Below are 247,484 nucleotides of genomic sequence, written 5' to 3' on the forward strand. Positions count from 1 at the left end.
CCCCCCCCAAAATGATCTGGGTCATAGTTTGGACACCCCTGCTGCAGTATTGCACAGGGCTCTGTTCTACACTGCACATGTTTGCTTATCGCAGACTGCCCATTATTGAAAAGTTCTCCATGTTTGAGACGTGTTTTCAAATCGACAGCACACAGACCCAATTACGATCCTTCAGCAATTACAGCTAAGTTAATACCGTAGGCCATAGAGGCTGCTTTAATCCCTGGTAGGGAGAGTCGGATGGGGAATAGAGACAGCTGTTGATCAGTTTTAGACCGAAGAGAGGCGAGACAACTGAGGAGGAAGCTGCAGACGCACAGGACATTAAGCGTGCGCACAACAGAGGACGGCGAAAACAGAGGAAGAGAGAAAGGGGGGATCGAGAGAGAGAGAGAGAGAGAGAGAGAGAGAGAGAGAGAGAGAGAGAGAGAGAGAGAGAGAGAGAGAGAGGACAGCAGCGGAGGGAGAAGGGGGAGAGGAAGCGAAAACCTTAATTAATTCAGCCGAGATGGGAGGGACGTTGCCGCTCTCCGCGCCGTGAGCCGTCGTGCTGCATGAAGTGTGTGTCAGTCGATGTCTCCGTCTCCTTGTGTTGTTTGTGCCCTTTACGGAGGAAGACGAGTCCCGGGTCCCAAACTGTGCATGCACACACACGGCGTCGCTTCTTCCCCACTCGCGGACTTCACTGGGGGGATGTCATAGGCTATGGACCGGAGCAGCTGCCATAATCCGAAGGTAAGGCAGAAGAAGAAGGAGAAGAAGAAGAGTCAATGCTGTGCTTGATTGATCGCCCGCTCGTAATCGTCCCACACAAATCTGCCCGCCTGTCCGTGTCATCATGGCTCACCAAATTGCACTTGAGCGTTTAACTCTTGTTTTTAGCCAGTTCTTTACTGGTCAGCTCGGGATGTCATTGGCATAAGGGTGGATGCGTCGTGTGTGAACGTCTCGGTTACATGTACATGATACTGTGGGAACCAGCTCCACACATGACGAGATCTTCTCATGTGTGATCTTCTTCCACTGAGATTGACAAATAAATAGAATTTTTTTTTAAATCGCAAACTGCAACAAATGTTTAGCTTTCTATTTCTTAAAAAGCAGGGTCACAGAGGGCTAAAGCTCTAGTCCATCAGGTTGTTTTATTGTTTACTGTAGGGCATCTATTCATGTTCTTTTTCTTTATAGTTTGACTATCAGAGTGTTTATTAAATACATTTGTGATAGCTGTCTTTAGCATTACAATAAATACGTTATTGCAATATTTTGCTAAGCCATTTCAACACTGTTTCTCATTCATTTCAGACAATATATGTATGTTTTTTCATCAAATTCAGTCAAAACAAGACTGAAAAAAAAAAAGAAAACCTGAGTGATTGGATAATCATAATGTGGCTGCGGGTGCAATGCAAGAACTGGATATTTGTGGTTTCTAATGTAGTTAAAGATCATTGAGTGTTTGTAATTTCAGACCGATTCTCCAGAGAAGCCTCTATGACTTTTCAGTCATTAATCTCCAGTCGCCTATCTAGGCTGCCCCCTTATCAAGCAGTCACTAAATGCAACTCCTGTTCGACGACAGCATCCACTTGATTGGTGATAAACATTAGTACATCCATGGTCGGCAGTGACAGAGGCAGAGCTTGAGACAGGAGGAGGTGGCCCGAATGCAAGGAGAGGAGTTAAAGTGAAAAGAGACAGATTGAGTTGAAATAGAAAGCTGGATTTCAGTGTTTCTGTGATGCAGCGCACGTTCCCAGGTCCTACAAAGGCATCAGAGTCAAGTACCTCTACATGGGTTGTGTCTAAGTGCAAGCTAACGGTGTCATTCATGGCTAAAAGCACGTTAGCCGGATGGGCAGCCGGTTGTAGGTCAATGGAGGTCCGCTGAGATGGCCCACTGGTCATTGTTTTCCTACGAGACAGTAATTCATCACACGGATTAAGAGGTGCACAATCGCTTCTCTGAACGACGTGATTATGACACGAAGGGAAAAAAACACTTTAATTTCAATATTGACCTGGATTGAGTGTGACCCCAATTGAAAGAGAGCAGCGAAGAGCTTTTTGTGTAAAATCTGGCTTCTTCTGGGCTTTGTAGGTTTTCATCACCCTATCCATGGACATTTTTGAGAGTGATAGTGGACGCAATTCACGATTTCGGTCAAGGTTATGAAGGAGTCTGTGATTGGGTTAAGCTTGTTCAGTTGTTTTGGCCTATGGTGCGGAAAGTGAGTGCTCCATCACTAAACAGCAATGTACTGAGTTGGGTATGTGTTTACTGACAGTGACTGTTCTACTTGTGGTTGCAATGTAGTCTGAGTTGGGTAACAATTGTGTGGTTTCAAGGACAAGGCATTTACCCCTGAACTAAAGGATTTCTGGTGTGGTTTTTGTGACTTTATGGAAAATGTACTTGCTTAATAAAGGCTTTTTGATCTTATTGTTATATCTTTTTTATATGCTCTAATTCTCAGTGTAGCATTCTATTTTGTTGAAGGATTAAAAAAAAAGTGTGCATTGTATTTTTGGAAATGCTTTGATTTACTTTAGACAAAACGTGAGTCAGCCTAAGTTGTGCTCAGGAAACAGATAAGAATCGGTGCAAATGCTTTTTCATTTGTTGTGGTTTGTAGACGTGCGGATCACGTTCAATTCATAGAATTTTAAAGTCAAATTGTGACTCAATCCTTTGTCAGTGTCAATGTATCGGCCTGGTACTTGTCCGTCCTGTGGCATTTACAGCCCATTGTTGGAGTGGAGTTTTTGACTTTAGAGTAATAAAGTGGAAAGTATTTTATGTCACATGGCACTGGATTGGACAGGATTCATATTTTAAAGTCTATCCTATCTATATTTGTGGAAATGGAAAAAAAAAAAGATGTTCTTATCGCAGAGGAGGACATAGATATTGATACAGTTCTGTATGATTTTAGTTCACTGGAGGTTAAAGAAAGACTATCTCTAACACGGAATAGAGATGCACAAAAGGCTTCTCGAGAAAGAAAATGATTCACCTTAAAATAACTCTTGAATTGATTTAGTCAGTGCGGCGCAACCCTGGGGCCAGAACCAAACCTGCTAAAGGGGCCGCTCCTAACTGCACTTTGCATGTCATGAATGTCGTAGATTATCCCGCAGTAAAATGCCATCTCTTCTAATACTACATGTTTGAATAACTGTAGCAAATTCTGTTTGGTTTCCATCTTTTTCCATTATGTACTGCATGTTTTGTACACAAACATCTGCTTTATCCATGTTTTGAGCACATGGACTAACAACTATGCTAAAAGTACATGGGCTTTTTGCAACAGCAACAAAAGAAAGACATAGGACAAGGGCTACTTCTCCAATATCTGCAATGTAGAAATAACTAGTAGCAGTGACAAGCACACAATTGTTGTTGAATCAAACCTCAATCTTTAAGTCAGTCTGTGACAGAGTAAAGTGGAGTGCGGGGGTGGGTTGTGTAGTGTCACAGCTTCCTGGGGACTTGGGTGAAAGTTTAAGTTGCTGTGTGAGAAACAGCAGTGATGATCTGTAGTGTCTTCTGTTGTGTCTTCCCTTGGACGTATGTGAAAAGTTTGGGTCTGGCCCCAGGGTTTATTCACATCCTCACGTATTTAAATGAAATGGCATCCTGATTTACATGCAGTGTAGTGGGTTGGGCGTGCCTTGGCCTTTCCGTCCACATTCTGCTGAACGTTGCCATGTTGTTGGAGCCATAAAGGATTGTGCGTGTCCCTGTAGATTGGACAAAAGACAGAGCGGGACCAACATCACACCGGCATGTAGTTCAGCTGTCAGCTTGGGCCATATACTAGATAGGGGGAAACGTAGGTGCACCGAGTCAGCCAACCCAAAATGTTATTCTGGTACAGCCGCTGTTCTGAACAACATTCAATCAGAACAACAAATCCGAATTTCCTGTTGGCATTAAAACATTCGCTTAATAACACCCGTGAGTCACTACCTCATATATTTTAATGTGTTTGATTTTAAAACAACTACAATACTTACATCCACATGGCCCACACTGTAGCAGTACTTTTTCACAATCATACAACTCTAAAGAGCTTTATGTCTTAAGATGGGTAGAACACTTCACAAGGAACATGCTTTCAGAGACGGACAGAGTGAAAAAAAGAAGTGTGAAAACAGCATGTGTTATAAGACAGAGGCCGACAGGGACAGCGTACAGTGTATGTGCCTTGTCTGGACACGCTCTGAGACTGCAGACCTTTTAAGGCTAAAGATATAGCTCTATGTGCTGCTCCTGAGGTCAGCGGGGCCCCATACGGTTCAGTCTCGCAGACAATATTAGCCAGTAAATCTGTCTTTAATTGCCTTTTTGACATGTTTCCGTTTGACCCTGCTCACGACTGACCCTGTCACACTGAAGAAGGAAATATGGTCACAGGCTCCACTAATGGCTATTTTTGATCTTTCACTTTTCATAAAGACATTGTTTTATCAGAGCTTGATGAAGGACATACCTTAGATCTTATGGCTGGAGTTATACAGTCATTTTGAATTAGTCTATTTTCTTATTACTGATTGATTATTGTATGGTTTATACTCTGGCCTCACAGCTAGAAGGCCCTGTGCTTTGTGTCTGAGTAGGTGCTGCGGATTTCTTCGTCAACCAAACTATGCACCACACTGATAAATCCCAGTTTGGTGCTTGGCTCAAGATCTGAAGATGGGTCAAATCAAGGATAGCACTCAGTTAGTGCGTTCCCAGACAAGGGCACTGTAAGGAGGCCTCTAAAGGTTGTCCACAAAACATTCACATAAAAAAAGATGTTTTAACTTTTTGTGTGTTTTGTTTTTTATAATCAGTATTAGCCTATAGTCACTGTCCTGTGTACATTGTTATGTACATTTACGGGACATTTATTGTTTGAGAATTTTCGAGCGGAGAAATGTATGAGGAAAAACATTACGTATATCTTTAAATGAGTTATAGGATAGTTGTGTGTAGGCCTGTCACAATAACAAATGTGAAGTTCGATATATTGAGGCAGGAAAGTATCACGATAAACGATATTGATTCTAACGATACTAGATTCTGTCAACTCTCAGGCGTATAAATGAATATTATCATATCCTAAAATACCACACAAGCTGCAATAAACATGAAATATAATGTCACTCAATTTACTTCAGTTAAAAAATCTAACTTTTACAAAGAAAAAATGGGGTGGAAATGCTTATAAATGTAGAGATGATAAATATCGAGCCCGTAAATATATCGTTTATCTGTTTTTTATTGAACGATAAGTCAATATAGTAATTATCGTGACAGCCCGAGTTGTGTGTTTGCTATAGATATCAGAAGCTCAAACATAGTGGTGTTTCTCCTCCTCCTTCAGTCTGTCCAACACTCGGTCAATCACACTCTGTCTCTACATCTTTCCATTACAAAGAGTCTAATGGGTCATTACAGGTGTAATGGGTGTAAACAAAGCACAACAGCGCGCTGTAGGAGTCTCAAGTGCCTTGTTTACCAAAACATTAACCAATTTAATATCCTTAGAAAGCAGTGGTCATTGAGAGACACATTCACAAATATACATTTACACCGGTCTGCAGAATATGCTAAAATAGACAAACGAAGCACTTTGTGAAATGTAAACTGAAACAAAGCAATTTATAACGTCTCTGATTTATGTATTTAATTCTGTCTATCTAGCATGCTTTCTTCTTTTATGTTCTTAAATGTTAGGAAAATTAAAATTAATACAATGAACGAGTAAAATCTGTCCTTTCACTGACCCCGATGATTAACAGTTGAATTGTTTAGGAATATTTTAAACTGTGCTCAGGAGCCACGTGAATGTTACCTTTTCTGGCATACTCATCTAAAAATATAAATTCGATTACCGGCAGTATTAAATGTCTTAGAGCAAACAAACTTGTCCTGCTATTTTCCTATATTGCAGTGTTGTCGGAGTAGCCTGGTCTGACTCTGTTCTCATGAGCTAATTGAGTGTGTGGGAAAGAAGTGTTTATATCAACTGGATTTGAAGTGTTCACCATTCGTCACCGTCACCGAGACTTATGTCACTGCATCGCGCAGTTCACAATAATCCTATGAACTAGTAAAGCACGGTGCATTATCTGGGTATTGTTTCAGTTGGGGCCCCTGCATAATTGAAATGCAAAGTGAAGCTTGAATTTTACATTTGTGGACTTGTTCAGTAAGCTACGTAACGACCCAGTTATAGCTCGATGTCTATATTTAGCAAGTGCTTGGATCATGAAGATCATCTCTCTTTGCTGTAAATGTCGGCACTTTGACACAGGAAAAAAAAGCTCTCCTTTTAATCATATGCTTGCACTTTCCTGAGGTTTCCGCTGGTGTTGCCAATGAGGCAGTGATGTGTATGTGTGTGCGTGGATCGTGAACTTTGCTGTTGTTATCAAGCCGTTTCAACAGTCTTCCTGTAGAGAGTACAGTTGGCTACATTGGGGGTTTTGTTCATAGCTTTGTAAAACTCCCCATTCACTTACAGAGGTTTAAAATTGTGTGTTGATAAGCAGATATTTTTAAATTGGCTATGTAAACCATGACTTTACCTAATTACAGTGGCAAATGTTTGGGCACCCCAGGTCAAAATGTATGTGAAGTTACATTATTATATCTTTTACTTCCTGTGCCTCTTGGATTGGTCTATCATAAATATTGAGATGTGTTTAGTGTCTTTATACATTTGTAGAATCCATCTTCTTTTTAACTCAGCTTTTGTCAGAGAGTGGTTTACATTTTCCTCCAGAATTACTTTCCTCTACTTGTGAAATGTTCCTCGTGCCAATGGCTGCAATTCAGACCCAAAGCCTGATCGATCCACCGCAAAGCTTAATTAACAGCTGGACAGATGTTCACTGCCCTTTCTTCTCCAAAATGTACCCATCCTCATTCAGGCCAAAAAGTTCTGCTTTAACCCTGTCTGCCATAGCCTGATACGTTTTGGAAACAAGACCAGTGGACCGATGAGGTGGACATAAAAAAATAGTAATATTAGCGTCTTGGCCGGACTGAGCAAAGACTAATTCTAAAACTTTCATTAATCGTTGATGAACTGGCAGGCAAGTTGTTGTTGTTGTTTATATTTACAGTGACAGTATTTCTACCCCATACGTTAAGAAAGTTAGGAATGTGCTTGGGCCACAACTAAATATCCAAAATGTACAAAATTGTGCAAAAAGAAAAAATCAGGTATTGGGGCATGAAGTGATTGGAGTTGATGGATATTCCTATGAAGAAGTAGCAGCTCTTACTTGATTATTTTAATTATCCCAGACCTCTCCTCTTCATAAGTCTTTCTTGAGTGTGGGCTCATGTTTCTGTTTACATTATGACCTCATACGTCTGCGGGCCTTAATCATCATCAGTCTCCTAATTTGGCCTTGCTGCAGCTCCTCATGCTCACGCCCTGCTACAGAATACACACACCACGGTGCGGATAAGGCCAGTGTTTAAAAAGAGCTAATAATACAGAAAATGAATCCATCAGGTCAAACAAATCGTTATAGAAAGCTAGTAAGAGTCATATTCAGGTTCTGCAGTTTGAGAACTGTTGCCACGACAGGCAAGTGATTAATGTATTACTTATTATTATACTGTCTGCACTTGTATTTGTGTATGCTTAGAAAGAGGCTAAATTTAGATGGTGTATATTAGAGGGTTTTGTTCAGATGAGGATGTTGTATTTGACGTGTTATTGTCATGGTTGGTTCTAAATATGTGTCAGAGTGTACCCAACTGAGCCACTTTCACCCCTTTGTGAAATGAAGACATGCACCTTATTTATAGGGTACGTGGGCCCCAGAATGTATGCGAGACAGGTGGGTTCTGCCAAACGCTAACAATTATTTCAGATTTAAAAAATGATGAAACTGAATTGCATTAATCAGTATTGATTTGAAAAGTGACATTTTGCTGTATAAAGTTTGCCTTTGAGAGTGTTTTAGCCTTATTTTAAACCCAACTCAAGGACTCAAGACAAAAAAGATTGACAACCACATAATTAGGATAGCTAATGTTTTTGGTAGGGCTGCACAATATATCGCAAAAAATATCGTATCGCGATATTAGCTGATGCAACATCCGTATCGCAAGAAGCCACAATATATCGCCACATTACCATAGCCTTCATCTGACTGAGATCGACCCATTTTTTTGCAAACTCAAACTCATGCATTGAAGTCATGTGTAAAAGTTCAGTTTGAGTTTAACATTTACTAGCTTTGTTAAATTCTACCCTTGTTTTGCTCCTGATGTTTTTTTTTTAAGTCTTCTTTTGACACAATTTGCTGACAAAAATGGAACATATCATGTTTGGTGAAATATCGCAATAATATCGTTATCGCGGTATTGCACAGCCGTATCGCATATCGAAAGTCACTTCAATATCGTGCAGCCCTAGTTTTTGGCTTCCTGTTTATTTCATTTTTTGGATTATTTGGTTGGGACAGTGCATGTTAATGAACACACATGGGTCTCATGCATGTAAACGCACCACACTGGATTGAAGCCATGGGCTTATTTCCATCTGTCGTCCCCTACTCACACTCTCAAACACACTCTCATTCATCCTGGCCTGTTGTTCATGTTTTTTAATGGTAGGGGAAACCTACACAATAGATAATAACATCTCACTTCTCAAATACTGAATTTGCGTTTACCTTGGTCATCATAACCTGGTCATTCATGTAACAAAATACTATCATGCATACTTACATTGACAACCTGCTTTGCCTCTTCTCTTTGACAAAATCGATACACACACAATTACACAGCCTTGATTTAGTGTTTCTCTGTGATGCTCAAACAGAGAGTCTCATCTGCTCTTTCTCTTGCCAGGTCTGTTTTTGTATCACCCAAAGACACAAACCAAACGTAATGTGGAGGTGTAAATTAACCCTTTTCTCATCCGTCTTTTTCGAGAGGCTGTGTGACTCAGGGGCGGCTGCTAAAGGCTACAAAACAACAATTTTTGAGAAGAACACAGCAGTTCTCATTTGGTCCTTTGTCATGATTTCCTTCTTTTTTTTTTTAGCTTGACTTAAAAGCAAGAGAGATGCTTTGATATTGGGGGAAAAAATATAAAAATAGAGCAAAGGTTTAGCGGTTGTAGACAAGAATAAAGTCAGTCTTCTTTCATCAAACAACAATATAGTTTCGTGACAGCACACATGCACACGCACACACACACACACACACACACACACACACATGCACACACACACACACACACACACACACACACACACACACACACACACGCACACACACACACACGGTGAAGATGACAATGCATACAATTGTAACTTGGAGCTTGCATTATCACTTTATAAAGAAAGTGGTCCAACACACGATACAACATTCCATCCAAAAAGTAATAGAAGGATTTATTTCATTATGAATGTTTTCATGGTGAACAGTACTATAGATACTATAGTGTTGCTGAACCTAGACCTGACCAACTGCAGAAACACCCTTTCGCAACGTCAAGATGGTTGACATTGCAGGACGATTTCAGTAAAGTGCCGCTGCTCTGAACTCGAAGGCCACGATCACTTCTGTGGCAGCTTCTTCAAAAAGCACGGCGGCCAGATGAAAGTGAAACTGCGACAAACTAAAAGGAAACGTGGAATTCCACTTTGGGCAGCCCAGTGTCACAGTGGTTAGTGCTCGTGCTTCACAGCTAGAAGGTCCGGGTTTGATTCCCACCTGGACAAGGCCTTTCTATGTGGAGTTTGCATGTTCTCCACGTGTCTGCGTAGATTTCCTCCGGGTACTTCGGTTTCTCCTACCACTAAAAACATGTACAATAGGCCAGGTTGAATGAGGGTGTGCTTGAGTGTGCAAGTGCGGCACAACGGATGCAAATTAAGGCAAGGCTACAATCCGGAGTGGTGTGTTCATTAACATGCACTGTCCCAACCAAATAAACCAATGAATAAAATAATAAAATAACAGTTGGTGAAATCCAGGTGGTGACTTAATTTTTTTGGTTAGGCAGTGTATACTGTATATTAAAATCTTTTGGACAGTCCAGTGGCTGCAACAGTGGGGCGACAGTGGCGCAGATGGTAGTGCGGGTCGTCTCATGATCGGAAGGTCGGGGGTTCGAATCCCACCTCCAGAAGGTGCACACTGTCGTTGTGTCCTTGGGCAAGACACTTCACCCACATTGCCCCCAGTGTCTGCGTACATTGGCGTATAAATGAGAGTATGAATGGGTGAGTGGATCCTTGCTGTAAAGCGCTTTGAGTGCCTAATGTAAGTGGAAAAGTGCTATATAAGTTGAGACCATTTAACTAACGATTATTTTGTTATCGATTATTTTTACAATTAATCGATTGGCTGTGAATGGTGTAGAAAAATAGATTTTAGCTAAAGTGGCACTGCTTGAGGACATGTTGATGGAGTAAACTGAAAGTAAATGTTTGAGGCTTAGCGCTAATTCTGCTTTCTGATTGTATGAGGCACAGACAGATATTAATGAAATGTACAATGTACAAAACACTACATACACTAGCTAGAAAAACAAAGTAATCAAAAATACTACATTTTCATATCATTTTAGCTCTATTTGAGTCTGTGCGAACCAAAAAACTTTAATCGATGAAGTAGTTGTCGACTATTTCAATAATTGATTAGCTATCTCAGCCCTTCAGTCCAGCTTCTCCTACAAGGGCGCTACACTGTGGAACTCTCCCCCTACTGGACTGAAACTACAGGCTAATCTTTAGCTCAAACAGTGGCTAAAATCAGGCCAGAGTTGTTCCCATGTGTAACATGTGCCTTGTCTCATTATGTTGAATAATGTGTTTATCTATAACCTAAAAGCCCTCTAAGGACAGGTGTTGAAAATTAGCTCATTTGCTATGACACTTGCAAATGCATCTGGGGTTTGTCCAATGTTATTGCTATGTGAATGAATGAATGACCAGTTTGCATGGTGGTGGGCCGATTTTCTTCATCGTTAAAAGACGAAGGGCCAGACCCTCCAATTGTGGGCTGAAGTAAAGCATCACTTTCTACAAATGCCAGCGTTGTACATCGTATATGGCCTAAATGGGTGTTGAACTCTGATTTGTGTAATAATGTTCATCACAATCATGGCCTAAGGTTCTATAATGGAGGGCCGGTTTTGGCTCCCAGGCCTGACGTCCTCTACCCCTGCTGCATATCCTGTTTTTTTTTTAATCTCCACTGATTGAACATTACTCAAGCTGAGAAATCGTCGCAGTATGATGCCATGTCTCTAGTATTAACGATGATAGATCCATATAGTATAATACAGTATTTATTTTTTATCTTTTACTGAAATGCAGTGAGCGATTACCATGCGCGCCATGATGATGAATGGACCTGTAAGCAGTATTTAACGTGTTCATGTGTGTGGAAAGGTGAGGATATTTGCCTGTCTCTGCGCCTCATCACGGAGCTCCCAGTTCCCAGGCTCTGCGGTGACGTCACGGTTGCCAGGCGACACAGCGAGCAAAACAGATCCCCGCTCTGATTGGCACGTGCTGCGCTCGCTGTGCCTCGGCTGAAGGAAACGCGCAGAGATTTGAGAGATGCGCCTATTGCGTTTGTGATAGATTGGGCGGTTTTGGGACGTACGGAGGATTGAGGCTGTTGTCAAGGGCAAGAGCAGATGGAAATACAGTATTCAAGTGACGGAGCAGAGGAGAAGTGTTATCAAATGCAAGTTTAACTCTTTCTGCGGCAGCACAGGCTGAAAGGATGAAGAGGGAACAGCCTCTTGGGTCTAATTTATATCTAATCGAAACGCCAGTGCTGTTACCACATAACTGCATACACCTTTGCATTTAGAAGATTTATCTGTCATATTTTTAGATGTCTCTGTGGTTTTTGGCATTTGAACTGAATATGAAATAAATATAGTGCATAAGATAATACAAGTTGTATTTTACTGTCCATTTCTTCCACCTCTGCAGTCTAGCATTTCTATTTTAGCTTTGCTTATAAAACACGAGGAATGGAGTCGTTTTCAATCCATAGCTGTCATCGGAGAAAGCTGCAGCCCGGGTGAATCTGACCTGCCAGCATCACACATTTGCATTGCTTTGCATTTCAGATTCACGAGCCTGCACATTAGAAACAGCTGATCCTTATATACACCTATCATAACCAAATTGTGATTCTTTTATGTCAGTAAATCAACCAGCAAATCGGTATGTGCGGTATTTGTTTTTGATGGTGGATATTTTTGCATGCGTAGCCCCACTGCAGCATTTTTCCTTCTCCACCCTGTTATACATGTTACAATGGCTGCAAATGTAAATGGTAGTTGTCATTGCTCTAACCTGCCTTTTCCCCCTCTTCATCTGCAGGTGATTCTTGCGGCTGAGCTACACTGCGCTGTCTCATGTGGAGCCATGACAAGTAGCTAGCGGCCGATACGCACACTCAACCTGACATCTTCTCTCTGCTGCTGAGTGGGAGGCTGGAGTACCAATTCACACCTACCAAAACTCAATAAAATGATTGTGACAGACCGCACTTGAAAAACCACGCTATTCCCCCATCATCATCATCATCATCGAGTGCTTTTGATGAGGCTGCTAAGACGCGGACAAACATGACTTCCCAAATCCTGTTTCACCCATCGATCCGAGGATAACCGCCAATCCCCTTGGTGTGGCCCGTGGGCTGACTGGCTCCTATCTGCTCCGGGATCTGTCTGTGACCCCAAAGCATCATGGGCGATAGGGGATGGGTGTGTCTGAGCCCAGCTGAGTTTAGCCAGCTGCAGCAGTACAGCGAATGTGAGTATTCATGTGTGTAACTCGCAGATAAGATTTGTTCTGTTCGTTTGTGTCAAGAAGAGATTACGTGTGAGACCCATAGACACGCGTTTGTGGGCAATGGCTGTCGCCTAAATGCTATTGTTTGACGAAACAAATGATGTGGCGGCGCACTCACATGAGGATGTTCCAAGGCATTATGCAAATTCACTTCTCTCAACACATTCAGTAGATTTGCTTTGTTTTTTTGTATAAACATTGTAAATTATTATTTCCAGTTCTTGACATTCACACTTACCTAGTTAGGATGGATGTGCTTAACCTATCCATCTATCTAATAAGTGTGTTATACATCCAGTTTTGTTGGTATTAGAAACATAATCATGGTTTAATGAGAATTGTTAGATTCCCTATCCAGACGTTAAGAGGTTAACCTTTAACCTCTTGCTTTACGAATCATACCCACAAGGATTACCTCTAACTTAAATGGACTATACAGAGTTTAAAAATGTTAAAACTAAGTATTTTCCTCCCCCTACATGTTCCAGCCATGCCCTGATGTGTAGAATGAGCTCAGACCTGTTCACCACAACTGCCTCTAAAATCCTGCACTGTCACTCAAAAAGGTGTTAATTCGGGTCCGAAGTGCCGTCATGCACGAGCTTAATATAGAAGGTGCAGTTACGCATAAGACCTGAGGTGGCAGTAGTGAGTATAAAATGACAAACTTGCATCTAACCCAGGAGTGCCCAAAGTGGGGCCCGCGAGCCAAATGTGGCCCGCCGAAACAATTCTGTGACCTACTTTTGCACTGTGTGTGGTTAAAACTCTCTTCCATTCATTCTCAATGGTAAATATGGATGCAGTACACTTTTTGACCACCAGCGTCAAATTGGGGGCACTGTTTCACTCCTTTTGGAAACACTGTTGTGGTGTCTTGGTATTTATTAATCACAGAGTGTTGTAGCATCAACTTTCAGTTTTCTTTTATTACAAAGGTTGTTAACATCAACAACAGTATATGTTAAAAATTGACTTATAAAAGAATTGATGCTGAACTGACACTTTCAGAATAATCTAATGTGGCATTTTCTTTGATTTCTTTATTTGCATAGATAGAATCAAATGCAAATGTAATTTGCAGTTATATGTGTTTCGTGCTTGACATCGCCGTGTTTGGCCCGCGACTCACAGGCACTTTTTCATTTTGGCCCCTATGAGACAAAAAGTTTGGGCACCCCTGATTAAAGGGGTTACCTTTAACTGTCCCGTGAGCAAGTTATTGTCAACTTGTATCATATTCCAACATTTTATTACTGGATAATGAAGCACATTCAATCTGTTCAGTGAAGCTGTAATGTAAGCTCAACATTACAGACACAACATCTAACAGAACAGAATTACAAAAAATTATTGACAATTTACAAAAATTCTCCATCAAAAAAGTGTGCGCTCGTGCAGGTTAAAGCTGAATGCTCCTCAGTGTTGTTCGAGTCCAAGCCCCTGGCAATTTGCTGAATGTCTCTCCCAGCTTTTCATCCTGCTTTCCTGTCCAATAAAGCCTGCAGGGGTAAACTAAAAAGAGCGTACACTGCAGTATAAGCTGTTTTGAAATGGTGTATTGGGGGAGTGACCATAAACGAAATAATGCATACATCAACAATTGTCTTGACTTTACTGGAAATGTCTTTTAATTAAATACACATAATGAACAAATTGATAACTGTATTTGTAAAAGGATTAGCGTCCAGCCTTTAACTTTAACTAATATGACCCGTTTCTCCATGAGGCACTCTTCTCTTTTTTAACACCAATTGTTTGTCAAAGGGGAATATGCCATCCCTCATACAATCCACTCCGTGCAGCAGTGGTATGAGCCTTTTATGAGCAGCTGAAAATCCAACCTCTTTATTTTAATCATGTTAGGTGTCACTCTTTGACAGCAAGGTCGTTAGCCAGACAGGAAGGTTTATAACACTTTTCACCCCGCGCAGCCTGTGCATGAAGTGCATTCAGGTTAATCTCTAGCTCGTTTCAGTTGCTCGGATATTACATGGTCTAGACACAACAGGCTTAAAGGTAATGATGGTCAGGCAGATGAAGATGCAAATGCACAACATGAAGAATGAGCTCCAATAGCATTCCTACTTGATGTTAAGTATGGTAATTATCTGAAGCAGCTCGTTTTGTATCCGTTTTATGTAACTATGCTACATTTCTATTTATCTTAAGCCAGCACAACAACATTCTTGACTTTTTTTTTTAGCTTATAATGGGAATGTGAGTCAAATTAGTGAAAAATCTGTTATTATATGACACAATATGGAGCATTTATAGATCTATTCAGAAGTAAATATTAAAAATGCTATAAATTCTGATTATGTTTAGACAATCAGCCGGAAAACTGACAGAAAACTCACAACATGATGATGTTTATCCCTCTGAAGCAAAGTGCACCACATTTTGTAATCAGTTATTAACTTTAACCACTAAAACAATAGCACATGAGGTTTTCTGTTTCCACTTCAATTCAAATGATCCGTCCGATTCTAGAGGAGGAAATAAACTACGATGTTTAACTACATTGAACTAATTCATTCAGGTTTTTATTGAGCTTGAGAAATGCTGAATTATATCGATATTGCAACAATAGTTAACACAGTGTCCATATCAGAAGAAACCAATAAACAGCTCAACAACATGATAGAAAATGTTCAGTTTCAGCACGGTTTAGTGTTGCTTTTTCTTATGTCGTGTTGACTTTGAGACAGCCTGACATGAAAACAAATGTACATTTTCATTTTGATTTCAATTAAATCAGACAACACAATATTTTCTCATTTCGTGCCGCCTTATTAATCTGTGAACAGCTTTTATACAGGCTCTGGTTGGTTGTTTGCTGTTTGAATTCTCAGCTACAACCCACAGCAGCGCTTTGTATTTGCAGCGCTCTGACAGCACATCGTCCTGCCTCTAAAATACTGTGTTTTCATAATCTTTAATCACATCTTTCTCTTTGCTAACCTGATATCCTGCGCGCCATTCTTTTTGTCCTGTTGTCATGAATATCTAATAGAGCACTAAAATTGGATGCCCTCAGAAGATACACAGCACTAAAAATAATAATGAAGTAAAATGTCAGCTGAAGTTGATTGTGAGAAATGGTTGCATGATAGTTGCGCTTCAGTTTATATGCACCGTTATCACTGTGTCCATTTGGGAGAAGATGGAGGAGAAGGCTCATAAAACCCTCAGTCAAAAATGTGTATAGTGAGGCTTTATGGATATGGATGGTATTTTTTACGGCATCGGTGGCTCCTGTATTCTTCTGGATGATGTTCGAGTCCCGGTTGGTGGGAGTTGCTATTTTCCCAATTGACTATATGGTATTTTAGCGCGAAATACTATGTAAAAGGAAAGTCCACAAATTTAACCTCTTAACCCCCGCCTCAACCAAATGCGTTCAGATTTACCCAAACGTTAAGGGCCAGTGTAACACCTCATTTGAAAGCTAAGACGTACAAAACTAATTTTAACGGATATTTTCCCCTCCCGTTGTTGTCACTTTTATCTTTTTCATTGCCTTTTTGTTGCGTTTTCATCAATTTTTTCCCCACACACTTTTTGTCCCTTTTCTGTTGCTGTTTTTTTGGCTTTTCCATTGCGTTTTCGTCACACATTTTCGTCACTTTTCGGTCACTCTTTTGTTGCTTTTTTGTTGTGTTTTTGTCACGTTTTTGGTCATGTTTTTGTCACTCTTTTGTAGGGCTGCAATATTTATTTATTTATTATATTGATTATTCTAGCGATTATTTTTTATGATTGATCGCTTGGCTGTGAATGGTTTAGGAAAATTGTATATCTTCAATTTTTTATCATAAGTGGCGCCGCTTGAGGACATGTCGATGGAGTAAACTTAAAGTAAATGTTTGTTGGAGGCTCTTGCTGCTAATCCTGCTTGTGATTGGACGAGACATAGACAGATATTTATGAAATTTCCAATGTACAAAACACTACAGACCCGAACTATAGAAACAAAGTAGGCTTTCATCAAAAATACTAAATTTTCATGTCATTTTTGCTCTATTTGAGTCTGTGTGAACCGGAAAACAATTATTACTACAGTAGTATTCGATTATTTCAATAATCCATTAGCCGTCAATTAATCAATTAGTTGTTTCAGCCTTTTGTCGCTCATTTTCATCCTTGTTTCTATCTCATTTTTGTTGCTATTTTGACACTTTTTTCAAGAGGCTTTTAGATTTGGGTATTGTTGAACTTGTTATTTCATCATAACAGCTATAGGAATTGTACTTGCACCCCTTCTCCATGACAGGCACCATAAATTTTGTGATTGTGTATTGTCTCATCATCATTGGATTATACTTTGAATGGCACACACTGAGATCCTTGTGCTTCCTCTGCAGACTCCACAAAGAAGCTGAAAGATGTCTTGGAGGAGTTCCATGGCGATGGCGTCCTCTCCAAATACAACCCAGAGCAAGTAAGTCACTGTCAGGCGCCTCATCTCCCTTTGTTTGTCTCGACTCAATTGTGAACGTGATAATTCCCTGCGTCAGATCTTCGCGGCTGCGGCGGTCGGTTCAGTTCGTCTGATTCACTTGTAATATCCATCGCTTAGGTGCTTAGTCACTGGCTCCATTTTTAGATGAAAAGCCAAGCGCGGTCACACCCTCAGCATCCAACCATGACGTCAGCAAATGAGCTCTGAGCAGTAGACGATGACTGCTGCAGACACGTTTTACTGCCATCTCAACTTTTTTCTTGTGGCCTATTTTTATAAAGTCAGTCGGCGCTGCGTCGATTTGACTGTCTGACTCATTATCCAGCCAGAGCACGATACATTTGAGGCTATAGGGTGTGAACAGTGTCGCCCGGACAAGCTGGGTGCTACATGATCCTTTGTCTATCGCTAATCTGGCTGTTGCCTTGTGCTATTTTGCTCTATGACACAACCAAATAAAATAATAATAAATTGTAAATAAATTACATTATAAATGCATAATTTTTCCACTGGTTATTTATTTATGTATATATTGTACTGTATAGTGTAGGGGAAATGACTCCTCAAAAATGTACCTTAAACACTTTGGTAATAATATTTTGACCAGACTTTTTTATGCTTATGATAAACAAATGTACGTGGCTAATATGGTTCATAAAATAGGAGCTTAAGAGTAAAACCCAAACAACTAAACAGCTTAAACAAATTCTATTTAAAGCCACGCCGCGTAGAATTACACCCAAAAAAAAAGCACATACAAGCATTTATTGTATGACAGATATTTTCATATGTTCTTTTGCTGTGGGCCGCTCACCTCTCCTTTGACATGACTGTAACTTTACAGGGAGTGGGTACGTCTCCAGCTCGTCTCCATGGAGATGTGACAAAAGTCAGCAGAATTTGATGATCGAAATTGGTTATAGGTCCTCATCCAAATCCATTCTTTGATTACCCACTGCAGTAATAACATTTTCTGCGTTGAGCCGGTCATTAGGAGTATGTTTTGTGCTGATAACAACAATCCAATATGTTACGTAGTGTGGCTTTAACGCAAAATAGTTTACAGTTTATTTCTGTGAAGTCCAAACTCCAATCAGAGCTGTGACTGCGACTGACGGTAGCTCTGTCAAATAAAAGGCAGCTGGCAATATATGAGTCATAGATTTAATCACGGTTTGAATAAAAACCCTTAGACTGAATTATAAATAAAATAAAATGTGGCCTTCTGTGTATGTATATGACCCGCAATGACATACTTGTGTTCTAGACCTGCAACCAAATGATCAATCAATCAATCATTATTTATAAAGCCCTTTACAACACTGACCAAAGTGCTTTACAGTAAAAACAGACAGAATGAGAATAAAAACAATTATGTGAACAACGATAAAATAAAATAAAATAAAAGCATAAAATAGATCAAATGTCACCACATTACTGAGAATTAAAAGCCAGTCGAGATAACTTCCAGCAGGCGCTGGTTTGTGGGCCTTATCACCCTGTTAGAGTTGCGGACAGTCAGAAGGTCTGACCGATAAGCAGGGGCAAGGCCACGGAGGGCTTTAAAATTTATTATATATAATTATTTATTTATTTATTTATTTTTCATTAAATGAATCCACATTGTCATTGTATCTGAATAACGCCTCAGTAGGGCTGCAAGATTTGTCTCAATTGAATTCAAATTGTAAATTCAATTTCCAGCCAATCACAAAGGCTGCAGTTATTTAGGTAATATAAATTTAAACACCTGGTCGCCTCCCGCGGGAGGTGTTCCAGGCATGTCCTAGTGGGACAAGGCCTCGTGGAAGACCCAGGACACGCTGGTGGGACTATGTCTCCGAGCTGGCCTGGTGTCGCCTCGGGGTCCCCCCAGAACAGCTGGAGGAGGTGTGTGTGGATCGGGAAGTTTGGGCATCTCTGCTGAGACTGCTGCCCCCGCGACCCGGCCCCGGATAAAGCGGAAGAAAATGGATGGATGGATGGATGGATAAATTTAAACAACAAATTATCCTTTCAGTTTCTGTTATGTTGTATAATGAATAAAGCCTAATATCACTAATAATAGCTTACACTTATATTGAGCTTTACAAGCCTGTGTTGACAAGCTAAAAGCAAAACACTGTAGTCATTAGCCACAGGGTTTGACGGACCTGATGACGCCAATCTGCGCCAATCTGCTCCGACCATCACCAAACTCCCACTCACATAATATTCATGCACGGGTGGTAGTTAAAGTGTCTTTCCCAAAGATGACAATCTACACCTGCAGGAGCTTTGATTTGAACCGCCAACCTTTCGACTCCATCATCTGCGCCACTGGCACGACTAACAAACACATGATTCTCCAGTGTATGTGATTCTTGTAATGTTTCTGTTTTCAGATATGAGCTTAAGATGATCCTTGTGAACCAAACATTGCTTATATAAAAAAGGATACATTTCAAAACCTAACCACGACTCTTGGAAAACTCACAAGTGGATATGGATATATTAGATATAGCCCTAATGGCCAGAGGCTGCTCTCTTGAGTATTTCTGATGACATGACTAACAAGCCGGCTTGTACCACGGCGCCACTGGGCCTCTCTGTGCAGTGTGTCTGGGACTGTCACCTGGCGCCGCTCTCGCACGGCGGCCCTCGGCTCCCATTTGTCAACGTAAAAAATTAAGTGCCTCTGTAGTCCATTGTCCCAGATGTAGGGTGTAGTGGAATCTATTTACTGGACCGGTGGCGCACGAGGACCTCCCTCCCCCTTGCCGTATACGAGTACATTTATACGGGTTTATTTCCGCCGGAGGGTGAGAGCCGTCTGAGGAGTTTGAATGAGCGACGAAAAGAGCAAACAATGGCTAACACTTGGAGCTGTCAGCTGAATTTTTGCCACTGAGGCTAACAAACAATGATTTTTAGTGAGCAATAAAACCCGCCAATCGCGTCTCTATTTGAATCTCTGTTAAAGGCTAGATGAGTTAATTACTATATAAAAGACAGCTTCAGTAATAGTGCTCCATAAGTATATTAGCGCCAAGCTAAATGTACCCTTTACAAGTCCATCCCAAATTGTGTATTAAGAAGCTGACCATGGGATATTGCTTGTGTGGTTTTGTATTCCTTTACTTAGGTCGAAAGGAGTGTTATGTCAAAAAGAGGTGAAACTAAATGCGATTACAGTTTCACACTATCATCTATAGGTACAGAGTGTTGCATGATTTAAACAGTGTAAACTGACCTAACTATGGCCCCATGTTTGTGCTATAAAAACAGAAAAGTCAGTCGAAATTAAAGAATAAATGAAGCATGTAAATTGCGGGCTGCCCTCGGGGGTTGTTGACAGACTGGCACAATTCAGTGTAGGTTTGCTGAGGGGAACATAATGTTGGTCCGTTTAAATGCTTTCCTAAGGGACTGACTTTTCCACAAATGCATCTGGGTGTACTTATGTGTCAAAGCGGAGCGTTCACTGTTTTCTGTGACAACGACCAGTTTATTCAGGCCTGAGTGCACAGGAGCAGAGTGAGCTTCATGATTCAATTTAAAGCCTTGTGATTTATTTTGCCAAAAAAGGAAAGGCTTTAGTTGGTTGGAGTTGGGATATGTCAGTTGGCTGAGAGGATCCCGTCATGCTCTGTTCTGTGCCTCTTAGACTGTGCTCAGTAATCAGCACATCGCAACTTATTATGGCCTTCTTTCAAAGATCAGCATATTTTCATCTAATGTTAAGACACACTAGTACGAGAGAAAATGTGCAAATAATAGTTCTAATGTGGGCACATGACATAAAAAAAAACAAAGCTTTTTGAAATATCTTCATAGAAGCCAAAATGATCAGCGTATCCTACTTCACTCACATACGTCATCTACAATGGCACTCACTGTTTCCTTCCTTCCTCTTCACTTTCTTAACTGTAAAACAGAAGCAAGATGTTCTGAACCAAGTAAGCCCGAGCCCCCGGCTCTGCATGCTGTGTGGTGTCTGTCAGTCAGCGGAGCGCATGCACATCCTGTTACCCACGCAACATACGCTCGCATCACCATTACAGATGGGCCGCCCCCGGAGGGGCAGGGGTCAGCGGTCAGGGGTTGCTCAAAGGACTAACCTCAGAGCTTTTACAGTGTTTGACTGAGAGTTTACTAAAATGTCATTAACTTCTCTGTCACTGAATCTTGAATGTCAACTACTTTCTTTTGCCATAATCATCTGCTACAGAGAGATGTTTTACATGGAGTAGATTTTTTTGTTTTTCTGTGACCTGCCTTGACATTTGGCTGAGTCAATAATATCTTTTGGAAACTGTTTTTATATAATTGCTTAATTCCATATTTTATAATTAAGTTGTTTTGGATCATGCAAAATGTAGACCTGTAAAGGTCATCCTGCAGAACACTCTAAAATGGCGGCATGTTTTATTTATTCTCTTTATTAATTTGTCATAAGTACAATAACCTTTTGTAACCTCTTTCTTCTTCTTTCTCCCTGTGCTCTGTGCTTAGCCCATTGACTATGAAGGCTTCCAGCTCTTCATGGCCACCTACCTGGAGAACGATCTCCCCGAGGAGCTGTGTCAGCACCTCTTCACCTCATTCAAGAGTAAGTCTGGAGGCTGCTCCCCGGACCAGTCCAGAGCAGGAACCAGCTTACTTGGTAAGTTCTGCTTCTTGAAACTGCTCTAAAACTTTGCTTAAATACGTTATTTAGTGCGTCACTTTCACTTCATATTTTCTTTTTATTAATTAAAGGTTCAATGTGTATAAACTAAAACAATAAGTGCAGGATTGTTGCCAAGACCAAAGTCCATGCTCCAGGACCTACTATGCATCCATATACATTATTAAAAGGCTGAAAACTCTAGTTTATTTTGTGAAACACAGTTGCGTAGATCAATTCACTTCTTTCAAATATATTTATTCATCAAATGTTTAATTCAGTCAAAGGTAAAAGCAACTTTACACAGAAGTGAATACTTAATTGAAACACTCCACTGTCACCATTGTATTTTACTCAACAATTGCCTCTATAAGATTTTGTGTGGGTTTTGGCAGCGGGTATATTGCGTGTGTCTGCTCGTCCATACTGAGCAGCTGAGGAGACAGATGGACCATTGAATTTGAAATCTATTTGTGTGATATAATGCTTGTCGAAGTAAGAGGAAAGAGCAGAGAGGCTAAGTGAGAGGCAGCAGGACACTTTGGACAGCAAACGTGGTGCTGAGATTTCCGCTGTGAGTCCGTTTCGGCGGAGTCCACATTTTTTTATTCGCTGCCTGTCACCCACGTCACTACTCCTGCTGCTTCATGGTCAATCAACGATAATGTGGATTTAAAGCTGCATTTTATAAGCAATGCAGAGATTATATACTATGTCCATGTGATACAAATACAGAGCAGATTAAATGCATGTCAACTTTTTTTTTAAACTGCATTTGTTCCACAACTCTGCATGACGTATTGTGCACATGTACAATTTCTTAGGTTGTAAGTATTTTTACTTTATGTGCACATTGTAGTTGCATACAGAATACACAGACAACACTGCACTCTGGTGGTTACTCTATCAAAACAACGCACTTGTGATCAGATCATTTTTTTCCCCTCACCAACAATTGTCGCCCACTGCTCTTGTAGTTATAGTCTGAACTATAACTATTTCTGCCCATATCTGAGAATAGACTATGGTCAACTCTCAGATATTGAATAATCTTCATTTCTATATCTTTCTTTGAGCTGTTGTTCATTTATTGCATCTTCTATGACTTCCTTTCCCCATATCCAAACACTGGCAGAAACCCGCTCCATTGACGCAGGCATCTCTATACAGACTGAAGTGGCCTGTGCTCCCATTACAGGTATCAGAGGTGGTGAGGTCATCTAAATCATGGGAACAAGAGTCCTGCTGGCTTCAATCTGCTGCCCCCATATTGTGATGCTGCTTTTGTGATTTCTGTGTGAATTTGTTTTGCCCGTGGAGACCCTTGACTATATCGTATTACAAACATTTGCTTTAATTAATTATTTCAATGCTTTTTTAATCTCTTTGTATTTTGACTGCTTTGTGAAAGTGCAGTGTTATGCGTATTTATTTAACAAGTGTATTTTCCCTTCATCGTGAAGTGGGTTCAAAAAGTATTCTTTCTTCCATATTTCTTCCCTTCCCATTATGTTGAAGGCATTGGATTTTATTTTTGCCTTGAAGCAACTAGGAAAGAAACTTCTCATCAGATATTTTTGCTTTAGGAAATCAGTTTATATAAGTTTAGTATCAAACTGCTCAAATTGGTATGATATAAAAGAAGTGTGAAAACTTCCTGAACCCTCTTTATACATATTTATTTTTTAATCATTATCTAACTGTTTTCTCTTGTTGCGTTTCCAACAAGGCATGAACGGGAAGAGTATCCTGTCGGCCATGGGACGTCACACTCCCGAGCACAGTGTAATGAGCACGGCAGGTTCGGGGGCCACCACGTCTCCATGTTCGTCCCGCTCTTCGTCACAGCGGTCCGGGAAAGGGGGCCAGACGCCCGGGGGGCAGCACAGATCGCCCTGCACCAAAGTGAAATCCATCGAGGGCAACAATAACAACGCCCTGACGCCCAACGCAGGCCCCCCCAGGTCACCAGTGTCCCCCAAACTCTCCCCAGGTACAGTCTCTGAGTGCTTTGATCATATTTCTGTCGTCTGTGGCAAAAACCGAGGAAAGTTGATTCAGACTTTGAAGCACTTCCAGGGCAGTGCAGGGCCCATCTGCGTAAAGTGTGCATGTTTTCCCCGTGTTTTCCTTTGATTGCTCTGTTTTCCCCTATCACTAAAACCACCGGGCCCGGACTCACATGTAAAGGAAATTTTAAATCTCACTGGAACTTTTTTGGTGAAATAAAGACTATATAAATAAATACATATTAAATAAACCTTCTTCTGTATTGTCCAGGATGTACTGTATTTTCAGGACTATAAGTCACACTTTTTTTTCATAGCTTGGCTGGGGGTGCGACTTATACTCAAGTGCGACTTACAGTAGATAATCAAAATATATAATTCCGCAATGTTTGTTATTTTCACACTGACAGCTGCTAGAGGGCGCTCTTGGCTTGTGTACCAGTATCTGCTACTCCTGTACCACTGAACATTTAAGAAACGGTAATCGAGCAGCAGAAAAAAGTTTAGAATGAGCGAGAAACTTGTGAGGGAAAAAAAGTTTCAAAAGCTTTCTGAAGCAGGCTAAAAGCTAGATGGCCACAGAGGAACGAGTTTGCAAATGGGTGCTTGAACAACGTGCTGCCGGGAGAGGCTTGTCAATGATGCAGTTACTATAAGTCGGTCCGGAGTATAAGACGCACCAGCCTGAATAGGCGTATTGTATGCTAACGTAACACATTGATGGTTAGCTATATGAAGCATAAACAACGAACTAAATAGGTGTCTGGTATGTTAGCGTCACATAAACAGATAACTATAGCATAAAGAACATGCCAAACTCTCAATCTCACTCCAAATCACTAAATCCATTGAAATCTTCATCCTCTGTGTCACTTCTGAACAATCGCCTTGGCAACTACATGAGCACCGAGGTGTAACTGCACCGTTGACAAGCCTCTTCCTGGAGCATGTTGTTTAAGCTCTCATTTGCGAACTTGTCCCTCTAGCTGTGGCCATCTAGCTTTTAGTCCGTGATTAGCTTTTTTTGTTTTCTTCATTGCAGTAAGAGAAACCTCTGCTTTTTGCCAGTCCCTCACAAGTTTCTCGCTCAATCCAAACTTTCTTTTTGCTGCTCGATTAGCCCGCAGTGCCCTCAGCGGCATGTGAAATTCTATATTTGAATTTTAAAAAAAAATCACATATTAGTTGCTCCGGAGTATAAGTCGCACACCCAGCCAAATTATGAAAAAAGTGCAATTTATAATTTTGCATTTTGTTTTGGCTGGTGCGACCTATACTCCGTAGCGACTTATAATCCGAAAAATACTATACTTTAGAGGCTTAATTCTAATTTATATACCCAAAATGTAGACATGGTGAGACAGTATTTATCAAAAAGTCTTATACTTGCTTGGGTACTACAACAGTTAGAGACGGCTCTCTGATCATCTTGTTCTTTCTCCACATCAAGGCGGTGGAAAATGTTGTGTGCACCTTTCTCTTTTTACAGCGATGACTCATTTCTTCTAGGTGCTGCTAATCCGGCGATGTCTATTCACACGGGTTTTGGCCCTCACATGATGCCATATTGTTTGGGTCAGCGGGCTGTGCTATCACCTCCTCGTTCTGTACTGTACACTGTGTTTTGTCCCTCTGTTCTCCACGGCTCTGCTTTGTCCACAGCCGTACCCACATCAGACCTGTTGTTTCATATTGTGATGGATTAGCTCCTCGCAGTAAAGCGCTTTGTCATGTGAATCCACACAGAGCGGAGTCACTCGGAGAAACATTTGTCGTTGCGGAGGAGCCCGTCACCACAGAAGCTGTCCCCCCTGCCGTCGCCCCAGGTGGTCTTTCTCAAGGACATCGTCTGCTACCTCTCGCTGCTGGAGAGAGGCACCCCGGAGGACAAGCTGGAGTGTGAGTGACAGACCGAGGTGGGCGGGACGGGTCAGCTCACAGAGGGGGAGCGTGAAGAAGGAGCAGCTGTAGTTAGCACCCTGCCAATACTGACTAATACAAATAAGATGACACTGGAAAATGATTTGTTTCTCGCGATTTAGCTTTATTAGATAATGTGGTGCACAGAATGTATGTATCTTTGTTCATGAAACTTAACCTCTCACCCCCACTTGAACCAAGCGCATCTTCTTCAATTCGGCTTTACCCAAATCTTAAAGCTTATAGGCCAGTGTAACATAACTATTTTTTTGTCACGTTGTCAACGCATTGTCACACGTTTTTAATGCTTTCGTCTTTTTTTTTTTATCCTTTGGTTTTTTGCCGGTTTTCTTAGTTTCTCTTAGTTTTTCTTAGTTCTTAGTTGTTGTGTATTTTTGCTTTTTCATCACTTTTTTGATGCTTTTTTGTCATGTTTACATTGGTTTTTCATTGGTCACATTTTTTTTGTGCACATTTTTAGTCGCTCTTTTGTGGCTTTTATTTAGCTTTTTCATCACTCTTTAGTCATTCAAGAAGCTTTTAGATTTGGGTAAAACCAACCCGGAGAAAATGTGCTCGGTTCAAGTGATGATTAAGGGGTTAAGTTAGTCTTAAATTGTACTAAACATAACCTTGATAGTCCACTCCACATATCAATTTTTCTGGCTGTAATCTACACATTTTTTCCTATTCTCATGTGTGGGATTGGAATGAGGACTCCCTGCAGTGATTGTATTACGTACATATTACTTTCACTTAGTTTAGGTTTGACTTAAGTGTAATCATTTTATATGTTTATTTTATGTTAATATATAATTGTGTTCCTAATTTGAGTTTTTTTTGAGCCATTATGATTTTAGCTTGTTGAAGCCAAAAATCTGCCCTTGTTGGACCAAAACATTTCTCATAGCTGTTTTACTTAAATTTAGTGAAGACATTTCTAAATCCATCCTGGAATAACCTTGATTGCTCAACTTGAATCGTAATTGAGCTCTTAAAGGCACATGTACAAACTTTTTCCACCAACATTTAAAAGTGACATTGAAATTTGGTTGCCAGACAGAGAGAGATTCATTTACAGTAAATCCACTGCATTCATCTTTGTTTTATCATCATCTGTACGTCACAAAAGAGTAATAATATCACAGCTCCTTCTTCACTAAACGCTTCCCAGGGGGCTTGAACATGCGGCTGTCACACTCCCACAGTCACATGGGGCAGGTCAGTGACATGCTTAAGCGCCGCTCTGCCCAATTGACTTGCGCCCGTTTCTATATCGGCTCTTTCCGACAAGGCTAATCTCATTTAACCGGTCCCACAAGAAGCATACTTTACTTCCTTAACCCCGTGGCTATCTGGAGACAGGCTAAGAGCCAGGCTAAAGCTGCTAATGATGTGACAGCAGTATCTGAGTCATCATGGGGACCTCTGTTCTCTCGTTTCCCTCTAGTCATGTTCCGGCTGTACGACACGGACGGCAATGGAGTCCTGGACAGTTCTGTGAGTGTCTCCTATCTCTCCCGGTTTGTGTCTGCCTCGTCACTCATTACCACAAGGAATAGTCTCTGCTGGCCTTTTGCCCCGTGAGTTACTTTACAAAATAAAAATGTCAGGGAGCTACTTGTTCTTTGGTAACTCTGAGACTGCGAAGTACACTCGGGACAGTTCGTCACCATGATGGTATTTATCATCATTAGTGCCTCCAGTGCATCTAAAATCTTTCATATATTACTGGATATTACTGTAAACGCTGTCTTGTAGGTGTAATGCTCTTCTTAACGAAACATGGCACTCCTTAAAAAGAGTGTCTCATACTCTCAATGAGCCGTCCCTGTAGCAATAAAGATGGAGAAAAAATAATTATGTCCATACAAATAAAGGAAAAACATATTTTTCTAATGATGGAGACAATATTGACCCTAATGTTTATGTTCAGCGTAACGTAATCATTTGGTGCACAAAGAGGAAATGCATCTATAAATGGGACTTTTTGCCAGGATATTATCATTAAACTATCATCAAACTCCTTTACAAAGAGAAAAGCTTTTGTAAAGTGGTGGCGTGATACTGGTAACTGGGTGTTGGAGGCCCTATTAATTGTCCATTTGTGTTCCATTGTAACACAAAGTAGTCATCTGGTCTAAGTTCTGTGCAGAATAGTACGTTTTAATGTAACACAATGTAACACTACTTCAATGTGTATTTCCCCGTTTTTCTAGGAGTTGGATCGCATCATTAATCAGATGGTACATGTGGCGGAGTATCTGGAGTGGGATTCAACAGAACTGAGACCAGTGAGTGCTCTAATACCACGCAATAAAGCTACAGCTAGTTTTCAATCGAGCTTGAATAAATCCTTGTGAAGATTTATGTTGTCCCTGTCCCTACGTAGGTTTCCACTGGGTGCTCCGGTTTCCCCCATCACTAAAAACATGTACAATAAGCCCGAACGAGTCAGTGTGCTTGAGTGTGTCTGAGAGTGCAAGTGTGGAATTGTGGAAAGAAATGAGGCTATGGCTACTAGCCTGTGTGGCGTGTTTACATGCATGAGTTCCATGTGTGTTCATTGACATGCACTGTCCCAACCAAACAAAATGATGATTCAGTTTAAAATCTATGACAAAGGCACAGTTATTCAAAATCCCTGCGTCCTAGAAGGCAGAATGTTTTCTTTAGAACTAAGTTCATATTCTTTACTACACAACTTAATATGAATTACATATCATACAGTATATATTTTTTATATTATAAACATATGTATACCTTCATGACTTTCTAATTACTTGTTTACTTGATATTTACTCAACGTAGAGGCTACAATTTTGTTTTGCAAACAAGTAGAGGCTTTCAGTAGTTTGGATTATATACTGCATTGTTTATAGCTGCTGGAAAGACATATATATATTTTGTATTTTGAGTGCTGGCCTCCCTCCTGAAATAGACAAAAAAGGTGTTGAGTTTATACTGTCAGAAACTCCTTTAAAACTAGCCCAGTCTGTTTTAAATTAGTTGTCTGTGTTGGGCTGATGGATCATGACTTCAGTCTTTTGAAGGATAGTATTTTTAAGGAGCGTGTGTTTCTCTTAATGCAGATTTTGAAGGAGATGATGGAGGAGATTGACTTTGATCGTGATGGGACAGTCACGTTGGAGGAGTGGATCCGTGGAGGCCTCACCACTATCCCTTTACTGGTCCTGCTGGGCATGGACACGGTAAGACTGTGCCTTTGCAAAAAAGAGGTCTCCAGTTTTTTAGTCTGGTCGCTTTATACACTGAATGTCTGATATTTCCTGTTTTAGAATAGGATTCAGACTATACAACGAACTATACACCAAAATATGTTTTTTTTTTTTTGTCCTTTGTGTACCTAGGATGTACAGGAAGATGGGCAGCATGTTTGGCGTCTGAAGCACTTCAACAAACCGGCGTACTGTAACTACTGCCATACCATGCTGCTAGGAGTCCGCAAGCAGGGCCTGTGCTGCTCCTGTAAGTCACTGCTCCTCTGAGATAGAACTTTTAGAATATGTGCATATGACAGGTTTTCATGTTTTCCTTATTACTTTGATGAGACACTGTATGTCTGTATTAATCATAGAGGCAGCTTTATGAATGCTAGTTGGGGGGACAAAGTAAATTTTTTTATGCTCTGAAGCATACAGTAAAACACTTAACATACATAGAAAGAGGGAAAGTTTTTACAAGGCTAGAACGAGAACTCGCTCATGGCTCATTGGTACAGTATGGTTGCACAGAACAGTTCTATTCTATCTCTTCTTATGTCACATCCTTCATCCATGTCATATGGTAGTAAAATAATAATTTGTAATTTAGGAAATTATCAGAACAAGTTCTATAAAGCTGGAGGAGCAGAACCTCATAGTGTTTTAAGTCTTCTCAATATACAGGCTTACTCAAACATGTATAAGTGAAACAAACAAGAACCCGTAGGTTTTTGAAGGAATGAAGGAATCACATTTTTACATGTTACCTGAAAATGTGCACTTATATTTGCACTACGTGGTTATTCACTTTATTATAATTCCTACTTTGTGAATATACCGTCTCCGACAGAGGCAAATAAAACCTATTCTGATTGTGAAAACATCGAGTCGATCCTTTAACATCTTCTTTTAACATTGCCAGTGAGTTTCCGTGGTTGTCTGAGCCGAGCACGCTCAAAGTTTGTTATTTAATGAAAAATCCTTTAGAAAAATCAATACTAAGCATTACCGAGTCATTATGTGTAATTATGCAAGTGATTTATTGTTCCACATTGATGAGGAAGTATTGAATGGGCTGATTTATTTCAAAGGGCTGTTTAAGGCCATTACCTCTAAAAGAAAACTTTACAAGTTTTAGTTGCAGACAAACTCTCATTATGTAAACAAACCAGGCTCTGACACAGATTTCCGTCCTGGAGAATAATGTTGATTGCAGTGCAATTATACAGAATTATGCTGAAGTCCTTCTGACTAACATTCTGTTGTATTGCCCTCCTCAGTATGCAAATACACAGTACATGAACGCTGTGTGTCCAAAGACATTGCTGCCTGCATCAGCACCTACGCCAAGTCACGTCGACACACCAACGTGAGTGTTATTATTTATTTATTTCATTTATTTGATAGGGACCAGTGTAACACACAGAAACATGAATTCATTCATCGTTACACAATGGTAGTGCATTTGAACGCAATCTAAAAATGATTACACATTTGGTCTCTTTTTAAAACACGCTTTAGTTAATTTTTAAAAGCCTTGGAGACAGCTCAGGAGACACACGACATTCCACCGTTTAGAGCACTTTCACATAGCCGTTATTACTACAAAATGAGAAATTACTCATCCAATCGGACACAAATATGATCATAATGACCATTCTTGAAACTATTTCCCTGTCTTTCATCAGGCTATGCAGCATGTGTGGATGGAGGGCAATTCTCCTACAAAGTGTGACCGCTGCCACAGAAGCATCAAGTGTTACCAGGGTCTGACGGGACTGCACTGTGTTTGGTGTCAGATCAGTGTGAGTAACTTTTTGGCAATGCCCAACATTGTCCCAATGAAAGGGTAGTGAATACAGAGCAGTGTGTTAGCTCAGCAATTTGTCGGGAAACCTGTTCAGTGTCACTTCATTCTCTTTTTCCTATATGCAGTGCCTTTTACATCCACCAGATGGCACTGCTGTCTTATATTTGTCCATATTATATAATGATTATAGTTACTATCTTAAAGGTTTCCCTGGAAGTTAGTTATTGTGAAACATATAGATAAAACCAGTGAATACATGTATAGATATTTCAAATGTCTACATTCACTTCATATATAGATAATCAATGACCTCATAAGTGCATCCCTGTTACTGTTGGATTGACTCAGTCTCACAGATGGATCCCACCCACAGTTCTTATGTTTCTCCTTGTAGCTCCATAATAAGTGTGCTTCAAATGTCAAGCCCGAATGTGACGGAGGGGCACTGAGAGACCACACGCTGTTGCCCTCATACATCTGCCCTGTCGTCTTGGTGAGAACCATCTCTCCCCTACAGCATGACCTGATCTTTACCATTGACGTCCAGGACGTCCAAGACGTCATCTATAAACGTGCAGTCAGTCCCACATTGATTTATTTTGCATGGACGGCTTCATAATCAACATTCTTGTTTGTTATGTTATCTCTTTGGGGGATATTGACTGTTTTTAGCCTTTTATGCATTGTAAAATATGGTCAGACATTCTGGCTTCAGCCTCAAGGGGTCAGTATAAGAACACATCATGGTGTGACAAGTAGGATTTGGACACCGGGTTGTTTTTTTCCCCAGATTTGATTTATGATAAAAAGAAAGCATTCTGGGGATCTTAAGATTAACCCCGTGCAAGAAAATGACCCGTGTGTGTGCATGTTGAGTATGCACAAATAGAAATCTTTTTTTTTTTTTTTTACTTAAATACGTATTCATATTATTCTACTTGCTGTTAACTAATGTTTGTTGTTTTAGGTGTCGGATACCTTTAAAAAGAGTCCCCTGCTGTATGTTTGTTTTTGCAAGTGAAGCCCCTCGGTTGAGATGCTTGTATGTTGCACCAGAGGAAGCTGTTAACAGGCCGGGGCGTATAAACAAAAGCCACCCACATTACTTTCCTTTATACAGAGCTGACACAGTGCAGAGCAGCTGGGTGAATACCTGATAAGTGATTATTACACGGATGAATGGAGCAGACACCGAGAGCCTTGGTTTCTCTCCGACTTATGGCTAGCACCTGTTTCAATTCCACACTTTGTATTGACACTATTTTGGGACTTTATGTTGGTCCGGAACAAACCCATAGACACACTTTTGTACATCTATTTTTAGCGTACCTGGCTATATTTTCCTGTTAGGGCTGAAGATGCGATTGCGGTTATATATGCAATTTATGTTTCACAATCTTCATTCATTAGCACATTTTTAAACCAGGAGAATTGACTCTGTGCATAACTTCAAATCATAACAACGCCAAGAAGTGACTTCCTGTTTCGATCCAGCACACCAAAATAAAAGCACCATGTTATTCATTAGTTCAGCAGTTCATTAGTTCAACGTTCTTTCTGCCTAACTATTAATAGACAAAACACTTAAAATGTGTGTTTAATTATATTCTTGTAATGTTGCAAGTACCGGAGACGAGCTGTGTGCATTTATTTTGGTGTACTGGATCGAAACAGGAAGTCACTTCTTGGGCGGCGTTGTTATGATTTGAAGTTATGCACAGAGTCAATTATCTTAGAGATTTTAGAGAACGTGATGTGAACAGTTAGAAAACTCCTCAACTCAAACAACCCAGTCCGGGTGATGGCTTTGAAAATCTCCACCTCACCAGAAATATGACCTGTTCAGCGTATACAATAATCTTAGCAAGTTTTAGATATGAAAAAAACTTGCAGAGAACTTTGCATTACCTAAATAAATGCAGAATTTGCGATTTGCTTATTGAGATTCATTCAAACACTTTTTTTTAACTTTTGTAAATCCAGGATCGTCAGTCTGTGGTAAAACGCGGTGAAGGGGACTCGCCGCCCAGCACCAGCCCAGAGGACACCAATCAGACGTTTAAATTCAGCCCCGGTGATGGACAGCCGCTGCAGGTATAAACTCTTCCTCATACCAACTATCCAGTGCACTTCCTGTGTTGGCCAGGAAGGAATTTACGTGATTTTTCTTTTGTTTGTTTGTTGCTCTTTTGCATTCAGATCACCCCACTCCCTGGTACTCACCCACTTCTGGTGCTGGTCAATCCAAAAAGTGGAGGAAGGCAAGGAGAAAGGTACTGTATGGACCAGCTACAGTCAAACTATTGTACAGTAATGCCATTTTATTCCTTTTTTATTTTATTTTATGGATGGATTAATATGGAGACACGGCTAGATGGTCCTGGGTTTGATTCCTACCTGGACGGGGCCTTTCTGTGTGGAGTGTGCATGTTCTCCCCGTGTCTGTGTAGGTTTCCTCCTGGTCCTACGGTTTCCCCATGCCACTAAAAACATATACAATAGGTTTATCCTCCAGCCAGGTGTTTCTGACCATTAGCCGGCCTACGCTGGCTGCTCACGGCTCCTACAGGTCGCCCCAGCGGTGTTGAGGATGGGTCGAATGCAGAGATTGAATACTTAAAATTCAAACTCTAATTGGTCAAAGCAATTGTTGTCTGCATCTGGGACACTATGTGCATCTTGTCATGTTGCAAATTAATTGTACAACATTGCGAGATAGTGTCACAAATACCAACTCAACCCCGACACCCGGCACATAATTAAAGATTTTCAGTTCGTACAATGTTTTAACCAATGGGGATTTTAAATGTAAATTATAACACTTGACTGACACTGCGTTGTCATGGATTTATCAGTCGTGAGCCAGCAGTTAATGGTGTTGTCTAAAGTTACACGGACCACATGTTGTCAAAATAATGATTTACTTAGCAACTGTCAACCTCTCACAAAGATATGCTTCGTTGTGGAGGCAATTTGAGTGAATTAGTCTCCTCGAGCTGTCATGTCAGGTGTCTGGACTTTTAAACACAGAGGCACACCACCTCAGGACGCCAGCAGGTCAGACAAACTGATTATGCAGGATTACATTAGCAAAACACTTTTTATATTGGCCCTTTAATACATCCCATGCCACAGAAGAGCACACCAGGCTTTGCCCCTATCTGCGTGCCCCTTCTGCTTCGGCTAAACACTGTAATTTAATGGGGACAGAGTCTATACAGGCTACATAGCAGTAAATACATGTCTTGACTGTGCAGCTCAACACTTAGCACACAGTGGAGACCAATCATACCCTGCTGCTCTGCCTCAGCCTGACACACTACCATAGCAACATGCTCTTTATTACCATTACAAAAGAAAATTACTGCGTATTAATAGACGGGACAAGAACAAAAAATCACTTTGGAATAGAAAGCAAGTGCCTATTGTGTTGCCAGTGAAGCTTCTCCATTCAGTCTTTATTTTTCTTCAACAATCTTCAACTCAAGTACTCAAATTCTCCATTGTTGCATGTACTGCATTGACTGTACATGTTGTATTCAAATGTGTTGCACTGCACGCTAACGCTTTATCAAAGACCTTTTCAGTGGTGATTATATTCTATCACAAAAAAAGGTGCTTGGAAATGGTTGGTGAGTTCAAGGCTACGGCAAAGCACTGAGTCACTGCGGTTCTTCACAGTTGGCAGCAGTGGAAGAGTAGTCAGAGAAAGTGTCTGTTCACTTTTCATACAGTATTATTACTACCTTCGGGCTTATCTGTGATTTGTATATTATGCTCAAGTGCCATTCTTGTATTATAAACAGTATGATCAGAGCATCTCATTTTCTAGGTTGCACTTTGCTTACAACACTGTTTCTATATTATAACCAAGGAAATACTCTTCATGTGTCCGGGTAATTGGCATACCGTCCTAGGGTTAAGGTGAAAAGTAGTCACAGTACCATTAAATAAATTAGGTCTGTGTCTGGTTTCCATGTAATCACCATATTTACCATGTTATTACACTTTTAGGTAACATACAAGTGCTAAAGATTTCTCTACATGTTAACTCATCTTATCCATGTCTATTGTCTATGTCTAGGGTCCTGAGGAAGTTCAGATACCTACTCAACCCCAGGCAGGTGTACACTCTGGATCAAGGCGGGCCAATGGTGGGGTAAGTCTACATATGTACGGAGAATATACTTGGATCCCTCATTTTGTAAGTGTACTTTATTTTACTTTAAATTAAGTCATAATAGTGTTGACTGGTTGAAAAAAGGAAATAAGAAAAAAAAAAAAAGCATTTAAAGGGAGAAAGACATGTAGGCGCCGTCAGATTGATTTATAGACTCATCAAAGGCAGAGGTCAGTGAAGGTATTGGAACACACTGTTACTGCTGTACTCACCATCTGACCTCTTGACACACACTTTGTCTCTCTTCAGCACAGCCTGTACTTGAAGTGAATTCTGCTGCCGTTACTGTGCATTCATGTGTAAAAACCGCTCAGTGCAGCACAATGGACAGAAACGCTGTCTTTACCTTGAAGGTGAAGCCCTGCCCCTTCACTCCTTATTTGTGTGTCTCAGTCACGATGAGCTGCTCTCCAGGGCCGCAAGTAGCAAAGAGACTGCAGTGACGCACGCAAGCCTTATGGGACTGAGCGGGACACAAATGTGACACAGACACTACTTCATGTACAGTATACAATATACGCCTACAGGGTAAACAGACAATAGGATTTTTTTTTTTTTATCACTAAAAAGAGTATGTTATGTAAAAACAATGCACCTGTCTTCTATCTATTATGTTGGCATTGAGTGGTTAGCACACCGCCTCACTGCAAATAGGGCACAATCCATCAAATCCACTTTTTATTAAGATAAGATAGGATAAGATAGCCTTTATTGATCTCACAATGGAGAAATTTACTTGTCACATACAGCTCTTAGAAACACTCAGGGTGTGCAAATAGGCAGAAAATGTGAGAAAATAAACATAATACGATTAAATAAAAGCGGTATCTTATGTACAATGACTACCATTGTACTTAAAATTGCAGAATCTTGTTGATGTTTACTCAATAGTTGTGATGTACAAGAGAATCTAGATACAACCTCAGAAGAACTGATCTGCTACAAAAACCCAAGGAGAGAACTCTTGCAAAGAGGAGGTGTATATCAGTCAAAGGAGTTGATCTATGGAAAGGTTTACCTCATCAACTTAAGGGCTTTAAATGTCATAGAAAGTATAGAACACTTGAATGAAGATCATTAGAAAAGAAGTTAATCGTGGATAACATCATTTTGATTCTTGAAGTTTAACTTTTGTGCTTATGTGTATCACTCGGAAGTATGTTGATCTGTCACACAGAGGGTTAACCTCAGTCTTATTTACTTTTTGAACTGTTGCCTGCTCCTTAGCAACAAGCAGCAAAGGCACCAACACATTTTATATGAGGTTTGCTTTGAGGGATCCAAGCTTTTAACTTGAATCATTTATTGTAAACAATTAGATTTTACAGCGAACCGTTACGATTACAATTTCAGATGTTAATGTTAAAAGATGATAAAAGCCAGTCCAGTGCAAGGACTGAGGCTGTATATTACTTCTTTTTATTGTTCGTTCATTCACTCTAATTCTCTGTAGTTTTAGGCCTCTTTCATATCCTCTGTCTATATTTAGAAGCCCAAATTAGAAACAGTAAGCTGGTTGTATTAGCATATGTCATCACTGCAGCACCTCAGCTCAGATAACGTATTACCCCGTAATCTGTGGTGTACATATGGAGTAGCCATGGTTACAGCTGTTTCTGCGGTGCGACTGTGACCTGTATGCATCTGTTTCATGGCCAACTGAGATGAAAGCTCCTGTCCACACCTTTGTCCCAACATGCATTTAAAGGTCCCTTTGAAGGGCACAGTCCCCACTCACTCCCATTTCAAGGGAAAGCAGAGGTGCAGCCAAAGAGTGCATTGATTAAACTTACTGTCTCTTTCAGTGCATCGATTTATCCTCCACATATTAACGTCTTGTCTAAAAGTGAATATCCACAGTATGTAAAGGTTTGTGCCTTCTTTCCCCCTTGTAGGCTTAATTTCTTTCATGATGTCCCTGACTTCCGGGTGCTAGCCTGCGGCGGTGATGGGACTGTGGGCTGGATCCTAGACTGCATTGGTAATGATGAGCTTGCTTTTACTATGTGATAGTAAATTACTTGACATAAAATGAAAATATATTTGCTGTAGATTTAAAGATGAACCAGAGTGAGTAAAATAGTCTTACTGTATTGTTTGGTAATGTTGCGTAAGTACTGTTTCCCATGACTTTAAGAGGAGATTTCGACACAAGGGCACTCTATTAGGACACACATAATAGGTCCTCTGTTTGTGTTGTTTTTTTAGACAAGGCCAACTTTGCCAGACACCCTCCCGTGGCCATCCTCCCTCTGGGCACAGGGAATGACTTGGCCCGCTGTTTACGCTGGGGAGGAGGTAAGAGCTAACCAAATGTTTTTTTTTTACCACAAAACAAATGCAAAACATTAACAGGATGTTAGTACAAGCTACACATTTGGATAATTGCTGCATAATTCCTGCATCATTGTGAATGTTACATAATGTTTTCTCATCAAAAACAGACGATGTTTAGTTACTCTGCTTGAGGAATCATTGATCTCCTTCGGGAGTGCTTTATTTTAACATTAGACACTTGAATCCAAGAAAGTCATTATTCCTTCATTGGAATATTTCTGATAATTTAAGCACCTAAACAGTGCAGTCCATCTCTCTTTTTGTTACCTTTACATTCCTAATGGCCAAGCAGCAAATTAATCATTTCAACATGCTTCATTCCCCACTGTCACTATCAGAGGGAAATTAACTCAAAATCTGAAGCATTCTCGCATATGGGCCAGTGTCTTAAAAAACTGTTTTCTATACATACATCATTTCAAGAATAACACAAATTGCTGAAGCAAATAGGTACACCAGAAAGAAGTTAATTAATATGAAGTTTTGTCATTAAGGTTGATCTGAAAAAGACTAGACGAGAGTACGTTTTTCATCACGCATACAACATCAATCAAATCGACAGAGAGAGACAGGAAGTACAGAAGGGCATTTTGCACAAATTATGAATTGTTAATATGCAAAGCACTAGCTGTAGACCCTTTGCCAGCCACTGAGTGCCGTGCCACTATGGGGTAATAATTGGAGAAGCTGCTTGTGAGTGCTTGATTGTGCTACTTGAAGGACCAACAAAAGCTTTTTGAAATTGTATCGTCAATAAGTTGCCGTGTATTGAAGCCAAAGAAAGCTGTGTGGACTGCTAACTTGACAATAATCGCTGTCAGTGTACGATGCTGGTGTACCAATGAGATGCAAGTGTATTCATATGATTTTGCCATAATCCATGAATGACTATTCTTTTTATAACTGAGATCTCTAGTATTGTCTAAAGTGCTTCAAATCATATTGCTCTGATGCGTATTTTACTCCATCCTTCTGCAAGCATTAGGCTCAGTTTTGTTTTTCATACTTTTATGCAGCTTATGTGCCTACAGAATTAGCATAATATCTACATAAAGCTTGTTCTTCTCTGCTGGCTGCAGGTTACGAGGGCGGCAGTTTGCTGAAGTTTCTGCGGGACATCGAGCACAGCACAGAGGTGGTGTTGGACCGCTGGAACATCGACATTGTCCCTGATGATAAAGAGGAGAAGGGAGACCCGGTGCCCTACAGCATCGTCAACAACTACTTCTCTATAGGAGTGGTGAGTGATGCTCATTTTACATGTTTCAAAGGCTGCTATTATTTAATGTACTCTGAAACACACACCATTAAGATTCATCATGCATAAAGCCTGCAAACTCTGTCGTTTAAACTTATACAAACATTGCGTGTGATATTTGTCTATTAGTTTAGCTCAAGGGTGCCCAAAGACCTTCAGACTTCTTGTTGAATTAGCAAACATCACCAACGGTGGTACTTTTTACTGCACGTTTCATAATTCTAACTATTAAAAGAAAAGAAAAACATTGTATTGTGTGAAAGAGCTGGCATTTTTGTTTCAAGCCTAAATACAGGTGTGGGACACAGTTAAAACCTATGCCAAGTACACCCAGTCTTCACTGCTTTGACCATGATCTGTGGCCCTCCACACCGTATAGAGTTCGGGAATGTGATGTCATATCGCTAAGCATCATGGGATTAGCAGTAAAGTTAAAATATTGAAGTTATTGTTCACATTAAAGCACTTGGACACCACAGTGAATTACATGTACAGTATTTACCAGCAGTAAATCAGCAGCTAACAAGTTGTTCCACGAGTTTTTTTCTCCACTTTTTATACTGTTTCTCCACGCTAACTGTGGATTATCCCAAACTCTATATGCTTCAATATGCGGCCTTCTATGAACAAAGTTTGTACATATTCCAGTTTCATCTCAAAGGCCAGTGCTCCTGGATGTGCTTAAAACCTCATCAATCTCAAATCTCATCACAATTGCAGTGCTTGATATAAAAAAATACTCTAAGGAGGGTTAAACGGTTAAATGTGAACCTGTTCTAAGTAAAACAGCAGTGGTACAATACAGCTCCGTTTATTATGATATTATGTCTGCACTGGTGAGGTATCTGAGGATTGTCTGTGTGAACTTAAGCCATTAGTAGTATTAGTGAACGTGTGCTCCCGCTCGAGCAGCTCTGTTGTTTAATTGGAGGAAAGACGTCCGCTGCTAGGCTGCAGTTGCTAGGTAACCTTTTATGGTGTGTCCTGATGGAGAATGCAGCGTTTGGCTCAGGGATATTTATGTCGGGTGATAAACATGGGCTGGTCACTGATTTATCTGAAAGTGTGCTTAAACACCGCTCACCTGTCCTCTCTGTGTGTGTGGATGAAATTCGTAATACATTTTTTTTCTAACATAAAATCTGCAATGATCTTGTAATACGGTATTTTTGCAATATTTGACTGCCCTCATTTCACTGCATACGGGGAATGTATTTTTAATCTTCCCGTTGTTGCTGGATGACGACACATTTCCTTAAGAAGTGGCCAATACTCTTTGATTAGACCTCGTGTCTGTACGTTTTAGGCGAACAATAATCCATCCTGTTGGTGCTGAGGTTGTGCCAGATTTTGAGCTGAGTCATCAGTTAAAGTGGGAGCCATCTGCTGTTTTTCCTCTTGAACCATCTACAGCTATAAACATGATTTATGAGGAAAAGTACCACTAATCACTAGCAAGTAAATACACCAGTTAGAGGTTGTACATTGCGTGTTTGCACAAGTTAATGCTGGGTAATTTGAGCCAAATGTAAAAATCATGTTGTTTAGTGTCTATAATGAACACACAAGTAACTCCAGATCCACACCTAGCTTTATTTGTGCAGATAAAACTTTATAGTGTCTTTTGGTTTGATATTCATAATCATTTTGAGGGAGTGCAGGGGCGGATCTACAGGGGTGGCACGGGACAGCTACCACCCCTAGTAAGGGTCTTGCCACCCCATTGATGTCAGCCAGGTTTTGTCCTTGTCTGGAACTGTCTAAATTCTCGTGTAGTCATCAACTTGGCGCTTCATAAATGCATTGTTTCAAGGACTAGTTGCAATCCAGATCTTCAAAGCCTGATTCATTTAATAGTTTTTTTTTTATCTGTATAACCAATGTTTTGTTTCACGTCTGCTCTAGAAGCTACTTACTAGCTATTTACAGAGGCTCACTCTTAGTTATTATATTTATTGACAGGACAAAAAAATATAACGACTTTATAGCTAAATAAGGAGCCAAGTGCCAACTCCTTTGGTTCCCAAGATGATGATTTTTATTTTTTGTATTTTTTTGTATTTTTTGTTGCAAAAGTTACATTTTTCCTGAATTAGAAGCTAGAATTATTTGTCCATCATATAAGCAGGGGGTACTTATATTATGGACAAAAACTTGCCTTGCAATCAAGCAAAAGTTGCGTACCCCCACTCAAAACATTCGACAGTGTAAAATCTGTTGCCACCCCAGAAAATGTCCCTGATTTTTTGTGTGTTTTACTTGGATTTTTTTTTTTTTTTACATTATCCCCCATTTACTTACTTAGAAATTGCCTTAAATAATTTGAGACCTCGATTCTGTCAGTATTGAAATCTGGGCTGAAAATAACTTTATTTAGCTTTGGCAATTAACTGACAACTTTTAATTTAACTTTATTATTTTGAGTGTACTTTTCTGTACCCTACTGTAGTTTTAGTACATTCCTGTCTTCTAAAGCACATCAAGTTACTTTGTGATTGAATTGTGCTCTGCAGATTGCCGTACATGTGAAATATTAGGATGAAATACCATTTTATTGATCTCTCACTCTTAATCCACAATATAGTGCAGAGAGCACAAAAATGCATGCAATCAGGAGATGAAACATATTAAAAAAAAAATGCCGTTAGTAATTACTTCAAAACAGAAGCAGTAAGTATATATGAGAAAATCAAATGTACTGTAAGTTGTAGCATTATGAATCAGACACATAATGCCATTTTAGGCATTACATTGATTAGAAAGGCCTCCCTCCCCTCTGGTCCTGTGGCGCAGCCCTTACACAGATCTCAGGGACAGATCGCTGTGTATCAGTGAGCGCACGACACCTGAACAAACCCAGGGCTGACTCACACCAATCATGTCGCCATTACCAAACCTGAAGCCCGCTCCGCCAACCATACAGGGTTTGCATTTCCTGCCGTCCCGTCACAGATCTCGCTACCCAGGATCCCGTCGCCATAGCAACGGGAGGCTGGCAAGGCCGAATCTGAAAGCTCTCGCAGTCATCTGTCCTTTATCTCGCTGACTTAATGGAGGCTGACATGGTGTGGAGCATGCGGCCGGTTGAGCCAATCCCCTCTTAACGGCGAAATGTTTATGAGAGATTTCAAGATCTGACTTTAATTTGCGTAAGTGCTCACATGCAGCGTGTTAAATTGCTCTCCACTTTTAGCTGTCAACTCAAAACAACTCATGTAATTTGACTTTATAAAATCAAACTGATCTTCTGCTGATTTCGTTATGTATTAGGTCTTTCCAATTTTTTTTGCACTGACTTTTCACTCCTCCTGTCGGTCATGTGAGTGGCAGGTGGATTCAACCAATCATAGGGGAGTGTGAAGTTTCAAAACATGAAGATAACTCTTGTTTCCTCTTTGGGAAATATGAAACTAGAAAGAACTATAAAAAATTTGACCTAGGCTCGAAGGAAGGTCTTTTAATTGAAGACCAAATTAACAGTTGTTGGCTTGAGGTAACACACAGTAAAATGTAAAATATCTTTATTCCATGTAAATGTGGTTCCTCAGTCTTGAGTGGTGGTGGTTGAGTGTTTTTGGAGAGGCATGGCGTTGTGTAAAAATGCACTGTGTGTGGGGGCTGGTGGTGCTATACTCAGCAGAAAGGATAGTGATAAAGTGATAAGAATTTCCACAGCTCTCAGCTCCATCAAATCTCTTCTATCTCAACTATGACTTCCTATATACTGTAGCTTATTTAACACTGGAGCATATTAAACACCTGTACTATGTGTGGAAAAAAGGTATCAGGGGTAAGGTAAGTTAAGGTACTGGCAATGAAAAAGAAAACTGGCACCAAAAATTGAATCTATAAATAGTAGATGAAAATTCTTCAACAAGAAATTGCACTAAAGAAAGGAAATAGGTTTTGCCCAGTACTATAATAATAAGAACATTCTCATTTTGTTCAAAGGTTCTTGATTAGCATTGCTTCAGTGTTCTGTAGGTATAAGAAAAAGAATGGTGCCGGTTTCGCTGGCTAGCATTATATTTGCAGCACTGTCAGAGCTGGTTAGCATTTAACCTGCAGCCTGGAAAGAATCTTCTGTAAGGAATCTGAGAGTAGGAAATCACACCATGTCAGCAGCCATTAAAGATGCCACCTCACATTGCACTGAGGAAGCTAATCGTTCCGCAGTCTTTATCCGAGTGCAGCCCTCTGGATTAGGCTGCCAAGTTGGGCAAAAGTATCTCTCTGGCTTCAGTGGTGTGAAGGCCAAGTGTTAGGTGGCAGTTCCGAATGGGTCACTGTGGCTTCTGCAGGAGAGGAGTGTTGTTGAAACTCAATTTGGTTCAGATGCACCATTATATTCTATCACACATAAACATCAGGTTAAAGGGCCTATACCATGCAAAATCAAGTGTTTGAGCTTTTATTGTATTGGAGTGGTGTTTTGTTTCAGTAATCCTGTGTATTCACTCCGTTTTCCTCTTCCGTGCTCAAAACGCACAAGCTCACACTTCGAGATAATGAGTTTTAGAGTTCAAAAGATTTCTTGTGCAGCTGTGTGTTTGCCGGTCTCTTTAAGCTTTAAACGCTTCCCATTTTACAGCCGCAGACGTGGGTTTAGAACCATCTGCTGGTGGAATGTATGACAACATTGCACACTGATATTAATACTGAGGGGATTTTCTAATTACATTAATTTAAGTTATGCTACAAAAATATCAAGGCTAATCGGCTGTGAAAATTAAACGTCTTCATCTGAAGTTCCCATGGCATGTAAACTTCAGCTGTAAGCAGAAACTTGTCCATATCCTTCCAGTGTCATCACAGTGCTATGCTATTTTTATGTACCTGTTTTTGTAGGCTTATTTTTAGAGAGACAACATTTGGTACAGAGACAAAGTGGCTGCTGCTTTCACACTGAGAACTACAGTCTGAACGGAGGGACATAAGACTTGGGCTGGCATCATAGCAGTCGTATTGTTGTTTTTTCTAAATTCAGTGAGAGGCTGCGATCTCTGGACCAAACATACCCACAGTGGTGTTTACCGCTGTGCCGAGACCAAACCGAAGGCACAAGTGAAGCACATTACATCCCTGGCCAGCCTCCCATTTTGACTGTGTAGTTGTTTTTCTCACTGTATTGTCCGTGTAACCGTTTCCCAGATCCGAGCAACGCCGGACACAAAAGTTCTATTGATTTTGTGTTTTTGCTCACTCAGCTGTTAGTGCCTCCGTATTTATACAGAAATCTGTGCAAAGAAAGACGTCGCGGAGAAGGCGAGTGTGTGAGGGTGACGCAGGGTGTCGAGGTAGCGCTGAAGGTCAGGGGTATCGGTGACAGGAAGTGAGCGTGTGCCAGGTTCAGACCAGGTTACCACGGAGATGAATGACCGTGCTGACTGACACCGGGCGGCTCCTAAAGCCAGGCACACTTTAAAAACACCGTTAGATCAGAGGGCTCACAACACAATGCCTGCTTCTGTATTGTGCGTTTTACATTTTTGAACACCACCACTTGGCTGCATGTCTTTAGACTTGTAAGGAAATGGCCATTGTCTCTTTTGGCTCTAGCTGACAAATGTTTCCTTAAAGGTGCACTGTGGAACTTTTTATATGAACTTTTTTTTTGTGCCATTTTAGTCCCTATACCTATGTTTCTTTATGGTGTATGTTTTGTAAAATCCTTTTGGTCCCTTAGAGTATATAGTACTGTCAAAGTGTAAAGGTGGACCGATGTGTGTAGTCGGCATTGGTTTATTTTCTGTTGATGTGGCCTGTGTTCAGCCCAACAACAATGGCAAACCATCAGATGCAAAATTTGAACCATGGAAATACTGTATCTTTGTCATCAAATTTGGACTAAAAGGCCCTATACCTGATTTTTTATTTTTATGTCAAACAATGAAAGGGGAAGCCACTAAATTAAAATGTTAGTTGTGGTACAAACTCATTTGTTACTTTTCTAAAATATTTGTAGCATCCAAATTCTTTACAGGGACAAGTTTATAGGAACATTTCACAGCTTGCAGGGTCACGTTCACAGAAATGCTAGAAAAATAGCCTAAAAGTTCATGAAATTGATACAAACGTTAGGTGTTTACAATATACTAGGAGGATAAGATAATTTTCATTCCATTTTTAGTCAAAATCTGAAGATAATATTAGGTATTGGGACTTTAATTATTGAATTTAAAAACTGATTTAATTTAATTAACAGCGATGACCAATGTTTTCTACAAGTGTTTTGTTTTTATCCCTGTTCTTATTTTTGACTCTTTTGACTATAAAGTATGATACTTAAAACGTTAAAATGCTTCTGTCTATGAATGGTAAGGCGTTGTGTTAATCCACTTAAAGGCCCTACACCTGATTTTTTTCTTTTTCATGACAATAACAATAACAATAACAATAAGAAATATTAGTTGTATCCAAACTCATCCCTAATATTTCCAGACATATTTGTAGCATCCAAATTCTTCACAGGGACGAGTTTATGGCACATTTCACCACTTTTCGGGGCCACTGTCACAGAAATGAGAGAAAACTCGGCTGCAAGTTTTTAAAATGGATTCAAATGCTTTGTCATTAGATGCACAGTTGTTTCACAGTTGTTTTTTCTAAATGTTTGAGTTTACAATAAACCAAAGGAGCAAAAAGCTGATATTGCTCCATTACAAAATAAATAAATAAATGTCATAGTGCCTTTGAATACTCAACTTTTGCCATGTGTGAAATTGAAAGCAGTACAATATTGAGTTCTCCTTAGTATCGAAATTCATTATTGGTACAGAAAGAAAATGAAAAGGTTCTTATCCCTGCTCACCACCTCTGCTTGTCTTTGTATGTGGCTAACTTCAAGCCTCAAGATCCACACATCTTAAGGTTGATGCTTAAGCCACATATACTGGAAGTAATTTTAGTACCGTGTTATGAACCGACATCCTGCAATGTATTTTTTTTTTCTCGTTGGTAAATACTCACATCTAGCTTCATTTTAACCAGTAAACCTGCTTCCCCCCCCCCCCCCCCGTACTCGCTTCCACCTCACTGTATTAAATATCTCAGTCCCGAAAAAGCGTGGCTATTTTTACGACCTGATTTTCGCTGATGCTGTTAGATCTCAAAACACCGCTCCGCTCTGCAGTTGCGTCATGGCAGGCTCTCAGCGGTGGCCATAGAGGGTTTTGAAGTTGACAAGAGAAGATGGGCATTTAATTACATCTGTCCACCTGTGCTGTCGCTACCTTTAGTTCCCCTTTCCCTATAGACATTAAAAGCCAGCGCAAACGGGCGTCGTGCCAAGCCGCCATAACAGATGCTCCTCACTGTCACAGAGAAAAATGTAAAAAAAAAACTTTGGCGGTCATCAGTGGAATGAACACAGATATAGGCTATCGGATGAATTTGAGCCCTTCATAGGATTGTACAAGCATTTCCCATAGATGCCACAACCTGATATGCTGTACAGTAAACCATGTTGTATTGCATTACCAGAATAATATCTAAAGGAAGTATTGGTTTCCTTGAGGCCGTGTTGTAATGACCAGATATGTCCTCTGCACCATATGTCCGAATATATTTTCCATCTAATCTGATCTATGCGGATTTCAGGACTCGTTATGTTTTTGTCCTGCCGTTTGTTTACTGTAAAATGAAGTGGATCAGATAACAGAACCTAATAACCTCTAACGTAAGTTCAGGTCTGCACTACAATTTATTATAGTTACACAATTAAGAAGAACACGGCACTGGCGCTTTTCAACCTCGGGGGGGCAGGACCCACTGAACCAGCCTTTTCTGGTCACAGGGTCATATTAAAAAATATAATTTGTGAACATTAATTTGTAGAAATCAAATGAGATAGGAACAAAAACAATCACTGCAGCTGTGTATTTGTCTTTATGTATTTATCTTCTAATGCATTTGTAGAGTGTGATGTTGGGTGTGTTGGGCTTTACCCAAATCTAAAAGCTTCTTGAAAAAAGCAACAAAAATGAGACGGAAACAAGGATGAAAATGCAACAAAAGAGTGACAAAAACGTGACCCAAAAAAAAGCCACAAAAGAGCTACAGAAAAATGGCAAAAATGTGACGAAAACGGAACAAAAAAATGACAATAATATGAGGAAAAAGATGAGTTTTGTCGGTCTTAGCTTTCAAATGAGGCGTCACACTGGCCTATAGGCGATCAGAGAGATAATGCACTTGGTGAAGGCGCCTTAAAACCCAGCACATTTTCTCCAGTTAGGCTTTACCCCGAATCTAAAAGTCTTTAGAGCTTTAGGCCAGTGTGACGCCTCATTTGAAAGCTAAGGCCTACAAAACTGCCGCTTTTTTAAGTGTTTCTAACGTGTAATTGTTGTGCGTTTTATCTCATTTTTGTCACCTTTTTGTCGCTCTTTCTTGTTGATTTTTTGTGGCTTGTTCATCACCTTTTAGTCACGTTTTTGCCGCTCTTTTGCCCCTTTTTTGCTTTTATATTTAGGTGCTGATGCCAAACTGGAGAAAATGGGGTTAAGGGGTTAAACCTGTTGTCTACAAAAGTGGGAATAGATGCTTAGAATTAAAAGATCTGGCATAACAATAGCACATTTGGTTTGATAGCTTTTGTTTCTGTCAACATTCAAAAGTGTAAATATATTGTCTCATCATGATTGGTTTAGTTTGGGTCAAATCAAAGCCAGTGTTTACTCCAACGTACCAGTATTACTGCATTGTGCAATAAAGGAACATTCATTTGTCAGAGAGTGCGGTGACAGTCTGTCCGACAGCAGCGGGTCACTTAGGCTGTGCTTGTGACTGATCACAATGATGTTCACCTTTGACCCCCGGTGCAAAGGTTAAGCACCAACAGGAAAACAGGGCCCAGCACAGATTTGTGGCCTCTTGTGTGGTGTCAAAGGAGGCTAGTGTGTACATTTTACATTTAATTAACAACAGGATTCTTAAAATTGAAAAAGGCTTATCGTTTAATGACCAAAACATATATAATATTTATTCAATTGCCAGACATTATTGGACTTTATACCATTGTGATAAAGCAGTTCTTATCGATGAAGTTGGATACTAACTCCAACCACAAGGGGTCAGTAAACACATCGCAGGCGTGAGCGTTTATGAAGCGTTTTAGAATAAAGCTGTGAACCTCAACCTGGATTCAGACTTCCAGAGGCTTTGGTCCGAAAACCCAAAGCATTTTTAATATTTTGATTGATTCTGATTCATTTACTCTCTCACCTGAAATGAACACATTTGCTACAGTTTGGCTTTACCCAAATCTAAAATCTTCACAAAAAAAGTGTCAAAAACATGCCAGAAAAGCAACCATAACTCAACAAAAAAGTGACTAAAGAACAACAAAAAGGTAAAAATGTGGAGACAACTCTACATAAAAGTTTCAACGTAAAAGCTACAAAAATCAACAAAAACATTACACCGTTGCTCTCCAGTCGAGACATTTATAGATTTGGGTGAAGCCAAACTGGAGACAATGCCCTTAGTTAAAGCAGGGGTTAAGAGGTTAAAAACCAAAAATATTTCAATGTGGGTTTGTATCCAGTAGGTGATGCATTGGTCACAGTGAAGAAAGAAGAAATGTCTCAAAACGACTGCTATTGTGCTACAACATGGTGCTATGAATTATCGACAAAAACATATATATGGGGGTCTGTAACTGTATTCGCACGATACAAAAAAAACAACCATAGTTACTTCATAGTTAGGTAAACATGCCAAACGTGCACATTTGGGTTGTACTGAGCTTTCTGGTTTCTTTTGTAGGACGCCTCCATCGCACACCGTTTCCACCTAATGCGGGAAAAGCACCCAGAGAAGTTCAACAGCAGGTAACGCATCCATCCTCCACAGACATGTTTTATAATTTATCTTCTCTGTTGCACTGTCTGACCCCCATGTAATTAGTTAACAGGATGACCCTTCATCAGGAAACCTAATATCACATAGAGCCTCGGTGGTCAGCATAGGTCAGTGAGAGGACATAACCAGCCGAAAATCAATACATTTTCCTCATCTTTGCTGAGATGAACTTCAAACCTAAAGGCAGCTAGGTTCAACCCTGTTAGACAACATTCAGTGGCTACATAAGGTATTTCATAAGTCAGATGATGTGCTGAAGAGTGAGGGGGTTGAGCAGTGACGCAACAATAATAATGATGTCAATACAGAGAAAATAGCGAAGACTTTTAAAGGTCAACATTTTAAAATGCCAAAGTAAGCATGTGGCAATGTCTTTTATTTTGCAAAACGACTAACATTATCAGTTAGTCAGAAAGAGTTCAAAGCAGCTTAGTTGAAAAAGTGAAATTAAGCTTGATTCAACATGAAAAAAAAATCAGAGTATGTTCCGGTCAGTGTGATCTTTGTGGTAAAAGTAAAGATGGCAAGACGTGACTGGATTTTTCTTGATTTATAGCTTTGTTCAAACAGAGACAAGGATGCACATACATAGCGACCCATTAGAGAACAAACGGCAATGTAGGCACTTATTCTTTGGAAATCTCTCTTTTTGCTCAGAGGTGACTGACTGTTGATGAGGTGTGTAGGCTTCTCTGTATATTAAAGGAACAGGCCACCATTTTACATACTGAGATATGATCTTACCTGAGTTTAGACGAGTTGATGAGTACCTGTCTGGTCTTTGTGTGTGCCTTCAGTCACGCTAAACGATCAAAGATGTTGTTAGTATTTGGCCTTTCCCAGCATATTCCTATAGCTCCAAACGGGGGTGAAGTTGGAAGCTACCACGCTCTTCCACGGGCACGCACCTGGCCCAAATATTGACAATACCTAGCAATATTGTGCATTTCTATCTGAACTTATACACTTTTCTGAAAGGTGCGGTGAAAATCAGTCAAAAAAATCAAGTTGTGTTACTCTCCAATTTACAGTGCTTCCCAGCAAAGTGTTAATTACTGTATCTTTGTTAGATTGATTCCTACAACCTTGGCAGTAATGAATTGCCCGGGGCTATGCAGTATCAGTGCAGGGCTAGAGTTTTTCAGTAAATCTTATGTAAGTGACAAGCAGCCAATGACCCAGTTTTATTGTTACTTGAGCGACATTTTTGTCATGTAATTGGAGTCCTTGGACAGTGAAGAGTGAAGCAACCACACGATACATGAACTTTAACCCTATGGGAGAAGCCTGCAGCTACTTGCAGCGCTTAGAGTAAAAAAATCCCTCCCCCACTTGTCACTCGGGGGAGGCAGGGGGAGAAGTGCTACTCCTCACACTTCACTCTGCGCTCTCCCATCAGAGGCTCATGATCACAGTGGCCAGACCTTTAGGTGCCCAAAGCCCAGGTGTTAATGACTTTCCACCACGGCACAATGCTCGTTCTCCGAGTGTACAAATGCGAACGTGAGCTTCGTCTCAAATCAGTGGGGGAATGGCCAAGTTACTGAATGGACTAGTGTGGGAAAACGAGGCTTTTCACACTTGGTCAGTGTAGGAGAGAATTGGATTAGGCAAGACGCCGTTGTGGCAGCATTAGTGCTCTCACCTCTCAGCAAGAAGGTCTCGGGTTGCATTTTATATTACATTAGTTTACATAGAGATGTCGGAGCACAAAATGTAGCTCAGATGATGACACAGTTGTCAGGGCAACAAAAAAAAGGATCAATCATAACCTTTTTCGCTTCTCTAAATTTATATGAAGGACAAGGACAGTCAAATACACTGTGGTAACAATAGGATCCACCTTCACATGACAAACTATTAACCTTGTTTTTCCATTGATGATGTTAAGACTTTGATAGGTCTCTCTGTAAGCTCATTAGCTCGGTAAAATTCACTTGCCCTAAATGGATTAGAGATCAGAGCTTTGGCATCAACACCTTCCACTTTTGACCACGGCTCTGCACCTGGTGCCCTTTGGTGTCTTTGGTGCAGCTGAAATTAAAACAAATTTAACAAAAAGATTACAACAACATCAAGAATAGCTCCAGAGACAAGATTAGGCATCCAGTTGTTGTTTTTTTACCTTTTAATCTCTTGGATTGTTGCTTGGGTTATTCTAAATAAGGCAAGGACATTCAGACAGTTTTATTTTTAATGGACTGTTGAAGATAGTCAACAGTTAATGTAGCAACCATTAATAAGGCTTTCTGATCTGCTCACAAACACACAATTAATTTTACATATCAAAATGAAACTTCTCCATTTATGAATATTCTCCAGATTTGATTCAACTGCTCAAATCGATAAAACAAATATCGCTAATTACTGGCGTCTATTCATTTGTTGAGTACAACAAAGTTTTGAATCCTTGAAAAATAAATGCGGATGAGTGCGTCAATGGTCTGGGGAAATTGTAAACGGTGACCGTTGCTCTTCAAGGACAGAGCTGAACATCCAAGATAAAGGAAGCGAAGACTTGCTTGTGGGACAACTTGTGTCGAGTAGAGAAAGCAGTCAGAAAGTGTCCGGGGCACTTGAGTCCATAACAAACTAAATGTCTTTAATTCAAACATAGTCCACCCTACACATTTCGACCGCACAGGTCTTTGTCAGAGCAGGTGAAATTGATCACAGTCTGGGTCTGGGTTTTAAAAAAAAGAGCCCAAGTGACCAAAAAATGTTACGCGATCACAGGCAACATATACAATATATATTATACTGTATATATAAACCGCAGTCGCAGTGTGTGTGGGGGGAGGGTGGAAGCTCCATAGGGCGCCCACCACCATTTTTATTTCCCCAAAACTCTGCGGGCGGCCCCCACGTAACCGTCCCACCTGCCGCCGGAATTGGCCACCGGTCAATACAGACCGAAGTGCATTGCGGTACTGCTGTCCGAAGAAAACCAATGAATGAGATCTGACTGCCACGTGCGTGTGTGTGTGCACGTCCAAACAACCCGATGTGTTTCATCGTCACTTAACCCTGCTCTGAGTGCTTTAGCCTCCGTGTGAGGAAAGCGAAAATATGAAACTACTACTTAACGAGTGCATGGCCTGGCCTGCACTGCGTTGTTTTTTGTTGTTGTTATTTTACTTTTTACAGTGTGCTACCATTTCTTTTCTATTTTGCTTCCATGTATTGTCACCCGAGAGGTACATTTTATTATAAAGCAGCTTTGAAAGCATTGCCAATTTTATACTAACATTATAAATACTGTCTAATCACGACCATTTGGCTATTTCATTTCAAAACCAACTTATTATTTCTTATATTGTACTTGCACTGTGATGCTCCAAACCGCGGGTCCTGCACCGTGAACCGAAGTGTGAGAGCTGAACCCCTAATATTTATTCATAAATATTCCTCTGTCTCTTGAATTCTATTCCCTGAGTTTAGCGAACATACTGTAGATGTAATCGCTCATTCTGCTGGGTTAGAGGGACTTTGATGGACATTTCTTTGTAACAACTCATAATCTATCAAATGTGGCCACTAGCTAATTAAAGTTGGAGGGGCTTAAGGAGAACAAGAGCCCAGAGTAGCATCACAGGATAAAATACACCAGTTTTAGCTTTTTTAAAAGTGAAAGTATAGCTCAACAATTGCGTAACTTTTTGATGAGCCAGATCTAATGCAGTTGTATTTGTATGCTGTTGTAGATAACATAGAAAACAATGCATTGCAACTGATGGAGTCGCATTACAGTGCACTCACAAATACAGTAGCTTTCTTATCAGATCCTTTTAAGAGGCTCTTAAAGCGGAGAGAGTAAGTAGTCAGTCCACATTCTTCAAAGCCAACACTCTTCTTGATTTTGAGGTAAAAGGTACAGAATTAGGGGCAGGGGTGAGGTGGCAGCAGGTCACAAGGGTCACTGCTTATTTTGGGGATTAACAAAGATGTTTATCTACTGAGGGGAGGGGCCCAGCAAGACAGTTCTAAAAAGCCACTCAGCTGCGATGGACCATCTGATCTTTGTTTTCACGTCAACATGCCTCGTCTCTGCCCTCTCTCCTTCAGTCAAAGAAATGTAATTGTGCTTCATTTGATTCTCTGTTAAAGGTTTTGGCTCAAAGAGACATTAAGAGCTGTTGTACCTGATTTCTAAGAGTAAGAAATTTGAGGACAGAAAGGACTGGAGCCTTATCCACTTGTAAAACTAATCACTATGATATTGCAATATTCAAGACACAATATTCTCATATCTGTGCAGCCCTATTTTCCGTGCATCCGGATTCATCTGCACGTTTCACAACTTCGAGACTGCAAAGTAGTGTTTACTGTCACGACAACAACAAGAATTTAAATGTTTTACAACAAGAATTTACTCTCAGGAAACAAGTTGGGCACAGGACAGGATTTATTGAACACAAAGAATTGCAAGAGCCGCTATCTCTGTTTGGGCATCAGCTGTGTGCTTACTGTCAACCGCTGAAGTAATGCTCAGGCGACCTCATTAGCCTCTTTACCAGAAAAAAAAAAGCCCCAGGGTTCAACACAAAATGGGAAGATAAAAATGGCCTCCTCGTGACAATTAGCAAAAAGGGGGACTTCTGTTTTTAGGCGTTTTGTCCCAAGCTTTTGGAAGAAGAGATATGGGACTAACTCAGGAAGGTTTATAGAAGTAAGTCGACCTCCCTGTTGCTCCCTCCGTCCATTTGAGAGGTGATAAAACAAAGACTTAATTGCATTTTTTACCCGGCGTCTCATGTGGAAGCAGCTTAATGAGGTTAGGCAGCTTGGAAGTCGCTGCAGTTCCTAATTGTGATCTCAAATATGGCCATAATCCCCTGATTTGACAGAGGCGGAGGTTTCTGGGGAGGTATTTAGGTGAAAAGGGAGAGACAATTAGACAGAGAAAGGAGCGGTGAGCAGAGTAGAGTACAGCAGCTGGGGCTCATGAAAATAATGATAATTTTGTCTCTTTATCTCAGTTGCACCTGCATATGTTATTACTTACTAAAACAGGTGTGTTCTCACAAAATTCATCTAGGAGAAAACATGTGTTGATCAAGATCAAATCAGGATTAAACTAGGTCTAAAAAGGGTCTAAAATAAACAATATTATATCTAAACAGTGTGTTGACCAAGTATAAACAAAACATCACACCTTAAATACATTACTTAAGCATAATTGCCATAACCACCCAAAGAAGCCCATGTACCAAAGTTTGAGAACCACTGGCCTAGTAGATCCTGTGTAATGTTGTCTTCGGGACTAAAAATCTTCATGGTTTATGGTGGTAAGGAAATCCACTAAAACAATCCAAGATCGGTCAAGATTGGTCAAGATAACTTTTGACCAAACAGAATAATGTATATAAAGTGGGGGGGAAAAGTGAGTACACATTTCTGCCTAACTTGGTCATTAAACATGCTCTGATCTTCATTAAAATCACAAGAATGATGAAACAGTGTGTGCTTGAACTACTACCTCCCAAACATTTACATTTTATCATGTTTTTATTGGCCATAACTTGTAAACATTTACAGGAGGGGGAGGAATAAGTAAGTAAGCCTCCTGAATCTCACTGAACTGCAGCAGTTTTGTAAAACCCTTTCCCCACTGCGAAGTTTGGTGCAGGGAGAATCATGGTGGGGGCTGTTTTGTTGCCTCAAGGCCTGGACAATGTGCTATCATCAATAGAAAAATGAATTCACGTGTTTTACTAGATGTTTTGCAGAAAAACCTGAGACATTCACAACTGCGTGGAATAAGTAAGTGAATATGTGTGTAAAATTGCTGGCTCACCCTTCTTTTGCAGCAATAGCTGCTTGTCTGTAGTTGCAGATTAGACGCTCACAACGATCAGGATAAATCTTGGACTCTTTACAATACTGCTGCAGTTCAGTGAGATTCAGGGGGTGTACTTACTTATTCCACACTCTCCTGTGAATGTTTACATGTTATGGCCAATAAAAATATGATCAAATGTAAATGTTTGGGTGGTGTTAGTTCAAGCAGACACGTTTTAATCATTCAGCAGACCACATTTTATGACCAATTTAAGCAAAAATGTGACAAATTCCAAATGGTGTACTTGCTTTTACCTCCCACTGTACATAGCTTTGACGTGGAAAATGTATACTGCATTTGCCCATCACCTGTTTTTGCTCACATTACAAACTGTTTGTCATGATTCAATTCAATTCCTACATTTTTCTTTGAGATCAGCTCACAATCCAACTACCCAAAGTGAAAACGTAATCCTCTTAATTCTGAGGCCTCAGAAATGAGAGACATTCTCTGCACAAACGCCTTTGTTTCTGTAATCATGTTTTGATCCAGTCTTTTTCACAATGCCACGGCAGCACTTAGCCTCAGCGCACCTCCATAACGCAGCTGTTGTGTCAATAGCCATGTTGTCAGTATCAGCAGCGCCTTGTCAAGTCATAAATTAGTGCGTGAATCATTTCAGACGTGATGCGGAGCGACAGGTCAATCATAACAACCTGCCTCTTATGAAATATTAGGATTGAACACATTCAGATGCTTGCTGTAGGATATATGCTCAGATAGAGGGTAGATGGTGCTCACATTGCACTGTAGCTATCACACATGTAACAAATTCTGTTGACAAGTGTGAGCTCATGGCTTTGGCAGGGCTTGACAGTACTTCCTCTGCCAAGAAATCTGCAAGATATGCTTACAATTGTGGCTCACTCTGCCCTACCTGCACCCAGTCATTGTAGCGCAGTCATGATCTACAGCAGTTGTTTACTTCAGTACGGATGCACTCAGGGGCACATAGGATAAACCAAGCAGGGGATACACCAAGAAAGTTTAGGGAAATACATATATTTCATTTGGTCTGCATTTGATAAAATATTACATTTTTGGGTTTGCCAGAACATGAAGTGCATGCTTGAGTTCATTTCGAAGAAGTAGAATAAATGACAACGCAATGCAGATCGGAGTTGGGGGCAAGCGACTGGTCACTCAAAGCCTCGGGGGGTACACTACTCCAAGAAGTTTGGATACCACAGATCTAAAGTAAAAATACATCTGTGGTGAATCTAAGTTTAGATAAAAGTTTGAAATAATACAATATAGAGTTTGAAAACGCAACTTCAAAAGCCATATACCGCCATTTTCCACCCGGTTCCATGCGTTGAATGCTGGCCATATTTTCCCTCTGTCATTTGAAGAGGCACTGTTGATGTTTCAACTCTTGGCATCCTGGTTTGAAAACATGCACTTGTGGCCCCACATGCCCCTGACATTTTTTACCAGTTAGCTTATGTCTGGTCACTGCCGTTTTGCAGAAATCTTGGTTTCAGAGATTTCACTGAAAGAAGCTTCAAATATTAATAAAGAGCTAACAATTTCATGTGTTGTCCATGTCCGTGTTTCCATGCAGAATGAAGAACAAGTTGTGGTACTTTGAGTTTGGCACCACAGAGACGATATCAGCCACATGCAAAAAACTGAATGAATGCATAGAAGTCGAGGTGAGTGCTGAAGCATGGATAAAATTACTATACAGTTTTCAGTTTTCCTTCGGCATAGTATTTGTTGTCTTTATATCCTTCATTTCCATGTTCCTTATCAAGTTTGGTACTATTAAAACATCTTGGCAGCTTTGCCGTTTTGTTTTGTGACACTTTGATGTACTCTTCTCATCTCCAAAATTTACAACATCAGTCGCTGTTTTATGATATTAAAAGGTTGAGCTATTTCCAGCACATCACCACTTTAATGCTCCATAAACTTGCTGATTGCCTCATTCTGTCACACGGCTCTGAATAATCTTTCACCTGATTGCATAAACCACAGATGAAATAGACTTGGTTGTGGAAGTATTCGTTCCCTTCTCTATTTCTTTCTATTTTATTATGGTTAAGTGTGACGTTTCTGATGTACCACTCTTTGCATCCACATGAATAAATGTATCAAATCATTTTGTTGACTTGTTCGTTGTCAGTGTGATGGGATCATATTGGACCTCAGCAACACGTCTTTGGAGGGCATCGCGGTCCTCAACATTCCCAGCATGCACGGCGGCTCTCACCTCTGGGGCGAGACGAAGAAGAGGAGGAACTACAATCGAATGAGCAAAAAGGTTCCCGACCGGATGCCGTCCAGCACCGTCACTGACGCCAAAGAGCTCAAGTTTTGTGTTCAAGGTGAGTGGAAAAAGTGACCTTCGATCCGTAGAAACAGAAGGTAATATCCAAAACTAGGCACCAGAGACCATTTCATCTTCAAGCCCACCCTTAATTTAAAGGGGCTGGATGCAAGTTGGCCATTTTATACTCATTACTGCCACTTCAGGCCATATGTGTAACAGCACCTTCTATATTAAGCTTGTGCATGACGGCAATTCGGACCCGAAGTGACACCTTTTTGACTGACAGTGCAGGATTTTAGAGGCAGTTGTGGTGAATAGGTCTAGGCTCATTCTACACATTAGGACATGGCTGGAACATGTCAGGGGAGGAAAATACTTAATTTTAACATTTTTAAACTCCCTATAGTCCCTTTAAGCTTGTTTTTATTTTGTTTTTTGTGTTGTATTACTAAGATTTCATATTGTATTATTCTTGCATAGTGTTTATTACCAGCGTTGATGTGTTTTTGTAGTATGAATGTCCAGCACACTGGCCATACAGTAAAGCCTAGAGCTGAGTAATATGGCCCTTTATTATTTAAACCTCAGCTAGGTACTCTAGACACCGAGCTCTAGATCTGGAGGCCGCAGTCGTCCAACGCTCCTCACAGGTTGCTTTAAAGACATTGAAGCATGAGTAAAATGCAGAAGAAGTTTTCCTACGGGGGGCAGTGAAGTACTTTATTGTGCCAGTCCTGGAACATCAGCCATTGTGTGAGGCATAAAACCCAGGCCACTTCTTATTTGATTTAGTAAACTTATAACAATCGAATACAACAAAGGCACTGCCTCAAAATAATTATACACATCGTCATTCAGAATTTCATCAATATAAAATCATGGGGATTCAGCGTGCTACAGCTCTCTTCATGTCGCTCTCTTCTCTAACTGTTTCCATGGAGATCGCTGAGCAAAGACGCAAGCAGAAACTGAAAAAAAAAGTACTATAGAGTGAACAATATAAGCAAGCGAGGTGAGTCATGTTTGTGACAGTAGTTGGTTTGCGCGGCAAATATTAGTTTGGCAACTCAACTCATACAACACATGCAATACAATACAATACATCTCTTATTGTTCTCTTATTATTAAATATTGTTGTATTGTTCACTGTGGACGTTCTCACTCACTCACACACCCTGCTTCTTTTGACCCGGGCAATTTTACCAATGGAGAAAAATGTAATGGCTGGGGAAAAATTGTGTTCAGTTGTGCCAGCTCATGGCATGAACCATTTTATGCGATTCATTCAAGTCACATGGGACGCATATCATTCAAGCTAATTTTACAAAGTTATTCAGCAGCAGTTTTTCAAGGTAAGCCATTACAGCTCTGACATAATACACTCACAAGACTTACAAGCACATTATTACATACAGTACTTATCTGCTCAATACATCATGGGTGTCGTTTCCCACACACCTTGAACTGGGAAATGAATTAGAAATGGACACAAATAGTTACTCAGTATAGCTAGAGAACATGGTCTGCAGTGGACATGACATTTCACTCCGCTTAAGTGAATGTAATATGTGCAGTGAACTACACAGCCAGCACTGTTTGGAGAGTTGAATGAAAATGAAATCTTTTTGACACAGGGCCTCATTTCCTAGCAGATCACTCCGCCGCTGTATAGCTTATAACCAGGAAGCTGATGCTGCTCAAATACAAGTTTTAACTGCAAAATGGTTATATTAAAAAAAATGATTCAGTCAGCACAGACATTTATATCGGTAGGCTGGTGTTATAAGTGATTTGCCTCATGTGCACTGTGCTTGGGTCAGACTGTTTTTAACGCAAGCTACTAGTTACCACTACTACTTCTCGGCTAGTGCTACTAGTAAGCACTAGTCTAGCACCACTAAACTCTTTAAATATAAGGACTGCATGAATGAAATATATATACAGTATATCTCCAGAAATCAACAACACTGGATAATTAGGAAATGAGGCTAGACCTAGTGTCCAGAAATTATTTGACTGTTATGGTATTAGAAACAGGATTTGTTTTGCTGCCCTTGTAAGGTGGATTCACAAAGTGATTACACAAAATATACACAATATAGACTGCAAATCATGTGAGGCGAATAGCCACGTAGTGCAAATATCTCTGTTAAAAAGAAGCTGTTCATGTGGCCGTAGGTTCTGGTCTGGAGGAACCGTAGCCTCCTGCCTGAGGGGAGCGGGTCAAGGTGGAAAGGTGGCTTTAAGTACTGTGCCTAAAACACAATAGCAAGCTTTGGTTTGAGCACAGCGTTCATTGGCTAAATCCATGTAAACCATTGGCCGAGTCTTGACTCTTGACCTAAATCAGAGTTGTAATCCTATCGTAGGCTCTTTGAAGGGATTTTCTCTATCTCATTACACAGTTTGATAAAAGAAACAGCTTCACACTCAAGGCACAAAATACACACATTTCCTTCAGAAAAAGAAAGAAATAGTAATACAAATCATGTGCTAACGTCTGATGTGTTTTCCCCTCAGTGGCATTTAAACAAACTGTATGTATTGAGTAGCCTGCTCCCCACATGTCCATGCTACTGTCTTGTCAATATTGTGCATGCCTATCATAAGAGTAATTGTTTATGGCAGTAGTTTTCTCTGGAGCAATAAACAAAATCTTTGAAATCCATTTAGCACGGATAATGTAATCAGGCCAGCGTTGGAGCGAGTGAAAGTAGCCCGAGGCGTTTCAGAGCGCTGTACACTGTATTGCCCTGGCTTCTGTAGCAACTAAAATGATAGACCAGACGTGCAGTGACAATCCATACTTACATATATCTAATCTATTACGTCGTCAATTTCGTTACAGCAGGCCTTAAGTATTTTAAACACATGCTACACAAATATTATATTTTCCAGCGTTGTATATTCTCTAGGGGCTATTTGGAGCACTGCAAAACTGCCCGTGTACTGGCCAACTGTGCCGTGTGGACTGAACTCGGTATATCTGCAAAAGGGAAATTATTTGTAAGAAGCTATAGCTCTCATCGGGTACAGTGTCAGGAACCATCTTAAACCTACAATGACAAGTTGCAACCCATATACAAAATATTAGTTATTAGTTACAATAAAAAAAGGCAACATAGCCCTGTTATAATGCGCAATAATATAATACAATATTTTCTCATGGACTTCTGTTGTTTTAAGGCGTTGATCAAGTCAAGACAAATTACCAAAACAATTTACAGCATTTTTAATTAAAGGCCTGCAACCCACTGAAAATGGTCTCACGACAAACAACTTTTAGTTCCCGGTTTAGCTGAGAACCAATTATAACTCATGGACATTTACAATGCTCTGAACAGTGTGTGATATCAGATTAAACACAAAAAATTTGGTAATGTTTGACCAAGCATGCAGCAAGAATATATTTCTTTATGGCCACGAGTAGACAAAGTAGTACAAAATAGTACTGTTCATCCATATTTGCTTTGGGGACTCAGATGTCCATCTCAAATGTTACATACAGAGTGTCTGTGAACACTGGTTTATGTGTGTGAGTGTGTTTGAGTGAGAATGGATGGAAATCAGCCCAAGGCAACAAAATCTGACATGCTTACATGCATGTACCTCATGTTCTTTAACACGCGGCTCCAACCCGACAAATAACACTGATGGTTTACTTCAGGTGTAGATTAAGTGAGTGAAACAAAGTAGTCATTCCCCCCCCCAAAAAAAATTAAACATTCACATTTTTGTATTGCCCCCAGTGTAGTGGCTTCTTTCTACATCTACAATCCCTCTACATGTTTCTCCTTTTCTTGGCATTTAGTGAGGCCAAATGTGTTAGTTAGTGATGCTTGTCTATCATACAACATATGTAGTATAGGCTCCATTCTACTGCATAGTCCTTTCAATCCTCACTCTGGATCCTAACCCCGACCCACTTCGCTCATCGGTGTCAAAGAGATGGCTATTTTAAGACTTTGTAGTCGAGACTCCACATTGTGTTTTTATTCTCACTCAAACTGCAGACTGGAATCACTTTAATCACTCCTGCTGTTTCTTGCAGCTCGTTTTAGATCTAATTTGTGGCTTTTCGCCTGGTCCACTGTGTGAGAGCAATTAGCTTTCAGTCATACGTTAACTTTAAGTTAATGAATGGCTGTGCCTGTGATTCATGGAATTTTCTATTACATCTTGAAGGGAATTGGCCTCCAGTTATTTTGAAGGCAACACGATATGAACCTAATCCTTCTCAAGACATATTAACATATTGGACTTTCTCTGACCCACATTTTTGTTGCATAACTTTGAAGAATGATAAATACAAATGATAATAAGTTCTTAGTCAATGTGGTTTTAAAACAACAGACTCTGACACGCACTAACTCCTACAATGTTTCAAAATCAGTGACTTATCAACGAAAGAAAGAAACGAGAAAGAATCGAGAAAAGCGCTGTAATAGCATTTTCTCAAGATTCAGCTACAGGACAACACGAGCCAGTGCAAACTCTTTGTGCCAGTCCCAAGCCAGTACAAATGTTGAGGGTTGCATAGGAAAGACATATTATCTACAGGTGAAATGTCAGAGAGAACAGAGAAGGCCAAAGCATGGGAACATTTTGTTAGTGTGAAATCCTTGTGGCCATTTGTGTCTCGGACTAAAATAGTGATATGTGTGTGGTATGTTTACAACAGTTTCATAACATATTGTTCCTTGTCGTCGGTCCAAGTGCTCTCCCTTGTGCCCCCATAGGCCTTTGTCGGGGCAGGGAGGTGAGATGGCCTCCTGTTCCCTCTGACCATCTGCCACAGAGCTGTCCACACAGAGACAATAACCGGGCGGCCAGAAAGAGCCAGGGAGGGCCGTGGGCGGAGGAAGGACACTCAAATAAGCCTGCTCATAATTATAGCCCAACACCTCTCACACAAATAAAACGGCACTTGGGAGAATTTTGTTCATTTTAGGCATTTTAAAATAGCTCATTGCAAAAAAAAGCACAAAGGATGCTGGCAGTGGTATTTTGGTCAAGCTTTCATATTGTTACAATGGCCTAATGTCCTTATACGGAATAATTCTGGTCCAATTTGATTCTCATTCCACTTCTGTGAACATTTTCCCACAGACTATTAACTACATCAAGATGGTATTTAGTAATAAGAAATATAGTAGTAAAATAGCCAGTTGTAATAAAGCCCCGAAATAACACATGCATTAGAAAAAATATCTATATCCCTCCTGAAAATACTTTTTAATGTCAATATAGAGAAAAGTAACTTTAGTTGAATCACAAAGGTTTTACTAGTTGGTTGATGGCTTTTTCTTTTATCATTATTATTCTTGATGTAGTTTGTCCCCAGTTCCTTCTACCACTTCACTGGATGTATTGACTTCTTGTGCCCAATGTGAAAATATAAAAAGTAATATTGAGTTTATATTATAAAAGAATGCCATATTAATTAGCAGTCTATACACAAGATGATGTGTATAGACTGCCGATAATGGGAGAATGCAGGAGCAGGAGTCACAATAGTTGCCCCACTGTTTGGCAGAGCCGTAACCATCCCATCCCATGATGCACTGCACCGTAGCTGCGTTATGTAAGAGACTGTTCTGGTCTATTCTTAGCTCTACCTCGCTGAGAAAGTAACAGCGCTGGTTGCCGGAGAGTCAAAAGCGCACAGATCTGATGAGGCGGGAACCAGTGAGGTGCGAAACAGCGCAGTGGGCTACTCTGCCATCTCTTACCAGGGCAGGATGGCATGCCCAAATTTGGACAAAGGAAGTAGAGGTACACAGATGAGCGAGCAGTAGAGGCGGCGTTTTTGACAGTGGAGAAGAAGGAATTAATAGAACTTACACATTTAAAACATCTAAAATAAGCACTCAACCCACGTTGGCTTGAGAAAACTTAAAATGGTTGATGGAGAACTTAAGGTGGGTATTAGTGATTGTAGGATCCGGCTCGAAGGACCAATATAAAGCCCATATAAAGCTACATTTTTTCCCCCAACAACATCAGTGGAAAAAAAAAACATGATAGGGTGAAAAAGAATCAACTCTAAATCAACTGCCACCAAAGTAAAAAACTATAATCATAAAAAAAAAAAAAATCAACAATGAATATATTATATATTATATTGCCCTCTGTGACTATGCTCTGTCTCGATCACTTAGCCTGTAAACTGTCCAGTGCGCTTTTATGGACGCCAAATCCCATTACCCTGATGACACTGGCGGTCGCATATGGCAAATGTGTGTATGCTCCTGTGCTGCATCCTATGGGCAATACACCCCCCCTGCCACAGAGGACAGTGAGGGCATGGCATCTTGAACAAGCTTTATGTAACTATTTCAATAATACATTACCTGGTTGTTGTATACATATCATGGCGATACATACAGTATATTAGAGAGAAATATCCAACTCTTCCCTGCCGTCATTTTGGGTGGAATCCAAAATAAAAAAAAATCCTCCTCATAGATGAATAGGCCGCAGTATTTTCTTGTCTTTTTAAAGATTATATAATTTAAACAGGTATTTTACATTTACTTCTGGTCATACGGTACATCAAATTTCGAACTTTCTGTGCTGACATTTTCTTTCAGATTTATTAAGCCAGTGAGTCAGAGGCAGTGAGTGCAGTCCCTTATACACCTCAATGCCAGAACTTGGAAAAATGGTACTTCCTTTTAAATGCCAAGTGCACATTTCCGACACTCACAGAAATGGCCTTCGATGTGCACATAAGATGCTTTAGGCTGTCAAATGGTTAGAATAAAAGTAATGGGCAATTTGAAGCTGTTATTTCTTAAAATGTTGTGTAGGACTTTCTCTGTCTTGCGTCATTCCTATGTTATCTAAAGCAAAGATAGCAGTGTGAGTGAGGTCTGTTAAGTTTGGGAAATTATTAACATTGTTTACTCCAAAACAGACATGCTGTGACCACTTGACAAACTAGTCCTGACCTGTCTGGACTGGATGCAGCTTTGGGACCCTCGGGCAACGGCCTGACTGGTTCTATGTCTGCGCCTGTTTATTTTCTACTCTAGACAATGCCGCACACTCTGGTCTAGACCATGTGTCCAATCAGTCACTGCTGCCAAAAAGTCACACAGCTCCAAAAAAAAGAAAAGAATTGTCCACAGTAGATGCACAGATGAAACACCAGTCTGACTCCAAAGAAATGTATTCATTTACTATAGAAAGGGTATGTACACGTCCATCTAATGTAGGTGGAATGAACACAAAATGTTGTTTGTGAAAAGAAGAGGTTCTTTCAGAAAGTTGCTTCTCGCATGGCTGGTCTGCAGTTTGTAACAGTTAGAGTAGTTGTCACCAGCGCAGATGTATAAGTGAGTATGAGAATTGATTTTGACAGCTCACAAATTATCGGACCAGCTGTGAAGATGAAAATCTTCTCAGAATCGTTTTGATAATTTATTTTACTGAGCAAGATGACAGTTTTACTGGGCTTAACCAGTCAATGACAAGCCTTCGAAGATACTCTTTATAATCAAGAGGAAATGAAAGTTTCCCTGAATGTCACTATTTGTATACATGTTTCAATTATTCAAATTCAAAGACTGTATTATACAGGATTATAATACAGTAATATACAGTGCTGAAGACTCTTGAGAAATATCTTACTGTCTGAACACACTGAGACAAAAAATTAGTTAATATCAAGACAAAAACTCAAACCTGCTGTTTTGAGTAAAGTCAAGTTTATGTTAAACTACAAGGCAATGAGAATTGTTCCTTTATTTTGCCATATTTGATGTTTTGTTTGGAGGTAGGGGGTAATTTTTAGATTACCAATTTAATGCCTTTATTTTGCAAAAAAGGGCTAATAATGAATGGAGTTGCTCCAAGAGAACATACTACAGGACTGTTTCTGAGGTAGGGATGACTCAAGCTGAAGGACTTGGTTTCTTTACAAACTTTAGTTGTTCACAAAGCAAAGCACTGCCTGTTACTGCATTGACTGAAAACCCTTTTTTACTGTAAATAGTGAGACAAGCAGAAGAAATAATGACTTTAAACAACCTTTTGCAGAAAAAACCCTCAAACAAATGTGTGTTTCAGTATCTGGTGTAAAACAATGGAACTCTTTAGAAAACAATCTAAAATGTTCAAATATTCAATTTAAATATAAGTATAAACAGAAAATACTTCATTTGTATAAAGAGGAGTGTGAAAATTGTTCACATCTAAAGTTGATAACATCTGGTCTATAGTAGGTTATTTTGTTATATTTTGGCATCGGTGAGGCCATCTAATGTGTACATTTCTCCATATAAGAACGGGGTAGTTTATAAGATTTCTTCATCCTACTCCTGTTCTAATAATGGGATGTATTATTGCTACTGTTGTGTTTTGGGGATTTTTGTAGGTGTTCATGTTGCACTACCATGAAAGGACAATAAACAAATGAAAAAAGAAAACACCAAACCACAAACAAAGTCGTTTATTCTATTTGTTGCCAAGAAGAGGAATGCAAAGAGCATTATATTGATGAAACCAAAGTGTTACAGGTGTTATCAACACTGCAGGGAAAGCACAAGCGGCCCTCAGACGGCTGTTCACCTCCACTGTCATGGTTGAAGGTGGTGCGAAGAAAATAAAACCCGAAACGCAGGACTGCAACAAATACTGGTGGTGTTCAATAACTGAAGTAATCCAAAATAACAAAATTCAGAGCTGACAACGACGTGACAAAGGAAACACAGCGGTATAAATACATGAGGCAGAGGTGAAGCACATCAGGGCGGGGCAGGCAATTAAACACAAGGGACATAAAGCAAAATCACAAGGACAGAACACACGTCAAAATAAAACACAGGACCAGAGACAAGACAGCAAAACGTGGGAGCAAAAAACAAATCATGACATCCACCTCAAAGCCACCAACCACTCCTTTGAGGACAGAGAAGTTAAAATTTCATCTAAAGAAAAATGTTGGTTTGACAGAGAAGCAATATTTTTGTATTTATTATATATTATATATTTATTATATTTATATCCATGCATGAACAGGAAGGGCGGACTCAGATTTCACCACTGTACAGTAACCTCTGACTTGCGGCCCAGGCCTGGAGAGCTCTGTCATGTTAATGAGGCTGCAACTCAGCCCAGGACAGATCATCAATAGGCAGATAATTAGCAGTGATCAGCTGAGCAGGGCCGTTCAGACTGAAACTCAGGTGTGAGTTAGGTCGTTAGGACTTAGAACTACAATGACTCATAACTACAAAGATGTTTATCCAGAGAGTAGCTGTAATAGAGGGGAGGGACTGAGCCAAGCTAAACTCCTCCCGGTGGTCTTTATCTAGGCTGCGGGCTGAGCTGGAACTTTGGTGCGCTGACAAAGCCTTTTTGATGAGAGGCGAAATGTTCAACACCTCAGCTACAGAAGATGACTCAATAACCTGCATTGAAGATGGAAAACTCCTGTATGATTGAGAGCCTACACAGACATCTTACTCAAGATTTCTGGTTCATACATTTGCATAAAAAGTAGTCAAATAATTGTGCAACATAAATGTCATGAACACAAGCCTCACACACGAGCAGCTGTCAGATATTTGACAGTCCACAGCAAAAAAACATGAGTGTGACAGGAAAGAATGGTTTCAAAAGTTTGTAGTATTGTTTGTGACTTTTAACTATGCTTTTAATAGAATTACAATACACAGTCATGGATCACTATTATTTGTCTTGTCTACCCAGACTTCAGTGACCAGCTGCTGGAGGTGGTGGGTCTGGAGGGGGCGATAGAGATGGGACAGATCTACACAGGATTGAAGAGCGCAGGACGGAGACTGGCCCAGTGCACCAATGTCATCATCAGGTCAGTCTGTCCCATCTATCCTCGTCTGTCTCTGCCTTAGCCCAACCAGCTGTCTTCTAAAACATACATGGAGGGTAAAATGGTGTTTCCTGAGTGCTCTGTGTCCTCAAAAGCTGATGTTGAATTATAAATGTTGCATGGGCGACCTCCTGGGCACACAAAAAAAGCAATGCTCGTTTCTTTGAGCTGGTTTCATAATGTTGTGGCTGACGCTAATTTTCCAAGAACTGAGTTAAAGAGTATTTTGTTGTTTTTCACCCAATACACTGTTGGTGTAGCTGTAAGGGCGAGAACAGTGGTCCTAAACCAACTTCTGACTGCGTGTGTGTACAGTAGGCTGTGAGTTTGAACAGTGGGGGCCTGTCTGGGAATGAGTCTGATGGGAACAAAGAGTGCAGTGTTTGACCCTGTCCTGGCACAGTGTGAACAGCCTCCGGTGCCTCTGAGGTGTGTGTGATCTGACCTCCCTTTCTTTTCCCTCCCCTTGCAGGACGTCCCGGCGACTGCCAATGCAGATTGATGGTGAGCCCTGGATGCAGCCACCTTGCACAGTAAGTAAAAAGTGTACTTCATCACCAGCACAGTGACCTCATTTTAGGCATTGCCCATCATTACTAAACATAATACTGTGTAGAAACAAATTACATGTACCGTATTTTCCGGACTATAAGTCACTATTTTCTTCATAGTTCGGGTTGGGGTGCGACTTATACTCAGGTGTGATTTATATATCAAAATCTATAATCCCACAGTGTTTGTTACTTTCACACTGACAGCCGCTAGAGGCCGCTCTAGGCTTGTGTACCAGTATCTGCAACTCCTGCACCACTGAAGATTAAAAAAACGGTAATTAAGCAGCAGAAAGAAAGTTGGGCAAGAAACTTATGAGAGACTGGCAAAAGGCGGATGAAGAAAGCATAGCCACAGCTAGAAGAACGAGTTCACAAATGGGTGCTTGAACAACGTGCTGCCGGGAGAGGCTTGTCAACAGTGCAGTTGCTCCTCCATGCCCAGGTGGTTGACAAGGCTGGTGCGACTTATACTCCGGAACGACTTATATATGTTATTTTCTTCATTTTGCATTTTTTGGCTGGTGCGACTTATACTCCAGAGTGACTTATAGTCCGTAAAATATGGTAGATCTTATCTGTAGACTATGTTTCTGTACTTTTTACATTAAAGTCCATTAAAAGTAGGCTATTGCTCAATGCCTGAAAAGTGAACATTGCCAATAATAAAATAAGCCTTTTAATCCAAGCAACTTTTTGCTGTGTAATATGAAATACAGACAGTACTCTGACTAGCAGCGTGTGTCACCAGTTGTATTATCCCAATCCCTTACATATGTGACCTACTGTTAAACTGAGCAAAGTCAGATATCTGCTGTATCTTCACATAAAAATAGGATATAGCATTCATTGAACATTTCATTGTATATAGTATTATGAAAAGTTACACGGTGGCGGATGAGCCTAGGTCTGTTCACAGGCATTTACAGTGTGCGATGTAGCTGCTGAGGCCATAATATTTAAATCAATTCGCACTTTCTTATTTGTTAATTTTTCTATTCATGTAATTCTTCCAGATTCGAATCACACACAAGAACCAAGTCCCCATGCTGTTGGGTCCACCGCAGAAGACCCCATTTTTCTTCTTCAAAAAACGCAATCGGAGCCGTGACTAAAGCTACAGACTTCTACTTACCACGGAACTGAAAACACATACCCCCCCCCCCCCCCCCACATAGGCAGCTCCATAGAACACCACAGACGCTATGGATTATGAATGACCAAAACCATGTATCCCCAAAGGACTGTCAAAGCAAAAGACTTTTAGACCAAGCCCTGTGGAAGCATCCTCTTTTAGCCCCTTAAGGACAAAGTACACTACCAGTACAGCACTGCCCGACCAATACAAATACATGTACTCGTCTGGACTCCAATAATCAGACCTAAACGTGAAAGTGGACGTTGTTGTATCGTGAACTGGACTTGGAGTAAGCATAGACATACCTCTCTGTATAAATAATAAAGAAGCGATTGCTTGTAAGAGGCTGCACTGCGGGCTCCCCCCCCCCCCCTCTACACACACTGACAACAGCTGAGCAGAGGAGCGCCACGGAAAATGCCTCATCCATTATTGACTTGACTTTGTTTGTTGCTTTGATGGCGGGCGAGGCGCAACAGTGCAACACGCGAGGACTTGGAAGCCTCTTCAGCATCACTGGCCTAGAAACCTTTAAACACGGAGAGAAGGGTGGTGTAAAAGCCAGACCTGCAAACAAGAGCGATGCGGCAGGTGATGTTAGAGATGCGTGTAATTTACAGCGGTGATGGACTGACTCAGCTGACGCCCGCTTCGGTGAGGATGAGGTCGTGGATTGAGATAAATCTTCTCAAGGGTGTTGCAGCTGAGGTTTTATTTACCGGCGCGTTGACAGGCGGCTTAATATTATCTCTCACTTACACAGAGACTTTGAGTGCTCCTGTGAAATCCTACGCCTAATTACACTGTCAACTATCACTGTCCCCACTGCGGCCTGTGACACATTCATTATTTCTTTTCAGTACCAAAAATACAAACAATGGTTAAAGATGGACGTGTATCAAAGAAAATATTATCATGTTAAAGGAGGGGTATTATGCAAAATCGACTGTTAAAATGTTGTTGCCTCGTCAAAAACATACTGTGGTTTTGGGACACTTGCACATGTTTGAGTAATCTTTGAATATTCTATTTGTAATGTCACAGCGGCGGCGTATAACAATGCCCCTCCTGTTTGACTCCTCCCGCGGTCCGACCCGACCAGGAAGTGCTCTTCTTACCTTACGATCTCTGGCAACGCTTATCTTAGCCAGAACATCCACCAAAGCTTGTCCTCACCTTGTTTCACCAGACAGAGCTAAGGGAGAATTTGAATTTTTGTGTAAGTGTAAGAAGGTTATCAAGGTTTGAAATGATTACCAGTTACCTGCAAAAAGCATAATACCCCCTCTTTAAAGTTCTATTATAAAGAGGCAATAGGTCTCTCTTTATTACGAATGTATCTCACATGATGTTTCCAAAATATTGCAACTGATATTATATAAGAAACTTAAGTATATGTATATTTCTGGAAAGTAGGTGTAGCTCACATACTGTGCACTCGAATGTGTTTGAATTATCATTGTTAATGTGAAAGTCTTAGTTTAGAGGAGTGTAGATCAGTATTCTGTTCAGAGCTGCTACAGTCACTCTCTGAGGGGCGTCGTCTGTGATCTGTAAACTGGGATACAGTGGGTGACAGGGCAATTTGTCTTTTTGCATCGTCACAATATTAGGATCCAGTGCAGTAATTGCAGGTCCCCGAACAACAACACATTTTCTTAGACTTTTCTTAATGCCAGAAAAAAACTGTGATGGTCTGATCTGTGGCACTGTGATTAATATAAACTTTTAAAGCTTCACATATTGATATAAATTAAGTTATAGAGACAAAAAGCCTTTGGTGTAATGCAGTCACTACCCGCTATCTTCGCTGACATATTTCCATTTTTTTAATAAATATAGTTTCTAACCCTTTGCTGAAAGAATTATGGAAAGATTGAGCTTTTAGAATCAATCACAATCAAATTCACTTTGGTTAAGTGCAGACAAATATTGCCTTCGTAGCTGAAGCAAAACCGCTTCCTATTTCAAAGTGAATAATTCCTGCCATGTTAATTTCCCTAAAGTAAAACTATAATCTGATATGACAATGTTTTTAATTATAATGAATCTTCTGATGGATTTTCAACATCGGACTGTTTGACTGTGGAAATGGCAGCAGAGAGTGACTGTGCAGACGATGTAATGGTACAGTAACCTGAGCACCACTGTGGGGTCAAGACGCTCCGACCCTGGCTCCCTTTAAACACACTGGGACAGCGACCTTCCACCCAGGCCTCCCCCAACGCATATCCACTTTTTCAGTATTCAAGGAACAATAATATTTCTACTCAAAATTGATGTCTAGAATCATGCCTATTACCGTTAAAGCACTTTGTAAACGCCTTCACTGTGGAAAAAAGCTTGTTTTTATTGGGGCCTGGGTGCGAGAGACGCCAGTGTTAAAAGAGTGCATGTTTACAGTAATTGCAGTTATCGAAAGAGTAGTTTCAAGCGCTATATTACCAAGTGTATATATTTGTTTATAATATTTTATCTTCATCACCGCATGCCTGCTAAATCAAAGAGTGAACAAAACAGCGTGTGTGCATCCAAATATTCATTTCTTTGCTTTGCTAAATGTGATATATTTATAATTTGTTGTGATTCTATTTTTTGCTAGCATGTTCATAATCATGTAGAGTAAAAAAAAAAAAAAAGACAGGGAAAATAAACTGTCTTTGTTGGAAAAAAACAAAAAAGAGAAAGTGGGTTCGTACAGCTGTCTGTCTGTCACAACTTGTGTGTTTTACTGCAGGTCGTAAAGAAGGAGCGCGTGTCAGAACTCAGGTTTATGACTGCCCTTTGAAGAGGTTGGTGGCCCCAAAGTCAATAGAGCCATCTTCATAACCTTTATAATTATCACATATTTGAAACACAAAGTGGACAGGATTGGAAGACTATTGACAATGAAAACTCTGAGGGGATATAAAAATGCACAGATTTTGGAAAGCTGATTTGGACCTGGAGTTTAAAACCACAAGCGGAACACTTTGCTATTTATTTTTTTGCTATGAATTAATTTATTAGGTCAGGACAGTGCATGTCATGTTGTCCTGCCCCCCAAAACACATGCTCATTTATCCTGGTCCCAGAGGGAATTTGTTAAGTTACGGTACAAGTCATGACTTAGGAAAGCTCTCAGTAAAGATGTTTTTATTTTTATTTTATAGGTATTTTTCATGATTTGAAAGGATCTGCAGTATTGTTTGTGAAGGCTCTCATTCATCCTGCTGTATTGTCACACTTTTACATTCATGGTGTACCGTATCTCTCCCGGATTTTTATATGGTGGTTGCAAAGTCACACTGATGAGTCAACAGAGATGTCCTTGGGAACGGGAACATAGTCATACCTGTATGTGTCATCACTCAAAAGACTACTCCATTCAAAGAACTACTTGTAATTGGTGTTCTTGCTAAGAGTGACATAAAAGTCCAAGCGGAAATATTGATTGAAAATAAATAAAACAGCTGTTCAATGGAAACTTTTGGAAAAACGGTAATATGTTTTCAATCAATAACCAGTTCAGATGTTTGCCCTGGAAAAAATTCACACAAAAGACGAATATGTTTGGACAGTGGTTGCTCTATGGTGGAAAGGGCCAAAAACATGTAGCAAGGCCAACTCTGAGTCAGAGTTAAAGTTTGACATGTCCTTGTTTGTGAGGATGATTTCTAGAACAAACCCTCAAGTAATAATCTCCAAATCTTAAAACCGTCATGCCTTTATTCCTGAATCCACTTGAAACATTGTCCTTGTTTTCAGACAGTTGGTGTGATAAACCCAATGTGTGGCTGTCCCGTCTCTGCTCTCGTCCACTCTTTTGGTGAGATGACACTGGCTGTGGAAAATTACAAGTGTCAGACGCAGCCCTTCAGTTGCCACATGCAAGGCTTGAGGACTTTACATTCTTCATTGTTTGGCAAAAGGCAAAATTTAACAAATGCGACATTATATTGAGACACAGATTTACCATTTCAGGGCTCAAAATGATGAAATGAGGACCGTTGCCATAGTGATCCATAGTAATGAGGATTTAAACTGTCCAATCTTTGACTAGAGAGCAATAGGTCAATATGTGTTTATGGAAAAAAATGGGTAATGCCTTCTATGTCAACAAAAATGAATGATTTACTTTGTTTCTTTCACAGTACATACACTTGATTGCTTCAGCGTTTCGGATTGAGGGTCAAAACAAATAATAATAATGTAAAAATGGCTCTCATTTGGCTCCTGTTGCCTTGCGGTACCTGCAACATTCCCTTTATTAGAAAGTGGAGACATTATTCAATCACAGTTGAAACAACTGTTGTGCATAAGATTATTATGACAAATAATATCCACAAATTTGTCATAGTAATCTTATTGACTGGGTCCACAAAGGTCCAACAGGAGAACTGCTTTGTTTCTCACACAATGACTCGCCCAGAGAGTTATGCAGGGCCATGCCCTCTGTGGGAAATTATAACATTAACGTAACCTATGAGCCTCAAGGTGATTCACCCATTTTCATCTGTGTGGATCTGTACTATGTGGGACTGCTCACCTCCCACTAATGCAAAGATAAATGTCCCCTGATGCTTATCAAATTACCAGTATCGAGTGACATCACAGGCCCATATAGAGTAGCACATGGATTCACAATTAAATAGAGGCCGAGGAGGGACACTTCTGTCAAATGCATTACAACAGTTACATGTGGCCTGAGGGGCTTGGAAAAGAGAGGCTGAATATTGTGTCGGGATTGACATGGGTTCACTATGGGACTTCGAGCTGAGCCAGGGTCAAGGGCATTCTCTCTCCATGTGATTGGACAATACAATAATCAATAGGAGTTCTAACAGTCAATTATTGTGGGCAGTTTTGCCCTGGAACGTTTCATTGACCAAAGTGAACATTGGGCAAATATCGGCTCAGAAACGATACATCTACTGAACAATACTACTCTATCACATACACTGCCAATTACAACATCTTTAGGATCCTAAGTCTAAGTGTCCAAGTGGGTAAAAACTTTTGCCTTGCGGTTGACTCTGGCACTCTGTTTTTTACTAGAGTATCCTGCCTCGCCTCTGTTAGATGGTGGACACAGGTGGGACGTGAGCGACTCAATTGTAACCGGGTACTGCAGGACTTTGCTTAAGTACCTTAAAATGGCTGGACCTACTGAAAAAACTCACTGACTTTCTTTGTAAGGGACATATGCCTACAGAGGGCATCCAAGGGGTAATTAGCCCCAGGGCAGGTGTACCACGTCAGCATGTTCAGCCTGGAGTAATACGGACGTCATCTGCTTCCATGAAGCCTAAGCTCTACTAGTGACCATCCACAAACAAACAAAAGGAGTAGCAACACGCTGCATGGTTTACAAAAAAGTGTCCATTGTGCACCCCGTGGAAGGGCTACTAATACTATGGCTACTACATCTATACACGCAAAGCTTTTATACATAGAAAATAATCTCACTTTCATAATTGCTATTTGTTAGACAAGATTAAAAATATACATATTCCACAAAAAAATAAGAAATAGGTAAATAAATAATCCCTAAAATGTGAACAACTAAATCACCAGCTATGAATTTTGGCCTATCTTGTTTCTTTCAATTTTGTGATTAGATCCGAGAAGAGCCCATCAGGCCGGTGCCCACTTGTGATATGATTAGTGCTTTATAACCCACAGTGTAATAATGTGCTGCTGTTAGCACGCCCTGATAGTAGCAGAGCCTTTACATTATCAGAGTGCAGATAGTGTTTGTGACTCACTGATGTTCATTAGGCGACTGTGAGGAAATCTGTGGTGACAATGGCTGCACAAACAAAGCCTCAGGGAGACGCACCAAGACAACAGCTTCACACCGTCAACATTAAAAGGACGGAGAGGAGTTTTACAAATGCACGTCCTTTTGTTACGCGCTACACAAATAACATAATATACAGTCTTTTAAGAATTTATTTGGTTCTTTGTTGCTTTTTGTTTTCCATAAACTAAGACTAAACCAGCTAAAAGAGTTTCTCAATTGTTTTACAGTACAGTAATTTTACAGCTGAAATACAGTATGTTCCTATTCCCTGTAGTTTTTAATTACTGTCTGCCTTTTGCTAATCAATGATATGTCATTTGTAGCCTAGTGTGAACTTCTGGGCTCCTGGCGAAATCCCCCAATGGGAAATGAGGTCTTGATCTCAATGGGTCTGGTTAAATAAATAAATATGATTAAACAAACTCTAAAAACACAAGACATAAGGCACATATAGTTGAAAACCACCTTGGACCAAAAAACAGGATCAAATTCAGAAGTGAACCACGTGCTGTCTTTATTGGACAAATCGCATTGATACCAGTTGAATAACTTCATTTTTTGAACCACCAGTGCATTGCAAATGTTACAGAACTGAGAAAGTATTGATGAACACACCATTCCCCAAGTATATTTTTGTGTCTTGTTCCATTCGCCAAGTGCTTAGCGGCAATTAATGAAAGCCAGTATATTATATAAAACTGGGGTAATGTGCATAAGAAATCATTTAAATGAGAAAAGTGGAAACAACGGAGCGGCTGTTTTTCAAAAGCAGTCTCCCTTTGGCATGGCTTCTTGGTTTAGGCGGTTAAGATAACAAGGCAGGAATTAACTCCCAAAGCTATTAATAGACTGCAAGCCACATCTTGTCTCAATAGCCAAGAGAGCATCCAGCAGACTGTAGAAATGGATTCGAACTGTATCTTCGAAAGTTTGGACAGATGTTTGGGAGGAAATGGCTAATTTGAAATCCGGACCAACCCAGTCTCTCACTTCCCACCCAGTCTCTTCTTTCAAATGTAAAATGTATCATTGCTAGGATGCCCAATATGATTTTAAATCTCATTACTGCATATGCCCGCTTTTTTATTTTTGCGATATCACCCTGCCAACTTGTTACTGCACTGGAATAACCCAAAGATGTTACATGTGTTCTCTCTTGTCCAGTCTCATAGAAAGTTGGGATTAGCCTGTTTAGCTCTGTGACAGCACTGACCTGGCCCCTCATGTGTGACACTAACCTTTGACAGCGGTGTGAGAGGGGACAGCGGAAAATTACCCTCTTCTCTTTCAATGAGGATATACTACACCCCCATCCCACGCCAGTCACCCCCAGTGAGGTACTATGTATAAACAGCAGGTCCCCTCTGCATATGGCACTTTTTATTTTAGGAAAGAATAAGAATAACAGCAACACAATGTGCTGCTCGCTCTCCACACGCCTCCGAGTGACCACCCACCACATCCGCATACACTGGCTCTGCAACGCTGTGGACCTGCAAAGACAGAGACGTCCTTGGCTTTAAATACAGGCGCAATTCAGATACTTTTTAACTCGGCGTCAATCTATTTTTTTTGTCTTGATATAGGATGAGATGACTTGTACTTAACTTTTATAGAACAAGAAATACTATGAAAACTACAGTATGGCACCAACTACTGTCACTACTGCCACTGACTATGCAGAAGTCAAGTTATTGTGGTTGCAAAGGATTACACAGGATTACTGCTGTCCTAATGCAGGTAATTATAAACGCTGACGTCAAAGGTTGAAAGTACTTTTACTCAAGTAATTTGCGTGCCAAAGTACTTTTACTCAAGTAATTTGCGTGCCATAATAAGCAATTGCAAAGTGTTGGCTGCAGTGGTAAAGACAGCATTACATTAGTCTTTTTTTAAATAATTCTTTTGAAGCAACAGTAGCTTGAGTTAGCTCTTTCTTCACCACTGACGGATGTGTTGCCTTTCTGCAAAATACCAGTTTCTAATTTAGTAAGTGAGGTGGCAATGACAAAGGTTGTATATTTATGAGACCGTTTGATATGGTGTCATCTGCCCATACACACTTCCCTACTTTGTCAACGCATTTCTCATTTGAATCCCAGAATAAAACAAATACAGTAAGGGAGTAAGGGATTTATAGAAACACGCCCTAAATACCTACTGCCTTTGACATTCTCTGCAAATAGCAAAGAAGATAAACCCATAAGACAAGAAAACAAATGAAGAAGGTCATCTATTCTTTGGGTGATATTGAGACCAATCCTTTGGAGACCAGAAATACCCAGAACAAATTTACCGCTCACTTCATAATTATATAGGATTTATTAGCAACAGGCATTAGTGACTGGCATTTAGCATGTTAACTTGCTTTCCGTCAGAGTTTATAATACATTTAGTAGCCACATTCACCGGTCAACTGGAATTAATTCTGAGTCTATTACATAATGCTTGCGTCCGCATTTAATTTAATGTGCAACCTTTAAGACTAACAATAGAAGCTGGTAAGGCAAAAGCAAACATTAAAACGTGGTTTAGTTTGTCTTTCACTTGACATCAGACACATTCTCATCTCGTTTTCGCTTTAGTACATTTCCATTTTTTGTGCTGGCCTGGCCAATAAAAGCAGCCTGGCCCTTTAAAAGCAGTCTGGCGTTAAGGGTAGAAAAAAAATGTGAATGAAGTCCAGCCATTCATAAAAATAGGACAGTGCCTCATTATGATTGGCTACCCGGCTTTTAATGTATAATTAATGAGCACCTGAAAGCCGATTGGCTACAGCTTAAACAGACAGACCGCTCCGGCCAATCAGCGCCTGTCTCTGCGCGCAGCTCGCGCCCTGGGGAAAACTGGCTGGGACCATTAACCAAAAGCTCAGTCAACTTTTCTGAGTCGACGGAGGCGCTGCAGTTTATCTGAGCGCACAGGATTCACCGACCTTCCGCACGCTGGTCTTTCTTTTTCTGGGATTTAACTTTTGCATTTTTCAAGCGAAGGGACCTGAACAAACACACACAAGGTGGGTGCAGCATTTTTGCCTTTTTAATCTACAACAAGCTCTGATTAGCTTTGCGCATCGGGATAATTTAGTGCTTATACAGTTCAAACGAGCGCAGCCATCTTTATGTTAAGATAGGCGATTTATTTTGGGGCAAGCATTTCCTAACGTTTTAAATGTTTGGAGGAAAGGAGCTACGCGATGACAGTGATTTGGCTTTGGTCAGCTGTGGCTGCGAGTTGTCGCGGACCCGCCGCAGTCAGGAGGACACAGATTTTATGAATGGACGAGACATTTCTTTCCTCCCCGTGTTTCCACACGGATCGAGTTTCACTTCATTGAGAATAACAAGAGAGACGGGAGGCGGTGGGGGAAGGGCGGGCGGAGGGTGGAGAGAGGGGCCGTGGGGGGTGTCTCTCTCTCACGCGGAGGGCTGGGTGCTGTTTGAAATGGTAAACAAGCCTTAGAATATAACAATTCCGACCTGCCTATCTGCGATCAAACGCAGTGGATGCGACGCGCTGCAAACCCCTTTGACTTTCAGAGGGAAAACTTTGGGCTATTGGCCATGATAGTCCGTAGTTTGTAGTAGCCAAACTATTCTGCTTTGCTCTACTTTGGTGACGCAGTTTTTTTCCTTTTACTTAAAAGTGGAAAAAGCCCTGACTCTACTCTCGTGGTCGTGGTACATTGAGCTCTAATGGCATAAACTCGGCGCCTGTAATCATTGCCCAGCAGCTCTCCTTTATTCGTCATCCATTAACAGGAGATAGATGAGTGAGTCATATCACTACAGACGCTCAAGGAGAAGGAGCAGCGCGCGCACTTATTATTGTCGTAAAGGCAACTTTTTTCTTTCGTTCTTGTGTCTTTTATGCAACGCACACATCGTTTGCACTTCTTTTTATTCACAAACTGAGCTAAAACCAGCCTAAGTTCACATTTCTTCGTGCGCAAAAGAGTCTTTTCAGCGCGCTTCGTCCATCAGCTAGTTCTGTTGAAAGTAGTGCACGCAGATGGTCGCTGTGGCTTATATAAGAGCGTTACGTGTGCCCGAACTACACTTGTGCAGTGGAATAGTGCTTTTCCCCCTCCGGGATTTCTCTTGGCGTGCCCATTGTATGTTTTTTTATTTTTTATTATTATTGTTGTTGTTGTTGTTGTTGTTGTTGTTATTATTATTATTATTATTATTATTATTATTATTTTTACTACTACAAGACAAGAACAGCTTTGATCTCAAATTGTTCCCGTTTACATGTATGAATGATGCTATGACCTTTTCTTCTTTGCAGTGACCCAGCCGTTGTCCCAGGTGGCTCTGTCGCTTTAAAGCGAACCCCCTCCCCTTAAAAACAGAGGCCCAAGTCATTTCAGATATCATGGACGGATTCTATGACCAGCAAGTCCCCTTCATGATCCCACCTAATGTAAGTGGACACACAGCCTTGCGGCACGTCTTCACACATAGACTTGACTAAGCCACACATGTGCTCTTGTTTATTATGGAGAAGGCATGCATCCACAGTGTCAATTATGCATTGAGCGAGTGATTTCTTAATTGGAGCATTGGTCTTGACATGTCTTCATCTTTCTCTGGACAGCACAAGTCTTGTGTGGAGGAGCCATCTCACAATAGACCACTGAATGACAGAAAGAGGAAATTTGTGGAGACAGAACTTGCACAGGACACAGAAGGTATGAAATTAGAATTATTTACATTTCTTTTATGCATTAATTTACGTATTTTGGCGCTTAATTACACTTTTATTTATTTTCAGAACTTTTCCAAGACCTCAGTCAACTGCAGGAGATCTGGATAGCTGAAGGTACTTGTTTTATTTTTTATTCATCTTGATTGTTATATAAATGTAGGCAGTGACATTTTAGTGATTTATGCTTATTGATTACCTGGATAATAAAACAAACAACATCCTTCAGTTTAATCAAAAACAGAAAGAATAATTCCTCCCTCAATAAAGTAAACACATGGAAATTAATGTCATTTGTATAATCATTTTTCTTCTGTTTTTACAGCTCAGGTGCCTGACGATGAACAGTTTGTCCCAGATTTCCAGTCTGATAACTGTAAGTACCTTGTTGCTTTTAGTAACTGCTGTTCTCCTCCGTTGCTTAGTCAATAACATCCTCACCGCATACAGACTTTGTATTATGTTACTGTCGTTTAAATGCAGCTCGGAGCAGGTCATGCTTCTCTCTCCTCCATTTTGAGTGTAATCAGCCGATTGGCATGGGGCATCACATGAGCCCTACTCCTAATCTGATTTCACACTTTCCCGCACTCAGCCACTGTAGCCAGTCTCACTGTAGCTGCTTGATTCCAAGGCATAGTGCTGCTTTGTCTGCCCTGTTCCTTCAGTTTATACTCATTACAAGCTGAAAGATAAGAAAATTCACATAATGGTGTGGTCTCCTGCTGTGAAATACATTTGGATTATGCTCCGGAGGGCTGTTTTATGGCCACTGCCCTCTCTACTGCAAAGTTTATTTTTGCTTCAGAACGTAGGAGGAGACAGGGTGTGGTGGTCCTTGTGTTATGCCTCTTTTCGATTTGAAGACAAAAGTTTGATCCAATATTGTCATGACGGCTTGGTCATTTTACTGCAGATTGTCATGTATTACTCATTGATTTGACTAGATTCACAGCGTAATTGGTATTGACACCACAGATTGATGTCTTTGGTGAGTTCAGTTCAAATCACGCATAGGAAATATGTTGAGATTTGACCCGATTTGCTCCCCTCGGTGTGAAAAGTCAAATTGGACCCATTAGTCTGACTCACGTGCCCATTGTGCAGCCTCTTTGGCCCGTCAGCGCCGCAGGTGATTTATTCGGCCGCTGCTCTCCGGTGCCAGGGGATCCAGTTTCGGCCTGGCTATTATGTGGCGCCCCGGAAACTGCAGCCGATAGATAGAGCACTGTGGAGAGTGTCTAATGGTTACAGCATGGGAGAAAGAAAATCATTCAGCACCATTAGATTACAGCTGCACTGATTCATGGATATTGGTATTGGCTTGCCCTAATGGGAGGCAGACGAGCAATTTGAAAGCTTTAGTGTGTACTGTGCAGTTCAGATCATGCTACCTAGCAGTGCTGGATAGATGATGTTTTCAAAGGCCAGAGTCGACTGTCATTTAATGCTCAAGACAAATAGCTGCTAAGTGGCTCTGCCAGACGAGGGAATATAGACACTGGCCATGCCTCCATTTGTCCACCAGCTCAAGATGTGGTTAAGATAATGTGCACTTCTGTTTATGGCCACAGTTAGCTCAGATCTGGGCTTTTATCTGATACACTGTGCTGTCTGTCTGATTGTGTTATTTTTCCTCCATACAGTGATGTTTCATGGCCCTCCTCCCACTAAGATCAAACGAGAGCAGGCTCCATCCAAAGATCTGTCTCCCTGTCGCCAAGACAGGAGTCCAATGCCCTACGCAGAGAAGTGCCTTTACAGCTACAGGTATGTTACATCTAACTAAGGCCCTGGCTAAATTTAACATCTGTATCACATTTAATAATTGCTATATTTGAACTTTAACATATCTGTTCACCCACAGTGCCTGCGACAGGAAACCCTCCCCTGGGTTTAAGCCATTAACCCCTCCCTCCACACCAGTGTCTCCATGCGGGACGTCCACCACAGGAACGCACCCACTGAGGGAACAGAGTCCCTCCTCACACCAACATGGGCCCAGTCCAGACCCACGGTCTGTCCACGCACAGCAACCCACAAACCAGCAAGCACTCCCCAGCCTGCCTTTTGCTGTCCCATGCACACCTATCAACCAAGAAGCAAGCAACTTCTCCCCCGAGCACAGGTCAGCTTCTTCTTTAACAATGACAAACATGGAACTTTGGATTTTGTAGACTTCCACATTTTTTATTATAAAATACACATATCTTTGTTTCAATTTAGGTTTCAAAGGCAGATGTCCGAGCCATGTCTACCCTTTCCCCAGTCAGAGAGTCAAGGACGCCCACAGTTTCTCCCCCAGCCCCCCAGCAGCAGTGCATTACCCCGGGATGGCCGGCCTCCATACCACCGGCAGATGTCTGAGCCTTTGGTGGCAGTACCTCCACAAGGCTTCAAGCAGGAGTTTCTTGATCCCCGGTACACAGAGGAGGGGGTCCCCACAATGCGCCCTCCAGAATCTGCTGCCGGCCCACATCAAACTCCCTTTCATCCAATGAGCATAAAGCAGGAGCCCCGGGACTTTTGCTTTGATTCTGGTGAGTGCCATAACTAATAGAGAACTCTGTGATAAATTTGATCTTTGAGATGGTCCTGTTTACTCTAGCTCTAGTGACACATGAGTGTGACTTTTACACCCACTACAGATCAGGCACACATGCGTAATCGCCCTCATTCCTCCAAAGCCTCTACAGAAAAAGGAAAGTGGGTCTTGTAGCTCAGCCTAAGCTTCATGGGCACACAGTAAATGGGTTACCCAGCCAGGTGCAGATAGGCTCACTGAGTCTACCTGGAATAGAACTAGGCCAGTGCCCTCAGAGGACATGCTGACCTAAAGCAGAGATTGTGCAGTGTAAAGAGTTCAGCATTTTACAAAAGCCACACATTGAATTTTACCAGTGCTATTTGCTTGTGCAGCATAATGAAAAAGTGAGCCTGTTTTTGCATTGTTTGATCCAAACACCCACTCACCCATCTGCTGTTCGCTCCACTACATTAACATCCTCTCTTCCTTGAAATTCTAGTTTTTTAATCTTTTCCATGTTCCTGGGTTTCATTTGCAAGCTTTTTGCTCAGTGGTTGTGGACTTATAATGATGTAATAACAAATCCTCTTAGCTTCTTATGGACTCTAAAGATCTACGTCACGCATGTCTAGCATCACTTAGACTGGTGGATGTACATGTTGAAGTCCGAGAGCATTGTATTATAAATGTGGATGCCTTATTAAAATGCTGATAGTGTATTTTTGGTCACAATGACACCCTGCAGACTTTTCTAACGTGAGGACAATAAAGACTTGGAGACAGTACTTGATTGTTTCTGAACAAGTGTCTACGTAATAGACAATTGTGACCCCGAGGAGTAGGACCGGCATAACTCAATTGTCATTGAGACTTGATACAGAAACCATTATCTTAATCCTATTTAAGGGCTCCATGAACATTCAACGGTACAGTCATAGAACTGCAGATGCTTATTCTTTGTTGAAAAGAAATGACTACATTTATCAATTACCTCTTTGTTTTGTGCATAATCAATAATTGTCTATACTATGTCCTTTTATTCTTGATGATCCTGCTCAGAATAACTGTTGAGAACTAGCTCTGCAGCTAATATTGACCAATTTACAGAAATACTGTTACAGATACTGTACAGAAATACAGACATAATAAACAAATAAATAAATATATACGTATGTTTTTTATTTTTTACAGAAGTGCCTCAGTGTCAATCATCGTTTGGAAGAGCAGGGAGCTTCTATCAAAATAACCAAGAAAGTAAGTTGTAACACTGCATTTCATATATACAGTGTAAGTGGAAACAACACTTATTTGTAATTATTTTTGGAAGTTATCAAAATGCTTTACCCTGCGTACATTGTGAAACATGGAGAGAGAAATGTTCTTTCTTGTCTCCATGTCGAATCAGATCTATTTTCCCACATGCCCTGACTCACATCGGATTAACAATGTCTCACTTTGTTCATGTTTTTTCAGACTTTTCATTTGACAGAGATTCTCAGCTCTATTTTGACGACACATGCGTGGTCCCTGAGAGATTAGAGGGGAAAATCAAGCAGGAGCCGTCGGTGTACCGAGACGGACCACCGTACCAGCGCCGGGGCTCGCTTCAACTTTGGCAATTCCTGGTCACCTTACTAGATGATCCAGCCAATGGACATTTCATTGCCTGGACGGGGCGTGGCATGGAGTTCAAGCTGATAGAGCCTGAGGAGGTTGGTTCAAACTGCCTTTTTCTGCACAAGATGATTAACCATTTAGTATTAACTATTTAACTATCCACTGTTGAACTTAAAGGTCATGTATGTAGGATGCGCTTAGTTATTTAAAAGCTGCACCTACAACTGAAGTATCAATTCCTTGAAGACAAAATGTACTAATGTTTTTTTTCTTCTCTGTATTTCAGGTGGCACGTCGCTGGGGCATCCAAAAGAACAGACCTGCCATGAATTACGACAAACTGAGCCGGTCGCTGCGTTACTACTACGAGAAGGGCATCATGCAGAAGGTAAAGGCACGTTGAGCTTTTTGCTTTTTCCACCACAATATCGCAATACCAAAATTAAATCCACATTCTTTACTACTGCCATGTCTGTCAATCACAAATAATGTAAATATTGTACCCCCTCTCTTTCCAGGTGGCTGGCGAGAGGTACGTGTACAAATTCGTGTGCGACCCAGAAGCGCTCTTCTCCATGGCTTTCCCGGACAACCAGCGGCCCAACCTTAAGCCCGACCCGGACAGTCTCCCCGGCCTGGACGAAGACACCGTCCCACTCACGCACTACGAAGACGCCGCCCCGTACCTACTGGATGGAGGGGAGCAGTGCGTGGTGGGCCTACCTTTCCAAGATGGCTACGGCTACTGAACTAACACTATACACGAAGACTCTACTGAATAAAGTGTGGAACTCCTGGAGCAACATGAGAGAGTCAGTAGGCCTACATGCGGCTCACTCTCCTCCTCCTCCTCCCTGGACACTTTTATCGCAACAGCGTCCCGACTTAACAATCAACGAGGGGAGCAGTGCGTCAAATTCGCCTGGTTAAAAGAGGAGAGACTGCCATGGATCAACACAGTCTGGCTTTTCCACGTTAGGTTGTGGAGCTGCTTGTTGCCGTGGAGACCAAAAACAAAAAGTCAGGTCCAAGGCCAACTTTGAAAACTGTCAGATTTTGTCCTCGGTGCAAATACTGCAAAAGTTGTTACATTTTACCCTTTGTGACAATCTGCTTTAATGAAACAATCAAGAAATTTAAAAATATATATATATATATTTGGGGATGAATGTGGCAGCTCGACCCTCATCTAGTTGCCTTTTGGTCCCTCAAATTCACACCGTTTCTGGAAATCCGTAAAAGGGCTTTAACTAAAACAGGATTGTCAGAATAAAGCTAACGCCTACAGTCCCCGTGAACCACTGTTGATTTTCTGTAGATATTTGCTTTGATCAGTTGCCACGTGTGCGTTTTGTGGTTTTATGACCCAGAGCCAAAGCATTCTGGGATGTCGCTGTGTTTCAAGCTACAGTTGGCCCGGGCCGTATTCCTATGTGACTGTTCTGCTTTGTGACATGGACATGATTGTAACGGCTTTCATTACAAAAGCAGCATACAATCTTCGATACACTCCTTGCATCTCTATCCTATGCGCAAAAGTTTAAATATGGCACTCTATTCCCAGCTAAAAAGGGACACAAACTCCCACCCCCCTCAAACCTGAAGCTGTCAATGTATACAACAGTTGCTCCCTTTTTTTTGTATTTTGTGTGGGTGCTCTCTCTGTACATGTTCCTTAAGCGCACCAATGTACCGCAGGCCAGGAACGTCACTAAACCTTGCATGCAAAATAAAGAAATTGTTGATACAAACTTAATGGACCATTTCTGCCACCCTTAAGTTGTCAACAAGAAGCTTCTATTTGCATGGCATCACCAACATATCGCTTTACCGTTTTGGGGCAAAGAAGATATTGTGACATTCTCTGCAATTTTTTCTGTGTTATCTTGTTTCTTGATCGGGGAAGGACAAACCTATAAAGTATATATTTTTGCTATAAGGCTGCATTTGTTTTCATGTATAAGCTGTATAGTTCTGCTTCTAATAAATATGTACCTTTTAAAATAAAGTATCTTGATCCTTATGCGATACGGTGGACTGGTTTTATGCTTGTTTATCAAGTCTGGCAGCTATTGTGTTGGGCCATTGGTTTCCTAAGATGCTAGCTACATATGGAGACTTAAAACACGCAATTAATATAACTAGCCTATGTTTTATCATTTTGTAGAATAACCTTTGCTTCGTAAAAGAAATAATTATAACTCCAAAGGCTGTTTTCCCAAATAGCATTTTTCTTATCTAGTGTTTTTCAGGCTGGTTTTTACAGAAAGATTTTCTTACATTACTTATTCTGAATTATTGGGCTTTTATCCACAATAAAGGTGAAAGGTGAAATTAAGATTTCTTCTTTTTCCAGTAATGACAATCAAGTTTATATTTATATTTTTCCTTTTTGGTCAATTGTGCCACCAGAATAAACCCACAAATGTAAACTTGGCTCTGCCCATACATTTGTTGTGTCTTGAAATCCGTCATTGTTATGTATAAAATACCTTAGTGTTTATAAGGACAGCAACAGCATAGTTTCTCAATCATCCAATTGGTTAATTCAATCTTCTAATATTAAAACAAGTGGTTTCTCTTTTTAATGTCAGTTCAGTTATTTTGTTTTCATATTAAAAGATGAATAAAAATGTAATACATTTTATATCAGTACAGTAAAATTCAAAATGATAGGCTAACTCTAATTTCTTCCCTAAACATGTTGTTTTGTAACACTAAAATAATTCTAGTGGACTATACTTTGGGGGCTTTGTCTTAGCAATCAAACCATAGGCAATAGATACAAAGACAAAAAAAAGCAGAAAAGGGAATAATTTTGAACAAACCACCTTATAGCTGCAACAACAGAGCTTGATCATTTGGTCCACCCCTCCTCCCTCTCCTTCTGCAGTCAGGCTGTGCTGTGTTCTGGTCTGGTCTGGCAGGAGTGCTGCTTGACCTGGCTCATTTCAAGAGTCACATGCTTCTCTCTGGATCCCTGCTCTGCATTTCTGGGTGAATAATTACTCTCACTCGCGCCAGGAATGAAAATATGAAAAAAGAGAACATATGTAAAAAATTTATAAATGTAAAAAGGAAAACATCAACCATCTACAATTCGTGCCTGATTTGACCTTGATCTTGGCCTGGTGGTACCTCCTTTATTCTTTGAGGCGGTATTGGGTTTGAAAAGTAGCAGAAACCCTGTGTGTCTCTATCCATGCAGCACTTGTCTTGTGATGGACTATTGTCTATTAGTTATTAGCAGATATTTTAGGCATGGAGGGGCTTGAAGCCATGATTTCAAATTGTTATAGGCCTACAGTACAGCACAGCACATGTCCCTTAGCACCACTATCCTGCCTGGCCAGTTTCCCCTTCTACAATATCACAGAAGGGACGACTGCCCTGCCCTCTGGCGGACAATATATGGCTGTACACTCCGGTTCACGGTGAGGTAAAATTAAAATAATAATAATACAGACAAACACAAGAAAGAATAGGCTATATAGCCTAAATTATTATGAATAATTTAATGAAACTCTGATTGTGTGTTTCCCTGTTGCCCTACGCACATTGGACCCATGGAAGTTGGAATAATTGTTGTATTATTATTATAAGTTGTATATAATTCTATGGTTGGAACTTGTTAAACTTTAAAGGGACTAAATGCTAGCTGGTCAAATGTATACTCACTACTGCCACCTCAGGTCTCTATCATAACGGCAGTTTCTATACTGCTCGTGCATGACAGCACTTAGGACCCATTTTGAGAGACAGTGCAGAGACAGTTGTGGTAAATAGGTCCAAGCCATAGAGCTCATTAGGACATTTCTGGAACATGTAGCAAAAATACAAATTTTTTATTTTAAACTTAAGTAAGTAAGTAAGTACTTTGTGACTACTTACTTACTTACTTACTTACTTACTTATAAGACAGATAACAGATAGAAAAAACATCTTAAAGAGGGGGTAATTATGCTTTTTTTCAATCACATAGCACCAGTCTATAGCACACTACGATGATGACCAAACCTTCTGTTGGTCTGTAAATGCAGTAAATTAAAATAACTGCCTTGTATAAAATTGCTCTCTCAAAATGGCTGTAACGAATGTCTTGAAATAGGCCTCTGTCTCTTTAAGAACCTCTGACCCTTTCCGACACGCCCCCTCCACACACTGTCTGTGGCATCAGTGGGGAGGGGGTTCTGCTGAGGAGCAGTGGTTGGTTACTCGGCTGGTGACAAAAGCTCGGAGGCTTCTCCAGGAGGTGGGGGCGTTCCTAGGAGGACTCAGGCAAACTTATCCCTAAAATGGCCGCCATCAGAGTTTTTACAGACTACTCAAAAATACGTGAATGTGCCAAGGCAACACTTCAGGCATGTTTTTAATGAGGGAATAACATAATAACATGATGTAAAGCTTGAAAAAGTCGATTTTGCATAATACCCCCCCTTTAAAACACAACACATGCCGAGAGTTATTGGCATCGTCAGTGTTAATGTTCTAAAGAGAGTAAGTTTTGTGTGAAGTTGCAGACGCATGCGAACAACGTACACACCGAACTATTGGCTGCAGTACCAAGTGCGGCCACTAGTCAGCATGGAACGAAATCAGGGGAGTGAGTGGACCACGGCCGCGGAGTCGCACGGTAGGTTACAGCAAAGTAAATGCCTTAATTAATCTGCTTAAAACTTTTGGTTTTAGTTTTATGTAGAGAAATATAGAAAAATAGCCGATATGATCAACTCTGGGTGGCGTTTTTGCCTTTATTCTAACGGCAATGTGTTAGCGGCGATAGCATTTTCTTGGTAAAAATACTTAGTTTTTACATTTGAATGTATATATTTGGGTTGTCAGCAACTTAAAACAATAAAACAACGAATTAAGTGTGTTCAAAACTAATCCGATCATTGGATTGTAGACTTTTATAACATTATAAATTCCTATTTGAATAACAAATCGGTGCTTTTTCATTGGATCATGTAAACGTCAGTTACGTGAAGTTACGCCCGGTTTTAATGGCCGCAGATTCAATCAGCGAAACGGTGGAAACTTGGAGCCAAATTCTTCCGACAGGTTTGGAAAAGGTACATGTCATGTTTCCCTCCATGAACATGATGCCTACCATGCAACCGCAGGTAAAGTATATAAATGTATGAAATAAGAACTTACTTTGATTTCTCAATTTGACCACCACTTTGCACGTGGCATTTTGGGCCTGATACGCTGATTAAACGATACATTTGCAGTAATGTGAATTTGATGTTTAAGTTGTTAGCCAAGTAAATACAACATAAAAAATATGTATTTATTTATTTAATTTATTATTATTTCAGGCCGTTTGCGCTTGCTTTAATTGCACTGTGAACCAAGCTTTGATTGCAAGCAGGCAAGCTTGCATGCTACATAATTATTCCTCCTTCCATGTGGTTCCTACGCCTGCTGTGGTGCCCCCACCACCCAGGACGGGACAACCTAGAACGACCAGCGAAGGTGCACGTAAGTTACGATAGCAGTCAATCTCAAATCGAACTAATCAATGGTATTTTGTCAATATTCCTCAAAACCGTTGAGCAAGTGCATGGTCAGAGCTCTGCAGATAGAATAGGCTTCCATAGGTTTCAAAGCCACACCGCTGAGCATTTCACCCAATAAATAAAATAAATTACAAGAATTTATTCATCACAGATATTTTTTTATCGTTGGAAAGTACCAAAAAGACCTGACTTAACAAGTGGGACGTCCCTTGCTCATCTCCATGGATATGTTAAAGGCAGCCAAATACATGATTTAAATAGGTTAGGTCATCTATTCTTTGATAACCCACAGCAAAATAGCATTTTCTGAGTCTGGCTGGCCATTAGGAGCATGTTTAGTACTACTGAGAAGTGTATAATCCGAAAAGTTACTCGGTGTGCCTTTTAACTAGTATGCACTTTTCTTTTACAAACAGATGTGACCAGTACCGATAGGACTCTTATTCTGCAAAAGTCTGTCTTCTGGTTGGTGTATGAACACATATACCTTGCTCTAACTGATTCTAAACTTCTTGGCTGGTACCTGGCCCTCTCTCCTGAGGATCGAAAGAATATTCAAGGTATTTGATACGGAAGACCAAAAAGTATTGTATAAACCTAAAACATAGCCGGTTATTATGGATGTGGATGTGTATAGATGTGTTACGTTTTGTCCTCTAGATGAAGGAGGGTTTCATCGGTTCTTGAAACGACACCCTGCCTTGGAACTATCAAAGCACCACATTTATGTGAAAAGTAAGTGTAAAACAGAAAGTCACAGGATACTAATTTAATTTATCTTTTATGAACATACCTTTGGGAGGCACAGTGGCGCAGGGGTTAGTGTTTGTGCTTCACAGCTTGAAGGTCGAGTGGGGGACGACAGATGGAAATTAGCCCAGTGCTACAATCCGGTGTGGCGTGTTTACATGCATGCATGTCCCAACCAAATAAACCAATTGAATAAATAAAGATATGTACAGTAGGTTCCCCTCTGGGGCCAGGACTCCCCTGGAAATGAGATTCCTAATCTTAGTGGGGCTTTCCAGGTAAGATAAATGTAAAATGCAATAAGTGCCCCGTCCCCAAACTGTAGTATGTATTGTTTGACTGGAAAAACTGGTGTGAATTCATATGTTGGAGGACCAGTTATAAATGATTCATATAATGTGTGTTAGGGCAGGGCGATATGGCCGAGAATCTATATCACGATATAAAGAAAGAAATACCCCAATAATAATATGACGATATAATTGACAATGGACAAATTACTTGAAAATGCCAGCCTGGGGAAGATGAATTCAACTATACTCAAGCAGTTTACAGTCTTCATTTCATTTTACTTTTTAAGCACCTGTACCCGTGTTCTTCAGTCAGTGTTTATGCTGCTCTCATGGAGCATTATGGAGAATTATATTGTGTCCACGATATAAAAAATGGCAGCAATATTAAAAGAAACAATATCGTGATAACAATATGTGATACTATATGGCCCACCACTAATGTGTTTACCTTTTTTATTGTATGTTTTTTTTTCTATCCCTCCTCCCACTTATCTAGAAGCGATTCCTGAAGAATCAAGAGAGCATTTTCCTGTTTGCAGGAATACTCCCAGAGGTTTCAACCAACATTCAAGCTACAACCACCCTATTCCACAAAGAGTGGACCCCAAAGTACAAGAGGCAAGTTCACTACTGCGCATCTATTTTTATACAATTCATTTTATATTGGAAAAATAAAGAGTTAATTTTGGTCTGTGCAGTTGAGGAAAGTTGCTTCCAACAACTTCCATGTTTAACCACATGGTTTCAGAGGGGCATTAAAAGTCTTTCATTTATGAGCATTAAATTGGTTTTGGTTTTCTCATTAAATCTAAATTGACTTGCAGTTTGTCAAAAAGTAGAACATTTATGGTCTACACTAAAACACATTCTACTGCAGTTTTGGCTGAAATTGTACACAACTTTTTGCCCAATGTTGCCTGTTGTATTCGATTGCTTTGCTTTGTTGCTACCAGTATACACACTGTGCACCAACTGATAGCCTTGACCTTAATTAGTCCTAACCATATAATTCTCATTAATGATTACATAATTGAATGGTGTGTGACCAGGATTTAAACCTCTGTTCTTGTCTGTTTTACTGGTGTAGCTCAGTAAACTGACATGGCCAATGGCGAACTCTAGTGATGGGTACAATGCACTTAAAAACCCAGTCCACTTTGCCAATCTGTCTTTGGATGTGGAACTGGAAAGACACACACAAGGAGCCAATCCTCAAAGTACTTTGATTGGGTAAGTTGACTCTTTACGATGTTGCGTTTGAGAACAAAATCATTTTGTTCTTGTTATAAAGATTAAGATGATTATGAATGTTGATGAAATGTGTCGATTAAGCACTTTCTCTTTCATGGGTCTGTCCTTCATAGCTCTGGGCTGCACAGCAGTAGACACGATGCCTTGTTGCGGGAATCGAGACATGAAGCCAGTTTGAACGATGACTCTTTCTACAGCATCCTGGAGGCAGATAACAGCATTGTGTTCTGCGTCCCAAAAGAGAGTCCAGATACTTCTCAGATTGACTCGGAAAATAGTGCGTCTAATGGTGAACCATCTATCTTTGAATCCATGATCAGGACAACTGAAGACCGGTCGACCTCCCCCATGCCCCATGTCTGCACCTGTGATGCTCTGGTTGGCACTGAGCAAACAATGATGATGTCAGCAATGAGCCAAACTGAATCGCCACCTACAATAGATAAACATATGAATACAGAAGTTTACATGTTAGACCTGGACTACGTTACTCAGGTAGACTTAAAAATGTTAATAAAATGTCGATGAGAAGCCTAGTTTCTCTGACACTGTTACTTCCCTGCATCAGGAGTTCATTACAATCAAGGCTGAGAGAGATAAACTACTTGAAAAGGTGAAGATGCAAAGGTAATGGATTTTTCTTTCTTTTTATTGCCCCATGAACAATTAGATCATAGATATTTCAATACTGCCGACTGGGCTGGGTTGGTTGAGTTAAAGCAATAGGCCACCATTTTTACATACTGAGATATGTTCTTACCTTAGCTTTCACAAGTTCTTTAGGACCTGTCTGATCTTCCCCCGTGCCTTCAGTCACGTAAACACAGCGCAGACGGCGTTAGCATTTAGCCTCTCCCCCTCTCCTCTATCGCTCCAAAACAGGTCAAGATAGAAGCTACCAAGCTCTTCCACGTTTTCCCTTTTTAAATATGGTTACGTGAAGTGTTACACTACAAAGTATAATTACACAAAATTAAACAATGTGGATTTTCTAAGCGGATAAAAGGCGTAATAATACCAGGAGTAGTTCGAAATCCGTGCAGTAATCTTCACTTTACTGCGCAGTAATCTTCACTTTACTTTGCGGATGCCAAACTACTACGCCTTACATTATAGTTCCCCCATTTATCCGCTTAGAAAATCCACATTGTTTAACTTTGTGTAATTATACTTTGTAGTGGAACACTTCACGTAACCATATTTAAATAAGGAAAACGTGGAAGAGCTTGATAGCTTCTATCTTGACCAGTTTTGGAGCTATATTGGAGAGGGGGAGAGGTTAAATGCTAACGCCGTCTGCGCTGTGTTTACGTGACTGAAGGCACGGGTGAAGATCAGACAGGTCCTAAAGAACTCGTCAAAGCTAAGGTAAGAACATATCTCAGTATGTAAAAACGGTGGCCTATTCCTTTAAGGCAGTGGTTCTCAACCTGGGGTCGGGACCCCCAAGGGGGTCGCGAGACAAATTGAGGGTGTCACCAGATCATGTAGATAAAATATACATATTTTTATTAGCATATAATCTTAATATCTTATTGTAGCATGTGTGTGCTATTTTACCAGAGTGCCATTATTTGTACGTAATTTGATGAATTTCACTTTAGCCATTTGTTTCTTTTCTTTGTTTTTTATGTAGGCTAATGTGCTTATTTCTCACGGTGTGACCAGGGCGGGGGGTCACGAACCCCTTTAACTGTTATAATGGGGGTCGCGGCTCCAAAAGGTTGAGAACCACTGCTTTAAGGAATACTCTAGACCAGGGGGAGGCAAGCTTGCTCGGTGGAGGGCCGGGTTTTTTCATTGTCAAAAGACCAAGGGCCAGACGTAAAGCTTGAAGTAAAGCATCACTTTCTACATATGCCAGTGTTGTGTATCATATACACTGGAAAAATGCCCATTGTAAATTAGATAAATTACTTTAAAAAAAAAGTTTTTTTGTTAAATTTGAGTCTGTTTGAACTAATCTAAGATCAGATAAAAACGCTAATGCCAATGGAACAAAGAGAAATCCCACTGGAAATCAAACTACGGTGATTAACTTTTACAGTTAAAAAAAAAAAAAAAAATCACTTGAAATTATACAAAATAATCTGAATTAAGAAAAAACTTGTGCTTGTTCCATTGGCAAGAATAGGTTTTAACTGCTTTAAGGCCAGACCAAATCCACTCAATCTTTAGATTTAATCTAATTCAAGTAGATTTAAGTAATTTCTTGGTATTCTTTTTGGATTATAGCCTAAAAGGGTGCTCTGCTAAGACATTTTAAGGAATTGACAGTATTTTTTAACATTTCTAGAGTACTTTAACAGGCATTTGATCTCTGATTTGGGGCATAATATTTTTCAAAATCATCTCGAGAGCCAGAGTTGGATGATGGAGGGCCGACCCCCAGGCCTGACGTTGCCCACCCCTGCTCTAGACCCCATTGTAACCATTTTTGCTGTCTGGAAAAGTGAGCCTAGCAGTTATTCAGGCATGATGTGACGAGGGATTGAACAAAAATCAAAAATGGTGGAGCGTAGGCTGAGAGAAGGGCATCCTACACTCCACACAACTATGCTGCATTTCTTCCAATGTGTAGTTGGGGAAAAGCTGTTCAGATGGTGATGTGTGATGTAATTTTTTATTTATTTATTCTTTTATTTGGCTAATTTAATTATTGACCTTGTGCTGTTTCAGAACCACATCACCTTTTGCAAAGATGGTGAATGACCTCAGAAAACTGGAGACGGACTATTCCAAGATGAGGGAGAAAATCCTGTCGGGGATTTCTTTTCAGGACCTTCAGCCGCTGTCTTTTGACTTGGAGGAAGCATCTAAAGATCCAGCTGTGGCAAAGGTGCAATGCAGTTTAACCTAGTAACTGGATAAATAACTTAACTGACAAAGTAAACCTCATGATCATGTGACTTCATAAAACTGTAATGGTCTATAAATTTGAAATTGAGATGGAGGGTGTTTTGACCTTTCAATAAACGCAACTTTTAACTAACAATAATACCAATTCGATTAATTAATGGCTGTTTCTAGTATCATGTATTTATTCACTCCCTGGTCCCGCTCACTGAAATGAAATGCAATGTTATCTTTACAACGTTTTTGTCACCCAAAGCGCTTCACATAGAGTAGGGGATTTTATTCCTTCACACATGCTGTGCCAACGGACTCTCCGACCACCACCATTAATTCATCTGGTGGTGAAGTACTTAGCAACATCTGTCCTTGGTTGCCTCTGCGCCATCAGCCCCTCCAAACACCACCAACCACTAATTCCAATAGTCCCCCATCCTGAACCAGGCCCAACATGCTTAACATCTGAGCACTAAAAGTGCATCATCATATCCTAAAATACCACACAAGCTGCGATAAACATGAAATGTATTGAAACTCAATTTGCTTCAGTGAAAAAGAATAAAAAGAAGGGGAAAGAAAGAAGGGGGGAAATGCTAATTAATGTACAGACGTTAAATATCGAGCACAAAAATGTATCGTTTATCTGTTTTTTTATTGATCGATAAGTCGATATAGTATTTATCGTGACAGTCCTAGGTGTGTCAGTATGACCTAAGGCTTTCAGCTGTAAGGTTAATATTCACCTTATTCCGGAGGCTCGCATGGGCGCCGCCATTAATTGTGCCTGCCCCTTTTCTCCTATCTGTTAACATGGGACTGGAGAAGTCCACATAAAATCAGTTACTACACGAAAACAAAGCCGTTTTTAGGCCGCGTGGAGAAACTGCAGTGTTGACTTGTTGGTGCAACTGAACATTGGATATTTTACACAAATCAATCGACTAAACATCAGATTTGAGCGGAAAATATTTTCCCTCGTTCTTCGTTTAAATGAACGGGCTTCGAGCTCGACCGGAAGTGTCTGTACAACGGAAGTGCCGAGACAACGCAAAAAGTGGCAAAAGTGGGCGGGGCGGAATAAGGTGAATAGCAAGTTTGTGAACCCAATCACCAACAATGTTAAATAAAAGCAAAACTTCTTATTGATCCCTGCCCTCCATCTGAATCTAGAACATGAAACAAACCTGATAATATTTATCATTGTTTTCTAGATAATTGGTGATACTGAAAAAGTTTCCCTTAGGTAGGTCATACAAGGTTCACCGTTTTGTGTCAGTCGCCTCTGAATTAATGTAATTGTTTAAACAGCTCTCAGCAGCAAGAAACTTCTGTGAATGATGAGCTTGCTGCTATCAGTGACAACTCCTCCCAGGCAAGTTCATGTCTAACATGTTTAGTTTTTTTCTCCACAATTTACAACTAAAATATTTGATAAATGTGTTGATTCTGTTAATTTGCCAAGGAGAGTGAGACAATGCGAGATGCCAATGGAAAAGATCCCAGTAAAATAAAACGGGCTGTTACCCGCATCCCTAAGGAGAGATGCCCAACCCAAAAAACAGAAGGAAAACCTTCAGGTAACTTATGACTAAAATGTAATTACAGTTGTTTTTAGCACAGGTTTTAACTTTTTTGGCTGCCTTGAAAGATTTAAACTCAAATGAGACATGGTACGATGCAGAGGAAGCCCTGCCTTCTGAAGTAAGGGGAGATCAGTCAAAGGTGGATGAAAAAACGGATGTTGGGGGCAAGTATTTGGTGTATATGGGTGGTTTTGTTAAAGATTTGGCAGTTATAAAGTTTATTTCTTCAGATACACCAGATAAGCTGAACTGTGCAGGCCTTTGCGTTTCTGGCCTTCCCATGAATGTTACAGAGGTGAGCGCTTTTAGATCATTTTATGCTATGTACAATTTCAGGGTTTCCGCAAGGCATTATCAAGCATTAAAAGTCATTAAATTAATTATGCCAAAATTGAGACTTCAAAAGTCATTTAAAAAAGCATTACATTGGATTCAAACTGGCATCACATCGACATTTTCTAGAAAATCGAATTTTTCCTTTTCCATACAACTATTTGTACTTTATACATTTGTATAAAAAACAAAGAAAAAACCCCACAAAAACTATGGTCCAAAACAAATGCTGCAGTTCAGTTCAGTTAGTTGGTTATACAATCTAGTCCTCAAAAGTTGCCTGTTGTGTCCAATTTAGTTTGGAAACAAATATTCCCCTCATTCACCTGTTTGAATGTTTGCAAATCTTATGAAATGCAATATGCAAATACAGTATTTAGGCATTAAAATGTAATTAAAAAGCATTAGGTATGACTTGCTTCATACCTAATGACTTGCTTCCAGAAACCCTGAATTTGTATGGGAGGCTATTCTGCATAGTGATCAGCAGAGGGCAGTATAACCATGAATAACACTGAGTCTTGCACACCTTTCAGAATGATGTGTTGATGTGGTTTGAAAAGTATCATCCATCAGAGGTTCACATCTCTAAACTAAAGGAGCTGAGGTATTGGGCATTAGGATGAGATCATTATGCCATATCTCAGTCATTGTGAAACATGACTCAAGTCTTAGTCTCTGCTTTGTACAGTGTTGCCATAGTGATAGTGGGAAGTCAGCAGTCTGCAGAGGTTGCAGTGAAAGAGCTGAATGGCCTGAGAATTAAAGAAAGCACTTTACAAGTGGAACGTGTTAACACTGGCCAGTCTAAAGATCAGGGTCAATCCTCCACCTGTGACTCTGAGAGCTCAAACAACACAAGCAAGAGCCAGAATCAGGTGAGACTCTGGTTGTTGTGACTCATTGTTTTGTGATCAAGCATATCTGACATTTGCCCTTTTATTTATTGTTAGTTATCAACATTATCCAACTGTAGTCCAAAGAAGAAGGTGGTCTGTGTCTCACCTACAGCTCAAGGAACCTTTGTGCCTCAGCACTATGGGACCATGGGCAGCTTTGATGTCCTCATGTCTGAGCTGATGCAACGGCACCCGAGTGTGGGGAGGCAGAGAATCGTAGATGCTCTGCTGGAGCTAAGGGCAAAGTACAGAGGTGTCCTCAGTGGTCTGCCCCTCCGGACCATCCGGGACATGACCTCTGATCTCCTGACCAAACCATCCTGCAACATTTAAAACAAATGATTTAATACTGTGACAGTTTTGTTCACTCGTATCTTTATTTTTTTTGAAGATTAATTTCTTACGGTTATAAAGTTCAAGTGCAAAGTTTTTAGTTGCCTCTGTTGGTTTTTCAATTGTTACAAAATTGTTTCACATTATAAAGCAGTGTGTTTCAGTCCTCAGTTATTTGTCATAAAGTACTTGTTTTTTAGTTGACCAATAAAAGTCTTCTCAGCAGTTGCTATGCAAACTCTTATTGGACAGTTAGGCTGTGCAATATTTGACACCACCACTAGGTGTCAGCATTGGATACAAACCATACAAATGCACGCACTTGTATGCTTCTATGTTCAGCCCTGTCCCCGAAGTAGCGAATGGGTTAACGTAATCCCTCATAGAGAATGGGCGGAGTGTTGGAGTCAAACCGGACAGGGACAAACGGACTAGGAAAGCAAAGTTGGTGAAAGGAAATCACGGTTAGAGACAGTTCGTATATATGGCTTTTTGCGTTGTTGCTGTCTAAACCGTGGCAGGCCGTATACGCGGTCTAGAGAGAGCATTCATGGCTGATCAGTGTCATCTGTTGGTGACAAACAAAATGTGGATTATAGTGGCGTGAAAAACAGAATCTTGTATTGGACCACAACACATCAACAGGACCCCGTAGTGCTCCAGCGTCCTCCGACCCAAACAATGGAAAACTGTCACGGATCTTTGATTTGGGAATCGCGTGTCAATGGGACTGTCGCGGAGTAAAGGCAATTCATTGATTTGCACCGATCATGAAAGAGGACAGATACAGATCTGTGGAGGTGCCATAGAAATCTCATTGGACTACGTGCATAGAAAAAAGATCTTATTTTTTTAAAAGGCGTCGGTGAACGAGGCCAGTGGCACCATGTGGAGGACGTGGATGCAGCGAGCAGCTTTGTGCTGCGTGCTCCTGGAAACCTTCCTGTACAACGCACTGGGTAAGACAATGCAAGGTTGTGTAATGTAAATAAACTGTGTTAACCGAGGACATAGTCATGCTGCAAGGCCAAGTATGTCGCTCAAGGGTTTTGTGTGATGAACGCACAGACAGAAACTGTGTTGATTATTATAATGTAGTGTAGAGGCATATGCACATAGCCTTTTCAGTCAAACATAACCCTTAACATTTAAATTGTACCAAATTTAAACAGCAGCACAGACTTGTCACCCGTTGTTTCCATGCTGTTACTATGCCGTGACAATGGTGACATCACTCGCATTCCCTCTGTCACAGTAATGTTATACGTTATTTTTTTACAGTCGGTTTTCATTAAAATCCTATTTCCATGTAGCCATTCTGAACGACTTTTATGTTTATTGATTGAGCATTTAATCACAATTCCCTTGGCTGTCTTATGTAGTAATTGTTAGAGTAAGACTTAATATTTTATATTTTAGGATTTCACAGAAGGAGAAAAAAAAACACAAATTCCAGTGTCTGTTTATTGCCTTCTACCTCACACCCTCTGTCTCATATTTGACTTGATCCTCCTCAGGTCTCAACATGTGCATGAGTGGAAGTGCTACCTCCTGTGAAGAATGCCTCCTCATTCATCCTAGCTGCGCCTGGTGCGCACAAGAGGTACCTATAACTGATGGCTTTAACCTGAAGGTACATTACAATGAGTGCATTACAGCCCTGTCTAATTGATTTATTTTGGATAGGATTTTGGAATTGGACGTACACTGCCCTCTCGCTGTGACTTCAGTTCAAACCTGGTGAAGAGGGGCTGTGACACAAGATACATCGAGTCTCCAAAGAGCAGTGTGTCTGTGCTTCAAAATGAAGTTCTGAGCACAAAGGGCTCTGGCTGGACTCACATGAATGTGGTCCAAATTATGCCCCAGAAGATCTCTCTCAGTCTGCGACCAGGTATGCAGCAAGTATTAAATCACATGTTTATTCAGTGCACACATCAAACAAACCTGTGTTAACTAAAGTGTTCTACTTTCCTTTTGTCTAAATAGGAGACCAGACTTCTTTTGAGCTGCAGGTGCGGCAGGTTGAGGACTACCCAGTGGATCTCTATTACTTAATGGACCTTTCTCTTTCAATGAAAGATGATCTTGACACTATTCGTAACTTGGGCACAAAGTTGGCACATGAAATGGGAAAGCTCACTAGCAACTTCAGGCTAGGCTTTGGTTCTTTTGTGGACAAAAACATGTCTCCTTTTTCATACACTGCGCCCAAATACCAGGAAAATCCATGCAATGGGTGAGTGATGTCATTTATTTTTTACATAGATGTGTATTTCCTCTCTGTAAAGGTGCTTTAGATGTTCAGTAAGAGAGTTGTGGCTTAATGGACTCTTCTGAAATAATAATTCAGTCCAGTTGCTGGCTATTCTTAGGCATTCATGAAATATGAATAATCAGTGTTTGATATTTGACCAAAATACTGGTTTCATTTTTAAATTGCGTAAAAATTGCCCCCTCTCTTGCTATAGTTGTATGTTACTGATGTGGACAAACAAAGAGCAGAACAGACAGAGGTTGAAAAGCTGTGGCACATGACGTTTGCCCCGAAGCCGAGGTTGCAATGCACCATCCGCATCACTAAACATCTGGGTTAGATCCAGGCTTGTGTGCGTGTGCCCTTCACAATAAAGCACAGGGGGCAATGTTTACTGCATAGTTTGCCTCAGATCAACAGCCATTGCTCACCTGCTCATTGAAGTCACATCTATCATTTCAAATGGCACTGACTAAGCTTTGCCTCTCCCCAGCTACAAATTGTTCCCCAACTGTGTCCCTACATTTGGGTTTCGCCATATCCTCTCGCTAACGGAGAGAGTGGACCGTTTCAATCAGGAGGTGCAGAAGCAGATGGTTTCTCGAAACAGGGATGCACCCGAAGGAGGGTTTGATGCCATCCTGCAGGCTGCTGTTTGTAAGGTAGCAACACTTTCAATTTGTCCTCTGCATTTCTAAGCAAAGATTAATACCATGTATGTTATGTGTGGGGAAAACGTTTAAAGAAAGGGAGCCATACATGGAGCATTATAGTATTCAATTACAATAACAAGATGGATTGGACATGTGTTTTCTTTGGAACAATGCTGATTTGAGGACATGATGCTGTATTTGTATTAGTTTGGCAGTTCAGATTGAAGTTTCTCTCAAGTGTTAATGCTTCTGAGGTTATTTAAAATGTGCACCGCAAACAGAATGTCTATTTTAAAATATAAGCCTCAAACTTAATCAAAATCACAGAGTTTGTTCTTTTTTTCTGGTCCTTCTCTCTTTTTTCCTCCCCAAAATCGTGCCGCACTAATTAGACTTGCCCCAGTTGTAGTTCTTGACTCCAGGTATGCTACATAGAAAATTCCACATCGATTACTTAAGAAGACTGTAAAAGGATGAGCTAGTGCCCCCCCCGTGACTGGTACTTGGCCTATTTGCTTGTTAATTAAAAGCACCAGGGGGGACAGACAGGAAGCTTTGTCTGCAGCTGGCCAAACATGGAGACGAGTCAGGGCCAGTCACAGCCCGGGTTTCCTCGTGCGATTTAATTGTTTTCTACAGGAAGTGATCGTCTTCCTCTAGTAGCTCCTGCCTTGTAATTTACTCTCGTGGTACTATTTCAAACACACAGTGGTTATAGACTGGGCAAGGGCTGTCCTAGGGTCTAACTGATGTAGCCTGTTCTATTTACAGGACACCTATTAAGAATGTTTTATATTTTACTTGTACACAATAACCTTTTGAAAGTGATTTTACACTTTAACACATGCCCTCAGTTCAGTAAATCATTGTCTGCTAATGCTGTATTTGTAGGAGAAGATCGGCTGGAGGAAGGAGGCCTATCACCTGTTGGTGTTTGCCACAGACGACGTGCCCCACCTGGCTCTGGACGGCAAACTGGGGGGACTGGTTCAGCCTCACGATGGACAGTGCCACCTCAATGAGCTCAATGAATACAGCGCCTCCACTCAAATGGTACAAATCTGCTCATATTTGCTCCTATTACTTTTAATAATGCAGTTTGTTTTGGATCTGCTCATTACAACAGTATTTCCAAGTACTCTTTGTGAAAGGTTCTTATTATGATTTCCTAACTGTAACTAAAAGACTAGCGTAGTATTTTTAATGGCATTGGGAGAAATTCCTTTTATAACAAATGCACTGTAAGAGCAGCAGTGTTTATTCTACTCATAAATCTGTTCATCTGGAGTAAGTAGAGTTCTGTTTTAGCCTTAAATCGCTCAGAACTTCAGCTCCAGCAGAAATGCAGTAGGATGAGGTATACAATTGTGAAGTGCATTGTGGCCTTCTCAAAAACAACATTTTGTGTAATGATTGGCTTTTAATTTATTTGGAACTGTTTTCTTTAGCCACTAGTTTCTTTTTCCATCACAAGTCCTTGTCAAATGTTTTTACAGTTGTGCCACTAACTAAATAAGGCCAATGTCTTCTAGAGCAGGCTCCAACTGATTTCAAAAGCCTCACAGAGCAATGTAAACATAACATTGGGTCACTCAAGAGTTAGCACATTAAACACATGCGACTGAACAGAGGCCACTTGTGCCGTCTTTTCACAGGACTATCCTTCTCTGGCTCTGCTTGGGGAGAAACTGGCCGAAAACAACATCTTTCTCATATTTGCAGTCACAAAACGACTTTACGTCATTTATAAGGTATTTTCATTCATTTATTTTGGTGAAAATCTTTGCAAATACCTTTACTTATGTTTTTTTGTTTTATATGATCTTTTGCTCTTGTAAAGAACTTCACTGCCCTAATACCTGGCACAACGGTGGAAATCCTAGACCAGGACTCCAAGAATGTCATTCAGCTCATCATCAATGCATACAACGTGAGTTCCAAAATCTGAAGTTTGGCATTTCCGGTTAGTGTGGGAGAGAGTCGAGCTTCCACAAAAGCATTTGAGACGACAGATAAAGGGCAGGGAGACGACACTGCTGTCGCACAGTTAATGACCCTCCAGCTGGTTTTGTCATTTGGCTCTGAAGGCTCGTGTCAAAGGAAGAAACAGGACCAAAGGTTAACCAAGTTTAAGGGAATATACTTTCCGTGCTATATTTATTATCTTCCTCAAAGACTAAATCTCCCAGGCGTCAAATCAAATCATATATTGGACAGTTTAAGTAAATTCATCTTGCTTTCAAAGAGGTTTCCTGATCATTTCTACAGTATGTTTTTTTTTTATCCTCTGCAGAAAAATGAAAAGATAGATTTACATGACACCGTCTACTGCAAACGAGGGACTCATTTTAAAGTTTCATGTTCAACTGTAATCCTATTATTTATTGTAATCTGCTTCATAGGGCTACACAATTAATCATAATCAGATCTAATTGATATTTTATCATAGCAGATAACTAATAGCTTAAAGAGACACGATGCAAGTTGGTCATGTTATGCTCACTACTGCCACCTCTGGTCTTATGCTTAACTGCAGCTATATTAAGCTTGTGCATGACAGCAATTCGGACCGAAGTAACAACTTTTTGAGTGACAGTGCTAAGCCTGTATTTGCACCGCTACAAACATTCTGAACGTTCTGAAATGCATGTTATTTTTGCATTAGTTTAGCTTTTGCTCCTGAATTATGTATAAAATGTGCCCTGAAACACAAATCGCTAAGAGATTGTGGGTTCAATGCCCCTTTTGTGATACCATGAGCTCTGCATAGCTTTCTTTGTGTCAGTTGTTTAGTCTTGCCCTTAGATGTGAACGTGACTGGATGCTTGTCAGTGAAAATTTGTGTAATCCCAATTTACACATTTACCCTTCACGGTAAAGGATTGTTGTTCATATTATTGTGGCTTTGTAAAAAACAATGTGTTTCCATGGAGACGGACTTCCTGTCTGTTTTACCTTTGGCGGTGGGACATTATAGTAAATGAGCAAGAATGACTGCGCATTGGCAGCTGATGGAATTGCAAACAGCTCTGGTATTCAAATCTGCACAACCTGTGTTCGTTCGTGCGGGGAGTTTGCGGTTGTGGTAGGATTTGCTTTCAAAATGTGCCAAACCAGGCGATGCATTCCCCATGTTTCACTCTTTTCCACTCTACTGCTCAAACCAAGGCACAGAGAGGGAAGGTGGTTGCAGCATTTTATTGTGAGAAGTATGTTGTGCCTGTGTATTTTCTCTTTTCTACACTGATCATTCTTGTTTTTGCCTTTCTATCTCGCACATGCCTTCTTCAACCTTTCTACCACATGTTGTCCTCAGAATATCCGGTCGAAAGTAGAGCTGTCGGTGTGGGACCACCCCGAGGACCTGAGCCTCTCCTTCACAGCCACCTGTCAGGACGGGGAGCCTCTGCCGGGCCTCAGGAAGTGTGCCGACCTCAAGATTGGAGACACTGTGAGTGCAATGATTACTGATGATCTAAATGTAAACTGCATCCTCCAGGACATGAACAAAGACGGCGAAACATGACAAAAATTGCAAATCGTGATCAGATGAGCTTGCTCCTGCTTAGAGAAGAGGTGAAACATTCCAGTTCAAATGACAGCCTTGAAAATAACAATACTTTTAAGCATATTGACACTAAGATACAGTGTCAACAAACTGGAACATTGTAGGAAAAAAAAACATTTAAACATTTATGAATCATTTTCAGCATTGCAATTTGGTAACTGTATTTATGAAATGGATTTCTGTAGCTTTGTCTGCTTTGAGTTGATCCAAACTATGGCCGCCAACCCTGTGTGACCCTTGGATTCTCTGTGTTTCCTGATAAATTGAATCAGGAAGTGACAGTAGAGAATGTGGTCTCTTCTCTCTACTCTTCTATTCTGACAGACTTGGCCAAAAATATTTTCCCAGTTTCTTTTAGCTTGTAAGTCATTTATACGGCGTTTTTATTATGTGCTATCATGGGTTAATTTGAAAATTGTAGCTGGTTCATTTAAGGTAGCTCTAATGTTTCATCTGAGTTATTTTGAAAATAATATAAATGAAAAAGTTAGACAAGTGGCCAGCCTCATTACTGTTGGAATCCCATATTGCTCAACAGCAACAATGTGTGAAATCATTGTAAAAAAAATACCCATGCATTCTGCAGAGGGCAGCTGAAACATGAACGCTGCATTTGGGCAAGTGTCAGATCTAACTATTCCCTGCAGCTCCCCGTGCTCCCCTCTTCCTCTTTCCTTGTCTCTGCTTTTCTAATGGGAACTTGTTAGGTGATTGAATAGCTGCGGTGAATGGAGGGTATTGAAAAGCCCTCAGCGATGGGCCCTGCTCATGTCCATTATTCACTATGGAGGAGGCCTGTTTGCCTGGCCAGCCCTCTCTTTACTGAGGACATGTGGCCCAGGTGTCACTCACACTGAATGCCAATGACCTCACACACAAAAGTTAGCGAGAAGGGCCTGTGAAACTGCGTGGCATGAAAGCGGTGGAAGGGGGGGGGGCTGGTTAGAGCGTGTTATTGTGCTGGCATCCTGAGTATAAAGTAAGAAAAAACGCATAGATAGTGAAAAGTATTCTGCATATGAAAAGGGATTTGCTATAACATACCATGGGTCAGTTTTGTTCACAAAAACGAGAACTCTCTGAATATACTTACATGCCGTCCTTATTCATCACCACATAACAGGGTTGCCAGGTCTCAACAGCCCGAGATCTGCCCGAAAATAAATTAAAAAAGCAAAAAACCCGCAGCTGGAATTTCCAATGTATTTGACTCGTTTACATGTGCTTTCTCCCTCTCTCAGCAGAGAATTGACACTCAAAATAGTAATTTTTATCAACAAATAAGCCAAAAATAGCCTACATGGAAAACAGCGTAGCAAAAAAATAAATAAATACAGACACTGAATTTTTAAATTATATATAATAGAGAATTGTAAGTATCTACTAAATTGCTTATTGGTTGCTTTGACCTAAACTGAGACTCCCTCTGCATTCTTGTGCTACTTCCTGTCTCAAATTGACCCCACAGAGTCGAGCTAAAGCCACATGATGGCAAGAACAGCCTCCTCGTGCCTCACATTTACAGTAAATTAAATTGTGCTCTTGTTAACTCATTAGTTTCCCGCGTAAAGTGCAGGGGGCTCGCCCAGATGCTCATGACATAGTAGTATCATCCTGAACTGGCCGTTTTTTGGCCAGAGAGCAGAAATATCTAGTTTATCTACTTGGTGCATTGTAATTTTCACAATCCTGACTAAATACTGTACTTGACACCTATAATAAAAGTACAGCTTTTTGTGTGTGGGATTTGTATTTAGAATGTACATTCGCCAAGGTTAAAGTAGAAATGTGGCATTTTGGTTCTGCTTTTTAATTACTTTGAGTCAATTGTCACCTTCCACTAATTAAAGAGAGACATCTCTGTTAAAATGGTTAATGTTGGAGTTGCTGAAGTTCAGCAAAAATTGGCTTCCAGGCCCAGGACATTAGATGGGCGGAGGTCTAGTGCCGTTGCACTCTCTGAGGAAAAGCCACTCATTTGTTTTTGGATGATCAAGGAAGAAAAAACCCATCAAACAACATGAGATCAAGTGACCCACTCAAGTGAAGCCAAGAATTTTAATTGTCCAATTGAACTCAAACAGATCCAATTAAGATTCAGTACTGAATGATTGCAGTTCAGATTTATTACAGTGAAGCAAAACAGGAAGTTTGATCCTATCTATTTTTTCAATTGTGTTATTCAGGTGTCATTTAATGTCAGCGTGGAAGCGAGGACTTGTCCGCCTCGAGGGACAGACCAGACTTTCACCATAAAACCGGTGGGATTTAAAGACCGTCTGGAGGTGACTGTGGACTATCAGTGTGACTGCAGGTGCACCCAGCGGGCTCAGACCAACAGCAGCATGTGCAGCTCCATGGGTAAATGTTGGATGGATCCTTTTGGGGTTTTTTTCTTTAGTGTAACTTTTGGCCATCAGTGACATGCCTAATTACTGACTGTCCTTGCTAAACTCCCTTATGCAGTGAAGGCATGCAGCTAGTAGTTGTTGAATTTGTGTGTAATTTTGTATAACTCAATCAAGAGTCCACAATTCCACAAATATTTTGACCATATCTCACAGTGGTTAGGAAAAGCACCATTACAGTACTATCGTGCCAAACATTCCTTGTTTCTTGCAAGCGCTAACAAAAGCACTAACCAAACCACTAACATAGATTTTATAGGAGGGCATATTATAAATGACTTCTCCAAATGACTCTGTGCAGGCACGTACACCTGTGGGACTTGCCACTGTGAGCCGGGGTACCTGGGTGCCCGCTGTGAGTGCCAGGAGGGAGAGGCCGGCAGCATGTACCTGAGCGCCTGCAGAGAGACTGAGGGCAAACAGATCTGCAGCGGCCGCGGGGAGTGCAGCTGTAACCAGTGCCTCTGCTACGAGTCTGAGTTTGGCAAAATCTATGGACGTTTCTGTGAATGTGACGACTTCTCCTGCGCCCGACACAAAGGCATCCTCTGCTCAGGTGAGGCATTTCCTGGCTCACACCACACTGGAAAGCTTTTACACAGTTGCTCTACACCCATTACAACTTGTGATACAGGAACAACATGCTCAGTCGAGCCTATTGGATGTTGTTGCATATGAAGCACATTCCTGCTTTGTACTTAATTCAGACCTGTGCAGGGTGTGTCTTTATGCTTAAAAGTCCTCTAGCTCAGTGTCTACTGAAGACACTTTATTTCTTCAAAAAGCTGCAGGGTTTTGGCACATTACCCAGGTTTGATTCAGAGGTGCAGCTGAAGGAGCAGTTTGTTTAGTCCTGACATTTACTTTGCCCTGATTTTGAATGTGATAATGCCAGTTGGGTCAGTTGAAATACACGTTTGACATATTAAATGAAAGTGCTTTCTGAAATAAGCTTTAAAAAGACTTTTGTGAGCTCAATATTTTGTCTTCATAAATAGTATGTATTCTTGCCTCCGCAGTCCATGTGCATTACATGACTGTTTAGTCTCTTTGAGGAAAGCGTGACTTGTATAACGTACATCTTGGTCATTTGGTCCAAGTAGGCCATGGCTGTTCCCAGAAACCAGAAATGAGTTCTGTTTGGGACCTCCGGCTGGAGGGAGGCCCACTGGCTCATCCCCAAACCAGCGGCTGTTCAGTGATGCCACAGAGAGCGCTTTGTGACCATGGGGCCAGCTTTGGCGCGATCTGCAAACACAATGCCCGCCTCTATTTATCTGTTCTCTGGAGAAACACAAGTCTTTGGTTTTTTGAGCTGCGCACTTAATTTGCTGATACAGAATAGCGGTTTGTTTGTGCCAATCATTGCCCATTAAATGTTAACAGTCCACTCCTTTAGTTGCTCTGTCATCCTTACTGCTCTGTAGGCCCAAAAATTGGAGGCCAGTTTCTAATGATGCCAAACAATACGCCTCTTCCACACTCCCACTCTTTCTGTTAATTATCATGGAGAATGCTGTAAAACAAAGTGCATTTCTCAGCACTGAAAATACATGCTCCCGTTGGCCTTTCAGGCAGCAGAAAGTTAGAAAGTGTACAACTAACTTTGGTGTGAACGGTGTGTTGCATTGACTTAGTTCTGCACTCAGTGCCTATAGCCCAAATATACGTTGATGACAGAAAATAACCAAAACAAATACTTGATTCCCAACAGGGAGAGTTCTACTTGGAAACTAACTACATGTCACATTTTATCACTGACTGTAGTGCTGAATAAAAGTCTGCTCTAAATTCTATCTCATTTCTGTTATTTTATGTTGTCGTGATGTTTTCAAGGTAGTCTGAAGAAGCTGGCCTGCAAGTGTGTTGTGTCAGCCTGACATGACGTCAGCTTGTCTCTTGAGTGTAATCTTATCCCCACTATCAGTGAAGGTCAATCAAAGTCTGTGTGCACCGTCCCCACGGTGAAGTACAGACGTTTGGTGACAGTGTATCGGAGTGTGACCCAATTTGTTTTGTTTTATTTTTTTGCTTCTTCAGCTCAGCTTTTGCTTTGACATGTGCCTTAGAAATGCCATCACACCAGCTTTTGCGCATGTCTGTTTTTGCCATAGCCTCATGTTGACTTCCTGCCCCCCCGACCCAAATCTCCAGCGCTGACGTGCAGCTCCTTCTAAATAATGATCCAACCGCTCGGCTGGTCTCAGTTGCCAGAAATAGCATAGTTTATTTCCAGCGTTGCACAAACCTTTTTTAACTTCATGAACAAAAACATGTGTGTCGACATCTGCACTCAGTGTACTAACACATGTGCTTTCATATTGTTTTGGTCACCAGAGTTAAATAAAGTATTTGAAATGTGTGGTTTTGATAAAACATATTTACATGAGTCGAATTTAAGGGAAAAGTAATAATAATGCATTGGTTTTATATTGCGCTTTTCTGGACACTCAAAGATGCTTTACATTGCATTATTCATTCACTCCATATTTGGTGGTGGTAAGCTACTATTGCTTTAATGAAAGAAAGGAGAGCACTCCTAGTCAGGATTAACTTTATAGCCTGTCAGGCGTTTCGGGGGTCTCCTTTCATCAGTGTCAGGCCTACTACGGAAGCGAGGCTACCTGTCTGCACCCTTGGCCCCTCCGACCACCACCAACCACTCACTCACACCCACCCACGCTTCCTGGTGTTCCCAGTCTCACATCAAGTACCAACCAGGCCCTGCCTTGCTTAGGAGTAGTAGTAGCCATTATTCTATGATTGGTAGCTAAGATAAGATAAGATAATCCTTTATTGATCTCACAAAGGAGAAATTCACTTGTTACAGTCGGCATTCAAGAAGATCACTCAGAGTTAATAAAGTGCAGCTGATACAGATACAGTTGAAGATGTAACACCATAGCAGTACTAGTTGTAATAGTGGTAGCAATAATAACCGTAAAACTTTTAATGTGTGAAATGTCATCTAAAATGGAAAGGGGAAAGCATTTTGCAGCAGACAGTTTGTCGTCGTGTTGGGATGATCTCTTTTGTGAGGTCTGTTTGATTCAGTGTCTGTGGTTCAATTAGACTTTTATGTGGTACTTCAACATGCACCAATTGGCCTGTCTGGTGTTTATTAACACTTGTCACAGCCACCAATCGGAGGACTGCTACCAAATTCACTTTATTTTTTCATTTCAGCAATAGAAAGCTTCTCCCTAAACATTAAAAACGATATTTTTCAAAGTGGTACATCTTATTATTAAAGTAGGTATTGCTTGCCCTACTGAACTGCACCTGCCCTGGGAACACAGTGGATGACTCCGCCCTCTTCTTGCTGCAGTGGAACTTGACTGAACTTGACCAGACAAAGATCTCAGCTCTGGGTAGTTGAATGCTGGCAGTCCACGCCTACCTGCCCTTTTTAATGACTTTAGTCAGTGTTTGCTTGGAAATTTCCAGCTTAACACAAATATTGCCACATGCTTAAATCGATGGCTCTAAACGCCTTTTACAAACTCGGCTTCAAAAAGTGCGGCTATGTGTAAAATATACACGTTAGCAGTAACTGAACTCAATGATCCCTTTGAAAGGTGCAGCATTTAACTTTTTATTGCTACCAACGTTGAAGGAATCTTAGGGGGAATATGTTAAAAATTTTGATCTTTGCTTTAATCACCATTGCGTGTTGCTGCAAACCAGGCTGAGAAATGTGTCGAGTTGCAGTTTCATGTCTTGATGCAGCTGTTTTGAGGGTTCACTGTAAAGCCCAGTAGACAGGCTTATGGCCCGTTGAGCCCCTCTTTCTGCAGCTTTGCGAGCCCCCGGAGGTTGTTTGCTCAGCCCCTGGATTCAGATCTGTAGAGGCAGACAGCTGACTGTAATTGTGCGAGTGGGACTGGGGGACAACACATCCCAGCTGCGTGGAAGCTGTTTGAGTCCCGCTGCGGCGTTTGCAATTGAGGCATGGAGCTAATAGTCCAAATAAACAATAAGCTTCTGAACTTATGAAGGGTTCAGTTTCAAAACATTCTGGTATTTGAGGGCATTTAGGGTCTCCAATAACAGAGGGACATTTAATACCATTTGAAATATATAAAAGGCAAGAATGCTATAAAAAAACATTTCCATTTGATTACTATTTCAGGACTTGAGATGCACTGTAAGATGAGTAGTTCGTGTTTTGACCCTTTGAAACTCATGCAGTTTGAGGTGCGGAAATCCCTGTATTTAAGTATTTAGAGAATGCCAACCGATGCTTACTCAGCAAAATGGCAGGTTGAGTCGAAGACTATTCAAGGCGATCATTGTTGCACTTCTTCTACCATTCATTTTCTCAGTTTTTGTCCTCTTTCTAAACATGACTAACGCCTTTTGGATGTTGAGGCATCTTATGACTGCAAGACTGATGAGGATGTCCGAGTAAATACTATTTTCATGAGCGATGATGACTGTTGTCTGTCAAGTATGTGATGTTGTGCCCCGCGCCAGAGCTGCCATTGCCTGTAATTGTCTTCAAAGCTATTCTTTGTTACAGGGAACTATCTAATGGGCTTATTTTGCTCGTCGGCACACTAGCACTCTTTTTCTAACCTCAGCTAAACTATCTGTCTAGTTTCAATATCAGGCAGCTTGGCCCAAGTACAAGAACAAACATGTTGTTACTTGCACTTTTTTAAATGTCCTGCATTTTTAAAATGCTTTAGCTTGATGGGGCCATTTTCACATAAAAAAAAAAAGCTTTATTGGAGTGGTGATATAGTGCTTTAAAGATTGCTCATGCTAAAGAGTAGGAGAAAATGTGCAACCAACTGTCTATACTGTGTCTGATTTCTGTGTTTATTTGTAAGCTTATAGTTTTGCTGAACTTTCCAGGCTAGAACGACTAATGTATTTTCTTGACTATAAGTCGCTCCGGAGTATAAGTCGCACCAGCCTAAAAATGCATAATGAAGAAGAAAAAAAGCATATATAAGCCTCTCCTGGCAGCATGTTGTTCAAAAACCCATTTGCGATCTCGTTCCGCTTGCTTTAGCCATCTAGCTTTTTTAATTTTGTTTGAGTAACCACTGCTTTTCGCCAGTCCCTCACAAGTTTCTTGCTCACTCCAAACTTTCTCTGCCCTCTAGCGGCTGTCAGTGTGAAAATAATAAACATGTTAAATTATATACTTTGATAATTAAGTCGCACCTGAGTCTTAGTCGCACCCCCAGCCAAACTATGGAAAAAAAAGTGTGACTAAGAAAATATGGTACCTCTCTCTTGATGTTCTTCCGACCTCTGAAATAACTTTATAAAACCCACATCTAAATTCTATATGAAAAGTAATTTACCGTATTTTCCGGACTATAAGTCGCTCTGGAGTATAAGACCCTGCCCCCTGCACCCCCTGCCAAACTATGGAAAAAAAATGTGACTTGTAGTCCGGAAAATACGGTAGTTGAATGCATAGAAGTCTTGTCTTCCAGAGCAGCTTGCATTAGTGTGCATTTTCAAGCTCCAGACACACAGTGCCGCCTCAGCAGTTCTGCCGCTCACTGACTCCATATTTACAGAAGCTGATGCTCCTCCAGAGGTTTGACAGGGCATATACTTAGAGGCTTTCCACGCTGCTGCTTCTGTCTGAAAACATCTCAGTCCTCCGCCACAGCAGAGACGAGCCACTTTGAACCTATAAACAATGTAAATAGATCTACTATAATGGACACATTCATAAGCTACACAAACTATCGACTATAACTCATAATGTTTCCCTTGGGATGTTTTTCTCTCTTCATCTTGAGAAAGATGTTAAGCTGCTAAATTTAAGCCGCTGGTTCACCACCAGTGTGTCATTATTGTGAGGTTTGTGCTGTCAAAAAGGCGATTTACTGAAATAGATTAGCCAAGCAGTTTTGAAATTGAACCATACCGTGGATAAGTATTTATTTTATGCACAAAGGCAATTTTCTAGCATTTTGATTGCAAGGAATCACTATTTAGATTGTACTCATCACAGCTCAGGCTTAAATATGTAACTAAACCAGAATATCACCACATCAAACTAACTAAAATATCTATGGCTGAGTTATCCTTTGTTCTTTTTTTTTTGACTCATTCATTTGGGTTCACCATAGTTCGATTGAAGAGTTAACTATGTTGTGGTTCAAGATGCACTTTGTGGCTGCCATTTTTGTTTGTCAGATTGAGATTTACTGGACTGTATTTTCAATGTTTTGAAAATGGGCAAATATGGACAAAGTGTAAAAATTCCACACCGTTTTCCATCTTTTGTTGAGAGTTGTATCCTGTGAATTGTCTAACCAGCGCTGTGCTCTTGTGGAGGGATAATACGAACTTCCAAATCTGGTCTATGCTTGTTGTGTCTGGCTACATTGGCCTTGGCCTCACTCCATGTTTTGCATTAAGTAACGGTCTGGCTCTGGTACAATCCAGGTTCATTCGATTTTTTTTGACATTATTTTGAAGTTAGACCATGAGTTGTTGGGCTGCTTCTGTTAAAAATTCACCCGGTGTAGCGTGACAAATGCATTTATATTTAGGATTTCTCACAGGAAATTGCCAGGTAGAGGAAATACCTTTTTACTGGTCCTGAGAGACAGACTTGCAGCTGAGTGCAAAGGTCCTCAAAACGGGGTGCGCCACAAGAATTTGAAATATTCAGTGAAAGTTCTCATCAGCTGAGAGGCGAAAAAAAGGCACTGCAAGTGGAGATGTTGAAGGTTAAAGTGCATGTTGTCTTTTCCAAATGTCCACGGACACAAACAGCTCTTTGACCACAGCAGGAAGTGGCTCCCTCCTTCTGTCAACATAAGGAAAAGGGTGGATATCTTTTTTTTTTTTTTTCCTTTCTTAAATGCAACACCATAACTGTGCATTTTCAGTAGGGGTCATTGAGTGCTTGGATAAACTACTGGCTGCAGTTGTGCTTCTAAGGAACTTATAAGCCAGTTTCCATGGTGATTGCTTGGAGACGGCCTAACGAGGATAGATAACAAAACCAAAAAGGGGGCTCCTGCCAAAAATGCAGCTGATGTTAAAGGAAGACTATTCCAGTTGCAACTCCCTCTTGGGTGTATTCTACATTTCTATCTGGATGTGAACGTTTGACTAATCACGATTTCTTGTAAATGCGTGAAAGAGGCCAGATTTTCATGACATGACAAAAACAAGAACAAAACAAGCAAAAGGCAGAAGGCTTTTTGCTGAACCTGTTTAGCCAGTTATGAATAACAAAAACAGTGACATGTCAGGTTCATCTGCGCTTTCTCCTACCTCACACTCGCTGAAAGTGATCGCACACCACATCAGTGCTGGCAGATCACAGCGGGACCGTCCCGAGAAGATGTCAGCGATAACATTCTCCGGGAACATTTCGTTTATTTCCACAGTTTTTACATTTGAGGACGACTGCACCGGCTGAACTTCTGTTTGTTTTAGAAAAGCTCTTGCTGTCCGTCACTTAAGCCCTTGGGATAATAATAATGTGCAAGATTGGTGGCTAAAAATAGCCCACACTCCCTTCTCCTATATTTTTCATGTAAATATTTACTTAAGCGGGATTTATGTCATGGAAAGGCAGAACTTCTTCAGGCAGAAACATTACGAGGTCAAGTACAGGGATGATTTGCGATAAAGTTTTGGAGAAAATCTGCAACCCTCTTTAACTTGCTGTACTGCAGTGAATTTTGGATGGTAAGAGCAGTAAAACAACTTGAGGCTGACCGATATATTGGGCCGATATTTGGGGATTTTACAATATCGGCTATCGGTCGATCTAGCATCTTCGCATTTTTTACATTGGAAAGAGCAAAGTCAGGGCTTTAAAACAAATCCTCCCACAAGGTGGTGAGAAACATCGCAATGAAAATTGGTTCAAGTTTGTTAAACACAAGTTTCACAAAACCTCCGTCAGTATGGACATGCTGCATGTCATTTTGAAGTGCAGAATCAATCGCGAGAGTTAGTTTTAACCTCCACTATTGTATTTTTGATTGCAGCTAGTAACAATATGCTAATAAGAGTGCTAGTGTGCCGAATCTTGGAACAGAAGCTATAATTGGATCACCTAAAGTAATAAAAATCAGCCAGTGCTGGAGCGGCCAAGTATTTGTTTTTACAGGAAACGGCCTTCCATATCAGCATCGGCCAATTATCATCCCAAAATATCGGCATCTGCCTTAGAAAAACCCATATCAGTCGGCCTCTAAAAACAACACATTTTTGCTGCTCAACGTCTGCAGATTTATTTGCATCTCATCCCCTGAATTAGAACAAGACATTTACCACTAGTGTCTGTAATGAGTTCTGTAGACTGCCAGACATCCATCGGGAAGTTGAGGTTATTGTCATTTCTTATGACCTTTTTAATAGTGAAGTGAAACTGGCTGAGTGCAAAACATTTTTTTATGTGATTTAGGAAAGTTACAAAAGAAGCCTGACTCTGAACATGTGCTATTCTCCCTATGTCACAGCTGTGTTTATCGTGAGCACTGTTTAATCTCTGCTTTAGTCTCATAATGGCCTGGCACCTTTGTACGTTTTCAATGGGAACAATACTGTTCAGTCACACAAAGCAGCAGAAAGAATGCACAAGCTCTAGACATGTGTTTCGGGGCACAGTGGTGGATCGGATATTGGCCCGTGAAGTGATTTTGTCTCATAAGCTGTGATATGTCGTTGGCTGCTTGCAGTAACAGTGACATTTTCGCATAAATATTGTTATTTTATAGTGTGAGTCAGTGGAGATGTTTTTAAAAGCTTAGTTCCCTCAGGCGATACAGTATGAAACAGGGCATTGAGGTCATGAAAAAAGAGTAAAGTTGAATGCAGAAGTGACTGTTTTTCTTGAGGGTTAGACTGTTTACAAGACAAAGGCAATGCTTGAACAGATTTACAGTATGTCTATCAAACAAGTAAGGACAGGTTTGTACTTGGAGCTGTGGTTCTCAAACTGCAGTCTGTGTACCGCTGGTGGTTCTTGGACTTCTTTATGTGCATCCTTTGCAATTTTATTAATTTCATTAACAAATCATTTAATTTATAATTTGGCAATACATTTATTTTATTTACGGTGGGTGTTTTTCAGAACTAACTCATGCCCCTAGAGGCCACAAGCACCACTGCAGGTGTCGTAGCATGTTCCATTATTTTTTTTTTTACTCATGAATTGTCTGAGAGTAAATACTATGCAGACAGAAAAGACGAAGTAAGAGAGGGATATTGTACATTGTGTCACAACTCATTGACACAATGGAGATCCTTGTTTTCACTCAAACTTGGCTGTAAATACTGCTAAAGTAGCGCTGGCCCGCAGGTAGCTTTGCCACAAATTAATTTCCATCAGTATGTAATGCGCCTCCGACCTGGTGCAGGGAAAGTTGCAAGGGTGGTTTTCTGGCCAGAGACACCCGGGGAGATGAAAGACAGTCAGCCAATATCATCCCATGAACACTTGTATTACCCCCAGAGGGACTACAAAAAGGATTTATCAAGGTAAACAAGTTACTTAGTTCTTTAAGTTTAGGCCAATGTTTTACTCTTTTTAGGCCTGCTTTAGTCCTGATTTGATCTTGATCTAGGCCTGGTGGTACTTTTAGAACCGTGTTTCCAAATAAGTGGTACAGGGACCTCTGGGGCACAAGGCAGGGGGGTTCTTTGGAATTTCTTCAGAATAAAAAGAAGGCAAAACTTAGTAAAATTTCAATGTCATTTTCAATGGAAGTTAATTTAATGATGTTTTTTTCAGTGAAAGGCGTGTTCAAAATAAAGCTAAAATGCTCTCAAATTTAGTTTAGTTGATCACTTTCAAATTATTGTCCTTTATGTGCGTTACTCGGGTTATAAATGAACGACACAAGGAGTACGCGACACAAAAAAAGCTTGGAAACCACAGCCATGGTGCATTAACTAAGATATAGTGCCTGAGCAATTTTCTTTTTTTTGTTTCACCATTCTGATTCTGCACATTGATGGCAGGTTCTAGTTGCATCGCTTCCAGATCTCTATTACTTTTTAACTGGATGTTTGCTCTTTCAGTAACAAGTTCCAAGAATACTTTCATGCTTTGGGTGTGGCTGATGGATGCATTATAGTTATCTCAACTTATCTGTGAAATTAAGGCATTTATCTAGTTTTGATTGATGTGCAGTAACTTCAAACGTGTGACTTCATGTTGTAACTTGAACCCTAATCCCAAGCAAAAATAAGCCCTCATTCCTTTCTTTATTCTACCCATCATGCCAGTAACTAAACCTCTCCTTTCCCAGTAAGGGCTCAGTTCCTGTCATTTCGGGGCATGTACTCACGGCACTGGCACCATGACTCAGCCTCACATGTCTACACTGGCTGCCACCTCTCACCAATTCATTTTTGACCAGTAAAGTTTTCCATCTCGGCTCTGGAACTTGACCGCCTTGTGTGTCAAGTCTTCACAACATGTTGCACAATGCTGACCACATGATGGACGGATGAGACACGTCTTGTTGGCTCATGGAAGCGTCTGACCTCTGCAGGATCTGGGTTGGATCATGAACTGTTTGTGTTTTGAAGCTCAGTGGTTCATTCCAAAGGCCTCTGTCCCAGGACGTCTGCTGCAGTCATAAAGGAGCACCTCCTCAAATCAGCAGCTCCGTGATTTACATATGACCTCTTTCAGTGTTATTAGATTACTTCGCCATATTCGCCTGAAGTTATGCATTCTTTTCAGCCATTACTTCCAAGGACATTGTTAACTTAATGAGTGCATGTTTTATTGCACAGAGTTTGGTTCCAGACTGGTCAACATTAGAACAAGGATGAAACAATTAGTTTTCAGTGTGGATCTGACGCACTGCCTGGTTTTATACAACTGTTATATTTTACCAAGCCACACAAAAGGCTGGAATATTCTTTGTTTCTCAGTGTGCAGCTACAAATAAATGCCTGGTTCAATTCGTAGTCCTAAAACCAAATTTAATATAATATCATATTTCAAGACTAGGGCTGGGTACAGTTAAAAAATACCAGTCGTGGTATTGAAAAAAAAAAGTTCAAAAGCAGGTACCGAAAAGAAATATGAAATCTTTAATTTCAGGTTTTGATGCTGTTGGCCATCAAAATGTTAAAGGAAAAGGTTGAAAAAAAAATTGAAAAAAAATTGGGAAAAGAAATGGGAGGATTTTTTTTTTTTTTTTTTTTTAAAGGGAGAAAGTGAAAAAAATATTGGGGGAAAAACAAGTAGAAAAATTTGGGAAATATAAAAAAAAAATTGGGGAAATTTAGGGAAAAAATATGGAAAACAACAAAAACTTGGAACGTGTTTTTTCTGCTCCTTCGTAGTTAAAGGAAATTTCATGGTTTGTTTTACCTCAAACAAATGATGCACATGCACAAGAAATTTAATGGAAGGAAAAGGAATAAATTAACATTATTAATCTGTCTGTATGACAACTATTTTAGTATATGTAACGGAAAAAGTCTTGTTCAAGTATCGGTATCGAAAACCATGTATCGTTAAAGTAACGGTACCCAGCCCTATGCAAGACGCAATGTTTTGCCTGAGATCTTGCCTAAGCAAATCAGAATTTGAATATTTCCTCACCCTTTGTCTTGGCTCTTCTAGTGTTTTTAGTTGAAATATTAGCTTGCTTCAGCAGAGCGGGTCTGGAGCCTGCTTTGTGTAAGTATTGGTCAGTGTTTTGCCTCCGCCTCATCCATCAGTGACAGCACTTTATGACTGAGCTCTTTGTAAAGGCAGTAGCTGGTGTGAAATAACCTTGTCGATTGTAATGCTTTGTCAATTAAAGCAGCTGTAATAATCTCTCTCTTTTGTTGTGGCCGGTCGTGCTTCACACACACACACATGACAAGTCAGAGTTCAACAAGGCTTAGCACCATTCAGTTTATCGCCACAGTTGGAAGTGGTGCCAAAAACACAAATTAATGAGTGCGGTACAAGCGCCGTTTAGGAGGTTTGGGGGTTTGCCACAGCTGGTGAGAAGTGAACTCTGCAGCTGCTACAGTTGTTCACTCAAGGTCAGACTGCACCGGAAACAAACTCGACTTACTCAATTTGTTTTTGTCCAGTTTAGAAACATAATGGTTCACATTGTTGTCGTTCAAGGACATCCAGTCTGCCCAAACTGTACTGTACCAACTTACTTTATACAGCAAGATTTTAATCTCCTAAACCCACATGGTTCAAGTAGGTTCAAGTAATGCTGCAGGATTAACTTCGTAACTCCGCCTGAACCGAGCATAATTTTCTCCAGTTTGGCATTACCCAAATAAAAGCTAAAAAGCAACAAAATAGCGACAGAAACATGGCAAGAACAGTAATAAAGTGACAAAAAATATGGCGTAAAAGCGATGAAGAAGTGACAGAAACATGGCAAAAAAAGCTAATCAAATTTGACTCAAACGAAGATGAATGCACAACAAAAATGCCTCAAAATAGTGACTAAAATGTGACAAAAATGCTATGAAAAAAATAAAACGGCAACAACGCAAGGAAAATGATCCGTTTAGATGAGTTTTGTAGGTCTTCGCTTAAAAATGAGGCCTTGAGGCTGTGACCTTTTAGATTTGGGAAAGAGGTTGATTACAATTGACTCAAAATCGCTATTCGCGAATCAAAAATACACCTGTTTTTTCCCCCTAAATCTGCAATGCACATTATAGTATCGTCTCCAAGCTGCCAACCTTTATTTCTTGAACACTCATCCCATATTGTACATACCTACTTAAATAGATTGAATATAGTTTATTTTACGTGTGCATATTTGGAGATGGATTTTGCTCTCACAAATTCCTCAAATAAGTAAAGCCCTCTGGTAGCTACATGAACTTTGGCGGTGAGAAAAGGATGGTAATTGCTTTTGAAAACCCCTTAACTGATTGACAGTGGCAGTTGAGTAATAAACATGAAAGGGGGGAATGCAGTTAAAATCCCAAATGTGTCTGTCCCAGGTCACGGCGAGTGCCACTGTGGGGAGTGCAAGTGCCATGCGGGATACATCGGCGACAACTGTAACTGCTTCACGGAGACCAGCTCCTGTGTGTCTGATAACGGACAGATGTGCAGCGGGCGAGGCAGCTGCGTGTGCGGTCGCTGCCAATGCACTGAACTAGGGGCATTCGGAGACACGTGTGAGAAGTGCCCTACCTGCCCGGACGCCTGCGGGACCAAGAGGTGAGCTCAAGTCATTTAGATGGAACTACTGTGTGAAGTTACAAACCATTTACAATATTTTATGGATGTTTCTTTTGAGCATTGTGAATCACATTATTTACTAATGGCTTCATGGAGATTTTAAGTTTATAGATGTGCATGAATTATTATGAATACGACAAGTTATATTGATATTTAGATTTATTATGATGTGATATTTCCTGTAAATTGGTTAAATTAACTTGATTTATCTTGTCATAATTTATTTTATGACAAGATAATTTATTTATTTTATGGCTATAGGCATAAAATGTTCCACGATTTCAAGACCATTTCAGTAGTTTGGACGTGAATGAAAATTGTGTGTAACCCATCTGTTACAGGTCAATATGATATATTGTAACTTTAGTCATATAAATGACCAGAAACCCCATGAACTACAAAACAAAATAAATGAAATGGTAGATAATAAAAGCTCTAAACTCTAAAATGCTTAAATAATCTCCTGTAGTTGACTTATCTCAGTCGTGATGACAGTCATAAAAGCGGGTGCAGATAACTTTCATGCCATTTGTGACCCTTAAAAATGAACCGTCTGTGCGGCTGTTTGAAGCTGCTCCAGTCTGAGGTTGAGGGTCAATCGTCCGGGACTCCAGTAAATCGACTGGTTCTGTCGGATGGAGTAAGTGCTGTTTCTCCTCCTGCAAGAGCTCCTTTCATGCACATGGGGCCCCGTTTTCAACGCAATAGTTATCTTAATGGAACGACCTTTGACCCTCTGCGAGAATTTGCTTTAGAGCAAGTCACTCAAGTTTGTGTAGCATCATATGAAGAACCAGTCTGTTACAACACACATCAATATACCACATTGTTGTTAATTAAAATGGTTGTTCTGTAGTGAGGTCTTGAAGAAAAAGTAGCACCCTTAATCTAAGTGAGCTAGCAACGTTACACAAGCAGGAGTCTCTTGTAGGGATAGTGCTAGAAATAACATTGGTATAATTTGTCTTTTTCTGCTCTAGGGAATGTATCGAGTGCCGGCTCTTCAACTCTGGCCGTCTGGCGGACAATCAGACCTGCCAGCATCTGTGCAAGGATAAGATCATCACTGTGGATACCCTGGGTGAGTAAACACTGAGCAGACACGAACACGCTTCCTGAATCCTGGCAAAGTTTAGCCTTTACATGTGTGACATCTGCAACAGTTCACGTTCTCCCATTACATGCAGTCTTTTATTAGTATGTTTATTGATCTGTTATTGTTGAGCGTCGCCAGTCAGTAAGTGGTTCGGTAATTTGAGCAAGTGTGATGCATGTAACGCCTGCTTGTGTTGTGATCCTAACAAAGTGACACTTCATTTATCAAAAGGTTTAGAGCAGACCTGGGCAAAGTACGGCCCGCGGGCCACATCCGGCCCGCGAGATGATTCAGTCCGGCCCATAACTTGTAGGGCATAAATTCATAAGCATGTCAAAAAAAAAAGTAAGTCTCTAGCTCATTCCTGTGCGGAGTTGTGATTTTTTATTTTTATTACCAGAGTGCTCACTCCAGCCACTAGGGGGCAGATTAAATAAGAATAAAAGTAAAGAATTCCACAGGTGTCCAGCAAAGGGCACTGGCATAATAAGATATAAAGATATAAACAACACATTGTGTGACTTGCAAGTGGGAAATGGACAGTCTGCCCCTGGGCAGCTGTGGCTACAATAGTAGCTTACTACCACGGAGTGCGGAGTGAATGAATATTGACTACAATGTAGCAGAGACTTGTGACACAGGCTTGTAAAGTGTAAGCCGTTTTTATGAGGCTACAGTCCTGCCAGGCTCATCATTATAGATTATATAGATATAATCTATAGATATTGAAATAATTTATAGATATTGAAAAAAAGTCCTCAATGTATTTTCCCAATCAAAACATTTTTTTTTATTTTGGAGCTTTTGTTCATGGACCCCAGCGATACACTCCCGATATATTATACTTATATCCCGATATAAGTTTGAGTTATTGTTGGTGCGGCCCTCCGACTCAATTCAGGCTCCTCATGTGGCCCCTTATGAAAATGAATTGCCCACCCCTGGTTTAGAGTCTAGACCAGGAGTTTTCATGTGGTGTAGCTTTGAAACCGATTGTCGACCTTTCACAACAAGCCATGACCCAAATACAAATATTTCACTTTTAAACAATTTGGACCCTGTTAAAGCATTTAAGAGTTCTGTATAAGTACAGATCATTAGGTTCACCGAAAGCTATAAAAACAACTTATCAACAGCAGTTTTTTGGCAAAGTGACCCCTCTAAAAAATGTTTGAGTCCTGTCCCACCACTTGACAACCACTGGTCCACTTTAAAGCAGTACTAAGTAACTTGTTTACCTTAATAAATCCTTTTCGTAGTCCCTCTGGGGGTAATACAAGTGTTAATGGGATGATTGAGGGGGTCTTTCATCTCCCCCTGTGTCTCTGGCCAGAAAACCACAATTGCAGCTTTCCCTGCACCGAGTCGGAGGCGCAATACACAATAATGGAATCACGAAGAAGAAGCTAACAGGCTATCAGGCGATGCTAACTGTGGGCTACCGCCACTTTAGCAGTATTTTACAGCCAAGTTTGAGTGAAAAAAATTATCTCCATTGTGTAATTGGATGTACAATATCCCTCTCTCCCTTTGTCTGTCAGCGTAGTATTTACTCTCACGGACAATTAATGAGTAAAAAAACGCAACATGCTACGACACCTGCAGTGGCGCTTATGGCCCCGAGCACGAGTTACTTAGTACTGCTTTAAACTGTCCAATTTTTGCAAGCATTTCTTTGCAACTTGTACCATTTCTTGACACTTTTGAATATGAAAGATACACAGTACTTCGTTCAATTTGTAAATGAGCATGTATTTGACTTTGTGATGTAATTTAGAAAAGAACATCTCTTAGAGAAATTATATTTCACAACATTCACTTTTTTGCTGTAAAAATGGAAAGTGTCCGTCACATTGCCATCACACACAACACGTACCACATCTGGGCTGTTTCAAACTTAATCTGCCATTTTTCCAGACAAATGTTTCTCTTTTTAAAGGTTTTTCCACTTCCATCACGTTGCACTGTAAACTGTCACTACCGATCAGACAGTGCATGTTTAAGCACATGGATATTTACAGCCACCTTTAATCCGTTGTCACGCTGCAGCACAGAGAAGATGTAAAGGAAAAATCTCCATGACTGTAAAACTGACTATTAAAAGATATTATATTGGCCTTTATATTGGCTTTGGCCCAAATCTGACGTGTTTTCATAGCATTTCCCACTAGTCCCACCATCTGACTGGTCCTAATGGAGTCCACATGTACATTCCACATACTTGGTGCATGAAATAGAGCGGGACAGTGGGAGGAGGGTGAGAGCAGGGAGGAGGAGAGGATCGTGGCCAGTCTGACTGTGACCTCAACCTCCCTCTTACATGTATTTTGGAAGATGGAGGTGGATTGAAAACAACATCGAACGGCAGCAAATCAAGCCGGGGTCTATTTTGAGATGTTTTTCTAAAAAATAGGTCTATGAGATGACGTTTCACTCTCTGATGTGGTTGAATAGAAGTGATTGCATGGGCTTTACTACTTGTTGCCTGCCTTTATGCAAGTTGTGAACATGTAACAAATCACTGCTGTTCTCTTCATCTCAACATCTTGGTCTGGGTTTGAAATTAACTCTTTGCTCTCTGACCACTGTGGCTAGTCTTTATCAAATGTTATCCTCCATGCAATGTCTTTCTAGCCACAGTTTAGTTAAGACATGTTTCTTGGGGCCTATTGATGGTTATCATTTAATTATTTAAGATGGTATGAAATCAGTTCCTATCATCAAACTCTGGCCAAAGTGTTAAGCAAGGGTAAAATGGTCTCTTTCCAAAATGTCAGTCTAGAATTGTTTAACTAGTTGGGTTGTTTAATGCCAAGCCTTTCTAGGGATGCAACAATTCTCAATATTATATTGAATCGTTCAAAACACCCTCAATTCAATACGAAAATATGCTCAATATGAATCTATAAAAGATTGTATATGTGCCGCTGATAGTATTTTCAGAGGTTTCCTAAGGTCTATAAGAGCTAAGCACTTGAATGTACAGTATGTTGACACAGTACAGCGATACGGTAACTCTGTTTAGAGTTATTTTTGCTTTTAACATATTTTATTGAAAATAAATAGACCTTGTATTTCTTTTTTAACACAATAAATGTATTGAATCCAATAGAAATTGTGGCCCTCATAATGAAATCCTTTAATCTTGCTCGTACTACTGCACAAAAATATTTTTTTCTAAACATGGACCTTCAACAAACCGTAGTTTACATTGTAAAAATAACCCTGTAGCCTGTAATAGGGCATGCAGTTGGTTGTCGCTCTAACAAGGCGCCTGTTTCAATCCCTAAAATTGGAATTTGTTTACTGCATGTGGGTGTCTTAAAGACAATGGTGGCCTAAAAATATGTTATTTTGTTTTCAGATAAGGCATTGTCCTTTTTTTTTCTTCACTCCTTGTGTCTTCTCCACAGAGACGGACGAGCCTGGAGCTGTGCTTTGTCTCTATAAGACAGACAACGATTGTGTGATGAAATTTACATATTCTGAGCACTACAGCGGCCTATCCGTCCTCACTGCCCTTAAAGAACCAGGTCAGTAACCCAGCAACAACAAATTAGCTCTGCCTTTGTGCTCATTAGTTTAGTATCACTGCTGCATAAATAACGTCTTAGCAACACCTACTTGATGGATTTGTTCTGTTCTGAAGCTGAACTTTCATGTTGTTTTCAGCAGTGACTCCTACCGACTCTACTCTTACAGACCCAAAAAACATTAATTTGAATTTCATGTTGGTAATGTCCTGTGATTGTAAATATTATGTTTATTGTAGTAGTTTATATGTTGTAAACTACTTTAAAACGATGCTGTTAGCCATAGTATAGAGAGCAGATAGAAATATCTAGCCCCTTATATTTAAGTATTAGTATTAAGTATTATCTTGAGTATTAGTAACATATTTTTTCATCGCTGCATATTAAATAACCTTGCTGCAACTTACCTTTATTTACTTTTTTTCCAAAAAAACATATAAAACAAGTAAAACTATTTTTTTATGTTTGTATGCATCATTGAGCCTTTAGGAAACAAAATAGGTCAGACCAAATTGATCAACTGTATTGGATCCCACAATCAGACCAATACAACAGTCAATGAGTATATAATCTACTAATGGATTGTCTGTTCCTGGCTCAGAGTGTGCGAGTGGACCAGATGCCCTCACGGTTCTCCTGGCTGTCGTGGGCAGTATACTGTTTATCGGTGTGGCGCTGCTTGCCGTCTGGAAGCTGGTCATCACCATTCACGACCGACAAGAGTTCACACGGTTTCAAAACGCACGATCACGAGCCAGATATGAAATGGTAAGTTTCCGTAAAGGCTTTGGTTTAATGCGTAATTATTGGACCAGTGACCTGTGGGTCAGTGACTTTGATCTTATAGCCATTCAAGTCATAAAATCATAAGCTAAAGTGATTTTAGTATGCAGGGTGTAATGGGAAATTGCAAGAATTTGTTGCATTATGTGTATAGAGCTGCATGTCATCACAACACTGTAATTGCAATTTAGTCTTTATTTCACTTCTTCAGGCTTCCAACCCTCTCTACAAGCAGCCGGTCACCACACACTCTGTTGAAACGGACTCCAACATGTTTGGGAAGTCGTACAACGGAGGTTTGCTCTGATCCCTTGGCACAGGGCGCGGCAGGACCGGTCCGGATAACAAAGCCCTCTGCACTGCCCTCCATCAGTCATTCAGAGACATGAACGACATTGTTCCAGAGATGCACGATTCTGTGGCCTTGACTTGCTTGCAGAGAAGACTCATGCCTGCCACTGGGGAGACGAAGATTTTTTTTGTTTCTTGTCTGCAGTGCCAGCCAGCAGCAATGAACTGTGCAGGAAAGAGCATGGCAGTTAGTCCACGCAACACACGCACCACATTCATGTACTGTCCCGTATTTGTATATTTCTATTGACACAAAAGGCCTTTTTAGTCGAATATGGTTAAACGGGATCTTGTTGCAAACATGCCGCTAAAACAATTCAAAGCACATATTGCAGAAAGTGGCTGTCACAATGTTGTGGTACTACTAACAATTACTAAGCAATACAGCCTCCGTTTTGCACAGAATAGTCTTGTAAAGATTTAAAAAGCATTTTTTTTATAATGTGTGAATGTATGTTGTTGTGAGCTCCAATTGCACTCCCTTCTCTAAAGCCAATTAGAGTTTCCATTGCTCCCCGGCCACTGATTCACAAGTTTATTCTACTTTTTAATGTTGTCAATGTTTTCTTATAAAACCCCAGACATTATGATTCTAGTTTCACTCTTTCAGTCTAGCATTAGCTTATTCTGATTTGCACTCGAATAACCACTTGTCACACACAAAGGGCTCATCAAAATCAGGGACATAAATGTAATGACAATCTTAACATTCAACATTTCTATGGAGCTTACCAGTTCGGTCCATCTCAAAAACTCAAATGTCTCATTCATTTTTCCTCAAATTAGCAAAATAGTAACTTTTGGAAGTACAGTACTCTCGCCAAACACATAAGTCTTAACATGTTCTGAATTTGCCACTGTGAACCAAATCAGGATATTTCAGGATTTTTGACATAGGGCCTCATTTCTTAGCTACGGTATCCAGGGTGTTGTTGATTTCCGCAGATTTAATTAATTTATTTTGCTAATTCATGCAGTCCTTATATTTGAAGAGTTTAGTGGTGCTAGGCTAGTGCTAGGCTAGCGCATGTCTATGGTAACTAGTAGCACAGTGCACCTGAGGCAAATCACTTCTAACACCAGACTACCGACATAAATGTCTGTGTTGACTGAATAATGTACAAACCATTAAATACAACCATTTTGCATTTAAAAGAACTTATATTTGAGTAGCATCAGCTTCCTGGTTGTAAGCTACACAGCGGCGGAGTGATCTGCAGAAGAAGAGCCTACTAGTTACCATAGACATGCACTAGCCTAGCACTAGCCTAGCACTAGCCTAGCACTAGCCTAGCACTAGCCTAGCACTAGCCTAGCACTAGCCTAGCACTAGCCTAGCACCACTAAACTCTTCAAATATACAGACTGCATGAATTAAAAAAAAATATATATATATCCAGAAATTAACAACACTCTGGATAACTTGGAAATGAGGCCCTATGTCAAAAATCCTGAAATATCCCTTTGATCGCAAATGTATTCCCAAAATCGTGCAGTCTACAGCAGATGCTGAACTGCAATGTAGAAGCAACTGACCATTAACAAATAAGAATTCCAAATACTTTGTACAAAATGCTTTTACAACTTTTTGGTTTGTAAAGATTGTTATATACCACCATTCTTTTAAACTCTTTAATATTTGTTTCAAAATTGTCCGTGGGAACAAATGGGAATGGGAGAGTGGTTTGAGGTGGGCAGGCACTGTTGGCCTCCATTGGCAATATGAGCCATTCTACTCTAACGAGATGCCAAACGGAAAGACAAAACAAAAGTCAATAATAATCACACCAGCAAAAACAATTACGGTGCTAATATGTCATTCATCCATTCACGCATTTTGATACAATGGTCTCAACTGATAAACCAAAAATTGTACAACAGTCTGGTATGTCGGCAGCGCATGAAAAGTAGAATAAAATACGGCTTGTGATGCATTATGATCCAGGCGCTGCTTCCACGTGGACGGTCTCTTATTAAAAAACACGTGGCTGCAAGATTATTATCTCCATATGACCGGGTGGAAAATTGGGAGTCCTCAAAAGACACTGACCATAGTCTTAAATCACTTCTCTCACTGAAGAGGCCTGGTGTGGGCAGTTAGCTTGGGCGTGTGCAGCTGAGGGCGGAGGATGCTGCGATCATCCTGGACCTAGAAATCACCGGGGACTTGGAGTTGTGTGTGAATCGTGTGAGTGAATGTAAATAATAGTACAAGGGTGTGTGCAGTATGTACATATATGAAATGAAACAGAAAAAAAAAATATTGCTGTAAGATTCTGGTACAGTTTACAAAAGCCTGCAGTTGTCCATTAGTTTGATATTAGCCAGCATCTCTGTGTACCATTACACCAATCCACCACTGTTTGATGTAACATTGCACAAGAAGAAACAATAAACTCAGCATTCGTCTTAAGTGCTAGACCTTGGTCCAAGCATGTAGTTTTGTCCATTTGTGTTTTTGTAAATAAACTTAAAATGGTCTGTCGTCAAGGTGGGCATTCACAGAACAGCTCCACATGTTGAGAGGTTTGGTCAGAGGTACCTACATACTGTCCCTGATAGATTACTGTAAATATTTTTGTAAGAGAGTAGTATACAAGTAGAGTTTCTAAAATGTGCCCTCAATTAGATTTTCACTTGTTAATTTCATACTTTGTTTTGCCGTGACATTTTCGAAGCTTGTTTCTACCGGGAAAGCAAGCCTTTTCACTTCTGTTTTTGATTACTTCCCTAAGTTAATATAAAATACGTTGACTCAGCTTTGTTCCAAATCCATTCTCACTAACAGTGGTGTCTCCTTTCGCTCGTCCGCAGTTGGACGTCTTATTTATAGAAAGTGAGGAATGTTGCTGACTGTTGTGTATCCACAAACTCTTCATTAGCCTTGTTCTGAGGAAATCAATAATAGTCGGTCATCGATGACAGTGTGGGATCAGAGAGATACAAAAAGGAGCGAGTGATAGGGGGAAAAAAGCAGTGGTAAATTCCTGATGGAGTGCACCATCTTACAGGCTGAAACAGGATAAAGTCAGAATTTTATACTATACTTAATATAGTTTTCATAGGTTGTACCCAAATATTAAAGATTGTAATGGCAAATTCACGTAATTTCAAGTAAAGTATATGTATTGATTTGGTCAAGCTGAAAATAATAGCAAATAAAGTACGATTGTACTTGTAGTAAGATAGCTTTACTACAGTTTATTGTACAATTTGCAGTGCTGTGTGGTGAAAAAACATAAAGCCAAATAGGCCAGTGGTTCCAAAGCGGGGTTTAGACCTTCCAGGGGTTGTGACTCGTGAGCACTTTGCTGCGGGCCCAAAATTGTTTTCAAGATGTAAAAAAAGAAAAATATAGAGAATTTATGTAGTTCTCAATTGAAATTAGCATTGAATTATAAATGGTTAAATAACAATGTAAACAAGTGTATCTATATTTCTACACCAGATTATAAATGTTGTTTTGCTTGATAAATCATTGTTATAGGGGGTCCCAGCCTGAAAAGTTTGGTAAAAGTTGCACGCTCTCAACAGAAAAATCAAGCCTTTAGAACAGTGGTTCTCGTATGGTGTCAAGACCCACCCTCACATTAGGATGATAAACCTGTGTGACCTACAGGGCAATGGAATTTGTAATGGGTAACATAAATAAAATAGGTACAGAATTTTGTTCTTCTGCCTCTCAGTAGAAATGTTCCCTTTTTGAAAGCTCGTGACCCACTGAAAATGGTTCCCCAACACACTTTGGGGTCCAAACTAACCAGTTGAGAACCCTTATTTTAAATGTTAATATTTTGTGTCAACACAGTTCTGGGAGCAGTGTTTTTTAGTATTGAGTCAATGGGTGTGTGTGTCTATGGTCTAAACGGGTGACAGCAGCAGCTCCGCCTGTCTGCGCGCTCGCCCCCGCACAGCAACCTCACTGTGCGCATTGACCTCTGGAGCTGCTCTCTCCACAGCGACACATTCAGGACGGATCTGCATCACAAAACGTCCCGTGAACCGCGCGTAACAGCATTGACAGAAAGTCACTGGGCTTAAACTATGACCCGCGGCTGCTATGCTGTTATTGTCGCCTGTGGAAGGTGTCAAATCCATAAACGCACTCCATCTTCACGAACTTGCGCGTGCACCATCCGTTTAAAACTGGTCTTGATTGAAAGGAATGAAAATAGCCTACAAAAACAAACAAATGTCCTAAACATCTTTTTCAGTTTGACATTAGGCCTATAAAGGTAATTGCAGTCTAGACTTTCGATGCAAACCTTTGGGGAAAAGCGCTTTCAGAGCCAATTGTATCCACACTTTAATTCACATCGCCTCAGGGTAAAAAATAACATGATTAAACCTGAAATATTGCTGCCTCCTGCAGGACACAACAGGGAAGAGAGCTCTAAATGGATTGTACACAAACGTTGGGCAATGGTGCCATCTAAGGGACAAAACAAGTCAATAGGCTTTTCATATTTTACTGTAGGACAGTCTTACAGTAAAATATGAGTCATAGAGTCAAGACTATGTCTCGCAAAATGCAAACAACAATATTATCATTTCGGCATGCAGTTTCTGGTTTTAAAATGAGTTTGAAATTAACTGCCTTATTCTTAATCTCCTGCAAAAAGTCAAACATCCACACACTGCTCTTATACAGTTGGCCTAAAACAATCGCGCCACATGGTGGTACAGAGGCGACGCAGCTGGTAGATTTGTTAGTGATGGGTGCGAGGGAGGAGGAAATTTACAATAATAATAATAATAATAATAATAATGCATCAGATATATGTAGCGCTGTTCTAGACACTCAAAGAAGCTTTATATTGCATTATTCATTCACTCCATACTTGGTGGCGGTTAGCTATTGTATATACTGTAGTATTGCAACCACAGCCGCCCTGGGGTAGAATGACGGAAGCAAGGCTACCAGTCTATGCAATCGGCCCCTCCAACCACCACCAACCACTCATTAACTCACTACATTTTCCAGGCTTCCTGGTTCTCCCATCCAAGTACCAACCAGGCCCTTCCCTGCTTAGCTTCCAAGGTCTGACAGGATCGGGCAGAGCAAAGGCGGTTTGGCCGTTTATATAGACTAGTCTACCTAAAAAATACATCAACAAACGTTTTAATCTGTTTTTAAAGAGAAATGAGGGACTTGGCAACAATTTATGTCTATTACTCACTGTTATATCACTCTCATCTTCAAGATTGGATGAGGGGTTCCCAAACTGTGACCCGTAATCAGAAGACAAAAAAACAAAACAAAACAAAACAACTAAGGACACCCCACGTTACAATTACAATTTAACAAGGCATTTCAAATCTGGTTAGTTTTGTGATTATATTTGTAATTTCACACACAAAAACAGTTTTTCAATGCATACAAATGAATGTTCCAAAAAAAAATTGTCTTGAAAGTATTTCGTGATCTCCATTTCACTGTCCCCCGACTCCCACTTTCGGAACCCCTGCTGTAGTGTGTGTCATCTATTACAAACATTACTGTCAACACTACACCCAATGCTTCCCGCTCACTCCTGGTTCTTAAAAAATCCCTCTCAAAAACGTTGGGATATTTTTTACTCTTCTATGACTCGCAGACATGATCTCACTTGTTCTGTTTATGGTTTATGGTTTAATCATGATAGGCTACCACTCACTCCACCCTGCACACTCATAATGATTAAGATAACCAGACACTTAGTCCCACATACATAGTCAGAACTTTCCATGGAGTTTAAATGAGAAACCTGTGTCTGAAGACAATGTTGCTGCTGTGTATGGAACCAATTCATAAAATGTTTTACCCCGCAGCCCCTTCTCAATGTGTACAATCTGTTAGCTTGGTCAAAGAACTTGGATCGGTAATTTTCCTATTTCAGTCATTGTCACTTTGAAGGGCATAGCATTATATAGGCTACTACTAAAATGCACTGTACTGTCCTTCCTGACATTTGCATTTGTGTCTGTATACCATTACAGGGCAGCAGGGGATTTGAAACATCTGGAAAAGCCTTATTTTGCACTGTTCTGTGTTTTAGGAAATGCCAGTTCTCCTGTGGCCTGTGTTGCAACAAATCAGTGTGGCCTACAGCAGAGGTAAGACAAACAATACGCTGAAATTAAAAGCAAAGCTTTTGAAACTTTTCAATTTATTCTTCTCTTGGTATCAACAAATATTTCATCATGAGCTTCTCATATCCTTGCATAGAGGCCAAGATCTCTTTTATTTGGTCTGTTGCACAGTGCCAAAGTGTGGCTCGTGAGCCAGACATGGCCCTTGAAGAGATTTGTTTTGGCCCACGAAGAAATGCTGAGGTTTTTAGATAGATAGATCTTTATTGTCATTGTACAAGATGCAACTCTCATAAGCAGTGCTAGTTAAAATGATATATACTCATTCTAATAATATGATCAATGATTATCATGTCTGATGGGTAAAGGCATCAGTGTATCTACTTGTAAAAAACAAACAAAACTACTGGTTAAATAGAATGGTGTTTTGTCATGACCAGCCAATGTGGGGTTCTGTTCTTAACTTGTGCTGTAGAAACAGTAGTGAACCCCCTCCTCTCTCCTCCGTGGGAGGCTGCACTGGGCTGAGTATAAAACAGAGGAACTCTGACACATCTGCAGAGCACAGCTGTGGGCAGGACAGCACCATGAGGGTTTGGGCTCTGCTCTGGGCACTGGGGCTGCTGCTGAAGGAGGTACAGGCCTGGGGGTACCGTAACGGCGTATTTCATAACTCAATATGGCTGGGTGAGTTTTACTTTTAAGTACATTACTGTTCTCCAAAATATAAGATAATATTTAACAGACTGTTTGTTGTAAAAGCAAATTGTGTTGAGGTTCCTGTGGTCCATTTCTGCGCACACAGCAAAAATATTTACTCATTATGGTGGAATAGAGACTTTAATAGTCTACACGAGTCCAGCTTAGTCTTGTGCCAAACGGCATGTTTATGACCAGACTGAGTGCTGCCAGTAAACATGGGAAATGACTTCATCTCTCCAAGATACACAAAAGTGAACTGACGACAAACACCTGAACTCACTTTTTTTAATTACAATTTCGGCACTTTTCCATAAGAAGATAATGTACATTGACAAAACTTAATGTGTTATAGATTTCTTTCACCATAAATGTTCATAGACCTTAATTAGATTCGTCTGGACTTGCTTTTCACTTTCAAGGTTGTATTCGCCATCTAGAGTATCTCATTTGCATATTGGCACTGATCAATGCCCAGGCAACCTCTTTAATTCATCCAAGCGAGAGACCTCTACCTCTACCTCACATTGTCTTCCTGGTTGTACATGCGGCGCATACAGCTTGATACTTGAGCTGATCTATTTTACAGGGTAACATACAGAAAATGTTTTCCAAATGTTTGTGAGCATTCGTTAAATCCTTGCACATGTATTCTCTCTTTAGATTCTAAATACACGCTTAGGAACAGATCATATGTTTTGTACTTGACAGAGCAGGCAGCTGGAGTTTACCACCGGGAATCACGCAAAGGGAGATACCAGCTGACGTATAAAGAAGCCATCGCTGTCTGCAAATACGAGGGGGGCTCACTGGCCACTTATGACCAACTGGAAGCAGCGCGGCAGATAGGTCTGGGACCAATCTACTCCACAATGAACACACTATGCTCTGTACTATACAAATCACTTTATTTTTCCAATTGGATGGCAAAAAAAAAAGCTTCAAAAGATTTTCATTTTGAATACATTTCTCACTCATTCAAGTGCCTTTGTCAATTTTAAACTCAAAACATGATTTGGGGGAAGAACTTTTTTGCTGCAACAGAACTCAACTGGAGGAACAGTAGACATATTTCTATTTACTCCTGTTTTATTTCTTATATTGTTTCCTCCATAGTATTATGCTGTACACTTATAATAAGTCCAGGTGTGGAATGCTTTCAGGGAGAGTTTCCTGTGTTCAGGGTCAAAGGTCACTGTAAAACAAACTGTAAAACTCCTCACAAGTGCTTGGTGGTGCAACGCTACATCCCTAAATAGTCCGATTTAAAACACACTTTAACACGGCTATGCTGGTTACGCCATAGTTGCCAAGTCACCATTACTCATTTGACAATGGAATAGGCTGGTCTGCTAAGCCCACCAATGAGCAACTGAACAAAAAGAAGAAAAGTTCCAAACAGGTCTCTTTTACGGTGGTCCATTTGGGAAAATAACCATAATAAATCTTAAGTAATTTGTGCTTAAAGTAGCTAATCTTTCCCATTCTGTTCAGGTTTCCATGTGTGTTCGGCCGGGTGGTTTGGTAAAGGCCGGGTTGGTTATCCCATTGTCAAGGCTGGAGCACACTGTGGATTTGGGAAGATTGGAATCATCGACTATGGATACAGGCTGAACAAGAGCGAGAGGTGGGACGTGTACTGCTACAACCCTGATGGTGAGAACTAAATAAATGTAAAAATCTCCCTTAGTTTACAAGTGAAGCACTTTTAGTGTTATTACAAGAGGTTTCCAACGTGGGGGTCGGGGCCCCTCAGGGGGTTGCGAGATGTTTCCAAGACAATATTAAAAAATGTATAAAAATGCATTTAAGTATTAAGTAGTATGAAATCAAGCCTTATTTAATTTATTCTAAATACTATTATGCTTACAGTTGGTGGGGGAGCCCCAGCTTGAAAAGTTTGGGAACCCCTGTTATAGACAAACATTATGAAAGTGGACTACATTTAAAATTCTTAAAATCTTAAGAAAAAATAAAAACATAATTGTGGCATAATGTCCAAAGTTAAGTCCCGTTGGCGAGCACTAGACAGTAGTAAATGCTTAATTGCAATTGTATATAGTTTGTTTAGGACTTTCATGTTGATACAACACATCGTTAGCCACATAGCATAACTGCCTAAGTCACTTTGTATTGTTAAAATGGCAATCAGAGAAAAACAATGTGTTTCCTATAAAACGTCTTTTTACATGTTTTCCAGATTCAAAACAAAAATGAGTTAGGCATTTATGCTATGTGGCTAACGACATGTAAAGCTGTAACCTTAGTTCCTCTTATCTTGGACCAGCCTAAAATAAGACAAAAGGAAGGGAGTGGATAAGATACCTTTGAGAGCACCAGTGAAGGCACAGATGAATGATAACAAAGAGACAGGGTGGTCTCTAGAGACTTTTATAGCACACTCCACCTGCATGAGTCAGTGACGCCTCAGAGTGAGCTGAACATTTGCCGTGTCTAAAACAAAGCTACATTCAGTGGATCTCAGACGACCCTCTGGGTCTGAGGTAGACAGGAAGTCATTTTACAGGCGTAATTTACTCCTGTTGAGGAATACATTGATTTTATTGTGAGATAATAATAATATTATTTCAAGTTTTATTCTTATGTCAATGTCAAAATGAGTTGGCTTGATGCACTACATTATTTTAATCAATTATACTGTTCGTTTAAAATCTAATTAATGGGTTGGGGTTTTCCCATCTCTTGTAGAGAATTGAAGCAATAGTTACAGCTTTCCTGTTTACACATGAGGAATAACAGTTGCTCCCTGTTGGTCAGTTCTCTGTTAACACTATTGTCCTTTAATTTAGCATGTGTGTCTCATTTTGTTAAAAACAACAAACTCTTTTGTATGTTGAAACCAATCCTGAAGATTTCCAGTAAATCCAGTCCATAGCTCTCCCGCAGTTGACTCCTAACCAGGGGGCCTCTAATAAACAAGTCACATTCATTGATTTAAGCAACTTATGACATCATAGTGCATTTATCACCTCTGTTTGCCAAGCAACAAATAAATCAAATGATCTGGTCATACAAGTTTGTCTTATTGCAGCCAAAGAGTGTGGGGGTGTCCTGACAGAGCAGCAGAAGATCCTCCAGTCACCCGGTTTCCCCGAGGAGTACCAGGACGAACAGATCTGTTACTGGCACATTCGGGTCAGGCTGGGGCAGAGGGTCCACCTACATTTCTTGGAGTTTGACGTGGAGGACGACACAGACTGCCTGGCCGACTATCTTGAGGTCTACGACAGCTACGATGATGTAACTGGGTTTGTTGGCAGGTCAGTGATTCAATGACAAGACAACACTGAGACACGTATTGATTTTTCAAGAACTATTAAATACTACGTATAAATATATTATAAATCATATGCTGCTTTGACACAAGATCCACTCTGTAAAATTAATACTGTAAACAATGCCAACAATTTTATTCTGTAATTGGGTAAAATGTTATACAATATGACTTTGATATGGATGCGTTTTGTTCATATAATATAACAAAGGTTTTGAAAAGGGCATTTGGACAAGATGGTTTTGAACTAACAAACCAATAGGAAGAAGCAAAACATCAGAAAATGAGACAAAAATATGTATCTTCTTGCTTTCAGATTCTGTGGTGATTATCTACCATATGATATTATAAGCACAGGTGAGTTTTTACATCTGCATAGCATCCACACACACCAAGCGATGAACTACCCCATACCACCATCACATGCATCATTTGTTCATGTTTCTCTTACTTCACTCCACTTGACTTGGTTAATATTATTTAGCATGATCTGTCACAGCTCATAAATCTGGCCTATCAAACATAATGTTATTTTCTCTTGGCAGGAAATGTGATGACGCTCAAGTTTCTGTCCGATGCTTCAGTCACAGCAGGAGGTTTCCAGCTACAATACAAAGCTATAAATGCATCCTTGAGTTCACAGAATATTAAGGATTTATTAAACTAGAGATGGGCTGATCAGTGCAACCTCTTTAGCCTCAATACCGATGTGATACTTGACAAAAAAAAACAGTGCCTTCTCTTTAAGATGAACATAGCAAAACACAGCAAACCAGTTAATCTAAGAGGGCTCTGTATGATCCAATTACTTGTTGGGAAATTAAAATGCAAGCACCTAATCATAATATCACGAGGACCAAAATGTGATGCAGTATATTTTCCTGTCTTCCTGATCCAGAATTAGTTGTATTAGTAATGTTCTATTCTCTGTTGTATTTATGATGCAAATGTTAACCATGATTGTACAAAGATTAGGGCTGTAGGCCTAGGTTATCCATAATAAAGGAAATAATTGGAAAACATGTCATATTGCTTTTGTGTCAAATTGCTTCTCAGAATATTTTAAACTACTCTACAATAGCATGTGTGTGTAGTGATACAAGCTAACATATAAACTATAAGCTACACAGAAAGGTTTGTGACATTATGTATACAGTTATGTCTACCATATCTCTAAACATTAACACTACACAAGAAAACAAAAAACAAACCACTACTGTGGAAAAGAAGAACATAAGTGCTTTATTTGTCATTGCACAAGCATACAATGAAATAGTGTTCAGGCGTTAGTCTTGAGCTGCTGCGACTGAGCCGCTATGGGCCAACCTGACCCGTACGTTTTTGGAGGTAGGGGAAACTGTAGCGCCTGGAGGAAACCTGGCTGGCTGCCTTCAGTCTCCTCTGATCCTCTGAAACGGTGCAGCGCCTCCTGGGTTTGTCTCTTTTTTAGAGCGTGGTGTCCTGCACTGGTCAGCTCCTCCCTCCTCTTCTTCCGGTGCAGCTCCCTCCGCTCCCCAACAGTCTCTCACCATCTTCTGGGAAGAGCTTAGCAGTTGATCTGTTTTATTCTCCAGTGATCGTACAATTGCCGGAACAATAGAAGGCATGTGTGTCTTCGCTGTGAGTCTCGCCTGGATACCTCCTCGTTTGTCCCTTTTTTTGTTTCCTGTGACGCCTCTACAGGTGTAGGGGGCTCTTGGTGCCTCTTCAGTGATGATAATGTAGCCTACATGATAATACTCCTGTTTATCTCTAGTTATTTATTAGAAAAATATACACAAAAATGCTTACATGGAATCATTTATTGTTTATTAGTAAGCAGTAACAACAGACGGAACAATAGAAGAAAGGGTAGCACAATCAGGTACCATTATCAAAATGCACGAGCAAAAATAAAGCATTCTCAAAATACAATAAAGGGAAAAAACACGTGCACGTGAGCTCAGTGGATCAAATCATGGTTCAGAGAGTCAGTTCAACAGTTCATAGCCTGCTTGAGTCCAGGGGGATTTCACACAACTAAGAATAGAGTTTTATAGCTTTAGGTCCTTTCATACGTTCCAAGAATATCATCATTTGAGCAGTGAACTGTTTATTTATGACAACATGGGCCAGTGTTTTGTTCCTGCGCCTTTTAAGGCAAAGGGGGCGGTACCATGTTGACGCACCGCCGGGGTCAGAGGTACTTTTGTACGTCGGCGTGCTGCTTTGGCGCCAGTGGTTTCGCGGGGAATCAACAGTACGAGGCGCAACAGCACAAGAAAGCAGCAATAAGCACCCCCCCAAAGCTGCATTTCTCCAGCATCCAATATCCACCGTGAACTTACCCGCGCTGAAGTTGTGTCTCTTTCGGCTTTTGACGCAAGCAGCTAGGCGGCGGATGCTGCGTCGCATGTAGAAATCCCATATCATCTCCAGTAAGTAACATGCACAACACCGCAAACCTTCAGCGAAGTTTGTAAGTTGTTCGAAGATTTGGACAAATAATCACAAACCCAAAGAGGCCTTGCAGTAGGTGGTTTGGAAGTACACTTTAGTAGCTTTAGTGTCCGCTGGAGCCATGACATGGAGCTTGCTAACGCAGCTAGATTTAGGCAGTCAACACCATGCAGCTAATGTTAGTGCTATGTTCTTTATCAGACAGACACCATACACGAGGTAGATATATAACCTGGATACAGTGAAAGTCTGACAGTAACCGCAGAAAACCTGGACATCAGCATGTGGTGCAGTTTGTGTCGGTTTATGATCGCATTAGCTTGGGCCACACTTCATGCCCCCCATGTGATGGTCCCCTCTTTTCACTATCCCTGCCTCGTTTTACCTATTAACACAGATGTTGATCGACAGGATCAGGATCAACTATTTGTTAAATTCTCTACGCCATTTATGTTTGACAGTGTTTAGAGATGTTTACAAATAGTACGTTTACACAGCTGCATATGCATTGTCCAAATGTGGCTGGACACAGTGTGCATCATACACCAGCCTTACTATTGTTTGTGGAATGTAAATCTATGTTGTGGTGATGTTTTTGCTTTTCATTTCTAGTATCAATATGAGAGGTGCAAAGATGTTCTAATTTTTCTTTTTGTCTTGTTCAGGGGGTGAGGAGAGCAGTGATAATGATGGCAACAGTAGAACCTCTGAGCATATTCCTGCCTCTGCTGGAGTCTTTGGAGGACGGTGCTGCAGGACAGTCCGAGCAGATCGATGCCTACCTCACCATCAGGTATGATGCTAAATATTATCTGATAATGTTACAGAACAATGTGCCAAAACGTTGCAGCTGACTTGTTGGAGTGCTTTGTGGACTGACCTGTTGGCTCTCACCCGCTGTTCACACTCACTGCCCACCAATCACTCAAAACTCTGCACCTAAGCTGTTGGCTGAACGCATTCCCATGAACACACATATCAAGTAATGCGAGCCCTGTCAGTGCAGTGCCATACACAGTGGTAATTTCTCAAGTACAGTGAGATTGATGCCTGTGACCGGAAAGGAATACACACAGATGACAGCTTTACTGCAAAGACATGGGCAGCAGAGTTGATCCAATTTGTTTTGTCAGAAAAATGTTCCAAACATCATGCTCTGCAGCGTCCGTTAATTTGAAAAGTACAATTCAAGTAATTTCTTCAGACAAAAGGTATGAAACTAAAAGAAAGTTGATCTGAGGTTTATGGACTCTATATACAGCATCAGCCCAGAGTCCTTTGACCCAAATGCACCACTCTGATTGATAGCTGCTTCATGTTGACTTAAACAGTGCCTCTGAGATCACCTCTTTGGTTTTTTTGTTTGTTTTCTTAGTCGATTAAGTGGAGAGGACGGACAGGAGTTCCTCTCTGCAGTTGAAAAGCACTTTTCTCGTTTAGGCCAAACTATGCTGGTAAGCTCTACATTTTGAATAATTCTTTAATGCACCAAATATGTGGCAGATATTCATATGATTCATGTCTCACTGTAGACTCATATAACCAGTACAAATGTGGAGCTGAGCCAAGCTGCGCTTCAAGCTTTGGGCTTCTGTTTGTATCATACGAATGTTGTCTCAGGAGTCTCAGGTATTGGTGCTCAGATTGGATATTCCATTGTGAAAATGTATATGTTTGTGTAAATGTTGTTTGCTTTTTTATTCCAGACACTTTAGCTACAGACATTCTATCAGCACTTTGCTCTTTGGTGGTGAAGTCGACAGATAAGAATACATGCACTAGAGCATTATGGGTAATCGCCAAACAGAGTTTTCCTACACAAGTAGTAGAAGCAAAAGTAAGTTTCTTAAAAAAAATGCACACTTTTTTTTTTTTTTCATCCCGTTTTCCATGTATTGATGTTTCTTTCTTTTCTAGGTGCCTTCAGTATTAAGTGCGTTGGAAAGTGTGTGGAGCCGAGAGGACATCCAGTCAGTTGTGATGGAGCATGAAGCCCTAAATGTTGTGATCAGGTACATAGGGCCATAAATCTGTATGTAAATATCTTTATGTAGGTTGAGCCTGGGTTTGCAATCGATGGATTTTTCTTTTTTCTCTTCAGGCTGTTGAAGCAGGCTCCTCCACAGATGGGAGAGGGAGCGGTGCGGTGGGCTAAGCTTGTCATCCCACTGGTTGTTCACTCCGCCTCTAAAGTGCGTCTGAGAGCTGCGGCGGCTATGGAGATGGGCATGCCCCTTCTACTAGAGAAACAGACCGAAGTGGCTGCTATCATTGAACCACTGATGTCCTCCGTAAGTGCTGCATGTGGAAACTTTCATTTTCTTCCTTATTGTCCACAACAAGTGATAAATTCATATTATGAGTTTTTTATTTATTTACAGAAATTGATTCCAGAACTGCAGAAACTTTTTAAGACTAAGAATGAAGCTAATGTGCTCAAGCTGTGGCCTTTGTTTGTCAGATTACTTGGCAAGGTAAAGCATAAAAACAAACGGCTATTTTTTTTGTAATTGGGTACACATTTAAAATCACTTCTTTTGTTTATAGCTTTTACATAAAGGAGGTCCCTTCATCAACTCCCTGCTGCATTTGGAGGAGCTTGGTTTCCGTAGTTCATCTCCAAATATCAAGAAAATTGCCTTTATTGCGTGGAAGAGTCTGATAGACAACTTTGCTCTCAATCCAGGTGACACTTTGTTGAATCGAACACCATCACAACGGTTTCTGAGTTGTAATCTGTTGTTTTTCGTATTTGAAGAGATCTTGTGCAGCTCCAAACGAATGAAACTCCTGATGCAGCCCCTCTCGTCCATGCACGTCAGGACGGAGCCGTTACTCCTCACTAAAGTGGAAGTCTGGTGGTACCTTGCTGTTCAACTCGGTCCAAACCTTGCCCCGAACTTTGAACTGGTCAGTTTTGACTGTGTTACAATAACCTTTTTTGTACCTGACAGTTTTGATAGCCCGTTTTCCTGCAGTTCCTCAGAGTAGTCATGTTTTGCCTTGTCAGCTGATTTATAGTTTTGGGGCTGTTTTTCAACCAGTGTAGGTAGGACAGGATCCTCTGCAGTCAGTCTTCTTCAGTATAGCATCCCACGTGTGAGAAAGTAAAACAAGCCCCTTCATCCTGGTTAACTGTCCCGAGAGCAAGATTCTGAATATCAGTTGCCTCCATTATCCAGCGACGGTCTCTGTTGTCCTCTGTCCCGATGGTTTAGCTCCATCCCAGTCCATAATGTGGTTTTTCATTTTGCGATGATAAGAAACGGCAGATTGAAGTTGTTCTTGGTTCCACCGTTGCTTGATATATTAGGCAATTCAGAAACCTTCCTCCCTGGACTGTTAACCAGGATGAGTGGGCTTTTTTGCTTAGACACTGTATTGAAGTCGGACAGCAGATGTCCCCATCGTCCTACCTCCTCTTTCAAGCAGTGTCAAAAACTTTAAAACGGCTGACAAGACAATGTCACAGCAACATCACAGATCACTTTGAGGAAGACTGCAGTTGGAACTGTCAGGTATGGCAAAAAATCTGCACTGGTCTGATGAAAAGAAGTAGTAAAACATTAACACTAAAAGACTAAATTAACCTTTTTGGACGGTCTTTTCTTTGTATTGCACTGACCACTTGTTTGTGGGTTTGTCATACTGTGTAGATGGCATGGTTTGATGTCCCAAAAAATGTTGGATGAAAACTAACGCTTTCTTGAAAGTCTCCCTGCACTGTCAGTGCAGACTTTTCACTTGTAAACACTGCTTCAGTTTTTTACATATTCCCATCAGAAATAACTGATTTGAAAATATGACTAGTGAGGTTTGTGGTTCTATGGTTTGTGTAAGCAAGTCTGAAATGAAAGTGACTCCTTGTTTTTTTCTGGAGTTATCAAGCGTCTACAGTTATTGGCTTGCAGTTTTGTGGTTATGATCTTTACGGTGTGATGAATAATTTTGGGCCAATATTTGTAGGTTTCAGTTCCTCTGCTCCAAATCGCAATTGGCTGCGAGTCGTCTTCAGTTCCCGGCACGCCGTCTAGAGGTGGCATTCCAAACGGTGCACCCAGCACGCCCAAGACTGGTTTGTCTCCTTTATACAGAACTTTTAACAACAACCCCTGATCAATGGCTGATCAAACGTAAATACCGTTCCTGTCCCATTTGCAGCTGGTCCAGTGGGGTTTAACAGCCCAATGAACACTACGTGGATGAACCTAAACTCCAGCGTCAACTCTCAGTCCAGCTTTCCGTCCATCCAGCTGCTTGGCCTGGAGATGCTCCTGAACTACTTCATGGGCCCTGAGGTGGTGGCGTCTGCAGCAAAGAACAAGCTCGTTCTCAGCCTTGGTACGACCTACTACAGAAGGCTTTAACAATGTGAACTTGACATATTATTATTTGAATCTTCTTTTTCCCCAGAACCCCTAAAACACCCCTTCCTTTCCAGTGCTTCGTTTTTTACTAAACACGCTGCTGTGCTCATTACAAGTGTGAGAGATGGATTTATTGCTATCGGCAAAGATGCACCTGGTAAATGTTTAAATTCTTTCTTTCGTTTTACCAAAGTCTTTCCTCAATACATTAATGACCAACTATACTTTTTGTTTTCTTCAACAGAGCCTATGCTTACACTTTTATGGACAAATCTGGTTCGTTTTGTTAACTTCTCTATTGAATCTGGTAAGTTTTTCTGTTGAATTGTCTATTTACCGTTATACCCTGGATTGTGGCTGCTGCCGTCAGTGTAGGCTCTATGAGAATTGAGTTCTGCCTGGTTGCACCACATAGAGCATTCATATTGGGTCTAAGCTCGGTCTCTACGATGAAGACCTGGGACATCAAGTCTTCATCTAATCTCTGACCCACTTGCATTGTCATCAGTTTAAGTCTGAGTGTCCAGGTTTTTATGCCGTGGAACTTTGTGACGATGTAAAAAGTCTGAGGGGCCAGTCCCCAATGATGGAACTCTCAAATGTAAACTGGTTAATCATTTATTTAAGGCATTTGTAACATTTGTCCTTCCATCGTTTATCCAGGTGGTTCTAAAAAGGATCGGCAGGGCTGTGAAGTACTCACGCTCACTCTTCAGGCTCTTCAGGGTGTGATCATGTCAGAAGCTCTACCTCCAAATAGAGTGCTGGTAAATCGCGTTAACTGGCTTTTATGCATTTCGCTTTTTCGCCCTTACAACCCTTTCTTCCTTTCTGACAGTTTTTGATCGAGGCGACTGTCAAAGGCATTCCTCCAAGAGTCCTGGGCTCCGCCTCGTATCAAGTGGGGAAAATGGATGTTCTCAATGTGAGTATTAGAGAACTTAACTAACAGGGTCTGTTGATTTTAAACGATGTAAGACTAGATGCAGACAGATTCTTTTGTTTGCAAAGAATATTGAAGTCCCTGGCTAATTGCAGCTGTGTGTGTATTTGGGGATCTGATCTATCGTTTTTTTTACAGGGAACACCAGCACTGTTTCTCATTGAGCTCCTGTATGACAGTAGCATGTTGTCTGCCTATGTTGAGGACGAGAGGTGAGCTTTTTGATTGCATAACTTGTGATGAAGTGCTGATGCTGATCAGTCTATTAAAATCCATTGTCCCACTTGTAGGTTTGTTCCGTGCCTTCAGGCTCTTGTGAGCTGTGGCCTCTCGGGGCCGACTTCCCCTCTGGCTTTTGGAGAGGCAGTGTTGGGTGCCATCAAACGGAGCTCGGGGACCATTCAGAACAAAGAGCTGCTGTGGAAGATGTGGAGCGTCATCGTCAGCTCCTTGACTGAAACTCTCACACAGGTGATGTTTGGAAAATATCCATTTTATTTGTACATTTTGTTCAGTTACTAAACTCTGTGTTTTGCAGTCTAATGAGGTCAACCAAGGCGATGCTTTGGAGCACAACTTCAGCGCTATGTATTCTGCTCTGATGTTTCCAATTACTCACCTGCTACATGGCACAACCCTCCAACAGGTTTGTGTGTTTGTCGGGGGGGAAAGACGCCCATGTAAACTGTATTTAATTATTTACAATAATTTATTTACAGTTGTTATCATATTATTTTTAGGCTTCACAGAAGTCGATGTTGTCTACTTGGTCCAAGCTGTACACGGTGTTTGCTCGCTGCGCTGCTCTGGTGGTCACTGCTGAAGAGAACATCTGCTGTGAGGAACTCTGTACCAAGATGGCTCCTGTACTGGACAAAGACCGCCTTAAGGTAAATGTGACACCATTCTCATTGGAGAAAAATAACTTGAATAACCAAAATAAAGTGCATCTTCTTCCTCGTGTCAGGCACCTTCAACATTAAATGCTGTTGCCAGTATTCTCCATGTAATAGTTGAAAGTGTGGACTTCTCTCCCTACACTCCTCATTTTCAGCAGAAGATTAAGTGTAAGGCTTAACTTCGATTATAGTTCATCAATTTGCATTTCTTTTTTTTTATTTTGACTGATTGCTTTGCTTGTTCAGCTCCTCACACTCCAGTGAACTGGATGAAGAAGAGGAACAAGGTTTTGGGTAACCTGTCCACGTTCCAGTCTCTGGTGGTGCAGTGTCTCGATGTGCTTTTAGACAAATGTGATGGTTCGGCTGAGGCCACAGGAGCAACACTGGTGTCCATCCTGTCCACTCTCTTCACTAACCTGGTCTTGGCCAATCCAGTGCAAGAACTGCTCACTGCCGTCATCAGGCCCCTCACTCTGCTCTACAAACAAGCAGCCACTGACCCAGCCACGTTCACCTCACAGTTTGGGACAAAAGTAGGTGTTTTCCATGCAATAACCTACATACTGCATTACATGAAATTGACACTATTCAACACATGCTTTTTCTACTGTTCAGTTGGAGAAGCTTCTCTCTGAAATCCTGAGCTGCCTACAGTCCCGGTCCACTCTGGCCTATGACACTGAGCTGCTGGAAAGGCTGTCCCCATTGCTGTTTGTGCTCTTCCCGCACAAAAACAAACATCTCCGAACCACAGTCACTCAGTTCTGGAACGCAACCTTTGCAAACTCCGTCAGCCTCGCGTATCCAGAGGAGCTGAGGTGAGCACATGTGGTAATGTTTTACAAGTTGGATGGGAGGTGATTATGTCTGAAATTGTTTATATTTCTGCTTTTTGCAGGCCCATTCTGAACCAAGTGAAGCAGAAAACGCCCATCATTCTCCCTGGCTTTGAGGTGACCAGTGTCCCTGATGAACTCAGTGGACAGGATTCAGTAAGTTATCAATACATTGAATTTAATTTTAACATTACATCAACATGTGGTGCTCATCTCTTTATTTTTGCTTTAGTCTGAATGCTCTCAGTTGGAAACAAAACTCAGTGGGATTCCCATCTCCTCTGTGGGAAAGAGGGATTCACTGCTGGGGAAGACGCCCGAGTCAAAAGATCGAACATCCATTAAGATATCAAAACTAGTTTCAGTGAGTGTTAAGCAATTTCACAAATATGTAGTAAATATAGTACAATTTTAATCTGCAGATGACATGCATGTCTGTCCATCTCTAATAATTATCCTCTTGTTGTCTCATCAGACAAAGCTGGACTTTGGTTCTCCAAAACCTCCTCGGAGAGAGGCTCTGGAGGATGAGGCCTCTGTGGACTTTGTGTTCATCCCTCCAGAGACAAAGGAACGGGTTTTGACAGAGCATCAAAAAGAGGTCAAGCGAACTAAAAGGTCTGTTTCTTTCTGCCTATTCCATCATTTTTGGGCCTAGTGTTTCATTGTTTGTTGTTTTGTTTGTTTTTTTATCCAGGGTGGACATACCTGCCATGTACAACAATCTTGATGCGTCATTGGACACCACAGTTTTCTCACAGTACACACAGAGCCAGGAGGATTCTGTGTAAGCTGATGCCTCTTGTTTTAAGGCTCCATTTTTTATTTATTTAAACCCTTTAAACATCATTTGATTTACCCTAATATTGTTTATCCGCAGGGAACCATTGGCAACAGAACAAAAGGGTGACGTTACCAGAGAAGAGGAGGCCTCTGGCAAGGTATTATTAAAAAAACACAAAGACTTGGATCTTGTTGTGTGGCAGGGATTTTATGCAACTTTAATACCGAACTTGCATATAAAAAGGGCTGATTTGTCAACATTTGATCAAAAGGAAAAGGTTATATTATATTTTGGTAATGTTTATTGTTAATGATGGAAGTGAAAGGTCAAATAAGTATTTCTGAGCCAGGTCCAGCTGTTTAATAGCTCCAGCATGCAGTGGGTCAAACTAAATGGGGCACTAATCACACAGGGGAATTGGGTATTTTCCAAGAATTTCCTGTATTAGTCGCTCATGGTGGTTTTCTTGCACGTGTCTTGTAGGTTTCTACAGCTGAACAAACCAATGGAGCAACAGAAGTTGTGGCAATGGAAACCCAAGACTTTGCCAGTCCAAAAACGGAACAAGAAGCTCAGAAATCTTCTGATAATAACGTGCAGGATGTGATTGTACCAGAGTCCACAGATGTGTCTATGGAGGAGGAAGCCCAGAATGAAGAATCAAATCCCCAAGCTAAAGACAGCCCAAATATGTCCTCAGATCTGTTATCGGAAACACCACAGAAAAGCAGGCGACAGCCTTTTATCACTCTGGAGAAATATACGGATAGCAAACCATCGAGCCCCAGCAGTGCATTCACAGGACTGTTGGCTAAAACATCAGATAGCCAAAAGATTTCCCCACAAAACTCACATGCTGAGAAAGTAAAGACCTCCTTTGATTGTACACCAGAATCCCCTCGCCTGCCGAAAGATGGGAGAGAAATTAAAGGAGTCAAACTAACTGACCGACTTCCCAGTGACACAACAGAGGACGAGGACATGATCCCAGACACGCAAACACAACTGGAGGACAAATCCTCAAAACTAGAGGAATCCGACGGTGACTCGCAATCATCCTTGTCATCTCCAGGTGAACTAAGGCGATCTGGTCGACAACGGATCAGGCCTCTGCTGCCTGGAGAGGACCCCAAGGAACGCGATGAGAAATTTGCACAACTCAAAAGGAAGCGCTTTGTTGAAGACATGAAGGATGATTCCCAAAAGTGTAGCCCTGTCCAAGTTAAACCTAACACAAGAAGCAAATCTGTGGAGGAGGATGGTACTAAAGATAAACTGACAATGAAATCTCAAAGGGAAAAGGACCTCAGTCAGACTGGCTCAGGGAGAAGAAAAGTTAAACTATTCAGCGGTTCCCAGGACTTTATGGATAAACCTGACAGAAGAAAAAGTTCACGAGAGTCTAGCCAAACAGACTTGGATTCACAATCTGAAAATGAAAGCCAGTCATTGGGAAGATCTCTCCGCAAAAGTAAACCAACACTGGAGGTTAAGGCAGAGGATAGAAGAAAGAAAAAGGAAGAAGCAACAGAAGTTGTTACAAGTACTAATGAGACCGAAAGAAGAGAATGTTACAACGTAGGCAAAGCATCACCTGAGACTCGGGCAGTGATTGTACTGAAGAAAATGGACGGCATCGAATTAAGTTCCAATGCCACATCTGACAGTTTGGTGGTTCACAAAGTTGTCCTCACGAAAGAGGGTGAAATATATTCTCCATCTGACAGCCCGGCAAATAACAATGAACTAAGTCAAAAAGATTCACCTATAGCTACTTCTGAGCCGGTACAAGGAAATTCTCAAAGTAAAATGAGCACAAATGAGTCGCAAGATGAAGAGGCTGAAGAACTTTGCCAAGATGATTCGCAGTTGAGTGCTTCTGACAGCCAAACTCGCCGGAGGTCTACAAGGAGCAAGGCTTTAGCCGATTCTGCCGAGGATCAAGGAAAACATTCAAAGACCAATGTAAGGACAAGGAGGAGCAAGGTACAAGAAGATCCCCCCAAATCAAGCAGCTCCACTCCAGATAATTCACTGTCAAAAGACAATTTGCAGTCACTGGACACCGATTCATCCCAAGGCAAGAGCAAGAGGTACTCTCGGAGGTCCTCTTTATTGCCAGACCAAAAAGAGTCACAAAGTTTAGAAAAATCTGAAAGTTCTCCAATACCTAAAAGGAAAGGAAGGGGATCTAGACTCCTGGCCGGCCTTAGTCCATTAACATTTGTATCTCAAGAAGATGCAAGTGGCGATAAAGATTCGAAAGCTAGTCAAGAGGTACCTCAGGCTGATTCCCAAAAAGCTGAATTGGAAAGTTCAGAGGACACTCAGAAAAATCTGGAATCAGAAGAGAAGATTAGCAGTGAACCAAATCTAAAAGAGTCTGAAACGGGAGTTTCAGATGCAGATGCTGTTCATGACATCCTTGAGGTTGAACCAAAGCAAGATTCACCTCACAAGATTCAGGAACAGACAGTGGACTCTGAAGGTGCAAATGTAGCTTTAAGCCCACCACAAGGTGATGTCGAAATGGTTGAAGACATTGCTTCAATAGAAACAGAGGAACAAAGCCAAGAGAAAACAGAATTACCGACTGACAGTGTCCTACCACAATCTCCTGAAAAAGATACAAAGATTTCTCAATCTTTTGAGTGCGCAGAGGCCACGACTGAGGTTATAGATACGACTGATCAAAACCAAGCAATTGTATATGAGAAACTTGGCGATACTGAAGCTGAGATTGTAGCACAAGACAATGATTCTAGCGCTAAACCGTTGGAGATGCCCGCTGAACTCGCTGTGGATGAAGTGTCAAAGGAGGTGGAGCCCAAAACAACTGAAGGGTCACAGAACCAACCCATAGAGGTCAGTGACGGCGTTACACCCATTCAGGACAGCTGCGAGGACAACACCCCAGTCATAGAAACTGTGGAAAAGGCAGAGGAGCCTGTGGAGGAGCAGTCAGAGGGGCCTAAAACAATAGAGAAGGCAGATACTGCAGTGGAAGTTTCTATTGTGAATGCAGCTGGTGACAATGGGTTACCAGACTCCCCACTGAAGCAAAAGGACTTGGATGGAGTCACGGGACCAGAGGTTGAACAGAGCCCGACCGGCGGGACTAAAGGGACATGGTCGCCTTCGGCATCTCCATCCACCAGCATTTTGAAGAAGGGCCAGAAGAGGGCTCTAGAGGTGGACACTCCCTCACCTCTGGTCAAGGTAAGGTAATTTTGTGATATTGCAATACTTACGTACGATTAAAACTAACAATTGTTTTCTACTAGTCAAGAAGAGTGTCGTTTGCCAATCCAATCCAGCATCAGGAACTGGCGGATGATATTGATCGCTGCAGCCCTGCTCTGAGGACCAGCTCCCCTAGAAGAACCAAGATGGGCATAGGCAGCATCTCACAGCCGAAGGTAAATGCAGCGCTTTTGTTCACTGGAAAACAAATGTCATGTCTATTACTCATCTTAAAGCCTGTTTTTTTAGTTTGTCACTACACCTACAAAAGGCTTAAGCACCTTGAGTCCCAGGAATCTGAATAGTCCAGGCTACAAGAGTTCAAAGAAATGCCTGGTATTGTACATCCTTTAACCAGTAGCATTTGTTTGTACTTTCATCATCTCATCATCACAAACCTAATGGCATATTATTTCCCCCCCGCCAGATCTCTGAAATGGGTCAAGAGCCTCGTCCTTTGTCTAAAGACTGTATCTATCCTGCTCTAGTGGGTTGCACTGCTCCTGTGGAGGCTGTGCTGCCTCAGATTGCCTCAACCATGTGGTGAGTGCAAATATCTATTTCAGGACAAATACTTTTTTCTTACATCTTATTTAGGCAATTTATACTATTCACAAGTTTTGTAATAATAACTCTACTTAACTCCTGAACAAGTGCCCAGAGAAAACTCAAATAAAACGCAATAACTCAATATTACTTATAATATAACGACCATGTAACATTACATTTTCCACAGGTCTCGGGGGTTTGGACAGATAGTTCGAGCCAGAAATATCAAAACTGTTGGTGACCTCAGCGCCCTTACTCCGACTGAGGTCAAGGTTCTGCCAATTCGTTCCCCAAAGATTTCCAATGTGAAGAAGGCTCTGAGGATCTACGAACAACAGGTATGCGAATTAATGTTAAGATAATTATTACTGTTACTTCTGTTCCATGTCTGAAAAAACATTTGTTTTGTAGCGTAAAGGCAAAGGTGGAGACGAGTTGAAAGGTTTTGATGAGACTGAGCTGATGACCTCTGAAGTGGACGAGATCAGTGCTCCACAAAACCAGGAGGAAGACACAAAAACTTCAGCTGCAGAAACTTTAGGTTTGTTAGAGAAAATATCGACCATGAGTGTAAATACCACTGAATTCTGGTTCTGAAACTGGAATTTATTTTGTCTTTTTATCCATACAAATTGGAGGTGAAGATTTGGAGGTTGAACCAGTCTTCTGTAAAATGGACAATAAATGGAATTTACTAGAAACCTTTTATGAATGTTCAAAAATAAATGTTATGGTGTTTAGATAGTCATTTTATTTAATGATCAACACAATTGAAGCAGTTGAAACATGTCTAAAACATTTTGAACCAACTGTGTGTATCTTTCTTCTTCTAGCCACAAAGCTGGAGTTCGATGGCACCCCGGCTGAGGAAAAGATGGCGCGGGAGCCCTCAGGAGCTACCGAGCTGACCTCCGATCACCAAGCGCCCGGAGACCCCGTCCCGAGTGCAGGCCTGGTGTCTCAGGTGGAGTCCCTTCACTGCCGGATGAGCCCAGGAGAACTGAGCCACTGTTCCCCTCAGCAGCTGCTCCACTTGCACCATCAGCTGGGAGACATGATGAAGGCTGTGACTGTGGAGATGCACTCGCGCCTCTCGAAAACCAGCCAACCATAATTGAACTGATTCTTAAGAGGTTTTATTATTGAGAATCGCCGCTTGTCCTCTCATCTGAGGATTTGTTGCCTGAAAACTCCAACATTTGAACAGTTGTACAATTATTTTACCTAATGATGTGTCCTACAATTTTTGCATTTTTTCCTCCCTCTTTTTAAACCTTTTGTTTTTAATGGATTTTAATTTGGCTTGAGTAACATTGAAATTGAAGCACAGCCAGATGTATTGGATGAATGTTTTATTGCTTGTATGAACAGTGGGCATTTTAGCCCAATAAACTGATGTTGAATAAATGATAACTCCTTGTAACCTGCTAATGTACATACTTCCTTCACCTACTCCATCCTGTATGTTAACAAGTCAGCTGTCTACACTTTGTACATAATGTAAATGGTGTTCTTTGTAAACTCTCCAATGTCCTCACATGTTTTATTGTCTTTTGTAGACATGCTGCACTTCAATATTTTAAAAATATTTCAATAAAACACAATTACCTAACTGCCTTTTAATCATGTAGTCTGTTTCCGGCATGAGACCTTAATTTCCCATTGGTCATGGTTTAATTTCAGTATTGTATAAGGAAATGAAAGGTCTGTAAAGTTTCAGAACCTACTGTCATTTTATTTCTATATTAAATTGTCTTCCACTTAAATGCAATGGTTCACACATTAGGTCCATGAATTAGGAAATAAAAAGTCACTAATCTTAACTATACCTCAAAGCTGAATAGCTATTAATGATCATTGACATGGTTCAATTTGCTACTGTGTTTTTCTTCACTTTGTAAAATCCTGTTTTTTACTGGCTGCTGTAGCAAATCTCTCTACTTACAGTAATTAAAACTGAAAGCACTCTGGTTGTGCTGGGTCCCACAGTGATGTCCCATCCAGATCAGTGTAGTGTGGAAAAGCTGAGAGATCTATATTTCTGGTAGTATTGATCACCTTTCTTTGGTCGGATGCAGGTCTTGGGAGTAAACAGATGAAGACTAGTTACTTGTTGCTGCAAACCCATTTTATTGAATGCTCATTTGGCCGGTGGTGTGGATCTTGGACGTTTGCCTGTATTTTAATGGAAGTACAGTAAAAAGTGTATTACTTGACTTGTCCCACTGTCTGCTTTCTGTCCAGCACTGTGCTTCTGTTTGGCTCAGTGTGTGTGAAGGTAATTATCTGATTATTTCTGCAGAGAGCTGCCAGCTGCTGTGCTGCATTTCCACAGCCCGTAGAGATAAGTTAATGTTAGCGGAGTGTGCAAGGCCAGCAGATTGGACCGAGCTGCTCTTCTGGAGAATGACCAGGGACCAGCGGCAGGAGCACCACTGCGGGACGGTCTGAACGGTGCTCTGGAAGGGACAACTGTGGTAAGATTTTTTTTTCTTTAAGCATACAGTATGTAATGCTACCTTCATATGTCCTGTTTAATTCATCTGCAGGGGTAATACTGTATGCCAATATTGTGTGCTCAGATGTCCAATTTGTATTTGTTCTTTTGTGCTTGCTGTTGATACAGTAGAAGCTATAGCCTTGAAGATTATTGATCTATTTACAATAGATGCAGATTTGTTGATCAGAGCATGATCTACAATGTGTAATAATTAGAAATCAGTACAGTTGCATCTACAGTAGTTACAATTTCTCTCATTCTGACTAGTCAGGCTTAAGTGGCTTTTGCATAAATATAGTGTTTACACGAGAAAACCAAAACACAACCTTTACATTATTATACATTAGTTCTACACCTACTTTTAGTATATCTTTTATCCTGTGTTTTCAAGTGGAGGAGAAATGTTCACTGAGCTGGTTGTGGGCTGGACTATAGCGCTGTGCTGTCCTCATTTGGCTGCAGCCTCTGTCACACACAGTGAGTACAACTGTAAATCATGGACTGTATAGTAGCACGCTCAAGCACCACCGTAAACTAACAGCTGATTTGTTGAGGTCAGCACAGCTTTCACCCATATTTCTTTGTTTCGTAGGATTTCCATTGAGCCGATGGTCTCCACAGAGATGCAAGATCTTCATCCCACCTCCAGCTCCTCCTCCCATGTTCCCCTCCATCCAACGAAAAGAAGAGCTTCTAGTAAAACACTTTTACATTCTTTATATGCAATATTATTATTATGTAGTTACATAACATAATAGTATATCCTTCCCCCCAGGTTGACATAACCCAACAAATCACAGGGGTGAAAGGAGAAAAGGTATGCAATGTAGCATCAGTGTTTACTGCTGTTCATAGCAGGTCTGTAATTGAAGTAGTACATGAACATATAATGTAAGTTACTTATGTTCCCAGGGCTGCAGAGGAGTGAGAGGGCCCAAGGTGCAGTGAGATGCATGCAACGTGCAAAATGTCAGGGTCATTCACTGTTTATTCACTTTGTTCAATGCCATGGCTTTGTTTTCAGGGAGACCCAGGTGTTCCGGGTCCAAAAGGGGAGCCAGGACCACAAGGATCAATGGGGAAGATGGGCCCCGAGGTCATACCACATCAGAATTTGTTTTACCACACTTGTCTATACAAACAATCTGCAATGTTTTAATGTGATTCATCTATACAGGGAGACAAAGGTGAGAGAGGATGGAGGGGTCTCTACGGGGATATAGGGGCACCTGGCATGATAAAGGTATGAGCGAACATGGTGCTTTCAGTCTTTGCAACATACAGTGAACATTTCACAAACACAAACTGTTCTTTTTGACAGGGCAGTAAGGGGCGTAAGGGACTAAAGGTAATTGGCAAGACTGCATTCAAGATCCATAAACCAGCCTGATTTGTATCTTCTTAATGAATGTTTTAGGGTCAAGTGGGAGCTAAAGGTTACAGAGGTCCAGCAGGAGAAAAAGCAAGTTCAATCCGAGTTGTTATTAGTTTATATTTTCATTTAGTTGAGCAGCGTTTAGTTTGTATGTGTGTGTCTCGGTAGGGGGTGAGAGGAAGGACTGGGAGGCCTGGAGAGAAGGTAGCCATCAGAAAACAAAGCTTTCATAATTCTCATAGTCAAATACACACACGGCTTTGGTGTTTGATTGTACATTGTTTTAGGGAGATCCAGGTCTGAAAGGAGATGTCCTCAGAGGAGATCCGGGTCCCAGAGGAGAGAACGGCAACAGAGGAGCGGTGGTACATTGACTTATTTAAACTTTGTATTCTCTTACATCTCTATGAAAAACACACAAACAAACCAGAACATTTAACTTTTTGTAGGGGCCTAAAGGATCTCGGGGAACTTCAGGGAAGGCAGGGCACACTGGTCCAGCAGGGCTTCATGGTCAACCAGGAGTCTCAGGAAATCCCGGTCAAGGTTTGTGCATGACAACAAGTTGTATGAAATACTGTAATGTCTGTAAAATTCCCGCTTGTGTAAGCCATGTGTTGGATGTTAGGAAGCAACAAACAAAATGTTGGGTTGAAATTCAAACTTTGTGTTTTCCATTTAGATGAAGAATTTTTGAAATATCCAAAAGCACTGATAATATGTCCATCTGATCATTTTATCATTTTATCACTGTATAATATGAACAACTGGAAACATTTGAAACATGTGGAACAAAACATGGCAAAGTGAAAAAAAATGTTTTGTGTGGAAGTGTACGTTCTGCCAGGACTTCAGGGAGATCCTGGAGAGCAAGGTCCTGCAGCCCAGTGCAATTGTTCAAATTTAGAGAACCTGAGAGAGAACAACCGAGTGTACAATGTGAGTATCGTATATAATTTACTCCCATCATATTATTTTGATTTACAGTTACATTGAACGGCATTTTTACTGTTGTTATTTTTATTTGTTTCACCCAGCTTAAAATACAGTACTTATTATTGGGGTAACGAGATACATCTAATTTATGATATTTGCTAAACAGCTCCATCTAGTGGGCTGCAGTGAACCAACAAAATTATTGTATTTCATCATGTCAGAACTTCTTTTCTGTAGATTTTTGTGGCCGATGGAGAGAAGCAGATGAGGAGGCTGCGGGCAGAGAACGTGATGGTGCTAAGAACAGACAGAAAGTCACTTTACATTTACAGCAGCTCACAGTGGATCAATGTTTTGGTAAAAACAGCAACAGTTAGCCATGCTTATATTGAAGTATTACGTTTGTATTTACTAATATGTGATTTTTCATTGTGTTTTCTGCGATGGGGATCTATGAACCAGGAGGACACAAGAAACTGAAGTCAAACCACCCGCTGTAGAAATCTAAAGCTGCCCTTTCAGCATTACCTGACTTAAGTGCCTTTGAGCAAGACACTTGTGCAACCTGTGCACTGAAATGGTCAAAATATCAAACACTAATTTGAACTGAACCAGTCCCTTTAATTAAATACACAAAGTACATTTTGCTGCAATAATGTCTTATTTGTGCAGGTTTTATCTGAAACACATAATCTGTGCATGTTTTAGAGAGAATTCAAACTACTGTATGTCACTGACTGAGTCATAGGGATCACTCCCAATGTTAATGCATCCCTTTATCCTGCTACAGAGAATCAATAAACATATTTTTTCTCCCACAAAGACGTCTGACCTTTGAAATATATATTTACTCTATTATTTCACCTAGGGCTGCTCGATTATTGAAAAAATAATAATCAAGATTTATTTTAGTCATAATTGAAATCACGACTGTTCAAACGATTATTTGTAGCCTTTAAAAAAAGTGATTTTGTGTTTTCTGAACAGTCGTAGAAGTAATGATTTCAAGTATGCCTTGATTGAGGAGAGGTCTCTGTTTCACACCTGCCCCCTGCTGGCCAGCCCGCACACCTTCACAAGGAAACTGCAGCGCGGCAACGCTGTTTGTTTTTATGTCAGGCAACAGCATGGGCCATCGCTTCGGATCGACAAGCGGGAGGGCCTCCTGAATAATAATGTTTTCTATAAGTTAAAAGGATGAACATCCTCATTATCAACCAAACATTTACTAAAGCACCTACTATTTTTTCTTTTTTCTTTGGAATGCATTGTGCTGAAGTGCTGTGTTGTCTGTCTCGTGTTGTCTACTGTATTTTGTAATCCTGTCTTGGAATGAGTTTGTCAAATGTATTGTAATTGTTGAAGTGGTCAGATATTGTTATATTCTGCTAATTTTGTGATCGTTAAGTGTAATAATCAAAATAAATTTTCAATTAATTGCACAGCCCTAATTTCACAATCATCAATTTGTATTATTATTGGTTTATTCGGTCGGGACAGTGTGGGTCTCATGCATGTAAACAAGCCACGCCGGATTGTAGCCTTTGGCTAATTTCCATCCGTCATCCCTCATGCGCACTCTCAAACACACTCTCATTCATTCAGGCCTACTGGACATGTTTTTAGTGGTAGGGGAAACCGGAGTACCCAGAGGAAACCTAGGCAGACACGGGGAGAACGTGCAAGGCCCCGTCCAGATGGGAATCGAACCTGGGACCTTCGATGTGTGAAGCACGAGCGCTAACCGCTGTACTACCATGCTGCCTAACATGGTGTTTGTATCTAAATTTTTTAAATGTTTCACTTAATTTGTGCATTTCTGTAATAACTAAAATGGCAAAGTACAAGTCTTTTATAATATCCAGAATATCTCAAAAAATATGAGAAATAAATGGCAACAACAATGGAAACAAATCTATATTTTAAAGTGGGAAACTAAATACATGCAAAAACATGAGCAATCATCAATCTGACAAAACTTGTGAATGGTTTATTAAGTAGAAAACGGATGATCACTCAAACAGAGTTCAGTGTAGCTGACTGGCTGTTCGATCTACTCTCTAGCAAACAAAGAACTAACCCACTGACTAATGAATCAACAGACATCCTGATAGTGTCCTGTATCAGAATCACACTTGCACCAAAATGTTGCAGACATGTTAAGGCTGAGCTCAGAGTACACAGTTCGGGACGATTCATCCATAAATAACAGTCCAACAGAGAAATCCCAACACAACTGTGGTCTGTCACACGAGCCACTTACAGAACAGGTCAAATGTAAAATGTACTCTAAATTTAAAAGGAGAGAGAGAGTGGGAAAACTTATGCATAGTGTCTCTTATTACTGGAGTAACAAACTCATAAATAGTGGAGGTTTGATCAATTAGAAGGATATGGATAAAACAACCCAAACTACTGGTTTAGTTTGGTAACTCAGGCCAATATTTCAACACAGGGTACACATCCAGTCAAACTCATTCTTCTTTGACTCTTATAAACTTAAAATAATTATAATAATATCTTTCCAGTATTAAATAATCTTATATAAAAACACAAAAAGTTTAAAAATGGCAATGCTCCTTCTCAGAGTGTCCCGCTCCTCAAGTTTCATCTATGTACATCCTCACTTCTTCTTGGCTGATTCCTTCTGTATTTTATCCCTTCATCTGAAATGCTACTTCCTTTAGCCGCAGCTCCATGCAGTACCAGATTCATGGCAGCAAAATGTCTCTGTTGCTGTTGTCGTTCAAGTCTTGTTTTATACTTTTGATTTGCAAAGCTGCACAGACATCGTGAAAAAGCATAATAGGTGACGTTTCTGGCTTGCTTGTATACATATAATATATACACATATATAGTTTTACTCATTGGATTAACACATGTATTGGTAATATTAATAATGAGAATAATGGGAACAAGTATAATCTTATATTAAGATTAGGAAACAGGGTTTGCTACTTGTATCCTGGTGATTTTAGAATGAAATGTAGAGATATTTTGCTCATGATAAGTCACTGCGTTAGGCTTTGCCAGTGTCCAGAGACCTATGAATAGAGGAGGAGATAGCAACGTTTTCCCATTGGCAAACATGTAACGGCTTTGCTAGATTTACACCCCTGTCCCAACAGCTTTCTCACATGACACTTGTGTTAAGGGTATTGTGATTTGACATAGAGGTAGTGTATTTTTCATGAAACCAATTGGAAGTAAAGTTAGGGGAGTAATACTTTCCTATAGTAGAATCTATAGGGTAAACAAAGCTAATATGTCATCCTCGTCGCAGCCATTACACACAGTAAGATTGGGATCCTCTCTCTATACAAGTCCGCCTCTACCATTCACTGGTCAGTTTGGTGCTTTGGTCCCGTTTTGGCGGCGCGGGAGGAGGGCCTCTCCGCAGTGTTGCATAGCCTGAGATGTTGGCATGTTTGGCGGACTGGGAGTGCGTGTGATGGCGGGACAGAGTCTTGGAGTGCCCCCGGCTGCCCTGCTGTTGCTGCTGTAGGAGCTCAGGGGGCGGAGGCGGGAGAAGGGCCATGTCGTCCATTGTGGCCATGGGCTCCATCTTGGATGAGGTGATGAGGTGGGAGGAGGTGAGCGAGCCGTGACGGGACACCACTGATTTCCTCTTCAGCGTGCGGTTCAGGTCTTCCAGGAAGTTCGTCTTAAGTGCGAGGGTGCTGGGCCCCACTGATTTGGGAGAGGTGGGGGGCACAGGGGAGGAAGAGGATGAGTAGGATGTTAATGAAGGGGGCGGGGTTTGGGAGAGAGGAGGCGGGGACAGCGGTAAAGAAGGCGCCGTGTCGTATTGCGGCGTGTTACTGGTGCGCCTCGACAGGGTCGGAGGCGGCACTGAGACTTTTTTCAGGGAGCTCTGTTTCCATGATGTCGCAGACTGCTGCATTTGAGGCTGAGGATTCACCACCGCTACTTTGGGCGGGTGATGAAACTCAGAGGGGTGCGGAGGGGGAGGGAAAAGCTCAAAGTCACTGGGGGGCGGAGGGAAGTAGTCGGGGGAGGTGTCAATGTGCGGCGGCTGGGAGGGAGGGGGCGGCGGAGGGGGTGACGGGAACTCTGCCTGTTGTCCAGTCTGTAACCCCTGCAGCGCTAAAGGCAGGTTGGCCAGGTTGAGTTTGCCGGGTTTGGGGGGAGCTGATGGCGCCGATTCCTTTGAAGGAGACCCAGTTGCTGATGATGAACTGGAAGACGTCCCGGTTGGAGCTCCCTGGCCAAATTTATTCACAAGGCTTTCCACTTTCTTGGGCCTCTCGTCCTGTGCCTCCCCTGAATTTGATCGCATGGACGAGGCTCTTTGTGGAGTCGGAGGCGGGCCGCGTTTGCTCGACCCTGTGGAAGATGAGGAGGGCGACTTCTTGATCGGAGAGCCAGTTTTTGACGTGTTGTTGGAAGCAGGAGGTGGGAAGTTATCATTCGGCGGTGGTGGAAACTCCGGCGACTGCGCAACTCCGCCCGGCTGCCATTTTGGCTTGGCCTTGACCGCTGGAGGGGACTGGGGCGCACCAAACTTTGACCCTTCTGCGGAGTTGGACATCGGCAGAGAGGAGGGCGGGGAGTTTCCTGGGAATTGATTGACAATCTGTTTGACCAACGACGACGTAGCGGCCGCGATGGACACAGACGCCGATGACGCAGAAGGGGACAGGGCAGTGAGGTTCTTGGAGGACAGACTGTGCTGTTTGGGTAGAGTGGGCGGGGGCTGATTTGGAGAGTGTCCTGTAGAGAAGCTTTGCTGCTTTTTGAACGACCCGTTAGCGCTGTACGGCTGTGTGGGCGACACGGGGGAGAGCGCGATGGGAAGAGAAGCGGGACCTGATAGCTTACGGGAAGACTGAGGCGGGAAGGGGCTTGTGAACGTTTTAGGGGGTGCCGGTGGCGGGGCATTGGGCGACACGGGTCTTAGATTTTGAAGCGTGGCAGGTGGCGACAGCTCGAGTGGAGGCGGTGGCGGAGGGGTGTTATCTTCATCTTGGTTTGGAGTGAAGTCATAACTCATATTAGGGAACTTGTGAGCCAGGAATTGTTGCAAACCCGAATTGGAGAGCTGAGGGCAGGAGTTTTCGACAAGCTCAAGGGGCGGCGGTAGTGGGAGACCGTTCTCTTCGATGCTCTCTGGAGGCGGAGGGGGCAGATAGGAAGGCTCGTGGGGTATCTCCTCGATGGGCGGAGGAGGCAGGAGAGCAGCAGACGGGCTTGGGGGACCAAACTTCAGCACGGCCATGGCAGATCCAGGCGCCGGGACAGCGAGGGGCGGGGGAGGCGGTGGCGACGGAGGCTGAGCCGAGGCGACATTGTACCCCGCTGGAAGAGTGTTGTAGCTGGATTTGCTCGACGGCGCTGGCACGATGTTCAGCGCCGCCCCGGGCCTAGCTTGGTTTTGGCTCTGCAGACGAGCCAGCGTGCTGTATTTGACGTACGACGAGGTAGCAGTCGGCTGGTGGGCCACGGTCTCGACGGGAGGCGGGGGCGGAGGAGGCGGGGGAGACGGGGGTGACGGCGTGGACTCGTCAGACCCGACCAGGTCGTCTGTGTAGCTGGTGCGAGGCGTCGTAGGCTGGGACAGGGAGAGCGGCTGAGACGAGAGCGTCGGGATCTGCACTGGGATCGGCCTACTGATAGGGTCGATCCTCATCATCTGGAAAGACAGACATAACATACAGGATGAAAAATAACACTGTCTAGTTATGAAACCCATTATCATGAAGCTAATTCTATTTAGGCCAAGATGCAGGGGACAAAAACAGTGCAATGAGCAGCAACTCAACCAAAATGTCAACCACAGAGCTCTACACTCTATATGTCATACTGTACTACACCCTTTTTTGACCTCTTTAAAACACACAGGATTGTATTTCTAAAAGTGTGGTGCAGTCACAGTAATACAAGTTGTACAATCAGTTACAAAATATTCTGTTAGTCAGGTTCAAACATTTTACAATCTCTCAATTGCTTTGGTTAGGACATTCCAAGGCCGTCACACAATCTAGAAAAATAAGATCAACAGTTACAGCTGCAGCCATAACAATCTTACTTTCTTTACAGCTAATTCAGGATTTAAGACAACACTGCATTTTCTTTCATTGTATGTACATTGTATTGATAAAATCAGTGAAATCTAAAGCATATACATTTCCGTTAGAGTGTCATTACCCTGTGCCTACAAAGGTTTAGGTGGGACAGTATGGGCACTTTACAGTAACAATAGCTAATTTTGTTTGCCCAAAAAAATACAAATAGCTTTGAAATGTATGTTTTTTTGTCAAGTATTTTACAATTTTTGATTTTGGCTGCAGCTGGTCTGTTGAGATGCCTGTTATTTCACTTCCTGTCTAACCTCCACTCCCTCCTCCTCCTCCTGCACAAAGTGGAACGGCCAAACGTCCCATCATTTTAGACCTCTGGCAGGAGAGCAAAAAGGCACAGGGGGTCATGGCAAATGCTGTACAATGCTGACCGGGTAAGGTTTGTTAGGGGCCGGGTGATGCGAGTCTTTCGTACCTCTCCTTGAGTCCCTCTCCTCCAAGCGTCCGAGAAGATGGAGCTAACCACACTTTGGGAGCGCGTGTGACTGGAGGAGGCCAGCTCTGATACGCCGCTGTCTGATTGGCTGGAATGGTTGGACTGGGATTCTGCAACACAGGAGCGACATGATCAGGGCTGGGTGGGTAAGTAAGTAAGTCTAAGTAAGTAAGTAAGTTGTGAGTAAGTAGAAAGTAAGTAGGTAAGTAAATAAGTAAAAGTAAGTAAGTAAGTAGTAAGTAGTAAGTAATGTTTACCGTATTTCTAAAGCACTTTTCATAGATAAAATCACAAAGTGCTGTACCGCTAAACGATACCAGTATGGTATTGGAATACAATTTAGGTACTACCAGTATTGAAAAAATGATAGTACTGAAAGCAGGAAAAAAAAAAAAATGTATTATATATCTTTTGATGCTGTGGGTCTTGGGGCAGCATTAAAACAAGTGTCTTGGTTGTTTCAGCTCAAATAAATGATGTTTTCCCCATTTTTGATTTACTTCCCCCCCAATTTTTCATTTTTTTTTGCCCAATGTTTGCCCCATTTCCCCCCCCATTTTTTAAATTTTATTTTTGTTTTCCCAATTTGTTTCCCTATTTTTGATTATTTTTATTCCAAATATTTCCCCTATGATCAAGGGTAAATAGTTGACAGTAGTAACCCCTGGGACAAACCTGGAAGGCTTGAAGAGCTAGATCCTGACTTGATTGAAGAAGACGACAAGGAAGACCAGTCGTACGCGGCCTCGGACCTTCTCATGGCTTCTTGGTAGTTAACGTACAGCTGTTTCCCGTACTAGACAGTGGAAAAAAAAAAAGATTAAACATAGCAATTCAAGATAGGTGTCATGAAACCTGAATGCATGTCATTAAATAGCTTGCAAAAAGAAACGACATAACGTGGCCTGAAGCATTTACCTTGGCGATACGAATACTGTTGATCCATTGCTGGAGAGTTCGGACGTCATCGCAGCACAGGTACTTGATGTACTGAGACTTCTTCTGAATCTGAGGATGCTACACACCGACAAACATGCATCAATATTTGTCCAAGAATAATTTACACTCTGCAACCTCCAAAATAAAAAGAATAAGCGTTCAATATTGTGTAATGTAATAGTGCATAACCTAAACCCAAAAATCTATTTCTAGTGCAAACAGTCCTACTGTACGTTCACCACAAGGGGTCACTGCTACTACACTAATGGTTCAAATACAGCTAAACAAACTGTACCTTGAGCACCATGCAGAAGTCTGTTGGAGCCTTGTACTTGCTCTTGTAGTCCTGGCCATGGTACACATTGACATGGTCCAGCTGGAGGAAACACACCAAGTCTCTGGAGGCCTGGACACAGAGTTTGAAGTGAGCATGTGTGTGCGTACATTAAACGACAATGATTCGATTGAAGATTTCCTGACCTTGGCCTTTCCTTTGGGGACATAGTAAATGCCAGAAGCCCGCAGCAGAAAATAACGCTTCTTCCAGGACTTCTTCCCATCCTCTTTGAGCCACAACACTCCCTCCATCTCAGGGACGGACACTGAAGTGCCTCCAAAACACTCCTGATAAACAACGAAACAACAGATGCTAGGTGATAGAGTACGATAAAAGGAAACCACTGCGTCTGAAAACATATTTGAGGTTTACGATAAAGGCGTGAGAACAAAATACCTCCAGAAGAGCTTCTTTGTTTCTTTCGGTCATCTCGCACGTCTCCTTACGCCCCAGCAAGTAGTTCTTTGGGATAAACGTTAAACAATGTTAAAACACTCAGTGGCACATGCTTAAGTTGACCAATCTTTACCTCGTTTCTTACCTGAGGATTTTTGAACACGGCGTATTTCTCAATGCGTTCAGTGAACATCAGGCGGTTCTGGCTGTCTCTCGTCCAGTTCAGCAGGTTCTCAACCAGGTTCTCGTGATCCTCAAAAATGCGCTCTATAAAAAGTAATATTGCAAAGTACAGTAATGCACTGTTAATCATAAATCATTCTACATTTAGCCTCCCCCCCCAAAAAGAAACAACCCAATAGTGTGTGCCTTGTTTTCATACAGCTTCTTCTTCATTATTTCATATTTTTGCATGCCCTTTTAGAGCTACATAAAGCACAATAACTCTGTCCCACTCTCAAAAAGAATTATGGCTTTTGGCTATCTGCTGCCCTCATTGCCTGTACTCGTCTCGTTTGACTTTTTGTCTAATGTCCAGCCCCCCTTTAGTACGGCCTGAGCTCAATCCAATAAAAATACACATCCTGTCAGCTGTGACCTATTTTCAATATTTTGACTACTGTCATTGCGTCTTGTGAAGTGCTTTCAGTTACATTTGTCCTCGGAGTAAAACGTTTAAATGCCCATATACTATATCATAATCTCACAAATGCAAAAAAAAAAAGGCTGCTTATTTAATTTCTTAGGATTTGCAAATATTTCATCAAACAGAGGAATTGAGACAAAACAGGAAACTTTAAAGCAAAGAAAATGTGGTAAATTTCAGCCCAAACTACAACTTAATATGTTTTAATTCAGACCATCATTTTGGTATTTTTGATTAACACATACAGTAAAAATAGTTGAGTCATAATTTAACACCAGTTTGAATCTAATTTAATCCTTTTTAATGGCATTTAAGGCCTTGATTTTGCACAATTCAATTCATAACTTTTATTGACCCACATAAACCAATGCAAACAAACATCTATTTTGTTGTATTTTCACATATCTTGTGTAGCTACAAACTACAGGATACCAAACTATTAAAGTGCACCAGTGATACATTGTGCTGATGATAATGGTACCAATAGTAGCAAAAAAACAAAAAATATGGAGATTCACTGCAGTAAAGTGAAATGCTATCCAATGTCATTAACACTTATTCAAGTACATTAAAGGCATGATATTGATTTACAACTAAATACTAGATAAACAAAAGTGTGTACAAATATATAATTGCAATAAATATGAACAATTATTAAGGTAATTAAGTAATAAGCTAACTGAACTGTAAAATAGTCTCATTTTCTTTCGAGGTCACAGTCTGTCGATGCGCTTTGCCCGGGGTCAAACAGCGGGAGACTGGTAGCACTGGTGTGTGGATGTTTGTGTGTCAGTGTGAAAGTGCTACTGCTCTGGTCCCCCCCTAAAGCTGCGGATGCTACTTATTTCATTGATTAACGCAAAGCCCTGCAAAAACCCTCCTAAGTCGGAACCTTGGAGCCGAGCCTTGGCCTTACAAATGCACGTGCGGCAGATTTAAAGAAGACATTGGCTCCGTCGTGGCCTGGGCTTCTTAGTTTCATAATGATGCCGAGTGATTGTGCAGAATGTGCCGGAAGATGTGGGTTAGATCACACGCATCACTGCCCCGGACCTACATTGTATGTGTTAGTGCGTGTATGTGTGCGCAGGGGCTTGACATCAACTCTAGACAAGTAGCCTAATGCGGACAGATGACTATTTTGGCCTTTAAGTAACCACGTAACCGGTACTCTTACAAGCCACTAACTGTTTTAGTAATTCATTCATTTTTGTTGTTGTTGGGAGTTTAATGTTACCACTTTGAGTAAGCGGTAACATGTACATGATTACATAATCAGAAAAGTGAGTCCCACACCTATTGTTGCCAGATCCTATGGCTAAAACCAGTTAGGATCCCCCAATTAATTAATTACCTGCAACCCAAATGTAGTGTAACCGAGAAATCGCTCATGACGAGAAAATAGTAGCAATATGTGAAGAAAAAAAAGAAAATAAACAAATTGTGGCAAGGAAAATAACCATTAGGCACATTCACATACATCTTAACATTAAGCTAGAATTAACCTTTTGCCTGTTGATAACTATTACTGTGAGATATTCACATGAAACAAAAACCAGCAAAAAGGTCAGAATCCTCTCTTTTAAAGCAGAACTAAGTAACTCATGCTCCTAAAGGCCATAAGCGCCACTGCAGGTGTTGTAGCGTTTTTTTTTTACTCATTAATTGTCCATTAGAGTAAATACTACACTGACACATGGAGATTATTTTTTTCACTCAAACTTGGCTGTAAATACTGTTAAAGTGGCGCTAGCCTGCAGTTAGCTTTAGCTTAGCCTGTTAGCTTCTTTTTCATTATTTTATTAGTGTGTATTGCGCCTCGGACCCAAAGGCAGGGAAAGTTGCAAGTGTGGTTTTCTGGACAGAGACACCAGGGGGAGATGAAAGACCCCCCAATCGTCCCATTAACACTTGTAATTACCCTCAGAGGGACTACGGAAAGGATTTATTAAGGTAAACAAGTTAATTAGTTTTGCTTTAATTAACAGCTTTTGAGCAACATTTTTTGACTATAGTAGAAAATAGTGGTGGTAATCGTCAGGTGTTTCGTCAGTGGAAAGGACTTCAAGACACAAGATTGTTATGATGGAGCTTGGGTCCACAAACTAACAAACATAAGTAAGATTCAATATTTGTGCAATGTGTGTTTGGCCATAGATAAAGTAGGTCCCCAATATCTAAGCTGGTAAAGTATTAACAATAGTGACACCAACCCATAAAGTCAAGAGCATCGTTTTGTCTCCGAGTTTGGGTCATTCTATTAGCTAGTAAAGTTTGAAGAGGACTGGAGAGTGAGACTAGTGAGCAAAAAGGTTAACGTCAAGCCCCCTGACTAGTTAAATATTGCGCTAAAGTCTGCAGTACAGGGTCGTCGAGCATGTGACGTGTGTGTCTATGGAAGCCTAAATGTTTTTCAAGAGCCCTCTTCCTCTCTGCACACCTGGACCTCTGAAGGCACTTTGGACCACTCAAAACACTGAGGAATTTTATTTGCATTGATCCAAAAAGTCTCACAGCTGTTGCACAAGGTCTAAGTGTTCCATAATGCTCCATAATGTGTTCACTATTTAATGTCTGATAAAATTACTCCATTAGTCGGAGACATAACGCAAGCTACTTCTTTGGCTTTACCCTCTTACTTTCTAGCATGTTGTGAGACACATTTTTTTTTACTAGATTCACTGAAAATAAAGGAGAAACTGTATCAGTGTGTGAATGCGGCTTACCCATTTGCAGCTCATTGATGGTTTCCACCAGAGACCAGTCTGGGCTGTAGCCGCAGTGAGACTTCTCCAGCAGACTGTCGAGAACCTGGAGTGGAGCAGACATAAGCGCATTTACCTTACACTGCAGATATATGTATAATTTATGTGAATCATGGTCGAAAACTTAATACAAAAGTCTTTTCAAGGAACTCAAAGGCGCTTTACAAATGAAACAGACAAACAAAGATGGGAGTGCTATTGTAGGTTGTAGGTGAGCTGAAACAGGTGAGGTTTTGAGCAGGTTTTTTGTAGGTGGTCAGTGAGTCCGAGTTTCTGATGTGGATGGGGAGTGAGTTCCAGAGGGTGGGGGCAGCAATGGCAAAGGCTCGGTCCCCCAAGGTTCGGTGCGTTGGCATTGTCGGAGGTCTGTGAGGTACGGAGGGGCCAGGTTATTGAGGGCTTTGTAGGTGATAAGCAGAACTTTGCAATGGATGCGCTGTTGTACGGGGAGCCAGTGAAGCTTTTGGAGGACGGGGGTGATGTGGTGTCTGGAGTGTGTGTGTGTGGGGAGGCGGGCGGCGGAGTTTTGAACATACTGCAGTTTTTGTAAATCAGAGGAAGGGATGAGATGCATGGATGGGAGTTTCAGCAGCAGATGTGGAGATGGTGGGGCGGAGGCGAGCATTGTTACGGAGGTGGAAAAAGGCCGGTTTGGTGAACTGGCGGATGTGGGGCTTAAATGTGAGTGTGGGGTCAAAAATGAAACCAAGATTTCGGATTTGGGGAGAGGTGGACTAATGACAATGATTTCCGATTTATTGGAGTTGAGTGCAAGGAAGTTGGCATTCATCCAGGATTTTATTGCAGACAGGCAGTTTGTGATGGTGGATACTGTGGCAGGAGTGATGGATCTGGTGCTGAGGTATATTTGTGTGACGTCTGTGGAATTGTAGTCCGGGATTATGAATGATAAGTACAAGGGGAACTTATCATTCGTTTTCCCCCTGCCTCACAAACTGACAACACAACAGTGTAACCCAATCTTACCTGTCTGACAGTCTGTCTCTCGTCCACCATCATAGTCTTGGAGCTCTCATCTGACAAATGAACGCGGATCACCAGCTGCAATAAACAAAGCACCACACAAGACATTGAATCGGAAAACCTTAATATTTCAAACGACTGCACACAACCCTAACCCTACGCATTACCATAAGTGCAAACCGCTTTAACTGTGATGGGCAGAAATGATCAAAAAAGTAGAGCAAACCACAGCAGCTCAGTTTTCATAGCTCTTAGTTTGTTTACTCTGCACACTGGTCGGATTAGTGCCAGTCTATGGAGCATTTGTAGGAGCCAGTAGTACCCAGATATAGCAGCATGGCATGTGACTGTTAAAACATTTATAGCCGGTCTTTAAAGTGTATAACCTACATTTTAACATTTACTATAGTCTCATGCAATATTTAAACTAAGGAAGAGCTACATAGCGTTTTCCTGCTACAACATGCAATTCATTTCAAAGACTGGTGACTCACATGTGTGGTTCTCAGACACCTCAGAAAATACTGCTTTTTATGTTACTTTATGCCCAAAATTACAATTACATGTATAATATATAACACTAATAATGATTTTTTAATATTGCTAAGTCAAAGAATAATGGTCTAATTTCCGAGCTGAGATATGTGTTTTCCATTACATGCATCCAAAATGTAGACCTGGAGTAACATCCGTTGACTTTCTAATAGACTAGATCATGAACAGGTAGCTAGATCAGATCGTAAGTGTTTGTGTGCGTAGTAGTAAATCCAGGTTAGTAATCCACCCTCTCCCTCTCCCCCCTGTCCCTCTCTCTCTTCTCTGCATGGGATTGGGACTTAACTTGCACTGGTCATTATGTTGAGTGCTCCTGTCTGTGTGTGCTGACCCCAGCTGTTACTGACCGATACACAGTAACACTGACCTGACCCAGAAAACGCCAGGCAGTTCAACACGTGCCACGCATTTCACACACATTGGATTTTTTTATTTTTTGAAACGTGCAGTGTGAAAACTCAAATACCCATCATGCACCTCTGCTCGTGACTCACCTTCTTCACTTGGGCTTCCTTGATCTTCTCCAGAGCCAGGCGGATGTTTTCAGCCTTCAACTTGGCAGCTTGCTCCTCCTGCATGGACAGAATATAAACACATGTTTTAAAAAAAAAAGCACAAGCTTTAACTTTTCAACATAGAGACACGGATGGTAAGACTATATGACAGACTTACCTGATTTTTCCAACAGGCATTCATTGTGTTGAAGCAATGTTAACAATTCTGTGTCTGTTTAGATTTACTTCCTGACTAGCGCATCAGTTGCACTGTATCAAAGTATTTTTCCAATCATCAAATCCAGCTTACAAGCAGCCAAACAAAGGCCATTAAAAGTATCAAAAATAAACTTCTTCCTATGCTTTTAGATAATTCTAGTCCAACCACACAAGAGCCAAGTGAAAGCAATACATGTTATACAATATATCAAAATCCATCTATATGCTCCAGTTATATAAAAGATAGAATTGTTAGTATATCATTAAAATATATCCTTTCTGTCTTTGATTCCGATTCCTTAACAACCGAACGCAATTCAAGGGATCGACGTTAACAAATGGGCAGCTTTAGTCGGACAAAAATTGTAAAAACTGCAAATAAAAATAAAACTCTACAGTGCAAAATGTGCTTCTCCTTCTCCGCCTCTTCATAATCGTCATCTCTGTAAATATCGTGGCTCAATGCTGGAGCACTACATGTTGCCAGATAGTATTGTCTCCTTTGCAGTGGGATTAGACTCCGAAACATGCATGCATAAGGATCTAGAAGCAAAAAAAAAAAATCAGACAAAATAAAACCGAGGAGTCTTCCGGACCAACTCAAGAGATGCTCTAATCTCCGCTCATCTCCTCTCCCTCAGCACGCGGCGTCAGGTTCGCTGCACCTTCAATTAAACTATCCCAGCCAAGATTGTTGGGAGTTATACTAGGCAAGTGACGGAGCAGCCTTGAATCCAGCTCATATCTGGGAGCAAAAAAGTCAAAACGTCTACATTTGAAGCCGTGAAATACACAAAGAAGAAGATAGATGAATAGCAGCCAGATAGCCCTTCGAGGAACTGAAGCTAGAGGCGGCTAACCAAAAAATCAGAAAGTCAACACTGCTACCATGCCCTGTCACATCCTCTCTGTTCGATGGAGCCCCGTGGAATGAACAGGAGGAGCAGAGTCGAGGAGATGCGGTGGGGGGAGGGGCCATGTGCTTTGCCAACTCCAGTGCAGCGGCAGTGATCTCTTTATCTCAAGCTCCTCTCCGGAAAAAAGGAAAGAAAAAAATACAAAATTCCTCCAATTAAAATGTTACACATATTATATAAATTCTTCTTTTATGTATTGTAGTCATTTTTTGTTTGGGTGTTTATTTTTAGTGAATCTATTTTCTAATTTGAGACCACATTCTTTGGGATAACGGAGGTTTAGAAGTTTCACCCAATTCCTGATACAAACATGGACTGTAAAGCGTTTTTGGTACTATGATAGTTTCCACGTGTTTTTGTCATACTGAGCGCCGCGTTAATTGATCTGGACGGGCTGCTCCGAGCTCGCGCACATCTTCCCTCTCGTCAGTTTGCATTAGGGTTTGCGCACACAGCCCAGAAGAGTCGCTCTAAGTCACACCCGCCGCGGGAAGACGATTTGTGAAGCAGCGAAAGGGCAGAATAACAGAAAGAGCCGATCAGCGTGGAAATCTCCTTATGTGCACCCCCCGCCCCCAAATGACTGCAAATGCAAGCACATACTGTAGCCCCACTTTTCATAAGCGGACTAGCCGGGCAGACAGCTTGAGATCATTACGATAAATGCTAGTTTATGTCCGGGCCGCTGATGTGAGGACAGAATAAAAACAATATCATGAGTTGGTATGTGATTTTTCTTTTGTTTTTGTTCTTTCATTCAATTGTGTCAAAGTCAGACTTCAAAAATACAAAATTACAACCAAAACAAGACTAAAACCGAAGTAAATGAGGGAAAATTGGGACTAAAACTGAACTTTTCCACATTTTTAAGTTACCAGTTAAGCATTTTGGTGTAGGCTGTGTTGGCAAAAAATGTGTAAATCTCAGCTAAATGGAAAAACTCAGGGATGTTGTGATATAATTGTGGCTTCATGCGATATGGATATTGGAACTGCTACTATTGCAACAAAAATAGAAAACAAAAAGGACTTCCTGCCTTATCCCTTGATTTTGGGTGATCAGCTCTCTTGGTGTTACGCAAAATATTAAAAGTAACAGGAACTTTTAGTTTATTTGGTTTTACATAATCAGTATTAACAGTTGCTCACTAATGGCTTGAGACAATAGTCTTACATAATGATTGCTTTAACTAAAAGCTCCAATAATGGCAAATTCCCTGAAGATTAAATATGACGTAACTCCATAATGAATTATCTGCATTTAACGTTACAATTAAAGTGTCCGGAGCCGGAAGAAGCCCTCCAAATCCATGCTCAAATAAAGTCATTTGTAAAATGAGTAGCCAAAGAAAAAGGCACAAAGCAACTAATGTGTCGCTGGCTTTCTGCAACGGAGCGGACATCTCAGAGAGTGATACCGAGCCTATCTCATAGCCTCTTCAAGGAGAAGGCAAGGAGTCTCGATCCATGCCAGGTCCGTGTATAAACCTTAATAAACCTTCTTCTTCCTCTCTTCTTCCTCTTTTTCTTCTGTTTCTTCTCTTCTTCCTCTTCTTCTTCTCCCTCTTCTTATTTTTCTTCTTCCTCTCCTTCTTCTTCTTAACTGTTCTCCCTCTTCTTCTTCTTCTTCTTCTTCTTCTTCTAACTCTTCTCCTTCTCCCTCCTTCTTATTTCCCTTCTTCCTCTCCCTCTTCCCCTTCTCCCTCTTCTTCTTCTAACTCTTCTCCCTCTTCTTCTTCTCCCTTTTCTTCTTCTAACTCTTCTCCTTCTTCTAACTTCCTTTTCTCCCTCTTCCTCTTCTCCTTCTCCCTTTTCTTCTTCTCTTTCTTGTCCTCTTTTTCTTTTCTTTCTTCTCCTTCTCCCGCTTCTTCTTCCTCCTCTCCCTCTTCTTCTGCTAACTCTTCTCCTTCTCCCTCTTCTTCTCCCTCTTCCCCTCCAAAGGTTTGTGATTATAGCAGCATTGCCAATAGCATTGGCCATAAAGCTAAGGGAACTGAACTGAACTGCACTAATAATAGCAATGGTGGAGCATTATAGGTATAGCTGCGTTTTACTCCCTACTCCTCTTTGCTAGCTGCCTGAAATGACACAGCCCCCTCTGCTGAACTCAGCGTCATCTGCCGCTCGCAGCGTAAACATTTTCACTGCATCTCATAGATATTCACCTGACCTACATTATAGACGCACTAAAATTAGCTTCGCCCAGGAAGGCTCCGGCTGCCTTTGAAGTTCTGAGCAGTGTGTCCCTCCTGAGCACCCGTAGCCCCAGAACGGCTGCAGACTTATGCGCCGGAGAAGTGGGGCAGAAGCATAAGTGCATTGTGGGTAGATGACTGCAGTTATTGCTGTAACACTGACACAGAAAGATGAGCCCAGAGCACCGCATATATGTTTTCACACATACAGTAAGCACAAACAGCTGTCGCCCGCAATCCTATTTAATGACCGCAAATGATTACACCCTCGAACTAATCGCTGTCCCGGGACTTGGACTGGCCCCTTGGACTATAATCTGACTGGAATCTTAGGGTTCCCTCCGCCCACTGTTTTAATCTGTGGCTCACGTTTTTCATTGCAGTTAGAATCAATGCAGTAATAAGACAGAGATTACAGGGCGGATATCTGCTTGATGTGCCACACAGAAAACAGGATTGCATGAGAGTGACAGCTGCCCAGAGAAATAAATGGATCTAAAGAGTACAGCATTAATCTGAGTTCAGTAAGAGGCTACTGGAGTTATGCTAAGGGCGTTGGCGTTACTATGTTAAAATAAAATAAAATCTGATTGAAACAGTGACTGCAACGTTTTATCTATTTGGGAAGATTGATATACTGTGATTTTCCTTCTTTCTGTTTTACCTACATCTGTGTGTGTCTACTTTAGCATCCAGTGAGAGACAGATGGATTTAACCACTCACTCAATGATAACGGAAAAAATCAAAATCTTGACAATCTTGTGATCCATTTTTAATGTTCTATTGATGGAGTTTTACACTTGGAAAGGCCACATCTACATGCAGCAATTATGTTTCAGCAGTCACTTTGTCAATGACGAACTGCACACCAGTTACTATGGCCTGCTGCCAGCGTTACGACAAAGTGTGGACTTGGGACATGGGAATCACCCTCCCTGTGCTCCAAAGAGGATTACAATTACCAATCGGGCATGTTTCTCCGCGGTGACCAATCGTACAGCCGTATCTGCACCAACATCCAATCGAAACAAGACTTGAGTGATCCAATCCTAAAATGTCTTATTGTCTAATGCACACAATGCGAGAAAAGCAGCAATAAGCAGCCTACAAATTCAGCTCAAGCTGTCTCCATGTGGACTCAGTAATGCCACTACTGTTTACTGCACTGCACAGACATAAAGTTATGTACTCTGTAAATGTTTTTGACAACCCAGGCAGTATACGCAAGTTAAAAGAAACTATGCCACAAAAACGTATAAATGCCAGTTATGAGGGCACCAATAACAACTATTCGGCTGCAGCTTGTGCTATTATGTGCATCGATCAGCGTTAGGACTGAGCTCCCATCTAATCTCTATTACTTTAACTGGCTCAGCTCCAAACACATTACAGGCACAAAACAAACCTGCTTAACACCCATTAGGCAGCTGGTTTATCTGGAGTCGCCATCACTGCTGGACAGCCACGTGGTCAACGTAAAACAATAGATAACTACCTTTCTGCATCACTTTTTTTTCTCCAAATAAATATACACAGTGTTTCTAAGTAGACACAGAATTGTAACATAGAAAGCTGTTTTATGACATGTGTCCAGCAAGATTGCAGATAATTGACATTTTTGTTTTGCAAAGGGTTGATGATGTGACTCAGGTGTAGTTAAAGCCACACTGTGGAACATTCCAGTTCATGTGCTGCCATGCAACAACATCAACTATCTGTATGCTATTTTGTCAGTGGGATATCTTTATGTACCTTATGTATCTAAACCTCATGTTTGGCTACCTTCAGTCAAAGCCAAGCAGTCATGGAGACAAGCTGGTTATTTCCTGCTCCCAGCCAAGGTAAGGGTCAGGTTTGAGGAGAAGGGAGCTTGCATAGAGTAAACCCCAATTATTTCTGTGGTATTATTCCACCACAAAAACACCCGGAGTGAAATCAATACTTGTTTTATTCTATCTATTGGGTGAAATGTTGTGCAGTGTGGCTTTAAGATGCACAAGACAAATGAATGTAGTTTGTGGGTCAATTCAGAAAATCACTCCATAAAGATTTTAGATTAAAAAATTGTATAAAAGGAAAACACACCCATGCATAGTTTCACAGGATACATTTCCAGACAATTCGCTTGGTAACAAAGTCACGCTCACAAAGCTTTACTTTTTGATGCAGGCTGATGTTGAGTTTGAAGAATGGCTTGGCGCTCTAAGTGGCCTTTAATGCATCAACAATGCTCCTCATAGCCATTTCGGTTCAATACAAATAGCTTTAAAAATACATGCGATGCATTCAGAGCAATTTAGCCTCGTGGGCGCTGGCACCATTACACAGCTTGACAAAGTAAGCTACCCCAGATTGTGGGCTTTCTGAATCATCTACAGTCCCCATAATTTCATACAAACTTTGATTACACATTTGAGAGGCTGCATTCGGCACGTGAAGCTTTGGGAATAGATTTAACATGGAAATCATATTACTTACATTAAATGACCCAAATGCTACACGTGAAATGAAAAGAGAAGAGAGCATGCAAGTGGGTTAGCGTGCAAAATGTAACAATAACGTAACATGCAAACGTATTCATTCATGCACTCAAACTGATGCCAAGCGAGAGGAGCGGCAGGAGCGTGCAAGGCGTAGGGATTGTGGCGTCACCTTGGTCAGGAGGTGCATGGGCTTTCCTGCTATATTTTTCAGAATCAGTGAGGTTTCCCTGTCCAGATAGGAGTGCTTTCAAAAGGGAGAGAGAGAAAAACAGATACAAATTCCAGAGTGAGTGAATCAGGTGCTCGGACCGTTGGACGCGGTGGATTGGCAGAAAGGGTGAAGCTGGGAAAAAGCAAAAGAAGTGGGCAGTAATTGATTGAACTGTGGAGCGACATTTGTTAGATAAAAAGTAGCTTTTGCAAGTGAACAGGTGACACAAATCAACATTGAAAAAGAAATACAGTACATTGCTGGTAAACTTAATAGCAGGTCTGTCTCAAATCAGAGGAAGTCTAGATTACTTTTTGAAAGTGAAAACACTTCTGTTTGATTGATTGACGACTGAGAGCAAACACAGCAGTAGATTATTTTATCTTAAATGTTGGTAGGACTTTACTTTACAGCATGGGAATAGCATGATAATAACATGGAAAGGACACACACTTAAAGCAGTATTAAGTAACTCATGCTCCTAGAGGCCATAAGCGCCACTGCAGGTGTCGCAGCATGTTTTTTTTTTTACTCATTAATTGTCCGTGAGAGTAAATACTACGCTGACAGAAAAGACAAAGGGAGAGAGGGATATTGTACATCCAATTACAAAATAGAGATATTTTTTTTCACTGAAACTTGGCTGTAAATACTGTTTAAGTGGCGCTAGCCCGCAGTTAGTTTTGCCCATTAGCCTGTTAGCTTCTTCTTCGTGATTCCATTATGTGTATTGGGCCTCCGAACCGCAGGCAGGCAAAGTTGCAATTGTGGTTTTCTGGCCAAAGACACCAGGGGGAGATGAAAGACCCCCCAATCATCCCATTAACACTTGTATTACCCCCAGTGGGTCTACAAAAAAAACAATTATTAAGGAAAACAAGTTGCTTAGTACTGCTTTCAGTTATGTAGTATAATATGATTATCTTAACAATATTGAAACAGGGCTGAAAAATGCATTATCCCTTGTTTTTCCTTGTTGCTACAATATTTTTATCACCGTTACCAGGTTATTACTGTGCTGTAAAGTAAATTGCGACCAATACTTTTTTTAAATGAAAACTTAAAGGTTATTGTGAATAGAAAATATAGTGAGTTTTGCAATATCATTGTTTTTTACATTCATCCTAAATTGTATTTATACCTCAAACACCAAATATTAGGATATTAATTTGCTTCTTTATTGGGGTAATCTTTTAATACAGTATATAGCCTGCTCTTCATTACAATATCCGAAAGATAACTCTGCAGCTGTTGGATTTTACAGCTAAATTTCAATCAAATTCTAAAAAAGATAAGGTAATACCAAATGAAACGTGTACGCTCTTACGCTGATAATCTTCCAAGCGTGCGTGTGTGTACGTGCTTCAATCACTAGAAGCCATTTTATAGAAAGCATTAGTTCTCAGATTAAAAATGATATTTGGGACAAACACACAGAAGCCAAGATCTGATCTGCCCCATACAACTCTTGTGTTTATCCTCACACTGTCAGAATAGAGAATCATGTGACGCATTCAAGGACTCAGCAGCTCCTCTGAATTCTTGTGCAGTTTGATGGTTTTGCATAAATGTGTCCTAAAACGCTAAACAATAGGGTGAGGGTCAGATTCATGTTTCACTGAATGTGTTCAAATGCCATTGTTTTGCAGGTTTCACAATTTTAGGCTCTGACAATTGGCTTTAGATTATGTCAAGAATAGAGTTTATCATTTACAAACTCAATAACACTAATTCATAGTTAAAACAGCTTCTTTAAATCCTGGTCTGATTTTAAGAAGCCATGACGTAAGACTATAGGGGTCCAAAAAGGCGTGTGAAGTAGGTTAATCCAAATTAGGTTGCGTTTCGCCGACTTAATCTCCATGTTTTTATCGTGTTTTGTCTCTTGTGACATTTCAAACTCCATTCATGCTGAGTCATTCTGACCCTTTGTCTCATCTAACCATTTTACTCTCTTGTGCAACTTTAGTTTCCGCGACCTCTTCGGATTGGTTGTTATATGGATGGCCAGACTAAAATGGAGTCCAGATTCTTGTTTCATCTAATGACAAGATAATAACTGGTCAGATCCACAGCATCTGAACATATCTTTTTACTCACATATTTTTGTGAGTAATTCTTAAGGCTTACACTTTTACTGTCTATGGCTGGGAACAAGTGTTTTGAAATATCACTTTTTTTTAACATCATTTCAAACCTTATGGAGTCAAGCCCGAGATTTCTACAATAAACATAATGTTGTTACTTCACCACTAGATGGCGGTTGTGCTTTACACTTTATTGGCCTCATTTTCTCTGTTTCAAAACAGTGCATTTTTGGCTGACGATTATAATCCTGTGGTAATCAGCTTGAGTGGAAAAAGCCAGTTGGCCGGTGAAGGGGTCAGTGGGGCAGGATAAAGGAAAGAGTGAATTATAGTACGTTTCATATCAAATAACGGTCTGTACCTCGGTGCTGCTGTGTCCGGCGCCCTCTTCTGGACCCTTAGAGCTCTGCCCATCTTCATTTCGGAGAACACTGTCCAGGGAGTCCATGGAGGAGGCGGAGTTCACGGAGACTCCAGACGCCGAAGTGACAGACGAACGGGACGATTGGACTATCGAACGCGCCTGCAATGAAAAGAAATGAAAACATATGATAGATTGTCAGAGAAGAAGCAAAAATACAGCTATCTCAATTATTTCTACAATTTCAAGTGCAAGTATATTGTTATAGCTACATGTTGAGCTGGAGGTCCGATACAGAGTGTTCAGGGAGCATTCATACTTCCATTTTTTCCAACGTTATTATGTTGAAGACTGACATTGATTTTCTTTTTTCTGCTCAAAGGCATGTATAGAGGCTGCACTTTGTTGTAATGGTTCTGAATACTAATATGACGATGAAATTGTATATATATATATATTTTTAAATTTCTAATAATGCATTATTGTGGTACAATCAGTGGAGAGTTTTTTACGAATAGAAAATGCATTTTAGTACCAGACGGCTCATAATAAAACTGTAAAAGTAAAGAGACTCACTGTCACTGATATTGGCTGACTGATACAGAATTATGCGAGGAGAAAAAGGGGTCACGTGAGGTGCTTCTTTACCTCATGTTCACTGACAGTGCCCACTGAGCCTGTGCGGCGGTGTTGTCGGGCAGACGCCCCGGGGCGCCGCAAGGGGGCGGAGGTACAGGAAGTGGCGGAGCTGAGAGAGTGAGAAGAGGTCTGACGAGCCGCTTCATCCATACTCAGAGACGCCTGGAGCACAGCAAAGAAAAGAGTCATGATGTTCACAGACATGTTTGGTTGTATTTTATTTTGGTTGCATTTTATTCTTCCCAAGTTCAGAACATGTTTCACCTTACTCTTCCTGACAGAAAACCCATGTGCTAAACTCTAGTGCTTGGCAACTATTTGTGCGACCCACTTTTCTAAGTTTAGCCTCAAAAAGGCTCTTCTGCAAACACTGGCTAAAGGGAATCAGGCATATGATTTGTGCACAAGACAACAAAACAATCCCTAAAAAAATGAAGCCTATATTAAAAGTAAATTATTAACAGTATCATAAAATCTAAAGCAGTGGTTTGTGAACTATAATACGTCTAACACTGGTGGTACTTGGCCTTCTCCAGCTGCTCAGTGCCAGAGACTTCATCCATTATAATAAGAGATGCATTTTAGTTATGTATTAGTAATGCATTTAAGCTGGGTGGTTTTCTGGTTTACGTTTCTGGTTTACGTTTAGATATATTAAGTCTAGTTTAGGTCAGATCTAGACTAGAATTAATTTAGTTTTCATTGGATTTAAATCTGATGGTCAGATATTTTACAAGGTGATATGAAGTGGAAAAAGTTTGAGAACCACTTAACTAAATTATCCTCACAATACCAAGCCCCATTAAACAAACTCTGTAGCAATATATGTTAACATAATGATGACTGCTTCTATGACACAACTCATTATCATTATCCCACGCACTCACTTTTTCGAGCTGAGCCGTGATGTCATCCAGACTGAAGTTGGAAGCCAGCGCCGGCCTCCCATGATGCCCCGGGGCGGCTCGTATGGTTCCTGCAGGTGACGCTCTGGTGCTGCTGCTGCTGCTGCTCGCCCCACTGCTGGTGCCGCCTCCGCTCACGTTGTTGATGCCACTGCCCCCTGCTGTCTGCCTGGTGCTGGTGCGACCTGCGGGGGGCTTCTGACGCACCTGCACAAAAGTAAGCGCCGTCAGGTACCGCTCTCACTGAAAAAAAAGAAAAACATTGTGGGTAAAACTGCAGTACCTTTGTGTCTGTGAGCCCCAGACGTGCCATGCCGCCAGCGCTGGGTTTGGTGTTGATTGTGTTCAGTTCTTGCTCAATAGAGGACAGGTCGGCCATAAGGGCATCCAGGTCTACGTTCTCTCCCTGGCTTAGCGCCTCTGTGGAAAATAAATGCAGCGGTGAGTTAAGATTGCAAAATTTTTTACAGCGGATTTATGATCACGCAATACCATTGATGTTGTAGATTGAGAATCTGTAAGAAAAGTTGGCCATGTTGGTCTCCTGTCTGAGAGGGGCCTTCTGCTGGGGGGAGCTCTCTGTTGGACGGCCATCATCCAGGCTCTGAAAGACACGGCAGGTGTTCATTTTATTACAGGTTAAAGGAATAGGCCACCGTTTTGCATACTGAGATATTTTCTTACATTAGCTTAGACGAGTTGAAGTGTACCTGTCTGGTCTTTAGGCGTGCGCTCAGTCACGCAAAAACACCGAACATGTTGTTAGCATTTAGCCTCTCCTCCTCCTCCATGGTTTTTCCTATTTAAATACGACTTTACAGCAGGGACACCGAAGTGCTCCTAAGGTATTATTACGCCTTACAATATAGTACCCCTTTTTATCTGCTTAGAAAACCGACATGTTTAGTTTTGTGTGACTATACCTGGATCATGTAAACGTTCACGTGACCGTATTGAAATAAGGAAAACATGGAAGAGCTTGGTCGCTTCTAACTTCACCCCCGTTTGGTCCATGAGGAGAGGCAAAATGCTAACAACATGTTCAGTGTTTTTGCGTGACTGAGCGCACACGTAAAAGCATCGACTCATCTCAGCTAAGGTAAGAACATACCTCAGTATGTAAAAATGTTGGCCTATAACTTTAAATGAAGCTTTTGAGCGCAGCAAAGTAGCAATATAAATGTAGAAGAAGCAATAGCTGTACAGTGTAATACAATAAATATTATGTCAACCATTAATTGGCAACAGTAAATGGATTGGTTAATTTTCTGAAGTAGATTAGAATGATTTGTTGTAACAATCTAACTGAATTAAGACATTAACCATGCTTAGAGAACACATATAGTCAAAACTTACAGCTACCTGTGTGAGTTTGTCGAGCTCTCCTAACCAGGCCCCGAACATCTTATCCAGATCTTGGTCATCTTTGTCACTGTCCTCCTCCTCATCTTCCTCCCTCACCTCCACCTCCTCATCGGACAACTGCTCCATCTGAGAGAGAGAAGACAGCAGACGAGCGGCAGATTACAAAGGGTTACATTTACAATTACAATGAGTGTGCGTGTGTATGTGTGTGAGGTGTTAGCGCCCTCTATCGGCCACATGTAACACATGTAACACATGTAACGCAGCAGTTCAGCAAAGACCTGAAATGAAGAACCAAGGTCACAGGAAACAGCCGGTCGCCTAAACTAGAATTAACATGATAATCCTTCATAATAACTGTAGAATATGTTTACAACAGTAGCACGGGTGAGCAGGAAATTGACAAAAAACACAACCACGGAAGAAGACTCTTTTAAAGTAGACAAGACTTCTCTCTGTAACGATGATATAAAATGAGTTATTTCGTCACGTTCACCCTACATAATTCTTCTCATCACCTCCTCTCCCCGGTGACACCCAGAGCGTCGCCCAGGGCTCAGTGCACTATTCCTGGGACGAGGCCCTGTTGTCACCCATCTACTCCTGTCCCTCTCTCTGGGGAGGGCCAGCTATAGCCAACGCACACAACATCCAAAAAAAAAAAAAAAAAAAGATTACAGTTCAGCATGCGCCTGTCCCACATACAAACAGGGAGCAAAGGGGGGCACACGCGCATGAGCTGCAGCGCTACAATTAGATCCCTGTGGTGTGGAGGTCTGTCATTTGGACCGACTGTGTGTGTGTGTGCATGTGAGTGGTCAGGGGACTGCTATGCGACTAGAGGGGCACTGTGAAAACTCTCACAGCTGCCCAAGAGGAGACGAAGGCCAATAAATGAAGCCTTTTTTTCCCAGGGAGAATCGGATCCAGCTCCGAAAAATGTGAGAAGGAAATTCAATTCACGTAGTGTCTGAACTGAGCCCCTGTGCACTGCCAACACCAACACTTTAACCTTTAAATGCTGATGTCCAAGAGATACACTCTTCCTTCCACATATTTAGAGAACAGGTGGTGGTCTGGTTTGACTGGAGTGGGATTTCCTTTTCGGGACATTTGTTGAACCCACACCACTCTCTCTATATTTAATGTTATTATGTTGTTCCCTCATGAAAAACATACATGTGGCTGGTTTCATTCAAGGACGCTTGAGTAATCCAGTGTCTCCTTCTCAACGTGAGCACAATAACGCTTACCGGACAAGTTCTGATCATTTCAGCACTCAAGTTGCCTCCACTACAAAGTATTTCTTGTTAACACATGGCAGATTTGTTTGTTTTTAGCGTTTGTTTAACTGCCTAATTCTCCAAGTGGCCAAGAGCGTTTTGTCATGAGAATTCTATCGCGACATGTTTAACCTCTTACCCCCCACTTTAACTGACAAGTGTATTTTTTTCCAGTTCAGTTTTACCCAAATCTAAAGGCTTCTCAACTGGAGCTTACAGACTATAAGCCAGAGTAATGCCTCATTTGAAAGCTAAGACCACCAAACTAAGCAGATCTTTTTCCTTCCGTTGTTGCCGTGTTATGTTGTCGCATTATTGCCAATTTTTCATCACATATTTGTCACTTTTTTTGTTGCTCTATTGTTGGATTTTCATCCTCGTTTTGCCACTTTTTTGCGGCTTATTTGTCACATTTTTGTCACTTTTTTTGTCATGTTTTTCTTGCTCTTTAGCTCCGTTTTCATCCTTGTTTTTCTCTCATTTTTTTTTTTGTCTTGTTTTCACCACTATTTTGTCACTTTGTTCCAGAAGCTTTTAGATTTGAGTAATTTCAAACTGGAGAAAATGTGCTTGGTTCAGGTGGGGGTTAAGAGGTTAATAACAGTAAAATCTGATGAATAGTTTGCCTAATACAGATGCCTCCTAATATAGTTCGTCAAGCTACAATTTAAGAGCTTCTTTCAAAAGTTACTGTCAATGGTGTGAAAGGGTGATTTCACTATCAAAATATTTGCTTATGTATTTCTGGCACAGCTGTTCAAGCAAGGCCAATGGTTAGTGTCAATGTGTCAAAACGAACTCAGAAGCTACAATACAATTTACATGACACACAAAGAAGGAAGAAAATAACAAATAGTTTGTAGAGAAAAACAAAAAGTGTTTTACTACTTCTACCACTTGGTCAGCTGATGTTTGAGTATCTATAGCCTGTTCTGTAACTATTAGAAAACACGATCTGCCATACAATAACATAAATCTTATACAACATAAACAGTGGTGAGCGAGAACATCTACTCCACAGCTAAATTGCACTTTTCACTGTGTTGTTGTTGCTGCTGCTTCGCCATGATATCGAGATCCCACAAACTGTACTGGCTCCGAGTTTGTTCCTTTTCCAACCAAGCTGAGAAAGCAAAGTCCTCGCGCTCGTCTCGAAGTGTGCTGTGTGTGTCCAAAGTAAACAGTAATTACTTTGCTGCGGCAGCCACACTCCTGTCTGTCACTCCAAAAGCATGCAATCACTCCTCCTACATCTGCCCCTTCTCGCCATCTTTACTCCCAAAACTACACTCCCCCCTCCGTCACTGAGGCATGGATTCTAATCACACATTCGAAGGTGTAAGAATTATAATAAACAAAGCGGGATTTTAGCATGCAAACCACTTAAGGGAGAGTTCACATGAAAGTACAGGTTGGTTAGATGATTGTATTTACTAGTAGTGTTTACTTTTTGACCAGTTTAAGCAATGATGTTCCCAATCTCTGCTTGTGTTGACATTTTATCCAAATCTCTATTTATTGGAATTCAATAAAATATAAGAATAATGTTAAGAAATTCCATAAGAGACTATTTGTTGTGCAAAAGATATAGTTTTAGTCATTATTCGTGCCCTGTGGCTTTCTCAAGTGTTGCCTGTGGACCAAGCCTGGCCTTAGCCATCCGTAAACTCCGGTCAATTATAATTTCCCAACATGTACGACTGGGTTTGACCTCAGTGGCCGCGTTACATCGGTTGAATTTCAACCTACCATTCAGCGAGCAGGGGAGGCGGGTGTTGTAGATGACGTCGAGCATTTGCACCGCATTTGCTCCTTGTAGTTTGGCAATGGCAGCAGATATGAAAAGTAATGGAAGCTCTTTAAATTGCTCTGGCTCGGCTCCCAAATATCCAGAAAGTAAAAAAGCCTTGGAATGTGCAAGGAATGCCCCCAAGAGTTTTGATGGCTGCTTCACTCACTCGGGCGCATTACATACGTCACGACCAAACGCTAGTGAAAATCAGATCCAATCGTTTCAAAGGAGTTCACCCCTCCCACATGACAATGGAGCTCAATTGTGAAGATGCAGACCCTTGTACGAAACGAAGTAAGTACGAGAGCATGGTAAAACCAGGCTACTTTGGACCCACAAGACACAACAATATAGTATCTATGTATTTTTCGACAGTTCCCAGCCTTTAAGTGCATATGACAGGTTTTAATGCCTTTGTAAACATGACTCATTTAGATGGATAATATCTGTTGAAAGTAATAATCATCATTTTATTTCAGTGAAGCAGCAAATGGATGAACAAATGCTGGGTAGAGAAGTTATTTCTATTTGAATTTTTAAGCTGAAAGGAAGTGACATAGATAGAGGTAAAGTTACATAGCAGTTTGACTCACTCATTTCCCATTGACTTAACATGGTTGGAACGGCAACAGTTTAAATGTTTTGCCTCTATCTATTAGAGATCAACTGATATGGGTTTTCCTAAGGCTGATGGCAATTTTCTGAGATTTTAATTGCCTAATGCTGATATGCTTGGCCAATATTTTTTCTCAAATGACTGGTCTATAATTCTGTAAAAACATAAATACTTGGCCACTCCAGCAGTGGCCAATTTTATTTTATCACTTGGTGATTCAATCATAGTTTCTGTCCAAGCTTTGATTAGTTGCCATGAGCATTAGCATGCTGCCATTAGTATTAGCATACTGTTGCTAGCTACGGCGATCAAAAATACAAAAATACAACCTGAGCGATTGGATTCTCCAGGTTCTGTGCTTCAAAATGAGCAGCATATCCATAAAAACTGAGATTTAGTGAAATTTGTATTTAACAAACTTGTAGCGAACCAATTTTCATTGCAATGTTTCTCTGTTCCCCTGAGGCCTAGGAAGTGGGAGGACTTGTTTTAAAGCTCTGACGTAGCTCTTTCCAATGCAAAAAATTGGGACTCTCTATCACTTTCGGGTCTGGAGATAATATCGGCTTTTATCGGCACTGGATCGGCTGATAGCCGATATTGTACAATCCCCAAGCTCTACTATCTATGTCACTTCCTGTCAGTGTCCAATAAGGAAGTGAAACTATAAACATCACAAAAAATATAAAACTGAAGAAAACTGGGTACAATATTTTGCTAAAATCTTAAATATAATTGTATTAACTATGTTTTAGCAAAAATGGTCTAATGTGTCTTATGCACCATTTGTTGAATTTATTATTCAAGATTTTCAAGGTCTTTTATACCATAGTAATGTGACCATGGTTTACAAAGCGCAAATAGCTCTGTCCGCATGTGTTAAGCTCCATCTGCCAAACAGGAAGTGCTCGAAGATCAGACCTTTGCCCCATGACCTCACCCAGTCTCATAATTCTGGAGGTAAACTCAGCTGCTGCCTGCCACTGTGGAGGGTAAGCGGCTACACTTTGTTATTACTCGACAAGTGCAATAACAACAATGATACCTGGATTTAGGTGCACTTAAGCCTGACCCAGCACTGATCTGTTATTGTGGATTATCAAAGCGTTTGTGCTGCCTTCAGGGTCAGCATCAAAGGGAGGTAAAACCAGCTACTGTTGAACCTCTGTTAACCACCAGCTCAAATCAAGGACACAATAAGGTAATGGGGAATATGTGTTTTTACCAAAGAAATGTTTTGACAACTTTGCACCCCGTTTTATATCTGTCAGTGATAGGTAAATGTGCAGCCAAAACCCCTCTTTGTACCACAACTGCATATTGGTATTTGCTAACAGTTATGAGCGAATATCATGATACTAAAACCACAAAATTTGTCGCAAAACTTGTCGATTGCACCCGTCTCCGGGGACACCCCGGTTTCCCACAGCACGCCTGCCCCCTGAAGTGGTCCTGCTGCATCAACAAAACAAAAACAGAGACTTTGGCCCCTCGATTCACTTGGCCTGTTCCCACGGCTCTGTATCGGGACATCTCTCTCACACTGGGGGTATTTTTAGGCCGGGTTGCTTGGGTTTGTGTGGAGTGAAAACTACAAATCAGAAGTATAAGAAATGAAGGCTTGAGTGGATCCAGGCAGTTAGTGGGGATGTCTGAGTGTCACACACATGCACGGGCACACCACAGTAAAGTAACCCCATGAGAAACATCTTCCCATTACTGTAACTGTCTTTAATCCACAGATCAAACAGGCCACAAATGGACAAACACATACTTAGAGGCACCCAAAAATGTCTTACTATGAGGGCTGGATGATATTAGAAAAAGGTTATGCAATGTGAGTTGAGTTGAATACCTCAACAGTGTTTATTATGCTGCCTCGGATATTCTTCTCTCAAGTTTTATATACTCCAATCAATCCTGAAGAGCACCCGGATTGGACTTTGTTAAACCTACTCCTAACCATTTGATCCACGGTGATATTTTTAGCCAATATTTCTGGCAGATTTTTTAAATGCTTTGTCTATAATCCTGTGTATGACGCTTCTAAACTAAAAAATGTGTTGAACTGAGACAGACGGCAGGGGCTGCTTTATTAGGGGCATAGAGCTGATTTATTCAGGACATTCATGTTTAGTGGGTACTTCAGAGGGAGCTCATTTTAAGAGACAAAAATCAGCAGATTGTAAAACAAAAAAGCTAAGTCTCTTCTCTCCGATGGTTCTGAAATGATAAGCAAAAGTCTGCAACATATATAAAATAGAGCCTCTTAGGGAGGGCTGGGCGATTTTGTAAAAAAAATTATTTAAATTTAAAACACGATTATTTTCCTCATTTTAATCAGTCTCGATTTTCAATTCGATTTTATTTTTTCATAATAAATTAAATACGTCTTGCTGATTGATAAAATTGGATACATCTTCTATTCAAACCTTAGCTCAAACAAAACTAAATGCTAAGTACTGTTTGTGCCAAAGAAATGGCTGTAAACCTGTCGATTATAAAGTCCCATGACGATTATTGAGATTGACCAAAGTAGAGATTGCGATTTTGATAAAATTTCGATTGCTTTTTAATTGCCCAGCCCTACTCCAAGGTGTACAAACTTGTGACCGATTTTCATCTCAATTTTTCTCAGCACCCCTCAGGCCAAGGAAGTGGTGGGAGGGCCATCTCTACCACCTTCGGTTCCAGAGAAATCTTTCTATTATCGGCAAGATATTGTCCGATAAACAATATTGTAAATAACCCATATATTGGCACATTCAGAACATTTTTGCAAAGGATATTTTACAGCCTATATAACTGCCATCTTTTTGAATAATTGCAACCATTCAAACTGTGTTTTTTGTGAAGTGTGAAATTTTGATGCAACTGTGCAGCCCTATATTGTGCCATTCCACCCAATTATCCTGAAGGGTTAAGCTTTTACATCACTTCTTTTGATCACCTAGCCCCGTTATATTCACCCCTCATGTTGTTCGCGTATATTGTGAATTTTCTTCTCTCCGGGGAGCATAATTAGCTTGAGGATTCACACAGCTACATCAATTACAGCCCACAGTGTGTGTTTGTGTGCGGGTCTGAAGCTCTGCCAGCTCACACGGCCACTCCGCTGTGAAAGGCTTCTGCTCGGTAACACAGGAGACACGCATGTTACTGAGGTCGCTCTGGGTAAGTCCTGCCTTAAACAAACGGATCAGAAGTGATTGTTTGGACACAGCCAGATCAGGACTTCCCACAAAGCGAAGCCTCGGGTCCTGAAGCAGCCATTAACAGCATTTTCTGTCATCATGGGATCTTATAAAACCTTAACACTGTAGGTTTGACTTCAACAAATGTGTAATACTCGTTCTGCCTCAACAGAGATGTGACGTGGTGTCTCAGCTTTGAAGGACCAACATCTTGCATCTAGTCCTTGTCGTGGTGGCAAAGTTCATTTAAATATACAGCGAAAGGTCCACATTATTGTTGTAAATGTCACTTTAGGTCATTGTGTCCGTACAATCAGTTCACCGTGCGTAATACTGTAAATGCCAGATAAGGACTGAATTAAAGGTAAATAGACCCAGCGCCTCGTGACTTGACCGGACTTTTAGAGGTTGTGTTTTCCTTTGATTCAAACTCGCTCTTACAGTTGCCCTCATAGACAGGACGCGTGATGGAGGGAGAGGGGAAGAGGAAGCCGTTGCGGAGAGAGGAGCGGCTGCTGACCCGATGCAACAATGATATCACTTCCCTTGGGACCACAGGAGGTTGACATCATTTCCTGTCTGTTCCCGGTTTCATGTCGACATCTGCCTCCGTCTCTCCAAAAAAATGAGCCAGGCCTGATACAAGCTGGGAGGAGAAACAGCTGCATGTTCTTCTATGGTTTTCTGCACGCCACTAAATCATAAAGAAGCTATCAATTCCATGGCAAGAAGAAGGTATGCAATGTTGTGCAATGGCCATTCAAGTTCAAAAGTTCTGATGTCCATGGTAATGTTGTGTCCTAAATTTCCCCTCCTTTAATCCGAGCATGACATGTACAGTTAAACCTCCAAAGCCAGACAGTCTCTCAGGTAGAACAGCTGGCCCAACGCAACCCGATACTGACCCGAGCTCAACGCTGTGTTCCACATTTAGTCCCAGAACAAACGAGAGCTATTTCTGCTGCACAGAAACAAAGAGGAGGCAGCAGGAAGTTGATCCCAGTGTAAGTAAATTGAGAGATGCTGTGGATGGATTCGGTGCATGCCACAACAATAAACTCCCTAGTTGGCCACAAGCATTTCATCAAAGACAAGTCGCTCGAAAAAGTTGATTCAAACGTTCTGAGGCATTCAAAACAGCTCATGTGGAAAGCCATAAAAGAGTCTGGTATCTGATTTGTATATTTATAGAGTGTGAATTAGACACAGAAGGTCAGCTTGCACTAGGGCTGTGCAATTAATCGAAATTCGATTACGATTTCGATTACAACAGTAAACGATTACAAAATTAGCATAATCGTAAAAAATCGATTATAATTTTTTTTTTTCTTCAAATTTTTTTTTCAAATTTTTAATTTTTGGATTTTTGGTCACTTTTTTGATGGATTTTTGTCTTTTTCTGCTGGATTTTTGTCTTTTTTTTAATGGATTTTTGTCACTATTTTTGCTGGATTTTTGTATTTTTTCTGCTGGATTTTTGTCACTTTTTTGATGGATTTTTGTCACTTTTTTGCTGTTTTTTTTCTTTTTTCTGCTGGATTTTTGTCTTTTTTTAATGGATTTTTGTCACTATTTTTGATGGATTTTTGTCTTTTTTTGCTGGTTTTTTGTCTTTTTTTTAATGGATTTTTTTAAAGGCAACAAATAATCGTTTGAATAATCGTGATTTCAATTATGACAAAAATAATCGTGATTATTATTTTTTCAATAATCGAGCAGCCCTAGCTCGCACGCTTTACACTGGCAAATAGAAGTGCAATCAATTCTATGCGCAGATCCCATTAACTGTGCTATGTTTTAGGAAATGGTATAAAATGATGTGATATGTGCGGCTGATGGTCTAGTGGTTAAAGCTGCTGCACTAACTCAGAATCGTGGCTTCAAGTCCACTTTCTATCACCCGGACCTGTCCTGTCTAATGAAGCCTACTGGCTAAAAAACTTTTGAAAAGATGTGTGAACATATGATATTAGTAAAGATCAAAATAGATTAATAATAAGACAAACTTGCTACTCACAGCCAAGCAGGACTTTTAACTTAAAAACTTATACTGATCAAATTACTAAAAGGTCTAGACACATTTGATGCCAAAACCAAAACGTGGGCAGACAAGGTTTCAATACGTTGCAGAATTACTATTGCAACAACACATCATCAGTCGGGTAAAACTAATCCTTCTAGAACATTAACCAGTCTGACTTACACTATAACTGACCACAACTGCAACATTTTTTCAAGTTAATTTGATCTTCTTCAGAGTAATCCTAACCGAAACACTGCATGACTGTTGTCTTAGTCTACTTCAAACAAAGGTAGAAAAATCTCCATACGGATGCAGTACAACCTTAACCTTAATCTTAGAGAAATGCAAAATTTTGTGATTTTGTGAGTTGAAAAAGTGACACAGAGTGCCACCACCACCACCACAACCACTTTTTGTGATGGTACTGGTAGTAGTAAAAGTACAACTAAACTATGCAAATACAAAAACTGCAATAGTAGTAGTGACAATGATAGTTTGTGTAGTATTTTTTCGGCAGTATTGAGATTCGGTTCACTGTGCACAGTAGAAACACATCCAGGAGCATCAACAACAGAGTACGCAGGTTTCAAATAACATAAGTAACATGGACACGGAGCAATTTGTTGTTTGAAAACGAACCAAAAACATTGCTGTCCTTGCAATTTGCTAATAACAACCATTCAAATTGCAATCCCTTTCGACTGTGATCCATCCTAGTATAAGTAAAAACACAAAAACTTCTGATGTAGTGATGAGGTGTTGTGGAAAGGTAACCAATAGGAGCGCCACAATTGGTATAATAGACTACAGAAGCAGTACAAAAATATATTTTATGCTTAAATAAACTTAACAGAAGTTGTTTACTTGGATTTGGATAATAGCACTGTTGAGTTACTTGGACTATCTGAAAGTCATAATACTACACTACATTTGCAATATATTCCAACCCCAATGAACAGGGAGAAAGACCCCCCTTAGGCCTGAAAGGAGGTCATGGGGAAAATCCCTGGGTCTGGACACATGAGAGTGGGGTTGTATAGATCAGACACAGGAGAAGACACACACAGACCACTGCGCACAATGGCCTGTGCCTGGAGCTATTCTGGCTTTTTGGGAGAGACAGCCAAAACTTTCCTGCACTCAATCCATCATGGAACAAACACAACCTACCAAGAGTATCATGTCGCTTTCCACTATTTTTACCAAACCGCTTCCGGCTGTTGCGTAAAACTACATGACGAGCGTCTTAAATATATAGGGATGACTGTGCATGGACCACAGCTTCATAATGTGAGCTGGAAGAAATGGCAGAGCTTGAATAATAAAGACCGCAAAAAAACATGTACTTTTCCACACAGCTCAAATGAGATAAGTGTTTGAAAACAAGATGAAAGCTTACAGAAACACATTTGCCTTGAACAGTAAGGATAGTGTCTGGTTTTAAGGGGGTGAACAGTGGCAGAGCGGTGAGCATAACAAGGTGGCTAGTGTGGTGTGCTCGTTCTCTCCATGTTCTTGTTGGCTTCCTCATTGTCAAGTTAAGCATATTTAGGCAAACCAGGGGGATTTTTCTTTTTTTTATGGTGTACATTGTGCCACAACCCAATTACACAATGGAGATCATTTTTGTCAGTCAAACTTGGCTGTTAATACTGCTAAAGTGGCACTAGCCCGCAGTTAGCTTTGCCCGTTAGCTTCTTCTTCGTAATTCCATTCACACTAATGTAATTATGGGTCTCCGGGTCGGAGCAGGGAAAGTTGCAAGTGTAGTTTTCTGGCCAGAAATACCAGGAGAGATGAAAGACCTCCCAATCATCCCATTAACACTTGTATTACCCCCAGAGGGACTACGAAAGGGATATAAGGTAAACAAGATACTTTGCACTGCTTCAAGTCATTGAATTCCAACCAAAATGCCATAGCCAAAAACACATAGTAACTTAAAGCTGTGCAAAGGGTCAGTTTTAGTCATGATGTTAGCTCAATTTTATTATTGAGAAAAGTGTCATGGATGAAAAGGCAACAAGAAAGTATTAAAAAGTGAACAAAAAAGCAACAAAACATCCATTTAGGTCAGTTTTGTAGGTCTTAGCTTTCCAAAGAGGCGTTACTCTGGTCTATAGGCTGTGAACTCCAGTCAGAAGCTTTTAGATTTGGGTAAAACTGAACTGGAGAAAACGTGAGAATGAACAGTCTGTGTGATGGACTTGACACAGCATGTGCTTCCGGAACACAGTATCAAAACCAGAGCCTCTCAAACTGGAAGAGGGATGAATACGTTTGTGATTCAATGTAGAGCTGTTTAAGAAAGAACTTGGGTCTGTTGCCACTTGGAATGCAGTAGTCAAACACAAAAAGATAAAAATGATACGCTATACTGTTATTTAGGCAGACCTCAAATCTCCGAACAGAAGAATGGTAAATATAATTTTAGCGTGCCACATGTGCTCGATTTTCCAGAAGAACAGATGGAAAAAACATAGCAGCAAAAATGTGAAATGGCTCACAATATCGCCGACAATAGCAGTGCTAGCATTACAAAAGCAGGGCAAAATTTGACTTGGACGCAGTGTTCGAGTCTGAAGCCTGTATAAACAAATCTGTCTGTGTTACTGCTTTATACTTTGGACTTTAAGATTAGCTCTGGTCCAGATTTCCGCAATAACATACAATAGAAATTTAAAAGAGAATCCGTGTTAAATCAAATCAAATGCTACTAGTCAGCATTTTATGTTTTACTCATTTCCACTTCCCCTGACAGTTTGACTTGAGCAACAGCAAAAGAACTTGTTGTAATAAGTATTTTGCTGATTCCACATGTTGTCAGCAAAATTTTTACTATTTTTGAGAGGGATGACAGCCTGGCCGGAAGAATTATAGATGGTATGTCTTTTAACCTCTTAAAGCACATTTTGTCCTGTTTGGCATTACCCAAATCTAAAAGCTTCTTGAAAAAGTGTCAAAATAGAAAAAACAAGGATGAAAATGCAACAAAAGAATGACAGAAAGGGGACGAAAAAGTGATGAAAAAGATGTGTTTTGATGAGTTTTGTAGGTCTTAGTTTTCAAAAGTGGCGTTACAATGGCCCTTTAGATTTGGGTACATCTGAACTGGAGAAAACGCATTTGGTTAAATCTTGTATTGTCTCAAGGATTTCTTATTAAGGATTGTATATAAAAACCATTAGGAAAGACATCAAGCAAAAATTAAAGCAGTTCTAAGTAGGTCATGCCCCTAGAGGCCAGACGCGGCACTGCAGGTGTCGTAGCATGTTACGTTTTTTTACTTGTTTATTGTCCGTGAGAGTAAATACTACGCTGATAGAAAAGAAAAAGGGAGAGAGAGGAATTGTACATCCAATTACACAATGGAGATAATTTTTTTCACTCAAACTTGGCTGTAAATACTGTTAGCTTTGCCCGTTAGCATGTAAGCTTCTTCGTGATTCCATTAGTGTGTATTGCGCCTCCGACCCAGTGCAGGAAAGCTGCAAGTGTGGTTTTCTGGCCAGAGACACCAGGGGGAGATGAAAGGGACTACAAAAAATATTGGTTAAGGTAAACAAGTTACTTAGTACTGCTTTAAATCCATACACAAATGGTTCTCTATTGCAAAGGAAGAAAAGCATGAAGAAAAATAAGTAAACAAAAGGTTTGTGCAGTCCAAATAAGTCCGAAACATTCCATTAAACGTTTTTTTTGAAGGGAATATTCAATGGTAATGAATGGTTTCAGCCAGTTTAGGGTTTTGTTGGGGCTGAGGTTGTGTGGTAATGTAGTTTGGAAGTGACTTTGTTTGTGATGCATTGTCACGCTGTAACAGGAAAGGACTTCAACTGCCGCCAGAAAGAACACTATTGTATCAAAGGGTCACTATCAGTCTATTTTAGTGGGACAATTGTTCATGAAACGCTGTGCAAATTTCCTCACTCAGAACACTTTTCAACACGGGTCGGTGTGACTTCAAGTCTGTGAAATAGCTCACTTGATGTTCAGCCAGTTTCCTTTCATTAGTGAGGTAGAAAGGCAGTAAAAACCCCTAATGCAAAAAAACAAAAAAAACATACATACTAAAAGCTTAGACTTGGATTCTGTTAAGGCTCAAATCCCTGAGATCTCATAATGGAGATGTCGCACTGACCTGGTGGCTGTAGTCTGTCTTACAATGGCACTTGAGCCAATAGAAAAAAACAGTTTCAAATCCACATCAAAATATTATAACCACTCTAGAATCCAATTGCAACCACAATTTGGGAGTTATTCTTACCAACAGACTTACAAAAGAACTTACAAACCATAAATAGTAAAAACCCCAAACCAAACATTTTCAATAAAGGACATGTAATACAGTAACAGTCTTCAATTATAAAACCACAGTCATGAAACATCGCAGCGGTCCAATTAAATACATGTAATATGCAGCAAATCCGACGTATATGACACAAAACACAGGAGAATGCTGACCCTACGCACGCCACACTTCATAGTAATTACATCCAGGAGGCTCACATAAACACAGCGTGTGTCAGAGGCATATAAGATCACAAGTGCGTCGTTGGCTGTTTACCTTTGGTCTGCTCCTGTTCAGTCCAACTCCAGCACTTCACGAAGAGATGATCCAATCCCTGCACAGACAGACAGAATATTTATTATTGCACATGATCGTGTTTCCTCTGGTCGATCCGTCTTCCTCTCAGACTGCGGCAAAACCATAAAGGCTTCCTGACAGCAGTGTTTGGTGTTTTTGCAGCCAATGGCCAAGTATTTAGGTGCTTAAGATGTCAACAATAAGTCCATTTTTAGGATGAAGCTGCTCTGGAAAATATCGAAGAGAGCTGAGCTTAGAAAAGCGTAAATATGTAAACAAAGATGAATGCATTTCTGCTTGTCTCTGCAAACCAGAGTGTTATTCACTTCTGGCTAGACACCACAGCATACAGTGGCCTTGCAACTAAGCAGGGATTTGCTTATGGATCTGACAAAGGCATTGCGTTATGTCATCATGCACCCTCATCCACTTATTCGAGAACAAGTTCAAGTAAAAGCACTTTCAATGCTCAGCTATAGTACCATTTCAGCCCTTCCCAAGTCTGTCCTAAAAGGCTCGCTCCATTTCTGCATAAGCATGATATGTCAAATTTGATTACGGTCTTGGCCAGGGGAAAAAACTCATTTCAGGTCACATTCATGAATGCGTTTTCTCTTTCTGCATCAAGTGATAGCATTATGAAGACCCTGAACACATATGGTGTGCAGATTGTAAAGTATAGTGTTATAGTGGAGAATTAAGAGGAAACTAAAATGCTTTGCTTTCTTTTGCTTTGCAATATCCTTTTGGCTTCTAACTGTCTCCAGAGTGTACTCCTCTTGGGTACCACAGTTTTCCAAGAATCCTCAAAGCAGTAGCCATTTATGGAGACCCTTCGCCTAAACCACTAATGCAGCTCTTAAGCATGTGATATTAATACACTTCATTATATTTGATTGCAATGTAAAGAATAGGGCTGGACCGATATGGATTTCTTGGGGTTCGATACCAATACGAAGGGGGTTGGCAGGCAGGCTGATATTAAGTAATTTAATTTGATGGGGGGGATATGCAGCGCTGATATTTTTGGCCAAATCTTTAAAAATGCCTCGTCTATAATCCTAAAATTATACCCAAAAGTCTGCAACATAAAATTCAATGAAATAAGTGTATACAGTAAACTTGTGGACGATTTTCACCACGCTGTTTGCAAGGCCTAATACGTTGTGGGAGTTCTGACTGAGGTCTTTCCTGTGCAAAAAAGACGGGAAGTCTCTATCACTTTTGGTTCCGGAGATATCGGCCCGATGTATCGGTCGGGCCCTAGTGAGGTCATTTTTGCTGGTTCATTCAAGCGAAGCAACAATCTGCCAAGACACCCCCATGCACATGACATCTAAAGAGGGATATCAAAAGGCAGCTGTCAACACAACAACTGCATGGTCAGCAGGTGGCACTACAGCGTTTGAGTGTGTGTGTGGTGGTGGTGCCCTGCTGAGACTGCTGGAAATGTGTGACCTAAAAATAAACCCACAAACCACAACATCCACTACTGGTGCTATCCCTGTGTCCATTTTACAGTGGTAAAGTTTCCCTTCCTGGGTCAGGTTAAAACAATGATTAAAATAAAGTTGTAGCCATCACCGACTCATTCATAACAAGGTAATAAAATATGTCAGCAGGTCACACGGGTTCCCATTCAAACATGCAGCCGCGGTAGCCTCAGATCATTAGCAGCTCTCATATGATCAGGAGCTGACGGCTGAAACAACAAGCACTATTTTGTTTGGTGACACGCACAAAGACACGCAGCCGGCTCCACCACCAAGAGAAGTGTGCGCGTGGCTACATCAGCTGTTACACAAAGTACACCAATGCTACAGGATCATTCCAAATGGTCTGAAATGGCAATATGGCTGTATCTAACCAGGGAAAAGGCCCACTGAGATCAAGATCTTAGAGGGTGATCTGGCTATAATATGATCAGAATACATCCAAACGTCACTATAACAATGGAAGTCAATGATGGATTACTGTAATACGTTGCCATTTTTGTTTTTTATTAGGTTAAATTGTTGACTGGTTTGAATTGTAGGAGCCAAATGAGCACAGAAAAAGGAAAGGGTTTGGTATAAATCTTGATAAGGCCACAAGCTTTGCTCTTACAGATTCTCCACCGCCTCAAGATCGAGCCAAAGATAAAGGAACACACAGTTTCTCAAACAGCGACAGGCGGAAGAAGTTGATTTTAAACTGTTAGCCATGGCCACACAAAACGTTTGTAGCACCACGCAAACCCTCCAGGACATTTTTATTCTTTGCCATCATGGATATGGGAGCAGGCCTCTTGTGCGACAGCGGTACTGTCAGGTGTTTGATAAAATGGTTCAACTAAACGTTAACATAAAGCTTAAAGGATAGAGACTCTACCACTGAACTACAAGATCTTCACTTGTTATGGCTTTACAAAACTAAGCCCCAGTTAGACAATCATGTATTCTATGTCCTTGAGTCAGGAATGACAACATAATAGTCCCATGCGCTGCAGGAAACTCCTATTTGCGCTGAATTAGGGGCTGCATTTAGCATCACAATCAGTTTACTGTGTGCGCATCCACAGAAGGCAGCAACATGTGCCTTTGAAAAGAAGATGATTAATGCCCCCGATTGATGACACAGCCAGATCGCCAGTCAGACGAAAGAAGGCAGGAAAACACTTGGAAAAAATGTGTCCCTTTTTTTATACGATTAATTTCCCACACTTTGAATGAGTCACACAGGGCGGATCCGCAACTAACATGCAACGGATAAAGTGATTCCATGTGTAACCCCCTCCGACTTATCAAATCACTGCTATTTACCCCCGATCCATGCTAGCGTGATTGATTATGCTCCCGACCCGAAAAGCATCCATGAAGAGAGGATCTAAAAATGACCTCACACTGCCCAAATAGTAGTTGGCGGTGTGCTGTGTCACTGTGCTAATACTGGGTTTGCTGCATGTTGTTCTGAAAGGCTCTTGTTGTCTGCTCCACTGGTTCGTGCTTTTATGTGGTCGGAGCTGATGGGATTGAAGTGGTTGTGACACAGCGCTTTACACATTTCACTGCAGGAAACAAAAACGATGTGTCATTCAAAATCGTTCCAACTTAGAATTGTGTTGCAACTCACTGCATTAAAATATATAAGGGAGGATTAGTCAATAGCGCCGGTTTTGAAACAATAACTGTTGAAATAAAAATCTGCGGTGGCAAATTATTAATAGCAACACATGCAAGTCAGATGATGAACAATTCTCTGTCACTGCACATGGCGTCAAGGTTTTTTTTTTTTTTAGGGTAAAATGGAAGATATTTATGTTTATAGGGGAATTTAAATGTCTGTCTGGTCTAAGCGTCAGCGAAGAAGCCGAGGCATTATGGAAGGCAATGGGAAGTTAGTTTACCCATATAATTGTTATTTTTCATTCTTTTTTTTTTATTCTTCTACTCTTTACTTCTTGACAATTAAATTTTTGTCAAAACAATACATAGACACTAGTGTTTTGTTTTTCCTTTAACCTTTAAAATGTTAACACAATAGGAGCGTAATTGTAGACATACTCTGAATCTGTCATTTGCTATGTGTATGTTTAATATGCTTACAGGGACTTTTAAATGGTCAAGCTCTGGCTCAGTCCTCAGCAGATTGTTTGTTGCAATTGCTCAACTGGACGTTTTACAGTTGTGAAATGACGGGTCCTGCCAAATCTGGGGATATAGCAATCTTAAGACTGAGAACAATATAACTTCAGTGCTTATCAGACCCTGGGTATCCAATTAAGGTGGGATAAACAATAAACAATAAGGGTATTTACACCAGTAAGACATGCCTTTAACAGATTGAGACTCAAACTCAGTAAAGACCTCTTTTCACTTGCTAAATTTAATTTAAATACTTGAATTGTAATAAGAGATTACCAAAGCAATGTGTGTACATTTTTTAAATACATTATTATGTTTTTAGTTGGGCTTGTGCCTGAGGAGCTATAAGTGTTTTTGGTAAGTGAGAGTGAAGGAGAATGCAGTAGCACATGTGTGCTCTCCTTACACATAGCTAGGACAGCCTGTCTCTGGGCTGTACATAGTTTAGTCTACAGCCGCAGCAGCTGAAGGCCGCAGACAAACACCAGGGTGAAATAAGGAGACAACCAGACCTCATGTTTTTAAGACAAATTCTCCAGAAACCTTCACCAAATATTTCTATTAAACAATGAGGACAAAGATGTTTTGACAAAGGTTTAAAGAACAATGCCACTGTTATTGAAGCACCAGGCCACCACAGTTTCTGTTATTCTCAGAAATAGAAGAAATTCAACATATGTCCTCAAATAGTTTACCTCAAGTGGGCAGTTTTTTGTTTATTTTACAGGATATTACAGGATCTATTGTATTACAATGTTTAAAATATGTACTATTACAATCTACTTCAGATTAAGTCACAGGGCACAATATAGTGTAGCCTACTTTGTGCCCATTGACTTTAGACAAGGGCTGCATGATATTGAAGTAACTTGCGATATGTGACACGGCTGTGCAATATTACGATAACAATATTATTGTGATATTTCACTAAACCATTTCAAACCGATATGGCCCATTGTAATGAAACACAAATCACAAGAAACTAGTTTTTCAGCAAATTGTGTCAAAAAGAAGAATTACAAAACATCACATCATGACCAATATAAAGATTACAATTTTACTAAATTAGGAAACAGGAAACTTTAGCACATGTATCTACGTTGTATATATAAGGAATGTTGCGACACATTGTGGCTTTTTGCGATATGGATATTGCATCACCAAATATCGCGATACAATCTTTTGTACGACATGCTGTGCAGTCCTACTTTAGACCGATCTGCAACCAGAGAAACCGAAACATTACATATGAAGAAGATTAACTGGTATATGACCAAAGGCAAATAAAATGTGCTTCTCAGAGAGGACAAAAAAGCAAAATGCTTAAAGGGAAAAACAAATTTGATGAATTTGTTTCTGATGCTAACAAGACATGCTGTATGAAAGTAAATCTCCCGCTGCTAACGATGCCACAGAACCTTTCTGCCCAGTAACACAGCAAACATGTTAAACACATGCTAACAGACAGACTCTGCACATCCATGTCTGCACAAGGCCAGACGTCAGCTCGCATTACTGCTGCATGCTCTCGCTGCACACCGCACTCACCCTCACCCCGGGGTTCAAAAGCCTGCTTTTACATTCACATGGGCCACTGGCTTTTAGGTTACCTCTAGAAGGCTAAAGCATCCAACTTGAAGAGAAATGAAATCTGACACTACATGTTTTCAAACTGCACCCTCAATATCAGACATTATCCAAAGTATGGCCCTTTGGCTGGTCGTGGTGCAGAGCAAGGTTTCATATGAGCCCGAACATTTACTCATCCTTGTTCATGGGCTTTAGCAATTAGCTTTTAGATACATTTACCCATTCATTACTTTATGATCTAAACTACAACCAAATTACTAGATGTAGAGAGAAGGCTTTCTTTACAAAGCGCAGGTGTCTTCTGGTTGCAATAAGTAGCTAAACATGTTTGAGTTATCACTGTTATAAAGTGCACAACTCTTGAAGCAAGCACTAAGAATAATTATCTAATTTTGGCATGGCTTCCATAATAAAAAAAATGGATTTGTGCTCGCTTTGAGGAATATGCAGTCCTACAACAGCTAGGCTTTGGTTGCCCCCATGCACAGCGTCAGGTTTAAAGGAAGTATCCCAGGGGCACACTGCTGGGCACGATGCCAGCGCTGCATGTCAGTTTTAGCTGTTACTTTGAGGATCACAAAACTTTTATTGGTCTAGGGAGAGTTGCATTGGTAGGAATAATGGTAATTTGCCTGCCATCTGCATTAAACTGCTAGCTTTAGGCTATTGCAACTAGAACCATACGCTTTTTCCGTCTACAATTAGAATTTGGCCTAGATATTTATGCAAATAGTTTTGTGACTGCAATAAATGTGTTCTTGCGGCAACATTTCTACGATTCTATGAATTACGGGTAGATTATTTTTAGGGGGGATGAAAACAATCCATATTCAAGTGAAATGTCTCCCTTCATTCATGCACTGTGATTTCAATATTTTGAAATGCCGACATATGGTTTTTGCAGTGTTTTGACCATACCCATTCATGCAAGAGAGGTTGAAAGTCGGGATTATCTCATCCTCATACACCAAATGCAACTGAGTGCTGACGGCCTAAACAGTGTTGAGTCTAGCAGAAAATTGCTCTTATTTTACATTAGCAGCCTGTCTGTGATCACCAGACGCGAGAAACCTTCGAACAGCAGCGTAGAGATGCGATCAGATGCAACACGCAAATCCCGAGCGGAGGCACGCGCAGGTTCAGTGGTGCTGCAGAGGAGTGGGCACTGCAGAGCTGTCAGGGAGAATCACTGCCCTGAGCTTTACTGCTTTTACTCAGCAGTGGCACAGGCTGATACAAGGTCAGCGAGTGACTGGGTTCAACTACTGCAGAAAGCAAGTTCCACTCACATGACTGGGCAAGACAATCATTTAGCTGTAGGAGTATTGGACAGCCGTGATAATGTCTTGTCTTTCGGCTTCCTCGACATACAATTTTGCTACTTTTAATCCATACTATTTGCATATTATTAAGATGACAATATTGTACACATTTCCTGGTACAATAGATCCTGTGGTTTATGCTTGGGACCAAAACAACAAAAAAACACTTATTCTGAATCTTCCATAGCAATTTTTTGTCTCCGTAGTAGGGACATTTCATCTACCCTTTAATGTCAATGGAAACTAAGCTGGAAATATGCAACACAACAAGTCTGCTGCTAAAACATTCCTCGTTTTCATCCACAACAAAGCGGGATTGTATGAACTCCAACACGTCTTCTTTTGAACTCTTAATACACATTTTCCTTTACCACAAAGGACACCTCAACTAACCACCTCAGTATGTTTCTAAATTTTCCATTTCTGTCTGTCCGCAGTTGAACGGAGTCCAGCCAGCTTCTACAACTGCGGTAGGAACCAGCATCATCCTCTTGAACAGCAACACAGCGAGCAAATAATCAAAGAGGGCCCACTTTGTATCTTCCAGGTGTGTTTTCCGACTTGTGGCTGAATGTTATTAATGTTCTCTGTAGTGGCCTTACATAAACGTGAGCGTGGCCTTAGGCTGTGAAAATGACTTGGTCGTGCAGAAAAGTGCAACATGCTGAGACACACTGGGGCCGCATAGAAATACCCCATATTTACAGAGAGGTATGGAGTTAATCATGTAATGACAGAGTGAAGGAGAGGTGACGGAGTCTGACTCAGCTATAAACCATTAGATCGCATCCAGTTCAAACAGGTCTTCCACTGTTTCACTGCCAAAACAATACTTAAATATAGGGAAATGGGAAAAAACTAATGAAAAGCAGAAGTCTATTTTTGTGTTTCTATAGGGAGGGTTTTTTCCACATTGAATGAAACAGAACATATAACAGGGCGGGAGAGCAGGAAAGCAGTGCCAATCAGAAGGGGTCAATTCCTAAATCTAACCCAGGCATCTGCAAGTGGCTCTGGTGCATTAGTCACTTTATTTCCCCCCGACATCATGGATCCGACAGACTGTAGACCCCCTGGCCTTCACACAATCCCTTTTCTTAACCCTAAACTTGACCAATCTATTCCTTGTATAACTCTTTGTCAACTTCCATGTCCTGTTAAAAGATGATTTGCGAAGAGGCAGCACTCGTCTTCTTATTTGACGTTCATGGCAGTGACTGGACCCTGAACATGTGAATAAATGAGCCAGTTATAGCTTGCAGAAAAACAAGACATTAGCTCATTCTGCCCGTCTTTAAACACGGACAAAATATAATAACTTCAATTACAAGCTTGTGGCTGTGTGCACTTGAGCCAAGTTGCCAGCTCGCAAGTTTTTCTGTTAACGGTGCTTAAAAAGGCAAAATGTGCAAATTAAAACACAGCTTGGAAGTAAAGTAGCTTTTAAGGCTTTTGTAATCTGTCTGGACAGAGATGGACAATCCCTCAGTTGATGCCTCACACTGTTTATTAAGTGATCCACGGACAACACAGGTTCATTTGTTGCACATCGGGCATTTTCACTAATCACAAACAGACTATTTGAATTACAAAAAAAATGCCCTTTTGGACTCTGTGGGGGTCTCTTCTGAAGTTTTACTAGTTTCCTTAAAGCAGGGCCACTTCCAAAAATGGCTTTAGGCCCTTCCTGTGACCCAAAATGAGCAAAAGTCAGGACATCCAAACTCGAAAGGCGAAATATGAGTAATTTTGTGTGGACTATTCATACACCTACGCAGCAATTAGTGACGTGCCTTTTGCGCACTTTCCATCCACCAAATTTTCCAAAGTTGTCGGAGCATTTTAACGGGCCAGTTCCCATCGTGTGTCAGGCAAAATTGAAGTGGTGCAAAGTTATTTATATTATAGCCATAGTTCAGGGTAGGAAAATAGCGTTCCTGGGCCTTCACTTTAGACACCTAAAGGAGGACTATATCGCTCCTCGTCTTCAGTGTTTTGATCCAAACCGAAGTGAAAGACAGACAGGGGACGGCTCAAATAGTTTCCACCTCCACTGAAGCGCAGTCGGCACATTGGGAGGTAACTGCGGTTTTGGGACGGATCCAGTTCTCGTGTGTGTGTGTTTTCAAATATTAGAAGGAGGGAGCGCAGCAAAACAGTAGCCCGGGTACGATTCCTCAAAGCCATAACATTAGCACACGTGAAACCTGCCACCGCACATTACAGGACATATGGTCTCTGCATTACCCATGGAAAGTACAGGCTTACACTATCAACAGTTTCCCCAAAGCTACAGACACTTAACAGTTCCACACAGTCACTCTTCTGTCGCATGTGCCACACTAACATTACACTGACATTACAGGCTAGTTTGTAGAGGTCGTGTGTAATTACAGCCTTTTCTGGTGTGAGCTGTTATAATTGAACACTGAAAAGCAGACTATCACAGTATGTTGTTTTTATGCGTGACTGACAGTTCCAGCTCTGTCGTTCAAGACCGTTAAAAGGAATGAATTTTATATGATTCTGAAACCTCTATTTGACCGCACTCTAAAAATGGTTAGGTCGTTAGGCTCAACTGTGCCTATAGTCTCTCATGAAACATAATGAATCTTTTTTATGACTATGACTATATTTATTTGACAGTGGCATCATATATTGAAACACAGTATCACAATTATTGCAATACTATACTTGTCTCGACGTCTTACAACACCGAGGCTGTCGACTCACTGCTTATGTCAATAGTGGCCAAAGGTGACTTAATACGATTCTGCCAGGTGGGAACAGAACAAACATTAGGTTATTATTCATTGTCATGTGTGAGTTTGTCAGATTGACTAATACTTGGTTTTATAACTGTTCAAAACTCGACTTTTGCTTACTTTTCAATGAATACATGCTCAAGCATAGAATAGCCATCGATATAACACTGAGCTGGAAAGTTGTTGTATAGCAAATATAATTATATCACAATACATCATATCGGCTTCAACATTATAACATTGTGTCATGACAGAAGTGCACTGGCCCAGTCCTAGTACTGGGAGTCCAGACTGAAAACCTGCTTATTTACTATATGCCTATGAATGATGCATGATTTTGTACATCTGACAGGATCCTTAATGTATTACGTTAGCCAACATTACTAATTAAAGGTTCTATAAACCATTAAGAGCTGAGCTAGTACGTGCATACTATAAGATGAGGAAGACTTGAATTTGAATCCTAATTTGAGTGTTAGGGTACTACATCTGAACATGTAAATCCAAAGCCCTTGGAGCAACATTTAAAAGCATTGAGAATGACACTCCTGATTCCCAGCTGCACAGCCTGCCCCTGCATCTCCACTCAGCTCTGACAGAGGGAAAAGTCAAAGAAAAGAAGAAAGTGTTTTGGCAAGAATGATGAAGCTCCATGGAACAAAAAACAAGAAAAGAAATAGAGAGGGTTTTTATTTTTTTAAAGAGACACAGAAGGAGTAATGAGATTAACTTTTCCTAAAGTGAGGCTTGTGCAGAAACAGCAGCCAGAGAAAGTCGACATCTGTGTGGCATTAAACAACAGACAGATTGCTGACAGTGGTGAAAGAACATCAGAACATCATGACGAAGATGTGAGGCACAAATGTGCAAAACAACACCGTTCAAAACAGAAACGCTATTAGTGAGAAGCAACAATGAACAATAAATGTGGACATGGATCAACATTAATCTTAATATTAATTAACACTACGCTACAAATTTGTGGACTCACATTGCAAAGTATATAATCAATTCTGTCCGATTCAAAAAAGAAAAAGCTACAAAAATTATTTGACATACACCATTCTCTGAATATGTAACTTAACAAAATTGCTTTGGTTGAGGCTATCCGGTAACTCTAAAACTGCAAAACCAATAATTTACAAGTGGTTCTCAACTGAGGGAGCTTCAGGACCTCCCTTCAACCTATAATAATAATAATAATAATAATAATAATAATAATAATAATAATAATAATAATAATAATAATAATAATAATAATAATAATAATAACTAGAAATGCAATGGCTGCGCCATTGCGATTGACTGCGGAAATGCGGGAAGCAAATGCAGAAATTGCATAAACTCTTCAAATTGCATAATCAAATTTGCATAAACTGTATAAACTGCATAAAGTGGTAAAATGCATGAATGGGATAATTCGCATAAATTATGTAAATTGCATAAACTCTTTAAAATTCATTAATCCTAAATGGCATAAACTCTTAAGTTGCATAAACGGTTTAAAATGCATAAACTGGTTAAATCCCATAAAGTGGTTACTTTGCATGAATTGTTAATGTTGCATAAACTTTTATATTCCATAAACTGGTCAAACTGTTGAAATGGCCTCAGTGCTTGATTGGCAGAAGCTGCACAAATGGCTGAAAGTCCTGGAGTCTCCCCATTGGCTGGATTCCCCCATACACACCAATGCAAAAATTTCAAACTCCTGTATAAAAAAAACTGGAAAACTGCAGAAGGACAATTTTTTCTCAGAACCCACAAGTTGCAGAAGCTGAACATGCACAAAGTGCAGAAATTGCAGAAAATGCAGAAAAAAGTGCAGAAAAGCATGGATTTGCGGCAGCCCCATTATAAGTCAATGGGAAAAATCTCCGACATTTCGGCCGATTGCGGAAAAACCATAAGTTGCAGAAGATCCAAAAGTAATAGCACCCTTCTCCTCAACATGCGGAACATTTTGATGCATAACTTGCATAAATTGCACAAAGCATGAAGGTGCTGAAAGCTCTAGAAAATCGGGAAAAAGATGGAAGAGGAATAATAATAAAGAACATGAAAACCAATAATTGACTGCGGAAGAATTCCGCAGTCAATCAATAATAACAACAGCTTTTATCTGTAGTGCACATTTACAAGCTTGAGTTTTTCCTCAAAGTGCTACACTGTACTCGCTTCATACTCAGAGGTGGTAAACTACACGTAGCCACAGCTGCCCTGGAGGAGGCTGCCAATCTCCTCCAGATGATCGACATCATCACCCCATCCGCCCACCACCACCAGTTTGATTATAATATCCAAAATAGAGTAATTTCCACAGTTCTGTTGATTCAAACTCTGATCGTACTATGTTGATTTTAAAGATCCTCTTGTCATTCAGGTGCACTTATAATTATAGCCAAAATAGTGAATGCATAAAGAGCGCAGTTTGAAGGTTCAGAATGAGCCGACACACAATTTGCTGGTAAGGTTGCCCTGACTTCACTAACCACGCACACCAACCTCCTCTGAGTTTGTTTTCCCACACTTCCTTGTTCGTCACAGGGGGCATGTGAGGAATGTCCTTCAGACCAACACCGTGAGTCTAAATGGATACCCTCACCTTTGACCCATGAGACTTAGGAGAGGTTTCCCTGGTGCACGTGTTACATTGGGCCAGAGACATAGTACCATCAACTATATAACTTTAAAACAGGTTTAAAGATGCAAGATGAAGAAATCAACCCATTCTTAAAGCTTACAATTGTTCTCTTTTGGGTTAACACCTTAGTGACACAAGGTTTTAGGAGTATAGTGTTTCCTCATCTGGTTACTCCATTAATAACATGAGTTGTGTGTAGGAGGGAGAGAAAGAACACCGGCTCAACCACTGTGTTCTGCTACCATTTGGCTGTTTCAACAATAAACATCAGACAAGCAGTTATTGCAATCAGGGTGCAACAAAAGACTATGGTAGTACTAACAAACATGAGGTATGATATAAACCTAATATGTTACATAGCTAAGAACACTAAACTCATGCCATATCTGATATATATAGAATTAAAATACCAAGGGGCAAACCAGGTGTTAAGTAGCAAGTGCAAGATGGAAAATATGTCTGTATAACAGTTTTAGGGCCCCACATCAGATATGTAAATGAGAGAATGATACATTAGTAAAAAATGCGTAATGAATCTGCTGCTGCTTTAATAATACTAGGTATTAGGTTTTAACAAATAGCTTTTAGGCAAGATAGACCTTTAGAATAAAAAAAACTAACATTATATGAAAAGAAAAGAATACAGTTCATTTAAACCTGGTGCTATTATGGCTACAGTATTGTAAACTGATGGTTAAAAAAGCCCCATGACCATATTTGAGATTGACCATAGCTGAGATTTCAATTTCGATCAACTGCACAGCTTGAGTATAGCGGCACATGTCTGTCTGTCTGTCTGTCTATCTGTCTATCTGTCTATCTGTCTGTCTGTGAAAAGCTTATTCAGCCAAATTGACTGTTTAAGAATAGAAAGATCTGGGATGTCCCACTGCACTGGATCTGCTCCATCACCCCCTGCTATCGCCATCAGTCTTTCCCAAAGGGAACATGGGGAGGAATTTCCTGAGAGAGCTAGAGATGACTTTGCCATACATTTGGCATGAATACGAACAAGCGGAAAGAGCGAATGAAAGCACAAAAACAACAACATCAGATGGTGACCCCACTTGACCTTTCAAAGCCACGAGTGAGAATCCTGTTAAAGCACTCAGAGCAGCTGATACAGATGTGACCACTGTAGCATAGTTTCATGTTGTCATTCCAAGTTTAGCAATTGTACAGGTTTGACATAATTCTGTAAAAACAACAATCTGTTCTTTCACATTATTAGGAAACAACTGTGCAATATTATGCTGTTGTCTAACTTGCCTTTATTAATTTTGCAAACAAGCAACCATTTCCTTTTTGTATGGGGGTATGCAGACCGCATTCCATCTTAGCAACAGCATAGCAACAAAGAAATTGAGTGGTAAGTCTGCATTGTTATTAATGTTTAAGGCTCTAGAATGAATGAAGAACACATGTGTGTCCCCTTTAGGCTACTCATTCATAAGGTCATATTCAGTGGCCTTATATCAGTGTAACAATATGTCTCATATCGCCAGAGATTACCTTCTTTTTTTTTTTAAATGGAATGAAATTATATTTTCAAGCATTCAGTGATCAGATTCCTCTAGTCTAAACAGGATAAAACAGTTCAATATTCACTGGATTAAAACTTTTGCTCCTAACATTAATATAATCTTTTGAGGGGTCCCTGAGTTCATGACCTGAAGATTTTGGGATCAAAATATCAAAATTGGTACATCAAAGAAAATCGCTTTCCAAGTACCACAAGATCTATAACAGGACTGTCCAGGCCTACATTAGGACTAAACCAGGCCTAAGATGGGGCTTAACGGCGTCTTAAGGGTTTGTATACAAAATGATCCAGACTAAATAAAACAGTTTGAACACTTTTATACAGCAGTCTGCTTATCTGTCAAGTGATGTCTTCAAATATTGTTTTTGTACACAATCTTGGCTATGAGAATGATTCACATAGCCCTCATTTGTGTGAAGTTGCCAGGGAAACCAGCGCAGACTACAGACCCTGCAGATGCGGCGCATAGACAGGCTGGTGGAAAGTACAAGTAGGGCAATGGGGGATTTTTATACTCCAGTTAACTCACTACGCTACAAGGATGGTTAAATTTCTGCTCCATTTTGCTGCATGTAACTGTGTGGTAGAAATGTCTCAAATCCATCATCCAGAATTACCCTCCAGCTTTGATGGGCCTAGCAATAGTTAAGTCAGTGGAAGGGTTTAGTTGTTCATGCAGATATAGTAGAGCTTGTCATGGTTTCCAAAGCCCATTGAAGAGACTTAGCAGGTCCGAGACATTTCCAAACAACTCCTGCTATAGGATGCTACACTGTAACAATGGTTTCAATTCAGAAATGGGTTAAAAGCAATATGTGAAACTAATATATAAAGGGCGGAAATGTGACAATTATCACCTATCATATGTAACAGAGTAATGTCTGACAGGAGTGTGTAACATCAGGCCTTGGAGCCAAATTTGGCCCTCCAGCAAAGACATTTTTGACTCCCAGGATGATTTGGAGAAATATTAACACACATATCAGCTAGATCAAATTAAATGCTGGAAATACAGTCAATTCCTTTAAAGTTTCTTGGAAAGTAAACCCCTAAACCCTTTGTTAGACCAAATATAAAGTATTTGTTGAACGAGGTGCTTCATTTTGTGCCACGATTAAGAGGTTTGGACCCTAGTCTTATGTGGAGGAACGGAACAAACTTTGACCGTCTACCAGGCTTAACTTTCCAAGATGTATAATGTTCAGACAAACCAAAAGTATGGGGAAAGTGTGTTTTACTTTTGTTTTTACTTGTTATTAATGGTGTAAAGGCTCCTGTGTAATACTGGATGGCCCATCAGGCAAAACCTTTTCTTGGCTTTGTGAAAGTGTTAAATAAAATGATAAGGGTTCCGATATGTTTACAGTTTCACACATCACATTGTCAGTGACTGTTCAAGTTGGCTATGGCTGATTGTGGCCTTAGATGGGAGAGACCTGGACAAACCGGCAGACTGGAGGCCTGCATGTCTGATGATGTTGAATTTTAAATGACCTGCAACTGAGTGCCAGCCCAGACCTTCATTGAATTAGTCCAGGTGTTAAATTCAAAAGGTCATATTCAGTTGCCTTATACCAGTGTAATAAATGTGATGTGAGTTGTGTGGCAGCTGCTGTGAACACGCCCATGTGTGTGTGTAATGTTATATGAATGCCACGCCTTGCTTGTGTCAGCTCAGCACGCTTGGCCTCCAAGCTGCAGCAGTAAAAACGCAAATATTCCTGTGGCAGCAAAGGGCGCTGTGAGCCGGTGCACGCTGCTTCCCGGCGAGCGAGCGCATCCAGGCCGCGAAAAGGGAGCCTTCAGGCCCGGGCAGTGTTTCTGCTATGTAAAGATAACATAGACCTGCCGCGTGCACAGGCAAAAACCCATGTATTACGTCCCCAAACATGAAAGCCTTTTATCATACGTCGTTTCGGGTTGACCCCCCCACCTCCCCTTTCTCTGCATAGGCTACACATCAGCATCTAACGGGATTGATTGGCCTTTTGTAGCAGTGCATGAGAAGGCTTTGCGCTTTGTTTTACGCACAAATAAAGACAACAGGGACGATCGTACACAACATGAAATAAGTCCCCATAGAACAACGGTGTGAGACCACGGACGCAAGGGTGAATGTAGGGTAGGGATGCGTTGAGGTGAGCGGAGTGAGCTACTTACTGTGTGGACCCAGGAGATTTCAGGCAAAAGAGCGGCGGCCGACAGCTCGGGATCTGAGATGAGGCGACGCGGAGGTAAATCCCACCCCGAAAAAGGCAGCACTGTGGCGGGGTGCCTGTCGGTTCAGTCCCGGTCACGACCGAGTCCCCTCTCCCAGATTTCCCAGTTTTCCCCGATTGCCCCTCTGCCACACTGATCCCAACACCGCTCTGGAGCGTCAAGTCGCTCGGAGCGACGGGAGGCACTTCCGGGAGAAAGTTTCACAACAAAATCACGTTTAGGATATATGTCTGATTGAGCCCCGGGCAAGTTTTAAGTTCTTCAAATATGAATCCGTCATCATTTTCTTTTTTGACTTTGTGATTAGAATAACTAAAGTCAATTAATGGACCCGTTTAATTGGCATATTTTTATTTCCTTCCTTGTCCTGACCAAGCTAAAGAGATTGTCGATCAAAATAAAACTAGACGTAGAAAAGCATATTTGTGTTGGTGGAGTGTGTTCCACACTGATGTAATGCATTAAGATAAAACCGTTGACATTCACTGTACGTCAAGTTTTTAAATCTTATTTTGAAAATAAGCTTACCCCATTTCCTTGATACGCAGATAGATCCTAAAAACTCAGCGGGTGCACGTATCCATGATTTGTGCGTTCACACCGCCCTATTTCCTGTCCAGCCCATGGTCCAGCCCAACCCAGGATCAATTTGAGCCAATCAGACTAATATTCTATTCTATTCTATTCTATTCTATTCTATTCTATTCTATTCTATTCTATTCTATTCTATTCTATTCTATTCCTATAGGCATGTGTGTTGAGATCTAAGATCTAAATTGAAAGGTTATGGGGACAATCTTGTATTGTTTTTAAAAAGTCCTACCTATCTATAACTAATTAAAGCTACACATTTCTTGCGTTATGTTTCTCCACTAAATTCTTTAACTTGATTTTTAGGGGAATTACCGTAGAATATAGGCTACACACAAAGCTCGAGGGAACCATTTGGCATTTGTATGTCAAATGCTGCCCCCTGCTGGTGTCTCTCAACTTTATTGTAGGTCAGTATTTTTTAAATAAAAAAAGAAAAGAAAGGCAGAAAACGCAATCATTACAATAGAAGATACCAAATAAATAATTTGAAACAATTCAGAGGGCACTTATAATTGTAGGCTATACAATTGTCCAGGCAATTCTGTTATAGCTCATGTCTGTGTCTAACCAGGGGTTCTCAAAGGTTTTGGAACCTGCAGGACCCCTTAACAAACAGAAACAAACATCCCCACTCTGACATTAATACGTTCACTTGTCTAAAACCAAATTCTATAATAGGATTAATGGTTCTTTTTTTTTTTTTTTTTTATTTAAATAGATGTATCACAAAATAAGTATACAGCTTCAACTTTATGTATGTATTGCAAAAACATCGTCATAATTTTTCAGTGGTATAATATTTGCCTTCATCAGTCAAATCTTCAAACTAAACGGCCCATACGTGAGCAGGATTTAATTCAGAAGTGGATGAATAAGGGGAAAGTGTCTTTAAAGTTCCTGAGGAACTTCTGTTCTGGAGAGGAAAAGCAGTGTTTTGTTCTAACAAACCTCATTACACACATGAATGTGTGAGACTGGGATTTGTAGTTGTCAGAGGTCCTCGTCACAACAGCATCCTTGTTTTTGTTGCCCTAGGGCAGCTGTGGTATAACCCAGCAGCAAGTTGTGAGAGAGGAATGGAGGAAAACAGAATGAAAAGACCTTTAATAATGTTATTCAGTATTGCTTATTGTCAGTGTGTGAATATAATTTGTCCCAAACGGCTGGCTAAATACAACATATCACTTTACCAAAACACTAAACACTAAAACTAAACATTATTTTAGAGGTAGCAACGTTATAGCTAATTGAATATTTTGTCCAAATTTTATATTACCTTCAGCACCAGTTATTCTCTACACTTAGCCCACCAGCTCAGGGTGAATTTTATGAAATAGAAATGCATGCATTTGAACAATAAAGAGGATCAAATCTCCCACTTTACCCACTTTCACCTTTGTACAATAGGTTAATCCTCCAGCCAGGTGTTTCTGGTGGCCATTAGCCTGGTTCCTCATCTGGAGATGCTCACTGCTCCTACAGGTTGCCCCGTGCAGCGGCATTGCAGATGGGTCAAATGCCGAAATTTAATTTCCCTATGGGGATTAATAACGTATGCCTTAACCTTAACCTTTATATTCTCATGCTTGAACTAAACAATCCAAAAATTGCTTTCTTTTTGTCCATGTTATATGTGCCTAAGGGACAGTGAAAGAATCCTGTCTCGCTCAGCCCCTTCTCTGTGCTGTAGGGTCTGAGCTTTTGAGGAGGAATTTAACACTAACCTCCATTCTGAGCCAGGAGATTGTAATATTTGTCCTGTATTTAATGTTTGGTTAACATATGTGATTTCACAGAGTGTCATTGGTTGATCATTTATTTATTTAGTATGGACTTAGCAACAACATTGGATGAACCAGATGTATTGTTTTAAGCGTTATAGCACATGATAACGCTATGTTCATGGGGTTTTTAGGTTAGAGTAGGTAAAACACCGTTGTTTAAGATATTGCACATTTTATACATGTGGAAAACTCTGGTTTAGCCACTGTTTGAGCTCTCTGCTAAAGATATCTAATGAGATTAGTCTCCAATTTTAGTGCATTGGGGACCACCCCTTGAAGGAGAAACTGGAATATCTGAAAGAGGTTCTGAACTTTGGGAGCGCACATTCCTCACTGACTGGACTGTTTTGGAAAGGTAAAATGAAATGTAAGTGTACAACAAAAATGCTACTCAAGTCACCTGTAAGTGTTTGTCACTGTCAGTGCTATTTATGCCGCCCCCAGGGCGTCCCACTCAACCCCTAGTTATTGACAACACTTGGTAATAATACCACTATTTTTAAGCATTTTTTTTTTTTTTTAAAGGATTCACATACAATGCAAGGCAAGTTTATTTGTAGAGCACAATTCATACACAAGGCAACTCAAAGTGCTTCACAGTTGCATAAAATTACAAGAAAACAGATCAAATCAGTAAAACACCAACATGAAAAAATAATCAATTACAGTAAAAGGCAAGAGTGCAGATAAAATACTTTTAGTTGTCATATGGCTACAAAGAACTGTTTTCAGCCTGGATTTGAACATTGTCAGAGTTAACAATGTTCTAGTGTAAGTGTACAGAGATCACCAGCAGAGGGAGACAAATGCCTGTCAAAGACTGTCTTGAGTCGTGATGATTTTTTAGGTCAACACATTAAACACAAGACATAAAAACAATTGCAGGGCCAAAATAAATGAATTCAAAATAATGCTCTACGAAGGGTTTTAGGCGGCAATCACTTACGCGTTTGTGTCCTGATCTATCTCCAATCTCCAGAACAATTAGTCTATTATTTAATATTTCTAGATACTGTGCCAATTTAGTCACTGTAAAACACTGAAAGAGCCTTAAATACGTTCTCCCACATTCGATACATGTGGTGTTTGGATCATGGGGCAATTTAAACATCAGAGTTTTCTTACAGAAAAATGTGTCTATAGAGAAATATATGGGGCATTAACAAAGCTAGTGTCAAGTCAGTTTACTTGTTGAAAAAGTCTCAAGTGTAAGAATCATTTTTCTGGGATTATATCATTAATGTCATGCGCGTTGGATTGTCGTCATCAAGCTTTAATTAACCATTATTCACAAACTGATGACATTGGACAAGAGTTTTGTATTTTATGTATTTATTTAAGAGAAAATTAGAAACATGATACATAATATTAGTGCTTGAAACAGTAAATACATAGTTTTTTTTTATTTTTTTTATGCCTTTGTCGTCCAAGCATGGGACTTGCACACAATCAATCCTTGTGGCTATATCTCTTTCTATTCTTAAAATAGAAACCTTTTGGAACATTTGGCCTTTTCTCTTCATGTCTCAAACAACCTGTCAGACTGCTAAATCGTTCAACCTTTACAAAATGTCATGAAAGAAACATCTAAGGGAGTGTTATCACAAAATGAAGACAACAAAAGCTCATATTCAACACTGATGATGTCTGAAGGTTGTTATTGCGAGCACTGTCTTTTACGCACCATCTTCAATACAGTGTCTTTGTACTGGACTCTACACAGTTGGGCTGTTGCTAAATTCAAGAATATCCTATACTATTTTATGTTAACTTGGAACATTGTTAACAAAGCAAAGTGCGTGTTAAAGACAACTTAACGGAGGCATTTGCAAAGCTGGTCCTTCAGGTCGGTTTGCTCTAAAACAAGAAACAAAAAACATATTGGTAATTATAGCATTAGTGTCATGGCTTCTATCTCTTAACCTGGTGTGAACTTGTCTCTTGTGAGTCAGGAAACCAGCATCAAGCCATCATTGATTGATACAAACTTCAGGAATATCAGCCCAGTTCATATTTAGAAGTGCAAACTGGGAAAGAGCTCTATGTTACAAATAAGAGAGAGATGTGATGCATGATGTTAGTGATTCCATAGTGATTCCGTGAGGCCTTCCATATTTAGACACGCTATATGTCCTATTATTGTAAGTAGATAGAAACTTAGACGACATATTAGGCTATTTTGTATACATTAGACCAATAGATGTCAAAACGACAGGGTGAAATGGAGGGCATCAAATAAGAATATTGTGTAGCCCTACGTAAATCCAGATAATATCGATTGCATTTCGATCCTATTGTTCTATCTCGATCTTGTGCCCTTTCAGTGTAATATACTTAAAAAATCAAAAAAGATTCTTCTTAACGTTATATTTTCATGACCAGTCTAAGGGTAAACTTCTTCCCTGATCAGAGTATGCGGGTCTGACTGGAACCAGGCTGTAGTATCTGAAGCGTTACTATGTTTCTAAGACACTTTCTAAACCAGGAATAGAAAAAAGTATATATTATAGGATTCAAGCAGGAGTTGAAATAAACTAGATAGAGCACTGCTGCTGCATTCGTGGCATGGAGCACTGTGTCCTGGCCTGAAAGCACAACGAAATAATATGGGCATAAACATATTAGAAACATCACAATGACAACCCCTAACGTCCTTGCAGCTTTCAGTTCAGACTTGTTTGCGAATATGGTTCTTTCAGATTTTGCAGCGGCTGTGATCTGGGAACGCATGGCCTGAATTTGAGATATAACTACCACAAATACCCTCATGTACAAAACGGCAATGGCACTAACAGGGAAGACAAAAGAGATGAAGAGATCAACTATTCCCACATAGTAATTGATAGCAGCCACGCATTCTCCTGAGCAGCTGTTGAAGCTGCCCGGTTGTTCCATATTATCTTTAAGCACCAATGCACTATATAGATCACAGTACAAAGCCAGGAGAGACATATGCACAGTCTAACCTTCTGTTCAGTGACTTTTGTGTGGTACTGTAAAGGCTGGCAGATAGCGATATAACGATCCACTGATATAAGCACTATTGTTCCCATTGAAGCACAGGTAACAACGTACGACAGATACTGATACACAATGAACATAGCGTCACCAAAAAGCCAACATCCATCAATAAACAGTGTCTGGAAAAACATGAGAAGTCCCACGGAAAAGTCGGAAATACCCAAAGAGAGGAGGAGGAGGTTGGTAGGAGTGTGGAGCTGCCTGCGGGGTAAAACATATTAAGAACACAGTATGAACAACAATTAGACATGTTGCTAAAAACTGCATTACTAAAGTGTTATTACTTGTAATGTGAGATGGAAATGATGACGATCAGGTTGAGAGTTGTAGTCACCAGTGAAATAAAGTATAGCACAGTATAAACCAGCATAGTTAAAACATATGGTTGTGCAAGCCTTTTACAAGAGGCATTGAACAGATGTGGGAAACAGAAATCATGCTCCTCTATGGTCTCCATGTTGGCATCTTTGCAATGCACAGATAACTATCATGAACCCTCTATCTGCAGTATTTAAGTATCCCCTCCCACCTGGCGCTCTGCTGTGGAAATCTACATTAAGGGTATGTCTTCAAAGACAAGCTTATTTCCTGGATCGCCTTTAACCCATTGACCCTGGTCAGAACAAAATTGGCCATTTCAATAATGTGCAGTTTATGAAGTGTTGAAAATAAATAAATAAATAAATAAAATCCCTATATCCGTATTTGATATGAAAGAACAGAAAACAAAAAGGGAGTAAAAAGGGAGTTTAGGGTTTCATTTACAGTTGACTACATTTTTCTCTGTTCTTTGTTAATTAGACTTGTGAATGTCAGTGACAAACAGAAGAACTTCATTAAAGCTTTTTATGTAACTGTGCCCTTTTTTCTTTCACTGGCTTGTATCAGCCCTAATAAAACCTTTGCTTATTTCTAATAATCATGATGGTAAAACATGTATTTTATGGAGTATTTAAGAGAGTTTCTTCAATATGTAGCCTGTATTGTTAGGGGTTATATAATGTGTAAATTACGGTTCGGAGTACTAATGTGATGTTCATATTACATTGTAATAACAATAATTGCAAGAATGCAAGCACCATGTTCTCCTTCTTCATAACAACAATCAAACCCATTTTTCAAAGTTATTTTATTGAAATATATATTTGACACAGTTTACACAGTGCTGATGAAAACCAATCCTGTGTAGTTTTTTTTACAAAGCACAATTATGAATGACAAGTACGGCCAAAGTCCGGTACAAAAACACTCTAATTGTTACTAGACATAATATGTGTCCTACTAGAACCAGGCTGCAGTATCTGAAGTGTCACTATATATTTGAGACACTTTCTAAACCAGGGGTAGAAAAACGTATATATTATGGGATTCAAACAGGAGTTGAAATAGATCAAATATATTACAACAGCAGCAGATGAAGCATTAAAATAGGCATCCTGGCCTATTATGACAATGTAATACGGGCTCAGGCATACAATAAACAACAAAATAACAACCCCCAGCGTCCTGGCAGCTTTTAGTTCAGATTTATTTGCAAACACAGTTCTTTGTGAATTTGTGGCTGTGGTCTGGGAACGCATGGCCCGAACCTGAGTCAAAACCACAACAAATACTCTAATGTACAAAACAGCAATGGCGCTGACTGGTATAATAAATGATATAAAAACGTCAATAAAACCAACATAGTAATTGATCGCAGCCACACACTCCCCAGAGCAACTGTTAAAGCTTCCTGGTTTTTCCATGTTTTCTTTGAGCACCATTAAGTTATAGAAAGTGGAACACAACCAATTAAGACATATGCAGAATTGAACTCTGTGCCCATTGACTTTTGTATAGTAATGCAAAGGCTGGCAAATAGCAATGTACCGATCCACTGATATGAGCACTATTGTTCCCAATGAGGCACATGTAACTGTGTAGGACACTAACTGGTATACAACGCATAAGATATCACCAAACAGCCAACATCCATCGACCACGAGAATTTGGAAAAACATGAGGAGTCCAACACAGAAATCGGATACAGCCAAAGACAGGAGGAGGAAGTTGGTGGGAGTGTGGAGCTGCCTGGAGAAGAAAAACAAATTTAGATTTCAGAACATAGTATTTAGTATTAGTAGTTTCATATGTAGATGTTGGTGATTACTTGTAATGTGAGATTGAAATAATAACCAGCAGATTCAGAGTAGTTGTCGCCAATGAAATAACATACAGCACAATGTAAACCAGCATTGCAGAGAAGTAAGGGCGGACAATCTTTTCACAAGAAGCATTCAACAAATTTGGAAAGCACAGGTCATGAACATCTATAGTGGTGTCCATCTCACCAGGATGAGAGGGATACGAAGTTAGGGGATTCCAATTTTATCTTTTAGAACATGCTCTATACTCCTCCTACATCTTTACTATTGGTTGAAGGATAGCTACCAATGGAAAAAGGTTGTCATATTGAAAACAATATAGGCCTATACGATATATATGACAAAACTTCAGAAACTTTATGACATAATCCAACTTATTTAGGACTTTGTCAGGCCATAAGAAAAAGCACAACAATCTAAAAGCCATTAATTAGGTGTTTTTACTTTCACTCCATTCTCAATGCAAGAATTGTAACAAAAACAATATTATTAATTTGCAAAGGCAGCAGTCTCAGCAGAGATGCCCAGACTTCCCGATCCACACACACCTCCTCCAGCTGTTCTGGGGGGACCCCGAGGCGACACCAGGCCAGCTCGGAGACATAGTCCCACCACCGTGTCCTGGGCCTTCCATGAGGCCTTGTCCCACTAGGACATGCCTGGAACACCTCCCGCGGGAGGCGACCAGGAGGCATCCGAAACAGATGCCCGAGCCACCTCAGCTGGCTCCTTTCGACGTGAAGGAGCAGCGACTCTACTCCGAGCTCCTCCCGGGTAACTGAGCCCCTCACCAGATTTCGAAGGGTGCGCCCAGCCACCCTGCGAAGGAAACTCATTTCGGCCGCTTGTATTCGCGATTTTGTCCTTTCGGTCATGACCCAAATCTCATGACCATAGGTGAGTGTGGGAACGTAGATCGATCGGTAAATCGAGAGCTTTGCCCTCCGACTCAGCTCCCTCTTCACCACGACAGACCGATACAGCGACCGCATCACTGCTGACGCCGCACCGATCCGTCTGTCGATCTCACGCTCCATCCATCCCTCACTCGTGAACAAGACCCCGAGATACTTGAACTCCTCCACTTGAGGTAAGGACACCCCACCGACCTGTAGAGGGGAAGCCACCTTTTTCTGGTGGAGAACCATGGCCTCGGATTTGGAGGTGCTGATCCCCATCCCGGCCGCTACACACTCGGCTGCAAACCGCCCCAGAGCGCGCTGAAGGTCCTGGTTCGTTGAGGCCATCAGAACAACATCATCTGCAAACAGCAGAGATTAGATCCTGAGGCTCCCAAACCGGACGCCCTCCGGCCCCTGGCTGCGCCTAGAAATTCTGTCCATAAAAGTTATGGACAGAATCGGTGACAAAGGGCAGCCCTGGCGGAGACCAACACGCACCGGGAACAGGTCTGACTTACTGTCGGCAATGCGAACCAAGCTCCTGCTGCGGTCATACAGCACCTTAGCAGAGGGCCCCGGACCCCATACTCCCGGAGCACCCCCCATAGGGCACCACGAGGGACGCGGTCGAACGCCTTCTCCAGATCCACAAAACACATGTGGACTGGTTGGGCGAACTCCCACGAACCCTCGAGCACCCGATGAAGGGTATATAGAGCTGGTCCAGTGTGCCACGACCAGGACGAAAACCGCATTGTTCCTCCTGGATCCGAGGTTCAACTATCGGCCGGTGTATGCAATGTATTAGTATAAAAAATACATATTAAAACACATTTCATCTTTCTGCCTTTACTGCACTAGTGCAGCTGGTAGAGCGGGTCGTCTCACGATCCCACCTCCTGAAAGTGCACACTGTCGTTGTGTCCTTGGGCAAGACACATTGCCCCCAGTGTCTGCGTACATCGGTGTGTGAATGAGAGTATGATCCTTGCTGTAAAGCGCTTTGAGTGCCTAATGTAAGTGGAAAAGCGCTTTATAAGTTGAGACCATTTACAATTTTCTGTTTTAGCCACGTTGGTGTAATGTTGACCTGGGAAAGTGGAATCTACCTTGTAACCTAGCAACAGGTCATATTCCAAAATGTGTCATTACACATTCCTTCCTGCTTCATATGGAATGCTGTGTCTGTTTCTATGGTGAGTCCAGGTCATTTCTGCCAAACTGCTGGTTTAGTTCACATTGCGACACCGTCTTAGCAAACGCTCAGCACTTTCTCACAGTTTTGATCGACTTTTACAAACATTTGTGACATTAGCAAAATGGAAAACGCCCAAGACACTTCTGACAGTGTTACAGAAGGAGCTGAAGCGTTTTCTGAAAAAGACAAACTCAAACAAAAGATCCAGGAGCTCCATGACAGAGAGCGTCAGTGGAGAGAGGAGAGATCAGGTCTCCTTCAGAGAGAAAGATGGAGGCAGGAGCGTGACAGGCTCTGGCTGTCGTTCTTTCATGCCAGAGAACGACAGTGGTCAGAGACGCAATTTGAGAATGAAAGACGTTGGTGTGAAAGTCACAGTTACAAGACTTTGAAAGCGCCGCACGAGAGTCTGCAGTACGTGAGGAGCTTCTCTTAAACGTGGTAAAAGAGGATGAAAGGCATCTCATCATCGAAATTGAAAGAACATCAGAAATATTAATCCCTCAGACGACGAACACACAGGGTTCAGGAGCAGAAAACGTCCAGCAGACATTTGAGCCAGCGAACAGCGCCAACATGAGCAAAGGCCACAATAACCACGCTTTGCTCACGAACAAGAACAATTTCTGAACGATCCTTCAGTGACAGTTGTAGAAATGGTGCCACTAAGACCAAAGCATCAACAAATTAATATGTAAATAGGTCAAAATTACTTAAACTCAAAACTTTACTATAACTTTTACTATTAAGTCAAATGAAAACTGTGTCTTCTAAAATATGAATATATTCTTCTCAGGGATAAACACACATCTCTGCTCCCGTTGGTTTCCTCCGCAGGCCGGAGCACTGAGGCACCAGGCGGCCATCCCAGGAGGAGAGCGCCCCCTACAGGAGACCAGGGCCCAGACAACGTTGAGCTGAGGAAACAGCTTAATGCAGGTGCAAGGACGATGCTGCTCGAACAACAGCGGCCACAGAGCGAGGACCTGCAGCTGCGTCTGGAAGCCTCTGACCCCGGGGTCCCGCACGGTGGGGTGGGAGGGGCCTCTGTGGCGAGCGGACCCTACGAAAAGCTGATTAGTCGTCAGGGAGGTAAATTTGCTGCCATTGGTGTGACAGGGCCGGTGTTAGGACAGGGCGGTGGTTGTAGGACTTGAGGGCGGGGGGAGGATTAGGACAGGATGGTGGTCACAGGAGTAGGGGGGAGGGGAGGTTTAGGACAGGATGGTGGTCACAGGAGTAGGGGGGAGGGAAGGTTTAGGACAGGACGGTGGTTACAGGAGTGGGGGGGGGGGATTAGGACAGGACGGTGGTTACAGGAGTAGGAGGGGGCGGTTCTCTCACATCAATGGCATCAAATGTGCTTTAACTGAGCTCAGTTTGGTAGAGATTTGATAGTCCAGGGTGGGACGGCATGGGGTAAATTAGCGAGGGGTAGGACATAGCGCGAGGGCTAGGACATTGCGCGGCCTTTAGCGAGGGCTAGGACATCGTGCGGCCTTTAGCGAGGGCTACGACATCGTGCGGCCTTTAGCGAGGGCTAGGACATCGTGCGGCCTTTAGCGAGGGCTAGGACATCGCGCGGGGCACTACCGAGGGCTAGGACATCGCGCAGCCTTTAGCGAGGGCTAGGACATCGCGAGAGAGGATAGGGCGTAACAGTATGGAGCGTGAGGGTACTGCGTGTAACTGGACTGGGCAGCGACAAGATAGCTTTTCTGAGTTCAGCTCTGGGACAGATGAGTCACCAAACCCCCCCATGTGCAGGACCCGGGGCCGGGCTCCACGCAGCTGCAGTGGACCTCGTTCTGTGGCTGCTGTCGCGGGCAGCATCGCTTTGTACCTGCATTTAGGTTGTTTCTTCAGCTCAACGTTGTCTGGGCCCTGGTCTCCTGTAGGGGGCGCTCTCCTCCTGGGACGGCCACTTGTTGCGTCAGAGCTCAGGCCTGCAGAGCAAAATAAGGGGAACAGCTGGTGTGAGCTTAATCACTCCTTCCCTCTTAAACTCTGTACAGTTTGGGTAAGAGAGTAAGAATGTATGACAAATGTTTAGAGTTGATCAGGAACTGTCTGTTTTTGAAGTGACAAAGATGCTTTTACTCAAGTAAAGTGCTTGAACTTATTTTAATAGTAAAAGTTGTTCGGTCAAATGAAAACTGTGTCTTCTAAAATATGAAGATATTCTTCTCAGGGATAAACACACATCTCTGCTCCCGTTGGTTTCCTCCGCAGGCCGGAGCACTGAGGCACCAGGCAGCCATCCCAGGAGGAGAGCGCCCCCTACAGGAGACCAGGGCCCAGACAACGTTGAGCTGAGGAAACAGCTTAATGCAGGTGCAAGGACGATGCTGCTCGAACGACAGCGGCCACAGAGCGAGGACCTGCAGCTGCGTCTGGAAGCCTCTGACCCCAGGATCCCGCACGGTGGGGTGGGAGGGGCCTCTGTGGCGAGCGGACCCTACAAAAAGCTGATTAGTCGTCAGAGAAGTAAATTTGCTGCCATTGGTGTGACAGGGCCGGTGTTAGACAGAATGGTGGTCACAGGAGTAGGCGGAGGTTTAGGACAGGACGGTTGTTACAGGAGTAGGGGGAGGTGTAGGACAGGACGGTTGTTACAGGAGTAGGGGGAGGTGTAGGACAGGACGGTGGTTACAGGTTTAGGGGGAGGGGGGAGGTTTAGGACAGGACGGTGGTTGCAGGAGTGGGGGGGGGGGGGGATTGGGGGGCGGTTCTCTCACATCAATGGCATAAAATTTGCTTTTACTGAGCTCAGTTTGGTAGAGATTTCATAGTCCAGGATGGGACGGCATGGGGTAAATTAGCGAGGGGTAGGACATCGCGCGGGGCATTAGTGAGGGGTAGGACATCGCGCGGGGCACTACCGAGGGGTAGGACCGAGGGGTAGGACATCGCGCGGCCTTTAGCGAGGGCTAGGACATCGCGCGGCCTTTAGCGAGGGCTAGGACATTGCGCGGCCTTTAGCGAGGGCTAGGACATCGCGCGGCCTTTAGCGAGGGCTAGGACATTGCGCGGCCTTTAGCGAGGGCTAGGACATCGTGAGAGAGGATAGCGCGTGACATTTTGGGGCGTGAGGGTACTGCGTGTAACCGGACTGGGCAGCGACAAGAGTTCAGCTCTGGGACAGATGAGTCACCAAACCCCCCCACGTGCAGGATCCGGGGCCGGGCTCCACGCAGCTGCAGTGGACCTCGTTCTGTGGCTGCTGTCGCGGGCAGCATCGCTTTGTACCTGCATTTAGGTTGTTTCTTCAGCTCAACGTTGTCTGGGCCCTGGTCTCCTGTGTTGGGACACTCTCCTCCTGGGACGGCCACGTGTTGCCTCAGAGCTCAGGCCTGCAGAGGGAAATAAGGGGAACAGCTGGTGTGAGTTTAATCACTCCTTCCCTCTTACCCAAACTGTACAGAGTTTAAGAACGTATGACAAATGTTTAGAGGGTCGTCTTCAGAAGTTTACCGTCATATTTTTGAAGTTACAAAGATGCTTTTACTCAAGTCATGACATAGCATAATGAATTCTTTGGGACTGAACTTAGAATTAAACTCCTAGGATCTAATCAACAAGATGGATGACTGCCATCCTCTCCAGACTGGCACTCCTTTGTTTCTCCTTTTGCCAGAAGCAAGACCCCCACTGGGATGGCAAGGAACCCGCTAAAAGTAAAAAAAGGAACTGACACTAATGTTAAAAATGTCATTCACAAAGATGAAACTTCCTTTTAACATCCTGCTGAAAGCCGCACTCCTCTGGATCCAGGATTGAAACCAACATCTTGGCCTTGTATTTGAGGTCAGACAAAGTTCCCCCCACAGACAGTTGATTTCCATGCAAAGACTGTCCTATCACAAAGAAAGAAACAGATTTCAACTATTTGTTTCTTTTATGACACTCATGAAACAGGTCTGAAGCTGCTGCTGGCCTTGGACCCTCTGGACGAGACCAAAGACTCTTTACTGACAATGTGACTAATGTACATATTAACTGCCTCACTATGTGTGTCACACAAATGTTTGACCCTTTGTTGAATATTTATCAGTAATTGATGGAGTATCAATATTGCCTTCAAAATTAGAGGTACGGCCTGATCTCGCTCTCTTATAAAACTTCTCTTTGTTGTGGTGACCATCCTCGTGGTCACACTCGCCCTCCATTTCAAACCTTGTGTTTCTCATTTATTTTTCTTCAAAAATATATACATTTTTGAGCTCAGTATAATTGTATACGCTCCTTTTAAGTCGACAATTTACCATTTGGAGCAAATCCTGGAAAAAAAAATAGCTTTACAAATTTAATTTTGTCTTTAATTTTGTAATTAATTAATTTATTGTTTTATTTGGTCGGGACAGTGCGTGTTAATTAACATACATGGGTCTCGTGCATGTAAACATGCCACACTGGATTGCAGCCTTGGGCTAATTCCATCCGTTTTTAGTGGGAGGGGAAACTGTTTTTTGATCACAATTGTTAAAAGCACTTTTTGCAACATAATGAAGCCCTGGACGGGCTCGACCAAGCGCCGGCCGCAGTAGCTCTAAAGAGCAGCTCAGCGCGGTTCCACGAGAGTACCCGCGCTGGGCCTGAGCGAGTATACTGGAGAGCCTCTGGGGACCCACACAAGGAGAGAAGTGGTCAAACCAGGCGCACCTGGCTCCTCTCGGGCGCCACCAGGCTGACCACCACGGTGCCAAACCCGTCCTCCAAAACAAGTGCTGTCCACCTCCATGGCCTCCAGGTGAAAGATCGCCTCCATCCTGCGGTGTCTGTCGGCTTGGTGTTGAGCGCAGGCTACTCCAGCTCTGCCCAAAATGTCCCCTTTGACCTCGCCATCGCCATCCGTAACTCCGGCCAATGATTATCTCCCTACATGTTTCGTGTGGGTCTGATCTCAGTTGCCGCGTTACATCGGTTGATTTTCAACCTACCAATCAGTGAGTAGGGGAGGGCGGGGCTTGTAGGTGTAGCATTTGATCACTCTCTTCACTCACTCGGGCGCATTACATCGCCTACGTGAAATCAGATCCAATCATCTCAAACTATAAAAAGAGTTCACCCCTCCCACCTGAAAATGGAGCTCAATTGTGAAGATCCAGACCCTCTGTATGAAATGAGCATGAGGTAAGACCAGGCTACCTTTGACAATTTTTATTACATTACTTTTGAAAACCCTTTGTAAATCGATCAGGCCAAACCGTATTAAAGATAATTAGACCAATGTAACAAAGATACTCCATCCACTACTGTAATTGTCATTCACCCCATTTAAGACCTGTTATACATTAAACCTTAATAATGTTGATGCTTAAGTGTGTGTGTGACCTCAAATTTTGAATAAATATTCACATTTGCACTTAAAGTTTCTACGTGTTATTGTGCTTTGATTTCGTCAGTTTAGTTAAAAGATTCAAGATTTCATTCCTTCAGATGTGTTAATAGATTTATATAAGACTTTCTTCCTGAATGTCCATATTACTCTGTCAAAGAACAGAGTTTGAGCGATAGTGTTCTAGGGTTTGTTAGGATCTGGTTCTTTTGTATCACGCGAGAACAGTTATTTGGATATGGCCAAAGCAAACACTGGAGATATAAGTTGTCTCGAAGAAAAGGCTTTTACTGCCATTGTTCCAGTTACAAAGAAGTAAAACCAGCTGGTGACTTCAGAGAAAGAGAAGAAGTCTAGACCTTTTATCTCCTTTTATCCCAGTCTTGCTCCTCTGTGCTGAGAGCGTGACTGTCTATCTGTGAGTCAGTTGTTTGTGTCTATGTGTTTGCAGATTATCTGTACTTTACGTTATGTTCAGAATGGTCACGTTCAAACCTCCGTACGGAGCACGGGGCTTTACCAGCCCAGTGACCGAGACGGGTCTGCGGCCAGATACACTTGCAGTGACCTGTTCTTGGGCTTGAACTGCGCTAGCTTAGCTTAGCACCCCTGCTAGCTTATCTTAGCACTGCCGCTCCACTAAGCAGAGAAAAGTGGCGCGCAGTACAACACAAATAATAACATAATGCGGAAATTATCGGCAGTAAAGTCATTGCTTGAGCGGTTAAAGTACTTGCTAAACAGTTACATGACAGCCTTAGTACTAGTTTACCTTTGCACAGACACGAACTCAGATGAAACCTGTGGCATGGCTAGCCCAGTAGCTCCCCTCTTCCTTGTCTCTCTCCTTTCTGGGAGACTTGCCTGGACTTCGCCTGCTGCCTGCTGTGTTACACAAGAAAATATTACCACGATGAAGCTTTTAGAGCAAATTAAAAACCCCTCTCTAAGACAACTTTCTTCAAATAGCCCACCCCTTTTGAAGCTAGCTTTAGCACCGCATGGCTTACTTTACAAAAATATATATCCATATGTATATACAGTGCCTCTCGAAAGTATTCATACACCTTGAACTTTTGCACATTTTGTCATGTTTGCAACCCTAAACATAAAGATTTTATTTTGATTTTTTTACTGAACGTTCACACACAAGTAACAGACAGCTGTGAAGTGAAAGCAAAATGATACATGATTCTGTTATTTTTCCAAAAATAGAAAAGTGAAAAGTGGGGCGTGCATAAGTATTCATACAGCATTTTCTGAGTGCATTAAATTGCCTTTAAAACATTCCTAATGACTGCAGAATGTTCACACCTTGGCCTAACCATTAAATAGAGGCCACCTGTGTGTAATCTACTCTCAGTTTAATTTCAGCTGTTCTTTTAGGCCCTCAGAGCTGTGGTCGGAGTGTGTTGGTCACTGAACAACATCATGAGGGCCAAGGAGCTCACCAGAGAGGTCAGGGATAAAGCTGTCGAGAAGTTTAAAGCAGCATTAAGTTACACAAAGATTTCCCAAGATTTAAACATCTCCCTGAGCACTGTTCAATCCATCATTCAGAAATGGAAAGAGTAAAGCACCACTGCAGACTTACCAAGACACGGCTGTTCACGTAAACTAACAAACTGAACAAGGAGAACACTGGTCAGAAATACAACCAAGTGCCCCAAGATAACTCTGGAGGACCTGTGAAGTCCTGCCGCTGAGCTGGGGGAATCTGTACATGGGACAACTATAAGTCGTATCTACACAAATCTGGCCTTCATGGACGAGTGGAAGAAGAAAGCCATTATTGAAAGGAGGCCATGAGAAATCCCGTTTGAAGTTTGCTAGAAGTCATATAGAGGACATAGCTCCATGTGGAAGAAGGAGCTTTGGTCAGATGAGACAAAAATGTAACTTTTTGGCCCAGATGCAAAACGTTATGTATGGAGCAAACCTGACACTGCTCATCGTCCTGAGTGCACCATCCCCAGTGTCAAATATACGGAGGGGAGCATTATGCTGTGGGGCTGCTTTTCCTCAGTGGGGACTGGGGAGATTGTAAGAATAGTTGGGAAGATGGATGGAGCCAAATACAGAGACATTTTGGAGGAAAACCTGCTGGAGTCAGCAAGAGAACTGAGGCTGGGGCGGAGATTCACCTTCCAGCAGGACAATGACCCGGAGCACAAAGCTAAATCTACAAAGGAATGGTTCAATAAAAACATATTAATGTGTTAGAATGGCCCAGTCAAAGTCCTGACCTAAATCCTATTGAAAATCTGTGGAATAATCTGAAAACTGCTGTTCACAAACGCTCTCCTTCTAATGTGACAGAGCTTGAGTTGTTTTGTAAAGAGGAATGGGCTAAAATGTCAGTCTCTACATGTGCAAATCTTGTACAGTCAAAAGACTTGTGCTGTTATTGCAGCAAAAGGGGGTTCCACAAAGTATTCATTCATGCTGTATGAATACTTATGCACACCCCACTTTTCACTTTTCTATTTTTTGAAAAATAACAGAATCATGTATCATTTTGCTTTCACTTCACAGTTGTCTGTTACTTGTGTGTGAACGTTCAGTAAAAAAATCTGAATAAAATCTTTATGTTTAGGGTTCTAAACATGACAAAATGTGCAAAAGTTCAAGGTGTATGAATACTTTCGAGAGGCACTGTATATGGGCAAGACATGGCTTAGGGTGATATTGAACATATATTTTATTTGGCTAAAACACAAGTGAAAGATTGTTTCCTTACTTTAGCGCGATCCTCAGTGAAGAAACGTCCACTTCATTTGAAAACAAAACTGTTGAAATGTACCGCAGGACGGACTGATGTGGATCGTTTTCTTCTGCCAGTTTTGTCTAGATTGATTTTTACCAACAACATTTCTTAAGCTGTTACAATAAGAGTTATTATTAAAAATAAGTATTCACTCTCAAAAAAGCTGAATATTATTTTATATTATTTTCTAGCACTATATGTGTGGCGCAGTAATATGGTTGTGGGTTTACAAGATCCGGTCTCTTTCTAAAACTTACCAAACTAAGTCAAGTTCATGTTAAATGTTACCCCAACACACCTCAAAGAATTTTTCAGCTTTGAACTTACTGACATACGTTAAACATTTAAAACGATCATTGTCATGTGAAGACAAACTACACTCTTACGTTACAATAACAAAATGGGCATACGACTTTTAACAGTGCACTGGATGGATCAAGTAATTTCCTCACATTCCTCCCACCTCTGATTCTGGTTCAGTAAGCATTTCCGCATGATTCTACTCTTGTTTGGTACCAAGGCTGCTTCCTCTGCAGCCAGGGCAGGCTTTCCGACCATATAATCCAGACCCTTGGTCATTGGTCCCCCGGGGCTTCATTTTGGGGGTCCTGAAGAGCTGGGTTAATCTGAGACGGAGCAGCAGTCTAAACAGAGATGCCCAGACTTCCTAATCCATGCACACCTCCTCCAGCATTTCTGGGGGGACCCTAAGATGACACAGGCCAGCTCAGAGACATAGCCCCCCAGTGTGTCCTGGGTCTTCCAAGAGGACTCTTCCCAATTGGACGTGCCTGAAACACCTCCTGAGGAAGATGGCCAGGAGGCATCCGTAAAAGATTCCCCCGAACCACCTCAGCTGGCTCCCTTTAACTTGAAGGAGCAGCGACTCTACTCCGAGCTCCTCCCAGGTGACTGAACTCCTCACACCTTACGAAGCAAACCCTACGAAGCAAACTCATTTCGGCCGCCTGTATCTGCAATCTTGTCCCTTTGGTTATTACCCAAATCTCATGATCGGTAAACTGAGAGCTTCGACCCCCAACTCAGCTCCCTCTTCAGCACAACAGTCCGATACAGCGACCGCATCACTGCTGATGCTGCACCAATCTGTCTGTCGATCTCACGCCCCATCCATTCCTCAGTCATGAACAAGACCCAGAGATACTTGAAGTCCTCCACTTGAGGCAAGGACTACCAATCTGGAGACCTTTTTCTGGTGGAGAACCATGGTCTTGGAGGTGCTGATCCTCAACCCAGCTGCTTCACTCTCAGCTCCAAACCGCCCCAGTGCATGCTGATGGTCCTGATTTGATGAAGTCAACAGAACAACATCATTTGCAAACAGCAGAGATGAGATCCTGAGGTTCTCAAACCGAACACCCTCCGGCCCCTGGCTGCGCCTAGAAATTCTGTACATAAAGGTAATGAACAAAACAGTGAGGCTGTGACTTTCCTGAAGTCCACGGTCATCTTCACTTTCTTCTGGGCATTCAGCTCCAGGTTGTTGTGGCTGCACCAGGACACCAGCCGGTCTACCTCTCTCCTGTAGGCAGACTCATCACCATCCGAGATGAGCCCGATGAGGATGGTGTCGTCCGCAAACTTGATGAGTTTTATGGACTGGTGACAGAGGTGCAGCAGTTATAGGGAGAAGAGCCAGGGGGGAAGTACACAGCCCTGAGGGATTTCAGTGTTTGTAGTCCGAGTGTCCGAGATGATCTCGGCGGCCACACTTGTTGCCTCCGGTCCATCAGGAAGTCAGGATCCACCTGCAGAGGGAGTCGGGCACGCTGAGCTTGGTTTGTGGCAGGATGGTGCTGAAGGCAGAGCTAAAGTCCACAAACAGGATCCTACCATAGGTTCCTGAGGAGTCCAGATGCTCCAGGATGAGGTGGAGGACCAGATTGACTGTGTTGTCCACAGACCTCTTGGCTCTGTAGGCAAACTGCAGCAGGTCTAAGAGGGGGGTGGTGATTTCCTTGAGGTGGGGCAGGACCAAGCACTCAAAAGACTTCATGACTACAGATGTCAGTCCAGCTGCCTGTAGTCATTAAGTCCTGTGCTCCTTGGTTTCTTGGGAACAGGAGCGATGGTGGACGTTTTGAAGCAGGCTGGTATGTGGCATGACTCCAAGGAGCAAGACAGGAGCCAGCTGTTCCACACAGTGCCTCAGGATGGCGGGGAAGATGCCATTTGGCCTGGGGGCCTTCTGCGGGTTCAAATTCAGGAACTGCCTATGCACGCCTCATGCTTGTTCAAATCAAATATCCCACATTATTCATTTCCAAGTAATCTTCATACTTCTACATTCAAGCTTTTATGTGTTTCTTGAACTCCAGGGGAGTTTCTGACTCTTTCACTTCTTTCTGAAGTTTTCTCCAGAAACTATTTCCTATCACTGTAGCTGTATGTTCCATTGATTTACAACTGAACCTGGGTTTTTTAAAGATGTCTGTTTTTCTTTTGTCATGGAATATTAAAAGTTATGTTTAACAGTGAGAGCTTATTTATTTAGATCAAACCAATGTTTTATTGTGTTTTTTTCTTCATTTACTGCTTCAGTTGTCTCCTGTTCATCTTTCCCTGAGTAAAATAAGGTTGTATCATGTATTTTATGTATTACAGAGTTTCCTCAATATGTAGTCTGCATTGTTAGGACTTCATATTCCCATTGTTTATATGCTAATGAGTAAATTTAAGATGTGATGTGATAACTGTGGTACAATAATTGCATGAGCCATAATGCAGAGTTTCTCAGAATGCAACCACCTTCTTCATAACAAACACATTTTTAAAAGTAATTTATTCAAATGCATATTTGATTAATTTTACAAAGTGCTGATGAAAACCAATCCTGTCCATTTTATTAGCAAAGTCCTGTACAAAACCCCTCTAAATGTTACAAGGCATAATATGTGTCCTACTAGAACCAGGCTGCAGTATCTGAAGTGTCACTATATATTTGAGACACTTTCTAAACCAGGGGTAGAAAAACGTATATATTATGGGATTCAAACAGGAGTTGAAATAGATCAAATATATAACAACAGCAGCAGATGAAGCATTAAAATAGGCATCCTGGCCTATTATGATGATGTAATACGGGCTCAGGCATACAATAAACAACAAAATAACAACCCCCAGCGTCCTGGCAGCTTTTAGTTCAGATTTATTTGCACATCCAGTTCTTTGTGAATTTGTGGCTGTGGTCTGGGAACGCATGGCCCGAACCTGAGTCAAAACCACAACAAATACTCTAATGTACAAAACAGCAATAGCACTGACTGGTATAATAAATGATATAAAAACGTCAATAAGACCAAGATAGTAATTTATCACAGCCACACACTCCCCAGAGCAACTGTTAAAGCTTCCTGGTTTTTCCATGTTTTCTTTGAGCACCAATAAGTTGTGGAAAGCGGAACACAACCAATTAAGACATATGCAGAATTGAACTCTGTGCCTTTTGACTTTCGTATAGTAATGCAAAGGCTGGCAAATAGCAATGTACCGATCCACTGATATGAGCACTATTGTTCCCAATGAGGCACTTGTTACAGTGTAGGACACTAACTGGTATACAACGCATAAGATATCACCAAAAAGCCAACATCCATCGACAACGAGAATTTGGAAAAACATGAGGAGTCCAACACAGAAATCGGATACAGCCAAAGACAGGAGGAGGAAGTTGGTGGGAGTGTGGAGCTGCCTGGAAAAGAAAAACAAGTTTAGATCTTTCAGAACAAGGCATAATATTTTCATATGTAGATGTTGGTGATTACTTGTAATGTGAGATTGAAATAATAACCAGCAGATTCAGAGTAGTCGTCACCAATGAAATAACATACAGCACAATGTAAACCAGCATTGCAGAGAAGTAAGGGCGGACAATCTTTTCACAAGAAGCATTGAACAAATTTGGAAAGCATAGGTGAGCATCTATAGTGGTGTCCATCTCACCAGGATGAGAGCAGTATGGAGTTAGGGGTTTCCGATTTTATCTTTTAATACATGGTCTATACTCCTCCTACATTTTTGCTATTGGTTGAAGGATAGCTACCAAAGGAAAAAGGTTGTCACATTGAAAATAATATATACGATATATGACAAAACTTCCAAAATGTATGACATAATCCAACTTATTTAGGACTTTTGTGAAAAAATGGTCTTCGTCAGGGCCCTGACGGTCAAAACGCACAGGCTGGTCCATGTACTTTTACTTTTGCTACATGACTCGAGTGGCTCGGACTTTGTTTGCCTTTTTGACTGCTTTCGCTACTTTACACCAGCTGTTCTACAAGCCAGTCTCAGCTCATTTTTTTCATAGAAATTCAGCCCAGTCTTTGAAGAGCACTGGTCTACTTTACACATTCACTCCATTCTCAATGCAAGAAATGTAACAAAAACAATATTATTAATGTGCAAAGGTTTCTTTCTTTCTTTCTTTCTTTCTTTCTTTCTTTCTTTCTTTCTTTCTTTCTTTCTTTCTTTCTTTCTTTCTTTCTTTCTTTCTGTGGCAGGGACAGGTGTGATCAGGTGATCACATGACGCTATAAAGGGAGGAGCTACACAGGCTTGCTTCCTCTTTCTGAGCAGGCCTGTGCACACGTTGCTTCCTGGTGAGAACTGTTTTAGGTTTTAAGGTTTTATGGTTCTTTTTATTGTAAAACACTAACATTGTAAATGATTTTGTATTCTTTTAAGGGTCTTAACAGTCCAGTTTTAAAGGTATGCTTTTAGTTGTAAATTGTTCTGTTATATTGTTTAATAATCGCACTGTGCTTTTATAGGCTCAGTGCTGGTTGCCGTTTAATTTTGAGTTAGTTTCAGTTTCCTGTGTTCATTTTAAACAACAATCTTCCCAATTGGTGTGGACCTGATCTAGCAACAGCTGGGTGGGACAGGGGTTCACTCTAGGTGGTGATTTCATTTGTAGTTTTGGTGGTGGTGGCACATATATATATGGGTGATTTCTGTTATGGAAATGGTGTTTATTTGTTTAACCTTGTGTTTGTTTTTCACTAATAGTATACCCCTCTCACCCCAGCTCGAGGCCACACCACTACTGTTCCAATTCAACCATTTTAGTATTTGTTTAATTGTAAATAAACTTTGCCTTAGGGCTGTTGGACCCACACTGACTGTCTGGCTTTGTTATTGAAGCTCACCTGTGGTTTAACACGATTCCTAGTGTTACATTTCTTTCTTTCTTTCTTTCTTTCTTTCTTTCTTTCTTTCTTTCTTTCTTTCTTTCTTTCTTTCTTTCTTTCTTTCTTTCTTTCTTTCTTTCTTTCTTTCTTTCTTTCTTTCTTTCTTTCTTTCTTTCTTTCTTTCTTTCTTTCTTTCTTTCTTTCTTTCTTTCTTTCATTCAAATAATATGCAAAATCGATCACCTGCTCTTGCATTTTGATATAACTACCAGAGGTGCAACAGAACAGTCGCTCAAGACTACAGAACCCACAACACTAACCTGAGCACTGCCTGGATTGATTGAAGAAGAAAGCCTACGACTCACTTGGATCATTGAATGCTTGGAGCTATACAACATCAACAGGACTATAAAAGCCTGTTGCAAACTCGATGAGGTTGTAGAAAACCACCCTTGAGGCCAATGGCAAGCCACTTGCACTCGTCTCCATTAAATGTGGCAACACAAAGGAGACAGACGCCCTGTCCCCACTGCTGATCTCCATAGGTCTGCCCTTCCCTCTCACTTACAAGATCAGTGTGCCTAGGATTCATCACAGCGTATGTGTCTTTCCTGGCACATCCTAGCTTCTCTCTCACTCACAAGATCAGCTGGCATTCACACAGATTTTTTCGAAAGGCTCCATTTCCTTCTTCTTTGCAGTTCGCCTCACCTTTGGTTGCCTACTTTAATTTTCCCTGCTAAGGCGGCATCTGTCTCGTCTCTTCGCGACTCCATGGAGCTAGATGCTGCTTGTCATTCAGAAACGTGTCTGTCTCACCGAAGCTGGTGAAGGGTACTGAGATGCAGAGATGCCCAGAATCCCTGTTCCATGCACACCTCCTCCAGCATGTCCTGGGTCTCCCACAAGGACTCCTCCTAATAGGACATGCCTGTAACACCTCCGGAGGCAGGCGACCAGGAGGCATCCGACACAGATGCCCGAGCCACCTCATCTTCTCCACCGACCTGGAGACCTTTTTCTGCTGGAGAACCATGGTCTCGGATTTGGAGGTGCTGATACTCATCCAAGCTGCTTCACACTCGGCTGCAAACCCCCCTGTGCACGCTGATGGTCCTGATGTGATGAAGCCAAAAGAACAACATCAGAGAACAGCAGAGATGAGATCCTTAGGTTCCCAAACCGAACACCCTCTGGGCCCTGGCTGCGCCTAAAAATTCTGTCCATAAAGGTAATCAACAGAACCGGTGACAAAGGGCAGCCCTTGCAGAGACTAACATGCACTAGGAATGACTCACTACCGGTAATGGGAATGAAGCTCCTGCTGCGGTCACACAGGGAACGGACAGCTCTTAGCAGAGGGCTCTGGACCCCATACTCCTGCAGCACCCCGCAAGACACCGTGAGGGACACGATCAAACGCTTCCAGATCCACAAAGCACATGTGGACTATGGGGCAAACTCTCATGGGTCAGCTGTGATCCGACCCACATGCCTCCGGGTCCTGGAGGAGTACAGGTCCTCGAGAGATGGGAGCCTAAGCCAATCGCCTTCTCAGCAGCACTCACAACGCGCTGCAGTCAATGTTTGTCCCGGTCTGTAGCACCAGGGTACCGCACGGTGATGGAGAAGGTGAGGATGGACTTGATGATGACCGTGTAGAACTGCACCAGCATCTTGGTAGGCAGCGTGTTTCCTCAGCTGCTGCAGGAAGAACATCCTCTGTTGGGCCTTCTTGATGTGGGAGCTGATGGTTGGCTCCCATTTGAGGTCCTGGGTTATGATGTCTAGGAAATGGAAGGAGTCCACAATGGAGATGGGGGTGGGAGAGTTTGTCAGGGCAAGGAGGCACGGTGGTGGCCTTTAATGAAGAGATTTTTTGGTGCAGGAGAGCAGTGTTGGGAGATCACAGTCACATCAGTACACCAGCTACTGTAAATGTAGAAACAGACTCTACCACCCTTGGTTTGTTTTCTAACTTTGTTCAGTGTTTCACTATGTGAACCCTGTCCATGACAGACAGGTTGGCTGTACCTTGGGCTTGGCCCCTTCTCCTCTGTACAGCCAGCCTCCTCCTTCTGTAAACATTTTCGCTTTCTTCCTGCATGGAAGTCACATCTTTTTAGCTCCATCAGTGCTTTTCTGGCCAGCAAGCTGGCTTCTGTTTAACAGTTCACAGACGAGCCGTAAAGGATATTGTTGATGAGCATAGTTGCCGGTTTCGGCTCGGATATGCTGATATGTGTAAGTTCTCACGGACTTGGTACTGCTATTACATGGTTATTTTGTACAGCGACTGCGTAGAGGCGATCTGCTTTTTCTAAGCTGCTTGTATCTGTTTACTACACACCGTTAACCATAACTATGATAAGCTGAGTTAGTTTCCATTCATTTGTCGACCAACTTGTCCACTCTTTTGGTCGGCTGACATTATCTTCACTCATTCAAAGGTTCGGACCTGAAGTCAAAGAAGGTTGCATCCCGCCCTTGTCCTGCATCATGCGGGCTACCATTTTCGGGAGGGACCCTCACCCGATGTGCATCGCTCGTATGGGCACTAAACACGTTCAGACATCGCTGGCGGATCATGATTCTTGACATCACTACACATTAATGCCGGAGAATATACTTGAATGGACACTCAGAGTAGCGGTGGCTAATTCCCAGGACCCAGGCCTGACACAGGTCGCAACTAAGCCCATAGCCGATACCCATCAGACACGAGCTGCAACTACCTGGAGCAGTGGGGTGGATGTATCAGATGATATGCCGCCGCTGTTCGAGGACCTCCTCGATGTGGATCTAGGCAGTGAGGACACAGAGTGCAATGCTGCCTCTGACCTCCTTGAGGCTGTGGATATGGAGGATGTGGAGGAGGACTCCACATTCCCACTGATCCAGTCCAGACCCCCGAGTGCGTCAGAAACAACGTCCACTGTGGACAGCAATTTGTACGAAGTGTGCACGCGCCGCCACCAGGCTCAACATACCCTGGCCCACTGTGGACACAGAGAAGGAGGGGTAAGGGACCCACCGTCCCAAGAACTTCCGAAGTAGATGAGCCGGTTCTGGTTCAGCCCACTCAAGAGCAAGCTCCCAGCCCAGGGCTACTCAAAGCTGGAAGTACATGGAATGTCATTCCTGGGGTTGGCCGAACCCCCAGTGGTGGAGCCTTCAATGGCATATCACCTACATCCTAATCCCTGTGCCGTCTCAGTCTCAAGTAACGTCTCCCTGCCCAACAAGATGTAGAGGGTCACATCTTCCATCTTCCAGGGGCGTACAAATATGCCGCTCATCTGTGGAGCAGTGCCAGGCTGTTGTCTCTCCAGACAACACCTTGAACACAAGAGCGGACTTGCTGTCGGACTTGCTGACATTGGGATGTCATTCGGACTAGAGAAGTGTGGTCAGATGGTGACTAAGAGAGAGAAGGTAGTCCACACAGAAGGGGTCTCACTCCCAGAAGGAACAATAGCAGACATTGAGGTTACAAGTACCTCGGAATCCCACAAGCAAATGGCAACCTCGAAGAGGTGACAAGGAAAGCGGCTACGGCCAAATACCTCCAACGAGTAAGGTAGGTCCTAAGAAGCCAGCTCAATGGCAAGAACAAGTCCTGGGCAATAAACAGCTACGCCCTGCCAGTAATCAGATACCCGGCAGGAATAATAAGGTGGCCAAAGGATGAGATACAGATCACAGATGTTAAGACGCGAAAGCTCCTAACCATGCACGGAGGGTTCCACCCCAAATCCAGCACTCTGAGACTGTACGCTAGCTGTAAGGAAGGAGGCCGAGGACTAGTGAGTGTGAGAGCCACTATCCAGGATGAAACATCCAAGATCCATAAGTACATCAAGGACAAGGCTCCAACAGATGACGTGCTCAGTGAATGTCTCAGACAATGGGGAACAGAAGATGAGGTGCTGGAGGTCTCGTCATGGGAGGACAAGCCCCTACACGGCATGTACCACCGAAACATAACTGAAGTGGCGGATATACAGAAATCCTACCAATGGCTAGACAGAGCCGGACTAAAGGACAGCACAGAGGCACTCATCATGGCTGCACAGGAGCAGGCCTTGAGCACCAGAGCAATAGAGGCCCAGATCTACCACACCAGACAAGACTCCAGGTGTAGACTGTGCAAAGAGGCCAATGAGACAATCCCGCACAACTGCAGGGTGTAAGATGCTGGCAGGGAAAGCTTACATGGAGCGCCATAACCAAGTGGCTGGCATAGTGTACAGGAACATCTGTGCAGAGTATGGGCTGGAAACCCCAAGGTCAAAGTGGGAAACACCTCCAAAGGTGGTCGAGAATGACCGAGCCAAGATCCTATGGGACTTCCAGATACAGACGGACAAAAGGGTAATGGCAAACCAACCGGACATTGTGAGGAAAGCCGTTGTGGTCGACATAGCAATACCAAGCGACTTCAACATCAGGAAAAAGGAACACGAGAATCTAGAGAAATACCAGGGGCTCAGAGAAGAGCTGGAGAAAACCTGGAGGGTGAAGGCATCAGTGGTGCCCGTGGTCGTTGGGGCACTCGGGGCAGTGACCCCCAAACTGGAGGAGTGGCTCCAGCAGATCCAGGAAATACATCAGACATCTCGGTCCAGAAAAGTGCAGTTCTAGGAACAGCAAAGATTCTGCGCAGAACCCTCAAGCTCCCAGGCCTCTGGTAGAGGACCCGAGCAGGAGAAAGAGACCGCCCGCGGAGGGTGAGGAAGAGTTTTTTTTATATATATATATTATATATATATATATATATAATTTCACTCTATCTTTCCTCACTTTGCAAACTTACAGACCATCACTTTAATATATCGTGTTATTGATTTTTCAATAATACTTTTTTAGTCACTGTGGTTGTGGAGGCTGTTCCCAAATGGGACAGGGACTTTCTATGGTTCTCTTTAAGTGTGTTGGGTGGGTTTTCTCTGTGTGCTCAGGTTTCCTCCATCAACCTAAACATGTAGAACCACTATATTTTATTACAAGTTTTTTTTATGATTAGAAGCCCGGAGAGAGCTCAGGAGAAAGTGGGTTAGAGGTGGGATTACAATGCCTGGGGTATGTGCTTTCAGAGTTTTCAGGTTCTGTTCTCGCTTTTGTTCGCTGTTGGGTGATTGACAGCTTCTTTTAAAGTCAACAATTCTCACACGTAAACCAAACCTGTTTTATTTCCCTTGTAGGTAAAAATCATTTGCCTAATGATAGCATGATTCTCATATGTTACATTCCAGACATGTTTTCTTTTCATTTCTGAGCTGTGCTTCTTTCTTTTGTTTGTGGCATCACTAGTCGCACCCATGCACATTTTCAGCTTTTATTTATAATCCTTTAATAGTGAGACACATCTGAGGCCCCCAGCTTGTCTATACGAAAGAATTCTAGGACAACAAAAGGCATTTGCATGCTAAGCAATAATGACAATAATGATAATTACAGTGACAGCTGTATTATCCCTTGTCAACTTGTCACCTGTCTCCATCAATGGTTCATTTGAAAACTACAATGCACTCTGACAGACACTGGAGACTCGCATCTGACAACACATAAGATTGTGTGAGAAATTCTTGTCTTGTTTTTTGTGGTTGGGGAGCAGATGAAATGGGAGGAGAATATGATTATTAGGGGAGGGTCTAAAGCCAAAAGACTAAAAACAGGTGAAACATCCATCAGTCTTTACTTTTCTTCAATATTAGGCCACTCTCTAACAGGAAGCAAGATTTGGGTAAGACATATGCTTTTTTCCCTTAAATGTCTATGATTCAAACGATCAAATGAGAGACAATCAAATGAATATATATGGAGAAAAATACATTTATAACACTGCACTATCCACAATTTAAAAGACAAACATGTAATACATATGTGTTTGGAATGTTATGCTTTGCTGTTTATTTTGATATACATTTCCCAACATATTTATTGTTTATTAAAATCATAATTTATCATCATAATCTCCACAACAGGAAATTGTTGTTGAGCTTCTGTCTTGGTTGGTATCAAATCTAATATTTTCCTCCAATTGTCTTGTATAGCATATGAGGACTCCGACATGCTGTGGCTCACAGTGCTAACAGCTCTCAGCTTGCTCACTGGTAAAAATAATCGACAGTATAAAACCTTAAAATTAGGTGACTTACTCTCATCTTTGTGTGCACTTAGATAATGCTGCTGTAAACCAGGAATTTACCAGCTCTGCTGAGATTGACATCGCTGCATGTCCCATCAATTATTATGGGCTGAAATATGAAAAAGTTTATGTGAGTAAGTTTACATGGGCAACATCGTATTTGGTGATGAAATCTAACAACATTTCTTAAACATTAATTGCCACTTCTGACCTCTCTGACATGAGAGATCCCTTTCTTGTAGCAAAGTAAAGGAGCAGAAACCTGTTTTTAGCTTGTTTGACCGGTACAGGCATTATACATGGTTTTCTGGATCTAAATTGTGCTGTTGTAAACTTGATCATATTTAAATCAAACCCTGGACTCAGAAACACAGAGAATATTTTTTTCCGTTATTGTACTCAAACCAGATCCGATTTCTACTAGTTTGTCTATTTAAAATGTTTTAATTTTTTAATTTTATTTAACATATGGCACCAAATGTTAATCAATTCTTAAACATTACTCACTATATGTAATCCTTTCTTTGATCACTTTCCGGACTTCCGCAGGTTGGCTTCGACTCCAACACCTCCTCAGTCTGCTTCACTGGGCAGTACCAGTCTGGGCAGAGCAGTGACTGCATTCTCATGTCCAGAGGAGCAGCTGATAGAGGAACATTCACCATCTGGAACAGGGAAATACCCACGGGATCAGGTCTTCATAAACAGCTGCCCGACCTGAAGCATCCAGGGAGGTGTTTGAACATTATCCCATTGAAAGATGGGCAGGACTCTGATGTAAGTATGCGGCACCACAGGCGATATGTTACTGAGCAACAAAATGTGGCTCTTTTTGAATCTGACTGTTTTCAGATTAAACAAATTGAATTGGGCAACTTTGGTTCTCAAGCAATTGTGGCGATCAAGACACACCCGGGATTCTCAGATGAAAACTTTGTGAGTGTGAAATGATCGATGTACTCACAGAACAGAATTTTACATCTGTGCATCTGATCAGCCTACTCTTATCTCATTTAATATGATTTGACCATTTCTAGGAAACGCAGACTGTGGTCAATGGGCAGCCGGTTGCGAGACAGGTCTTCCCCACCAGTAAAACTAACATGGGAGTGGTGACGGATGTGAGTGGCTGCAGACTCTTTGGTAATTTGGAGCCACTTTAAATATATGTACTTATAAAGATGTAAAATAGATCAATGGCATAATATCTGTAGCTAATTTGTGCCTGTATGTGTTGCCATAGTAACACCATCAGTGGCCGCTGTCTGGTTAAAGGGGCTAGATGCAAGTTTGCCATTTTATACTCACTACTGCGATCTCAGGTCATACCTGTAACTGCACCTTCTAAATTAACCTTGTGCATTACGGCACTTCGGACCCGAATTAACACCTTTTGAGTGACAGTCCTGGGCTCATTTTACACATTAGGACATGGCTGGAACATGTAGGGGGAGGAGAATACGTTACATTTTAACATTTTTCATAGTCCCTTTAAAGTTAAGCAGTTAAGCAGTTAAGCGGTTAGGAAAGGGGTTTGGGACAGTTGTCTTGAGTTCTAAACATACCCTCTGTGCAACGAAGCTAACATTTTTTTGTATGTTACACAAATAAAAGTTGAGAAATTACCAAATTATATTTTAAGGTGAGTCACGTGTGGGCCCAAATACAGGAGGTCAGTCACGTGTCTGATGGTAACCAGACTCCTCTCAGTTGCATTAATAATTATGGACTTCTCAGGTGCAGTGTATAAGATCAACACAACTGTGTGGGACGCAAACATCTGCTCCACAGTGACCTGTGATGTGTTTGGAATGGCCACACCAGTCAGTGCCTGTGGGCCCATGGAGCGCTGCCAGGGAAACAACGTGTAGGTCTAAAAGTCTGTCAGTCCGTCTGTCTTTCGGTTGGCCTGTTTGTCTGTCTGTCTGTTTGTCACTACACTATAAATACACAATGTGACAATGATGAGATGCAGGCTGGATTTCCGCAAGATGCAAATTTACAAACTGTTGAAAATTGTTGTGCAGCTCACGCTTATTTGTTTGAATCTATCCATTGGTGGGACGAGCCAATCGCATGGCAGTATTGCTGTGAACGGGTGGCAGAGCGTACCCTGTTTGTGGTAATAGCATGGTAAATTATACAATGATCTGATAAAATGATGAAAATAAACGCACAAGCAAACCATCAGAGGAATGCAGCCTGCTGTTCATGCTTGTATGCCTTAAGACAAGATCATTATCAAATGTCTGACAGAACAATATGTATTTCTCCCTCAGATGCAATATGGATGCCACTTGCACCGTGACTGGTTCGACTATAATTGACGTCATTGGACAACTTCACACTGTCCCAGACCGGTGTGTGTACAAGTTGATGGAACATGTGTCTATCCCAGACTTGGAGGTGCGAGGGGTTTTCAAGGACCAACGGCGCAAAGATGTCAGCTTCTTAGACCGAATCATACTGCACCTTAAGTCCTTTGATGTGGACATTTCTCTGGAGCAAGGAGGAAGAGTTAAGGTTGGTCAAATTGAAGATGATCATTATGATGTCCTTCCCTCAGAGCCCTTTTGAATTATTTGGTATTATTTGGTATCCACAAATGTAAAAAAAATAATTCCAGACTCCCACACCCCGCGTTATTTTAACACTGCAGAATAGAGGTGTGCATATGTTTCCTCAGATGTAGATGTCTTTTGGAATAACAACCTCTATGTGTTGTCAGGTCAATGGCAAAGTAGTACTGCCATTCAGCACATCAGAGACACTTGTCTTTGGAGTGAAGCTTTCCAAAGATCCAACCGGAATCACAGCTGAAGTCACGTCCTCAGAACATACTGTCTCCGTTTATTTCAATGGATACACTGCACAGATACGCGTCACAGGTGTAGTATCATTGCTTTAAATTTAAACAGGAAAAAAAATCAATGACATTTTATGAATCTGGGTTTTAGGACTCAAAGTGACGCCAGTATTTGGATTATGTGGTAACTCCAGCACCACTGTGGCTCAAGAGAAGGATCTTGGTCTCAGTGACAGTGGGTAAGTAGAAAACAAAGCAATGCAGGCAATTTATAGTGACATCTACAGGCGATTTTGTAGATTGCACATAATGCAGCAATTTCTCCTCCCTGTCCCTGGTGAAATAACACCAGCAGTTTGAGCTTCAAGTAATATCACTATGAAAAAATATAATATGTGAACTAGGCCCCGGGGGTTTAAATTAATTTAGTTAAAACTGGTCCCATAAGATCTGGTTAGTCTAATATGCCATGATGCCTGAATATTTTTTTAATTAGCCATGGTGAATATTCCTTTCTCAACCTGGCCAACTGATGGTGACTTGAGACTAAATGAATAAACTAATAAATTAATCTTTCTGTCAATTTCTTGTGCCTACAGTTGTGAGACAATGTATCCTGAAGATAATGATGATTCAGTTGACTGCAGTGAAGCAACTGAATGGTAAGTAAAACATTTCAAATCAACATTACTCTCATTAAACTAAACCCGTTGCCACTGTGCAGGTGTAATGTCTTGAAGGAGCAGCCCTTCTCCCTCTGTAACCAAGTGGAGAACCCAGAGCCCTTTGTCTCGGCCTGCTCTAGAGCCCTTTGCAAATACCCGGCAGTGGATGGGTTCAACTGCCAATTCCTGGAAGCCTACAGCAGAGCCTGTTTAATGCACAATGTCACTGTGGACGGATGGAGGTCACACATCCAGTGTGGTAAGACACAGTCTGCTATAAGTTCCATACTGAAGCGTTACAGGTCACAGGTTGATATCAGATGTTTGCAGTTGGTTGAAAGTGATGATAACTAGTACACATTAATTTAAGTGTAGATATAGTTAATGGGTTAATGACATGCTATATCTTCTAAAACATCTCAGATAAATATGTTTGATTACACCATAAAAAGTAAACTGTGGTAAAAGTAAAGCATTGGCTTAAAGCTGCCCTGATGAAGACGCTTGTCACGCGTTGGCGTGATCCATGCGAATAAAGGACTTTAGTCCACTTTTTTGTACAGTGTGCCTCCGATCTTTTGCCTTCCTGCAAGTCATTTTCTGCTTTAGTATACCTTTTGGCCTATTCCTTGAGAGCACTTGTGTTCGTTTTTCGATCACTCATGAGCCATTTGAAACACTCACCTCTCAGTATTTTTTTTCTGATTGGCTTAAATGACTTGAATTGAAGAGATGTGTCTTGTTTTGAGTGGTTTTCACTCATTTAGACTTTTTTCCTGGTTTTTGCTAGTTTGATGACATTTCAGACTAAGGTAAATCTAGCTTGAAATAAGAAAGTAAACCTGCATGTTCCATTGCATATTGCATTTGTTTTATCTTCATTTACACCATTATGTCAAAAAAAAATAAAGAATTTGGAAGTGGCATTACTTTGATGCTTACATAATTTAAGTACTTATAATTTTAGACTCTACCGTTATTATTAATATTTTCTTATTGTTGACAGGTGATACCCAGGTGAGTTGCCAGGACATGTACTGCAGCGAGCATGAGTTTTGTGGAGAGAAAAGAAATGGATGGGAATCTGGATGTCTGTGCAGAGCCATCTTTGCCTCCAAATATAGACAAGCAGACAAGTTTGGTAAGACACTCGTCAAACAGGACAATGTGATGACAAAAATCATAGTTTTATAGTTGAATTAGACCAATGTAAAGTGATGTATCCAGGTGAGCCAACATTGTGCCAGGATCACACAGCCACACTGACCCTGGCCGCTTGTCTCTTGGATGAAAAGGGGATTGACTACAGCGTCTTACACATGAATGATGAGTCCTGCGTTGGACAAATAGACAATGAGACCCATATGGCGACGTTCAGTTTCGACAACATCAAGACCTGTGGGACTGTGGTCAAGGTTTGGAACGCATCCCTTCATTTAAGTCTCTAATCCAGTCTTAAACATGCATCTGTCTTTGAACCCAAATCAACCCTTAACGCTGGGTGTAATAATGCAGACAGTGAAAATTGCATTACTACATAGATGACTCTACAAAAAAATATTCAGGCCGTTTGCCAAAGACTCATGAGTACCATTCATGAGATGACCTCAGTTTGAGAACCTTTTCACTCTAACATAAAATTTGCTGCAGTAACTGTGCCTTGTTTTAATGCAGTCCAACAACAGTGAAATAATCTTCAGCAACACCATCAAGACAAGGAACAACGGACATTTTGGCATCATATCCAGGCATGATGATGTACACCTTGACTTCTCATGTGTCTATGTGCAGCCAGATGTCAAGTCTCTGGCCATCAGTATAAAGGACAGGTGAGGCCCTGGTTTTTTCAGATACTTTTGGACAAAAAAATAAAAAATCCTGTCCAAAAGTATGTAAAAAGTCAGAAGTGTGAATGAGGAATTTGAGCTTGCCGTAGGACAGCAATCACATAACATCACTCTTTTTGAGGACAGTTTGAGAAATATGTGATTGCTATAAAACAATACAGAGTGACTGCGCAAGCTCTGTGTACAACATTAACTAATTGGTTTGACTTAGGAGTCGAACCACTCTAAGTTAAACAACATTTCCCATGCATGTTCTTTCACTAACGATAATCTGTATGTGTGGCTCATACTGTAGCTCGGTCATGCAGGAGCTTAGATCTGGACAATGGAGATTCAACTTGTCCATGAATAGTTACACCGACGCGGCCCGCACCAAAGCCATCACTGCTAACACAGAGATAAACCTTGACCAGAGAGTGTACATTGAGCTGGTTATTGATGGACTCGATGAAAATCTGCTATCGTTGGTCATCGACTCTTGCTGGGCGACCCCTGAGCCTTCAGTAAACAGCAGCTCGAAATATGTCCTTGTTGGAAATGGGTAAGTATGAAAAATGTGGTGTTCTAACTCTAACGATTAGTTGCTACTGCTAATAGGTTTTTCAATACTTTATGTTGTTACAGTTGCCCTAATCCAGCAGACAAATCCATAGGCATGGTGAACAATGGTCTGGGGGTGTTCAGCTATTTTTATTTCAGCATGTTTCAGTTTAGTGAGAGAACGGGAGAGGTCTACCTGCACTGCAAAACCGCGCTGTGTATCAAAGAGGAGAATTCTTGTGCACCGGTAAAAGTCATGCTTCAAAGACTGATATGACGCTATATTAAGCTCTTTTTGTGTTTGTTCCTCAAACATGGAGCAGTGTTTTGTTTAATTTTCTCATGTTTCAGTAATCCTGCATATTTACCTTCTCATCAAAACCGTGCGGTGTGCAAAATGCACACGGTCGTTGTGTCCTTGGGCAAGACACTTCACCCTACTTGCCTCCAGTGTCTATGTACATTGGTGTACGAATGAGAGAGTGAATGGGTGACTGTTTCCTTACTGTAAAGCGCTTAGGGCCTGATAAAGGTAGAAAAGCGCTATATAAGTTGAGTCCATTCACCATTCATCAAAAACATGTGCAATAGGCCAGGATGAATGAATGAGTGTTTGAGAGCGCGAGTGGGGGACAACGGATGAAAATTAGCCTCATGCATGTGTCCATGTATATTCATTAACATGCACTGCCCCGATCACATAAACAAATTGCTCTCAATACAATATATATACATTTACATGAGGTCATTTTTGTTTTAAAATCCAGCCACAGTCTTCCGACTTCTAATCATGCTCGTGATCAGGTCAAATTTGCTTCTCAGCACAGTCACACATGCAGGTCTGATAGCAGCTACCATTAGTTTTGCTGGTTTTTTGTAGTTGTTTTAATTTTTGACGCTGTCTTCATTGCCCTGTCAGCCTTCAGGTGTACCCCACCCAAAGCCCATAGTTGTGTTTTTTCCTCAGAAATGTGGCCAGAGCAGCAGGAGCCGCAGGGGCCGCAGATCCGCCATGTCCCAGTATATGGAGCAAAACCTAGCTCTGATTACTATGGCATGGAGTCATTAGGTAATTGCTTTTATAATGGTTTATAATTAATGTTGTATTGGCACAACATGACAACCAATGATGTTAATTATGTGCTTTCAGGTGGTTTCCATAAAGTCTAGTCAACAGAAGATGGTGCTGAGTCAGTGGGTTTGGGCCTTCAGTCAGCACATCAATCTTCATATTTGTTCTTCCTAAGATGGTTTGTGGGGCTTTTGAACAGTATTTTGTGATAGCATTGTTGTTCAGCAATATATATTCTGGGACTATATGTGATGTATTCGATGAAAATAAATATTCTATATATGGAGAGTTTTAAGATACTGGCAAACTGATACACACTGATGCTCTATTGTTCTTTTGGTGATTGGAATAAAACATATTTACCATTATGATATTGTGGCTTTGTTTTTCTAACTTTTTAACGGCTACGATATTTCAAACTTTGAAAACATTTGAATGTTTGAGTGAAACTTTAAGAATATGCTATAATCTATGGATCATACAGCAGACATTGAAAATACAATGACGCAGTTAACACCTTTAATTTGCCTCCAGGCTCAGAGCACCTCAGGGAGTGGCCGGTAGTTACTGGATGTTACTGAGCTGCTGGTTCACACCTTCAGGGAAAGAAAGACTTCAGAGCAATCAGAGGTGTGGAAAAACAACAAGCATCATCCCTCCTGACGCAAACAGAGATTTCATCATGTAAACTCATTCTTTCATTACAACATCCCAAAAAGTTTTCACAGCCAGAACATTCTTTTCTGAAGAAATGAAAACATGTAATGCTGCATGCTTTTTATTGCTTTGTACATTGGTGTAAAAAGAAAAAAATATATAATAGATAGTAGTTGGACTGACCTTTAGCCAGCGGTGGGATCAAACGATGCAAATACAAGGTTATAAAAGTATGTAAAATTTTATCTTTGCTTAATTACTTCATCTATATTTCTGCATCTATATAACCTTCACTTAATGTTTGCTCAGTTACATTTATGCAAAATTGCATAAAACAAGAACAGAAACAGATCCGTCTCTTTCCAAGATGAAATCCAGATCGAACCAAAGAGCCATTCAAAACAGCCGAATCAAATCATGGATGACTTCCTATAGACACTTCAATACGCTCTTCATGTGAGTAAAAATTATATTAATAGAGGCTTGGGTTCTTTATGTGGCCTTAGGTTGTGGGGGAATACAGTGATTAAAAAGAAACATTCTAATTAGCTGTTTCCATGCTATATAAAAACAAAGAGTTAAAGGTGGAAAATTCACATGGAATCTGTTCTTCAAATGTTTAAAGGTTTAGGAAATCCTTTATAATCTGTATCAATTTGCAAAGACATTGTAAGAAACAGTTGTGAATGTAAAGAACAGTATTTTCAGTTAATTTAATAAATTTAATGTGACGTATGTCTGCGTTTTAGTCACACGTTTTTTCCCACGTGACGGAGAATAAGAATAAGAATGTTTTGAATTCTACTCATTTTACGCTGGATCCAAGTCAGTATGGAGTTGTAGAAGAGTGACAGTAGTGATGGAGTGGAAGGTCAGAGGTTTGAATCCCGGCTCCTGCAGGTGCACACTGTCCTTGTGTCCTTGGGCACTTTGTCGCCAGCTGCTCCGCAAACACAGCAGCTTTTTCTGATCTCCATCTGAAATAACTAATATAAGGCCAAAAACAACTTAAAGTGACTTTGTAAGATTGCAAAATGTCTAGAGAGAGATTTCAAAAGTAAACTATCCAGCCATCCCCCACTTCCTGATTGGATCTGAGTGGCTGGTTCACAGGAAAGCTCGTCTCATTGTTCAAAGTGACACTGCAGATTCTGATTAGTTCCTGAGATCAGCAAAAGGAAGAACTGTAGAAAAAACAGTATTATTTACTATTATTTACTTCAGGCCCAGGTGGTCCATTATATGTAATCTATTATGTCAAACATTTAGGGACCGATCTTGAGTTACTAAACGCAGACAGTAGACTAGACATTTGCACAATGACGGGGGCGCTATGTGGCATCTTCAGCTTCATACCTGGGGCAGTAAGATGGAGCTTTGCTCCATGCACTCTATACGATTTTACGAGCCCCTTCGCCAGCCCTGATGGCGCTTGGGCCTAATTATTGTATTAAAGCATTGCTAAAGAATCAAATATCATACATGTTTTTGAAAGCGTTGCTAGCATTGCTCTACTTGGTTGATGCTGTCTGTCAATCACGCCCACCGGGAAATCATTGAGATCAGCCCCAGACATGTCTTTGAATATCTTTGAAAAAGCATGTAGTTTGTTAGCCTGGCCAGCAATTCATTTTCTCGTAGGAGAGGTGTGGTTTACGATAGTCCATAGCCGTTTATTGGGCACAATGAATGTCTGTCATGCGCCTGCACGTAGCCATAGCCAATCGTATCATCGTATCCGATGACGTATGACGTACCTATGAGATAAACTATTTTGAACACGGTCTAAAGCTTGATCGAAAGATGGCGTTGCGTCTGCTGCTGCCATGTTGGTAAATAAACTTTTTTTTTTTTTTATCAGTCAACAAACTACAAGCTTCCGTATGTCGAATAGTGCGTCGTCGTCTTGCCCTCCCTCTTCGTTCTGTGATTGGTCCCCAAATCCTTGCGAAGATTTAGGCCATGGTCCCCAGGCTGCTGTAAAGTTCGAAATGATTTGAGCGCACACAGCAGTCTGGCGTTAGCCAGGCTAGTAGTTTAGCAGGCCGGGGTAAGTTTATAAATAATGGGCCGGTTCATGGGGGCCCTTGACCGTTGGGGGCCCCAAGCAGCTGCCTGCCTTGCCTAATGGCAAGCTTCACTTCTAAGATAAGATAAGATAAGAGATAAGATAAGATGGTACTTTATTGATCTCACAGATGGAGAAATTGCATTCGATGAGAGAGCATCCGGCAGCAGCACCCATTCAGTGCGCACCACTCTTTTTTTTTTTCTTTGGTGAAAGATCGTTGTGTCGCGGCCGCCATCTTCACTGTTTTGGTCACAGGAGGAGCACTGGTTGATGGGAAATCTGTAGACGATGACCAAGGCGGTGGAGCTCTTGCGCTTGGCCACGATGTTCTTGGCCACACAGGTGTAGTTGGCCGTGTGGGACAGACGTGCCTGCTTGATGATCAAGTTGTGGTCCACGGTGATGTAGAAGTTCCTGTCCTCGGCCGGGTCGATGATCTCGTTGTCCTTCAGCCACTCCACCCGCATGACCTTGGAGGATGGAGAAACTGTAGCTGCCCTCTGTCTCCTCTGATCATCTGAAACGGTGCACCGCCTCCTGGGCTTGTCCCCATCTCAGAGCGTGGTGTCCTGCACTGGTCAGCTCCACCTCGTCCTTCCTCTTCCTCCTGCACAGCTCCCTCCACAGTCTATCACCATCTCCTCGTTGGTCCCTTTTGTTGTTTCCTGTGGCTCCTCTTGTGACGCCTCCTCCGTGCTGCAGGTGTGGGGGCTCTTGGTGCCTCTTCACTGTTCAGTGTCTCAGAAGAAGATGTTTGTAGATCTCAAATGGGTTAAGCTGATAAGCTAGCAGTTTGTTTACCTTCAAAAAGCTGCTTTCTTCAGGACCATTTTGGACTCTCAAAGTAAACAAATCCACCAAACCTCCACAAAAACACGGTAAAGACATACAAAAGTATCCAGAAAAACAACGTGGTTCGCTGAAAAAGGCAAACAATTCACTGAAAAAGGCAAACAATTCAGCTGCACCAGGAGAGAGGGAGGGAACTTCCTGTTTTCACATCGCCATGACGTTAACAATCGTTCTGCACCCATATAATAGACTCAATCAACACATTCAAATCTCTTGTAAAAAAATGTTTGTATTTTCAA

At 41.2% G+C, this 247,484-nt stretch overlaps 8 protein-coding genes across 14 annotated transcripts; 7 read left to right on the plus strand and 1 right to left on the minus strand.

The window, feature by feature from the left end:
- The first annotated feature begins 392 nt into the window (after positions 1-392).
- Positions 393-68,221, plus strand: dgkg (diacylglycerol kinase, gamma). 4 transcript variants are annotated; one of them, XM_079563129.1, is made up of 27 exons: positions 393-735; positions 12,376-12,810; positions 17,217-17,293; positions 21,232-21,252; positions 21,809-21,959; positions 23,098-23,160; positions 23,692-23,955; positions 25,718-25,870; positions 27,342-27,391; positions 28,111-28,185; positions 28,984-29,103; positions 29,263-29,380; positions 30,396-30,484; positions 30,804-30,920; positions 31,320-31,418; positions 32,909-33,019; positions 33,125-33,198; positions 35,010-35,084; positions 37,001-37,086; positions 37,314-37,403; positions 38,522-38,682; positions 48,469-48,533; positions 55,971-56,061; positions 56,535-56,736; positions 66,399-66,519; positions 67,010-67,070; positions 68,105-68,221. In XM_079563129.1, the coding sequence occupies exons 2-27, from the start codon at positions 12,744-12,746 to the stop codon at positions 68,201-68,203; spliced, it is 2,700 nt and encodes an 899-aa protein (XP_079419255.1). In that variant the 5' UTR covers positions 393-735; positions 12,376-12,743; the 3' UTR covers positions 68,204-68,221. The 4 variants fall into 4 exon arrangements, with proteins under 4 accessions (XP_079419255.1, XP_079419256.1, XP_079419257.1 ...); XM_079563130.1 differs by lacking the exon at positions 21,232-21,252; XM_079563131.1 differs by lacking the exon at positions 23,098-23,160 and having other exon boundaries at positions 396-735.
- Positions 68,222-76,866: 8,645 nt separating this feature from the next.
- Positions 76,867-84,578, plus strand: etv5a (ETS variant transcription factor 5a). Of its 3 annotated transcripts, none has more exons than XM_079562448.1 (12): positions 76,867-77,027; positions 78,302-78,436; positions 78,611-78,704; positions 78,788-78,835; positions 79,044-79,094; positions 80,365-80,488; positions 80,586-80,846; positions 80,945-81,258; positions 82,437-82,499; positions 82,719-82,957; positions 83,149-83,256; positions 83,381-84,578. In XM_079562448.1, exons 2-12 carry the CDS (start codon positions 78,389-78,391, stop codon positions 83,609-83,611), a joined length of 1,581 nt encoding a protein of 526 aa, XP_079418574.1. In that variant the 5' UTR covers positions 76,867-77,027; positions 78,302-78,388; the 3' UTR covers positions 83,612-84,578. The 3 variants fall into 3 exon arrangements, with proteins under 3 accessions (XP_079418574.1, XP_079418576.1, XP_079418575.1); XM_079562450.1 differs by having other exon boundaries at positions 83,149-83,250; XM_079562449.1 differs by lacking the exon at positions 76,867-77,027 and adding an exon at positions 77,575-78,125.
- Positions 84,579-87,386: 2,808 nt separating this feature from the next.
- rbm44 (RNA binding motif protein 44) lies at positions 87,387-96,757 on the plus strand (the record flags this gene model as incomplete). The annotated part of the gene is made up of 14 exons (XM_079562667.1): positions 87,387-87,495; positions 88,801-88,944; positions 89,045-89,119; positions 89,967-90,049; positions 90,515-90,657; positions 90,792-91,173; positions 91,247-91,305; positions 93,358-93,517; positions 94,743-94,774; positions 94,840-94,907; positions 95,345-95,409; positions 95,984-96,054; positions 96,139-96,325; positions 96,401-96,757. 14 exons carry the CDS (start codon positions 87,387-87,389, stop codon positions 96,677-96,679), a joined length of 1,857 nt encoding a protein of 618 aa, XP_079418793.1. The 3' UTR covers positions 96,680-96,757.
- A 507-nt stretch (positions 96,758-97,264) lies between these two features.
- On the plus strand, positions 97,265-125,233 carry itgb5 (integrin, beta 5). Its single transcript, XM_079563136.1, has 16 exons — positions 97,265-97,638; positions 98,197-98,282; positions 98,366-98,573; positions 98,669-98,918; positions 99,430-99,598; positions 100,481-100,642; positions 101,245-101,340; positions 101,430-101,519; positions 102,906-103,040; positions 105,344-105,518; positions 105,867-106,121; positions 118,499-118,721; positions 119,723-119,823; positions 123,252-123,371; positions 123,973-124,139; positions 124,366-125,233. Exons 1-16 carry the CDS (start codon positions 97,566-97,568, stop codon positions 124,459-124,461), a joined length of 2,406 nt encoding a protein of 801 aa, XP_079419262.1. The 5' UTR covers positions 97,265-97,565; the 3' UTR covers positions 124,462-125,233.
- A 5,894-nt stretch (positions 125,234-131,127) lies between these two features.
- Positions 131,128-135,289, plus strand: tnfaip6 (tumor necrosis factor, alpha-induced protein 6). Its single transcript, XM_079563182.1, has 6 exons — positions 131,128-131,264; positions 131,988-132,125; positions 132,771-132,932; positions 134,329-134,557; positions 134,888-134,928; positions 135,117-135,289. Exons 1-6 carry the CDS (start codon positions 131,165-131,167, stop codon positions 135,236-135,238), a joined length of 792 nt encoding a protein of 263 aa, XP_079419308.1. The 5' UTR covers positions 131,128-131,164; the 3' UTR covers positions 135,239-135,289.
- Positions 135,290-136,759: 1,470 nt separating this feature from the next.
- On the plus strand, positions 136,760-149,748 carry rif1 (replication timing regulatory factor 1; the record flags this gene model as incomplete). The annotated part of the gene is made up of 35 exons (XM_079562669.1): positions 136,760-136,988; positions 137,676-137,803; positions 138,386-138,464; positions 138,543-138,639; positions 138,717-138,847; positions 138,928-139,022; positions 139,112-139,301; positions 139,392-139,484; positions 139,558-139,696; positions 139,769-139,920; positions 140,977-141,085; positions 141,172-141,351; positions 141,424-141,534; positions 141,622-141,684; positions 142,041-142,144; positions 142,216-142,302; positions 142,459-142,532; positions 142,611-142,791; positions 142,859-142,966; positions 143,061-143,210; positions 143,288-143,387; positions 143,466-143,755; positions 143,838-144,040; positions 144,121-144,214; positions 144,291-144,422; positions 144,534-144,676; positions 144,756-144,845; positions 144,939-144,999; positions 145,326-148,061; positions 148,127-148,261; positions 148,335-148,421; positions 148,513-148,628; positions 148,822-148,972; positions 149,046-149,175; positions 149,468-149,748. Exons 2-35 carry the CDS (start codon positions 137,697-137,699, stop codon positions 149,746-149,748), a joined length of 6,999 nt encoding a protein of 2,332 aa, XP_079418795.1. The 5' UTR covers positions 136,760-136,988; positions 137,676-137,696.
- Positions 149,749-150,602: 854 nt separating this feature from the next.
- LOC306967467 (uncharacterized protein) lies at positions 150,603-154,222 on the plus strand. Its single transcript, XM_079562519.1, has 14 exons — positions 150,603-151,111; positions 151,526-151,611; positions 151,727-151,830; positions 151,910-151,951; positions 152,047-152,073; positions 152,159-152,230; positions 152,312-152,377; positions 152,456-152,482; positions 152,552-152,713; positions 152,797-152,874; positions 152,959-153,055; positions 153,342-153,448; positions 153,683-153,802; positions 153,908-154,222. The coding sequence occupies exons 2-9, from the start codon at positions 151,536-151,538 to the stop codon at positions 152,675-152,677; spliced, it is 540 nt and encodes a 179-aa protein (XP_079418645.1). The 5' UTR covers positions 150,603-151,111; positions 151,526-151,535; the 3' UTR covers positions 152,678-152,713; positions 152,797-152,874; positions 152,959-153,055; positions 153,342-153,448; positions 153,683-153,802; positions 153,908-154,222.
- A 1,198-nt stretch (positions 154,223-155,420) lies between these two features.
- raph1a (Ras association (RalGDS/AF-6) and pleckstrin homology domains 1a) lies at positions 155,421-207,859 on the minus strand. 2 transcript variants are annotated; one of them, XM_079563157.1, is made up of 20 exons: positions 207,624-207,859; positions 191,956-192,013; positions 178,478-178,606; positions 177,608-177,719; positions 177,399-177,535; positions 177,098-177,322; positions 176,220-176,372; positions 175,572-175,733; positions 173,082-173,156; positions 167,099-167,176; positions 166,053-166,127; positions 165,027-165,111; positions 161,800-161,921; positions 161,655-161,720; positions 161,402-161,545; positions 161,217-161,327; positions 160,901-160,999; positions 160,658-160,778; positions 159,962-160,092; positions 155,421-159,098 (listed from the first exon to the last, which is right to left on the minus strand). In XM_079563157.1, the coding sequence occupies exons 3-20, from the start codon at positions 178,604-178,606 to the stop codon at positions 156,777-156,779; spliced, it is 4,347 nt and encodes a 1,448-aa protein (XP_079419283.1). In that variant the 5' UTR covers positions 191,956-192,013; positions 207,624-207,859; the 3' UTR covers positions 155,421-156,776. The 2 variants fall into 2 exon arrangements, with proteins under 2 accessions (XP_079419283.1, XP_079419282.1); XM_079563156.1 differs by having other exon boundaries at positions 178,472-178,606.
- Positions 207,860-247,484: the final 39,625 nt, after the last annotated feature.

This window comes from Gobius niger, assembly GCF_951799975.1.
Source record: "Gobius niger genome assembly, chromosome: 9".
Classification (NCBI taxonomy): domain Eukaryota; kingdom Metazoa; phylum Chordata; class Actinopteri; order Gobiiformes; family Gobiidae; genus Gobius; species Gobius niger.

Bases quoted from the DNA above. Each gene is read 5' to 3' on its own strand.
- dgkg (XM_079563129.1), top strand. From the start codon at position 12,744: ATGGGCGATAGGGGATGGGTGTGTCTGAGCCCAGCTGAGTTTAGCCAG. The intron at 23,161-23,691 runs GTATCAGAGGTG...GTTTCCAACAAG, and splicing joins GGCCTGTGCTCCCATTACAG to GCATGAACGGGAAGAGTATC. The intron at 33,199-35,009 runs GTACTGTATGGA...GTCTATGTCTAG, and splicing joins GGAGGAAGGCAAGGAGAAAG to GGTCCTGAGGAAGTTCAGAT.
- LOC306967467 (XM_079562519.1), top strand. From the start codon at position 151,536: ATGTTCACTGAGCTGGTTGTGGGCTGGACTATAGCGCTGTGCTGTCCT. The intron at 151,831-151,909 runs GTAAAACACTTT...CCTTCCCCCCAG, and splicing joins AACGAAAAGAAGAGCTTCTA to GTTGACATAACCCAACAAAT. The intron at 152,483-152,551 runs GTAATTGGCAAG...TGAATGTTTTAG, and splicing joins AGGGGCGTAAGGGACTAAAG to GGTCAAGTGGGAGCTAAAGG.
- raph1a (XM_079563156.1), bottom strand. From the start codon at position 178,606: ATGGAGCAGTTGTCCGATGAGGAGGTGGAGGTGAGGGAGGAAGATGAG. The intron at 177,536-177,607 runs GTATTGCGTGAT...TATTTTCCACAG, and splicing joins CTCAATCTACAACATCAATG to AGGCGCTAAGCCAGGGAGAG. The intron at 161,546-161,654 runs GTATTTTGTTCT...GTTGTTTATCAG, and splicing joins ACAAAGAAGCTCTTCTGGAG to GAGTGTTTTGGAGGCACTTC.
- itgb5 (XM_079563136.1), top strand. From the start codon at position 97,566: ATGTGGAGGACGTGGATGCAGCGAGCAGCTTTGTGCTGCGTGCTCCTG. The intron at 98,283-98,365 runs GTACCTATAACT...TATTTTGGATAG, and splicing joins GCGCCTGGTGCGCACAAGAG to GATTTTGGAATTGGACGTAC. The intron at 101,341-101,429 runs GTATTTTCATTC...GCTCTTGTAAAG, and splicing joins GACTTTACGTCATTTATAAG to AACTTCACTGCCCTAATACC.
- tnfaip6 (XM_079563182.1), top strand. From the start codon at position 131,165: ATGAGGGTTTGGGCTCTGCTCTGGGCACTGGGGCTGCTGCTGAAGGAG. The intron at 132,933-134,328 runs GTGAGAACTAAA...GTCTTATTGCAG, and splicing joins GTACTGCTACAACCCTGATG to CCAAAGAGTGTGGGGGTGTC. The intron at 134,558-134,887 runs GTCAGTGATTCA...TCTTGCTTTCAG, and splicing joins GTAACTGGGTTTGTTGGCAG to ATTCTGTGGTGATTATCTAC.
- etv5a (XM_079562448.1), top strand. From the start codon at position 78,389: ATGGACGGATTCTATGACCAGCAAGTCCCCTTCATGATCCCACCTAAT. The intron at 78,437-78,610 runs GTAAGTGGACAC...TTCTCTGGACAG, and splicing joins CCTTCATGATCCCACCTAAT to CACAAGTCTTGTGTGGAGGA. The intron at 78,836-79,043 runs GTACTTGTTTTA...CTGTTTTTACAG, and splicing joins GGAGATCTGGATAGCTGAAG to CTCAGGTGCCTGACGATGAA.